The sequence below is a fragment of the Genypterus blacodes genome, unplaced genomic scaffold (genome assembly GCF_046128005.1).
Source record: "Genypterus blacodes isolate CSIRO-AG114 ecotype Tasmania unplaced genomic scaffold, CSIRO-AGI_Gbla_v1 ptg000076l_1, whole genome shotgun sequence".
In the NCBI taxonomy this organism is placed as follows: Eukaryota; Metazoa; Chordata; class Actinopteri; order Ophidiiformes; family Ophidiidae; genus Genypterus; species Genypterus blacodes.
The window spans coordinates 6274478-6558604 of record NW_027466885.1 but is presented as its reverse complement, the minus strand read 5'-3'; the positions used below and the strand labels follow the sequence as shown (position 1 = coordinate 6558604).

The 284127-nt window shown below is 44.3% G+C and overlaps 17 protein-coding genes and 1 long non-coding RNA gene across 33 annotated transcripts; 8 read left to right on the top strand and 10 right to left on the bottom strand.

Moving 5' to 3' along the window:
* Positions 1–43974: 43974 nt before the first annotated feature.
* On the bottom strand, positions 43975–53462 carry hnf4g (hepatocyte nuclear factor 4, gamma). The gene is made up of 11 exons (XM_076158065.1): positions 53373–53462; positions 48965–49130; positions 48675–48769; positions 47965–48071; positions 47524–47673; positions 47233–47320; positions 46301–46453; positions 45844–45893; positions 45565–45751; positions 45084–45203; positions 43975–45006 (listed from the first exon to the last, which is right to left on the bottom strand). Exons 1-11 carry the CDS (start codon positions 53401–53403, stop codon positions 44885–44887), a joined length of 1269 nt encoding a protein of 422 aa, XP_076014180.1. The 5' UTR covers positions 53404–53462; the 3' UTR covers positions 43975–44884.
* LOC143006782 (uncharacterized) lies at positions 49017–65759 on the top strand. Of its 2 annotated transcripts, none has more exons than XR_012964337.1 (9): positions 49017–49159; positions 53394–53521; positions 58001–58603; positions 59632–60130; positions 61112–61288; positions 62001–62290; positions 64554–64778; positions 65031–65055; positions 65581–65759. It is a non-coding gene; the product is annotated as an uncharacterized LOC143006782 (long non-coding RNA). The 2 variants fall into 2 exon arrangements; XR_012964336.1 differs by lacking the exon at positions 49017–49159 and adding an exon at positions 53074–53262.
* Positions 54388–56516, bottom strand: gpr141 (G protein-coupled receptor 141). Its single transcript, XM_076158066.1, has 2 exons — positions 56275–56516; positions 54388–55577 (listed from the first exon to the last, which is right to left on the bottom strand). Exon 2 carries the CDS (start codon positions 55575–55577, stop codon positions 54672–54674), a length of 906 nt encoding a protein of 301 aa, XP_076014181.1. The 5' UTR covers positions 56275–56516; the 3' UTR covers positions 54388–54671.
* Positions 57013–66864, bottom strand: pign (phosphatidylinositol glycan anchor biosynthesis, class N). Of its 2 annotated transcripts, none has more exons than XM_076158060.1 (29): positions 66259–66864; positions 65576–65839; positions 65360–65481; positions 65012–65110; positions 64707–64813; positions 64510–64634; positions 64229–64359; positions 63999–64118; positions 63828–63868; positions 63672–63731; positions 63375–63467; positions 63011–63066; positions 62713–62791; positions 62061–62243; positions 61803–61942; positions 61519–61618; positions 61171–61263; positions 60362–60453; positions 60046–60151; positions 59855–59963; positions 59628–59730; positions 59430–59532; positions 59092–59178; positions 58898–58953; positions 58561–58636; positions 58297–58370; positions 58013–58055; positions 57850–57902; positions 57013–57751 (listed from the first exon to the last, which is right to left on the bottom strand). In XM_076158060.1, exons 2-29 carry the CDS (start codon positions 65800–65802, stop codon positions 57628–57630), a joined length of 2802 nt encoding a protein of 933 aa, XP_076014175.1. In that variant the 5' UTR covers positions 65803–65839; positions 66259–66864; the 3' UTR covers positions 57013–57627. The 2 variants fall into 2 exon arrangements, with proteins under 2 accessions (XP_076014175.1, XP_076014176.1); XM_076158061.1 differs by having other exon boundaries at positions 65576–65834.
* relch (RAB11 binding and LisH domain, coiled-coil and HEAT repeat containing) lies at positions 66853–94072 on the top strand. 5 transcript variants are annotated; one of them, XM_076158056.1, is made up of 30 exons: positions 66853–67403; positions 72379–72468; positions 75103–75174; positions 75332–75387; positions 75522–75635; positions 75822–76016; positions 76194–76288; positions 76799–76925; positions 77018–77175; positions 77900–77975; positions 78129–78224; positions 82045–82157; positions 82391–82481; positions 82914–82985; positions 83075–83215; positions 83342–83506; positions 83586–83733; positions 83889–84045; positions 84244–84367; positions 84928–84976; positions 85384–85463; positions 85646–85752; positions 85863–85962; positions 88184–88266; positions 89390–89453; positions 89523–89661; positions 89750–89866; positions 91041–91129; positions 91595–91665; positions 92874–94072. In XM_076158056.1, the coding sequence occupies exons 1-30, from the start codon at positions 66941–66943 to the stop codon at positions 92992–92994; spliced, it is 3573 nt and encodes a 1190-aa protein (XP_076014171.1). In that variant the 5' UTR covers positions 66853–66940; the 3' UTR covers positions 92995–94072. The 5 variants fall into 5 exon arrangements, with proteins under 5 accessions (XP_076014171.1, XP_076014170.1, XP_076014172.1 ...); XM_076158055.1 differs by lacking the exon at positions 88184–88266 and adding an exon at positions 87390–87472; XM_076158057.1 differs by lacking the exons at positions 75103–75174; positions 88184–88266 and adding an exon at positions 87390–87472.
* Positions 94073–94158: 86 nt separating this feature from the next.
* tnfrsf11a (tumor necrosis factor receptor superfamily, member 11a, NFKB activator) lies at positions 94159–106882 on the top strand. Of its 3 annotated transcripts, none has more exons than XM_076158063.1 (10): positions 94159–97042; positions 100125–100206; positions 100616–100741; positions 100913–101059; positions 101149–101239; positions 101624–101700; positions 101936–102043; positions 102206–102255; positions 102367–103324; positions 105616–106882. In XM_076158063.1, the coding sequence occupies exons 1-10, from the start codon at positions 96968–96970 to the stop codon at positions 105897–105899; spliced, it is 1998 nt and encodes a 665-aa protein (XP_076014178.1). In that variant the 5' UTR covers positions 94159–96967; the 3' UTR covers positions 105900–106882. The 3 variants fall into 3 exon arrangements, with proteins under 3 accessions (XP_076014178.1, XP_076014177.1, XP_076014179.1); XM_076158062.1 differs by having other exon boundaries at positions 101933–102043; XM_076158064.1 differs by lacking the exon at positions 101936–102043.
* A 2687-nt stretch (positions 106883–109569) lies between these two features.
* On the top strand, positions 109570–112592 carry LOC143006781 (retinol dehydrogenase 12). Its single transcript, XM_076158067.1, has 8 exons — positions 109570–109644; positions 110163–110212; positions 110626–110741; positions 110878–111033; positions 111119–111223; positions 111383–111592; positions 111877–112069; positions 112199–112592. The coding sequence occupies exons 2-8, from the start codon at positions 110181–110183 to the stop codon at positions 112299–112301; spliced, it is 915 nt and encodes a 304-aa protein (XP_076014182.1). The 5' UTR covers positions 109570–109644; positions 110163–110180; the 3' UTR covers positions 112302–112592.
* Positions 112593–113878: 1286 nt separating this feature from the next.
* On the top strand, positions 113879–118922 carry nsun6 (NOP2/Sun RNA methyltransferase 6). Of its 4 annotated transcripts, none has more exons than XM_076158082.1 (13): positions 113879–114158; positions 114379–114470; positions 114907–115062; positions 115158–115252; positions 115599–115705; positions 115787–115937; positions 116042–116123; positions 116804–116923; positions 117156–117300; positions 117413–117558; positions 118231–118356; positions 118471–118578; positions 118666–118922. In XM_076158082.1, the coding sequence occupies exons 1-13, from the start codon at positions 114092–114094 to the stop codon at positions 118777–118779; spliced, it is 1509 nt and encodes a 502-aa protein (XP_076014197.1). In that variant the 5' UTR covers positions 113879–114091; the 3' UTR covers positions 118780–118922. The 4 variants fall into 4 exon arrangements, with proteins under 4 accessions (XP_076014197.1, XP_076014199.1, XP_076014196.1 ...); XM_076158081.1 differs by having other exon boundaries at positions 113881–114158; positions 115155–115252; XM_076158084.1 differs by having other exon boundaries at positions 113880–114158; positions 118471–118747.
* Positions 118923–120842: 1920 nt separating this feature from the next.
* On the bottom strand, positions 120843–163380 carry cacnb2a (calcium channel, voltage-dependent, beta 2a). 2 transcript variants are annotated; one of them, XM_076158078.1, is made up of 14 exons: positions 163104–163380; positions 162300–162392; positions 132733–132852; positions 128809–128931; positions 128565–128701; positions 128402–128478; positions 128019–128152; positions 126165–126245; positions 125998–126056; positions 125288–125397; positions 123959–124110; positions 123282–123377; positions 122486–122668; positions 120843–121830 (listed from the first exon to the last, which is right to left on the bottom strand). In XM_076158078.1, the coding sequence occupies exons 1-14, from the start codon at positions 163176–163178 to the stop codon at positions 121048–121050; spliced, it is 2223 nt and encodes a 740-aa protein (XP_076014193.1). In that variant the 5' UTR covers positions 163179–163380; the 3' UTR covers positions 120843–121047. The 2 variants fall into 2 exon arrangements, with proteins under 2 accessions (XP_076014193.1, XP_076014195.1); XM_076158080.1 differs by lacking the exons at positions 162300–162392; positions 163104–163380 and adding an exon at positions 140138–140471.
* A 2441-nt stretch (positions 163381–165821) lies between these two features.
* On the bottom strand, positions 165822–171821 carry LOC143006886 (zinc transporter ZIP12-like). The gene is made up of 12 exons (XM_076158225.1): positions 171478–171821; positions 170141–170467; positions 169858–170065; positions 169541–169686; positions 169252–169423; positions 168693–168865; positions 168447–168602; positions 168103–168183; positions 167554–167629; positions 167254–167412; positions 166971–167158; positions 165822–166793 (listed from the first exon to the last, which is right to left on the bottom strand). Exons 1-12 carry the CDS (start codon positions 171721–171723, stop codon positions 166665–166667), a joined length of 2061 nt encoding a protein of 686 aa, XP_076014340.1. The 5' UTR covers positions 171724–171821; the 3' UTR covers positions 165822–166664.
* Positions 171822–173592: 1771 nt separating this feature from the next.
* Positions 173593–182453, bottom strand: mrc1a (mannose receptor, C type 1a). The gene is made up of 30 exons (XM_076158089.1): positions 182188–182453; positions 181709–182110; positions 181348–181521; positions 180669–180824; positions 180461–180574; positions 180034–180177; positions 179752–179934; positions 179442–179599; positions 179226–179342; positions 179006–179121; positions 178725–178873; positions 178339–178538; positions 178122–178237; positions 177962–178043; positions 177742–177886; positions 177596–177634; positions 177345–177508; positions 177115–177179; positions 176897–176997; positions 176665–176804; positions 176361–176469; positions 176098–176270; positions 175642–175747; positions 175326–175558; positions 175069–175234; positions 174836–174988; positions 174627–174743; positions 174343–174501; positions 174234–174266; positions 173593–174138 (listed from the first exon to the last, which is right to left on the bottom strand). Exons 1-30 carry the CDS (start codon positions 182255–182257, stop codon positions 173906–173908), a joined length of 4317 nt encoding a protein of 1438 aa, XP_076014204.1. The 5' UTR covers positions 182258–182453; the 3' UTR covers positions 173593–173905.
* Positions 182454–184210: 1757 nt separating this feature from the next.
* Positions 184211–186773, bottom strand: LOC143006801 (transmembrane protein 236). Its single transcript, XM_076158091.1, has 4 exons — positions 186502–186773; positions 186202–186274; positions 185399–185522; positions 184211–184902 (listed from the first exon to the last, which is right to left on the bottom strand). Exons 1-4 carry the CDS (start codon positions 186771–186773, stop codon positions 184211–184213), a joined length of 1161 nt encoding a protein of 386 aa, XP_076014206.1.
* A 2186-nt stretch (positions 186774–188959) lies between these two features.
* Positions 188960–195314, top strand: hacd1 (3-hydroxyacyl-CoA dehydratase 1). 3 transcript variants are annotated; one of them, XM_076158093.1, is made up of 7 exons: positions 188960–189081; positions 190768–190885; positions 190966–190984; positions 191070–191158; positions 191387–191508; positions 193387–193565; positions 193834–194041. In XM_076158093.1, exons 1-7 carry the CDS (start codon positions 188963–188965, stop codon positions 193914–193916), a joined length of 729 nt encoding a protein of 242 aa, XP_076014208.1. In that variant the 5' UTR covers positions 188960–188962; the 3' UTR covers positions 193917–194041. The 3 variants fall into 3 exon arrangements, with proteins under 3 accessions (XP_076014208.1, XP_076014207.1, XP_076014209.1); XM_076158092.1 differs by having other exon boundaries at positions 191067–191158; XM_076158094.1 differs by lacking the exon at positions 193387–193565 and having other exon boundaries at positions 191067–191158; positions 193834–195314.
* Positions 195315–195444: 130 nt separating this feature from the next.
* Positions 195445–221411, bottom strand: LOC143006800 (collectin-12-like). The gene is made up of 10 exons (XM_076158090.1): positions 221175–221411; positions 219658–219708; positions 203292–203414; positions 199198–199284; positions 198070–199113; positions 197490–197978; positions 197162–197298; positions 196903–197012; positions 196382–196527; positions 195445–196270 (listed from the first exon to the last, which is right to left on the bottom strand). Exons 1-10 carry the CDS (start codon positions 221179–221181, stop codon positions 196251–196253), a joined length of 2214 nt encoding a protein of 737 aa, XP_076014205.1. The 5' UTR covers positions 221182–221411; the 3' UTR covers positions 195445–196250.
* Positions 221412–227323: 5912 nt separating this feature from the next.
* On the top strand, positions 227324–229439 carry tyms (thymidylate synthetase). The gene is made up of 7 exons (XM_076158183.1): positions 227324–227657; positions 227757–227830; positions 227917–228091; positions 228346–228447; positions 228543–228718; positions 228818–228889; positions 228982–229439. The coding sequence occupies exons 1-7, from the start codon at positions 227429–227431 to the stop codon at positions 229117–229119; spliced, it is 966 nt and encodes a 321-aa protein (XP_076014298.1). The 5' UTR covers positions 227324–227428; the 3' UTR covers positions 229120–229439.
* Positions 228260–232663, bottom strand: enosf1 (enolase superfamily member 1). The gene is made up of 15 exons (XM_076158182.1): positions 232508–232663; positions 232262–232364; positions 231784–231899; positions 231598–231684; positions 231487–231513; positions 231324–231396; positions 231195–231233; positions 230924–231006; positions 230719–230841; positions 230511–230645; positions 230243–230284; positions 230029–230158; positions 229828–229927; positions 229664–229745; positions 228260–229585 (listed from the first exon to the last, which is right to left on the bottom strand). Exons 1-15 carry the CDS (start codon positions 232586–232588, stop codon positions 229508–229510), a joined length of 1299 nt encoding a protein of 432 aa, XP_076014297.1. The 5' UTR covers positions 232589–232663; the 3' UTR covers positions 228260–229507.
* A 508-nt stretch (positions 232664–233171) lies between these two features.
* LOC143006925 (tyrosine-protein kinase yes-like) lies at positions 233172–247437 on the bottom strand. Its single transcript, XM_076158286.1, has 12 exons — positions 246858–247437; positions 240513–240834; positions 239426–239525; positions 238792–238890; positions 238554–238657; positions 238232–238381; positions 237660–237815; positions 236958–237137; positions 236216–236292; positions 235986–236139; positions 235336–235467; positions 233172–234530 (listed from the first exon to the last, which is right to left on the bottom strand). The coding sequence occupies exons 2-12, from the start codon at positions 240823–240825 to the stop codon at positions 234322–234324; spliced, it is 1674 nt and encodes a 557-aa protein (XP_076014401.1). The 5' UTR covers positions 240826–240834; positions 246858–247437; the 3' UTR covers positions 233172–234321.
* Positions 247438–252087: 4650 nt separating this feature from the next.
* On the top strand, positions 252088–254938 carry adcyap1a (adenylate cyclase activating polypeptide 1a). 2 transcript variants are annotated; one of them, XM_076158238.1, is made up of 5 exons: positions 252088–252185; positions 252712–252846; positions 253388–253492; positions 254132–254266; positions 254782–254938. In XM_076158238.1, the coding sequence occupies exons 1-5, from the start codon at positions 252088–252090 to the stop codon at positions 254936–254938; spliced, it is 630 nt and encodes a 209-aa protein (XP_076014353.1). The 2 variants fall into 2 exon arrangements, with proteins under 2 accessions (XP_076014353.1, XP_076014354.1); XM_076158239.1 differs by lacking the exons at positions 253388–253492; positions 254782–254938 and having other exon boundaries at positions 254132–254315.
* The last annotated feature ends 29189 nt before the right edge of the window (positions 254939–284127 follow it).

Sequence of the window (284127 nt, the reverse complement as noted above, 5' to 3'; positions counted from 1 at the left end):
TCCAGTGCTGTTGAGAATCTTTCCTTGGAAACATGAACTACAAAACATTTCCTTACACACTGGCTCAGTCACTACTTAATGAAGAATATATGTGGTTGAAAACATTTGAGGAACGTGATAAATGTTCTCTGAAATACTGTGTTATCTGTTATATATTAAAGGAAATGCTTCATTATTTAAGCAGTAATTTATGAAAATGTGTCGTAAAATTGGAATTTAGTGTCTGGAACAGGCCTTGAGTCATGCGAGAAATGTTTTGTCCAGTCCTGTCCAACTTTCTGCCAGTGTTAAAATGACTTTTACAGGAATGGGCAGTTCTGTCACATCACCAATAGCAAAATCACAAACTAGGAGGAGAGAAAGTGAGAAATAAATAAAACTGACTGGAGATCCTGGCAGCACGCCTCCTCCCAAAGTGTAGATCTATTTTTCAACGACAAAGAGAAGAATGCGACGGAAAGAGAAAAAAAAGTTTCATGTGGCTACTTTTCAGATTTTACATCTGTAGCAAATTCCAGCATCCTGTCTGTGCGTTTGACAGAATGTCCCTGCAGAATCCCTCCATCCCCGACATCTATCCACATTTAGAGTTTAGAGCTCTGTACATATCATTCTTATTCAATGAAAGCAACTAAGGAGTGAATCAGTGCACAGTATCATCACTTAAACCTGTTGATTTGGCTTCTATGAGACCAAGTTATGATATCAATCTTAATACCGATTCTATAAATATGTGAGTCCACCGAACTATCGACGCATCTACATCATCATACTTGCACAACTTTTTAAACAACGCAAAGCCACCAAGCGGAAACCTTGAGATTCAGTTGTGAATTTGAATACATCTCAGAGTGGCCATAACAAATACTCCTTATTTGACTTTTGTGCCTAATTTGGAATTTTCTAGACAATGGAAAGAAAAGCTATTTTTCTCTTTGGTGAGAGAACAATTGTTGCACTGTAGATATTAGCCGGCGTTGAGAGTGACTCTGGTGTAATTGTCAGTGGTTTTCTTGTGAAACAGGCTGTTATGGTCTTGTAAAGGTGAGTGGGTACACTGAGTCCTGAGAGTACAACTCTGATTGGCTGCGAAATGAGAACACAATGCCTCTGTGTTGGACTTGCTGGCTGTTTGTTTAGCTGGCTGACTGGCTGTATCTGTCTACGTTGTTGGCAGGGTAATGATTTTGTCTGTATTTAGTTCTGGCTTATTTTTGTACTGACTTTTCGTGGCAGTGCCCCCCTTCTCCCCTTCCCCCCTCCCCCAGCCAAGTCTGCATTTGTCACACAACAGAGTACAGATAGAGCGTATCATTTTTCTGTCTAACTGCCTGTCTGCCTGTTTTGGGGTTTGGCTTTGTAGATCAGACGCATACGAAACACGAAGCGATGTGGGGAAATGTAAAGACGGTGAAGGTATGGAAAAGCTATTGAGCCACTGAGGGGGTTGCGGGGGGGAGAGAGGAAGGAGAGAGAGGAAGAGAGAGATTGAAGAACAAAAGCTGCTTCACAGATAAAAACAGACTACAATACCCAGAAGCGCTCCTAAAGTAAACGATGGACATTGCAAGGACCAAATAATCTGATTTCAAATCTGAATTGAAGGTTTGTGACTAAATTAGGAACTGCTTTACCTTGATGTTGCGGAGTAGGAACTATGTGCTTCCTCTTGCGACTTCATCATGCACTTTCCCATCTCGCTCTCGCCGTGAAGAGAATACAAAGTAGATCAAATGACGTCTGTTGTTGCTTCCACGTGCGCCACAACTTCACAACGCCACACACAGCAACAGCAGAGGAAATGGAGGGAAACAAGGAGACTGTGGACTGCTGGATCTCATCTTCATAAATAAATAGAATGGCTTGTACCTCTTCATCAGTCCACAGTTATGTGCAGAGTTCCATCTTCTTCAATAGCCTTGAACGACATTTGATTGTAGTCTATGCCTGCATACAGGAAACCTCACTTTAAAACCGTGAACAACTTTTTTTTTTTACGACTTAAAGGTCAGTATTTTTACTTTTGGATATTTTTAATCGCCCACCATCATCAGCATAGTGTGGCAAACCGTCTGCTGGGGGCACATGATTGATTTTTGTTTCTCTGTTTCTCATCTCTTAATGGGTAAGTTGACCAACAGGGCAATCTATCAAAAGATTGCTCTGTTCCCTCAAGGATTATAGGAAAACGGAAAAGGAAATGGGGAAGAAATGGTACACTTTAAGACAGTGGCTTACCTGGAGGGGGGAAGAGATTGCGAAAAGTGGAGTTGGAGGGACGGAGTGAGCTAGACGAGGAGGGATGCATGTGGGAGGAGAGTGAAAGAACGTTGGAGGGTATATGGGGAATAAGTTTGGGAATGAGGGGGGGAAATGGCCCGAGCAAGAGATGGATGCAGAGGGAGACGGACAAAAGAGTGAAGGGTAGAGGGTGCAGCGTGATTTGGAGAGGAGAGGGAGGCTAAGACGAGGGGAGAAAGAGGAGAGTAATGGAACATTTAGGGAAAGGTGGCGAGATGGAAAGAAATGTGAATAGCGAGGTAGCAAGGAGGATGAGAGATAGAGGAATGAGAGAGAGACAGGACGGGGAATGATGGGGAACGGAGCAGAATGAGAAAAAGAAAGGAACGAGAGAGTAGCGAGAGATTTAGGGTATATATGGAGCGAGGTGAAGGAAGGACAGGAGGAGAGAGGGAGCACCGAAGAGGAGTATATTGTCCTTATCGGCCTGTTCCAGAAAGCCTGCTCCCTAATGGGGCCGGTGTGAAGGGGAAATGAGGACTAGGCCTGATGCTACCTGATTAGCCATCGACTCAAACACACATCAAAGGCAGGAGCGGGAGGGGAGGGCAGGGGAGCAGAGAGAGGAGTGTGTAAGGTGTGTGTGTGTGTGTGTGTGCTGAAGGTGAGTCACCATCACCTCCTTCGCCGGGACCACAAATGAAAATCACTCTTGCACGCGCAACACAGAAACACGGCCATTTTCTTCAACCTTGAAAGGGAAGGCTGCTCTGAATAAGGAGATCCTCTGAATGGGAGTAAGGAGGAGGAGAAGGGGAAGGAGGGGTAAATGGACAAAAAGGCAGCGGGGGAGGCGCGGATGGGAAAAAAGGGAGGGAGCCAGAGAAAGACGGACAGAGAGAAGAAAGCAGGCGAGGGGGGGCGACATCAAAAAGAGTCATCATGCTCCATATTAGAGAAATAATGAAATTTGCCTTTCAGCTAATGGCATCTCGGGACAGCTCTGTTAGTTTTCGCATAAACTACATTCAGCCGGACCACGTCTTTGACTCGCTACCTTTGGCACGGCGCCAAACACGCGCAAATGTGGAAAACACACACACACACACTCACGCTCATCTACAGTAGTGGCGAGTTGGTGACCCTCTTTGAAATTCAACATTGAGAGAAAGACCTATATCCCTTCCTGTCCCACACTCTGAATTCATTACTGTCACACACATACACACACACACACACAGCTATAATCATATTCATCACACACACGGCGCCTCCCCAACCTCACTCCCTAAATTTCCATCTGAGGGAGCCCCAATATGGCTGCTGATGACCTTCATTAGTCTCCCCGTCTCTTTATCTTCCACATCCTACCTGCTGCACTGGTTGTCATCTCTCTGTGTGTATGTTCACACACACACACACGTGGCCTCTCTTTTTTTTGTCTTTTGCCTCCTCTCTCTATCCGTTTTTCGCCTTCGCTCTGTCCCTTTATGTGTCAGACACACTCAAAGACACGCGATTTTTGTTTCATCTCTCTTTCTTTCACACACACACACGCACACACACCTTTTCCTCCGTTTCTCTTTTCTCCCTCTTTTTATCTGTCACTCTTTTCTCATTACTCTGCCTCTGTTTCATTAGCATACAGAGTAAGAAGATGGCGCTGGGGGTAATCTGTGCGCGAGTCGCCGGCGACAAAATGGAGGGCGTCATCAGAGGTCGCGGCGCTGTCATCAACCGCCAACCTCTGCTGATGTCTGTCTGTCACACACCCACACACACACACACGCTGGTGCGCACATATTTGCAGTGAAAAACAGAAACATGTATCCATAATCAGGTGTGACACATCACAGCGTGAACGCTCCAATGTCACCTGACAGCCACGTACACACAAACACACACACGCGCAATATTCGCGCAGTGGACCGCCACAGTGGTAACAGACGCTGACAGACATCTGTGTGTATTCGGAGATATACTGTACATAAAAGCGGCTTTAATGAATGCAGGCGGCTTGTTTCATTCAATTTTTCTAGTTCTACAGGCGTGTTATGGTAGAGGGAGCTGCTCCCGGGGAGAGTGGAGATCAACCATTTGGCAAGAAATAATCTGCATCTCCATTCTCTTTGGTTCCCTGTGCAGGGTTACATGCACGACAAGCACAAACAGGACTTTGGTTGCTCTCATCAGCCATGTTTATCGTAAAAAGAGAAGGCGCAGACACACACACAGGAATAAGCTGGTGCGGAAAGTCGAGCAGTTAAAGACAGAGATAAGTTTGAAGTGGGGAGTTGACGGAGTGGGAGGCGTTGGGACAGGCGGATTGTTAATGTTGCTCTGTGTCTGCTCGTTGAGTGTGTTATCAGTACATAGTTTAGTAAGCAATAATATGTCAGATCTATGTGTGTGATAATGGATTTACAGTATGTTCTTGCAGACAGATTATGTCTATCAGAGGAGTTTCAGTTCTCAAATTACCATTCACACTGTAAGGAATGTCATTTTCACATACTAATGAACCTTTCTGTTCATATCTGTTTCCGCTCATAATCGTATAACAAATTACAGCATAATCAGTTATTAATTAACAAATCATCAGATTAGTGGCTGGCAGCTGCTTCAGCCAACCCAGCATGCAGATTAACATTGCAGTATTGCCCAAAGCCATTGACTCCATGTGAATGTGAAACACTGCACAGTAAACACAAACTAATCATAATCACAAAGAAAAACACCCTCTGTTGTTTTTATGTCCATGTAAAATGGTTAATTGCCTGTAATGCAGCGCTCAAAGCCCAAATCAAGGAGAATGTAGCAGTGAGCTATAGGTTTGGATGCCTTAATGTACAGACGGAATGTCTTTTTAATCCAATGTTGCTTGTGGCTTGTTATTCCTACTGTTCTCAACTATTACTGTTTGAACTCTGCCATCCATCCATCTATGGTGCCTTGTTCCTGCTGCTAGATCCTCCAAATAATTCCTCTTGTAATGCAGCCAAAAATCGCAGCGAGAGCACGAAAGTGGGATTGTAGTGCCGGTTGTATTTATAAGTGATCCGTGTCTGGAGGTCAGCACAACAATGGTTGGAGAAGGTGTTTATTCTAATACATTCTGCCCATCGTTTTAATTCTGACAATTACGTACGTCTGATTTTTAGCAGAATACAACATAACTCTAACTCCTCCAGTTGTGATGTACAAGCGTTTCTGAGCGTACTGTACGTTTGAACAGATCAAAGCAATCACAACTCCATACTGAGAGGAGGAGAAAAAAAGCAAAACTTGCATTCTCTGACGTTCACAGAAACTGATTTTCATTTAGAAACCCTGTCATGTTTTGCAGCTTTTCTTCCTCACCGAGGGGGGGAAGCTGCAATGTAGCATGACAGTGTAGCAGAAACAAAATCAGTGTGTTGATCAGTCGGTGGCCTCCAACTCTGCGTTTGATTAGAAATTGTACACTTAATAATATCTGCTCGTGCTTGACAAGCCAGCTGTGTCTCAACAAAGTAAATGGCGCCGGGCGCCGAAGGAGAAACGGTGTTAGTGAGCGAAGGGAATGGGAGTCGAAGGGTGGAGGGAGGAAAGAGAGGATGTAACGGAGAGAAAGAAGGCATATATAAAAGAGGGAAGGGGGGGAGAGGGGGGCAGGGGGGAGCGCTGGGCAACAGAAGGGACAAAAAGTGAAATATGAATTCCCAGGAGGCAGTGTTAAGTAGCATTGGTGTGTGAGCCTGTCACTAATAGCGGTCCCTGCCATGGTTATGAGAGCTGGAAATACTTTGGTGCTAATAGACAGATTATGGAAAGAAACGAAGCATGTCCCAAAATCCTCTTAGCACGACTTCGCCCATTTATTTATTTATTTGCTGCCATATTCCTTTTTCTTTCTTTCACCCTCTTCCTCTCTCTACCTCGGTGGCCTTGGCATTGTCTCGTTGAATGCGTTTCATGTTTTGTCTCGGGCTCGGCGGGTAGCGTTGTCTCTCTCTCTCTCTCTCTCTCTCTCTCTCTCTCTCTCTCTCTCTCTCTCTCTCTCTCTCTCTCTCTTTCTCACTCTGTATCTTTCTCTGTCTCACACGTTTTCAAAAGGCACTTTATTTATTGTCCCGGGGGAGCACTACATTATGCATTAACCTGTTCAATTATGCATTCATTTATGCAGCCGTTGCCTTATGTAAATGCACTTTATGATTAAACAAATTGTTTCGGTGTTTGGCCGTGTGTTCCCCACAACGACTGTTTGCCAGTGACATCAGCAGTAGCAAGAGACTCTGTGTGTGTGTGTGTGTGTGTGTGTATGTATGTGTTTGTGTGTGTGTGTTTCCTATTTCTGCCCTAATAACTGGTGAGGGGGCCTTGGAGATTGTAAGAACAGAAGTTTTTTTCACATATTCGTAGTGAATAGGGAGAAGCGATGGATTTCTCTGTCTGTCTTTGGTGGCCTCTAATTTAAAAGACCACCACAGAGCCCAGCTGATGGCTCTCTGCATCACTCAGGCTTCTTTTTGGCCTTGGCGCTCTCATATTGTTTCAGTTCTGTTTGGTTTTAGACTATGTAACAAAACCCATTCGAAGTCCCATAATCCATCCAAGTTTTATAGAAGTGCAAGCAGAGAAATCTCATGTTTGAAAAGTCAGATAAAAACAGAAAATGTGAATTGTAACTACTTTGCATCGTTGTCAGGCATTTGGCTTCTTCTTGGTTCATCTTTGCCATAACAAAGTGTTCTATTATGGTGATATTGCACTTAAAACAACAGCTAATGGAAAACAAATAACCTCATTAGGCAATGTTACAGTGTCAGCAGAGGTCTTGGAAGTCTCCTATTGACTAAAGACTGATAGAGTCGCTCCAGACATCTTAATCACAGCTATATATAGCCTTTCCCCTATCTGACAAGAGAAATGAGCAGCCATTTAAGACAGATGAACTGTGCCTGGATGGCAGGCTAGACTTATCTAAACCGCAGCCACACCTTTGATCTACTCCACAATCTCCCATTGGTTTCCATCTGATACAGGCTATCTGATTTACCCACACGCTGAGGAATGAGAAATTTTAGAGGAGGAAAGATGAATGGAATATGCATTAAGACATCTTGACGATACAGTCACTTTCTATTTTCCCCCCTCTCTCTTTTCCTACTTTTTTTACCCCTCACGCGCAGCCATTCCTCAATCATGTGGTTGCAACACTGCGACTGCGCCCCTTTCTCCTCTTCCTCTCTCTCTCTCTCTCTCTCCTCTTCCCTTCCCTTCACCTCTATCTCACTCTGCTCCCTCGGCGCGCCTCGCTCCCGCTCCCCACCTCTCCGTCTGTGGGTGTGAGTGAGTGATGGAGTTTTAGTGGACCCCGCGAGCGCTCCTGTGGTTTTTCAGTGCCGCACATCAGAGGCAGAGCATTAGCCCTCTGCATGCTTCACGAGTTTGGCTTGGCAGAGCACCAGGCCCTAACTACCTCCTTTCTAGCACTCGCCCCGCTGCAAACCCAGACCAAACTACCTGAGCCTGGCTGGCAATATACATAAAATTCCACCCACTGTTTGTATTTATATTCATCTACCTTCAACAGGATGAATGCGTGTTTTTATTATATTAATTTTGCGAGCGTATACTGACGCCGAATGAGTTATAAGTTTATATATTGGCTGTTTTGAAGGGGAGTGGGTTCTTATCTGTTTATTATACAGTAAATCTTCATTATCCAACCTTCACATAGACTGTACAGACTGAATGGTTGAAGGAACAAATGCAATAAAGGGAATATGCATAGCAACGCAAAGTTATAGTCTAGTACTTTTGAACATTTATTAAACCTATGTGGGACTTGCATCTTTTCTATAAAATAACGTCTGATGATACATTTAGAGAGGATTTTGCAGATGTGATTAGAAGAAAGGTTGGGAGGCTTCTGTGCAGTGTACACATTAGCTCTGGGCAGGCTTATATACTATATATACAATATGGAAGAGAATAGTTGTTCCTAAAGTCTTCTGTACATGAACTTGTTATTTCATCTCACTATAATTAGAGACAGATGAACACTGGCAATCCAGTTTTATGTAACGCTCAGAATCCCATCACAGCGTAGGAGTGTTGGATAGAATTAAACAAACATTCATGTATTATTTACAGAATAATAGCAACTCTGCTGTATGCGGTCAGAATCTGACATTCCGTCTGATTGCAGATATTTGTAAAACCACAGTAACTGTGTGGAGCCAAGGACATGAGGACATTTCTGCTCGCCTTTGGACCCCAGGTCATTAAAACAAATATGGAGTTTTCACAGTCGGACATCTACTTGATATGGATCCATGACCTTTTTTGTCCCGAGCCATATTTAAAAAAAACGGCTTTATTGTGACTGATGGTCTGACGGAAGTAGGAGGGCGTCAGGAGTCACCACCATAGACAGATCGCCTCAGGCTGTGCCACACACCGCCTGCACTGCCGGAGTGTGTGAGTGAGTGCCTGTGTGTGTGTGTGTGTGTGTGTGTATGTGTGTGTGCCTCTGTCGTTGTATATGTACAGTACAAACACATATGAGTATAAACCACATCCTTTAAGCTTGAATTTTAATTATGCTGCTTTATAAAATAGTAATCAGGAAAATGCAAACATAAGCATAATTTACTACATTTCTAATGAAGGACTTTGCAATATGCACACTCCACACATCAGGTTCCAGCTGATTCCTGGACATTACATTTGCCTAATACACATTTGATCCAGCTCTCTGGTGGTGTTGCAAAAGAATAATTTATCAAAACAAATGCTCCATTTTATGCATTCCTCCAATTGAATGTGACCACCACTAAAAGATGCAATACTTAGGCATGCAATATGTATGAAATTATGCTAATGCCCAACACTACATAAGGACATATATGCGCAGTTTTATTACTTAAATCTGCTAAGTGTTCACTGACATTGAATGACTCGCTATATACACAGACTGTATATAAAAGCAGCGTTCTCGCCGGCCTTATTATGTTACACTGGTGAGATGAAAACATGTGACTAATATAAAAGCAACATTCATCTATGCAGACCTTCATCAGTCCAAATGTAGTGAACTGACCACTTGAATTGAGTAGTTGAAGAAGCCTGCTGCAGTTATAAAAATATGTACTAATGCAAAGAAAATATATATGCATTCGTTGCATATATTTATGTATTCGCGGCTGAACTCTACTGAGACATTTGGAATATTTCCGTTTGATTCGTCTGTAGTTTCTAACCATTTGCCTCAGGAAAGTTTGAATATTAATTTATCAATAAAAGCATATGCTATCAAATGCTTCCTAACTGAATGTTTAGTGGCGCGCACACACACATTCCACACACACACACCCATAAATATACTACAAGCGTTCAGATGTTGATGCCTCGGTAGACTCGTGCTTGGCAATACATCTGTGATAATGTTACTATGCTGATGATCAGAGCTATTTGCTTTAAATGGGTCATTATCAGTGGAAGACTATACCTTGTGATGGTGATGAGAGCTTTGACAGATATATTGCCAGGCGGGAATAGGTGGCGGTGATGAGCTACAGAAGTGTGCCAGTATACATCGCCTTTTATTCTTCGCTTTCCATCTCTGTGCCTCATCGCCGCCTCACCTCTTTGTCCTTTGGAACAATTTTCAAATCACAAGTCAGGAGCAGTCAAGTGCTGCCATTCCAACCCCACAACGACGCGTCTAAGAGAAGGCAGCGGAAACGTATTAGTTACACAAAGTCTACACAGTGTTTTTATTGAATTATGAAGAATTTATGACAGCAATTTGATCTGGTCTATCACGTTCAGCTCGTGCTCTTGTTCTGCATGTTTAAGATATAGTGCAGCACTTGAGTATCTGTCTCTTTGGGGAGCTGGCAGGGAGCAAAGCACTCAGTGTGATGCTGCGCTCATTCCAATCACAGCTTTGAGTCTTCAAAGAAAATATGACGGCTCAAATTCATATTTGACACGCTAATAATACATCTCCTTAAAACTATAAAGTATCTTCCACGTTCCCCCCGTTTTCACAAGTCTGTGTTTATCTCCCAATTTTAATTAGTAAGTGACATTAATTTCTGCTTTTGCTTTTATCGGGGTTCATTTACAAGCGCAAAGAAGGATCATGTTAGTATTACAGAATTATGAAATACATTCCCCAGGTTAATTGCGTTGTTCTTTTTAATTAGAATGTGATTATTTGGATTGGTGTCTTTTCGAGGGGAAATTCAGGCCAGCAGACGCCGAGGAAGACTCAGACTGTAGCCAACAGTGCCCTCTAGACGCCACAAAGGGAACTTCATCCATATTCCTGTTTACTGGAGATAACTCGGGGTGGATTACAGATGGTTTTAGTGTGAGTGGTTTGTTTGTGTGTTTCTTCTATTTTAGAAAGAAGAAAGAACATGATAGAACCATTTTAACTGGACATACTTGTGGTATGAGATAATTAAGTAAGGATGTGTATTGGCAGAATGAAAGACAACAATTGTTCCGCAGTCTTCAAGCTATGGAGGCTGGCTTTGCAATCACAGAAGTTGATTTTGACCGTGTGTATGTGGCAAGATGAAGAAATGATCTTACAAGGAGAAACATTTCTGTACAAAGTGTGTGAAAGGAGCTATTTTAGGGATTAAAGGCCTCAGTTTGCTTCAAAAAAACTAGGTCATATGACAATGATTAATCATATACTCGTACACACTCTCATATCGTCTCTACTCAAAGGTATAAATGGTGTAACACATGTTTGTAACCTCGGACACTTACGTGAAGCAAGAGGAAAGAGCTTGAGAGAAATGCAATCCCTGCTTCCACATCCCAGGACACTCACACTGCGGGAAGTTACAAATATTGTCCGACACGGCCCCCCAATTTCCAGTCGCAGAGGCGTTTTCAGATGCTATCAGGTGATCTGACTTCGGGATTTTGCGGTCAAAGCAAAAACTAGAATTCGATTTGGATTCATATTCGACACAGGAACTGATTGGAGGACTTCTGGTTAAGAGGAATAAACACGAGCGCCTCGATTTTCACATCCATGCGTGCATGTGTGACTATTTTGTATCTCTCTTTGTCCCGCCGTGTATGTTTGTGTGTGTGTATGTGAGAATGTGTGTGTCTATCTTCTACCAACTTAATCATTCTGTGTATTTCCTCACCCTCCATCACCCCACAAACAGCAAACATAGCAGGCCGCAGGTAAACAGCACTATCTCTAGGCCAATCCTTCACATGGGGTAAGGCAATTACAAACTCTGCATGTCACCCCACAATGCCACCAACATAACACACACACACACACACATCCATGTACGCACTGGGAGACACACCCCTCTGTCTCAACCACCCTGCTCACTTTCTCACTTTTTCATCTCTCTCTCTCTCTCCCTCGCCCTCCCTCTCTGCATGTCATTCTCTGTCACTCGCCTTGTGCAAAATTGCACTGAGGCGAGCTGCCACAGTATTGAGGAATAGTGTCATATACTGGCAATTTCCTCCCTAGGTGTCAGGCATACTTTACCTTAATATGTCTGCAGCGACTCTTAATAAAACAGTCTTGTCTATATACATATCTCTACCGCAGCCTGGCCTGTGCCACACTGCACACGGCACTCAATAGCGTGCTGTTAAATATTTACCTCCGCTGAATGTCAGCGGAGGAGGAGGAGGAGGAGGTGGAAGAGAAGGAGAGGAGACAGAGGAGAGAAATGGAAAAATGTGTCCCTGGTTGGTGTTTTAGCTGTCTGGATCTGTTGCAAGGCAGTCTGGGAGAAATTCCATATCAGCCAGCGGAATGTTCTCGGATATCGTGACGCTGTATCAATGCAGTCTGCTCGGGTGGGTCGGGGGTGGCGGGTTCAGAGGTGGGGGGGGAAAACTGACGAGGATTGGAAATTGAAAAATAGTATTTGCGAGTGAGACGGGGGGAAGAGGAAGCATTTGGATGCAGAGAAATTTACTGTGCGTGTCGACGTTGTGCTCAAGATGTGCAGCCCTCTTGCACAGTGTCAGACCTTTACGTACCAACATGACATTTATACACACGCTGAACAGTCGGGCCTCCTGCAGAGAACCTGATCACAAGTTACCACGCCACCCAAATCATATCTTTTTATTTTTACACCCCACATACACAGAGGTTTTATTCCCATTATTTGTTTACAGACTGTATGTGCATGTCTGTATTCACCGTCACAACACATTTGACAATAAACGAGTAAAACTAATATTATGCTCAGTATGGATAATGGCTGAAAGTAAACATTAGTTACCAATCCAGTTTGCAAACCTTTGTTGTGCAAGGGCACTAATAAACTTCTACTCTCCCTTGCTGCAGCACTCCTGCGCACACCGAGTGAAAACAGGCCCCCTCTCCAAAAGCCACTCTGAAACTATGTCCACTTTAATGTCACCACCTCTGATTTGTCTATACTTATACTTATTTCCTGGCTTTGTTAAAGCCGTCTGACACTGCAGTGGATGAATTATAGAATGCAGTGTTTGCGTGATGTGTGAGTGCTGGGTGTGTGCTTGGCTTTCAGAGTGTCTGGTAAGCAGAAATAACAGATGGACACACTCTGTTGTCCATCATCAGTCAGTTCGTCATGTCGCAGTGGTTCTGTTTGAGGGAAAGTTAGAAAAGCACTGTACTCTGTGTTAGCTGCAGTAGAGGTGATGCAGGTAATCATCATGAGCTTGAAGGAAGGAAACCTAACATCTCCTTTAAATGCAGATTCTCTGTCTCAGCCTGAGATGCAGAAATATTCTCAGCGCGGGAAAGAGAGAAAAAAAAAAGGAAGAAAAGCGGCGGCTTGGTTTTTAATGACTTTCTGCACATTAGAATAATCTGTCATTTCAATTAGTGGGATTGTCATCTATGAGATGTCTCCTGCTGCACTCACACACACACAGCCACACACATATACACTCACGCACTGGTATACACACATACCTATACCTTCAGGTTGTCATCTGTACCTCTCATGGGAGAGAAGCAGGGGTGTCAAAGCAACCCACCACCACCACACCCCGCTCACCACACACATATCACCACCACCGCCGCCACCACGACGGCACACGCGCACACACACCATCCCTAAAAAACAAAGCAAGGTTTCAAGGGAAATTGCTTGACAGCAGCTTAAAAGCCAGTCAGGAATAACTTATCAGGCGAGGGCTGCCATCGTGCCTCGCGGGGTCATTTCATTACGATTACCTTACCCTCCTTAACTCAAAGAGAGTGAAGAGAGAGAGAGAATGACTAAGACTTGGAGGGGGGAGGGGGGTTGGGGGGGCGGCAGGGTTGGTAGGTGGTAGGGAGGGGGTAAACTCTTCAAGAGAGATAGATAGAAGGGAAGCTGAAGTTTCAGGAAGTGCTTAACTTTTACTTTTCTTCTTCTCTCTCACTCTCTGGTTTTTAAAGTTGTCTCGGTAATGAGCTTACATCTTTCTTTCTTTTTTAACCCCCCCTCTCCTCCACCTCCACCTCCCTCCTCCTCATCCTCCTCACGTATTCTGTATATCATCTAGCTGTTTCCTTTCCCTCCCTCTCTCCCTCCCTCCCTCCCTCCCGCAGGTATTATAGGAGGTTTCTGAAATCCAAGTTGTAGAAATGAAAGAGACGGAGTGGGGAAAAAAAATCTGTTTGCTTTATTTGTTTCTCCATCTTGTCTCGGCCTTTTACGGTCAACATTTGTCCACAGTGGCCCACGCGGTATTTGACCCTTATTTCCCTGCGGAGGTTTTGCTACCTTAATCACATTACGCACAACAACGAGGACTTCAAGCAGAGAAAAAGAACTTGCCCCCATGTCCACTAGAGTAACTTCATTAAAGTTTCTTGTTTATTGAGGATTACTTGACCCACTTTTAAGCTGTTATAACTTGTCTCATTATGTTTTCTTGGGTAAGGAAGAATGTATTTCTTTTGTACCTCAAGGCAATTAAGTGGCTTTCAGAAAATAAGGCAGTATGGCATGTAGGGATGATGTTATGATTGCTAATTATGCTCTGATGCAGCCCTGAGAAACGCTCGGTGCTCTGGCTTTTGTCTGGACGGCTTTGCCAGGCCCAGATAATATTTATGAAATGTAGACATTCTTGGGGCTAAGGCAGAGTCTTTATAATGGGAGACAGATGGGGTCTGCTTCGGATTAAGAACATCGACTCCACTATCTGTGGGAACACCTTCTCTACCCGTGTGTGTGTGTGTGTGTGCGTGTGTGTGTGTGTGTGTGTTTACCTCTGTATGTGTGTGTGTGCTTTAAGTGCTTGCTTTGTGCGTATGTGTGCATAAAAGCAATTGTCTTTGACAGCCACAGTGTAGTTATATTTTAATGCCTTTCTGAGTTATGATAACCATCGCGCAGTCTGCCCCTTCCAATGGCTTACATGTCTGACAGTGGAAATGGGAATAATTGTACGAAAACACTTCTCAATAACAAAAAAAAAAAAAATCCTTTACAATTACATAGCTGGAGTTCTTCTGGGCCAGAACTTTGTTATTGCCAACAACCAAAGCGATTTCCGAGTGAGCCCTGCCTTCATCAGAAAACAGGAACCTACCTTGTTGGGATGAAGAGATATGCAATACCAAGGCAATTTTCTGACAATCATTACCCCGACAAACAACTCTGCACACTATAGTCTGGCCCTAACAACATGCCATCTTAATGACATCAAACTAACACACTAATGATCGCATGATAACTCCAAAAACACAAATGATCTGGTTCAGACTGGTTTGGCAAACTGTATCCATCTATTATTTCCAGTTATTGTAATTTAATTAGGTGGCTGTGATTCCACGGGCAGGGTTAGAGCAGATATAATGGCTCCGTGTTATGTTTGGTGCCATGATAAAAATGTATTATGTTCATTAGATTCCAGCGCAACCATAAAATCAGATGGAGTCCTTGGATCCATATAGGTGGCTTCTCCTGGTGCTGATGATAATGACTCTGGGATATCGGCTATTCCGCTTTATATCTCTCTTTCGCCTGTTTTATCTCCCCGCTCTCTCTGCCCTTCTTCTTTGCTGCCCTCCTTCCTCTCATTTTCATTTCTTCCTATTTCCCCTCCTCTCCTTCTCTCCTCAGGATCCTCCTCCCCTCCACCTAGAGGCCTCTGCGTGCTACGAAATATATACGATGAAATGCCGAAAGGACTGCGAGGTGCAATTTCACAAAATGGCCAAACTGGGGTATTTTTTGGGAGATATTTGCGGTTCATTTACCAGGTCTGTTGCTCTTTGAATGGACTCCAATGCATCCATACAGTTCTGCCACAGCACAAAGGATTTGGATGCTACTTTTCCTTAGAACACCCAACATTCCCTCAGCTTCTCCACGTTACTAGGCCTCATCCTACATCATTACTACAGGAAGAAATACAGATGCTTCAGGGCAAAATGTCATAGGAAAACACTTTCTAAAGGCAACAGTGAACATATCTGTATCTAGACTTGTAGATGTTGTAGAGTAGCGTTTACGGGCTTTTCCCACGTGTTCCATGGATCAAATTCTGTTTCGTCAATGTGAGTGACCTAATTCGGATGTCCGTTTCCTGAAAGTCACAACATTTTGGAAAATTGCCAAAAAGGAGTGACAGGAAGAGGATATAGATGGTTAGACAGAGGACGGCTCCGCTGCGGTGTGTATACTGTGTATGGATGCATGTACGAGCGTCAGTATTCTCACATGCATTTGCTCCTGCCTGAGCTCCGTGCTGAAGTCTTTCAGCTGGAAGAGACAGAAAATGGAGTAAAATTCAGATGATTACATTACCATCGAACAAGGCTCAGATTCAACCAGCAAAAACCCCGCTGCCCTGAAATACATTGGCAGAAATTCATAAAGACACTAACACTCCAGACCTAAGCAAAGGAAATCAATACTTTTCTGTTCGGCTTGAACATTTCTTACACCCCATCCGACATCTTATAAAGAACTCCAGTAAATGTTCTCCAAACAAGAAACATTTATGTGCCTTTTTTCTGGTAATGTCTTCAACTTAGCACACATTTTTAAAGACAAGAGAGACAAGGTTGAAACAAATGTATTTTCGCCCCACATTACTGGAGCAGATGGAAATTAAGTGAATCCACTGAGGCCGTATTAGTCCCATTTGGGTGAGTGTCATTGGAAAGATAGCGAAGGAAGCAAAGTCGAATGGCACTTTCAGCTCAATGAATTAGGCCCAGTTAAGGATTAGCTCACAATGGAGGTCAGTTGATTAGCAGTGTTAAACATTCAAGTTAGCGGGAGACAGAAGGAGGCAAAGGCGCAGGAATCATGGGAAGTCACCCTGTGTTGTTTATCACAGGTCAGGTTTGTGTAATTTCACTTTGTTGCCAGCGTGCAACATCACACCCCCCCGCCCCCCTCTTGAGATTCTGTTGCCTCCATATCAAAGGCTGGGATCTTCCCTCTTTCATCCTTCCATCCTTCTCTCCTTCCAGCCCTTTATTCTTCTCCCCCTCCACCATATCGTTCCTGTCATATCCCATCTTTTGTCATTTGCCTGGTTTCATCCCCCAACAATGGAGGCATTATGCTCGGTGAAAATTACATTTTAGCCGGAACGTTTCATGTTGCAAAGCACCAGCCAGTGTAATCTGTTTTGCAGAGGGGGGAAAACATCAGGCTGCATTCGCCGCACTTCATGTATGTAAATCAGGACACTGACACACACACACACACACAAACACACAGCTTCTGAGGTAGGCTGTGTTTAGACTGCTTAGAGAGACGGATACAGTGTAAGCTCGAGGTGTGTATGTGGGTTTTTGACTATCTGTGTGTGTACGTGTGTGTGTGTAGGCCTGTGTTTATACCCGTTAGTGACAGCCTCAACATAATCTGGGTTTGCTCTACAGGCAGGGTGGGATGATACTTCAAAGTAAGCAGCTGCTAACAGACATTAGCCCATGTAAACAGGGCAGAGTCTACCTCAACTGGGCGTGTAGTCGTGTGTGTGTGTGTGTGTGTGTGTGTGTGTGTGTGTGTGTGTCTGTGTGTGTGTACGTCTTGTTAGTGTATGTGCAAACACAGTGGCATATTAATGTAATTATGCACTGTTGCTGTGTTTTGTGTGCGTCAGTGTGCTATTATGTCACGATGCAGCATGTATGCACGAGTGTGTGTGTGTGTGTGTGTGTGTGTATGGGGGGGGGGGGGGGGGGGGGGGTCCTGTTCGCATGTCACACTGCCTCTGTGGTGGCAGGTGAGAGAGTCAAATGTAATGAGGCTGTTTCCCTTATGGTTTAAACATGAGTATGGAAAGAAGGAGAGAGAGAGACAGGGAGAGAGAGAGAGAGAGAGAGCGAGAGAGAGAGTCTGGTGTGGCACAGAGTAACAGAGGGACCGAGTGTTCAGCTGCATTATGCCAAGCAGACGCTGTACAATTTAAGTAAATTCCCTGTTTTGCTTCTCCGTCTGCACGTTAAGCGAAAGGGCACAGGTGTGTTTCAGAGACGTCCACGTGTGTTCTGTTTACACTCGTACGACCTACGGACATTTACGTGTCCACTGGGGGGCAGTGTCACATTTAGTAGGCCGCAAAGTACAGAAACAATAGAAATCTGAAAACGATTGAGGTGATTGTAGGATTATTTTTTTTGATTTTGTTGAAAACTTCCATCTTTATCTGTGCAATGCATTGTGTGGTGTTCCAGTTTTTGCGATTTAGAAATAAAAAAATACACACAATGGGAAATTTGAGGGAAATAATATAAAATAAATAATATAAAAAGGGGTTCAAGCTAAATAAATAGCAGTAAAAATATATAATTAAGTCATTTATTTTCAGTTATTTAAGCAATGAAACCCACCCAGAAGATTTGAAGGCTCAGTATGATTCCCTGGCCTGGGTGGTGTGTTTGAACAGATCACATCCAGCACCTTTACTTTACACCTCGATGCTCTTGCGAGGATGTATATATACGGCATCTTATCAAACACCATTATCACACCTCTGGATGCAGTGATGGTCACCCAACCTGCCCAAACCAGCCAGTTCAGCCCCCATCACACCAATGTGTCTTTGAATTCACTGATCGAAAATGAGAGAGAATATGAAGAGCAAGGAGAGCAGAAGGTGCACACATCATCATCCTCCTTTTTTTTTTCTTTCTCCCCTTATGATTTGCCTTTGTGTGTGACTTCCATGTGACATACTTTTTGCACTTTCTCTCTTCAATCCCGCCTCTCGCTCCGTCTTTCTCCGGCTCGCCCCTCAACGTCGCCCCTTCCGCGTCCCGGCACGTCCCTTATCGCTGCGTGTTCAACACAGGCCGAGGGACTCTCTCTCCTCCCTCACTCTTTTCTCTCCTCTTTTTCCCCGGCAAGACAATAGGCGAGCAGGATAACCCCTTACTCTAGAATTAATTATCTGCCCCTTTAATTCTGGGCCATGCTGATTAGCTCTGTATGTAAAACGGAGGCCATATTAACATAATATTTGGCTATCTCCTCTAAGCTGAGGTCCCTTGACCTATTCAGCCTCCCTAAGTCACCCCCCCTCTCTCTCTTTCTCTATTTCTCTCCCTCGCTCTCTCTTGCCCTCTCTCTCTCTCTGTCATCTTTCTCTCTCTCAGGAGGTACCTGACAGTCCCAGCCTATGAATGTGATTTGAAGGGGTAAATTAGATTTCTCTCTCTCTCTAACTCTCTTTCTCTCTCTCTCTCTCTCTCTCTCACCCCTCGTCCCCGCCACCCCCTTCTCTCCGTATGTGTGTGAAACTAACGACAGTTCATTTTGAGCCGGGTATAATTATGTGCGTTTTTTTTTTTCTCCTCGATCATTGACTGCTCTGATGGCGAGGCTGATATGCAGTGTTAATATAAACGTTTAGCTGGGTTATTATGAGCCCGGAGAGTCGTAAAGGACAGCCAACCTGGGCGCTGATTGTCTCCCCATACAGGACTTTTACCTTCCCTGTCTGCATCCATTCTTCTCTTTATCGCCGTCGCCTCGTCTCCTTGTTCCCTCTGTTTATCGCTATCTTGTGTCTCATTCTGTCTCTGTGTCCAGTGTAATGTCACTCGCGCAGAATTACAGACCAGAGAGCTTTCAAATCAGCATTTTGAATGGCCCTGAATAGTCGGCACACTCAAGATACTTTCTATAGAAGCTGCAGCAGTCATTATGTTTACATACGCACTTTAAAACTTTGATTATATCGCGACAGAGGCAACAAATTACTAGTTCTTCCCCAGATAGCATAGATATGCCTTGACCAAGATTATATGATTGCTAATTGATTTATTATGGAATTTCAACTTAATCCTAGCATGCAGACTCTCCTCATGCTGCTTTTACATCACGTCAAGTTTCTTATTGATTTTGTTCATGTTGAGTGCATGTAAACATACTGTCATTTAGCATCTAGCTCAGGTCAAATATTTATACCAGCATTTATTAAGATCTGTTTAATATTGTTGTATCTACTGGGGGATTATATCACACACACACACACACGCATAGATAATGGAAGTTTGACTTGTACTACAATCTGTGTAATGACCATGATGCGCAGCAATGTTTCTTTCCAGTCTGGTGCTATGATCTCCTTTATCTCCCTCAGGACCTGGTGATCCAGAAAAGAGGACAATAGTTGTTTTTAGACAATATTTGTTGTTGGTTATAGTCTGAATGTGTGATTTCTCCTGAGGCTTTCTTCAAACTGTGCAAACACACATACACACACACACTGCAGCCTCTCTCCACCACCATTCTGTCCTAATCACTCACACAGATTTAGCAAGCTGTTACATCATTCACAGTTTTAGCTAAGGAAATAGGCCTTTAATTGCCCCGGTAGTGTGTGGGAGATTGGCTGTATGACTATATTCTCTTCCTCCTCCTCAGGCCATAGGACGTGGTGTGTGTTGTTCCAGCTCTGGGCAGGTAAACAGCCACAAGGACATTAGCTTCCAATCAGACCCTGCTACATCACCTGGAAGTTTAATTAATTTCAATCCATAGGGCATGCGGCGTATGAAAAGTCTGCATTTACGTTTGTGTGTGTTTGTGTCTGCGTGCGTGTGTGTTTGTGTGTGTCTGTTTCCATTTAGAATCCCTTATAACCCCTTTCACGGTCAGGGTGTCTAAAACTGCTGGAAAGGTCAGCACATAATCACTCTCTTTAGCCTGACTCACATTTTAATTGACTGTTGCCCACACGTCCTTACCCCACTCCACACACACAAATGCATACTGTACACACACACTCGCACACACACACTCCCCCATCATTACAGCGGGTATAGATCCCAGTATGAATTGATGATCTCCTATCTAAAGCCTAATCACTCTGCAGGACCTTAGGGAGGCTCAGTGATCCGTTTCCCTTTACTACTCCACAGGAAACTCACACTCACACGCTGGGCCTGTTGATGAGTAGAAAATGAGCATTCTACCTGCTTTAATATTGTAGTTCATCACAAGGTTGTGTGAAGAATTGAAATGGACATGAAATGGCACTGGGAGACAGGCGTCGAGATTGGTGAGATTGGTAAAGCGTGGATGTGAAGGATTAATAATAGCATGCAGAGGCAAATCTAAATCATAAATTCTCCCATGATTTGCCTTTTATTGATAAGTAATCATATGTAATGAATGCCTGTAGATATAATATATAAGAGGTGAGGTGATAGAGTGATAAAAGGACGATTGTGGGTTTGATTTGATCACTTGCGTCTATGTAAAGGACCAGTCAGTGTATTTTTTAGACCTAAAAAGAGGAGCTATCTTAAAACGAGGTTCGGCTCAGCTCTGGATTGCTTTGTAGGTTTTAGAAAGCTATTTTACTCCACGTGATTGGCTTGTTTAGGAGATCATTTGTTTTTTTCCTTTTTAAAGCTGCTGTTGTTGACACTAATCCATCGTTGTTGGGCACAGTTAGGTGGCCGGCGAGTCGTGGTTGATGGTGGATCATTGTTGTTTTGTCTTCGCAGCAAAACGAGCAGGAACCCTGAAGCAGTTATAGGTAAAATACGTTTGACACCAATAAGGAGGGACGCGCACATTGGCTTTATGAGCAAAAAGTCACGGATATTAAAACTAATCCCATTAAGGCAATAAATCGATATTTCAAATGTCATATAAACATCATAATCAGAATGAAATCGACATAAATCCACATTGGTGTAACAGACCTCCATTACGCCGTATTCCAAGTATTTGTCCGTACTTTTGGAAGATAAATGCCTAAATGCAATTAAGCCGTCTACATGCACAGAATCAATAGGAGTCTGCCGCTCTCCTCGTATACGTCGCGTGTTTCTCAGTCCCAGTATGAGATGGAGAACATGCATGCAGTGCTGTCATACCCCTGATTAAGATGTTTACATGTGTTTGCAATCGGTTTACAATCACATTATCCAGGTTTTAAGGTGTGTGGCGTAAGCGAACGTTCATTTGTGCCAATTCCAAAGCACATTAAGGCGAAACGCAACAATTGCAGTAAAGTCTAAGTATTAAAGTGCATGTAAACGTATATTCTGACACATTATGTTTTGGTGAGAGTTATTTTTAGGGGAAATACACTGAGAAAATTGTGTAGCGCCGCATAAATCATGTAACAAATTGTATATCATTAAATCGCTGTCATGGCCCGTGTGCTTATTAAAACACATGCTGGTTAAAATAGATAAAGTGAGAGGAGGAGAGACAGAATTATGGAAATGTGTTTAAACAGATCCTGGGTGGTGGCTATTCAAACATCTACATAATGCCCATTGATGCACCATTTCCTGAAGTAGCGAGACAGGACCACCACACGCACACACACACACAGACACACACACACACATACACACATAAAACACACAAAATGGCCGTAACACAGCCCTGCCTTTGTCTCAGCCTTTTGGAAGTAGAGAAAAGGAGAGTGTGAAAATGAGTGAGCAAGAGAAAAGAAGCCCAGGATGAGGTGTGTTATTCAGCCGCTCCACAGGGGGTTAGGACGACTGGAAGACCAGGAGAGTCTGCCCATTGTCCACACATGCCGCACACACACACACACACACATACACACACACACACAGGACGGAAACCAGCCTCTGCCACACCAAAACCAATATGTCGCAACATTTGCCAAAGAAAAGTGAAAATGAGTGTAAATTGAGGTTATTTTCTCCACCTCTCACTCACTATCTTGCACTTGTTATCCCGTCGCCCACGGCTGTGATGAGGGTTCATTCTTCTTAGGCCTTTTCTGTGTTCCGAGGTGCAGCCGCTGCATATGTGCGCCACTCCAACATGTTCAGCAAGTACAGAGAAGGGAGATGGAGTTAGTTTTCACGCTGCCGGAACATTGATTTGTCATGCGGAGCAAGTGAGAAAGAACAGATTGCCATGTTCAGATCATCCACATGTGCATATCACAAACATACATACACTATACTGCAGTATTGGTCAGTACGCTAACCATGAGGCTGCAGCAAAAGCTACCCTGTGCGCACAGAGCCGCGGATCACCGATCATTGCCCACTGCTCTCCATGTTAATCTATTTAATAAGAATGACAATATTGATCATAAATTATCTCCATTTCAGTGATATTTCCCAGGATGCCACTTTAAATACAGTCATTTTAACAGGACAGGCTGTAAAACAATTTGTAAAGATTTATCCTTGTTTTTGACACGTTCATTAATTCATTAAGGTTCTGTCTAATGGCTCATTTGTCAACAAAAGCCAAACACAGCTTTGTAAGGATTTATTTTAGGTTTAAATCAAATCACATGTGCTTGAAAAACCAGTATTACAGCATGCGGCACATTAATCTAACGACTGAAAATAAAACTTGAAATGTGTTTGTGAACTGATTTTAGTCGACATTATGTTACAATTCATCCACAGTCACGACATAATTATGATGTTTCTACATGAACAGCCAACACTAATGTAGATATAGATTATGTTACATAAATATCACACATATATAGAGAATAGAATATTGAATAATGTACCTGTTGTCGTTCTAAACAAGCTGTTCATCTCTGCCTGTCAGAATTAAGATGAAAGTGTGCAAAAATATTGAGTGTCTGTTTTTCTCTGCGATGGACTGATCAAGGGATTAGACATGAAAGCTTTGAACCTTTATTGATTCCACCTATTGAAATTGCTTCTCTCCTGAGGATGAGATTCAGATCAGGAGAAGTACACAGGTTAAAAAAAAGATGAATAAATTGACACACAGATTGTGAGAAAGTGGTGGAAATTCATTATTCAAATGCCAATCTTAATATTTTTCACACTGTGTGTTTATTAGTGAGGCTCAGGTCTCAGTTTTTGCACTTTTTCAGCTCATATCTCATAACAAGATACAAGCTGCTTTTACTTTTTGGTGTAAGACACACGGTGGTACAAAGTGGGGACATGAGACACATCACATTTCTTTGAGATAAATCATAAGGTGTTGATAATGATGCAGGGAAATAGAATGGAAGCTGTCATCTGTTCTTTGTGTGGCACCGCGAATCAAAACTCCACACTAGAGGCTCACCATTTTGTCTCCGACCATTTTGATCATTCCGCTTTGTCATATTCAAAGACAATGTTGTGAAAAGTCTGTCAGAGGAGCGAGGCGGCTGTGACACTGAATGGAGAAGACAGAGCTTCCATAAAGGTGTTCATTACTGTTAAGCACCGCACGGGTCTGTGTTTTCTGTTCTCTCGTTCTGGTTTATTCCCGATGGTCCACTGCCATAAGTAGGTGAATGCACTTTGTAAATGTTGCCTCCTGTCAGCTGTGTTGTTCTGTGTGTGCTTTTACTGAGCAAAGAAAACTTGTTAAGAGAAAAGGAGAGAAGTGTGCTTGACTTATGTCACATTTTCCATAATTACTGAAGTGTAAGAAATAAAAAGGGTTTGTTGACCCTGCACATAACATACAGAGTATTTCAGGATTATACAGAATTTGAACTTGCATGAACATTGTTGATCATGTACGCGCTTCCGTACAATGGCAGGCTCGGAAATTAACGACTACATCCACCAGGGGGCGATGTGAGGGCTGGGCCATGGAACCAGAACGGCCGAGAAAATGGCTTATGATCAAACGGTCGGAACGTGGAAGCAAAAACGGGCCCGATTGAGTAGATTCACATATTATTGACATTGAAGAGCAGCGATAACGGAGATGAAAACATCATACATTCATGTGTCTATAGATATCGGTCTGACCCTGGCATTATAACTACTTCATACATGCTTTTGCTCTGTTGTGACGTGAATCGATGCAGCATCATTTTTAATCCAGTTGGTGAGCTGTGACATTATGTTAAGCCAAAAAAAAAAAACTCCTCATCATTTCACATTATGGCCGTCACTCTGATGCACAGCCATTGGTCGGGCAAATGTCCCATAATGTGCTTAACAGTAATGTGTTCATTACGCGTTGATTTGTGAGCGATGGAAATGAGGAGAGGAAATTGTATTGGGAGAGAATGCAAGCGAGTGAGCGAGCGAGCTGCTGCAGAGGAGATTCAGATGGCGGCGGCGGCAGTGCACGTGTGTGTTTGTGTGCTGTATGTTTATGAGCGCGCCGTAATGATAGATTCACAGTCTGCTCCCATTGGACCGTGGCAGCTCTGACCTTTGACCTTGAAATCTCCAGTCAGGTTTAATGATCCAATTCCCTCACACCCTGGAATATGTTACCGTGGAAACATAGCCTTTTCCGCCACTCGTAATGCAGGAGAGTTCTCCATCCGTGTCTAATTCAGTCTCAAGCCAAGTCAGTGACCTCTGAAGAGATGTTTGCAGTCTGATCAGTGTATCCACCGACAGACTGTTCGTCTCCCACAAGCCCCTGCTAGGATTTCTTAAGGTTAAATTCTGAAGTTAATATAATTGCTAGTGACCTCTGCAAACATACCCTATTCAAGTTTTACCCATAAAGGCTGATAAGACACGACTCAAACGGCCTCTGTGCAACCAATACACATAAAAGTATTTTCTATTAAGCATAATGGACATTTCTCTTGGAGATGCAGTGTAACCCTTCCTTTATTGGAAATGAACCACTGCCATAGTACATAGACATTTATTTTATTGCACAAAAGATCATTTTACACAATTGCATATTTAAAATATACCAGAGCCATATTCAATGACCATGAAAAGTTGCAGATTCACCCAGCAGCACTTGGAGCGGTGATCATTTGGATTGGATGTGTCGGCACATTGCGTCTCCGCCGAAACGCCTGATTACAGTAATGAATGCTTTTGATACGTTTTCTTGTTATGTTGTATTTACGCGTGTTCTAAAGCATGTTCAAATGAATCTAAGCATAAATGTATTTGTCCGCATGAATTTATATCCACAAAAGATTCATATTTGTATGGTGGAAAAAAGAGGGCATAAATGTTATGGTTGAACGACGGTAAATGTTAGCCAGATAAGGATAACAGTGTATGGATCCTGCATGTCCGGCTATTGGGAGAATGAAGTAATGGTCCCTTTTAATCAATGTGAGTAATATTTGCGTCTGTGAGCTGGGGACCATCCACATTATCATGTCAAGTTACAAATTAAAATGCCTGGCTGCTAACAGACTGGGGATATAAATGGGCCATCATGGCCATCTAAGTGTTCTAATGACATTTTTCGCCTGCCAGACAATTAATTCTATCAATCTACATAACCTTTCCCAAAGCTCCGAAAACGATGGCATTTTTATAACTTGAAATGAATGGAGTCCGACTGAAAAGTATGCTTAGGCAATCATTATGTTATTTAACAAATGTATTTAATTGCATTTTGATGCCTGGGCGTCTGTTTCTGGAGCGTCGGGGCCGTTGCGCTGACTCCAGCACCGCCTAATTCAATAGGCTAAATGGAATCACTGGAAACACTCTGCAATCATCACTGCATTAGGACGCTCATTCCCATCATGTAAACATTGCTTTGAGCTCTTGCCATTTATCTTCTGGTCTCTCTGTCTCTGTTTCTCCCTGTATTTCCACGGCTTCTCAAGACTTTCTTTCATCCTCCGTTTAATGAAAGTTGAGGTTGAGTTCCGTTTTGGACTCAAGTGAATTCACAAAAAGCAATTTACCAAAAAGCTAGCACTTCTAGACGCATGAACTGCTTAGCTCCTCACTTTTCATAAATTAGGGGTGGAAGGCTTCCATCAGACAGGGTCTCCAAGGGATTGGGAAGGTGCTAAGCACGTCTGCCTTTAACGGAGGTGAAAAACAGACTAATTCATTAAGCATTGATCACGCCAAATGACAGCAAAGTGCTTCGACATTTAGCGGGCAAATAACTGACAAATTGCCACACAATTTTTGTACATTTCCAACTCTTTAATGGCTAAAGTATGGAGCAAAAAGGCAATAAAAATGTTAGCAGACAACCCGATGAACCCACACCCAGCCCATTACGCTCACCACTCCTTATGGCTAAACGCCCCTAATGTCTTAAACTGTGGGCAAGGGCTGCCCTAATGATGCATTTTGGTGAGTGTTTCTTACTTTTTGATCAAAATTACATGGTTTTATTTGATTCTTTTGAATGCAGTTTGTAATAGGAGCCCCATTATGCAGTGGGTGAATGGAGCCATTATGAAGGGTTAGGCTTAAAGCACCTGAGTATGTATTTGAGTAAATGTCCTTAATCTTCGATGGCCTAATATCATTTCTATCAACACTCCACCCTGTTCCGGCTTGTGAGATGAATACTGATATGACCTCATTATTGCATTAACATTGGTTGAGGGCTGCATGGCTAGCAGATGCACACAGGCTTGCACACGATTCCGCCCGCATACACACGTTAACCTACACAGAGAAATGCAGCAGGCAGATGTATGAACTGTGTGCGTTGTTATTTGCACGTATACATGCACAGACACAGAATTTGAAACTATTGACTGTATTTTCAACAGATTCTGCCTTTGGCACAGCTTCTGCTCATGACAATTAATAGGGGTTAGGCCAGTCAGTCAGCACAATGATGCCGACAGCAAGCACTGCGCGTGTGTGTGTTTGTGTGTGTTCGTGCGTGTTCGTGCGTGTTTCGTATGAGATGAGCAGTGAGCTGACCTGCGCCTCATCTAGACTTTATTAATCAAGGCAGGAAATGTGTGCAGCCACTCAAGCTTGGCCTAAAGACTTTGCTGGTTGTCTCCCTGCGACGTCGCCCTCTCTGTCTCAATACTCTTCCTCTGTTTGTCTGGCTCTTTTCTCATTCCTCTCTCTCTCTGTCCCTGCTCGGCTCTCTCTGCGTGTCCCCGCGCGAATCTGTCTGTCCCTCGCTCCGGCTCGCTTCCCTGACAAATTTTTGTTTCCGGGAACACCTGATAGCAGTGCTGGGATTTCAAACAAAACCACTTCAAGCCGACACTGGTCAGGATTTACGGCATTGCACCTGTGGAGGCCCTGGAACGCCTGTGTCTCCATGATTCATCTGCATCATTACACGGCCACAGATGGTTTGGTGCTTCGTAGCCGTTTCTATCAAATCTTGTTGTTGTTGGCTGTGGTAGTCTCACTCATTTGCACTGCTTTTAGGTCGGTTGTGATTAAATGTTTGTGGTTGCGTGTGGTTGTTTTGGTAGCTGGTTGTCTTTGTGGTATTTTGCAGCAGGCTTCAGTCGTGTAATGTGGGTAAGCAACATGTAAACTCCTGCGTCCTGTTTTGATTTGTTTGTTGTTGATCAGTTTTGTTGGGACCCTCAGGGAGAAACCCATTACACCCATCAAGGTGCAGTGATGGATCCAGGGGCAAATCCAGGAATTCTTCAAAGGATTTCTTAACATATTCATGAATATTGTTTGTTAGTTTCTTAAACTGTAATATGTCAATCTCACTAAAAATCCAGATATATATTGTAGAGTAAAATGTTTTTATTGGGGGGGAACAATAATAGGGCTAGAAACATGCAACCAACCAGAAGGACACACCAATGAATGCTTACAATAATGTTAAGGTTAAGATGACATAAGGTTAAACTCTTACTGTTTGTGAAGGGAAACCAAATGGTTTCCCTTCACAAAGGGAAACCATTTATTAACTGTTCTCAAGTAGATGTTATGGAGAGAAAAACAGCCTTGAGTTGCTTTGTCACAAACTTTGAGAAATATAATGGCAGTTACGAGTGCCTGTTCCTCTTACAGAATGCTTGTGACATGATTTGAGAAATTCGTTTGTCAAAAGAATATGTTGAACCAGATGTCGCTGTGAAGTACATTTCACTTGAGGGTCTCCTCATTCTTTACCAAATGATGCAAATAAGGTGGCAGGAAACGATTAATGCGATTGCGCGAGTGGTTGCACGATTGATTGATGGTTGGCCTCCTTTAATAAAAAGTTTGTGGCAAATAATGTATTTTTTCGTCACAGGAAAATGAGCAAAAGTACAGCCGAGTTGGGAGGAAAGTACCCAGACAAGTTGGTGCAATATTGACTGTGCCATCTGTGATGTGTGTGACTTCAAAGCTACAATTACTTTGAGCGTTTTAAAGACTGATACCTGCTCATGTTAAGAGGCAGCCTCTCACCTCCGGAGAGCTGCCTGTGCCTGCCAGACGAGAAATAATTCATTTTTAAGAAACGGAGGCAAGGGCAAATTCTGCCGAGCAGATCTCTTCATATCCATCTTCAAAGGGAACCAAGTTCCAATATGAAACAATGGAATATTTGGGTTCTTATTCATGTTGTGGGGCTTTCTGCCAGTGCAGGGTCCTTTAATTCCTCTTTTGTTACTGACAGGCCATACTGGGAAGGCCTAAGAGGCTTTTTTGGACCCCACTGGACATTCTTAAACACAGACCAATCAGAATGCACAATAACAAGTTGAGCATTCACTCTGGAACTGTGGGGATTGTGCTATCAGGATCATCTTCATCTTTAGTGAGACAATAAAAAGACATCCTGGGTGTTTCCATGAGAGGCCATTTTGTTCGCTGCAGCTGTTTTTCTTGGGTCTTTTAAATGACAGCTTTGCAGCGGCCATTAACATGCATACCAGTGAAACAAGTATTATAGTTTAATTCCTACCATGAAAAGCTTCCAGAGGCATAAAAACGGAGCCTTGATACAGGGTGGGGGCACGCAGACAGACAAGCTCCAGAGGCCTCATTGCTTGTGTGTTGCGTTGACTTAATGGCAAATGGATGTCATTGGATTTTCGAGCGAGGCAGCAAAGATCTTATCACGCAGATAAATGAATTAATATTTTACACTTCAGCTGGGTTTTTTCTCTGCTACAAGAGGACTGGAGACGTGGGGGGAGTGGAGTAAATTAGGAAAAAAAGAAGAGAGAACGAGAAAGAATGGGAGGGAAATAAGAGCTCGGGATGTGAACTCTCCTAATGTTATTCAGAGGCAGTGAGTCATGTAAGAGAAAAGGATCTTTTCTTGTACCAGTCAAGGACATTATCTGCTCCTGCTAGCAGTTATTAGCATTAGCATTTATATATTCAATGCAATTTTGAGGTCTAGTGATACTCGGAGGGGTCAGGAGAGAGAGAAAAGGAAATGAGGGAGGGAGGAAGGATAAAAAAGGTCTTTTCTCTGTGTGCAATTGGCACTAAGCAGGACAGAATAACCAATGAGGTAAGACACAAGGACATTTCGTGCTGGAATTCAATCTGCCATCACAACCCTAAAGTCTCCTCATCAACAGGAGACATGCAACAGCCACACAATGGATCAATGTAGAAAATATACAACTTTACTCCATCGTATATTGACGGCTTACATCTGAATTCGAGAGAAGAGCATGAATTTGTTTAAAATCTAATATCAAAACATCTTCAAAGTAAAATTCAAGGATGTGTAATGTGTTTATTGAACAAATATTATAGATAATACACCTTTTTTTGTGAGTTAAACCCATCCACCACCCACACCCTACACATGCGGGAGGCTGCTGGTGGGTCAGATTGTATTTGAAGCAAATGGTTCGAATAATTGAAGATTGGGTGTTAAATTGTGTTTTTCATGAAAGCGAAGTGGGGGAGGTGATCCACTTGATGGACACACACACACCCACACACACACATACACAGGCACACACGCACACACAGAGCGGCTTGACATATTAGCCGGCTAATGGGTTATCCTCCGGCGCAGGAGGGTCAAAGATCGCGAGCTCAAGCAGACGGTTCGACGCAGTTAAATGCATCATCTGTTCAGTTTAAAGACAATGAAAGGCTGCAGAAATGGGTCGACGCCTCACTTCTGACTGAAATCTGGGCTGTAATGACGCTGATGATTTTAGGTTTCGGCCGTCTTTTCATTGCATATGAAAGGCTTCAGCCTCGAGTTGTTGAATACGAGAATCGTCTCATTATTGGTTTCCAAAATAATTAGCCTGTCAAAATGAGCTGGATTATGACTGCATATAATGACAAAATACCCACAAAAGCTCCATGTAGGTCGACATATTCTGCCTGTTTGATCTACTGATTTCATCCTTGTGCATGAAACTGCAGGGCCAACTGTCTTTTCCCTTAATACAAAGACCGAATTTCTGAGATCCTTGAAGTCCGACGTGTGAAACATTTATTTATCATCATGCAAATACATTCATCTCCTCTGCGACTCTGTTGGGCTCCGTGTTGGAGGCCGTCGTTAAATCAAATTGTGAATCCTTTGTCGTACTTTCACTCTCTATTTTGTGTCAATCAGTTCTGGAAGGCACATTTGAGCTGCGTTCGTTTATGAAAAGTGCTGTGCAAATAAAGTTAAATTGACTTGAAAATACGCTAAAACTGTTTCATATTGCTGAATCAGCGGCGTGTTAGCTACACGTCGGAGGCGGTTGCGTGTTTGTAGCCGTATTTGTTAAAGGACCCCAAAGAATTTTCATTGTTTTTCAGGTTTGAAGTGAATCTAATTGTTTCGTCATAAACGTTGTAGTTGAACATCTCTTATTTTGTTGCTAAGGCGCCACTACACGCTGTAGTTTCTCTGGGACGTGTAAGACAACAGGTAGCCGCGCGCGCTTCAGTCATGGCTCCGTGTCCCGCGGCCAGCCCGTCACGGTGAAGGCAGACGGGGACGTAAATGTCCATCATTTTCCTCCCGGCGACGCGGATCAGAGGCGAGGAGAGACACGTGGAGGGAAAATAATATAGAGACAACAGAGCTGAGAAAAGCCTTCAGTCCTTCATCTTAATACAGAGCAGACAGAAAGAGAATGAGAAGCTGTAATCCATGAATCTTTTATCAACATTCATATTTCAATATAATATTATATACTACCTTTACATAAATTCATCCCTCAGTGTCTCCACAGAAGTCATCTAATCTCAGCCATAATGAGTCTCTTTATTCTCACCACCTTTGTGTTTGTTCCACAAGTAATTTGGGGAGTGTGTGTGTGTGTGTGTGGGGGGGGGCCTGAGTGTCACAATTTGCCTCCTCCCCCCCCCTCCCTCTCCACCCACCCAGGCACCCACAGCCCACCTTGTCCTAGACAGTCATTGTGCAGTTGTATTAAGTGGTAGGGGGCAGAGGGGGGAGGGGACGGAGCACGGGGAGGGGGCGGTGGCGGGCGGATGGGTGTGTGTGTGTGTGTGCGTGAGAGTGGGGGGGGGGGGGGGGGGGGGGGGGTGGGGGGGGGGGCACACATTCTCTTCTGAGGCTGACTTTGAGATTGTTATTATCATTTTCAAAGCATCAAAGCTTTCTCTCTCGCTTTCTCTCACTCTCTCTCCATCCAAGCTTAAAGAGATGAAAGTTTGCCTTTGTTCCATCCCCTGCTACATTACCTCTATGCATTAGGCCTCCTCTTTATCCGTGAAATTACCTTTTAGCTTTCTCATTCAGCGCAGGCAGTCTGCATGCAACGAGATGGCTCGCACTTTTTCACCACATCATACCACCCCCCGTACATCTCTCCCTCTCTCTCTCTCCCTCTCTCTCTCTCTCTCTCTCCTTCTCTCTCTCTCTCGCACTGGCTCTCTCTCTCTCTCCTCTAAAAAGATTGTTGCATTTGCAGTTTGATTTTGTCTACACCTTTCTCTCTCTCCATTTCCCCCATGTTTCTCTCCCTCTCTTTCTCTCTCTCTCTCTCTCTCTCTCTCCGACTCTCCCACCACCACCACTTCATATAAAGTCCATCTGTCCCTTCATTATATGGTTATAGTGTTGTTCTTTGATCGTTCTATCTCCAAAGCAAACACGGGGGTTTGTGTTGCTCCCCCATCACGCAGATGGCTGGGAGATGATGGCTGAGATGCTTCTGTTCTGAGAGAGAGCCACTTTCCCCGGCCTCTTAAAGCGCACTTTGAAGCTGACGGGAAGCACTCCATGACAGAAAAGTTGCTTGATCGTCGTGGAAAAACACTTTTCTCCCTCTTTTTTGGTTAAGTTGTGCATGTTTTTTCCTCTTTGAATGGAATGATCTCTCCCATTCTGTCTTTTATCCTCTTTTATCTCTGCGTCTGGATCTAGATGGATGGATAGATTTGACAGATAGATGGGTGGATGGATGGATAGATAGATGGACAGGGAGGCAATGGCTCAGTGGTAGAGCTTCCGCTTGGAAACCGGAGGGTTGCTGGTTCAAGTCCTTGCCGAGGTGCCCCTGAGCAAGGCACCGAACCCTCAATTGCTCCCCCCTCTGTAACTTACGGGGTGGTAATGTAATGTAAGTCGCTTTGGATAAAAGCGTCTGCTAAATGCTCGTAATGTAATGTAATGTAATGTAATGACAGATGGATAGGTGTCTTTAATGAATGTCTCCATGTCCAAAGCAGGACATCCAGAAGAGGTATACTTGCATTGTTTAGCCAGAAGACAGAATTAATATACAAATGAGTAAAAGGATATATATTCGCACATACACACACATACACACACACTGGCTACACAGCTGGAATGACTCTTTCCCAGACTAATGTAATTAATAGCTTTTTATCCATGTAGAATTTGAAATGAAGATGTAAATTGTTCGTTTAACATAGCCATAGGACACGGAGGCTTCTGCTGTCAAAGTCAATTACAGACTCAGCATAGTCCCAGACTTTATGAAAACCTAATCAAGATGTTGTGAGAGTGTGTGTCTGTGTGTCTGTGTGTGTGCGTGTGTGTGTGTGTGTCTGGATACAAGATGAGACATGGAAGGTTGGGTGGGGGTGGGGGTGGGATATGTGAGGGTGAGCTTGTGTGTGTGTGTGTGTGTGTGTGTGATCATACAGTGATTCCGGACAGTTGCGCCTTTCTACTAAATGTCTACTAAAACCAATCTGTGTTTATTTGAACAAAAGTGGCAAGAAATAAGAAATAGAAATAGACAATTAATAGAACAAAAATGCTAAATATGATTATGATATTTCTATTATAGACATGTTCAAATTCAAATAGATCAAAAACATGAAAATAACAAATTCTTTCACCTCAATATTTTCACTTCTTAATGATTATCACTTTAAACTGATTTTAAACTCAACTCCTGCATATTTGACCCTTTTCTGGTTTCCCTACAGCTTAGTGCAGACAAGTTCAGTCAGAATTAGAAGCCTTATAGTGTAAAATCTTTCTTAAAATACATTTTGTCTTCGCCTGCTGACCGTCAAATTAACTTCAACTCAATATTGCGTTTCCTAACACAGCACAGTTTGTTATTCAGAAACTCCGAAAGACAATTGCGAAACTCGCTAATGCAAACTTCTTCCTGCCAGTGGACGAGCATCCTGGTCTGTCCACACGCTCGTCAAATAGCCAAATGAGCCCAGTGGAGGAAAGCGTGCAGGCAGAGGTTTGCTTATATGGAAAGTCATTTATAAACGCCAAGGGTAGCCATTCATGCTCAATGATTTAGGACTTTCAAAACACATTTCTAGCTCATTTGAATAATAATGGTCATAAAAAACATTGCCTGAGGCGCAGCGAGCATACATCAAGCAACAACAAATGCCTTCTGAAGTTGTCGAAAGGGCCCACAAACACCAAAACAATTAGGACACACATCTTAATTTGCAAAGGGTCTGTTTCTCTGTTCCGCCACGCTCATTTCAATGAGTCTGAAGGAAGAAGTGTCCTGCAGTTTCCTTGCTGATTGATTGACCGATCCAGACGTACGGTGCATGCAGATAGACCCCCATTAAACCTGAGCGTGTGTATGTGGGCGTACACACTTTATGCATATTTACACATGCACACACAAAAACACATTTTTGCCATCCCTGCTTCCTTACTGCCTGACTTAATCGCACCGGGGGAGTTGATAAGACCTCTAAACACCCACATACACACACACATGCACGCACGCACGCGCATGGACACAACGTGTACACACACACACACAGACACAGATCAAACAAACCTCTCCACTTCAGACAGATGACCTCATGATTGCCTTACATCAAAACTAGCATGCAATTAAAGCTGAGTAGTGTTCATCAGCCGCGCAGCGCTTTGTCCAGAGGCTTTTCATTGTCTAGCGCACTTAGCAGCAAACATCAGCGCAGAGAATCAAAAGATGAGTGCAATTACATATCGCCCAGTGTCCCAGAAATACCATGTGCGCCTAAAATTCCGACCTTTCATCCCCTGATCATAAGGAAACACAGCGAATTTAGCCAGTGGTTCAGAAGATAAACATAAGAAATGATATCAGTGTATCAGTGCAGGTTGGCTTCTATGCTTCAAAAATGAATGAAAATACTAATACTGACTTTCTGTCCTGCTTGCCATTGGTCATTCCTACCAACATATAGATTATATATATGAAATCATTATACAGTGTTGTGTAGAGTATTTTGGAGTTGTTTATCTGTGAGGAATATTCTATAGATTTGAGTTTAGTGTCACTTCGTCCTATGGCTGCTTTTAGACGTCTTTGTTGTAGTTTAACAGGACGGGTTAGATGGCGAGATGCTTCCCTGCGTTCACACTCCTTCCTCCTTATCCTTTGTGGTTAACCGCTCAGAGTGGGTTGCAACAAGTTGTGTTTGCCAATATGATTTCAGCAAAGTTTGCGTCTCCCTCTGGAATAGATAAGTGGTTTTAAGAGAAGGATTTTGCATTACCATGAAAAAAAAATGTCAGGTTTCCTCATAATAGTGTTCTTAGAATCATTATGCGCCTCTTCCTTTTTCTTGTAATAATGAGAACTTTTTCTTAGAATGATTTGATCTGTTTTCTCTATATTCTGTGTTTAAAAAAAAAAGGGAAGTAAAGAAAAGGAAAAAAGAGCATTGTGCTCAATGCAGCTTCCTGTTTGCAGCTATTTATTTGTGACTTTAAGCCCGAATTCAAACTACAACCAAGATAAATGAGAGCAGTGTTCCTGTGTGAAATTGTTAGTGGTGTTGTTTATGCCGTTATGGTGAAAATGGGATTTGCTCAAGTGATGAAGTTGATCTCTGGATTGATGAAGACGAAATATCCACCACCAATCTCACCGAAGCCAATCAATGGTTTTCAATAGCAGAATAGGGTGAGCTGTAAATGAATTCACATCATACAAATGGATATAGTGATGTATAATAAAGTTAAAAATGAACAATTTCAGCTTTTAATGGAAAATCTTGAATGGATTCATAATAAAGCCTAACATGTTATATTCACACTTTCACTTCTACTGTGTGCAATAACAAGAAACATGAAAAGTGCTCAGAACTGCACAAAGAAATCCTATAATAAGAAAACATAATTATATTAATCCACTGTGCGGTTTGTTTGTCAGGTGAATGTTACACACACTCAAAACTACACGATGCCCTCACTGATTAGCTTTTATTGTCTATGGAAAAATGAGATTTTGCACATTGTCAAATCTCCACCAGAGATCCGTGTACACACTTCCTAATACATGCACGCACGCACGCATGAAACAACGTACACACAGTGGACCGAACCCGTCGCGGCCTAGGTACACAACAACACGGCACAAACACACACACACACACACTGACTAAAAAGCTCCAAGCATAGAATGCAAAGTGAAAAGGTATTAATATTTAAGTAGATCATTTGGAAGATTGGTATAATTAGTGGCTCATATTCATGTATTCACTTCAGGGATATCACATTGAGACATGTCTGCTTATTCAAATAAGATGCAACATGTCACAGGGTGCATATATGCAAATGCGCATATGCTGCTAATTACACATCGCCTGTCACAAACAGCAAAGTTTCCTGTGAACTGTTCAGCCGGCCTGCTCAGGTCTAATTAAAACACGCGCGTCCCCAAGGCCTTATCAAAGCACTATAGAAATATGTACATCGCAAATAGAACAGAATTAGCTAAATAAAGGACCTCCCTGGTGCTTCTGTCCTGCTTAGAATCTATTTCTGATTGAGTCTGATCGCCCGCCACTGGGATTCCACAATATTTTGACCTGAGGCGGGGGACTTTTATTTTGACATCTCCTCCCCTGGCGCAATCCCAGATTTGCTATGCTACTTGACACAAACTGCACTGAAGGCTGTGATGATCCAGATTGTTATTGTAATGAGGTGGAAGTGAGAGGTAAACCGTCACGGAAGCGTTTGCTAATTAACCAAATAATTGGGGGAAAAGGGCGGCAACTGACAAAGTGCACTGTCTGAACATCCGCAAACAATGACAACAAGCAACAAAGGAAATCATCAAGTCAGTCAAAAGAAACCCAAACTTTTGACTGATTGGATTCAAACAAACCCAGACAAAAATTGGTCCAATTCTGATGATAGGCTGACCCTAACAAATAATAAACACAACATTTTAGGCCTCTGATTCGTCTAAATCAGAATGTCTAGCAGGCCGAGTAGCGTTTGTAAAACTTTAAGGGGTTTGCTGTTTTTTTCTGAACAGATTTTTCAATATTGAGTTCATTGTCATCATATGGATCAAATTGCACCTATTCATTGTCTATTGTGAGATACATATGCCTGATTTTTAAATGATATTGGTGTATTATTGTCGAAGAACTTATCATGTGAACAAATGACCCAAAATAAATTCCCATATCTGATTCCTCCTCAACCCAGGAGCCTCATGCCCTTTCCATTAAGTTTCCCATTAAGTTTCGCTTTTCCTTTCCCTCCCTGTCCACATTGAACCTCTGACATGTGACATGTTTATCATCCATGAATGCAGATTAGATTTAAATAAGGCTCAAACGTGGAAAAAACAACCCGTCGCAACACAAAATCACCAGAGAGATGTTTCAAAGCCGATGTAACAAATGTCTCTAAAGACAGTTTTCCTTAAGGACATTTGTGTCTCAATCCCTTTCCCCCAAAAAAAACCGACCTTACATGGCTGCTTTCATACATCTACACACACAAACACAAAGGCCACAGCATCCATCCTTGAGCGCTCGCACTGCGGCCCTGTCCAGACGCCCGTCTGCATGAGGAAAATGTATTCAGTTCAAATCAAATTGATGTTGCACACAGTAATCTTTCTCTATTAAGGATGTCACTTTTTGCAATCTTTTTGCAATTGCAGTCTAATATCCTTTACCACCCCACTGCTGGGTTGTTGAGCTTCTGCGAGCACACGCGCACACCCGCACAAATGCTCTCTCATCACACACATCCACGGTGTGTAGGTAGCCCCAGCTGAAGGAGTCAGTCATGTGTGTCTTTCAGATAGGAGCTGAGAAAGCCCTTGATTAGGACAGGAAGCCATGTGTGTAAAATTCACACTTTTTTTTTTCCACCACTGCAGTCTCTCCATACATAGAGTAGGTGGTGTGGGTGTGTCTGTGTGTGTGTGTGTCGCACGCACCTCTATAGAAATCCTAATTAACTGACATACAAGTAAATAGTAATATAAACTAAATTACACGCTTACAGTGGCTTCCTTTGTACCTGTTAAAGACAGATCAGGTCTGATTTCGGGGTAAAATAATTACATCCGAAGCTGTTTTGGAAATGAAACGCCTCGCCTCTGCTATGAAAAGGCAAATTATTTACACATGGTTCGTTTCTGATGATAAAAAAATTCAAAAAATGGAGACACAACAGTCGAGTGAGCCGCAGATAAAAGCGCCTATTGTCTAACACCACAGATCTTCCTCAGGTACATTCAGACTTTTTTCATGATTCAATTTTATTAACTCGGCGGCGCTCAGATTAACGCTGATAGTCACACACACTCCCCCCCCCCCCCGGTTGTTGCTGCCCAGTGTGGAATCGTCTAATGTCTGACCGCCGTCGTTGATGCACTTAAACTGAAATTTCATCCCAACTTGCGCTCATCCAGGCTTTTATATCGTCACTCTGTCATAATCAATACAGGGTTAGACGTTATCTTGTAATGGCACTCTGCATGGAAATTAACTTTACTGCCGTACCTGTGTTGCTCTTCCTCATCCTCTGGAAAACCTCCACACAAACACACGCACGCACACACTGCTTAAACTTGTTGCATCCAGCTTGTTGGATGGTGTGTTTTTTGGGCTCCGTTTTGTACTTTTGGGGAAATGTTGAGGGTCACCAATTTACTGGCAATGCAACGCGTCTTGTGACTGCAGTATTACATTAGTGACTATTGATGCGACTGTCGCTGGAGAAAATGGAGCCCGTGCCTCATCTGTGATGGATTCCTCCTCCGCTGCCAAACATGAGAACACTCTGGGAAGAAAAACAAGCGCTTCCTGTTTGACACCAGTATTCCATATTTAATGATATGATGTATGTGATGTATATTTGAGACACTGTTTGTGATAGGTGCTTTGTTTTGTTTGTTAGATTTAGAGCTGAATCTATCTATCTATCGAGTATTAATTATGTAATACCTGCAGTGGAAAACATCTTGTTATGAAATCACGGTGTTCATTTGTGGCCGAAGATTGTCTGTGTGTTTATTTATGCGTCTTTCCGGATGAAATGTATCGTAAATGAGGCACCATCTGCCATAAATTTCAGCTGCAGGTTTGTTAGTAGCCAACGCATCCAACCATTGTGTGTGTGTGTGTGTGTGTGTGTGTGTTTCCCGTACCGTACCCACTTTCAATCGGCGGTGAATCCCAAACATTCGTAAATTCTAAGGCAAAATTCTAAACATTGACCTTCTTGAACGTCCCTTTCTTATTGCGCGGGATTATTCAAAGTACATTTCAGCCCTCACATTGCCCCCTGGTGGATGTTGTGTGTTAGTTGGATGTTGTGTGTTTTAGCCCGTACGCTAACCCGTACGCTAACACATACTGTGTGTAGTTCAGCAGCTAGCTTGGGAGAATAAACCTGACCTTAGCATGTAGAGGCCATTCTAACCGCAGCTAATTTCACTGAGAAACACCCTTAGACTGTGAAAATAACAACTTTAAAGCATAGTCGGCTTCTCATTCACACACATATGTAACTTTGATTGTATGCTTTGCCTTGTGTTTGAATAAGGGCAGTGATCATTTCTCCGTATTACTCTTTTATGTCTCCCGTCTTGGACGACAAAAGAAGCCCACCTACACGCTACAATTTAAAACGCATTTACTGTTATTGACCATCATCCATAGGCGCCCTGTAATTTAAGATACCAAAGCAGTGAATTTGACTCTATATCACTACAGGGTTCTAATGTCCTCTGGATTGAAGGTGCTTTAGTTTGAAAACATTGAAGGGGTAAAAAGGTAAGCATTTCCTTAATGCAGATGGAGTTATCGCAAATCACGGCTCTAGGATTCACTCTTCTCCCTCGCCCGCCCCCGTCTCCTCCTTCTCCCTCCGCTCCTCTCCTCTTCCTCTCGCTCTCTCGCTCGCTCTCTTTCTCTCGCCCCTTCTTCCTCGATTGTGTCCCTCGCCTCAGGCAAATGGGAGTCATTTGTTTGTGTGAACTTCCCATAACCCGCAGCGTGCAAGACACTTATCATTCAGAGTGGGACTGCTCTGTCCTGAGTTGTAATACCTCTCCTCTCCTCCTTTCCTCCTCTCCTCCTCTCCTCCTCTCCTCTCCTCTGCTCTCCCTCTCCCCAGTTCACACCAAGATCGCATCTGTTCCAGCTGATTCTCACCACGGTTCATCATAAACGAGTCTCCATCTTTCTCCATTCTTTTCCTCCCTTTCATTCTTCTCCCCACTCGCCATTTTCTCTTTTCCCTCTACAGTGAGACCATTTCTCTCTCTTTCATTCTCTTTCTCTCTCTCTCTCTCTCTCTCTCTCTCTCTCTTTCTCTCTCCCCCTCCAATCTCTTCCCTGTGTAATCTAGGGGTACACAGGACCGCTTTCATTACCGCACCACTCATCTTATCATCCACCCTGTCATCTCCTCTGTCTCCTGTCTTTTTTATATTCCTTTATTCTAACAAGTCTTCATCCCAGAAGCCATCAGTGGTCCTCCCCTTTTCATTTCCCTAATGTACCCCACCGCCCCACGCCCCCTGCATACACACACACACACACCCTTGCCTGGCCCTAACCCCTAATTTCATTGCCCTAACCTGGTCCCCATCATCATGATGTAGAGCACACCCAAGCTCTCGGCAACTCCGTAAATCACTTTGTGTGTGTGTGTGTGTGAGTGTGTGAGTGTGTGTGAGAGAGAGTCAAATGAGCAGAAAACGAGTTAAAGCAGTTTTAAACAAGGAATTTGAGAATATGTGAGAATCAAAAAGTCAGACAAAGCTAAAGGGAGAAAGAAAGACAGACAGAGAGGGAGAGAGAGAGACAGAGAGACAGACAGACAGAGAGACAGACAGACAGACAGAGAGAGAGACACACAGACAGACAGACAGACAGACAGAATGACTTAAAGGAGGGAAAGCTGTCTTTGAAGGCCGAGGTGAGCCTTAACCCTCGTGCTTGCTTTAATCCCTCATTTATGTGAACTCAGCTTTGGAAATGAAGCTGTCACCCATGCTGTGGTATCATCAGAAAGCACACACGCATGCGAAACACACACATACACACATACACTTTTACACACACACACACACTGGACAAAGACACAGAAAATCACTCAGGAGATGTTTTAAATTCATTCCAGAGTTGGAGGCAGAGCTTCGCACACACTCACCTTGTCTTGTAGAGGAGGAATCATCGGATATGTTGCAGACGTGGGGGAATTATGGCTAAATGCACTGGTGAGGAATGATAGTCTGCAATCTCCGGCTGTAATCTGGGCTCGCTGACACATGCCATTCATTTCAGAACGTACCAATATTCCCCATCGTAAGTGTGTAGTGTGTGTGTGTGACTTTGCAGCCTTTACGTCTGTTTTACTTCTTCCTTCTCTTCAAGGTCTTCACCTAAAATGACTCATGATGTTAAATTAAATGTGAAAATATTGATCCAGTTCATTACAATCTCTCTCTTGGTAGAATAAACACAATGTAGCCTGATTTATTTATCAGATGAAAGCACCTGTGTTCCAAATCTCAAACATGACATATTTACTACATGCCAGTATGTTTTTCATTATTGTTGAAAAGGAAAATAAAATGAGGAAAAACCGGCATAGCTAAACATAAAAATATGAATCAAACTATTTTTGGTTGTATTACATTTCTTCATGTACTTTTGCTTTAATTTTCAGACTTAGAATGACCGTGGAAGGGCAAAGTACATTAATCACAGCCAGTAAAAGGGTTCTGTGTCTGTTGTGAAACTATGTGCTTGCAGTGCCATCTAGTGGTCATGATACTCATAGCATGATGGGCACAGAGGAGAGGATGGATGGGTGGGTCACTTTTTGGATGGATGAGGGTGACCAGAAGGGGTGAAATTACTCTCAGCTACCCAAAGCCAGTTTTGTAATTTATTTATTTATGTCTTTTGGTGGCTTTAACAGACATTTGGCGTCGTGGAGGGACAGAGAACACGGACGAGCGAGCTGACGGCTGTGGCAGGAATCAAACTAATCTGAAGGAATACTCTGACAATTAGGTAATATTTTTGCTTATTTTCAGTTTTATGTGTGTGTAAATGATTGCTTACACCTGTAAACATAGACTCATAATCACCTCTGAAACTTCAACAAAGTGAGGTACAGCCAGGAATGTTTTTTTAGAAATAAAAATCATATTCCTGCCTGTCCTTTTGCTCCTCCATCCTCCCATCTCTCCATCCCGCCATTTCTTCTCCTCGACGTTCTCCTCGGGTGGAACAAGCGTCACACTGGCGTGTAATAGCGCGCTGTCAGTGTGGGCCGCAGCGAGGTGTGGGGAGGAGAGTGGTGTGTCTGAGATGAGATGTGTGACTGGCATGCTAACACACAGGTTTATCTGAGGGAAAGAGAGAGAGAGAGAGTGTGTGAGAGAGAGAGAGAGAGGGCCCCCGCATCTCCTCTCTGATTAAAGCTCCCTGGGTACACACACTCTCACACGCATTTCCAAGCACACACGGACGCACGAACTTGTGCAGATTCGAAGTAAATTGCAGGCTGGAACACACACACACACACACACACACACACACACACACACACACACACACACACACACACACATCCTCCCATTGCAGGTGGTGTTGTTTTAACCTAAGCCGGGCAGCTTGTCCATTATGGAGTTGATAGTGGGATTTGGCCATGTTGATTCTAGACAGCATCATCTTCTCCTCCATAAATAACCTGAGTGTTTTCCCTCAGTCACACAACAATATACAGAGAATAAGAGCTCTCAGCTTTATCCCCCAGTCTCAGCCACTACAGACTAATGCTCTCATACACACGGACACACATACACACACACACAAACCCTCAGAACATGAAAGTGTGCGAATGGATGTGAACAAAGTCACAAATTTAAAGTACGTTGGGTCCTTGTATGGTTCAGTTTCAGCTTAAATTACAGGCTTTTTACATTCTGCTTCAGCTGCAGGGCTCGTCTCAAAGCAGACGAGGTGTGTGTGCTTGTGTGTGGGCTTGTGTGTGTTTTGGGGGGGGGGGTACTATTTTGATTTTAGATGAGCAGCAGCATCCGGCAGTGTGCTCTCAATAGCGTGCCAATGAAGCTTTGGATCCAGCGTATATCCCTGACCGATGGAGGAGCGAGGCGGCATGATGACTTCCATGAAGGAAGTAATGGACAAACCACACACAATAACGCTGCATGTGGAGAAACCATACTGAAATATATTTCTGTCAATTTATCATTGTCTGTCTGCCTACATTGTTTTCTATCTGGTATCGAATAGGAAAAATGTCAATTTAAATTTCTTTCCTCCAGGAGCGACTGAAATGATTTGTTGTGGCAGCGGGAAACAGATAGATATGTTTTTCTTTCTCTATCTTACACTTTGCTTATGTTTCACTAGTTTGTAAAAAATAGGAACACAAATAAATTGTGCCATATTGATGCACATACTGCATACTGCATATACACAATCTACAATCTACATTCAAGTTAGATCTGGCGTCCTGCTGTATTGTCTCTTCTGACCACAAGAGGATGCTGATGCTCTTTTTTCACATGTTCTCTGAGGGTGGAGGATTCGCAGAGGGTTTCTAATGGTTTTGCAAAATAAATGAGCAGTTAACTACAAATACAAAATTAAATCAAATTATATTCAGTTTATACATTTATAAATCTACTGATTTAATTCACTCATGTACACAAAGCTCAACCAAGAGGCCAAGCCCCAGTTGGGTGACATATTTTTGAACTTTGTTTTGTGTTTCCATTGTCACCCGTCTGTAGAATGTCCTCACTAAACCTTTAATAACATTAAATAGCACAATAACATTTGGTTTAATGCGATGAAGTTAAATAATTATACTGTATTCATACAAGTAGATTAAATATTATACAAATTTAATGTAACCCAGCTGTAAAATGTTGGAAATGGAATGTGAGTGGTTGATTCAGTCAAAACGAAGAATCCTGATCATTTGTTTTATTATATACAGCAACATATTACAATATTACACTTATCTACATTCATTCTTTGCACATAACATCAGCTCTACTTAACAATTTCACTGAAATGTCATTGTTTTGGTTGTTACTTGATCTTGACCACAAACTACCTTGTTCTATTGTAGCTGAAATGCTGCTACGCATGTAAAGATGCACAGTGTATGTGATATAGAAATATATAAAATGTTACCCGTATTCATGGCTCAATTTATCAACACAAATATCTGAAAATCCCCCAAAATTGCCAGTAGAGTACGTTGCTTTATTTACACCCCATAATAAGACAGGTATCATTAAGGATTCCTAAAAGTCCCAGTTTTATATTTATACATATACACACTAAGCAGTATTATTAAACATTTATTTCATGGCTATTTGTGATGATAAGAGTAGTAAGTTGTAGTTTCTCACTCTTTTGTTTACAATATATTCAAATTCTTTACTTAATAAATGTATACATAATCAGAAATCCTATGTACAAATGAGTGAAACTATACACAGTGAAACCTAAGGACTGAATCTATACACAATGGATAACAATGCAAAGGTGAACAATTCTTAAGTACTATAATAACTCTAATAATTACCAAAATTGATTCAATTTACCTGAGAGGCCACACATCCAGATGGAAGCTGTTCATCTAAACACGCATAGAAGTTTATGTGACCGATATATTGCCTGTTATATTAAACCCTAGTGTGTGTTACAATAAAGTGTGTACAGATATCTGGATCATCAAATCATCATCAAAAATTTCACCTGCTTATTTGTTCCATAGTGGGAAAAACGTAAGCCATTAATCTGTCCGTTGTGATATTCATGTTCATCTTGCTTTTATCAGGTGGAGAATAAGTGTAAAAGGCGAGAAGCCGGAGGTCAAGGGTCTCCCTGTGCAGACGGCGAGGGGCTGGCTGGAGAATGGAGAGGCTGGGGGAAGTGTTTGAACATGTCTGGGGCAGGACCCTGTGGGGGGGACGGGGTGGGGGTGTCCGGTGAGGCTGCAGAGAGAGAGAGAGAGAGATTCATAACGTGTCCGAGTGTGTGTTTTGTTTCCTTCTGCTGTTTAATTCCTTACCTATCTGTGGGGTGTGTGTGACAGGCATGGTGCTGATGACCAGTGTGTGTCCGGTGACGGGGTCCTGAGCCAGCTGGGTGTGGGCTGCGTCGTGCAGGAATGTGGGCTCAGATGTCACACCTGGACACACAACAGAGATGAGCAAAACCCCGTTTCATTCAGAAATCAGAAATTAATCATGCGGTATAATTTTGGCCCGCATAAATTTCATTTAATGCTCATAAATACAGGGATGTGACTCTCAACAATACTAGAATAAATATGTGTTTTGGAGAATTAGAGGTAACAGTTACTTTGTGCAGCTTCTGTGGTGATGTTGAGTGTTTCTGTCTATTCTGTGAGTTTGCATACAATCTGTACCACTGTGCTGCAGGTCAATTCCACATATTCACCACTGTGGAGCGCCACTGAGGCTCCCGGTGGTCTCGCTGAGGGTAGTCCTATTCTTCATCCTTCAGTTAAGCTCTATCTCTAAGCTCACCTCCCAGCAGCATCTCGTGCAGAAGGTTGTCTATCTTGGCCAGACGATAGAACTTAATGCACTGAAGCTGCTCGATCATCTGCCAGGTGATACTCTGCAGGGTGGGCAGCAGGAGTAACAGCTCGCCGAAACGACCCCTGGAGTCGTACTGGCGGTCATTAATGTAGTCTTCGAGACTCATCTGGACCTGTGTGTGCACAAGCACAAACACACGCTTGAGAGTTAAAGCAGACGACTGAGTTTTGAGTCGCAAATAAACGCACAAGAAGCTCGGCCTACCTGCAGCCGCATGGCCTTAATCTTCGAGGGGTCCCGCAAAGACTTTGCATCTGAAGGAAAGAGTTTGTAGGAGGGAGCGGTTGAATGACAGGAAGGGGAAGGAAAAACAGAAAGATGAGGGATGGAATTGGGGATATGAGTGGATGGTATTTGATGGAATGATTGTGGTCAAACTGGGACATGACGGCAAAATGAGAGGATTTAGTGAAAGAGAGAGAGTTTTGGGGGAAAATATACTGTGAGGAGAAGTTCAGAGGGATACGTGTGTTTTTCGTTCCTATGGTGAAACTGCTTCAACTGATGATTCCACACAGATAGAAAGGCTGGTTCAAAAGGATTCATCAATTATTTTTAGGATTATGAGGAAATCTGGTTTGCATTGTTTGCTGCTAACTACACCTCACAAGTACACACTTGTCTGGTCGGTTTATGTGCTAAAACTTCCTTTTATGTTTACCTGGATCGAAGAAGACGATGGCCTTGAGCGCTGCATATTCGTTGTCGTCTATCTGAATGTCCTGGAAGGGTTGGACCAGCTCGCCCAGCACTCGGTTTGCGACCCGACAGATCTCTGGTTCCGTACTGTTCCTGTGGATCACACAGCCGTTACCTGCAGACAGGAAAAGACACAGGTTAGAACATGTTATGCATTACTTGTGTTAAGGGCTATTTTAGGGAGAAATGCTTGCAAAAGACTCAAATTAGCAACCAAACATTGTTCAAAACCATGAGAGCTTTGTTTTTAACTCAATTTTCCAACATTACTAAATATGTCAGGATACTTTCTGTGAAAATCTGTACAAAATGATGCACAACACACTGATTATAAAGGAAAAATAGGAATTTCAAGGAAAATTAAATATGTAAAACCTCAACAAAATGTAATGTTAATAGGTTGCTAACATGAAAAGAAAGACATATTAAACTGATTCAATGTCCATTATTGGAAACAATTCTGGACTGTTAACCTTATATTGTTTTGATTGAACGATTAAAGGTATTCATTTTCTTTATTTTGTATTGTAAACATTCAATAGAAGTATTTAAGGGGTTAACTGAGGGGTTCTGGAATATACTGTAGTCCCTCAAAGGTCAAACTGTGTGTGTGTGTGTGTGTGTGTGTGTGTGTGTGTGTGTGTGTGTGTGTGTGTGTGTGTGTGTGTGTGTGTGCGCGTGTGTGTGCGTGTGTGTGCGTGTGTGTGTGTGTGTGTGTGTGTGTGTGTTTTCTAAGGTAATGACTAATGCCACTTTCAGCTGACACTTTTGAAGTCACAAAGAAACAAAGCTTGAGTTAATCATTCTCAGCTAACCCAACATTGAATTATTCTCCACTCTTCACTGCTGAACCACCTGATTGCACCACTTTGAAATAAAACAACTTTCTCGTACCTAAAAGCAGGAAGTCCTTAAATGGCGTCGACCTCTTGGCGACACCCAGCAAAAGGTGCTCGCCCGCGTGAGCCCTGAGGAGGCTGACCTTCACACACACACACAAACACACACACATCACATGCTTGCACTTAGTTATAGGATGACATACATGGACTAATTGAAGAAGGGTTTGTTAAATAGGACCTCAAATGCACTTTAAGTGTTTTACTGAACAGCATACACACTCCTAAACCGTCATGAGCCACACACACTTTTCAGACAGGGATTACCCATCATGCACTTTGATACCTGGTCGTCCAGTGGCAGCTCTCCAAAGGAGGGAATGTATTTGGCCCATTCCACCAACACCAATAACTGCTGCCTCATAGAATCACATATGTCCCCAATGGTGGCTGACTTCTGCTCTGAAACATCGGCTACACCAGCTTGACTGCTGATCTACACACACACACAGACAGGGACACACACATACAACGATGGAGGTCAATTTCACAACGATCTCATAGTAAAATCTACTCAAGAAATGTAAAGATGCCATAATAAATTGGATTATGAGGTTTTTATCTGTCAGAGTGAACAACCTTGTTTCTCCACTAGTTGAGGAATTTGGGTGTTTATGTCATGTTGGATGTCAACATGCTCTTACTTTAAGTACGGTACTTGCATATTGTCTACGTTGTTTCTTACGTTCTGTGTCTCTCACACACACATTCTCCTTGTGTAACGCACCTGTTGGGACAGCAACTCGGCCTGGGCCAACACCGTGATGGGTGGCAGGTCCTGAGAGTCTGACACACTTCTCCTGGAGCTGATCCGGTCTCTCTCGTTCTGTACAGCTGCAGAAGATAGACAGAGAGGTGGAAAGATGAAAAGGAAAACATTTTTAATTCTATAATTTTTCACTTTGCACCCTATATTCCAGCCACATGCAGGTGATAAGAAGAATAAAATGTCTTCTTGCCACAGGTCAACACTACCTATTCTCTATTTCACATCAAACTATGGAGCTTTTCCTGCTTTAAAGTTTCTCCTGCCACACAGGCCGACATCTGCGGGGAGAAGTCAAACTTTAACCAGTTGCAATCCAGAACAACATGTTTGAATAACACATGATTAGGTGTCATAAAACTCTGTGGCAAGGTTATACCCCTCGTAAACACACACACACTAACGCACACACCAAGTAATCGGCTATTTTATGGCCCAGCCTCATTAAAATAGCTTTCAAATACTCCCCCCAGTAACACCAGCATTAGAGGCTTTTAAAATATACAATCACTCCGCAAAGTATAGCCGAATATATCAACGCTCTTTTCCACATAAACGTGTTTGGCGTCGTCTCTGTTTGTAAAGATTTCTCTGCAGTTTTCTCAAGATTTCTCTGCACCGGCCTTTCTAACAACTCAAACATTGGTCTCCTCTTTCCAGCGTTCCCTCACCTTCTTTCTTCATGCCGGCCCGGAAGCATTTGTTGAGTCGGCAGAAACGACACTGGTTCCTCTTATCTTTATCTACGATGCACTGTCTGCTGAACCTGTGCATGGAGAACACACGGGGGAAGGTACAGTGGATATGTTGCTTCACACTGATAGAATGATGTAATGTCACATACCGGGACATAACGTGACATGGCAGGTGTACTATATGTGAAATTTGGATTGATGTGCATGCGTGAATGTCTGTAGGTGTCTCTGTTTCCTGTTTGAGTGTGTAGCACACGTGTGTGTACCTGCAGGTGTAGACGTGGCTCTTGCGTATGGAGCGTCTGAAGAAGCCTTTGCAGCCGTCGCAGCTGGAGGCGCCGTAGTGTTTCCCCGTGGCTTTGTCTCCGCAGATGGCGCAGTTGCTGCTCACCCCGTCTGGCCCGGGGAAACTCGGCTCTGTTGGCATGCTGTCTGGAACGCACAAAGACACACACACACAGGTAATGTCAATACACATCCATTCACGGCAAATCCAGAAATGGTCGTATCTGACGGTGTCGTCCAAGCACTGAATCACATTTCTCACATTCAAAAGTTCTCTTAAATGCTTTCTGAATGTGTGGATTGAGTGTTTGGATACAGTTCAATCAATCGATTGGTGCTACATTTGTAAATGATACACAAAATCCTTCGAGAGAACAGGAGGAAGAATTGTCATTGTCGTCTCCTTTGTTATTGCTGTCATCTCCCATTATCACTGTAATCATCATCTTCATCATCATTTTTGCCACCATCGGCAGCCACTGCATCACCACAATGGCTCATATTTGCACATTTATCATCTAAGCCAAGCCTAATAAAAACAACACACACACACTTACACCCCTATGTGATCTTTACTCCATCAGGTCCAAATAACTCGAGGTCCAAGTTGATGTTTCACTCATTTCACGTTGTTATCAGTGACATCAGCAAATCTGTAAGCTGTGTGCTTGAACTTCAGCTTCAGTTTCTTTACAATGATGATACACGTGTCCATCAAACCACTCCATTTCTGTACACGTGTGTATTCTAGCTCAGAACTGCTCACATGAACGATTGGCCTTCTAACACCTTCTGATTAGCTCTGAAAACAAACCATCGTGTGTCTGCTCATCCATTTATAATGCAGATGAGCCTGTAAAGAGGCTTTGGAATAATCAGTGTGGATCAATAAAGTACAGAAGCACCAAATCAAATAATCCCCTGAAACCTATAAGCATCCATTGTTAACATATAACAGCATATTACAATGCAACAGGTGACGGCAGCTTTCAAACAAACAGGAGTCTTCATCAATGTCTAATCATTATGCTCATTAAACCTCCTCATCTGTCTGTCCCTGAACTCTACAAGTGTGTGTGTGGAGTGTGTGCGCGTGTGTGCAGGCATCTCTGCAATCAGCTGTAATACAACTTGACAAACATTCGGCACTTTTGTATCTGTGTGTGCACCATTTGTTTGTCTTTGCTCACGAGTTCCAGCGTGCGTGTACACACACACTCACCTCCTCCTCCTCTTCCTTCTCCTCCTCCTCCTCCTCCAAAAAGCACCTCTGCATTCTCAAAGCCCAGCGTGCTGTATGATGGATCCAGGCCCTCACAGTAGTTTGCTACTTCCATATCTGACAGAGATTTACTCTGAGCACCTGGATACTTCATTCCTCTTTCAACCTCTTCTCTTCTCTTCTCTTCTCTTCTCTCACTTTATCTGTCTCTGCTTCGTCTAATTCTTACAGGCATGACAGGAAAGATACCTGGCACAAAAAGATCTACAATCCCATCTGATTGGCCAAGGAACAAAGAATGGGGCGGGGCGTCAGTGAATACTTCTCACCTATTGCACATTACTTATCTGTCCTTCTCTCTGTCACTTATCACAGGGATGGAGAGATAATGGAGGAGGGAAGGTTTCCTCTCTTACCTCGAGGCAGACTTCATCAGATTTTGCAGGATTGTGTGCGTGTGTGCGCGCCTGTACGTGTGTGTGTGCGTGTGTGCGTGTGCCCTTCCTAAGCTGTCTAATCTAATCAATAGTGGAGTAATAGCACCACCACCTCAGCAGATGTAATCTATAAAGACACAAAGTGAAGTGGAAAACACTGATAACTTCCATTAACTCCTCCACAAACACATCACCCTCTGCTCACACTTTATTCTTACTCCACATCATCTGACCGTGTAAACATCAAAAAAACTGAGCGCTCATTTAACAGAGCGAAGCTAGACTTCAGTGTTTACTATTTCCCTGTTAAAATTGGCCAGGAATTGTTTTTATTCTGACTTTCAAACATTTACACACAGAATTTTTACCCTATATGATATATTTGAAATGTACTAGCACATTTCATTGCTCTCACAATTCATTCCTCTGCCTTAAATGATGAGAAAATGTGCTGAGGAACATATGTGGAAGACATATATTGACACCGAGCTTCTCGTTCAGGGCAGGAATGCAGTAAACACTTAATTTACTGTCATAAACCAGTTCAAATGGCCCAACCCAGCCGTTTTACATTAGCTCTTTCACTGCACTAAATCTTATTGTGTAGCGAAAAAGTAATCAGTTCAGGGCATTGCATTGGATGCTCGTAAATGATAAGAGGCTTTATTATGGGAGATGATGCACAGTGCACCAATGGGAAGCAGGTTTGCGAGAAGGCATGGGGGTAATATACTGTCAGTGTAGGTACAATATATTACAAACACACATTAGCAGTGGAAATAAAGAGGAAAAGGCATTAGTAGTGTAATGATACCTGTGATATTTAATTTGGGAGAGTGGAGTAAAGGCGTTGGAGAGAGAGAGACAGAGAGAGAGAGAGAGAGAGAGAGAGAGAGGGGAGTGATAGAGAGATTATACTTTAACCAGGCCTCCTGACTCATCAGGTTTTTAGAAAGTGAGGAAGTGTTTACTCTTTACAGTTATGTTCACAATGGCAGACACAAAGGAAACCAGAGAGTGTTGGGTTTAATTTGTCACCACGTTAGACGTGACGCAGTGAAACACCCCATGTGATAAAGGAATGGAATGTGGCTTTATTAGGTAATAATGCAATAAATCATTCTTTTGTGAGAGCTATGATGTTGGGTTTCTGTTGACACTGTGGCAGGGAGGCGTTGGTTTAGTCCTGCTCTCATTTCTTCAGTTGGGTTTATTGGTGTTGTGTTGGCCTTTTCGATTTCTCCCCCCATTTACATACGTTCATCAGGCCATCACGTGGTACAGTTTAGGAGTGACGTTGAAAGACAGCGGCAGATACAGTAACATATCAATAGGTCAATAATAAGCCATCTAACCATAATGGAAACCAGATTCATCCATGTTACTGTTGCTGTTAAAGCTGAAATCTACGAACTACATTTACAGGAGGGCCTCCAACCTTTCTGTCCTATCATACCTACTGGCAACATCAGAGCAAGCACATCTACTGCTTTTACAGTTTAAGAACATAATTAAATAAAAAATCCCTCCTTCATATAAACACATCAAACGATGAAAGATATTACGCTGGCGTCTATCGCTGAAAACAACAACGAAGAGAAGGAGCAGGATGTGACTGAGAAACCTTGTGTCCGCCTAGCAACCGAAGGCTCTATGCAGCCATAAACCTGAAGCGATGAGGCGTATCTGTGTGTGAACCGCCCATAATGCTGTCGCGCTCTATTTAGATTTGAGATTTTAATAGTAGCAGTTGATGACCTCCTACCCGCCTGACTTGGTGCGCCAGTAAACGCTACTTCCTGATACCTGGACTCTGGGCCTACTGTATTTATATGATATAGATATAGTTAACGATAGATTTTTTTAAAGCCCAAGTTTAAAACCTGTATTCCTTGTGATGTCACGAGGGTCAGTTTCCGTAATTTGCTGCCAGCGATCAATAATTGAGTCCTCCTTTGAATGATCTGTAACAGGATGAAGAGCAGCTGGGAGTTTACTGACCCTTTACCATTATATCTACATTCTAAAATCAATCCATCTAAGGACTTTGACACACAGGAACAATATTACCTTCCTTCATTTGTCGTGTTAATGTCGCCCCCCTGTGTTAATTCTGAGGCCTACAGTTTTTTTCAACCTCATTCAAAATATAAATGAACAATCTGACCCTGATGATTTTCCCATAACGTTGTATTCCATTTATACCGGATATACATTGTTTGAATCCAGCATGGAATCATCTGAACAGTTTAATGCAGTTGATTACAAACTTTTCACTAACTCAAAACAGATCAAAGTGTTTCATGTACGAGTTTGTCCTGCACTAGTTATCTAAATATCTGTAGTCAGCATTGATTCACCCACAGCACCGCGTTGCTCCTTCGCCCAACTCTTATTACAGATGATGTCCTTGTACGGAATATGAAACATGTTTATCTCGTGATCTTTACGGCGCTGCGTGCGTGACAAAGCAAATCTTTCTTATCTGTTTACACCAAAAAGATGTTATCTGCTTTCGCAAAAAGTAAAGTCACACTCATGTCAGAGCTGCCACATTTCACCCCAAAACCACGTGATTTAAGAGAAGGGTTTACTAAACTTCCTTGAGGAACTACTCAAGGTAAATTGCACTTCCTCTTCTCATGAAACAGCACCTCTCACTTACAGACTTACATAGATTGAAGTTTTCATGTCATTAAGCGATATTTCACTGAACAGCCTTTGCCTTACCTGCGTTGGTCTTTCTTGCAGGGATGTGCATTTACCCAGGTGAATCCTCTTCCTCCAGTAGTTGGTGAGCTGCCCTCAGTGTGACACGAGTCCCGGCGACACCGACGATGGGAACACGGTCAGTTTGCTCGGCAACATTCGGTGGGAAGGTGAGAGAGCAGTGTGGGACTATAATTCATGGAGCAACACATTGGATGGCGCCGCCATAGCCCTGTCATTAGATCGATTTACTAAACAAACTCAAAGTAGGGTGGGGATGTTAAACAGTAACCCAGAGCCATAAAACCAAAAGGAAAGGATCACCAGGTGTGTGTGTGTGTGTGTGTGTGTGTGTGTGTGTGTGTGTGTGTGTGTGTGTGTGTGTGTGTGTGTGTGTGTGTGTGTGTGTGTGTGTGTGTGTGTTTTGTGTTAGTCAGGGCCTCCAACACCCACCTACCCGCTGAGGGCAGAAGGTAAAGAGATCCAACAGGTCTGAGGTAATGTTTCACAAAATAATAGTCAAAAAGTAACAATTCTAAACACTTATTCTCTTCCCAGCTGTGGGTCTGAACACTCGAGTTGTGTACGCAGAGGTCAAGTGTTAGCAAACACAGTCAAACATAAATGGATCTAGTTTTCAATTCCCCTCACGTGTCTCTCACACCGACTCATGTGTGAGATGAAACATACAGTATGTACATATTAGGAAATGAGCCATTCAAAGATTGAACCCGGTATGGTATACAGAATGACCACTAGATGGCAGCAGCTCGTCCATTTCAATACATTCGTCCCCATTTGCTGAGGTGGAGGGAATTAAATTGTTTTAAGTTTTGAGGATTACAACCTTTTAGATCTTCAGTCCTCAAATTAAAAACGCCTACAATACATCGGTCCAATTCTGAGAATAATAACGTCCACTATTAGAAGATAAAACTGTTTGGTGGACTTCATTTTTCTGCTATGGAATCTGTGATCAACACATTCTAATTGAATTGTAAATAAATAAAAATGTGATACCAAATTTGTGCTACACAACACAGCAAAGTTTATTTACGAGATCATAACTTACAGGCATACAGTTAATGTTGAAACACAGGAGCTACTGTTAGAACATAAATAATGTGCACATTGCAGTGTAGCTGCACTGAAGCAAGAAGACTAAATTCAACAAATATCAAGTACAAAACTGCTAAATTGCTTCATTTATTAGTTATTGATTTTCCCACCCAAGCCTGGACTGTAGGTTCCATATTTAAATAACAAGGCCCACATGCTGCTCTTTGTTTATAGGCCTCATAGCTGTAATGTACTGCAAGTCTACTTTATAAAGGTGAGCGTGTCCAAGCAGTTCAAAGTGGTCAGACACAGGAGAACCTCGTTGACAATCTCCAGGTCCAGATGTTCGATGTAGTACAGGCGGAACGTGTGGTAGGGAGTGATGGTAATCAGCATGATGAGGGCAAAGCACAAATGCTTCCTCTCAGACCTGAATGCTTGATCTGACCTCCAGCCTTTACGGTTTTTCCTGTATAGTTTCAGTAAGGTGTTGGCTTGGAGGCCTGTCAGCACAGTGGTCACGGCTATAAACACCAGGCTCATTAGGTAGTTTAAGATCTTTGCGATGCCTACAATGTTGTTACCAAACTCAAAGCATTTTGGTTGTTCCTCAATTGTGCCATTGATATTAGTCTGATTGTTACTTCCCGTCATCTTCTCACCGTAGTAATAATTAATTATGCAAGGGACCACGACAAACCCCAACAGCCACATCACAGCGCTGACAAACACAGCATGCCTCATCTCAATGAACTCCACCGACTTGGTTTTACGGTAGAAGTCCAACTGGCGTGTGATGAGGATGGTTGCGTAAAAAATAAAGGACATGATCATGTGGATGTGGATCATGCCACTGATGGATTTACACCAGTAGGCACCCATGCCCCAGTGGTTGGTCGCGTAGTAGTAAATCCTGAAGGGCACAGTGAAGAGGAAGAGGGCGTGGGTAAGGATGAGGTTGGTGACAGCCATGGAGTAGAAGGACTTTTGCGTGAACATGATGGTGCGAACCGTGAAGCTCAGGGTGATGGTGCCGGTGACCAGAACCACAGAGTAGATGGACAGCAGCACATTGTGGTAGCTAGTGAGATCCTCTGGCTGTGGGGTCAGGGAAGAGGCGGCGGAGACGTTCAAGGGCGGCATTGTCGTGATTTCTGCGGAATCCATCTTGAATAGAAATTGGGAGAAATAAAAAGGAAAAACAAATTAGAAAATGCAAATCTACTGCATAAATAGCAGCCTATGGGCTATTGAACAAAAAATCCAGCCTGTTGGTGTTGGACTTAATCTGAAATATTCTTTAAGATTGCATCAAAACTAAAATTGTGTTGCCCGTTGTACATTCTCACTGTCGCCATCAATTTTAGGATACACGCAAAACATGAATGACGTACATCAATTAATTTGTCTACAGCTGTAACTATTACTTTGGGATACTGTAGGTAGGTAACTGTAGTTAGGCTGGGTCTATACGCTCGGCCACAGCACTCGCACCATAGAATCCGAACAATCATATCATCAAGCAATCAACACATATTTACAGCCTGTACGCTCCCACTGTCACCGCCATGCCTGTAAAAGTGTTTTCCCAAGAAACTGTCCTGTACCCAAATCTATGTACTAAAACTCAGACAAGACTTTACTATTTACATCATGTGATCTGCTCAACAGGAAACCAAAAAAAATAAAAAAAATAAAAAGCTAAAACACACCAGTCAACTAATATCCTTTTTTATAACTAACATCGAAATTTAAAACGAGAATGAATTCTGCTGTGTGAGTGCATTGACCATGTAACCAAAAATGCCATCATTTATGGAAGCAAATGCAAATCCAGAGAATTTACTCCCCCAAAAAAACCTACCTGCAGATAAAAGACTTGCAGCAGAGTGTGTGAGAGGCGTAGAATTGCCAAGTTGGCCCAATGTGTTGGCGAAGATGCAGATTCTTGACAGAACAATTTCCCAGTTTGGGATCAATATAGTATATCTATCTATCTATCTATCTATCTATCTGTCTATCTATCTTTTCTTAAGTGCTTGAGAATAGCTCTCTCTCTGTGCGTGTCTGTTTCTGGTTGTGTCGTCTGCCCATCCTGTCGACCAATTTGGTGTCTACTTTTTGCATACAATGTGAGCCAATCACCCCTGGTTTCTCACCCACACACACACACACACGCACACAGGCAGGCACACACACACACACACACACACACACGCACACGCACACACACACACACCGTGTGTGTCAGCATAACCACAGACCTAACTGTTTCCTTCTTCTCGTACAACCCACTTATTTTGTTTAGAGTATTTGTATATACCCCATCTGCAAAATGCATAATTACAAAGCATTAATGAACACTTGTATTAAACAATTGAGTGAAGTTAGTTTTGTGTTAGTACAGTATTTGTATTTCATCTATCTTTAGGCTTAATATCGACTTCACAGGTCCTTTTAAATGCATATTAATTAACATCTTTGCACAAAAGAGAAGTGAGAAAAAGGATGTGGTGATGACAAAAGATGTGTTGAACTCTCAACGTGCTGTTAAGTTCTACAAGGTGTTTACTGCAGAGAATGCAACTGCAATGAATAAACTTGGAACACTGTTTAATTCATGTTATAGTCACAAAGCAATTCAACAACATTATGACGTATCGTCCTGACCACAAAGTAAGACGGCCGGGGATCAGTGGCTTGAACAGTAGTAGCAAAGACAAAACATCTCCATTCAAAATGTACCTTCCGTTCACACACCTCACACTCGCTCTGTGGTGGTCAAGTACAGCGGATCTACCAAGAATTATGTTAGAAGCACTTCTTCAAGGAAGTCTGAGGAATGATCCTGCAGATTCCTACTGTGATAAATGATAAATACATAGCATAGTTACAACACTGGCAATAAAGTTCATCCTGGTAGATAGTAGTTGAACAAAAATGTCCAAAATCTATTTTGGTTCTAGAGCTACACATCAAGTAACAATGAAGTAAAAAAAACCACACATTTTACATCTAAACAAGGATGCAATAATCAAGTTTGGACAGCTGCATATTTAAATCCCATTTTCCACAAAGAGCCACACAGCAAATATTTGACAGCGTGATCAATGGTGTAGTGTTTCAATGTACTTGAAACGGATGGAGTTGATATGTATTTACGTCTATCTAAACATACACACATACAATATGTACACACACATGAACGTTCAGACATTTAGGGGAAGTGCATCTTGGTTCTCTTCCATAGAGTCAGTTTCAGTGAGGTGAGACTGTGCGTGACCACACTGAGCACCATGAGGAAGATTGTCATTGACATCACTATCACATAGTGGCTGATACTGCAAGAGAAACAGAAACAAGTTTAATACGATGTATGAGTTACGATGTATGAGTCTGATGATTGATTAATCAGTGGTGCATTCAACTCTCAACTTACCTCGTGCCAATGTCCAACCAGCTCCCGTGATCTTGAACCAGAAAGAAAAAGTGCTGAGGAGAGAAAAGCAAAGTTTAATTTTTGTTGTTGTTACCAATCATAAACACTGAAACAGCGCAAACTATCACTTTGTGCTGCTATGATCCAATAGGAAACACATTACCAGAGCCATCAAGTCAGAGATGACCAGGACAATGAGGAACAAACTAGAGAAGAGGAAGAAATGATGGTGAGTAAGACCTCCAATATGACATCTTTACATCGTGTACAGCTTTGAGCAGGGGCGCAGATCAGGCCTGATGATACTGACTGATGAAGGGGGCAAGGCACATTACAAGGGCCCCTCAATCTGCGTTACCTCAAGTGAAACATTTAGGATCAAATATTGTTGTTTTCAGGATGATTTGATGCGTTTACACTGATCAGATAGGTATTGGAAGCAGTTACCTTCTTGATGAGAGCTGCGTTGCAACTTGGATGGCCTCAAACGTACACATCACTATAATAAATGGAATTATAACCTGCAACGGGAAGATCAACAAGACATTTTTGAGAAACATGAGAACTGAGAATATTGTGACTAATATTGTTTCTGCCTCATCACATTGTGTATCAATGCAAAGGGAAAAGTCATGGCTGCAGAGGATTAGTAGCATGTTAACAGCTGAGGTCTGTTTTGGCTGACTGATACCACCATCTGCGGCAAAATACCTTCCACATCATCAGACCACCCATGATGAAGGGGTTGAAGACAGTGAGGAAGCAGTAGACAGATGCTGGGTCAAAACTGGGGAGAGGAAGGACAGACAGACAGACAGACACAGACAGAGAGAGAGAGAGAGAGAGAGAGAGAGAGAGAGAGAGAGAGAGAGAGAGAGAGAGAGAGAGAGAGAGAGAGAGAGAGAGAGAGAGAGAGAGAGAGAGAGAGAGAGAGAGAGAGAGAGAGAGAGAGAGAGAGAGAGAGAGAGAGAGAGAGAGAGAGATCATACAAATTAATGGAAGTGGCTTTATAAACAGACTGAAAATGCGCACTGTGTACTGCACATACCTATTTATGGAGGCTATGTTTCCTGTGCCAAAGAAAGCAGTTATTATAAAAAATACCTGAGGAAGTGTAGTCAAAGGAAAAAACCGACAAAATTCATACTTAATATATATTTTTAAATTTTTTTAAATTCTTAAACATTGAAACAAATTGTACAACTCTAACTTCTGCTGTTGTAACAATGTCAACAAGGATACAAAAAAATATGATCTTCTAATGTCGTCCAGCTTCAGCTGTCGGATCTTTGTGATGTCCACGTTCTCAGAGAAGTTCATTGTGAAGAGCTGGGAGACAACACACACACACACACACACACACACACACACACACACACACACACACACACACACACACACACACACACACACACACACACACACACACACACACACACACACACACACACACACACACACACACACACACACACACACACACACACACACACACACACACACACACACACACCTCTAAGCGTGACCATAGGAATACATGTGTGCCCTTGTATGTATGTAAGATAGACACATAGTTCTACCTCTTGCCTGCCCGAGAGCCCCTGAGCAAGCATAGCTTCCTGTTCAATGTTGATCCACACAAACATCAACCAAGATAACACGGGGGGGAATAAAGCCTCTGACCTGAGTGGGGAAAAAACACACACATTACAAGCAAGAGCATGTTGTTGTAGCGCAATGATCAATGTGTGTGTATGTGTGTGTGTATTATGTCTGACCCAGTGCTAAGCAGGAGGTAGGTGGCTGTGAGCGACAGGAACACACTGAGGAGCCGGTGGAACAGACGAGTGGAGCTCAACAATGGGACTAGCATGGACGACGCTGTGGAGAACCGAGACGCACCACAACGTTCACCAGTATGATTCAATACCTGTTCCAATACTGACACTACACTCACACACACATACAAGCACACATACACACACACACAGACCAACTCGCCTACCTAATGTGGTCCAGCTGATGATCTGATTAAGGAGGGGCAGCCCCTGTTTCTGCTGCAGACTGGAGTGTGTCAGATACGGCACGCATGCACATACGGCCATGTGGAGCATCTGTGAAGTTACACGCAGATGTACAGACACGGATACATTCTCATATGTCGACATACATGCACACGCCAAAGATGTCATATACCTGACAAACCAGCTGTTGTCTGTCACTAGGGTACAGTGATGTCCGTTGTCGTGACGACCAGAGGAAACAGGCTGAAGTGAAGAGGGTTAGCAGACCAGCACAGATGCTGAACAAAGAATTATAACAAACAAATATATTATTACATTATATAGTGTATCGCTACATTTTTTACATTTTCTCTCAATGTTGATTCAAGGGGTCGTGTTGTGCTTTTCCTTCTCCTCTCCTTTTATAGTGCAACACCGTAGTGTCACCGAGTGAGTGCCTACGCTGTGGTAACATTTCTGATAAATGCATACAAAAAGAGGAAGCTTACACCAGATGTATGTTCGGCTCTCTGCCCACAACAGGCATCAGGGGAAAAGCAGCCAGACACAGACAGCCCAGCAGCCAGCTCACTGATCGGAACTGCAAACGATTACAACTGTGCTTAGTTTGACTGTAGAATTTAACAGATCAGGTTCATCTGACTTAAGACTGCAGACAAAGACATAAGTAGCACGAGGATTGAACATCATCATCGATCCGTTGTTTCAGGACTTATTTGTGAATCACTAATCACGTTTTGTTTATCTAATTTGCCCTAAATAATATTGTAAATTCTAAATAATGTGCCTTTTCTATCTTGTTTTGATGGTTTTAGGACTCTAAAACAAGGCTGAAAGGGCAAATAACCATAACAGCTATTAACTCTGACAAGAAGTATAAAATGATTGTCAGACTAAAGACTTGATGAGATGCCGTGTAGAAAATCATTAATTAAATTTGAAACAATAATCACAACTGGATGCTGAAAAGAAAGAAGAAAACAATCATTTTAATTCAATAGTTCAGTGTCGGCATAATAATTAGATGACACATTGAAATAGACTGAATGATGAGTAATATAAAATGTCAATCATTAATCAGAATAGGAGTAGTACGAAAACAAACCCAAAAAAAAACCTTCTCCACCACGACTGATTAATTGTTTGGCTAATTTTGTCAGTAAGCAAACACCTATCGTCCAGGACTTCCTGTGTTTACTTTCCTTATTGGTACATTTCCTTCCTCCTATCCTTTACAGGAAAAAGCTCAGCCAGTAGGTTTCCATAATCTCTGCAAGCAGATGTGTGTTTGCTTTACCTTGGCCCTGCCGTAGAGTCCTGTCAGCATCGGCCAGCAAGACAGAAAAGCAAGGCCCACAGTCAGCATGGCGCGATGGAAGAAACTCACCACCTGAGGGCAGTAAAAGCAAAGACAGGTCAGTGTTGTCGGGGTCAATTTAAGTACAGTATCCCAAAGCCAAACCTGTTCTTCCACTACAGGAAATTCCGGATTATACAATTCTTTCCTTCATTTGAGCACTTTAAACCTTTATACGCGAGTGCACTTTACTTGCACTTTGCATGGAGGATGATTACTTGCATTAACTGTTTCTCCAATGCCGCGCTTTTCATTTGAAAGTAAAGGATTTGTTATTTGAAAACTTACGAGTAGCTCGATCCCGACCATCACCAGCAGGAAATAGCCCAAACATTTCCACAGTGGCAGAGAGGGAGCCGAGCGAATCACATCAGTCAGAGTTCCAGACCTTAAATGAAAAATAATGGCATTATTCTTTGCTACAATCGCAACAGCACAAGAATGTCAATAACCCTATACAGCTGGAGAGCTAAGAGCTTTATTCATTATATGTTGAGATTTGTGTGCTTCACTTCTCCCCTGCATTGACTGAAGCATATGTGAATACCTTCCTGTCTGTGTGTGGCACTCACTCTTTGAGGACAGAGTACCATACGGGGACAGGCAGCAGGCAGTAAATGTAGTAGGTCACAGGACTCCTTTGGATAAGCAGGAACACAGTGATGACCACTGTCACACACACACACAGCCTGAGCAGGGTGTGGCTGGGGGTCTAATGCAACACAAAGTTATGACAAAATGTAATTAACCAAAAGCTCACATTTGCACAGGTTTATGGTGTGCACAGGATCTTTAGCGGCAAAGGCAGAGGGAGGTTTGCGCGTCCTGACCTGTTGGGTCTGACTGGGAGGTCTGCGGAGGTTGGCATGCGTCTTCAGGATGAGGAGGACAACGTACGACGTCCAACCTATGAATCCCAGCACCACGCTGCAACCCAGGAAGAACCGGTCATATGTGTGGTAGTAGACCAGGCCATCCAGGGCGTGGGACACCAGAGCCTGGCACAGAGAGATCTGACCACAGATGGGGAGAAGAGGGCTGGGAGATTAGTGGAATTAAGGTAATTGGGTGAACAGAATTAGTTTAGTGTAAGCAAATAGCCTGAGATTTTGGCACGAGCATAGAGGTAAAAAGATTACTTGGAAAGGATAAACAAAAGAGAGAACAGAGGAAACAAAACATTGTTATGGGAGCTTTAAAAGAAGCTTGGGAGGACAGGGATCATTTAAATCGCAACAGCACAGACAGACACTGTGTTACTAGCATACACTGTGTTACTAGTATACAGTGTGTTACTAGTATAGACTCAGAGTTTGGTGTCAAAGCTCCTTCAGTGATTGTCAGGCTTTAATACCAGGTTTAAACACCAGCTTAGTCAATGAAACACCCAATGTATTCACTCAGACAGCTATTCATTTAGTTAATTTAAGACCTTGATGAATTTGAGCGTTTGACATATAATTGTGACAATCAGATACTCACAGCATTCTCATACTTCCCCAGCTGAATCTGTATTCTGGCCTGGTGGATGAATTCTGCTTGTTTGGACTCAGTCAGCAGTCTGGGTCAGATGGATAAAGAGACGGTGTGCAAAATTGTTTAGAGTTGTTGTTCCTAATATGTGGACAAGATAAAATGCGCTTCACATTTTCGCTATAAACACTGTTTCTCAAAGTTGCACAGACACAGAGATGAGAAAGTCAAACTCTTTCGTCTTACTTACTCTTAATACTTACTGTTATTACATACAGTTATACTTACTCATGTGTATAATACTTACTGGTATGGGGTGAAGAGAAAAGACAAGGTTGTCTCCTTTTTCTGGGTCATTTTCATCTAGAACCACATACACAGAACTGTCATAGACTGAATTATGTATTACACGTGTCATAGTAGGCTTATACTAATTACAACCACAATCATAAAAATTACATGGATTTGATATAAAGATATGGTTTTGAACCACAATAAATTCTATTTCTATTGATACCAACAAATAGTACCTGGTCAATGGATAAATACGCATTTATCACATTCAGTGATTGTAATTTTGAGTGTTTAGGTGACAGCTGATTGTATTACTGGCCTCTGTCAGGGTGGAATGAGCCACAGGTGAAGTGAAGCAGAGCTGCAGGCTGTCTCACCTTGAATTGCTCCAGTATCTGAATTGCATTGGTGTACATGCTCTCTGCCTTGAACTGGTCACTGTTGTTGAGGTAGAGAAGAGGTAACACACCCTGAGGACACACAAACACACACAGTCAATCATGAATCAATGTAAACATGTACAGAATATTTACAAAAAAAACAATATGAAGGCCATTATTACTAATCTTCAATGGAAAGTCATAGTGGAATAAACAGCTTCATGTATTTAGTTGCTGATTTGTGAGAAGGAACTAACGACTATTTCCTTTGTCATTAGTTGAAACTACACTTACAACAGAGTTGACAGGAATGGGGACTCCAATAAGAGAAGCCATGAGCGGGGCGATGTCAGCCTGTAGAAAACCAAAAGAACAAAAAAACATATTTCACTTCACTACAAATGACTTCAGATAGCATAGGGTTAAAAAGCACCAGGCCCTTTGTCTCACCTGATTGACATCGACCCTGAGAAGGTGCTCCAATTTCCAATCTGACAGAAACAATAAGGATTTAAAGGAATACATTGCTAATACACCATACACTTCAGTAAAAATTAATGTGAGAAATCTACATAAAGCTGCTTAAGAGACAACAAAGAGAACATTACATGAGTTTGGTACCTTGTAGGAACCCATCACTGTACGGCTGGGCACCAGTGACCATCTGGGCAGTTTGTACCCCGGCACCCCACACCACTAAAGGGGTGAGAGTCTCAGACGGGAGGCCTGCACCGTGAGAGCCTAGAGACACAAACACGCAGATATGGAGACACATACAGGATTGCATCTGTAAATTGAACTAAGTCATGCCCGCAGTAAAAATGCATACAAACACAAACGTGCAGTCTCACCCCAGTTGGTCATGCCGTGATCAGCGGTGAACACATAGGCCGTTCTGCCATCATTGTCAAAGAATTCTTCAACCATAGCCACCATTTCAGCTACCCCAGAGTCTACTAGAGCAATATTGTCTAAGTACTCCCTGGATGAAACACAAATGTAGTTTAATTGAATATTTGATTTCAATAGATACCACCGACATTTCAATTCATTTTGGAAGCATCAGTATTTCAATGGTGAAACAAGGTGACATTGTAATGTGATATAACAGAGTACATTTGGTCCTACGCACTGAGACATTGGTCTGTGAGCGTGACCGTTTGTGTCGATCCCCAGCAGGTGGAGGAAGAATATGTTCTGATCCTCGCGCAGACTGGATCTCAGGCTGGAGTTGGTCTTTGCTGACTGAAAAAAAGACTGAAAGAGGAAAAGAATTAGACACAAAAATAAATCTTCATCATCAACATCATGATAATTCCAGTGGCGTACTTTGACTTGCGTGAACACCCAGCTGTCTAGTCTGGATGCGTCGGTAGAGGCAAAGTCCTCCTCCTCGGCTGGGTAGGTAAAGGTATACACGTGATCCCCACTGGCACCTGAAGAACAACAGCAAAAGGAAATAACGAATATACCTAAGCAAAAATGTGAAATTAAGACTAACTATGTGTTATTCAACTCATATTACATCATGTACATGTTTTGATTTGATTACATTTTTTATACTGACTGTGACCATGACTTCAAATTGTTATATTAATTAGGTTGTGTGTGTGTGTGTGTGTGTGTGTGTGTACCTTTGGCAAACATCGGCAGGATATCAGGGCTGCCCCAGCACCAGGTATGTCTGCTCTCATTAAACACAGAGTCAAACTCTACAGGATTCTCCTTCCAGCCTGAACACACACAAGTCACGGTGGAAACAAACCACACAAATGTCAAAGCCAACGTCCACATTCAAATCACAGAGTTACTCCATCACATAGCCTTTTCTGTAATGGATTTACCAACACGCCCACACACACACACACACACACACACACACACGCACACACACACACACACACACACACACACACACACACACACACACACACACACACACACACACACACACACACACACACACACACACACCTACCTACCTTTGGCAACAGCACTAACATCCTCATAGAAGCCAGCAATGAGGGCAACATGACCAGGCCGTGACTCTGTCGGTACTCGTGTGTGTGACACACCCCAGGTACCCTTCTCCTCTATCACTCTCCTGACAGGAGACACACAACCTTATGTCATGAAAAGGATGTTACCTTTATGTTATTAACATAATATGAATAAAGATCAAGCTAAAAATCTCTAACCTCAGGTACGGGGCTCTCGACGAGCCATTGGGAAGAACGGTGAAGAAGCTGTCAGCTCTGAGGCCATCGGCCACCACTAACACCAGTCTGGAAGCGGGGGGATCCAGCGGTGTGACCTGGGGTGTCATGCCGTGGACCAGCGGTGAGGTGAAGTAGATGTCAAAGATAGAGACGAAGAAGACCACGTGGACTCCAAGTCCAACCAGAAAAAAGGTGATCATCCTCATTTTTAGTGATGTGTATCAGACTCGCCTGGCGTCTGAGCTGAGAGGATGAGAAAGATTTCAATGGAAAGAGAAGGTGGGAAACAAATAAGTCTGACTTTTACATTTAAGACCAACCTATAGTAATAATCAAAACAAACATGTAGAGTCAGTGGATAAGGGGATAAGTCAACCTTAGAGGGACAAAGGGGAATCTGTTAAGTCAAAGTACGGGCAGGTTAAGACTGATGAAGGGCATGGATAATCCTGTGACCTCATGCCATTCGTCATTATGCAGAAATGATCATTTTAGTCCTGGCAGCCAAGTTTCAGCAGCCCTGTAATACATTATTACTGTCATACTCACGTGTACACTTATATTATTGAATGAACAAGCGACCAAGAAAACGAGCAACCGAGTCTTAAATTCGCTTCACACTGTGTCACTTCTGAATGAATGAGTACTTCCATGGGACCCACCTGTTTTAGGCAGATTGTACTCCTTTATTATCTTCGATTACTCCGATGGTATCTTAAATATACCCGATCAGTTTTGGCTTTGTTGTGGAATATAAGTCCAGGGTCATCCTAACGTGTGTGCTTTTACAAAACCCGGCGTCCCTCTTTCTAAGAAGATTAGCGTGAGGAGTACTGGCACTACAGACATGGCACTGTGCAAATGCACTTCCTTGTTGTTGCTGTGACGTTCGCGGTTTCGAGCTACTGAATTGTGGGTATTGTAGTTCAGATTGTTATTCACCAGAGAGTTTTCTTTTCTTTTTTTTCAATTTCTATTTAGAAACGACTATTATTAAAAGCAATGGTTTTATCTTTTTTATTTAAACAATAATAAATTGAATATCGTCACAATACGTATAGATGTAGAATGTTTTTTCCGGGGTAAATTAGCTTACATACGCTATCAGCTGTCAAATCTACCCTGGTCTGCTTCCCTGCCGTCTCGCCAGTATCCAATCATATTCTGGTATTCCATGAAAGGGGCGGGCTTTGGAATAATGTCCCTCAAACTCGACCAATCGCGCGTTTGCATTCTTTTCCCTTGTCAAAGCGGCTACCAAGCCTGAGCTAGGCTAGGGTCCATTCAGGAAGAAGCGAGCCTCATTTGCTTGGCCGAGGCTGGTGGTCAAAAACCCTTACAGTAATGGCGGCGGCTAACGTCAACCCGTTTAATTTGAGTGACTCCGAAGAAGAGGAGGCTGAGCGACGCCCGAATGAAAGTGTTGACACAGAGAGAAGCCCGAGTGACGGGGCGCCAGGGCCGCCAGGGAACCCTTTCTCCCCGCCTGCCGACACCGAGCCTCCGACGCTCGTGCTGTCTATCAACCGGACGAGCCCCAGCGGTGAGGGCATCTCGGTGTCGGCTGCGGCCACCGCCGCTATGGCATGCAGCACGGAGACGCGGGTGTCGGTGGATGTCATCGCTGCTCAGCTATTACGGGACCAATACATCCTCACGGCCCTGGAGTTTCACACGGAACTGTTAGAAGCGGGTAGAGAGCTTCCGAGACTGAGGGATTATTTCTCCAACCCGGGTAACTTCGAGCGCCAGAGCGGTACCCCGCCTGCTTCCAAAGACCAGGGACTCGGACCTGGTGGACCATTAAGTAAGTAGACGCTTTTAGTCGCTACGCTGTTAACGTTTTAGTATATAGAGGTACCCTACTAGCTTGCTAACGTTAACAGAAGCCACTGTGTGTAAGAATCAATCATCGATCGTGAGGTTTCCGCTTGCAGCACCTGCTCGGAGGGTTTGGGGCCCAAAGCCAACAAGCGAGTGTTGTTGGTCAGCTGTGTTGGCTGAAATGCAGACCGGAGCGTCACAGAAATGTGATGAGGCCACACCACACCGTCACAGAACAGAGGTGTCGTTTTGTTCTCTCGTCGCAGCCCGAGAATCATCAAGAGTAATGTGATTTCCCTTTGCGGTGAGGGGTGAGGGCAGGGTCAGATGCAGCACAAGGACAAAGATAGGGGTGTAGATAGTAGGATGAGAAGTGCCTTGCACAGTTACACATCAGCAGAGCACATTTATCCCAAACTGGACTCCAACATGTTCTCTCACAAATGAACAGTTCCTCATCATCACACACATTTCTGCAACCCGATTGGCTGATCTGAACTCGGAGAAACTCGGTATGTAAATGGTGACCACGGTGACAGCTGAAGCCACACACGTAAGGCCTCTGACAGCACAGCAGGAGTAGTATTACCATAAACCTTCAGTCAAGTACGGCAGAAGAGAGTGAAATATAGAATATGCAAGGCAGTCACTAATGGTGGCAATTTGTTGAAGCGAGTGGAGAAAACAAACATCTAACCAGCTCAGCTTAGGTCTCACCACCTTTAGACTCACGGCACCCTGCAGTGCCTAGCCCAGTAGGATGGAATCAGAGTGGCAGTTGATTTATAAGCTAGAAAAGGATACTGCTCTAGCTGTGACAAAAATAAGGCTTATTGTGAATTGGGATTCTGAATTTCTTAGTATGTTCATGTAGTTTGGGGATTGAATTGAAGATGATGCCCATTATTATTGCCTCTATGCCTCTTTGCATTATAAATGACATGTCCTCATTGTAGTGAAGAAGACTCATTTACTGCTGTGATTAGTGTACTCTTGTTGCATTTGCCTTAAATCTCGGAGAGAAACGAGAGGAAGGACGTCAATGACCCACATGGACAATGAAACATCCACTGTATCTTTTAAACACTACCTGAGAACCTTTAGCAGGGTGCAATTCAGGCCATGAATGGGATCCGCTTCAACCTAAATCTGTTCTTCAGTGGCTCGAGTAAACAATTAAACAGACAGGTCTTCCTACCTTTACTCCCCCTGAACAGATGATGATGAATCCCAGTATTCTGCGTGATTGTTTTAATTTCACAATTTCCAAGTACAAAGGCTTCCCATAATGCTCTTTGTGTCCTGTCGGCAATCTATATAGCGAATTCCATGTGTTTCAAATACATTTTTCATGTAAAATTCTGCAGGTAATTTGTAGCCATGGTGTAACAAATGGTGTGTTCTCTCCAATTCATAGTAGAAGTCCTGCTGCATTTGTAATCACTACAAGAAAGAAAGAAAGCAATGTATAAATCCATGTAAATAATAATTTGCTGTTTCGTTGATAATAAATTTGTTAGTTAATTTGGCTGCAGTAGCCCTGGCTGAGCTCTCAGGAGACTTTGTGTCGTCTCAAGGGTGTGGCTTGGCAACTGGGTTGAAGCTAACCCAAGCATACAGCAGATGGCAGTCAGTCAGATCCACTACATCCATTGTCTTGTCAGCAAGAAACACTTCAAATTGAATATTTAGGCAGGCCAACCTCCCATATATACTGCAGACCACAACAGCAATGACATAATGACTGAGTTGTGTGTTGCAGTTGTCTATAGTCAGTTGAATCTGGTGGTTGCATTATCATATCCCAAATGATTCACGTCTGGGTGACTGGGTGAATGAATATTTTATGACAGCTTGGTAAGAAAGTATGACAGGACTTGTCAGCTCCTCCGTCATAAAACTGACTGACATATTGTGGAGAAGCAGTCTTATGATATATTAATGTGACTAGACATTCTCAATATTTTTAAATTCTGATGACAGCTGAAAATTAAATGTAGCTTATCCTCTAGATGAGACTCAAGACTGGTAAAGTGGCTGATGGGATGTGTGTTTGATGAGGCTGAAAGGGAGGCACACAGTGTAAGACCTGATTTTCTGTAGTAGCACCTCGTGTACTGACAGCATTGTAAGATAATCTGGCATCGTCAAGAGCCATGAATTATATGCACATGGAGGCGCCGTTGAGTGTTTAATTGTGATTATACAACCAGTGATTACTACCTGTCATGGTGATTGTAGTGAGCCTGTGTGTAGGTAAATGACTGTGTTATACGTTAAGCCACATCATCTCTGCAGCTGCTGCTCTTTGTCTCATGACACGGCAAGCCTCTGTCACCATCTTGCTAATTTCCAAGCTTATCTGCGAGGAAGAATGAAAGTTACTCTCACCACCGCTTATTGGTTGGTCAGTCAGTTGCCCGTACAATGTGACGAGCTTGCAAGAAGGCACGGAAGGCATTTTAATTGCTGTGTTAAGGTTTGACAGTAAACTGCCACATCTGAGAAGTCTATTGAGGTTTACCACTCACGGTTTACACAGGTTACCCCACCGCTACAATTTATTAGAGGCATCAACATTTAGAGGTAATACTGACAGTCCATTCCTATCAGTAACCACCATATCCTTATGACCTTTCAGAGTGGAACCAAACCCTCCTGCACAATATATTTTTCATCGTTCCCGCCATCTGGTGGATTGTGCAAGTGATTACAAGCGTTATTAGTGTGCTGTCCAGGCTATAAGTAAACACTGCATGTAAAGCGACTCCTGCTTTTGTGCCTGCTTCTGAGTTTGGTAACATTCAACTCTAAATAACAAATTTGAGACTTCACAAGACTGTATACATGGACACATACAACGTTAGGCTCTCTTTCAGAATATGTATTTTGTTAAACTGTAACATGTGTAGTTTGTGCTTTTCAGCTGCATTTTTTTAACTCACTGGTCCCTCTTTTCTTTTTTCCTTTTTGGACCATAATACATTCCTATGTTTATGTAAATCCCTGCTTCTTGTGGTTTAGTCCGTTCTCAGGTAGGACTTATGCGTGAGTCAGCCAGTTGTTCGATGTGTGGTTTGCGGGTATTTTCTACCTTCAGACTTCAGGCTGCATCCATTGTTTATGGAAAAAAAAACGGTGGCTTCAAATGATTTGAGCTTTAGCTGTCACCCAAAGTGCTTGTAACTTCTTCAGACCCAGCGTTTGCATGCACATTGCATTTTCTCCAGGGAATTTTTTCAGGGTTTGTTTCTTACGACAAATACTCTACTGCCAAGGCATCGCCAGAAATTCAACATTGATTTGATCCAGCGATGTTCCCATTTGATCAATCTTGTTGGCTACTTGCTGATTATGACCATCCATCGTCCCTATGCTCCCTCCTCTGCCCTGTGTTTCTATCGGCTCATTTTACTTTTGTCTTGTTCTCTTGCAATCGATCCTTTTGTCCTGTTTGTTTTAAGGGCTCTTCATCCTTAAGAGGCACTTTTCAGCACTTTGTAGAAAAGTTCAAAGTAGCACAAAAGAAGATCCGGTCTTTAAGCAAACAATTAAAAGCTAATTTATTTTATAAGTGTGAAGTCTTGACACTCATGTGCTTGAAAGCTTACGGGTAGAAGGGGAAAGGGAGTGTGTGTGTGTGTGTGTGTGTGTGTGTGTGTGTGTGTGTGTGTGTGTGTGTGTGTGTGTGTGTGTGTGTGTGTGTGTGTGTGTGTGTGTGTGTGTGTGTGTGTGTGTGTGTGTGTGTGTGTGTGTGTGTGTGTGTGTGTGTGTGTGTGTGTGTGTGTGTGTGTGTGTGTCCACATTAAAGAGATGACTGTCGGATCTACCCCGGTCCAGTCAGTACTTGCCATGGGCACAAAACCAAAAGGTCAGCCAGGAAGAAATATGTGTCTGGTAAATCAGACTTCCTCCACACACATGGCAGGTTTTCTCTCACACATACAAATGCACTTTTATCCAGTCATTCGCCAAATGTTCTGTAGCTACTCATAGCACAAACCATCATACATGATCAGGGAATACAGCCAGATGCAACTCTACTCCATGGGAAAATGAGTTGGCTTCCAGTTGACAGCGTAGCACACTGGCATACAAAGACACACAGTATATACACACACTGAGTCACTGGACTGAGTGTGTGTATTTTGTGAGTCTGCGTGACCAGAAATCTGACCATGTGACCACTCTTGTTCTGCAGTCATACAACGCTGAGGTAGTTTGTCAAAGTTTTTCAAACCATATTTGCTACATATTGCTATAATCAGATCTGTGTGGAAACAAACACTGGTAATATATCAGCTTGTGACGTAAACAAGCACAGACTTCTTTCTTTAGCTTTTTCCTTCACATCAAGCACATAAAAGATAATTTGGGACCCAAAGAACCATTTTGTTTTCATTAATGACTACAAATCCAAACTTCTTGTCCTTTAGCTCAGTTTCGAATTTTACCCATTGTGCTATTACAGAATATTTCCTTCCATACTGACACTGACTGTTGTTGGGTTAGGAAGTTAAGCCATTTGATATCTGGTTCCTGGTTTGAAATCTCCCTTCACTACATACCACAGTGGTGTTGACCTTCCTCTATATCTGTGTATCAGAGAACAAACAGGCCCAATCTCTTGCTTGTGTGGCTGTGCCGGGGAAACTAACACCATTGGCTGAGCTGTCAAGGAAGGCAAACTCAGTGAAATGGGAGTATGCCCATGTATCAGCTTTATCCGCCGTTTAAATGAATGTGAAACATATTCTTGGCATTCTTACACTCGGATATAAGATTGTGCTGTAGCATTATGCAAACGGTCCAGTCCATTAATACTTCTCCATCCCATTCCAGCCTGATTAGGACCCCAAATCCCTACATGTCCCCAGGACCGATGCGTTGCTGTCACATGCTGTATGTGTTGGTTCCATCCCCGTGCTCACCACAGTCTCTTTTGTGCCTCTCCTCAGATCGAGCGGGCAGCATCAGCACCTTGGACTCTCTGGATTTTGCCCGGTACTCGGACGACGGCAACCGAGAGACGGACGAGCGGGTGGCAGGTAAGATGAACTGTACCTGTGGGGGGGCGCAAAGAGATTGAGAGGGATAAGAGGGAGAGAGACTCAGCAAACTTAAAGGAAATGAGAAGATGGATGGAAATGGGAAGAGAAGCAAGAAAACAGACCATTCTCAGTTCCCTGTGGCTGGGACTTTGTACTTATCAACCCATGGTGTAAGTAATAACAATCTGGCTGCATTCCATTCATGTGTGCCAGGGACTGAGGCCCTGGTATTGTGCCTGCTTAGCTAACTGACACGGCTTACTGGCAGACCTACATATAAGGAGCCTTGTCCATTGTTCTTAGTTACACCTTTGTCTTTCCCTGTTATGACGAGGAAAAAATATCCATCCTGAGAAAGACCAACAATCGGTGAAAACTCGTAATAAGCGACGCCGTGATGCAAGATATGACAACATTCTTCAGCCTTGAGCAAACACAGATGGCACACACACACACACACACACGCGCGCGCACACACACACACACACACACACACACACACACACACACACACACACACACACACACAGTGTTTCTAAATCTTACTCTTTGTCAACACGCTCTGCAGAACACCTCCCTCCCCTGTGCGACTCGACATAGGCATTGTTGCCACCTTCCCAAAACTGTCACACTGTTGCAGTATCTATGGTAGGAGACTTGTCTCTGCACTTGTCTCTCCTCCCCCGCCCCCCCTCAATGGGTTTTTTCGTGACACACCGCTAGGTAGTACTGGCTGACTGCATTAGCGGTTGAAAAAGAGAAGGAGTCGGCGAGCTGTTTGCCGCTGATGCCACCTGGTTAAGTACTCTCTTGCGATTCATGCTTCAGGAGTTTACAGTTTGTTGTCGTAAGCATAGAAACAAAGCACAGGACCATTCTCCTCTTTCTTCGTATTTATTTTGCGTAATGCAGACGTGAACACGTTACTTCTGAGACTTGCAGGTAACTTTTAGGGTCGAGGTTGGTAAATTAAAGCCCCACATCATAACTGTAGCATGAATGTATGTGCACAGGCTGTTTAAACACCAGCATGTGTTGAATGAGAGGAGGAGGAGATTATTTTCCATCTGCACTCATTACACAGGAGGATGACATGCAAATGTTAATGTGACTGATGTGCAGCTTTATCAGAGCAGGATTGACCTCAATGTATGTGGCCTCGGTCAAGTTGATGAGAAATCATATATTAATGTATAGGGCGGGAGTGTAACCCATGCAGCAGAGAGGTGTTGGTTCTATGCTCCCCACTACACAGTAAACATCTTAAAATTACTATTTTTTCACACACTTCCTACTCTCCCACCCCTGAATCCGGCACTTCCCTTCTTCAGCCCAACCCTCCACTTCCTCCACACCTCCCATCTCTTCTTCTTGCCAAGATGCCTGCCCCCCCCCCCCCCCCCCCAGCTGTCTGACTCTGGGTTTTCTAGCTTTCTCCTGACGTTGATCAAACCCCAGTGAACAAATACTGGACAAGTCACTCCATCCAGACTAGCGTTTTTGCTGTCTCGTTTTGTTTCTTTATTTTGCCCACCTCCTCCCCCCACCACTCCGTTATTTGTTTTCCATTTTTCTGCGCTTGCATGTTGTGCACTCTTGATCTGCTGCCGTAAAGGTCACAGGGTCAGCAGACTCAGGGTCCCCTTGAGCAAAATGCTTACGCTTCTTTTCAGACAAATACAGTAGATGAAATCACTTGTAAATTGTTGAAAATAGCCCTTAAAATGTTCAGATCAGATTAGATTTCTGTGATAGGCTGCTCGTCACGCCTCCCATCCGGAGCAGGTTGACGTAGACGGGAGGCTTGCAGACATGTAGGTGATCAGGGGATCGGGTGCGATGGCAGATTCTCAGTGCACAGCAATGCAACATATTTGACCTGCTCCATGGCTTCTTCTGTTTTGCGTGTCCTTTTTTCTTTTTTCTCATATATCGAAACTGTCTTAAGATCTCTGTGTGCTCTTTTTTCTTTATTCAGTACAGACACATCTTAGTGTTTCAGCTGTGATGTGCTGCAATTATCCAAATGCTCTTATCTATCAAGCTAATCTCTTTATAACAATAAAAAAAACAGTTGAGAAATTAAGTAGCTCAGTTGTCAGTTGTCGTCAAAAGGTGACATTTTGACCCAGCTTTGTTTGCTGTCAAGCGTTGTTCATTCTGGTTCCATTCAAACAGTCCAAATCATGAAGAAGTCAAAGTAAGAGTGGCGTGAAACCCAACAGCCGAATGAATTTGCTTGCTTGTTTGGCATTTGCCTGGAAAAATCCATTGTCAGACAGCTCCTAGGCAATCAAGATGATAAGTGATTGACGCAACTTAACGCTGGACTCCCATTTTCTTTCTTTCAATCTGTGCTATAAATGGGAGGAAGAAGGAGGGCAGGAAATCCTTCTGTTCAGATTTATCCCACACACTTGTAGCTCAGCCGGCTTTACCATGATCCTCTGCTGCATGCCTCCCTCAGATCCATGATTTGCATGCGTCCCTTTAGTTGCCTTGTTTTATGACTCTTTTTATGATCTTGTGTGTTTGTTTTGTTTTTCATGCCCACCTTTGTTTTTTTCCGTTTGTTCCCTGTCTTTGGTTGGATGCATTTCCTGTGTGTGTGTGTTGTCACTTCCTGTCCAGTGCTGGAGTTTGAGCTACGGAAAGCAAAGGAGACCATTCAGGCTCTGCGCGCCAACTTGACTCAGGCAGCAGGTGTGGCGTACTTTTGACTTCTTCTCCACCTGAAACCCTCTTTTGTCACAACTTCCTTTTTTTTCTTTCCTTTTTTTTTTCCAAAGAGAATTTCTCTGCATTAAAGATGCACCACATCTTCCAAACTCAACACAGCTTTTTTTCTCCATTTTCTTAGAAAGTGAATTGCCCTCTCAAGAGAGAAAAAACTTCAAGTCGAGTCCTGAGATTCAGGTGGGGGAGCGTCAGGTGTCGGAATTGCTACAAATCTGTGACATTGTTCCCATATTCACGTTAATGAAGAGATGAAACTATGTGAGCAGCACAATGACGAGTGACTTATCATTTCTCTCTCCTCTCTGTCTCAGGAGCCAATCCGGCCACTGGAGAAAAGAGCCTTAAACTTTCTTGTGAATGAATATTTATTAAAGAACGAATACAAACTCTCGGCCATCACCTTCTCTGATGAAAACGATGACCAGGTAAAGCGTTTCACAGCACTGAACGACAGAAAAATGTCTGAATGGAATGTAGGTCACACTCGTAGGCACGAGGGACGCAGTGGTGTGGTCACGTTACCATGTGACCAACTCAAACCAGTTCTCATGTTTCCCACCGCCTCTGTCATCATTTATGGTTTAATTATTTGCTTTTCTATTTGATACCAGGACTTTGAGTTGTGGGATGATGTCGGCCTCAACATCCCAAAGCCCCCTGACCTGTTGCAGCTCTACAGAAACTGTGGCGCTGCCCTGCCTTCACCTCGGGATGTGGTCGACGTGGCGGTGGGCATGGACTTAGGTGACCTCCCAGGGAACTGCGTCGCCCTGGATGCCCCAAAGAAGCCAGACCTTTCACAGCAGGTGCGTGACTGTGTTGAGTGCAAATTTCGAGATAAATCTTTCACACTCTGACCACAACTGCAGATCCTCAAAAGCCAGGAAGGTCTTGATTCAACCAGAAATGAAGTCACAATGTTTAACTGCTGGAGCACATTTCCTTGCAGGAGTATCTGAATGCTTTTGTCTTCCCCCTTGTAGCAACAGGCAGAGGTGGTCCAGGAGTTGGAGTACCAGATCAGCCTGCTCAACAATGAAAAGCAGAGCCTGGCAGAGCAGATGAAGAAGCTACAGAGGTCTGTGTACGCGCTTGTGTTCATACAAACCAGATGAAAGTAAAATGGAAACGGTGTCAGTTTCTCAACATAACCTTCTCTGGCTGTGGCTCCCAACATTACACAGCCTGGTTCTCTTTATGGTTTTAGTTCCCCTATCTCTTCCCGCCTGTATGTAAAACAGCTAACAGAACTGTGACAATGTGGCTTCACTATTATCACTCTGGTGCAGAACACAATTATTCATCACAAGAGGCTATTATCCATCACCTGTACAATCTGACTGGATAAGTCATTAGCTCAAGACTTTCTCTGTCTCCTTGTGTATTTTGTCCACGTGTATCACATTTTCTAGGTCCTAATTTAGTTTCAGCCCTTCTCTCTGTGTAAAAAAACGAATCTCAAAAATGAAGGAGAAAAAGAAAAAAAAGTTAGTTATGTTAGTTTAGTCATGTTCAACTCATTTTCTTCATCATCTTCTTCAAATCTGTACTGTTTTCTGTAATCTCTCTTCTTTCTGCTTCCTCACAGTGAGATTCAGACCCTTAAAAGGAGTGTGTCTTCCCCACCACCGGCCACTCTCAACCCGGGCGCCCAGCCGACATCGAGCCCCCCCTGCTCCACCAACAATGCCTCCTCTGATGACCCTCTCGCAGTGGTATGCAACTGTGCCTGCAATGTACTATCATGCCAACGCCATGTACTGTAGTAGACTGCGGAATCGAATCTAAAACCCTGTACTACCCACAGTCCCCGACAGACAATGGCCAGTATCTGGACATTAGGGGAGTTTCGGAGCCTGAGAGTGACCCTGACCCGCCCCCCTCCCAGAACACATCACAGCCCCACCACCAGTCCCACAACAAGCTCAAGAAGAGGCCTCCTGTCCAGTTTGACCAGCCGAACAGGTGAGTAGACATGCGTTTGTGTTTGTGTAGTGTTTGTCCTGATTGCAATTAATCGCAAAAATGGAATTAAGCTTTAGACATTCACAAAATCAGTTTCCACTTTTCTTCCATTATACTTGATATGTTGCATAAACCCAGTATGAGCCGAGAAATGCATTTCTAATCGCATAGTTGCATGTAAATGTTAGAGGGGGGAAAAAAGATGTGCAGTGCCGTGTTCAGCCACTAGATGAAGATGTTTGTCAGTCTATGTAGCGTCAATGGAACAATAGACTGCAGTTTAAGTAGGTGCATAGCTAGTAGGCAGGCTTTTGTAGTGTAAGTGCATCGACCTCCAGTGCTTCATCCACACAGCAGACAAACACTCGTCCCCCTGGCGTGGTTTCATATACGTCCTCATGTCGCAAGTATGCACCGCTGTAGAAATTTTTGCTATGAGGCAGCTGTCATGAGTCTCTTCTTATAGCAGTGTCTTCTGTGAATGTCTCTCCTCTCGCCTGTAACGCAGAGTGTAGACCGCATGACAATAGAGCTCACCACTGAAATGTAGAGATGACATGGGAGAGTGGCGGCACTGAGCTTTTGGCAGGGTGACCCATACCGGGCCTCAATCATTCAGCGGTCAGGGAAGTCTACAGGTTTTTTTTTCTTCCCGTGGAGGGCAGATTAAGCGGTGTGCACCGCAGTAACTGTTTTTGGTCCCTTGTCGTTTGTGGCGTCTCAGGAAGTTATCCCCGGCCTTCCAGCAAGCCCTGCTGTCCTTCTGCAGAATGTGTTCAGACAGCCGCCTGGGAGCCGAGGTCAGCATGCACGCACTTTCACACGCACACTTTTACACGCACACTTTTACACGGACACACTTGAATCTATACAAAAATGCAAACGCACAGGCCACATTGTCTACACACAGATGGACATTATGCATTATTTTTAACGTGCCTTCTTTATTTCAGGTGTCTAGAATAGCAGACAGCGAGGAGAGTGTGATGTTAATGTTGGGCCGCTGTCTCCCCCACATCGTCCCCAACGTCCTCCTTGCTAAACGAGAGGTAACCCCCTCTTCTCCTGCTCATTCTCCTCCTACTCCGACTTTTGTTTCTGTCCATCATTGCCATCATCGTCAGCACAGGCTTCCTCTCTTTGTGCCCAATAGATACACACACAGCAGGGAGGCTGAGCAGGGTGCAAATTCAGGGTAGTTGCAGGGGTTCACAGGACAATCACTACCTAAGATGATCTGGTAGTGATTGTCCTTGAATCAAAGGTGCTATGTGTAGCATTTTCCTTTCCGAGTGTATTTATTAGTGATACTTTGACATAATTAATTTGAAAGCTTTGTTAAGCCTCTCTTTGATTGTCAGCACCAGTGTTTATTCAAATCTCCGAAATTCTCCACTCGACTTCATAAATAGGTGACATTTTGTCCTCGCACAGACTTTTCCTTGTAGCTCTGCTGGACAGGATGAACATGTTGGAAGTGATTCTTTTTTTCCCGTCAGCGTTTCACTTATTTCACCATCTGCTCTTGTGAGAAAGACGTAGTTGTGTTTGCTCTGGAAGGACGCCATCCTCTTCTTGGTTTCTGCCTGAGGAAATCCAGTGGAGAATGCAACCCAGAGGCATTGAGTTGATGATGTGTATGGTACTGTCTCAAACGTAATGTGATGATGCTACACTTACTACCTTCATCCATGATGCCCTCTGCAGATGTGATTACAATTCGTGAGCTCCAAACACTGATTGGTAGCAACTCTAACCTCTTAGATACCTCAGATGAATACCTGCCAACACCAGCTGACGTGTGTCTATCTATTGTTTCAAACTTTCACAAGATGTTGTTGTTTTTCCACTGGGGGTTCTTTATTCTCCTCTTCTCCTCTGCTGTTTTTGCCCCTCCCCCCCACTCCAGTTTGCCGTCCTTTTTGCGTTCACCTTTCTTTTTTTAATTCTCTCTTCTTCTCACTCATTCTCTCACTCTCATGCATGCCTCTCTGCTCCTAGAGAATGGTTGCGCATCTGTGCCAGGTGAGTCTTCCACGCACTCATCTGCATGGTTCTCTCCCCCCGACCCCGACACCAAAATGTGTAACCAATGCCCTCATGGCTCCCCTGGTGGCTACAACTGCAACTTGCCAGAATGTACGTTTTAAACCATATAATCTTGCATCATGAAAGAACACATGGAAATTACTTTCCCCAAAGTTAAGAGTTTAATTCAAGCAGTTTTAGTCACCTAGGTGGGTCATATATGCTTCTTAATCCTCGTGTATCCTTGCTCAGTCCTCTGATGGGTTCACCCTCTATTTTGCTCTATTCTTTTGAAGCATCTCAAGCGATGAAGATGATGGTAGAGAGACTGAGAGTTTGTCATCAATTGAATCAACACTGGCCGTTTCTCACCAGCTTACACTTACATTTTGCTGGTTTTTGAATCATTGTGTGTGCTGTGATTCCCTTTAATGTTACTAAATGTAAACCGCCTTTGTGTCTTGGGTTGTGGATGCGGATGTGTTTTCTTAGGAGAGCAGTAAGTGGTGTGTGAAAGTAAATTAGGCGTGCACACAGCTCCTCGCCAGATAAAAAGAAGAGGGCCCTGCAGGTGTTATGTCTGTGCACAACTGCTCAATTGCAACGTGTGCCTGTGTTCACTCACATGGTTACAACAAGTTTTCACTTGAAGCTTTACCATATAGTGGTGAAACTTGATAACAGGCCGAGAACAAAAAGTGGGGAAAAAAGAGGCAAGTCTGGTTGGATTGCTTTTCAATCTGGCTGCTTTGCATACCGTCATAAATATTTTGTTTTAATCAGCCGCTGACAGTTAGGCAAACTTGATCTCTGTCCAAAATCAGGTGAAAACAAACTGAAGACAGATGAGAACAAATCATTAAAACGCTGCAGAACACAATAAGCCTTTAAGATCCTGCCTAAGTGGTTTGGACTTTGAACTTCATCCGTTAGACTCGTCAACTGTGCTATGACGCCCAAACACACACACACACAAGTTGCTCAAAGGCCTGTAACCAGCAGAAGCCTGGAGACACACCTTCACTTGTTTGAAGGTGACGCCTGCTTTTGACAACAATAAATGTTTGACTTATCGGTGAAACAATGTGTAAAAGTGTAAAAACTCTGCATGCCATCTGGCTGTACAATCAGTAACTGTAAATCATTAGACAACATGTTTTCCTCCAATATACTGCATTGCACTGTGGCTCAGTGTGAAGTTACATTGACAAATTCTTAATATAGTATGTGGAAGTGAGTTTATGCCAAGAGGGTGTGTTAAACCGCCTTATAAGAGTGTACTTGGCCAGGTGGGAGGACATTCTGGACACCAGTCTTATACTTACGTAGAGATAGAGTTTCCAGTCATGATCAACTTCCTTTTTCTGCCGGGCCAGGTTACTGCAACCTTTAACGAACCGCTCTCAACACAAAAGGACATGGAGGCTTTTATCTAGAGTTGTTGCGAGACAATGGAGATCTGAAGTTAAGATAAAAACCCAAATGACAAGCCAGTGAAGGAAGCAAGGAGACCAAACTTACACCCAAGGCTTAAGGCCTTTTACAGTTACAAAGGGTCCAGTAAGGTGACCATGAGTGCACAAATGCGTATGACTGAGTTGTTCCATTAAACATTAATTCAACAACAACATGCAACACTTGGACTGGAAACAGACAGTGGCACATATGAGCTGGAATCACTGGAATGGATTATGTTGGACCCCTGCAGGCCCCCCCGGCCCCTGGGTGCTGGCCTGGCGTCACGCAGTCCGCTCTACCTGCCCACAGTGTTTATCCAGGGCTGTCGGATGTTAAATCTTTGGCGACCCCTCTAAAGGAGGCTTCACATCAGAAATTACAGGAATTGGTACAGGAATAGAACGGGGTCACGGTGGGTTGCAGCTTATTAGACGTGTGTGTGTGTTTTTCTCATAGATTTATTTATTTGCTTTGTCAGACTAGTTCAGTTGAGCTCCAAAAATGCCTTGTGTGTGTTATATACTTTTAGAGGTCCACAGCTGAAGATGATTGAATGTGACGGTTGCATTCATTTGCAAGTTTTTGCTGGAATTTGATGCTTGAACTGATTTCACCCGCACTCAGCTCCCAAAATGACCCTCTGTAAGATAACGCTACACTGATATACATTTTTTCATAGCCAGCACCGCTCCTGCCTTCTGATTTAGTATGGAGGAGTGAGTGACTCATCACAGGCTATCTTTATTCTCTCACGTCCCATCTGTCCATCCAGCTTTGGGGTTTTGCTCCTTTTGCCAACATTTGGCAGGAAAATATGATACCTTCCTGGAAAAAAGCAGAGTTTGTTTGAAAAAAAACATATTTTTAACTCTGTATGCACTCTCTAATTTGGGTGTGTGTGTGGCGGGAATGCAGGGCTGACCACAATTTGGCCATGAAGGCCCTGTATCAAGGGCAGCTGAGCTGTCTCCCCGCTGGCTGCGAGGTCCATGAACTCCGTCTGACTCTGAACCTTGGGAAAGAGCGCTGTATTAGTAGAAAAGTAGTGCATTAGATATGTGTCTATGTGGGTACACACACTGTGTTTTTTTGAGTATGTATGTGGTTCTGAATGTGTGTGTGTATGTAACGCCAAAGCCAAAAAGTCAACACCAAAACGGTATTGATGGTAAGCACATTTGACTCCTGTTGGTTTTTCTGGTCAAACTTTAATACTCTACTCTCCCCCCTTCTCCTGTTCCCTCCACTGCATAGATTTCCAGGCCTGCTTGATCTATTGACTGACCTTTCCCTGTGTTGTAAATGCCACATTTCTCCTCTAATGCAATGTAATTCCAATGGATTCCTCCTCTCTCTCCCTCGCTGTCTCTCTCTCTACTTCAGGAATTGATTCCCCTCATCCTGTGTACGGCCTGTCTTCACCCAGAGCCTAAAGAGCGAGACCAGCTCCTCCACATCCTCTTTAACCTCATCAAGAGACCCGATGATGAGCAGAGGTGTGTGTGTGTGTGTGTGTGTGTGTGTGTGTGTGTGTGTGTGTGTGTGTGTGTGTGTGTGTGTGTGTGTGTGTGTGTGTGTGTGTGTGTGTGTGTGTGTGTGTGTGTGTGTGTGTGTGTGTGTGTGTGTGTGTGTGTGTGTGTGTGTGTGTGTGTGTGTGTGTGTGTGTAAAATCCAACTTCTGACGTGAACACTTGTATATGACATTACTTTTGTTTCCGCGTTGCCAAAGACAAATGATCCTGACGGGGTGTGTAGCGTTTGCGAGGCACGTGGGTCCCACGCGTGTGGAGGCTGAGCTACTGCCTCAGTGCTGGGAGCAGGTACATCACACTCACACTGCTGATGGTTGTGATTCTAGGTTCACTCTTTTAAACAAAATAGTATATTGCATTTGTTATATCAATTTCACCCTACAAAGAAACAAAATGTCTGTTCTTGTAAGACATTCATAAATCTCAAAAGGGAACATGTTATGATTCTAAAAATTGCTTTCAATACTCACAAAATGACCCTGACTTGATTTTGATGGCAATTTTGTTTTTAGTGCCACCTGCATCACCTCATGCAACACATTAGTGATAAACTATAGTCTGGCAGCTGAGACTCACCCAGAAAGACAAATATTGGCTTCTACAGGGTCAGCTTGTTGATGATGATACGGTTGTTTTCATTCTGCTGCGCCTGCCCTCGTGTCTCCCTGTCTCATTCTCTCCGCACTTTGGTTTATTCGCCAAACTCCCTTTCCTCCACAGATTAACCACAAATATCCTGAGAGGAGATTATTAGTCGCGGAGGCCTGTGGAGCATTAGCGCCGTACCTGCCTGTAAGAACTACTTGAAGATGAAAAATTCACAGCATTACTTTATTATAAAAAATGCGTTGGGATATATAATCTAATCTTTTTGTGTACAGAAGGAGATCCGTAGCTCCCTGGTTCTGTCCATGCTCCAGCAGATGCTCGCGGAGGATAAGGCCGACATGGTTAGAGAGGCTGTGGTCAAGAGCCTGGGTATTATCATGGGTTACATCGACGATCCTGACAAGTACTCCCAGGTGTGTGGCTGGAGGGATAATATAAAGCTTTCTATTTCCAAACAGCCCTTATCAGTCAATAACTCCTTAATAATTCATCAGATATCTATAGTTATCCGTGTGCTTGTGTGTGCGTGCTCCCTCCAGGGTTTCGAGTTAATGCTACTGTCAATCGGGGACCCGTCGGAGCGGGTGGTTAGCGCAGTCCATCAGGTCTTCATCCCAGCCTTTGCTGCATGGACCACAGAGCTGGGCACCCTGCACTCAGCGCTCATCCCCGCTCTGATGGCTCGTATAGAGAAACTGCTCACGGTGAGTAAACGTGCACAGGCAAACAGGTAACCGAGTGCATTCCAGGATTTGACCCAACATCATTTCTCTCTTTCTGCAGCAAGGAGAACACGGTCTAGATGAACACAAGCTGCACATGTTTCTGTCAGCCCTGCAGTCGCTCATCCCGCCTCTGTTCGCTGTGGTGCTGCAGAATGCGCCCTTCACCAGCAGAGCCAAGCTGCACGGAGACACACCTGCGATAGAGGGTGAGGGGAAACACACATACTTTGCAACTGCGAGAGCGAATCCTCTCGTATGTATGTCTACAGGGCTCCTCCTTAAAGGCCCTGACAATATGTTTTAAAGCGGAGTAACACACATTCCGTATTTCAATTCTGGTCTTGTATCTTTGTCCCGGCAGTGACCCGGTTCCCCAGGCCAGCCTCTCTGCTCCAGGATGTGGCCACCATCATCGGCAGCAGGGAAATGCTGGCTGCCCTCCTCCTCCTCTACGACCACCAGCTAGAACATGAAGGAACCACAGGCTGGGACAGCTTGTTATGGGTGGTAAACCAATTGTGAGAAATGCGCGTGCACACACACACACACACACACACACACAAAGAGAAAGAGAAAGATAAATTCCCATGTATTTCCTCTTCAAACACACTTTTCAGTACTCTCTATATTTAGTACATTATATGTTTTGTGTTCAAAGCATTGTAGCTCTATCACCAAACACACACACATACTGAATTCCAACCCCTTCTCTCTAGCCTTCCACAGCTCATAGAGATTGTGGGTCGCATCAATGTGACCTCATCGACCTGCGTCCACGAGTTCTCGCGCTTCTTCTGGAGGTTCTGTCGCACCTTCGGCAAGATCTTCACCAACACTAAGGTGAAACCACAACGCCTGTCTAGTTACATTACAGTACGATCATTTGGCAGACGCTTTTATCCAAAGCGACTTACATTACATTACCACCCTTGCTCAGGGGCACGTCGGCAGGGGCGCGAACCGGCGACCCTCCGGTTCCCAAGCGGAAGCTCTACCCACTGAGCTACTGCCTCCCTGGCAGTAGCTAACTAGTTAACTAGTTTGCCGAGGACTACAGTCTTGACGTTCAGAGTAGTTCCCATGCAGTCCATTTAAGGGTTCCTCATCTCCGGCCGAACACAACACACCTACATTTATTTATAGAATTCCTTGTGAATTCATCCTACATGGCATCAGTCATAAAGAATCCAGAAAAAGGGAAGCTGTGACGTTGAACTCATTAATGTGAATGGTCAGTGTGAGTTCATGGGCTGTGGTTGTAACAACTTCACCGCTTCTCCAAGACAAGAAGAAGAGTATAAGTCTGGAGTTATTGACGGTTCAAAATAGTACCCGGGATAGTACTTTTAAAATATAATCATTACTTACAAATGTACCCATGACGTGTTTGTTCCCTTCAGGTTAAACCACAGTTCCAAGAGATTCTCCGGCTTTCTGAAGAAAATGTCGGTGAGTGGAGCTCCCTGTCACACACACACGTGCAACACCCTCACACTTACTCATTCATGTGTTGCAAGAGACTCCCAGCCGTCTGAAGACATTGTTGGCAGGAGTTCAGACTCAGACACTGCCGGCGTACCCCACACCCCTTGTTTCTTCATGCTTGTGGAGTGATAAGAGGGAGTTCCTCCACTGGCTTCCAATTGATTGAACTTTGTTATGGTGGCCGTTTGGGAAATGTGTGTTGTCAAGGTCCAGACTGTTTAGACTTCGATTGCCGTAACACTAATTTAGCTTCCTGTTCATTCTATCATCTACATTATACTGTATAGCAGATGGATAGATGATGGAATGATGGCATGATGGTATGATGTATTTATCATATTTATTTTGTTGTGGCTGTCTTGATCTCCCAGATGCCTCGGCAGGGAATGGCATTCTTACCAAGGCCACAGTTCCCATCTACGCCACCGGAGTGCTGACATGTTACAACCAGGTAACTTAATAACAGCTCACAGCCAAATAGTTCTTCTTCTTTTTTTTTGCTACTTGAATATAGATGATGATTTTCCTCAAATCCTCCAACCCTAAAATCCCAGATGAACATTTAAAATACTTCAGCTTTATGTTTAATTGTGAAAAGATGAATATTGCACAGATGATGTAACTTGTGTGTAGGAGGAGGATCGCAAGTTGTTGGTGGGTTTCCTAGAGGACGTCATGACGACCCTGTCTCTGTCCTACGCACCTTTAGACAGCCTGAAGGCCGCTTTCGTAGAGCTTGGGTGAGACACACACACACACCCAAACGTATACAACATATAGAAACCTGAGCTATGTTGACACACAGTTTGTCACAATTTTTGTCAGATTTACACCAGATTTACATTTCCAGGGCCAACCCAGTGTACCACGAGTTGTTGCTGACTGTGCTGTGGTATGGAGTAGTTCATACCTCAGCACTGGTCCGGTGTACAGCTGCACGGATGTTTGAGGTACAAAACACACACACACACACACACACACACACACACACACACACACACACACACACACCAAACACACACCAAACACACAGATGCTCAAATAATTTCTTTTTTGTCTCAAACTGTTGAATTATTGACCAAAATGCTGGCTAAACGTACTGCTTACATTGTTCTGTCCAACCGTTTTTAAGAACTGTACATACTATTTCATGTTTACCTATATGCTCTACATGTGCTCCCTCTGCTTGCTATTGCTGCTGTTAACATGCATTTAATATTCAGCTGTCTTCAAAGTGTGATTTTAAGACTCCCGTAACCCCTGTGACACCTAGCTATATGGCTCAGACCCGCCCTAGAATTCCCATCAGACCTTCCACTGTGCACTGCTCTCAGAACCAAACTTGCCTAGATATCTGCGGTTTGTCACAAAATGGCTTATGTCAGCATCCTCGCACCGTAAGCTAAAAAAAGGCTTCTGCAGCTGTTCTTTTTCAGGGATCCTTTGACAGTTGGAAATTATAATTTAGTCAGGAGCGTTTTCCACATTTTCAAATTTCAGCATTTCAGATCGGGTGGAAATGAGTCTACCGTATTATTTTAAAGGGAGACGGCCGATTCCACTGATTGCGTTCGCGATGAGGTTCCCAAAGTCTCTGCCTTGGCTGTGGGAATGGACTATGACAAGTCCAGTCCCCTGAGATCTGTGCACGGTTGAAGGATAAATATTGGGATGAGGATGGAGGGATAGCAGTAGCACCAGGTCCATTTTGGTGGGGGAGGAGGAGGAGTAGTAGTAGTAGTGGGCTCTATTCATGGCCGCCCCGCCCCCCCAAACCCCCTGCGTCCCCCGCGCCGCCTCTCCCTTTATTGTGAAGTACTTTCCCTTTCCTAACACCTCACTGTCACCATTTTCATAGTAAATACCTGTCATTGTTGTCAAATCTGTGGCTTGAAAGCTGGTTCTCTACCACATATTCCAGATCAGATGAACATAATATTTATTCTTATTATGATTTCCATAGTAACAGTCTGACCTGGTGTGTGCGGACAGAGCTCACAGCTTGGCGCTCGTCTTTCTGTATCGGCGGTAGAGCTATGTTGTTCCTCGTCATTTCCTGTGCATATATGCGTATGCATGTGCGTGTGGTTGGTGTGTGTATGTAAAGTGTGTGTGTGTGTGTGCGTGTGTGAGTACACACCCCTGCTTGATACATGCAGTGCTGTTCCGTGCCTTGCAGCTACAGTTCTTGTCATTGTATATCACTTTCTTCCTATCTTTTTTTGTTTTGTTTTTTCTTTTCCCCCTCCCTTTTTTGTTTTTGCTTTTTTTTTTTTTTCCTTTTCTCTTTTTTATCTATTGGCGGTGTTGCTCGCTCTTGCCCAAATGCCCCGCCCACTTCTGTGACATCGTGGCTGGCTCTGTCCAATCCGATCAGCTGCTGGTGAAGGGGGTGAATGAGACGCTGGTAGCTCAGAGAGTGGTGCCGGCTCTCATCACACTGTCCTCCGACCCTGAAATGTAAGTGGAACAACAACAACAAACCGCGCTGCGTCCTCTCTCCCCCCTTCTTTCCGCCACCTGACTTAGACAGACATCACACTGAAACAAGCCTGTGCCTGCCAGGAGCAAATCCAACACCAAACGTACAACCGTGGCTTTTTGATTCCGGCTTAAGATAGCAAATTTTTGTTTGTTCAGTTTACAATTTCAGGTCATACTGGTTCTGTGATTAATCTCCATCACTGGCAGATTTGTGTTTAGTATGGCTGGTTGTTTGGAGTTGCTCCTGATCAGCTTGAGGCCGGGCCACGGGGTGTTTCACTGTCAGTCTGCTGCACTAACCCAGACCAGCTCTTGTCGCCTCATCCGTCTGCAACACTAACCAGTGCTCACTGCATCCTTTGCCAGATTTGTGTGCATGCAACAGTAGCACAATCCCAGCATGCTCATCTCCCCCAAGCCCTCCTCTTCCTCCCCACCCCTACTCCTTTGAAATAGGGCCCCTCCTCCTGACTGATCCATCAGCTGTAGGTTGGTTATCTTCCCCTGTCACTCTCTTTCTCTCTCTGTTCCTTACATATCCCTCCCTCTTTCTCTCTCTCTTCCTGTCACCTTCTGTCTTCCTCCCTCTCTCTGTCTCTACCTCCTTGTCCGTATCTGGCTGTCTCTCCCTAACTCCCTCCCACCCTGCCTCTCCCTCTCTCGTCCGGCTGTGTGGTGCGTTTGCAGTTGGTTCTCCGAGGCATGAGTGAAGCATTAGTAGATCGCCGGGCGGCCCCGGCCCTAATTACTCTGTGCAGTGGGCCTGAATTGTGAGTCAATCGACACAAGAAATCCTCTCACACTCTTACTTTATGGGCTGCATCCTCACAGCGGGAAATCTGAATGCCAACAGTCCATAAAAAGTTCTTATTTGACTGATATGGCAGCTCTTAGCCACTAAACACACAATTGTTTGTCACCTTTGTCGTCGTGTTCAACTTAACAAATTTCACTGGAACTTTCCTTATTCATGCACACTATACTTGTCCATAGAATCACAATGACAAGTCTTGACAGTCTCAATGACAACGAGTCCGTCAAGTCAGTCAAAATGAGTAAAGAATTGCAACTAATCAACCATTTGAAGGCATGTAAACAGGGAGAGAGGCATGAAACCTACATATCCTCCATCAATCACATTCCTAACGACGATTAATCAATGAATAACCTTCCCTGTCAAACCGGCTCTTTTTCTTTTTCTTCCCATGGCACTGATTTGTAGTTTCCATCACCGTCTCTCCGTCCATGCTTAATAAATCAAAGTTTGGCGATATTTGAGCTGCCTGTGTTCATCCAGACTCCATGCTTGTGGATTTACACGAGCGACACTGTTGGAATGCAGCCCCTTTTTTTCCTCTTTGTTGGTATTGAAACACACATGCTAGTGGACACACACTTGTATATTGAGAAGATTAAAGCTCAAAGGCCCTTGTGTGCCTTTTAGTTTTGGCACACAAGTTGTCTGTTGCCGTAATACCTGAATATGTTGTAATGGGTAGAACATGGCGAGCATTAAGTAGTCTTTCATTGCCAGTAGGTGACAGTAGGTGAGCGGCCACGCCTGTCTTGTGGTTACTAGCATGAAATCACCGTATTGGATCAAACTATGATTCATTCACAAATGGCTAGACCGGCTCTCCCATCCAGCCATTATAACAAAGTACTGCTTTGTAGATTTAGTACAATCACTTGCTGTGTACCTGGAATGCAACTAGCTGAAATCCCTTCAATCAACATTTGGATCAGTTGGCATCTTTGATCTATTGATGACTTAGTCGATGCCATTTGAGTTGTAATCAACCCAATACACAAGTTGCATCATTTCAACATAAAGAGTGTTGCTTAACCTGTACGTAGTCTGAGATGATCGATCCATTCTCTTGCTGTTTTCAGCTCAGTGAGGATCTCCACTATTCCTGCCTTTGGTACCATCATGGAGACGGTCACACAGAAAGAGGTAGGAAGCGTAATGTCACACTACACACACGTCGCTGCTATCATTTTCATGCATACGTTTGTTTTGTAGCTGCTGGAGCGTGTCAAAATGCAACTGGCATCATTTCTGGAAGACCCTCAGTACCAGGACCAGCACTCTCTACACATGGAGATCATCAGGACGTTCGGACGGGTCGGACCCAACGCAGAGCCGCGCTTTAGAGACGAGTGTACGCAGAAGAGAGACCTACGCAGAAATATGCCACGTCCAGAAACGTAGCATCCTAAACACGCTGTCTTTATTCTTCCCACCTCTAGTCGTGCTGCCGCACCTTCACAAGCTGTCGCTGGCTAACAACAGCCAGGCGACGGAGAGTAAGAGGATCGACATCGCCACGCAGCTGTTTGAGGCCTACAGCGCCCTCTCCTGTTGCTGTATCCTTGTCTTTCGGACACGTCAACTGCGGAACCCCGTGCATTCACAGCCACGTATTTACAAAGAATTTACTAGAACTGTGTGTGTGTGTGTTGGCAGCGGCTCAGGGCAAGGGGTTGTCGCCGACGTCCTCGCCGTGAGTCATGATGAGAGGCCTTTAGAATAACAGATCCACAGCGAGCCGCGGCGGTTAAATGCGTCCAAAAGGCCAGCGGTTGTTGCTTTACTGTGTGTGTGTGTGTGTGTGTGTGTGTGTGTGTGTGTGTGTGTGTGTGTGTGTGTGTGTGTGTGTGTGTGTGTGTGTGTGTGTGTGTGTGTGTGTGTGTGTGTGTGTGTGTGTGTGTGTGTGTGTGTGTGTGTGTGTGTGTGTGTGTGTGTGTGTTGGCAGCGTTCGTCTGTCATTTGGCGGAGGGAGAGAGAGAGAGAGAGAAGGGAAAATGAGCTGCCTCCATTTTCGGGGGTAGCAGTAATTACAGGGTCGGTTAAGCAAAGGAAAGGATGAGAGGGAAGCAGAGTGAGCGCGAGTGGAAGAAAGAAAGTGAACATCCAATCCAATCTGTGGTTACGTTTCCCAGTGAAGCTCGCACTTTTACCTTTCCTCCGTCTGCCCTGCCTCCTTGTCTTTGTGATTCTTTCTCCTCTTAACGTTTCTACTTTCTCACACTCCTCTCAAACTTTTCTTCTTTTTTTTTTTTCTTTTCTCCCGGCTCCACCACTCCCAGATTGAACACACACACAGACACACAGACGCACACATATATAGAAGACAGCTGGTCTGAGGTTCAGGCCTTTGCGGGTCTTTGTTGGGCTGTGATTTGGCAGAGCAGCAGCAGCGTCCAGGAGGTAGAGCAGCAACCTCAGCCGCTCTACCTCCCACTGCTCCCCTTTCGCTTCTAATCAGTGTGACACGCAGTGAAATTGTACATTCCCATTCCTAAAAATACGCATTTGTTCACCCCGCGCCCCCGCCAAGCGCCTGGCTGTGACAGGTGGCAGAACGCAACAAACACACACACGCACACACATGCACAGTCCAGAGTGAAGGAGCTCTGAAATCTGAAGTGTTAAAATGAATTCAAAGCAGCTTTCAGTGATGTTTTCAAATTCAAATCTAAATCTGTCTGGGCAGCAAACGTCACACCCTTTTGTTCCACTCCTTAAATTCCTGCACAGTCATTTCTGAAGAGGTGATGGTCAACCACTTCCTGCCTGGACTCAGGTGTCTCCGGGCGGACATGGAGCAGCTCTCACCCGAGCATGAGGTCAGAGTCGGACAGACACACAGTCAGATGTCCTCACACTGACGGACCAGACAGTTTCTCTCTTTTTCATCTCTCTCACACACTTCAGGCAGACAGTCTGTCTGTCCTACACACCCGCACGCACACACACACACCTTCTACTGCTTTTATTTGTGTCACAGTATCTCACGAGACCCATCTTCATGTGAGCATTTTCCCAAGTTGACCAACGATCAGCTGATTCCTCTCCCCTTCACACACACACACACACACACACACACGCATACAGAAATCCTTTTCCACACTGAGCAGATGAGTCTACGAAATCGCACAAAGGCCACAACACACACAGATTCACAATAAACTGAGGTGGTTAACTTGACTTCGGTGTTGCTGCAGAGGAATTGTATCTGTAAGGAGAAGAGAATACTTTTCTCCAGTTGGAAGATCTCAGCCAAAATATTTCCTTTCTCATGTTTCCCACAGGTGATTCTGAGCTCTATGATCAAAGAGTGCGAGATTAAGGTGGAAAACAGAGGGATGGCAGATGCACAAGGGTGAGAACACACACACACACACACACACTTTTGCACAGCCTCAGTTTCTTTCTGTATCTGTGTAGAGAGGACGGGTAAGAGGGGAAGGGGACGGTAGACCTTCTGTGAGGATGCAGGGGGGTCACAGATCTGTGCTGTATTGTGGGTTCAGTCCCCCAGGGGAGAGAAGATCAGTCAGGAGTGATGAAGACTCATTATGTGAGCGAGGGAGGAGGACGTGCTTTGGGTTCGGGGGACACAGGCCACGTTGCGGGTGGCTTTTAAAAGATGTTTCCCCCATCTTGTTAACATGTGTGTCAAGCTCATTAAAAGCTGTGTGTGTGCGTGTGCGTGTGCATGTGTGCGTGCGCACATGAGGACAATTTGGGGTGTGTCCCCTGAGGAACTGGGTTTAATCTCTGAGGTTAGAGCCTCTGTGCTCGTGCCGAACAATTTCTGTCCGTCTGTCATTTTGGCTTGGCGGCTCTTTGTCGGGAGCATTAGTGCCGTTTAGCACTTTGATCTTTTATGTCTCCAAGCATTTCTCGACTTTAAAAGGTTGTCGATCTTCAAACCCTATGTGATTCATATTTTCTTCCTGGCCTCATCTTCATCATCTTCATCATCATCGCTGAATTTTGGCTGACAAGCTCGGTGAACTTTTTACAAAGACTTGTTGGAATGTGTGGACTCTGATCCTCGGCCTTCAACCAACACTTTCATACGTTTCAGTCGAGTGGGAGATTTCCGCTACAGCTACAAACTTCAAACAGTCAATCAGGAAGGCCTTGGTTGATGAAACAAATAGCAGTTGAACAGATTCCTGATTCTTTGTATGATTGTTCAGAGTAAATGCAGGCGTTTTTGTGATGAATACTAAATGACCTGCGACCTCACGTGTGCCAGACAGTGTAAGTGTTGGATTGTGTTGCCGATTCTTCTGTTGAGCAACGCAGGAACAGGAGCTTGGCACGGAGCTGCGGTTGGCTCCGATATCTCAGGCTGAATCCCTGTCCTCTCAAAAAAAGAGGAACTGATCCAGCCGTTAGACTGTAAAAACCAGGAGGGGCTGTAACTGCATTTCCCCTTTAAAGAAGCTGAACCTTCACGCTTTCGGGAGGTGTGTGTGTGGGTGTGTGTGGCTGTGGTCGTGGTCGTGGTCGTGTTGTTAGTGTCCCTTTACTGTTGCTCAAACTCTTAACCTGTGTTTTGTTCTCCCCGCCCTGCAGCTCTGTGTCCATCGCATCCAGTTTGGTGGGTGAAGATGCCAAGACCAAGTTCCTGAGTAAGATGGGTCAGCTGACCACCTCCGGCGCCATGTTGGCCAACGTCTTCCAGAGAAAGAAGTGAGCGCACAATATCAGCTGTCCCATCAAAACCCCCCGCGCCGTTGCCGGGGGGCATTTCATTTGACCCGGAGGAAAAAAAAACATTGGTTCTGCTTAAAATACGAGAAATTAGAAATGCGAGTTTTCTGAAAGTAATATACTGGAACGAAAAGGAAAGCTCATTCCCTCCCGTTAAAACTTTTAATCAAGCCGTTTTAGGAATCAGTGTTGTTGAAAGAACGCCATTTCAAGTCAAAGAGGAAGTGAACCGTATTGAGACTGACCCGGGGGGCGACTAACACGGACTTTGTTTTCCGATCTGCTCTCTTTCTTGAACTTGAAAAGTGTGACTGACTTTGCAGTACTTCCTGTCTCTCTCTCCGCGGGAGGCCACATCTCTCCTTTTTTGAGTCGGTTTCCCCCTGCTGGATTTCATTTTATCGGCTTGTAAACAGAGCGAAAGAAGAATTTTGACAATTGCATTCGTTTGCATTCTCCGCGGTTTCCATGTTAGAATGGATTCATACCGAAAAACACTTTGGACCACAAAACGTTCGGGCAGCCTTTCAAGAATGCCGCTGTATCGCCTACTTGAAGTGACAGAAAAAAAATGAATTTCATCTTTGCCTTTGTTTCTTTAAACGTTTCGTCTCCGCTCGTTGTTTTGATAGCTTCTATTTTATAACTTATTTATGTCTTAATGAAGAAAATATACTTTATTCCAACTTCCAAAGAAATTTGCACTTCAATTTACGTTATTGTTTATTATTACTATGACGATATGTTTTGTCCTACACACGATCACTACTGTTAACTCTTTGTGAAGTTGAAGAGAACACTGATTGATGACTATTCCTTCCTGGTTTGTTGCTTCTCATCTCTTTGTGTTGCAGTGTTTCCTCTTATTCAACTAGCATTTTTTTTTTTTCCCGAAACTGGGTATTGGGTTCCTTATTTCTTTTCGTTATTGTTGGATCAGCTCCGAGAAAAGCGGCAAATAACTGTAACATACACTGAAGTGAAGAGGAAGGTACTCATTATGTATATTTGAATTTGGTGTCATGCTGTAATAAACGATGGAGATGCATTGTGTATTTAAATGGAATTCTCTCTCTCTCTCTCTCTGCGAGCCTCATTCATGCGTCCGGCGCTCTTTGATGTGAACCGTTACAATCGCGGTCGACAGGTGCTGAAGGCAGTAAAACGGACAAACACACACACACACACACACACACACACACACACTCCTGATCCTTTGATGTTTATGTCTATTGTCTGGTTAGTACAACAATCCAAAGTCCATCTCATGGGACATTCCCAACAACTTACCCCAAATAAATACAGGAATAAAAGCTCAGATCTGCTACTGAGATTACACTGCGCCTCAACTCACTCCACTCCGTATCAGTAACATGTCTACTTTGGCCGAAAACGTCTAAAGTAAATAGATTTATGCTTTGAAGAATCATATTGGCCCTCCGTGTGAATCCAGAACATTACTGTAGAAATCACAAACGGGGTCATCGGTGTGTGTGGGGACATTGGCACTTAGCTAATTTAGCGGTTGATTATTATGGGAGTTGACTTGACGGCCTTGATAAGGAACCTCATTTGCATATTCAGGCTAATATTCAACCATTTTCACTGATAACCCTCCAGGTGGACAAATAATTGATATGCTGCAGGAGTGTATCTGGGCCCATGGCAGCATTTGAAGGAGTGTGTTTGTGTACATGTGTGTGTTTGTTCTCCCATTCCTGTGTGTGTGTGTGTGTGTGTGTATGTATGTGTGTGTGCGCCAAAAGCAGGAGGGTGATTTGCATACGGAGTGAATGGTTTTCTGCTTTAAAACAAACTGCTTGCCAAGACTCTGGCTGGCCCGTGTTGACTTTGCTGCACGGATGTGTGGTCATGCAAATATGTGTACTTTCATGCAGCTCTGGGTGTGAACCTGAATATATGTGTGTGTTGATGAGAATTCTGCCTCAATGGCGTCAACTGGCAGTTGTTGCTCACAGGAGTGACTTTGGTGAGTCACCGATCACATCTGTTTCCAAAGCAAGCAGAAGCAAAACAAGATCCCATCCAAAAAACCACCGGAACATGGTGGCAGAGATTTCAAGTTGATTATCTGCTCTGTACTGTGTCTGTTTGAGTGTGTGTGTGTGTGTATGTGTGTGACTGTGTGTCTGTGTGTATGGGTGTACCATGTGGAGGCCTTTATACCCTGACTATTTTGTGTGTGTTCTGTGCTGAACTCTTGAAGCTTCCTGCTGGAACACGGTGCCAAAACAGACTGTGGCTGTTTTCTTCTATGGAAGGAGCGTGTGTTAGATTAATGGAAACCATCCGGGATTTATGCTGTGTGTGTGTGCGCGCGTGTGTCTGCATGTGTGTGCTGGCGGTAATATGCCTACTTCTTGAACTTTGACTTGCTTTGAGCGGCGCTAAGCAACGCAACCCACATTCTACACACAGTCACTGGTCTGACCCGGGTCATGTGAAGTGTGTTGCTCATAAAACAGTGGGACGTCTCCATTTTCATACATCAAAACAAACAGCAGTGTAACTTCTGTGCTCAAACGTTTCTGTGACCAGCTCACATTCGTCGTTGGGTTGGGGGGACTTTATAACGTGAATGTCTGGGGTGTGTTCAGAGTCTTACTGAGGTTTCTGATTGCTAAAATAGTTGGGACGTAGCTCTTAATTGCTACTCTGCTTACTGCAGAGGTCTCGCCACAAACAGTCGCTCTCAGCATGTTTTTACGGGAAGAAGGAGAGCGGACGGAGCCTGTTACCTTTACTAGCTCAGCTCCAAACCCTCATTATTCCTCCTCTTTCTCTGCTATTAAACTGTTTGTGAACACGGCAGTAATTTAAAAGCTGTAACACTCCCAGATCTGCGGTATGACTACTTGGAAAATGCAAATATCTTGTCTTCTTGCCTTCTCTTTAATTTAATATCTTAACCTCTGATCTCTCCTGACAATCAGCATCCTGCTTTAGCCATTCAGGGCCTCCGTGTGTAATTCAATATTTGCATAACTGTCATCTTGAAGAGAACATATCCTTCACATTCAGCGCCATCGCTCCCAAACCTTTCCCCCGCCTGTCATGCCAAACTGGAGTGAGTATAATCTGCCATGCAAATTCAAAAGGGAACATAAACCCTGAACTTCTCTTTCCTGGGAGCTGAAGAAAGACTTTTTTTTTTTCCTGAAGGTATTTAATCCTGCTATTAAATAAATGAGTCACGGTGAAGTTCATGACTGTAGAAATACTCACTGCAGCTCCAGGACCCGCGCTCCTCCAGGAGCTTTGCAAACCTGGGACTCTTAACTGAGCCTAGACACTTCTGTTATGAATGGCCAAAGGAAAAGGTTAAATTTAGGATATTGACCACATGTTATGCCTCTGCGTGTGAATAAATGAGTAAGTAATAAGGTGCTGAGGTCACAGATGGCATGAGAGGTCCACAGCTCAAGTTCAGTCACTCAAGCTTAAGTACAAATGTTGTATTTCTTTGTTTTTCTCCAACTATTTTAGAGAGAAATTTACTTTTTATCTGTTGTTATAAACACACTAGAGGACTAAAGTATTATGGAAATCTGACGACACATTTTCTGTCATATTCATTCACTGACCATTTGCACGTGTGTGTGTGTGTGTGTGTGACAGAGAGAGAGGGAGAGAGAGAGAGAGAGAGAAAGAGAGATTACTGCATGGGAGGAGTTCCTTTCTCACTTTTACAAGCTGTTGCATGCAGTTCCTTCCTTCCACAAAGCGTGGCTGAGAGCAGAGGAGAGGTGAGACTGCCGCAGCCTTACTGGGAATGAGGGCTCAGGAATGCCCAGTGAGACAGTGCGGGGGCATCGCCACATCCACAAGTGATCAGCTGTGAAGGGAACTTTGAAGAAGAAGAAGAAGGGCTGCAGCGAGTGTGAAGAGTGAGAAAAAGTTGAGTTTTGAGAACATTTCTTTCATAGTCGGCAGAGATGAGGCTCAACTTATCCACCAGCTGGATATTCCGAGGCTGGATAACGTGCCTGTTCTTCATCTTCTGCACACAGGTAAGACACTTCTCATTATTATTATTATGATAAAGGCTGAGTATGTGGTCATCTAGGTCGCTGACAGCAACTACTGACCTGATGACCTCATGACAGTTATTAGATGTTTATGTAGATTTGTATGGATGATCTGTGGAGTTGCTCGAGGCTGGTGAGGCAGGGGTGAGGGGTTCAATTCTCACTGGTGCTGAAGCCCCAACCCCTGGACTGGAGACGGTCCAGTCCACTTCCCCTAGATTAACCACAAGACCTTCTTCTCCATCCAGCAAACGTGGAGGAAACTGATTCAATCCAACAGAATGCAGACGTTCTTACTTTCTTTTTACTTCTGCTTATAGTTGCTTTGTTCCACATCTTTTTTCTCTCATTCATCAACAAGTCGAAGTGAAAAAAGTGAATGGCCCCCGACGTGTTGTTGTCTGGGTTTGTTGTTGAGTCCGGGCAGCTAACTCTGTCCAGGTGGAGTAGTTTACAAGATGTGGTTGTGGTGGTGGGACTGCTGGGCACCAGTGATCCATCACTGCGCCTGTGTTACCGTAAATCAGCACTGTTATGGCTTTGACTGAAACAGATGCTCTTTATTTTCCCCAATCTGCTTCACCATAATGTGTTGCAAGAGATCATTCTTAGAAAGAAGCTGACTGCACTTTGGCCAATGAAGGATGTGTTTGATAAACTATCGATGTAATTGTGCTCAAACGTGGCGAAAACACTGCAAAATGAGTCAGTAGGGTGACGCTGCAAACGCTTGGCTTGGGTTTGTTCTCACCGTGGTCTCACTGACGCACATTCTTCCCAAAGAATTCCCCTTCGTTTTCATGGTTTTTTGGTATTCTGTCCAATTCATTCCACATTCATTTCAAACTGTCTGAGTGGCATTGAGCAATACCAAATTACTTCAAGATGTTGCGAGCTAAAAATGATAATGTATCGGGAACAAGACAAGTCCAGGTGAAGGCTTCGGTTTTTTTTGGCTTTCAATTGCTTAAGCCACATGCATTCCGTGTTTCCAACATCCCTGTATCTGTCTCCATCCATCCATCTATCCATCCAGGTTTAAGACTTCTCTCTACCTCAGCTGGAGATAATACTTTATGTTGCCTCAGGCCTGCAGATCCAAACTTGACTTCACCACACAGGAGACACAGGAGACAATGCAAGCAGTCATTAGCAATCAAAACAAATCTTTAATATCAATCGTTAATAGCCCTGGTCTGTGATCTTTACTCAATACAAGCTGCAGTATGAATACAGCATTGTGGATGTCTAACAAATCCACAGCACAATACAGTGTTTTTCTTGTATGTGTGCGGTTTAGAGGTAAACTAGCTTCTTCTTTTGCAAAGCAATGCCCGTGTGCAGGTGGACCAGCAGAGGAATCATTTTTTATGGCTTTGAAAAAGAATGAATCAGAGGTGCAAACATAAGACAAAGACCCGATTGTTGCCCAATCAGCTTTTTACAGCGCCTTATCATTGGTCCCTGGCTGAAACACCCAGGGGCCTGAGAGTCTTGCTGGGCTTCACCTGGCTCACTGCCGACGGCTGCTGTGGCAGTTATGCAAATTTAGGGAAGCTGGAATGTATTCAGCGTCACGCTCCAGTTTGATAGGATCACACAACTTTGGGAAGGATTTTGAAAAATTCCACAAAAGGAGGTTTATTTTATTAAACTCCTGTCACTTCACTGATATCATTCACTCTTTTTCTTTTTCCTCCCTCTGTTTCTCATCCATCTCCTTTGCTGTCTTTGTTTTTAGAGCCTCGTGTACACACACACACACACACACACACACACACACACACACACACACACACTGTACCTGTATAGCTCAAATCCATACAGTAGGGTAAAGATAGCATTGAGGTTGGATGTTCTATCTTAAACCTTTCAGATAACGTATAATCATATAGGGTGGATCAACATCTGTCCCTCTTACATATATATTTAGAGAGTCAAAACATACTGCCTCACATAATTGCGACCCAATGTTTAGATGTGGTGGCAGCAGTATGATACCCAGCATTCCTTTGGCTTCCTGTGCCCTCTGGCCCAGTTGAGGAGATTGACTTACCGCTCTCTTCTCGCCTTTACATAAACTCGACTTAACAACACACCGTTCAGCATAGGCAGCGGCATAAACCTGCTTTCATGGGAGCGTTCCCTTATGTCACATATATGTGTGTGCTGGGACATGTGCGCTTCATTAGCTGTAAGTGCTGTGCGTCCTTCCTTTAGCCTTAAAAAGTTGGTGGTTGGTTGAGTGTGAGGTAGTTAAACACTTCGCCTCTGCTGTCTTTGTGCTGTTGCCTAAGGTCAACCAGAAGGACCCGAAGGATAAACGGGCTGTAATCTGCGAGTGTGAGACGTACAGGGGTTGTAAATAAAACGGCGACTGAATACTTGAACATTTGTTTGCAGGCTTTGTTCTTCTGCATCTGTACTCCGTCACATCATGGAGCTTTTAGAGAGGCTGAATGAGTGAGAAAGAAGCAGATCTGAGTGAAGTCTTGCCCTGAAAGTTGTTGTTTTTGTAGATTTTTATAGAACCGCTGTGGTTTTGGCATCGTTTCTGTCATAACAGCCAGAATATCTACCTCAGCAGATTGGACAGGAGCTCAGCAGACGCTCATTTAGGGCAGTCGAACCAGTTGGTGAACCTTTGTGCTCCTTTTTCTCACTGCCTGTATAGTGTGCCACATAAACACACAACAATGGTTCAGTTGTAATCCATTTAATACGTCATCAATAGCTGCTTTTAGTGAAATCTGCCCCCAGGTGTTGATTAAATCCAATTCTAATGATTTAATTGATTTAATTCTAGGTGGTTCTCTTGAATGTAACTGTGTAACTTAAGTGGACTTGCTGGTTTGGAGGGTGCACAGTGTTGTGGTCAGGTGCCTCTGAGCCTTCTGGAAAGAATTCCTGTGCATGAAATGTTTTAACCATCTTCATCCTTTCATTACTCACCACCAACTTAAAATATCACGTGTGTGTCTTGACAGATGAACAGAGGAAAGAGATGATTATACTTCAACGATCGGCAAACACAAATCTAATTTCGTGTCTTTATATTTTTCAGAACGCATTCTCCAAAACTCTGCAGTGTGGCAGAAACCAGTATCTAAGTGCTGAGTCTAAGTGCTGTGACAAGTGTGGACCAGGTGGGTCACACACACACACACACACACACACACACACACACACAGGAGTTGAAGTTAAACACAGGGAAATTCGTCGTGTGACCAAGTGCGTATGCGGTTTACTCAACGGAAGCATAAAACAAAAATACATTTCCATTCCCAGAGATCCAACAAAGAGGAAAGATAAAGTTAAATGCGGAACATTTAGTTAAGAAATACACTTGTGACACACACACACACACACGCACACACACTGACATTTCACCCAGTAGATACATCCACCACTTCAGGGTGAAGGAAAAGTTGCTCATGCTGGTAATTTCCTTCCTCTTTTTTCTCGTTCCATTAGGTTTTTGTGCAATCTTCAGTGGTTACTGTCATTACCAGTGTGGGTGTTTACATCCATCTGTTCCTTCTTTCTCTCCCCCAGGCTTGCGTTTGTATGAGGAGTGTTCCGATTCAAAGGTGACTAAATGTCGTAAATGCGATCGTGGTGAATATCAGCCCGGCTGGACCGAAGAAACCCGCTGCCTGCAGCAGAAGTTCTGTGATCCAGGTCAGGAGGCGACCAGTGTGTGTATACACTGCAATACTTTTTACTTACCTTGCTGATATATGTAACAAAGCAAATTCCAGTCAATGCATCCAACTTGAGCAGCATTTATCAAGGTACTGGGCTGACCTGTGCTTACATCCTGTTCTTTGTATGCTGACCTTTGACCTCCAGGTAAAGGTTTTTCGCAAAGACCGGAGAACATTGAAGCGGAGGAGCCGTGCCGCTGCCTTTCCAACTTCCAGTGCTCTCAAATCAACTGTGAGTACTGCGAACGGATACCGACATGCAAAGCTGGAGAAGGACTGGAGGCCGATCCAGGTGAGAATCAAAGATACAAACATGCACGGCTTTATTATTATCATTATTATTATTATTATTATTCAATTATAAATGCCTATTGATTCCAGACTCAGTTAATGGACGCAGGATCTGTGTTGCGTGCAAGAAAGGCTTATTTTCTGCTGACACCAGTGCTGAACCGTGCAAACTATGGACCAAGTAAGCATCACCACTCACTCACTCACTCACTCACGCACACCAGCACACACACACGCACTCAAAACACAATTCCTTTGCGGATGTCTTTGGACGTTCTGAAAATGTAGTTGGCTAGGCATCCTTACCACCGGCCAGCTGTTCGGACTAACACACACACACACACACACACACACACACACACACACACACACACACACACACACACCACTTCCTCTGGAATCCTTGAATGATCTACACCACTGGCTGGACGTGTACTGATGATGGATAGAGAGAGAGGGAGAGAGAGAGACAGGAGAAAGAGGGAGGGGGGAGAAAATGGTAGAAGGAATTAAATCAAACATGAGAAATCCCTCCTCACACTGAGTTGTTGTGTTTTCTTCTCAGTTGTAAGTCTGAAGGCAGAACTGAAACACGACCTGGCAGCACTCAGGCTGACACTGTTTGTGGACCACATGTCTCTGGTAAGACACATCGACTGCAGAATGTCACAGTGATGCTGACTAACATGACTTCAACTGAAAAATACACACACACACACACACACACATTCCTAGAAGCTATCCATGCCTGTGACTAATAGTGGCTCATTAAATGGGAAAAAAACTACTTTTGGTTTTACTCTCCGGCCTTCTTCTTCTTCTTCTTCTTCTTCTTCTTCTTTTTCACGTGTCTCTGACTTGTCTCTCTGTTCAGCAGGAGCAGCTCCCTCCTGGGTCATAGTTTCAGTGCTGTCAGTCATCACAGTTCTCTGTCTCCTCATCCTGCTCCTCTTCTGCTACAAGGACAAACTTAAATTACTCTCTGGTACGTTGTGGTTCAACATTTTTTTTTTTTCCTCTTTCCAATCAATATTTTAACACTAACACATAATCCAAATCAGTACTGATATTCCTGTTACGTCTTATATTGCAAAAATTTCCCAGATTTTCATGAATTAAGCTGCATTCTGTTTTTTGCTCTGTGTAGTAAATCTGCGGTCATGTGTCCAGAATCTGAAGAGAACCAGGATACAGCAGGTAAAGTGGAATTTCAATTTGTAAAGCAATGGAAATACACCAATAATGTGTCATATAAGAAACAGGAATTTTGGAAGTGCTCACTAGTTTTCTTTATGTTTGTCCTTCTAGGAGACTCTGGCCCCTCTTTATCATAGTGGGGGTGCAGGAGGTGTGATTGTCGGCCCTGGAGTATCCAAATGTACACCATGCGTGACCACCAAACTCATAAGCCCCGCCCCCAACAACTCCACCTACGAGCACCAATCCATCTACCCCACCCCGGTCCCCTGCATCCAGGTCTCACTGCCGCTCACAGGGGAGACGACACAGACAGACGGCACAAAGGAGAGGCTAGTAAATGATGAGGAGAGTGAAAGGTGTGGAGGACCAGAGGAGGTATCGGAGGAGATGGTCGACAGTGCGTCTCCCCTTTTGGCAGGTTCTTGTGTGTGTGTTATGCCGGTCCGTGAGCCGCTGGAGGTGGGAGAGAATGAGGACTGCAGTCAGGCCGTGAGCGCTGGAACTCATGGAACCTGCTTCTGTGGAGGACTGGATGGAGATGAGAAGGGGAAAGAGAAGAAAGGGGAGGGTGAAAAAAAAAAAGGTGATGGAGACCAAGAAAAGGTTATTTCATCAAAGAATGAGACTGCTGTGGAATCTCTAATCTCTGTTTCTCCACCTCTCCTCCGCACCTCCCCTGTAATCCCTCCATCTAGCCCAAACTGTGAACTCTGTGTGCCTTTGTCCCAGGCTCAGACAAGGCCAGAATTCAAACTTCACCTGCTGGACAGGTCACCGGTAAAATCCGAGGAACTATGCGCACTGACGAGCACAGACTCTGCCTCAACCAAGGAGGCCGAACCCATTACCACCTCCACAGTGACCTTGTTCAAACCCCTGATGACGACTTCTTCTGTTGGAGATCTCTACCTGGACAAGCCCTCTGAGAGCTCCAGCCAGGAGCAAGGTCAGGGACTTTCTTTGAGAGACAACGGGGGCGGGAATAAGCTCTCCTCTGGGAACTCAGACCTGGAGTGCCCACCTGAGAGTCTCCAGAGTCAACTGGCTGAACCTGCTCTCACCTCAGGTAGGTGAAAATAAAACAAGAGATTCTGTTCCTAGACTCAGACTCAGGACCTTTTAGTGAGTCTGTCAGCTATAGCATAACATCATTTCAAACCTATTGGACCACAGTTGTGTTAACCTAGTGGCTTTAGTTTGACATGTTTGTGGGCAGTAACCAGTGATACCATACACGGTCATACCCATACACCAATCGATCCACTACGATTAGCTCCACTTGCACGGAATAGGTGGGACCAGCCACGAAGAAAAACAAAATGAAATCTGTGTCGGTTAAAATGGAAAGTTTTACTGTAACATGGCTGAACTGTTCTCTCACCAAGGCCTTTACGTCCTGCCAAGAGAGAAATCTGTGGGAAAAACATGAATGTGTTTTGTGTGTGTGTGTGTCCTGCCTCATGCAAGGAATGTTCATGGTTAGTTACAAAGCAGTATTATCAGAAGAGTCTGATCAGTTCAGCGGTTAGTTTGAACTTTGGGCATTATGGGTGAACACACTGAACATGTATTAGTTTCAGCCTAAGCAGTTTGTAGCCTCCAAGAAATATATTTGTATTAAAATCAATATGGTTAGTTGGACGATAGATTTTGGAGGACCACACATGGAGCAGGAATAAGATATGTGTGTGTACACTGTTCGATGAGCTTGTGATTAAAACCACGAGAACCACACTCCCAACATCGTGTGTGTGTGTGTGTGTGTGTGTGTGTGTGTGTGTTGTTAGTGTGTGTGTGTGTGTGTGTGTGTGTGTGTGTGTGTGTGTGTGTGTTTGTGTGTGTGCGTGTGTGTTCCATGCGTGTGAACTATGCCATCTACAATACTTCTGTTTACCCAGAGTTCCATAGGGTTGCGCAAAATGACCACAGATTTAATTGAAGCAAGATGTGCACAGCTTGAGTAATACTTCCATAACCCTGCCACACACACACACACACACGTACACACACAAACTTGTGAAGCCTTTTTAAGACTCTCCCTGATGACTGGGTGCTTTAATTACACGCTTGCAAGCCTGAAAATGAACAGCATTTCCCATCATGCAGTAATAACAAGCCATTAACTGGACTTCCTGCTCATAAAGTTTAAAGGTCAAGCTGAGGTCTTAGGTTTCAGCTGTCCAATAACACATATGTTTCAGGCTTTATTGATCCACACACTTTAACACTAATTTTCAACCACAGTGTGTTGTGCCAGCACAGCACACTGTGGTTGAAAATGTTCCTTGCTCAAGAGCACTTAGGCAGTAGCATCCACCAGTTTGTTTAGTTTGTAATCTGTGAGTTTTTGGGCATCCAGAAAAATCAGCTTGATATTAAAAAGGGATAAACATCAGAACCCAAACAGATTCCATAAAGCTTTGTTTCCAAATTTGTGGTTAAATAACATATTTCCTAAGTCTCAGACTGGTGTTCCGGGAAAAGCTTGTGGATGGAGAACACAGATGCGTGCGTGTGTGTGTGCGTGCGTGTGTATTTGGGTTTCTCTGCAGCACTGTTGTGTGTGTGTTTGTGTGTGTGTGTGTGTGTGTGTGTGTGTGTGTGTGTGTGTGTGTGTGTATGTGTATGTGTGTGTGTGTGTGTGTCTGTGCATGTCTGTGCGTGTCTGTGCGCGCGTGCGTGTGTGTGTGTGTGTGTGAGAGAGAATAAATGAGGCATGAGCAGTGAGTCACAGCTGGGCAACTTGTTCTGTAGGCTGGAGAGTCAGACAGGAGGCTAACCAGAGGCTTCATGTGGTGAAAGACGTCTGACACACACAAACACACTGTTGATTTCCCAATTAACCTGGGCTGAGCGTAATCCATAAATGGCACTGATGAATTCTGTTCCAGAAAACTGTATATAAACTATAACAATACGATTGTTATGTTGTTTGTGGTTGGGTTTGTATTATGTCTGTACAACCCTCAACCGTTGACAACTGGCCGCTTTTCAGCAGTCGTAACTTTCTCATGCTAAAAACTGCTGGATCCTGACACGGATAGGGCCAGAGGATGTGATATGGCAGTCTGTGTTACCGTGGCATTTCTGTGGTCATTCTGCAGTGTCATTACACCCACTGTCCATTTGTCATTCGAGGTTAGCCAAGATTAAGGCCCTCCCTCATTTACATCATGAAAATGAGAAGCTCTATATGGCAATCAGGACAATGAGAGGGTAGTGTTTCAGATGACCACACTCTATTTGTACACATTTCACAATGATGTGTTATTATAGTTCCACTTGGAGAATCACTGTTTATGCTGCATACCTGAGTTAAGATGTGTCATTCTAACACATCCTCTTCCTTCTGTTTAGGTCAGGTGACAGGGAATCACAACACCACCTTCATCTCCAGCGGTCAGGTTATGAACTTCAGTGGTGAAGTCATCGTGGTCTACGTGAGCCAGACCTCACTCGGCAGCAACGGGTCGGACCTGGACGACGCCTTCGGAAGCCCCGTACAAGAAGAGGCCAACGAGACGGTGCCGTTGTTTCAGAGTAGCCTGAGATCACAAGGGGACTTCATTACCCACAACACCTTGCAAGAAGAGACGCTACCTGTCCAGGAAGCAATGAATGAGTGGCCACAGCGGAAGTGAAAAGTGACAAAGGACAACAGATCATCTTCCCTTTGGTCAAAAGTTCATCTTATTCTCCGAGCTGTCTTACAATTTTCTTACCTCCCTCATTGAGCTGTTGTCTGGGAGGTCAAGGGTCATCAGCAGTTAAAGTGTCGCTCCCTCTGAACATCCTCTTCTACACCTTCACACACCATTGGCACACTAAATTGCGCTTCAGGCATCTCTAAGTATATTTAGTTTGATTCCTAGTAGAAAGCTGAATGTTTTTTTACTGGAAACTCCCGTCATTCCAGACAGTGATGGGGAAGTTTGGTTGGAATTAGATGTGGAAATGTAGTTTAGACTGGAAGAAAGTAATGATTTTACTTTTACTTATTTGTGATTGAGGCTGGGTTTAAGAGTAACTGTAATGAGAGTAAGAGTTTAACATTTGGATGATTTCAAGAGTTTCCTTTCAAGAGAACATATCCACCATGTGGAAAGATGCTATGGTGACTCAAACACAATCATTTCATGAAAGTCAATGTTATTATTGAAGAAAATCTAATCTACTAGCAGTGTAAATAATAATGAAAAACTTCAGGCATCTGTCAGTGTAAATTTTCTAAATTGGGACGAAGCCATTTTAATGTTTCTTGTGTTCTAATCTAATTTCTTTCTATCATCTGTTGTCTCTTTTTTGTTTGTTTATTTGCAAGGACTTGGAAAAGCTATTTTACATTAATAAGACACATCCAGTTTTGGTACGATGCTTGTTAACCCTGTATGTTCACTTTTTCGGTCTCTTCTTATTGCACCACAAGTGCAGTTTGTGTCTAAGGAAAATGCTATGCATTTGATAAGCTATTTTAATTTTGGTTTGTTTGGTTTTAATGTTTTAACATGCAAGCCTTAATGAAGAAAAGTAAAATTCTGCCTGTTTATAATATTTCGTTTTAAATGATTTTACTTACAGTGGAATGTTTATGTATTATTAATAATTAATAAGATCAGTGTTTGTATATATTTTTAAAAAGCATGCCATACTTGAGAAAGCAGAGAGAATACTCCCTTTGTGTTTGAGCGTGTTTGATCTGAGATTTGGATTTGTGAAGTGGTGCCATAAGTGGATGGAAGATTCACAAACATGTTGGAGATAAAGGGATTCCTCATTCAAAACCTCACAATATGTATGCAGCCTCATATTAATTATGTACATATAAATCATTGTTATGGATGACTGAAAAGAATATTGTGAAATTAAATATGTTTTGCATTAAATCCCTTTGGAGTAGCTGGCTTCTTCTGTTCCAGCTTTCCTGTTGTGGAATATGGAAGCGTTGTCCAGTCAAAGTCATCCCTCAGTCATCCCTCTCTTCCAGCAGGTCCTGTCACATTCATTCACCACTTCCTCCAATCAGGCCAGTGTCTGCCAGTTAAGTTGCTGTCCAATCACATGCATGTGCTGACTGACGCATTTTCATCCTCCCTTATCCCAACAGCCACCAGTTTGGTCCCTCTCCCGTGGATCTGTGAAAGCGTTGAAGGTTCGCAAACAAACATTGTTCCACAGAATGGGGCCGACACCGAAGAGACTTTGAATTTCATTCACATATGTTACAAAGAAATTCAAGTCTCCATGATATAACTGCTAATTACAGCGATGGAATAATTGAGCTCCTCTTGATGATGTATAATCATTGTGAAGCAGAGATAATTACACATGTGGAAAGGTCTGCCTCTTTGTCCCTGCAGTGACAGACAGGCAGGCAGCCTTTCATCAGGCTGGGGATGGCAGGCAGCTGTGAGGGGAAATTCATCCATTCTGTTAGACCAGCGAGCGTCACAGACAGACCACATGAGAGGCGCTGGCAGCCCTCATTTAGGCCTGGTTTTGGTCAGCTGGAGTATGTTTATATGTGTCTGTGTGTGTTCATATGTGCAAGTGTGCATCCTTGTCTCTGCCTATTTTGTAGTTGTTTTTGAAAACAGGAAGTTATGACTAGGGCTCACATGGTTTACATGAGCCCTGTCGGGCTAGATTGTATAGCCTTCACATGCCTTCCATGTGTGAGAAAACAGTTTATTTTATTTGGCTAAATATTCCAAGCCACTACATCAGTGGTTCCCAAACTTTTTCTTTTCGTGCCCCCCTCATATAGATCAGAAGTTTTTCGCAAAAGATAAACAAAGCATGACTATAAATTGTTAATGTTCTGTTAACAATTAGTTATTAACATTTTTTTTTTTTTTACTCTACTGCTCTTATCCGGATATGGCTACTTCCGAGTATGCGCAGTAGAGCTGCCCAGTATCCATTTCCGGGTAGGCGCAGTAGAGTTGCGCAGTAGCCACTTCCGGGTATGCGCAGTACGTTTTTTTTATTTTTTTATTTTCCTCCTTATTGATTATAGCGATTTAAACATCAAAGCTTCTGGTTCTCTGGACAACTGCGGCGTGGCAGGCAAGGACATTATTCACAGCACACACATTCTTTCTAATGGTGCCACCAGCTACTAGTACAGTAACAAGAATATTACTATAAATAACTACATCTAAATGTTAATAACATCAACTACTACTACTACTACGTAACTAATTGTTAACAGAACAATCAGAAATAGTAATAGATATATAAATAGATGTACTTTATTGATCCCATACTTGGAACACACCAAACTTAGGCACAATTTATTTACTTTAGTGTTTGCAACCAAATGTTATTGCACTTTTGTTCATATTGCAGTACTTTTGAAATAAAAGTGCACAATTCACTACTTTTGAATTCATTCTAGCCATAATTAATAATAATTAATTATAAATAATCTTTTACAGAGTTGGGAAAAAGGATTATTGTGAAGTTTGTGCTTCTGTAGCCTGGCTATATTGACTGAAAACTTTAAGTAAATGAAATACTGAGCATATTTTGATAAAGCCATTAAAGAAGCATGGATCAATGGTATTATGCTGACCACCATTAACTGAGCAACTCCCCAAAGCTACTATGGTGACAATGAGCACACAAGTATAATATGAATATTTTAAACAGACTGCTTAGAGCCGGTCGCACACAGCAAAAATCTAAACAGGAATCCACTTCATCTTTTAACAAAATGCCAATTTCCCAATAAGCCAAAACAAAAAGTTAAAAACAAACTGAAACAAAAATGCGAGAACAAACGTTTCCCTGGTCTATGTACAGTAACACACTTACAGTCATGTATTAAAGTTACAAGCACTGGACTGATAGACAATTCAATTTAATTACCTCAGACTGCAGAGAACATTCAAACCACTTTAGGTTTAAACAATAAGTTTATAATTGTGGACTGAGCACATTTGTTTAGTACAAGTACTGCAACATACAAGTATGAGGAAAAGCTCTCCACTTGCTTCTTCTCTTCCTCCTGCTGCAGATACCAAACCCAACATCAACGTGAACATTGTTTTTCACAAACCCAATATAATCAAAAGACACAACTCATGGGGAATACCTGGATGTTATAGTCAGTAATGAGCACCACGAGAAGTCAGTTTGTTTGGTTACAGTACTCAGCTGGAGGATGTGGGTCTCTCAGTACGTCTCTCCCCCCCCCGCCCCCAGTTTTGAATTCAAATTAACTGGCGTCTCCAAAGGGGAATCCACTGGGATCAGCTTTCTCACTCGGCTTTAACCAAACACACCAAACATCAACCCAATCAGCTACTGTCACGCATTATCCACAGATATCAGCCAGATGACAACCGACACCTTCCTGTGGAAACCACCAGGAACTCCACACAGGTGAACCTCTGAAATAAAAGTCGTCTCACCTGTGGATCCAGGTTTTGAATTTCACCTCAGTTTACAGACAGGAAATGTAAAATAACTGAGTGACTATTCATTTAGAGCGATTCAATCTGCAGCTTGTTTAAATGCGTAAACAAATTCCTTTTTAGAAAATCAAGGAATTTAGGATAAAATGTATGATACTTTGCATGAGTGAGTAAAGGTGGAGGTAGACTGTACTTGAACACTTTAACCACTGAGAATAATACAAATACTGGAAATTTTGAAACATTTATAGAACTCAATGAACGTTTATTTCAGTTTGGATGATGAGGTCAAATCTTACTTCCCATGTGATGTACCCGCCATAAACTGATTCTTTCATTCAGAAAGTAGGCATAAATCGATTAGTTACAATAAAAGACCTTTGACAAAAGGGGGTTTGTGTCTAAAGTTCTCCTCCCAACAGACTAGAAACCATGTTACAGAGAAATAACACATTCATTCTTCAGTCTCTTCTTCTCTCTGTACAGAAGGGATCTTGGCTTCTCATGTTATCAGCTACAGAAATGCAGGCAATGAGGTAAGAAAGTACAGGATTTCCACAAAGGTAATTTGTGGAACTGTTCCATTTCCTAAAAAAAAACAATATCCTAGTTGTAAATGTTAACTGGTAGAAATTTGACTAAGGATGTAATGGTGTGCCATATCACAAGTAATTATTGGATCTTAGCTGAACAATATTGGCAAGCAAATATTTATTTCCAAACAGATTTTAGTGTTAAATACTTTCCTTCAGGTTTTAGATTCTTAGTAATTGACAATTTAGCACAGTTAAGTCTCCTAATTTGAATATACACACCATCATCAATGTAGCTTCTGGCATTCACTGTTTTAACAAAACTGGTATAAGATAGTTCATATACTGTTTTGTTTTGTGACTTCACATCAATTGTCATACACTAACTATGTATATCTTCACACCTCACTCATCAGGTCTCTGTTTGTCACCATGTGGTCATCAGATGTTTGTCTGGAGGGGAAGACAGCTTTAGTTACAGGCGCAAACAGCGGCATTGGCAAAGAGACTGCCAAAGACCTGGCAGCCAGAGGCAAGCAAATATGAACTGCAGATTTCATATTTAATAACAACCATTTGTTTGACCTTCAGAGTCTTTGTGTTGTTAGGATGCACACATAGAAATGTATATTGAATTGATGGATATTGAGAAGTATTAATATCTATAGGTGCTCGGGTGATCCTGGCATGTAGAGACATGGCGAAAGGAGAACAAGCTGCCCGTGACATTCTGAGGGAGGTGAAGGGAGCGAAGGTAGTCGCCAAGCATCTTGATCTGGCTGACACCAAATCTATCTGCCAGTTTGCTGAGAATGTCTACAACAGTACGTAGCACAGTTGGATACAAACAAACAAACAAACAACAATGCAGTACTTTTTTTCTTCATATAACGTCTATTTTTATTCCAGCTGAGAAGACCCTTCACTACCTGATCAACAACGCAGGTGTGGCTATTTGCCCTCATTCCATCACAGCAGATGGATTTGAGATGCAGTTTGGAGTCAATCACTTGGGTAAGAGATAAAATATCAAGAAATACAAGAGGTTTTGGAATAACAACCATGTGTATTGTGTTTGGAGTCAACACATTATCTGGTATTGGTAAGTAAACAGAATTTGTGTTTTGTGTCTTTCTGTATTCATATATAATTCCTCCTACTTTCACTCTTCAGGACATTTCTTTCTGACCTTCCTGTTAATGGACCTTCTGAAACATTCTGCCCCATCCCGGGTAATCAACGTGTCCTCAGCTCTTCACGCCATGGGCAAGATCCAGTTTGATGACTTGGGTGGTGAGAAGGACTACAACCCTATCCGAGCCTACACACAGAGCAAGCTCGCCAATGTACTGTTCACCAGAGAGCTGGCCAAAAGGATTGAGGGTAGGGTGTGTGTGTGTGTGTGTTTGTGTGTGAGAGAGAGAATGAAAGAAAGTGTATGTAAGAGAGTTAAGTGCCTCTTTCTCTCTCGCTCTGTGCATACAAAATGGATCTGTGTCTCATGCCAGTGTGAGAGTCTCATGCCTCAACCACAACTGCTCTGGGCGAGACACAAGGCAGGGAGCAACATGTCTGATGAAAACACAGCTGTCGTACAGAATCGATCATTACAAAAACAACACAATGAAATGAATAGAGAACTAATTTAACCCCCCCTTACACTCCAGCTCTAGGTGTGACGGCTTATGCAGTGGACCCAGGAATGGCAAACACAGGCATAATAAGACACATAAAGCATCCTCTGCAGGATATGATCAAGAGATTCAGTTTCCTGCTCAAGACCCCAGAAGAGGGAGTCTTTACCACCATCTATTGCGTCATCACTGCTGAGAACAAGCTGCTCACTGGAGGATACTACAAGTACGTTAAATGCAAACACGCACACATTAGTCTAATAAACTTAGTAACAGTCAAAATGTGCTGTCCTTTTAGAACAGCATAATCCACATATAACAGTTTGTTGTCTTTGTTGCTTTGCTTTCTTCTCAGGGACTGTGCCATCACAGACAGCTCCAGGTCTGGTCAAGATGACGGCACAGCCCTAAAGCTCTGGGCTGTGAGCTGCCACCTGCTAGGCATTCGCTGGAGATAAATATTTAACATACACATACATACACTTCAATATTCTCTCCTCTATGTTACAATATACTAATGGTTATATTCATTAGCACAAAAGCAGAAATACTATCATGATTGTTGGGTTACTGCATTGCCAGAACGTGTTACAGCATGTCAGATAGAAAGTATATAATAACGTAAAAAAAAGGAACCAAAACAGCTCCAATTGTTTCTAAGGTTCAGATCGAAATGGATGAGAATAATTAACATAGCTGTATGAACTAAAAATATCCCAGATGCTGCAAAATGCTGATTTTGTTGTTTGGTTTTCCCATATTAATATATAAATATTTATAAATATAAATGTATATAAATATTTATATTTATATATCCAGTTTATAACACAGTATGTGTGTGTTTAGTGAGAGAGTGTAACAGGAAACAACAAAGGTTCATGTTCCAAATGTATCACCCAACTTTATGTATTCTTGGCTGAGCTACAATTTTAATCAAATCTGAAAATGTGCAGTTAATCAGTTTTGTGTATTTTTGCAATAAAATGTAGTCAAAATATTGTGGAAATCAAAACAAATATATTTGAGTTGACGTAGTAAGGGCCCTCCATCTCTGCATTCTCTCATCGAAAACAGTGTGTGTCATTTTGCCCTCATTGGTTGCGGTGGGCTTTTGCACTGAAACTAGGAAGTGATCGTTCAGTGAGATTTTTGGACAGGCGGTAATAGGACAGCTCAGTAGAGTTTCATGGGTCCTTCGTTTGCCGTTTCCTGACCAATCGCGTGAGAGCCGCGGCGCACGCAGGCAAAACAAACGCCTAGGGGACAAACAGAGACAAACACAGAAGCATGTCCGTGATTTTCGTTGACGGGGGGCGGATGTAAACATTGCTAGACTGCAAACGAAACGATGAACTGAGGGAACACTCTGACCATAACATGAAGTGAAAGAAGGGTTAGTAGAAAGTAGGGTTATGCAGCTGCACACACACATAAGCACGCCTTTGTATGTATGTTTTAAAGTATCTTAAAAAATAAATAAAACAAAGTCTGATGCATAAGTCAAATCACAGCTTGTTTCATGTCTCCAAATGTGCTTAATAAATAAAGCTAAGTCTTATCTAAGAAAGGAGTTGGACTGTGAAGTGACCCCCCATGAATATAGGGATATTTATGATTCAAAAAGTAAAGAAAAATCAAAACATTTCTCCTACGTTAACTTGCCTTAAGTTATACATACCATAATACATACATAATTCATTGATATATATAGTTTGCCGAACATAACATTTCCGAAATTATGAAAGATATGAACACCAGAAGGAATAACAGTAATGATTTTCGAACTGGTTGATGTTTGAATGGTGTGTGTAGGTTGAAGTGTGCAGAAGTAATTGAGTGCCAAAAAACGGAGAATGGAGAAAGTTGACATTGTTGATCATGCAGGTCCACGCTCTGACTCTTTCTTTGGCCAAGATATGGGATTTTCACAAAAATCACCATTGTGGTCTTTGGTTAAATAGATAAATAAATGGATAAAGTTGACATCTTGTTGATCATATTGTCGCTCTGCCGGTCAGACGGCAGTTGCACGTCTACTGTGGCCCCGCCTCCTGGCCCTGGTCCATCGAGCCCTTCATACACGGAGATGTCACTGACTCGTTGGCTTCATCATTAAATGTATTCTGAATCGTTAATTCATAAATTCATAATAATGAATGGTGTAGAAATGCAATTAAACATTTCAAAAGCTAGCGTGAATAATAATAGATCGATTGTAATTCCATTTTCAACTCTGATTGGTGTTTGAATGTCACGTGATCAAGGCCACGTGACGTTAGCGGAACGCCGCGTGGAGCTTGTTGCAGGAATAGGACGTGAGTACACAAACACAATACTGCTTAGTTGTCGTAGAACACACGATACGATCATTGTTATTGATAGAAAATGTAAATAATGAACGTATTTAAGCAGTCCTGCTGGTGTATGATTTGCTAATAACGGTGACACGGAAGGAATAAACGTTTTGCCACCAGAATTACGTTCCCTGCGAGACAGTCAGTCAATTTAGATGCTCTATAATGTTTTATTTTGTAGGTAGAGGACCCGGAGAAATGCCGGTTCTGCCAAGAATTTCTTTGAAGCCCGAAGTCAATGATTACCTCAAGAGTGTGTTCTTAAACAGCGAGGTAAGACACACTGAACCTGTGATTAGACACAAAATCACAACGTTTACTCAAACAGGTGATCGGGTACATTACAGCAACAACACGGGTTTAAAATGACTCCCATTGATAATATTCTAGTCACCATCTGGTTAAAATGACTGTTTGCAGTAAAGATCTGAATGAAAATAATAAATTAACTCTTTGTATATTGCAGAAACCTGTAATATTGACCGGCTCAATAAGTAGAAATGATCATTGATGAACATTTATGTGGGATAGAATTTGTGTGATAAATTATGGTGACGTCTGAGTTTTAATCTCACAATTAGGCTGAAGAATGAGCCATTATAAGATGCATTAAGATTGAAAATGCAATAGGCAAGTTTGTAAACTGTAAAGATTTGACTCTCATTATTGATGTTTATTCCCCTTTATCCTCCCATCATGTTGTGTTCAGGTGTTGGCTGTAGTTGGCCGCCAAGAGGCTGAACGCAGGTTCCAGACGCTGCTGACGTGCTTGTCTCACCCTCCATCGTACACATGTGTGCGGGCCAGCACTCACCTCGCTTCCCTGGAGGAGATCCGACACAAGCTGGGAGAAGAGCTAAAGAAGGTCAGACTGTGTTCTTTGGAGGCGTGAAGGACATGTTTGGGATGTGTGTTTGGCGTGATCGGTAGCATCTTTTGTTGTTATTGTTGTTACAGCAGCAGACATGCAGCTCCTCGACTCAGGAGGCCTCCGTTCAGATTCTTCCTCACCCCAGAATCCCAGACGTGCTGCTTCTTCCCCTCACCGGCCCGGGGTATGCTGGGAATGCCTGAACCGCCTAGCTGCCAAATCATAATCTGCTTTATGGAGTAAATGACAGACAGTAAACACAGACCTCTGAGTGTTTAAAGTTACCTCACCAAGCCACGCATAGATTTGTGGATTCTACAATTTTTACTCAAACAAAAAAAACTAGAGATCAATCAGAGAGCTCATCTCTCCGCCAAGGCTATAATCTTTTTTGATAATTAAAAATTCTGTGTCCGAATGCTGGGCTGCATCGGGAACGTTGAACAGTCGTTTTAACACTTACCGGACAGAAAACAATCAAACTCACGGAGGTAAAGAGTGAATGGATGTTATCTTTTGGGATCCCACAGGTGTGTGAAGCAACTGAGCTCAGAGGTGGTGGTTGGCGCTCAGTGTGGCAGCGCCGTCCTACGAGGAGCTCACGTCTTTGCCCCGGGGATCATCGCCAGCCCAAAGTGTAAGATATAAAGACACTAACATAAACATAGATTTAAAGATGAATTTCTCCCAATATGATTCTATGCTTGTTTGTTCTTAGACATGAAGTGTGGCGACATGGTGTCTGTCTTCTCTGACCTGGAGGGGAAGTGCACCCGGGGAGCCACCCACTTCCAGGGGAACAAGGTGTTTGTGGGAAATGGATTTGCTGAAATGGATCGATCCAGAATCTTCACCAACGAACCTGCTAGGTAGGAGGATCAAGTTTATTTATACATAATATAGATATATTTACTGTATATACTTAAGAACACTCAAGTTCCAAACATAAAGTCAAAGTCTTCTGCTCGTCTAGAGGTCTTGGTGTGCGGATGGTTGAGCCGCTTTACCAGAGTCCATCCTTCGATGGCGTTCTGCCCAGCCTGGTGTTCCTACAGGTACTTCCTCTTTCATATGAAGGTGTGATACATGAACTCACAGGGATCTAAACAGGTTCAGCAGTTATCAGCTCAGATCAGATTGCTTTCCCCATCACTTTATTGATTCATTTAATCATGGGAAGACCAATCTAGGCAAGTAGTTTGATTGAGCAATTATATAATCAAATAGCACTTCTTCAATCTTTTTTGTAATGAAAAGGCTGTAAGTTGATAGATTAGTAATCAATTTATCTGTTTTTGTCATTTATCAAATGATAAGATAAAGCATTTGCTGCTTTTCTCTTAAATGCTTCTGTAAAATGAATCAAATCTGCTTTTTAACTAATGGGCAACACATTTGATGCCTTGTGATGAAGATTTGATGATGATGAACACTTGCAAGTTATTGAGAATAAAAGATTTAGCTTAGCTTGACCAAATCCAAAATGTGGGGCTGCAAGCTCAGGCAATTTATGCAAAACTAGAAATAATGACAACAGAATAAAAATTAAAAGGCTAAATTGAACTTCATTTTATAATTATCAAATACAGTAAGGCATTTTATTGATTACACCTCAGTCCAATAGAATAAGCTTGCATTTATCCCTGTCCTCTATTTTTATCTGCAAGTAATATCAAATCAAATCAATATTGTTGTGTTTGGCCTGTGTTAAATGAAGTGAATTGGTGTCGTGCAGAACCTCCCCTCTGTGGTTGTGGGACACGTGCTCGCTCCTCAGCCCGGAGAGCGAATCCTGGACATGTGTGCTGCTCCTGGAGGGAAGACCTGCCACATCGCTGCTCTCATGGGGGATCAGGTAGGAGGGGGAACAAATCTGACTAGCAAAAGGTTCAAACTCGGAACATTTGTTTTGAAATTGTGTCGGCATAATCTGATCATCAAATTAGCTCGAGGTTTTTATTCAGGTTAAGAGGAGTGAAAGTGTAGCGGATGCAGAAAATCCAGATTTAATTAAGATTAAACACATTCATGGCAGAGCAGATTATGTCAAACTCCAGGCTGATACCGTTTCTCTTTCCGTTTCACAGGGTGAGGTCGTGGCCCTCGAAAGGATCCGAAACAAGATCGAGCGCATCCGTCAGAACGCCAAGATATTGAATTTGAACTCCATCAAGGTTCACTGCTTCAACAGCACTCAGGCTGTGAGCAGTGACCCGGCCCAGGACGCCAAAGGTACAGAACCAGAACGTCAGCCGGGACTCCAGCCTGGCTCCAAATGTCAAAGTGTGAATAACTCTGAGACAGTGTGAATGACGGAATAACCTGATGTCTTTTTGTACCCCAGGACCTCCGTTCCTCCCTGAGAGCTTCGATCGGGTTCTGCTGGACGCTCCCTGCAGCGGCCTTGGACAGAGACCCAACATGGCAAACACCTGGAGCCTGAAGGAGATCTGCTCCTACCAGCCGCTGCAGCGCAAGTTAATACACGCTGTATGTTGTATCACACACACACAAACACACACTGTAAGAGATGCGCTCACTACCACACTGATAGTAATGACCAGTAGATGGCAGCATAGGTTAAACATGGACAGTTTAAAGGGAAAATCCACCTCATCTACCATGACTTCTTCAGTTATTGTGTTGATCTGGGAAAATTCACATTTGCTTCGTCTTTAGTACCTAAAAACAATGGGATCAGACTATTGATGATGATGATAATATATATAGTTTAAGTTTATTTTAGATGCTTTATTTTAATTCTTTTTAGATATATCTCCTTTTCATATTGTGCCTTTCCAAAGATTGGCACCATGAGCAGCATTCCTATCAATTCAACATTTCTCATTTTGCATATGTAAAACTGTCTAAAAAATAGTAGAAACAATATGTGTGTAAGGTGGATTTTTCCTTTTAACTGTGGTGATCAGCTGGATCACTGGAGGGAGATTAGAGTCCAGTGCAGAGGGCATCCTTTATCCCAGTGACATGTAGCGCTCCGTCAGTGCCCACCAGCATCGCCTCAAGGGAATTCACTTAGTGTTTGTAGATGCTCCTATCTCTTCTCTCTGCCGTTCTTGGAAAAATGTAAGAAGTTAATCAAAGAGTCTATATTTGTATGGATGAACCACGGACATGAACAAGAGTTTGGTGTGATTACAGGCAGTGGGGTTGCTGAAGAGAGGCGGCGTTCTGGTGTACAGCACGTGCACCGTGACGCTCGCCGAGAACGAGGAGCAGGTAGCCTGGGCGCTCCAAACGTTCCCCTGCCTCACGCTTCAGCCTCAGGTAAGAAAAAAACCAAAACATCCCCAACAAACTGCTCGGAGCACGTGGAGCCATGTGCACGTGGGCGCAAACATAAACATCACTGACAGATATTCTTGTTCCCCGCTGTCACAGGAGCCTCACATCGGCGCGGAGGGCATGTTGGGAGCCGGCCTGTCACCTGAGCAGCTGCGCCTCCTCCAGAGATTCAGTCCCGAGCTAAGCTGGGAGCAGACGCCAACGGTAACGCAGCTCCCCTGCAACGCCGACAGGGACACTATAGGCTTCTTTATCGCCAAGTTCCTAAAACACTGAGTGGTTCTGTGACAGGAGCACGCTGGCGGAGAGGAAACAGCACTGTTTATATTCCAACACTCTGTGTGCTCAGACCGGGCGGTGTTGACAGGGACCCTCGCTGTGCTGTTTACAGCATTGGCCTCTTAACAGCTGTTCTCTGAAACCGTGGGCCATATAGGGATGAGCTTTATAAACACAGAGGGCAGGAGAGAGGGAGGGATCAGGGTGCAAGCTGAGAGAAAGAGGGGAAGAGAGAGGGAAGGATCAGGGTGCAAGCGAGAGAGAGAAAGGGAGGGATCAGGGAGGGAGAGGGAGGGAGGGAGGGGGAGCACGTGGGGACGGAGACTGAATGAGTACTGGCAAATGCAGCACTGCTAGCGTCGCCATAACAACAGTGACGACACAGCTACCATGGCGACAGTTGATTGGCTGGATCCCGGAGCAGATGAGGAAGTAGCGTGCAGAAAGAGGTCAGGAGAGGTATTAACAATTTAGGAGCTTTACACAACTGCTGCTGTTTGTGAGAGAGGGACAACGGCAGCGCGTCTCCATCTGAGCCGAGGTCCTTAGTAACCGGGTTGGTGCGCTCCTTAACCGCTCCCTCATCCGTTTACTCGCCAAAACTACACAGCAGCAGTCGGTGGAAATTGAATTCTTGGTGTCGATTAAATCAAGAGTAATTGAATTAACGTGGACGCTGCCCGTGGCTCTCCGGCCCCGGACTCTGAGAGGCTGAATGCCAGCAGAATGAAAGCCCCGGCACGCTTGGTTGAAATAGCTGCAGGTCTCTGACTTTGGGGGGCGCGTGCTGCTATTTTGGGAGCGTCTACGCAGAGATACAGGAAATAGCAGCCTCCCAGTTTAGATCCGTCGCCTCTCCATTGTCCATTACTCCGACGTTGTCATGGCGACTCAGGCAGGCCCGGCAAGTCTACCGCAGTTTTTTGGGGCAGTTTGAGCTTTTTTCGGTTTGGCGTCCTCCTCCTGTGTGGGTGACGACGCGACAAAGCAGACAACAAAGCCCTCGTCCTCACCGTTGGTCCTTTGCTGCCAATTTTATTCTCTATGCATTCTTGTACATACACATGTACACCGTTAAAAACCTGTAGCGCCACCAAAGTAGCTTAGAAATGCAGTTTGTTTCTGTAAGTACGACAGTCAGGTCAAAACTAAACAAAATGGCAGGTTTGGTGGTGATGTAAACAAAGGGTAGAGTGCATGGACTGCTTCTAGAATCTAAGATCAATTCATGGATCCATACGCGATCGGTTGAACATCATCATTGATCTACAATTGCACATTGCGGCCCCCTTAACTGTCAGAGGCTCCTTATCGTTCTCCTAAGCACCGTTGCTCGTCATTAAACCATAAGATCGTGCTCCATTATTAGGGGATTGTTGTTTAACGTTGACACCTATTGGCCGATAACTAACGTGAAAATGTCAGAAAGTATAAATTGGCTTCATCCGGTAAACATTTTGGGGTTGGTTTCCGTTGACGCGGACGTACTGAAGAACATCCCGACAATGAAACGTTCTTCATCCGATGAAGGCGGGGGGGGGGGGAAGAAGTAAAACATTTGTTAGAAAAAGGGATCGGGCGTGGAAAAAGATGAGTTTTCACGTACAATAAGTAGCAATTTCATATCAAACGTTTGTTTACTCGAAACCGATGGGAGTCAGTAAAAGTGCAGAATAAACGAGTGTATCAATGTTACAAAATGTTTCTGGACCCATAGAAAGAATTGTACTGCATGTAAGACAGGAAGTTATTGTAGAACTCTTTTGTTTTCGGTCTTGTAAGGCAAGACTAAGGTGCACCTCCCGGGAGGCAGAAACAGGTCGCAACCCAATGTTTGAAAACCACCGAGAACCAAAACGGTAAAAGTACAAAAACCGGGATGGAACTTACAAACTAACCAAGCGACTGAATTTGGAACGGAACGGAGATCTCGAGCCCCAGGCGGCGGTCTGAACGGAACGGGAACGACTCGAGTGGCAGCAAGCGAAAAACCCCCCCAAAAATTGAGAAATTAAAAAAAATGCTTCATCACAGAAAGCACAGCCCGGTACAGAGAAAAATAAAAATCTGCGTTTAGTGTCATGCTTTATCAAACACTGGCTTAAAATATGCATATTTGAGAATATTCATGCATATCCACGCATAAACGGCCACGTCTATGCATAGATACACACACATACAGTATATATTTATATTAATATCTATGTCATCAAAAAACTCCGGCCGCCGAAAAAGAGGCGGCGGCGGCACCGACAGAGGAAGTGTACATAAATAGGACGCTGTGGTGTCGAGGTTTTAGCAGCACGATGGGAGGACAGATGAGGAAGAGGAGGAGGAGGAGGAGAGCCCGAGTGAGTTTCTGAGTGTGTGTGTGTCTGTGTGTGTTTTGGTCAGTCACTGGTGGATGTAGGAGTCTCTGCTCCAGTCCCCCGTATCTCCCCGCTTTTTGGGGGCCACCTCCCCCTCTCGGTCCCTGTCCCTGTCCCGGTCGTAGTAGTGATGGTGGTGGTCCCGTGCGGGCCGGTGATGGTGGTGCGAGCGCTGCTTGTTCCGCTCGTTGTGGTCCTGCTCGCGCTCTTTGGAGCGGTGGTGTCCCGCGCCGTGGCTGGTGTCCTCGCCGCCGCCGCCGCCGCCACCCCCGCCGCGGTGATGGTGGTGGTGGTGATGGTGGTTGTGGTCCCGGTGTGGAGGAGGCTCGTAATGATGTTGCTGTTGGGGGTCCTCCTCTTCATCCTCCTCCTCCTCCTCCTCCTCCTCCTGCTCCTCCTCCTCCTCCTCTTCCTCGTCCTGGCGGAGGAGTTGGGCTCGCGGCTCGATATAGGCCGAGTCCTTGCTCTCCCGACTTTCTCTGCTCTCGGGGGTCTCTGAGTCCAAAGTCTCCTGCCGGGACAGACCCCTGGCCCGGCTGCTGTGGTGATGGTGGTGATGATGATGGTTGTGGTGCTCAGTCCTGGATGAACGGTGGTGTGGATGCTGGGGTCTCCTGGAGGCCTCCGTCCTCAGAGGCCTCTCCTCCTCGTTGCCCTCTTCATCAGCCTCTTCCTCGGGTTCGGGGTCAGCCTGGTCTTGGTTCTGGTGGTTGTGATGATGGTGGTGGTGTCGGTGATGATGGTGGTCCTCTTTGGAGCCTTTTCGCTCCACTATGGCTTTATCTCTCTTCTGCTCTGCTCCGCTCCCCTGAGGTTAGGAACACACAGCAGTCAGTGGAGACGCACAAACCAACAAGATGCACTGCAAACACACACACACACATCCTTATTGGTGCATACTGCATGTAGGCACTCGCAAAACCATCAAACCCAAACACAAACTGGTGTAGACTGTCAACCTGGAGGGTGGTCCTGGAGGATTCAAGGTCCTTTAAACGCAGAATTGTTTGGATTGGCCGTTTTCACATTTTTTTGCGTCCAGGACCACAGCAGACACCCGGATGTCTCCAAACTTCTGTTCCCACTCACCACACAAATAATCACACATCAAGCTCAGTCCTCCTGAGCAGAATCAGCAATTTCCTCATTTTCAGTCTTACGTGTCCCATAGTGACAGCGATGGATGGAGAGAGGGTAGAGATGAGGGATAAAACAATGTTTACATACTTGTGAAATTCACTGAAATGACCCACAGCAAACAGCGGCACTGTAACTAATGATGTTGTGATGTTCTGTGATACATTGCATCTTTAATGTGATATTTGTTACTGTTGAGGCAGCAATAATAAAGGTCAGAGTGAAAACAATTGTGTGAGGATTTCATGCATCATCTCTCCTCATCTACATCCCATCTCAGTGCTTGGCCTGTGCTCATTGGTTCTGAGTTTGGTGAGCGCTTGTACCTGCATGCTGGACACTGGGACCGGGCTGGAGGGCAGAGTAGCTGTGGCCAGCTTTGTGAGCAGCGGGTTGGGGGGGTTTGAGCTGGCGGGGTGAGTGCTTTTCCAGTAGGCCTCCAGGTAATCCGCCATATGCTCACATGCGTCCTCCAGCTGGTTCTCATCCAGGATGATGTCAAACATCTCCTGAGAAAGGGAGAGGATAAAGAAATCAACATGAAGATGACAAGACTGTGTCTAAAAATAATGTTGTGAGCCTGGAAAGATCTGAACTCAGGCGCTGTATTTATTTATACTTTGACAGAATCTGCTGCAAACTTGACACCTTTTTGCAAACAAAGCTTGTGTCTAGGATGACGCCTCTGATGGTGCCAAGCAAGGTGAGCAGAGAGTCTACTGAACCAGCTCAGAGCCAGAATGATGGATGGCAGCCAGCAGATAATTAATAACAGCATATTAGCCAAAGTCAAATTTATGCAGTTAATGTAAAACAAATTGATTATATTACATTATAACTTGTGTCAGGCTCAGAACTTATCAGTCAAGCTTTTGTATTGAAAGTAACTCAAACTACTGAGACAAGTTGACTTTTAAACTGTAATTCCCCTGAAGATCTAAACTGCTATCTGATTCAAATGAGCCTTGGCTTTTCTTCATTAATAACTAAGCAGATTACACACAGCAGAAATGGAGCTTTTGCATATCTGACCTCAAAAATGAATGAACCCAAACCCTCGGTCACATGTCTCCAATTTACTTTAAAACTAAAAATCAAGTGGCCGGTGATTTGGAAACTCACGGTCGGGCACTGAGCCAGTTTGTCGGCTGCCACCATCTGGACATTGAGGTGTTTGGCCTGAGACTTTCCTCTGGACTTGATGAGCCTCTGCAGCACCTAAAGGACAGAAAGAGAGCAAACCAAACGGGTTACAGCTTCACGCTACCATCAACGGAAATACATGGAATCCAAATCCAAACACCTGACACAAACACTTATGGCCAGTAGGAGGCACTACTGTAGAGCCTTCGCCCATTTTCCATCTGCAAACACGACTGGAATCAGAATCTCTCGATCATAAATAGATTAAATAGCAGTTTAAACTTTAACTCAATACTTGTTACTGTAAAATGAAAACATATGGAAATAACCACTTTTAAAGGAACCTGTGTTGAAGTAAAACCAATGCCGTTTTTCATACTTAAAAAGCAATTCTCAGCAATTTTCCTAGCTTTGTCAGTCCTAACGCAGCCAAATGTGCTGGCCAGGATCCAGGGCAGGAGATGCTTGGCCCGAATTTGTAAAAGCACTTTCATCTCTCTGAGCTCCGCGGTACAGCAGATGGCAGCAGGTTTGACAGAGCTATATTCATCGGTGTCCCAGATCACCGGAATACATTGGTCCAACAGTGGAGTTAGAGACTCCTTTCGAGAATATTCTGTTTCAGATCAAAGGCATATTTTGCTTGTGGAACTGGCCTTGGGAGACGTGATCTTGACGTAGACGATGATGGGGGCGAGGGACGTCTTCCCCAGCTGCGACGGTTGGTTTATCGTGTCGGCGTCCAGGACCACCAGCTGCAGCGTCCGTGCCAGCTCAAAGATCCGCTCGATCTCGCTCTGGACCTCGGCTGATCAAGGAGAGAGGAGATCACACACCTTTCAGTAAATGCAGTAAGGACCAATAATCAGAGGATTGATTACATGGACAACAGAGGGATTTAATGCTCGACTACTTTTCCTTCTTGTCAGACGGACTTAACTCGTTGCTGTAGGGGGCGTGGCTTAAAGAGGGAACAAGGAGCCACACCCCTAACCAGCAGATTGTTGCGTAAACCCTCGACTGAGAATCAATCCCTGCATCCCCTTTAATGACTTTCACAGTCACGTCTAAGCTAAACTGATAAGATGGCTACAGGGGAAAACAATTACCGCCCGGCAAACTCTTCAGAGCGTCTTGGACCGAGTCAAGAATTCTTACTTTACTTCTAAAATATGCCCGCGGGGTGAGTGAGGTAGTTTTACTTCGTTTCCAAGGGAGAAATGCTCGAAAGAGAGAAAGTCGGTTGAGAAATGAATGCGGCCATCTCATCCTTTTTGTTGTGTTTCATCTGTTTGAAGAAAAAGCAAGCATCTGACACTCAGGGGTGCCAAGATTGTCGTTAAGATTGATATTTGTTGGCCAGTGAGGACTTAATAGATTCCAAGTAGTTCTGCCTTTGGGCAAAGAGCTTTGGGACGTGTTGGTGTTGTTGCCTTGGAGGTTCTGAGTTCAGGGTTTTTTTTCTGGGACAGCGGCTTGGCCTTGAAAAAGAACGAGGCCGACTCGTCTAGTATCGTGCGGTAGCTTAGCTTATTCATAAAAAATGAAACAGAATCCGCCTTCTGCTTCCAGCGAATGCTTTTCATGGTAGTTCATGGATTTATTCTGGGACTTCTTACTCAGACAGCAATGCTGTGGTCGCAGCTCCGTCTGCTGCGATACACAGCGAAGATTAGCGTCGTCGCCTCCGTTTGACTCAGGAATTTGTTTGGCTCTAATCACATCTGAACCCCAATCAACCCCCGCTCGAATCAGAGAGGTTGCTTGAACTCGCCATCGAGGCACGCTTCCATTTACGCTATCTTTCATTCCAGACAGAAGAAACCCACCAAGGCCACTCCAGGCCTCCAGGACGACCATTACCATTGTCAAGAGTTCCTTTAATCGTTTCCTTCCTTTTCCACATCAGTTGGTCTCCTTGAAAACATTATGAATCAAAACACCAGATGTTCCCAGACGCTGCGGTAATTTCAAGAACAACTTACCCAAGTTTGAGCGTGTGTTGGAGCGCTCGATGATGGCGTGCTTGCTGGGATTGTTGAGAACGGAGCGTTTGGCAAGAGAGATGTCCGCTGTGACCCGAGTGATTGATATTCTGACATGGGGGGGAGAGAGATTATCGGTTAGACAAATCTAGACTGGAAGGACGCCATTTAATCCTTAAATCAATGTGAGACGAAAATACAGGAGGAGCAAAGGTAAAAAGGTTCAAATGTATCCAAAATGAATAATAAGAGCAGGGCTGAGCGTTAAAGAGTAAACAGAATCTAGGCTGGCAGAGGTGTGGATTTGGTAAATCGCATTAACAAATTTGATACCGGCGGATCAAAAAGGGAATTAACTAAATTCACTGCAGCTACTGATGGCCCGAGTGGGTCTGAGTGTTGTGTAACTTAAGGGCCTCTCAGCTCTGGATGGCGGGACGGGAGAGCGAGCGACCAAACACGGGACTTAACATTGAGTGAGGAGAATCCTGTGCTGCTCGACGGCCCAGTATAGCCTATTAAGGACATGGAGAGGGCCTATTTAAAGCAGCGCCGCACATCTCCAGGCCAAACAAACTTTGTTACACACTCCCTCGGCAAAGCTCCGGGGACAGATAAATACCAGTCTATAGGACGCGGCGGAGAGGGGAGGAATGAGGGAGGAAAGAAGGATGAGAGCTGGGATTCAAAGGTCAGGGGGGGAAGCTTACCGTCCCTCGAATCTGTGTTTCAGGAAGTCAAACAGTGCTTTTTGCATCATGTCTGTCACCTGTGGACACAATGAAGAGACAATGAATGCAGACGTGCAACAACAACAAAAGCGGTGTGTGTATGTGTGAAACGAGGGATGTCGGGGGTTCTGACGGTGTCTCTTCACCTCGTAGCCCTTCAGTGATGGTCCAACCAGGACCACGGGCCGCATGGAAGGCACAACATCGTACGGAGGAATGTGTTCCGTCTTACAGAGAAGGAGGAGAAGAAGAAGAGCAGTTACACATACATTTATGGAGACAAAGTAACAGTTGCCATCACAAATCACTGGAAGGGTTTGGGAGCAACAAGGAACGAGACAATTTAAAAGCATTGGAACATTATGAACCATCAAACGAGACCTCTCTGCCGGCTCAACACAACACAAAGCCACTTTGATTGATCACTGTTTTGGCAGTTTACTTCACAAATACTAACAGTTCTGCCGTGTTTTGAGTTTCGAAGTACTTTACAGTAAGCTACAGTACTCGGTGACTGAGTGTTGCTGTTAAGCCTCCAGATAAATTCTCATTTCATGATTCTGGTGTAAAGAAGGAGGAGAAAACGGAGCAGGAGGGGTTAGCGGAAAAGAAGCTAATGCTAGAACAGGTTTGACGGTTAGCTACCACTGAAAACACACACACACACAAACGTTAGGAGACAGGCAGAGACGTAATTACGCAACCGCCAAGACAAAGTGGGAGCTCAGTTTGTGTCCTCGCCATAAAATGTCAAGCGCAAGATGCAGCACTTTGATACAGATACACTCTCTTTGCTGCGGCAACGCATTTAGATTTCCAGAGTAGATGCCTGTTTTATTAATAGTTTTGGAAAGGCTCATTTGGATTTATATGTTTTTTCTTCTTCTTCTGTGCTTTCATTTCTGTGTACAACTTGACAGAGAGACAGGGAACCTGAAGTTGCTCAGAGCGTCCCAGGGGTCTGGCAGAGCGGCAGGTTTGAAGGGTGTGTGTGGTTCTGCCAAAGTGCTGGAGGAAAATGAAAGCATTCTCTCTCTCTCTCTCACTCTCACTCTCTCTCAACTCTGTTGGAGAGTGTGGCGAGGAGGAGAGCAGACAGATGGGGATTCTTGGCTCTTACTACTAAATAAAAAGACTGATTACTGCATCCAGACTATTTTATGTCTCCATGTTGTCTTACTTGCTCCTCAGATAACGCTAAAGGTGCCGTCTCTGTCTTCAAGACGTATGTGTATCTGTGTGTGTGTCACGTGGCCACGCATCGCCCCACCACCTCCCCTCCCCCCACCCCTAAACGGTTCTCCGCACTTATGCGTAACGCTGTGCTGGCGTCATCAGACTCTCCTCCTCCCCGGGGACGTTGTGGGAACTGGGGAAAGCTACACGCAACTGCTGACTAACATCGGCGCATTAGCGGACAATGTGGTTTCGCTGGAAAACACAAGTTCATCCTAGGGTTACTTGGTTAATATCACCATGGGAAACGGCACTGATCGATAGTGAGCAAAAGTTATGAATGAGAGAAGGGTAAGTCTATATTACTAAGGTGCTGATAGCTCATTATAGTTTGCATAGTAGTTTAAATGTATGCGACGATTTTAGTCTTCTTAAACTGGACACGCTGAGATCCCACTGCATCAGGATTACAAACACACAAACACAAAAGCAAATACAGGAGGAGCGAATAGAGGGTACAGTCAGTAAAGGGATGAATCTCCATTCAGCCCAGACAGGTAGGCCGTCCCCATCCCCCCGCCCGACTTACCGACTTCAGCCTCTGCTTAGCTAAGGTGAGACGGAAGAGGAGAGAGAGAAAGGTTAAGAACAGGCATGCATGCTAATGGCTGCGTGCACGCCGAAGGGACGAGTGGTACGAGTGGACAGGAACAGAACGGGCGCTGGGTGATGCCGTGGAGCCGCAGGCAAGTGTGTTTACAGAGCTGTGCGGACAGACAAGAGAGGAAGAGGATCGGGCCGACGCCGATCCCTCCCGAGTTTACCTTCTTAAAAAAGGGCATTCGTTTCTCTTTTGCTAGGGGTGACGTGACAGTGTTTGGACTGGCTTTAGGGCAGCGCAGGTTGGCCGGAAGCTCATTGTCCTCAGGGTCTAGGCCTGTGGCGTCTATGTCAATGGCTACGCACACAGACAGACGAGACTACCGTCATACAGAGGAGGTTACAGGTAAGGGGGACATGAATTCAATGTACACACAGAACAAAATCATAGGAAACATTTAAAAACACATGAATCTGACAAGAAAAAAATGTTAATTCGACTGCAGATCCACACATCTTACCTTAAACTCACAATGAGTGATTCAAGGTTGATTAAGAGGTTGGAAAAGTATACACGAGCTTTGCAAGTGGCCCATCAAATACTTACCAGAAGAAGGAGGAGTAGATTTCCGCGAGTTAGGAGCCAATTCACCCAAACTGGAGGATGAGATTGCTCCCAATTTACTAAAATGAGAGGGAGAGAGAGAGTGTGTGAGAAGTTCTAAAAACATCTGCTTTAGCTTCATACGACCCCTTGCTGTTTGGTTTACCTGGAGTAGAATTTGCCCTGTTTGGCTCTCTGCTCCTGGAGGATACGAGTGTTTTCAAGCTTCACAGGACTGGGGATGAAACCGATGTCACAGCTTTCCTTCACCAGGCGTCCTATCCACCAGTCATTGTTGAATTTCTGCACAAATTCAGATTCGATTAGTAATCACCTCCGGCCTTCTCTCAACCCTCTCATTTCCCTCTGCATCAGTTTCCCGGGGAACATATCACACCGGCCACTCTCACCTCTTTGACGTGGAGGAAGTCTTTGGCCTCAAACGAGACGGCCATGCCCGGCACGGGGACGTCGTCATCGTGACTGGGGCTGTAGTTGACATTTGTGCGGACAGCGAACGCAACTGGTTTGGTCTGCCGGGGAGGGGGGGCAGATACAATGGAGGGAGATAAACAAAATGTCAGATCGTGCTGAAGAGGCAATTGCTGCTCTCACACTACGAGATCTAGAAGATAAACATTTGTATTAGAATTCAGAAATAATGCAGCCTGTTTGGACGCAATTACCACCACAAGGCAGAGGCTGGATAGTAAAACAGGACGCGTGTGTGTGTTTGCTTATGAGCAATACAAACCGCACTCGTGTAAATGCATCATAAATGAATCGCACAGTCGTTACAGTGAAGGATCAATACTGGCCCATCAGCTTCCCCTCTGACCTTCCTCTCTGGGACAAGCAGCCGGTTTATCAAGATGATGCGAGGAGCTAATGACAGATTTCCAGCGCCGCCGCAGCTCCAGGTGGGACCGTCGTATCACATGACGGATACTTTTGCGCAGAAATGGCACATCAGAGAGGCACTACATTCCGTGGGATTTGATAAAGGTCACACCGAAGAGGAGAAACACACTTTCACCAAAAACCTCTATGCTTACAATCTGTGTTGGTGTTACATGACTGCATCCACATCAGGAGGATCCTTGAGGGAATTACATAAAAAGCTTTTTGGACACGATCTTACAGCCTGGAGTGGCGGCAACAGTTGGCGACATCAAAACACTCCAGCAGATTATATTTTCTCTGCGTATGTGACAATGTGACTCATCTGAAAGTCTAACTGGACACACACAGGGATGCAGCTTAAAGTCATTCCCCACATAGAAGAGAAGAAATTAGATTACATAACAGAATATTAATACGAGTACTTTCTAGTAGTTTCCAATTTACCTCCAACTGTCACCGCCTCGACATTAAAGTGCGATTGATAGGATTTGTCAGGCTCAGGACTCCTCTCGTTCATCGGCGCTAGTTCGCTTTGAAATACAACAGGTGCAACCCGACCAGGATCAAATATGAGGGATTATGGATACAATGCATTAGTGAAATCCTCCTGGAATCACTTTTTCACGCGAGGACGACAGCAAACAGGCCAGAGGTGCTGGTCGAATGCTGGATATGTGTGTGTGTGTATGTGTGTGTGTGTGCGCACTCGTGACCACTCCACTCAGGAGAACATTCATCCAATGGAGTGCGTGCACCGCTGGGACTCGGGAGGACGCTGTGTCCTTGGCGTTTGCATGATTGGAGTCACGTGGCTGCGTGAAGGTACGACTTCCATTAGTGCATGCTGTATGTATGTATGGATGTATGTATGTACGTGTGTATGTGTGCGTGTGTGTGTTCTATCTGGCCATCTCATGGACCGCTGACTGCCCAGCCCCCTCTGCTCTGCTTGTATGTATCCATCACAGGAGAAGCCTATAGAGACTATAGCCTATAGGAATCCAGAGTTCTATAGGCTTAATGACATTTTCCAGAGCCGCGGGGCAATCATGGACATGCACATCCCGGGATCATTACATTATGGCACCTTTGCACTGTGGTAACGCATCATCTCCTGACCAAGCCCATACAACCTCTCCTCCTCCTAAAGTAACACAGGCCTTCATTATGGATGCCATATTGACTGCAGTGAGCGAGGGAGAGAGAGAGAGAGAGAGAGACAGAAAGGGAGGAGAGGGGCAGAGTGTGAGGAGGGGAGGTAAAAGGGAAAGGGGATGGACAGACTGATGGAGGAGGAGGAGGGGGCGGGGGGGCGGCAGGGGCGCAGAGTAGATGTGTTGTGTCGAGGTGGACGAGAGGCGGCGAGAGAGGGAGATAACGGACGTGCATATAGATGGGAGCGAGGATAACAGAAAGAAACAAACGATTGAGGTGAGGTCTGTAACCTAGAACCCTCAGGGGGCGCTGTTGTGAACCGCAGCGCTATGAACGCCACAATTAACCGCGCCACTCACCAATACGACATCAGATCAAACCTCCCGCTCCTCCTCTCTTCTCTGTACTTACACAGAGGGAGCGAACGCTTGCCCTTGCTGAGGCTGATTCGTCACGTGACGTGCCACAGCCTCCCCAGTACTAGCACACACACACACACACGCACACACCACACTGGGTCCAGTGCTATAAATCAAGATCCCCATATTGTTTCAGCTTGGAATGTTCTAGATCGATCTGAAACGAATTCTGCGCAGCCTCCAGCTCGCTCGCCGCATTTGCCTAGGACGAACTGAGAGCATGCAGAATTTGATTTAATTTGGGATTCAGAACCTGAGCGAGGCATTCTTATATTTTGATATTCTTATTCACATTTTTAGTTAATTGCATTCAATTTCGCAAGCACTTTGCACTTTAAGCACTTTGAATTCCACTTGCGTACAAATAAACTGTCCCTGTCTCGCCTTCATCCTTGGTGAATTAAAGCTGAAAGAACACGTCTGACCTCAAACTGCCACAATCTTACCTTATTTCACTTGATTTCTAGTCCATGCAATTCAAAATATGGTCCAGTTTGGCTCCAGAGAGGTCGATTCTGGTTGTCAGTCATATAAACCAGGTTTGGCTTTTCAATATATAATCAATAGGGTGAACAGTTCCAGTAAGCCGTGAATGAATACGATTCTGTCTGCTGGATGAATACGAGGCAGAGCGTGCCAGGTGAAGAATGAACTACAAGACAACGGATCATTTACACGCTTTAGTAAATTGATTTATAGGCGAGGTTGAGTACTTTAAGAGCAAATGTGCAATGTTGTCTTCGAGGAATCTCTACTTACAAAGACGGAGGAAGTCGGCGTATGTCACAGCCCACAAAGGTTCAGAGTCAAGAGAGCGAGCCGGGGGTCAGAGGAAGCGCTCTCGCTCTCTCTCCCCCTCCTCTCTCTCTCTGGTAGCCAGACCGGTATGTGTTTTTTAACCAGTAATCTGTCAGGTGAGACATCAGCGGAGGGGGGATGTGTGTAATCTATGCCCAGGCTATCTATACAGCCCAGTTATCTTTTTAATTCGCGGGGCCGGAGAGGTTGACGCCGCAAAATAACTACACCAATCTGCCGCCATGACGTGTCACTCTTCCTGCCTGCAAACCTCCCCCAGTGATGGAGCGCCGGAGGTAAACGTCTGTTACGGCGGATGGATAAGCATAGAGGTTAAAGCACCCAGCGCACCACAACACACAATTCATTAGACGCACGCTCCAATCAGAACTAGAGGCTGAGCTGGAGAGTGATGCAGGGAGAGAACGCACACACGCAGCAGACAGCGGCGTAATCTCACAGATCAAAGGCATCAATCTTCAACGGTGGGAGCGATTTGAGTGATTGGTTGGAGGGCGATGTTGTTTGCTGCGCCTTTGTGTGCGAGGCAAGTTCTCTCTGCTGCTGATGCTGTGTGTGTGTGTGTGTGTGTGTGTGTGTGTGTGTGTGTGTGTGTGTGTGTGTGTGTGTGTGTGTTTGTTTACATGCTGCTAATTGTGGCCCAGAGCAGAGCGGAGCAGGCAGGGCTTGATCTGGAATAGACAGGCCCTCCCGTCTCCCCGAGGCCCCCCGACCTCACATCTGCAGCCTTAGAACTGCCCCGCCTTCATCTGAGCGGCCAGATGAAACCAAACAATACAAGTAGTAAGATACTGTCCACTATCTTTCCCTGAAATTAGTCAAACATATCAAATCAAAGAGAGGACGAAAGCAAAACGCCAAAAATAGCTAATCGTCAAGTTTGTTTTACTCGACTTGATGAAGCAACGATCCCGGATCATGCAAGGAAACCAGGCATTTAAAATGACATGAAAGCAATACAGAGTTGTCCAAACATAAAGCGGGAAAGAGGACAGACGTGGAAAGAAGCAGACTTGAAGATGGGTGCAGGTACCATACCTTGGCCTTGTCAAGTTGTGCCTGAGCCTGTCGCTCTGCCTCTCTGCGCACGGCCTCCTTATCCTCCTCCAGGGACACATCCGAGTCTGATGGACGGCTGGTGTAGGAGTCGGCCGAACCCTGCAAGAATGCAAACAGTGTCACCTCAGTCTCCCTGACATGAATTCAAGCGGCGGCCGTCGTCAGTGAGGACCACAGCATCCAGCGGGTAGCTGAGGATAACCTTCTTTGCTTTGTCCTTGTTGTCTAGTTGACAGGCAGCTCTGCAAGGTCAGAATCCTATGTGTATCGCACATTTACACACCATCTGCAAAGCTCCGATCATCGCCTCACCTCAGTTCACCTCAGAATATGCCGTTGCCCACGGAAACAAGCAGGCGCATCAGAGGAATTTTCCCCAACTAATTAATGTCATTACTGAATGCAAAATGATCTCTTAAACAGCTTCTACCTCACATTCTGGGATGAGAAACATCACAGCTCTCCATAAAAACAATACTTACATATGACTAATTTAGCTTTTATACTCAATACTCAGCAATTAGCCATCAAATTGACTGCAAGGGGGAGAAATAACTTGGGGGGGGGGGGGATCGAATGAAATCACATGACAGGATTAGATCAGGGTCCACTGTAGCAACACATCCCCCGCAGCTATTTCGCAGCTTTGTTTACGTCCCTTCTGTGATGAAAACTGGGGGGAGAATGTTGAGGGACAACAGGTCGATTATCACCTCTGATCCTCTCTGAACATTTCTGCTAACAACATCTGACTTTGCTCCATCTACACACTTGGAGATGATGATGTTTAAAGGAGCGCGGGACATGTCCTTACCTGCACGTTACTATGCCGCCCACACAACGACTTTCATTCATCTCACTGCACCATTACACTCTGCCGTCTGAGATAAAAATAGCCCGCCTCGCTCCACGCCTGATTAGAATTACCCAGCCATCGCGTACATGCAAAAGGGGGGATCGTTCCTCTCCACCTCGCCGCTTACGTTATGAGAATTAAGTATCGAGTTGACACCGCTGTTGTTGCAATAGATAATGCAGCTATTCATAGCTACTGTATATCCTCCATCTTACCTGAAAGCCTGCTGCTCATCATCCCTGACATCTATGAATAGTTCTAGTTCAAACCTTATTTCCTACTTACTATCCATCACATCACGCTTGACTTGACTTAATAATATAGTATTTCTGCCTATACTTGAAACACCACATGGTTCTTTTAGATGCTATTTCAGTTTGCTGTTCCTCCACCTAATGATATCATTTCCTTCTACATTCTCCTCTCTGTATCATTCCTAATTCTTCCCATTAAAAAGGCAGGTGAGCTTCCCCGGGTGCGTCCAGGTTGCTCCATCATGTCACGGCTAATGATGGGGAGTGATCAAGTAAACTGTCCCAGTGGGTCAGAGGGCGGCGATATGGAGACTTGCCCAGAAACTGACAGCCATAACAGATAACAACATCATCACTGCCAGCATGCCGCCCTGACCCCCACCCAAAGACTGATGAATGCAGCAGAGACCCAGCAAGTCAAACACACATGCTACTACAAGTAAACATGCAGAATCGCTCCTATTTAGGTGTTCACATGCACACACAAACTTTACAGACTACTCTTTCCCACACACACACACTCACACAGGTAGATATGTAAACATACTCTCCTTACACAGGCATCAGAGTTCTTGACGTGACCTCCTTTGGCTCGTTTCAGCAACCGGATCCAGGTGGCCTTCATCAGCCACACTGGTCATTCAGTGTCCTGAGCCACTGTGCCCCCTGCTACTGCTTGAACTACAACTAACCGGACCGCCGTGGGCACCAGTGTCACTGCTTCTGACAGAGCTAACGCTACATTTAACACTGTGGCTACATCGGCAGCTGAGCCGTGTTGTACCTCGGCTGTAAATGCTACTTTGATCCCTGGATAAATAAACAGCTTTGGAGGTAGTCGCCTGTATGCTGCTGCAGCTACAGCTAACTCTGCTTCTATCTGTAGAGCCACTGCTTCTGCTCCTGCTGCTGTTGCCAAAGATGGGGAATCCACAGGGGCTCGCTGCCCCGTGCATAATCTCAGCAGCTCGCTCCCTGTCAGCCCGTCTCCTTGATAGTCGGGAGTGCTCAGCCTGCCTCTGCAGGTGCTGAGACCGACTCTAGGGATGAGTCAGGTGGCAGCGATGCTGCTCATCCTCCTCTGTGTCCGTCTCTTTCCCTACTCAGTTTTTACTCCAGTCTCAGTCAGAGTCTGCACGCTGGTTCTGCTCCATCTCCTCTTCTGCTGGAGGCTCACCACGCATTCACACAAGCGTTGAACAACAGCAGCTTATCTGTGATGATCCCGGTGTGGCTGGAGGTTTTGTGACCGATTCTCCTTCTGATGTTAATGAAGCTGCCACTGCTGCTTCTCAGGTGCTGACACTACCACTACCACTACCTCTATCCTATCTCTCTCTCTCTCTCTCTCTCTCTCATGCCCCCCCCCCCCTCTTTCTCAGCCTTCTCACTGGCTGCCCAGTTCTTCCTCACTGATTCCGCTTCTCTCTCTACCCTCTACATCCCTGCAACCACCCCTCCTCCCCTCCTCCTATGTTGCTCCCTCATTTTTTTTCACTTCGCTTCCCCCTTACAGTCAATCCATCTGCTTGTCGTGTATCTGCAGTTGTCAGGTACACAACAGTCATGTGATGGCTGTAAATTATGTGCCACTTGTGCGTTTATGTATGTATTCATTTTCCCTTACAAATAAATCAGTGGCAAGACCCACCAGAGAGAGAGAGAGAGAGAGAGAGAGAGAGAGAGAGAGAGAGAGAGAGAGAGAGACCCACCAGAGAGAGAGAGAGAGAGAGAGCGAGAGAGAGAGAGAGAGAGAGAGAGAGAGAGATCTCAAAGGTAGAGTTTATCACATTAAATATCTTCTTTTTAAGAGAATGTCCTTAACCTCTTTTATCTTTAATCTCTCCAAAAGTGATTCTGAGGGGAATCTGCTCTAAATCCTCGTCTCAGCAGTGCTCACATACCAGAGCAGAGCGCTGCAAAGCCACAAAGGGTGAATGAGAATAATTACACCATTAATTAAATAAGGAACTCGCCATGGTTACAGTCTTGTCTTTTCGGGGTTTTTTTTGCACTGCTGACGCACACTGCTCCTCTGTTTGACCTGTCGTGAGGTTGCGTAAGGTCAAAGAAGTCAGCGGTTCAGGCCCATGGGACTCGTGGTTGAAATAGGCTGGCTGGTTTATGACCAGTCCCCAAAGAGCACCAACTGTAGCTCAAAGTATGACACGCTAATCCGTGGTGCCTATCATAACTAATCAATGACACGGACCTATCAACAGGACGTGCGCACCTAGAACGACATGCCGACTCCGCCGTGTGTCACATTGAAAGGGTTGGTTAGGGGAGAACAATGTGATTTTCGCCCATTAAGATCAATTAGCCTAAAGAGGAACGCGATTACCTAAGGTAGATTATCTTTGGAACAGACACGGATGAGACGAGGCTGAGCCGGAGAGAATGGTCCAATTACTGACCGCTGATCAGTCGAAAGCAGAGCTGCACACACAGGCTCATTTAGCAAAATCTATCATGTTAATCGTCCCTACCAGACACCAAAACCTCACAATTTCAACTCATCTAGCAGAGAACTAAAAAAGCGTGATACTTTGTTACTGCCGGCCAGCGTCATCCGTGGTGTGGTCTACTTGCTGGGATTCATCAAAGGGTCACATATGGTCCTATAAGGTGGGTTGACAAGAGCTGTCATTAGCCTCCAGAGCTCTGTGGGCATAGCACAGATGCTCCAAACAAGGGGGTGGTGGTGCCTGGAGGAGGAGACTCGCGGAGCTGTGGAGGCTGAAACACTCACAGAAACAATGACAAAGACTTATAGTGACAGTGCGACCCTCTGGCTGCCCGACATGGCTGACCCCTCGACCTGCGCCCACACCATCACACCAACAATTATTATTCTTTGTTTGTCACACCCCAAATTCTGATGTTGAATTCTTTTCTCATTCATGGCCATATCCTTTCTCCCTTGTTCCCATTCCTTCCCCATCCCCACCCTCACGCTGCTCCTCTCTGTCCCATCTCTCTCCCTGTGGCCTCAGCTTTCTAGCAGGAGTACGCTGAAGAGCATCCCTGGCATTTTCAAGACATTACTGTGTTTATTTTAAATGACATAACAATACAGCCTCAACGCTGATGCAGTGAATGTCCAGCAATAAGCAAAAACGAGGTGGCAGGGGGCATAATAAAGACGATAGATGTTTCTTATGCAGATTTTAACTCTGAAAGTACTCAATAGAAACTGCATTTTTTTTGTTTGATAAAAAAAAAAGTAGGTTATACTTATTTGTGTTGAGTGATGTCATTTGACATCCCAGCTGTTTTCGTTTTGGAAGTAGCTGCACCATGAAAATGTTCTCATAACTGTGATATTAGATGGAAAACAGCAGGAGAATGCATGCATTTACTAGAAACAAAGAGCCACTGTGCTGAGCAACCGACATGACAAACTACATACTACAGACTATTTCAAGGAATAAATGGAAGATCTGTCTCTTGTATGTGCTCCGACACCTGAGCTTCTATTTCGGTTGTATTATATTTCTGCAGGATAGATTGAATATTCGCTAGCACTTGCATTTGAAACCTGGGCAGAAACACCTGTTTTGTGGTCAGGCTTCAAATATCTCACATCCTGCATCATGATTAAAGAATGAAGAGTATTCCTTGTGCCAGGTCATGTTCCTTTCTGGCCAACGGACTGTAGCTGACTACAGAAGGCTGACAATGAGCAAGTGTGCTAGCGGTTTCTGCCTCGGCATGACTCACTCTTGGCTGGAGTCAAAGCCTTTTTTTCCCCAGCCATCTGTCCATCACTGCCACTTCACTTTAGTGGAACACAAAGTCAATTAAATCATCATTTCACAAACACCGTCTCCTACGTCAAACTGAGACAATGGGACCAGACATGACAGCCGAGAGCTAGAGATGCGCGACTGCTACAAGGAACGGTTGCTAATATGCAACACGGAACGGAGGACTAGACACAAAGTGAGCAAACGCGAGGGGAGTAAAGGAGAAACAGCTTGCCGGCACGTGTGCGTGAGCGAGGTGAGAGAAAAAGATGAAATATGCGTATGTGTGAAAAACAGAAAAATTAGAAGAGGGATGGGAAATAAGGGCTGAGTAAAGGAGCCTCTGGCGTGGTAAATGAGGGAATCGCTGCATGGACGCCAAGGTGACACTGACAGGGCCTATGAAAAATGTGTTTACCCAGCATTCCACGTGCCAGCGCATTAGATAAGTGCATCATTCCATCGAGGTGATGGACTCGCTGGCTGTCAATCGCATGACAGAAGCCCCAGAGAGAGAGCGCACTGTGGACCACGGCAGGCTACCAGCTCGCAGAGGAGCCGCGAGGTAAAGTGCTTGATGTGCGATGTTTGGGTACGCATATATTGACACGTACCGTATATGATATCGGCCTTCTATCAGCCATCAAATACTGATAATGATCACAGTTCTGCCTTCACATTTTACACAGAAATATACCCATCGGAATGAGCAGCAGAGTATTAGGTACAGCAAATAAGATTCACTTGTACTCCACACCTGTGCCAGATTGTTATTGCACCCAAAATGAGTGCAATACTGAAGGAAAAACGACGGTAACGCCAAATGATACCTGGCACAGAGAGCTGCAGTCTCTTGAGGGCATTGCTCTCATTACCAATCAGTGCGCTGCATCCCATCACAGGTCCCTCTGCAAAGCAACAGCACCATAAACAGGCAGATGGCTGATGAGAGGGATATCGTGAAACAGACTGGCAGGGGCTACTCTGCGGGGACGTTCTTGCTTTAATTCTTTATTTTTTTTTGCTTGCATCATCAATATTCCTACAGTATCTCGGCGCGTGAGGCGGGCTGCGGATGATTGATGAAAGTGAGTCGGTGGGGGAGGGGGGCGGGGGAGGAGACTGGGGCTCGCTAACCACACAGTACCGCCTTAAAAAATAGGAATGTGGTCATGTGTACAAATTTTTCAGTCTGAGCTATTTCACTCTAACGGGCAGATAAATTATGAACGCTGGCCAAACTTCTGGTAAAAGCTTAGTAAGGGATTTATGAAAGGTTTGTCCAGTTGCCAAAATAGACATTTGGATTTTCCGTATTCAATTAAACTCAAAGAACCCCCCGTAAAATACAGCATGTCATATTATAAAGTACTGAATATTCTTTGAAAATTGTATATTTGCAGAATACATGGACATGAAATATTGCTTTGACATCACATCTCATATATCTAATGACGGGATCAATTCCTCGTCATTCTCTGGCTTTCTCAATGTAACAACTGATGACGTCTGATAAAGAATTGGAGCTTAGAGCAAACTGACAATCTATAAATATTAAATCAAACTCCTAACTTGGTGTTAGATTTGTTTAAAGATATACAGTACATAATCAAACACACACACACACACACACACACACACACACACACATCAAACTAGAAAACCGATGACGGCATCTGCTGCAGACAAACTCTCGAACTCAGACAACAAACAGGGACGGCGTCACACTGAATAATAAATGATTGTAATGGCTATAATTGCTCCAGTCTAAGTTACTGCTAGATATTCTTTAACACTGGTGTCTGGATCGCACATCACAAGAGATAATTGGGCAAGGAAAAGGCAGTTTCCAGAAACACATTGGTGCTATAGAGTTTCACTACACTACCTCTCTCTCTCTCTCTCTCACTCACACACACAATAACAGAGAACCAGAACAGGAAATATTTTGGAACATTAACTACAAACTTCCTTGGCGAGGAGTACCATGACCATGCTGCTTTTCAAACTGTGCTTTGTAGCCCTTCCTTGCAACCGAGCCTTACAAATGAAGGTGAGGCTGGAACGTTTGCCTCATATGGGCCAAGTTAAGCGTTGTGGTCTGTGTACATAAACGACAAATCGTATCCAAGCGTGTTTACTTTCATTCCCCTCACTCCGTTTGTTAACCGCCGTCTCCGGCTAGCAGAGGCTGTGCAGCGGCACTCGCAAATTCAGACAAGATGCTGCTAAAGGAGCCACTTTTGACTCTGACCAGCGCCGTGCCAGAAAATCACAGTGTGCATCACCACCTCTTGCTTACTAGCAGGAAAAGTGACAGGGGGTGAAAAATAGGAAGTGTATGATTACGCCCCCTTTAAATCCTGCGCTAATAACCTCCATTCTCCTGGTTTCCAAGCCCTTCCTCTTTGTTCAGAGGATTGAGAGAGAGCGAGAGAGCGAGAGTGTGAAAGTGTTGCTGTAGGCTCAGAGACACTGGATACTTTCCCAAGAGTGATGTTTTCTATGAGTGTATTCAGACTTACCAGATCCGACTCCTCACTCCCGGAGTGATACATTTCTGCCCTCCCCAACGCTGCACCGTTTCGCCCCGGTTGGGAGAAAATCTCAACTGCTCCCCATCTCCTCTCAGTGCTCAGGAACTCCTACCAGGCTCACCGCTTCCCTACTACAAATCCCCTTGTCCCAGCTCCAGAGAGCAATGAGCAGGAACGAGGCTTTGTGGCACGCGCAGAGAAAGTTGGAGCCGGTAGAGAAGTTTAGGTCCCTCTCAGCCCTCCTTGGGCCTTCTTTAGTCCCTGAGAGTCACAGAAAAGACCAGCGTCTTTCCCACGCTGGGAGAACACTCCTTCAGAATGCCGCGACCGTCTTCCAGCCCCAAAAACAAGCCCCCCTGCCCCCTGCCCCTCTCCCCTCCCCTCCCACACACACAAACACACTCTCTCTCTCTCTCTTTCTCTCTCCCAAACACACACAGCCAGTTAGGAAGTACGAACTCTGGCCAATGGGGCTGGCCTGAAAATTCCAGAAAGCACCAAAAGCAGCTGCAGCGAGCTTTTTATGTCTGTGTGTGAGTGTGTGATCCGGGGAGTTTACGTGTGTTCCGCCGTGCCTTAAAGAGGTTACACTTGGAGAGCCAGAGACTGAACTCGCTGTACAGTCTCCACACATGTTCCTGGGACAAAAAACGTCAGGAAGTAATTATCTTCACTGCATCCACAGAATGCCATATTCACCGGCATGATCACTGAAGTCATGCTAACTTTCCTCTGGACTAACAGAACTCTTCAACTTTATATTGTTAAACTGTATAAGAACGTAGCAAACAGTGGTGGGAAGTAATAAATTATATTGGCTTTATTACTGTAATTAAGTACAGTTGTGAGGTCCTTGTGTCTCATTGTAAAGATTGTCTATGCATACTGTAAGGATGAAAAACTCACACCCTATGGACAGAGATAGCTAACAGAGATGTGTTTTATCTGACTCCATTAATGAATAAGAATGGCATTATGATTTAGTGATGCTAATTTACCTATACATGGCACAATAGAAGTGAGATGACTGGTGGATAGTTTACTGACATGAGCCGATAGCTGACATTACAGTTACAGTTACAATAGCTGAGAGTGTGTAAAACAAGATCTGAAGAGATACAAATGACAAAATAAACCAGATAAACAAACCAGGTAATGATGGTCAAAAAGAAGAGAAGAATGGAAAAGGAGGTAGAGAGAAAGAAAGAGCAAGAGAAGGGAAGGATCAGGGAGGAGAGACTATAGAAGAGAGCAGAGGGTAGCAGAGCGCAGATAGAAGAGAGAGAGCCTTGTTCACAATGGTCTCTTAAATAGCCTTATCCTGTACATTTACATACTTTTGCCACAACCAATGAAAGATTGTCACGTTGGTTCTTTGGAACACCCAATGACAACAGAATGAGATGTGTGAATGTATCCACTACTTTGTTCCCTCGCCTAGAGGTCAGTGGATTGAGACAACATTCCTCCACCATTTGCGTATTATACGGCCCTCCATGCGACACCAAGGTATGAGGTGTGATCTCAGAACATTGTTAGACCGTGCAGCATTCCTTGGCCTTTTATGTTGAAGTTAAGATAAGGTTAGCCCTGAGATTCCTCTGCAGTCTCTGTGTAAACACTTATTAGAAACTGGACAACAACAGACCCAAGCACAGTTACATTAACACAGGAACACAACTAAACAATGTCTTCATTTTGAGACGTCCACAGAGGTTTAAAGCCAACAGGCCAACTTCTGTCTTGTGTGCAACAATGTGAATGTCCATTTTGGTCTTACAATACTGTTCTTCATTACAGAGGGAGATGCTGCATTTGTCTGACAGTGTAGAAGGTAATTAATAAGATAAGATAAGATAAGATGAAAGTTTATTATCCCGAGGGAAATTAATTAATTACAGATTCCAATATAACATTAATAATGAGATGAGTTCATTAGTAGTATTAAAGTATTAAATATTAAATACTATTCTTTCCTTTTGTTCTTACCGAGACGCTTAACTATGTTCTACTGCAAAGACTATAAATGTAGTATATTTACATCTAGTGATTCCTTGATCTAACTTATGTAAAGGATTTCCTACTTATATTGGGCCTATGTGCCTTTCAAACAAAAAACAGGCCCCATTTACACAATTTTCTTTTTTGTTCAATTTAAATTTTGTTTTTTTTCCCCCCCAGAACCCATCAATGCTATATGCGACTTTGAACTTTAATATTCATGTTCTTTGTCATGTCATGTCATGTTGTCTTCGATTTTCAAACCCAAGCCTTGAAATTGGTTTTCTGACTTTTGTATCAGAATTTGAAATCCACTGAACAGAAGGTAAACAAGCCGTGCTGCTGGTAAAATACATTATAAAACACAGCACTTGCAGGCATAAACATTCATCTCATTCGTCATATTAAAGTCAGGTAAAAGCCGGTGAAGTAATCGAATGACATTTGCGTTGCCCGGCCTGTAGTGTGACAGCAGTCAGTAGTCTGGTGTGAGGCAGCTGGCGTGCGTCTGGTGTCGTCTACGTGACTGTAGTGGTTACTGTAACAGACCACATTCACTTCAAAGAGACACACAGAAGATCCATCCGACAGGCACGCTGGAGCCGCAATGTGCGATTGCGATCGCGTAGCTACGTATTAAGCATGACCTCGTCTGAGTAGAAACTGATGAAGTTTAGTCAGTGAGTTCACAAAATTAAACTGTAACTAATCCGCATTTCCTGTAATAGAACGGGAACCATGAGGAAGAATACTGAACAACACAAATAAAGAATAATGACTCCTAAAACGATCGTACAAGACTTATATCTACAGGAGTATTCTTCAACAACCTGCATCCTGAAGCAGTGGTTTATATTTTCCTTTCCGGGCAGCCTGGCTTCAATACTACTTATTTAGGTTTAATAGATAATTTAGCTCTTGTTCCAACAGTGCTGACATGCTGAACACATTCTTGTATTCTAATATGTATTTAACGGTTTTTGGTCCATTTACAGTCCTGCAGTGTTAACGTGGGGTCAAGGTAAATGAAGGTGAAGAGCAGTGGATTAATTAAGCTCAGCCCTAAGGGGAAAGCCTCCACATGCTGGGCGAGATGACAGCTGATTAGGAAGTGTGAGTTGGTCTCTCCGAACGCTCACTAAAAATGACTGGTCTCTACTTCAGCCTGCATCACATCGCCACCGTCTGAGGAGTGAATGCAACGTACATCAAGCGTGATTATGAGAGATGAGAAACCTTCCGCGGCGGCCGAACAAATCCTTTTTTAGTTTGGCATTTGAAGTCGCAGAGTACTCTTGAGGTATATTCCGAAAGATGGAGATTATCGTGACCTGACAAGCTAATGTGGGAGCAACATTCCTCACTGCTGATACCAATTATCAGTTCTCTTTGAATGGGCCCAGCCCGAGATTTAACTAATCAATTTCCCCCAGTCGTGCCAGCACTGGGAAATGAATACCGACATTGCCTTTGGCGTATTGATTGCTAAACATGCGCGCTATGACGTCAACAGGCTTTCACTGACAAGCCTACAAAGGCCAAAAGGGATGGATTACAAAACTGGCCTGATTATATAATTGGACTTCGAGAGTGATCAATAGAACATTCTGATTGGTTGGACTCAGGCGTTGAGAGCTCGCAGGTCATTTGTAATGTAAGAGACTGAACTCAGATTTGGCCTGGGCTCTTTCATTTGTATCTTATTTACGTGACTGGCAATGTATATAACTTGTAATCAGTCGGGCACTTACATTCATGTTGATCAAATTGGCTTTCCTTTGGATCAGAGTCGTAATGATGTGAATGGGAGGCAGTAGCTCAGTGGGTAGAAGTAGTGTAGTGGGAACCGGAGGGTCGCCGGTTCGAGCCCCTGCCGAGGCGCCCCTGAGCAAGGCACCGAACCCTAAATTGCTCCCCCCTCTGCGAAGGGTGGTTATGTAATGTAAGTCGCTTAGGATAAAAGTGTCTGCCAAATGATCGTAATGTAATGTAATGATTCATGTAGTCACGGTGACCACACTGCAGTGTGGTCATCCAGGTTCAAATGACAAAAGGAATGTTGCAGTTTCCTTTCCAGCATTTGGCCAATTAAGTTCGAGCCAATTCTGTTTAACTCATATTGTGTGTTCCTTACTAATTATTACACCTCAACACTGAATAGCTTATAACAGCAGGAAACAATAACGACATGGATATGATTTATTGATTCTGACCTTAAGTATCTTCCCGATAGTAGAAACGATGTCCAACTACATCGTCAATGATCTGTTTTCTGTCAGAAGCGCTATATTCACAGGCTACAATACGTATAAATGATGTAAAGGAAGACAAGCAACGGGATAATACACTGTGATTAGATCATTGGAGATCTGTCACCAAGGCCCGTCCAAAAGGAGTTTTGCCTTGCCAAGAATGCTATTACGCAAATGAAAGCCCCCTCGATGATTTAAAGTGCCTGTGTATAAATCTTCCTGCACAAGTTTGAAAGCGCTCAGTATATTTTACGCTGAATTCAAAACTAAATACGCAGCTGATGAATGGGTGCAAAAAAAAGTTGCTGACCGACTTCAAAGCTGTTTAACACATAGGTGCGTCTATGGCTCCAATTCTGAAATTAGAGCCACAACATGCACAGTATAGACCTGTATCAGGCAGAACAGGTCAGCAATCCTTAGTTATCAGATCTCACACACTGTCAATCACACGTGAGGTGCGTAGTACACAGAGGACTGGAGGATCCATGCTGGGCCCCAACGTGACCGTGATTCCCATCTAATGAAACCTCCGGGGGCCAAGAGCCAGCATCTGACTGGGGTTACCTAGTTACCACTCATGCCAAGGCCACTTGAGCCCCAGGACCATCTCTAATTACAGACGATGCGGAAAAAGAGCACAGGAGTGGATGGAGAGGGAGACCGAGAGATGGTGGGATTGTGTGTGAAGGGGGTTGGGGGGGCGGGAGACAGACTAATAGAGTGGGAGATGGAGGATAATAAAGAGAGATAGAAGCCCCAGCTGTTCTGGATCCCGCTGCCTCTCTGAGCTATTTAAGAGCTGGACTGCTGTTTCCTCCACTCCACCAAAGGGCATCCTGCTAGCCTGTCTACCAAACCCGGGAATAGCACTGAACCTGCGTATCAAACACAAAAAAGGAGCTAACACTTCCCGTCTGTGGTCCGTGACCGGCGGCAAACAGGCAAAGTCTAAACATCACACAGTGGCTGAATGAAACAAACCTTTTGGCTCATGCTGCTGATATCAATGTGGAGTTGGAGAAACAAAACGCACCAGAGATTGAAGTTATTGCCGTACTCCTAAGTAATGCTTACCCTTCCTGTGATGGGTTTGGTCCTTGGAGAAACAGGAAGCTTGTCAAGCATGCCCAGGGGGGATGAAGATCACAAGCGCAGAGCTACCAGCTAGTGGATGCAAACACTGATGCCTCCCGAAACGCTGATACGTATAACCGCGCTGTTTGACTGCTGCAGTGTGGGAACAGAGTGTGTGTGTGGGGTTCCAACTGCTCGCTGAATCACTTCACGCATCAACACATCAGCTGTTCCACATGGAAACGCCGGAAAACATCTTCATGTGGCAAATTAGGACCAATACAGTAATGCAAGTGTCGATCAAACGGGAGCAGGGAGCAACGCACTCTCACTTTGTACACAAACACACGGACAGAAAACACACAAGTCAGAACGTTCCCTCTCCCTGCCCACGGGGCTTTGTCGCACACACTATCCATGCTCTCACTAACTCATATGACATGAGGGGCTTTGGCAGAGAGCCACGGCCTGGACATTTTTAATTAGTGAAATGAACAGCTTGATATCGGGTAATTTAGTCATTAGGGTTCAGGTTACACACATTTGCACTCTCACACACATGCACAGGGAGTTGGAGAAGGACTAACAGTTTGCTATAGTGTTAAAGGAAGACAAGAAAATCCCATTATGGCCACCTGTAACACAGCGTGATGCATTCAATTCTCAATCTACACTAATTTCTTCACACATTTGGACCAACACAGCCACTGTATCATTCTGAGAATTCCAAAGGCCTTTTTTTTATTGGAGCACACACAAACTGTGTGAGGAGTTCTGGGAGAATGCGTCACCGGCGATGTCGTCACACACTCCTCAGTCCTCCACAACCTTACGGTATAAACGAACTGGTTCACACAGCACACAACAACACCCCTGGGGGCGATCGCTTGCGTCCACTTGATCCTCTGACTCACTTTATAATGATTGCTTCTCCCACTAAAGAGATTCAAAACTGCTCGGGCCTTTCAGCTGACACTGGATTTACAGTCAAAGAAATGACGGCCTTCACGGCTCAGAGATGCGGTCGGCGGCGCGGCTGTCAAAAGCTTTTCTTTAGACCTTGGGTGACGTGGTGCTCCTAAAGGTATAGAGTAGATAGAGAGACTGACTGAACTCAAATGCCACAGAGGGAGCACAATGGTTTCATCTACTACGTCTGGGTGCACGCCGGGACAGTTTCACCAGACTTCTCTTAAGTATCACAGACAGAAAGAGAAAGATGACCCTGCGGATTGTCTTTCACGCACAGAAAAGCCAAGGCACTGTGTTTCTCCGGGACTAAAATACAGACAGACAGTCCTAATCCATGATTACTAAGCTACACAGAGTTAAAGCGATGCAACAGGGATTTCACATAATGCAATCATTTTCGGCAAATTCACATCAGAACTGGGCCACAGAAGTTTCTTTCGTAGGTTGCAGCATTCTGACATTCACATACAAGGCTATTGTCCATAGAATGGACCCTTATGGTACTACGTGGTACTTAAATGGCACAAAGAGAGAACGCAATCACAATGAAAGCTACAAATATCTTTGGGATTCTAAAATAGAGCTGCATGTTTATCTCCATGAGACTCTCAGCTGCTTCACCTCATGTCCCAAAGCTATGAACTGATGCGAAAAGGCGTCCGAAAATTACTGGAAAATAACTGGATAGCCACACATGCAACTATACAATTGTTTCAGGGTAGAATGTTACAGGAAAACACCTTCTGAGGCAACAGTGATTTATAACCTAGAATAACTTTTGAGGCTTTTCGTTAAGGATTGTATTCTGTTGCTCCATTCTACAGCCTACAATCTGGTATGTAAACACCACATATCTCAGAGATGCTTCAACTTAAAGACCTTAAAGACAGGATATAGATTGTCACTAAGCAAGCAAAACACTCAATGTCACTGCAAAGAAAAAACTCAAACTTCAAAAGAGCCAAACAGAGTTACAATATCATACCAAACCGTATGAAGAGAGATGTAAGCTGCTGATTTGCTCAGACAGAAGACAAGAACAGGTTTTTGTTTACCTTGGACTTCTTAGGCATGCTCGTTCTCCCACAATGCCCGGGACACCTGTGTCACCTCTCCGTTCCACAGCGACTGTGATGAATTATGCAAATCCCCTAGTTTTTGTTCAGAGTGCCATGACCGAGGAGTACAAGCTACCGGCGCCTGGCATGAAAGAAGCCAATACCTTTGCCAACGACACACACCGTGCTGCACAGAGGCTTGCTCCTGAACACTGCGTCAGTAAGGAACTATGTTCAGGAGAGGAAATGTGACGCGATCATCCTCCTCCAACGGCAAGTGTCAGGCTTCAACTGAAGCAAGCTCAAGAGTCTCTGAGATCACACAGTCACACTGACACAGGAACAGAAACACAACAGATCCATACACACCCGTGCACAAACACACATACACACACAAAGACAAACACGCAGTCCAACAGACTGAGCCGAGTGTTAAGCCCTGCAGTGTCATGTTAGTTCTAAAGTGTTTTTCTTCGGCTAGCTGGGCATTACAATTTAATTTGATGGCGTGACATCTGTTGCGTGGTCACGCTGCTGCATGACCCTGTGAGAGGCACAAGGGCTCATGCGTGCAAAATGTAAATGCACACCAACCCCTCCAGAAACTCTCCGCTGTCAACGCCCAAGTGTGCATGCAGTTACCGTACAAACCTATGTTGAGGAAAGACACACGCTGCTTTGGTATGGCGAAAGAGCCTTTATGTCGCAGTTAAAACCTGCGACCTTCAGCAGCTGCACAACCAGTGGCCAGACAGGCAGTAACGGTAGCATCTGGAGTCTTAATCCGCCTGGCACTGCCCACCCCCACGATTATGAACGTGGCCGTCAAAGTCATTGGGCTTATTGGAGAGACAAGCGGATAGTCGGGATCGGCACACTGCGGCGGCTCAGCAACCACATCGGAAAAGTTTTTTTTTGGGGCGGATAATTTAATGAAAGGTTAAACTGTTTGGCACACTCGTGGCAGGGCTTAAGGCTGGTGATGTTCAGTCTGCCAGTGAAGACAGTACAGTTCCAGAGCAACTATCCACGGTATTGCAATATAATGTGGCAGTGATATTCAAGGTGACGACCCACTGGCCATTTGTCAACGACTTCAATAGCCGATTACAAAAACATTTGGCACGGATGGGAAGAGCTGAAGGACAAACACGGCCCTCCAATCTTCCCCATGAGGCCAAAATGTGCACGTGCTGGCTCTCCTCTCGCCCCTCCCCTCAGGACGAAATGACAACTTTGCGAGTAAGACCTCTGACACGCTAATAGGCAAATTGCCATGAAATTTGTTGAGCACATTGCCGTTCCCACGGGATATTAACACTGTAATTGAATGGCCCCGTGGCATTTCCTCCAGCACCATCATCCCAAACTTATTTTGTTTGTTTGACTAATACTGACAGGAACCCTCTGTGGTCATGTCTACAAGTTTGTTATTTACTATCTGGACCTTTCTTTATCAAACATGACACAGGGTCAGATGATGAGATAATGAGCTTATTTGTCATTACACCTACGTGGAAATCTAGATAATGGGTATAAAGGTTCTGGAAACGACTACATCTTGAGATAATTATTATTTCAAGATTTATTATTATATAATATTGCGGCTTCTGTAATATTGAGCTTTTTACTACACGTAATAAATCAACCGTAACTGGAGTAGGCTGATCTTCGGAGGCCAACTTTTCAATTCCGCCTTGGATCAGCAAGGGCCGTGATTCACAAAACACTCAATTTAAAGGCTCATAGTTGATGCAAGGCCGCTACATAAAATAAGAGTGAGAGGCAACGCATTGCTTTATAGAAGGCAACATTGCGGCTCTATCCGTGCAGAGTTGTTCAGGGTCAGCGTGAGGGCAGAGAAGAGAAGCCATATGGGTGGGATGAGGAGAAATGGAGCGGCACTTCCCCTCTGGAGTAAGAAATAAGCACATTTACACACAAACACACACACACACTTACTGTATGTGATACTAGATGGAAATGTGAACTCATTGCAGTGTCAAAGGCTTATTTAACAGCAAAGGAAATGGTGTATGTTGTTCACATGTGACGTTTACAGCAGGTTCATGATTCCTTTCTGACCTGTATGAGTAAATGAAGTGCTAAACAAACAGGCAGGGCTGAGTAATACCAGTTCAAAGATGAGATGGGTGAAAACACTTTTTTAAACTTTCACAGATGGTGAAAGTAGACCGTTTTAAATCCTTCGACCCAACTCCATCCCATCCTCTCCTCCCTGCCCCATCCCCCCTTTCCCCAAGTAGCTGATTTCACCCTCGCAAAGCCACTCTCACTCTAATCTCCTCTGATCCGTCTGCAACAGCAAAGGATCACATCAAACTCACATTCAGCCCCCCTATACACACACACACACACCTACAGACGCATTTGATGACAAACGCCAAAACGCTTGGACATCATGGACAGGGTACAACAGGATAGAACACTTCCATAAAATGTAGAGCAGAAAGTATACATCATTCAAAAATGATATGATTCTACGATTGTTGAACTACACACCAAAGTGTAGTCGTGGAAGAACAAGAGGAGAAGCCCGTCTCAACTCTACTCACCTTGCTTACACCGTGATCAACATCACACGGCCAACACACACACTTACCCATGAGACATTTTTATTCTTGGGTTGTTTGAGCATGGTAACGGGAGCAGGCCTTTAACATGAAGAGAGGAGCCCCTCCTCAGCAGCGTTCAGCCACACAGTCGTGTTGCGTGGGCTTGTCCGGGCAAGCAGGTTCCACTCAGCCATAGGTCATCTGCCCTGCAACCTTTCCGAGCGCAGAAATTGCTCCGCCTAAATCCAGACTCTATCAAAAGGCTCATATGATGCACAATGATGAACTCCAGGCAGAGGAAAACATGGAGAAAAACTTTGGGAAGCTTGCCAGGTTTTCAGATTGTCCAGGTTCCACACTTTGCCAGGGGAGCAGACCTCCACCAGTCAGACAGGAGCAAAACATCCAACTATCACAGGCACTTCCTCCTGATAACACAGAGTGACCCGGCGGAGTGATTATGTATTCACGCAGAGTATGAATATGCAACATCCCAGCAGGTTTAACCCCGCCCCGCTGAGCCACGGCACCCAATAACAGAGCGGCTCTCTGTGCCCTGCTCCCGAGGGTGAGCTCACGGACGCATCAGGATGAAAATAGAGATTCTCTCATAGAGAGGGCAGGGCTCTCCCCTGACTGGCAGGTTGCCGAGATCTCCAGACCCCAGACTGGCTGAAGCATCCAGGGAGGGGCAGCGGGGCACTCAGAGCAATTCACCTGATCTCCATCTTCTGCTGTGTGGCTGCGTTTCTCTCTGCCCACAATCAATCCTTTACAAAACACGGACGGCAAATGTTTATCCTGTTTTTCCCTTTGCACCTTTTTCAATCGCACCCTCTCCTTCCTCCACCTTCTTCCTGCCCTCCATCTCTCTCCCAGAAGTACGCCTCGGCACCTGTTGTCACAGCAGCTTTTTGTCAGGGGACCGGTACCATGACAGACAATGTGAAGAGACAACACAGCAGAGTAGACAAGTGGGAATGGGATTTTCCCTCTCCTCTCTTCTAATTCTCCAAACTCCAACAACGGCGCTACTCTTTGACCCTGAAGTAAGTCGTCTTCTCTGGGAACATTTTTAGCTCCAAATGTTGCACTGACCTTCGTCCAACGTAATCGGCCTCCACTTCTGCTCACTCGCTCACTTTTTTTGCCTGATCTGTAAGTTAACCCTCCGAGCAGACACCACACTGCTTCAAAACAATCGTCGACGGCTTTGAATCTACAGCTGCTGCAAACTGCATTCAGACAAACATCACCACCACAGATAACAGACATGTAATTAAAATCCAATCTAGGGGGCCAATGAGTTCAGGTTTTTAATGCAAGACTTTACACAGCCCCTAATCCATTTTTAACGTCTGCCACTGTAATTAATTGTCTCTCGTATCCATATGGTTGGGCAGCCCTCCTCTGGTGCACCAGGTTGTCTGCATGTCTCTGCTCTTAATTGGCCTCAGAGAACATCTGCTCCTGTTTTAAGTGATGCTAGGTTTGGCCTGGATGCCCTGGCTGTTTGAGGTGCCAGTTTAATGGGGCGGGAGCTGTGGGCACAGCTCCTTCATCTCTCTAATGATAGCATTATGGGCCATTTTCTGTGGGTTTTATAGCGTTGTGTAGGTTGTTGATGGATGGCAATGACAGGTTTACGCAAAGTACAGTCGAGACAAGGTAACTATTAAGAGTAATGGAGGGACACAGAGAGATGAGAAAGAGGATTAGTGAAAGTATGTATGGTGGAGCAGTGCATCAAATGGAATTAAATTGTAAGCTTTCAACTAAGCCCTCTTTCTTATTAAGGACTTCAAAAAAAGCTAATGGATATCATAGAGCCATAGCAAAGCATCTACTAGAGATATCTTTCTGTCTAAAACCATATGCCGTATGTTATGCTTAATGCGTAATGTTATGATTCTAATAAATGGAAATCCAGAAAGTGCTAGAAATTGCAAAAAAGTGTGTGACTGCACTGTTTGTGCCCCTCAAAGCAGCTGTTCTCTTCTGATAGGAGTAGACATGCTGTAGAGGAGCGAGACAAGAAAATGACATTCACTGACGGAAGCAAATTACTCACATGTATCTGAAGCAGAAGGTTATAAAGCTATGCATTTACAGACCACTACTAAATAAGCTGCATTTCTATACAAAAGCTGATTCAGGCAATCAGTCCGTTGAGATGATAACGATCTCTTGTCCATTTCTTCTGGTATTACACGATAGAATCCTTCACACGTCTGACGTGTTTTGGTAGGGAGTCAGCTGCATCGTTCCCCCATGACTTCACTGTTTCCAGACCAGCCCTGACTTTAAAACTCGGGCCCTGACAGTGCAGTCGTAACTGAACCCGGGGGTCAGTACGACACATGTGTCAATGACATCATCGTTTCCAGGCTGAGCTATACTCTTACCTACATAGGGCCTCTGCAGACAGATATCACACTTTCCAGTCCCACGGTGAGGCGAGCGATTACGTAACAAAGCAGCAAGAAATCCAACTGAATCAGAGACATTCCTCGGGGCCTATGCGGACAATTAGCCGCTCGGTTTCCGGACATTTCCATATTCTCTGGAAAAGTGAAAGAACGCACATTTGCTGCCAAGGAAACCCTGCTCCAGTCTGCACCTCCCTGGCCCGACACTCCTCCCTGGGCTCACTTCCCAATGCCTGGAAAACTGGGAATACCAGGTCACACTTTTGCCAGGGGAGATTAGCTCACCACTAAGCAGTTTCAACGTTTAGTTTTTCCTCAAACTACAATTTTCTAAGAATTTGAAGTGGCTCATTCTTAATTATTGCTCATTTACAATCAGCCCAGAATTACAATGAACTGTTTTATAAAGATAAACATGTGAATATACCACCGTGCATACATACTTTGGAGTTGGTAGAAAGTGTTGCTGCATGCCGTAGTTTATCAACCTACATTCCACAGATGCAGGAGACACTTTCTTTGGCTGTATTCGGCGTAACTTCACTGAATACTCTTGGCGCACAAAGAGTACTGGCGGCCACTGCTGCATCATGGCAAGCAGGAAAGCCTCGAAAACAAAAGGGGGGAACGGCGCGAGGCCTCCTGTCTTCAATTAGCCGAGTTTCCGTGAGGAGTGTCTGGGACTGGCTACTCAGTCTGTCAGACGGAGTCCCATCCGGCAGGGTCTCCGTGCTTGAAATTCCATCCAGAGCGGAATTGTGTTCCGCCCCATTTCAGACGTAAAACGGCGGTTTGGTGCTCCATATTGGAAACATGTGAGGCGAGTTGTCAGAGAAAGAGTGGCGTGTCACGGCAGCGGGGGTGCTCTCAGGGTCAACACCGGCTTGCCTTAGTAAACTGGCCTCTGTCAGAGATTTGGAATGGATTTGACTCGCAACTCATTACATTAATTTCAACGCGGTGCAGCAATTAAATGCAAACATGTGTCGCCGATGGCACTCCAGCACATTGAATAGATTTTTCTTTTTTTCCCCCAATACAAACCCCTCACATACTGGTCTTCAGACTGTCCAGTGTGGCGTATCAACAGCTGGTCTCTATCCCATGTCTACACTAATCCATTCATCACATAAATTAAAGCTTACTCAGTTCTACAGTAGATTGTTGATCCAGCCTCCTGCAGCAGTGCGAGACAAAACCAAATTAATCAAGACCATTAGCCCCAGGAAGTTACTATATCTATATTAAACATCTGTGACGGAACAGTATTGTTATTTGACTTTGTACTCATGCGTCTAAAAAGCTGCACCAAAACCCTAAAATGACAGCAAAGTGTAATTATAAACTCAGGATGAAACCTTATATAAGCTAGAAGACAGCTCAAGCTTCCAAACTATACATACACAGAATGGCCAAGTCCAGCTTAATGCTCGGATATTGGAAATGACAAAGCTCATACATATCACTTTGGGCAATATAAAGTTTCCACTGTGACATCACCGCAATCAGAACATTTTGTCCTGGTCTACCAGTGAGGTTCTGTCTAGGATCTGGGGATGACATCATAATTCAGTTCAGACAGCGAAATAAAAATGATACCTCATAAATACTGTACTTCATTCCCACTATGTGTGTGTGTGTGTGTGTGTGTGAGAGAGAGAGAGAGAGGGAGAGAGAGGGAGAGTGAAAGTGTAACATGGCCACCTAGTGGTAAAACTGAATTAGAGTGGACCGTGTCAATCTGCAGTACACATGGCAAATATTTGTTTGTGTTTATTGCTCTATCAATTACAGTTTAAAGAGGAGTGTAAATGGAGGTAATTGCTTGATGTCATTTTGTATTTGTTGCTACTAGTGAGAGTCTATAAAACCCGACAGGTGATGAGAGATTTGGACAATAAATGCCCGTAAGAAATAAATGTATATTAAGGACAGTACCTGAAAAAATGCCACTCTCATCAGACTGCGTTTTCTCTCTCAGATGTCACACCTGTCTGCAGTTTAACACTCACACACACATTCCTCACTGCATTATACTCTACCCACAGAGCTTTTAATCTAATGATACGCAGCATTTGAGTCCAGACACTGATGAAACAAACCAGAAGCAAAGCCTATCAAAGCGCAAATGTCAGAATGTTCCGGCGGTATTTGCCGCACGTTTACACCCTCGCCTCTCTGTCCAAACCCTGGTATGAATATGAAATAAAAGATAAATCATCTCTTGGCAGCAGACGTGATGAAGACGGGGAGATTTGCAATGCAGTGCAACCGAAAGAATTCATCATGCAGTTGGTCCAGGACAGGAGATCTACCAGGGAAGAGTGATCCAGACACCTGGCAAGCATCCACGGGCGTGTGTACATACAGCCCTGACATTTCCAATGAAGTTGTGCATACCTGAAGACAGCTGGACGCTACGCTACACACACACACACATGCAACACTTTCTGAATTATTTATGGTGGTGAAAGTGCCATAACACACATTTATCACACCCTGGTCTCTAACCTATGCGATTAAACAGCATCACAGCGTCCAACTCACATATGGAAGCTGTGCTCTCCGGCGATGGCCCAGCCCACAGCACGGCATGAAGGGGACCAGGGAGGTGAGGAGCGGACGGCCGTCTCACAGACTCCCTGTCAGGCAGCAGCATCCACTCAGCCTCGATCCATGCCTGCACGCTTGGCCCGCAGGGGAGCAGGGAGAAAGACGCAGAGGGGACGACGAGGACGGAACAGACCCTTGGGAGGAGGAGGAGGAGGAGGAGGAGCAAGCAGAGCAGAGGAGAGGACTGATCCAGACTGCTGTATCCACACCGGCCCCCTTCTTCGGCCCACCCGCCTCCCCCCCCCCACGTGTACACCGATTCCCCTGCCTTGGTAACCTGTTAACTCTCAAGATTGCAAAAACTCAGGCGCTGACATCCCCTTCTCCTCCACCCCTTCTATCCATCTCCATGTCCCAGACTGTTGCAGCGAGAGCGGCCACGAGCTGACTTGACGGCAGACGTGCAAACCCGCACTGGTTGTTTACCCCACCCGCCCCCCCAAAAAAAAGAAGAGAGTGTGCACTCTGGCGACTCAGCAACTCCTCTGGGCTGCCAAATCCTCTGCAGTGCTGCTGTGCTGTGTGTGCTACAGTATGAGGCTGGTGAGCTGGCAGGCTGTGGCACTCAGTGGTTTCGGCTGCTGGTGGATCTGGACACAACCGGAACGCCCACCTCCCCCTGCCCAGACGGAACTAGTGTGTGTCCTTTATTGACCGCTGTCCCGTCGCTTCCTAACGGAGGGCGTTGCCTCCGTATCCACCGCCTTTACTCCTCCTCTACTCACGATTCAGTCATTTAACAGCTTGATGGGCAAGTTTGTGGCCCCTCCCCTTTTCGTCCCCTTTCCTTTTTTTTTTTTTTTTTTACATTGCTTCTGTACTCTTACCCTTTACTCACGAATCATCATTTTCTTCATTGCATTGATCTCTCGCTCCGTGTCATCGGTTAGGACAGACAGGCTGAGGGAGCTACTGGTTGCTGAGCAGACTGCACTGTGCTCACCCTTGAAGGGTCTGCCTCATGCAGAGCGGAGCAGCAGCAGCACTCTGCCTATATGCTGCAGAGGGGAAGTCACTCACGCGACATTGTCATGCGAGAGCTGGCATCTACTCCAAACCCCAGCAGTTCATTGTGGTCGTATTCCTCGCCACACTCCATATCACCCTCCTTTAATGCAGGGCTAATGTACGCTCGGTATTATTATGGAGATTTGATACAATGCTGAAGGATCTGCTGCACTGTAATGAAAGAGTCGGCAGATTAAAGTCATTTTTCCGAGAGGGAAAGGGCAGCTTGTCTCCTCAGCAGCACACACTAACACACACGCATTTTCTCTCCGATGCCTTTTGTCTTTCATGTCAGTGCTCTTCCTCTACTTGCAGTACTGTACCTATCAGCCAAGTAATACCACAAGAAATAAACGATATGATGATATTGTGTAGTACTGATAGCAAATCAATAACAATGGGGGAACAAGAAACATGGCCGATTTTATATTAAAAGAGGCTCAGGGGGAAACGCTTAGTGTCTCAAAACATAAAGTCACAATACAGGAAGCTGCCTGCTTTGCCTGTTTTGCATTGCTTGAGGGTTTTGCCCCATTTATTGTGACGCGACATTTACACAAATTAAATTACTTTGTGGATTTTATGCTCCATTTAATTTACCGTTTGTTCTTTTAAATATTTATACGCGAGTACTGTTGTCAAGTTTTGCGTGCTCGTGAGTATTTATTGAGTCTTTGCTTTCCATTCCTGACGTGGCCCTCCCTGCGTGTATTCAGATGCTTAATAGTCCGTATGATTTACTGCAGTCACTGGTGGAGGTCGTATATAAGACGTAATGAGTGTGTATCTATCTGCTGTTGTTTCGCTCTTCATTCTGTTCTGAGCCTGTTGTAAAAGCTCCGGAGCTCATCAGGTATAGGATCAGTATTTATACGTGTCCTGCTTGGGTGTGACAGATGCTCAGGCCAACATAAACCTGGCACCGGTGTTTCATCAGCGTTGAACCATCTTGGTATACGGCCTAATATGTCACGGGGAATGACGTGTGCCTGCGTCGTGATGGACAGGCGTCATTACAGACACAGGCTTGCGCACGTTACAGTGGGAGGGGTAACCTATCTATCAGTTACTATGTCAGAGGCCGTCTCCCTCTGAAAGCTGATCATCACTCTGCCGCTCCTGACAACATGACAAATACTGACAGAGCTGTGAGTCTGCACATAAAATACTGTTTCTGTCATTTAGGGTATTTGCGGTGTTTTTGTTAAGACTGGAACACCTTGTACACGATAGCTAAGGTCCTTCACTCAAAAAGTCTGTGAAATATTGTTTAATGCCATCGCTTGAGTCAGTAAATGCATGACTTTTCCCAGTTTCAGAGGCAATGATGTCAGCAGGAGGCGGTAACCTTGGTTCAAAATGGGGCAGATGCTTTAACGCTATGCAAAATGAATTTATCCTTCACAATAAAAACATGAACATGATTCGGTGCTGTGAAAGCTCTATTTATGCCTGCCAAAGTGCCTTTGAGCAAAACCTCAACTGCTGACTTGAGCTTGATGGGGTGAAACGAACGCAGCTGATGTGTGACTTCACCAGTTTGGGACAAATACTGGATCATGTCTGAATACTAATTGAGGTTATTCGATCCCAATCTATCACACAAACTTGTTCTGTCTGACTCACTTGCTTTGACTCGTTTTAACCACTAGATGGCACTGTGATGCTGTTGTGGTAGCTGATTTAACTTGAGCGGCGTAGATGCTTTCGCTGCCTCTACCTCTCTCGATTCCCACCGCATTTAAACAGTGTGTACCGTATTTCATCTCGAGCGTCATTACTGGAGTTTGTTGCCAGAAGCTTAACACGACCTCGCCAGAAATATCTGCTATGAAAATCAGAGACATATGCTGCACGAAGTTCAGATAAAGGACTAACAGGCTAATTTTACATTTCACCTTTCCAAGATTTCCAGTGGCTTGGACAGTGGCAGCTACTCTGAACCACTATGCCACTGGTATACGTTACATAAAAGGTCGGAGGCAGGCCAGATCTGATAAGTTTCAGAAGCTACAAGGATTTTGCGTCAACCCTTCCTTCCATTCAAGTGAAGTCAAATAATAATCTGGTGGATCATGAGAAGGAAAAAATGCTTGCAATCAGGGAGAGAAGGAGAAGGGGTTTCCTGCCCTCACCACGCCCTTGACGACAGCCTTTCATCATTGCGGCCACTTCAGCCGTCCAACTCCGAATGGTCAGAACGAGCGGAGGGACGGGTTCCAACTGGAACGACGCGTCACGGAAAAGCTGCTGCGGCGAGAGACACAGAGGGAGAGAGAGACACGGAGAGACAGAAAGAGAGAGAGGGAGGGAGGGACGGACTCACTTTGAGCCAAGGGACGCTGTAAAGAGGAAATGGATGTGAAAGAGACAGATTACACCCAACGATGCAAAGGAGAAGTGAGACACACAGTGCCATTCACACTAACACAACAGAGCGGGAAGCAGGCGGAAGACACAGGATGAAATAATGCTCTGAGTTATGCTCATCACACTTTAAGGACTCCAGATCCCCTGTGTTTTCGGTTTCACAGTTCATCCATCCATCCTTACCTGTCTGTCAACTAAACCCCCCACCCTCTCTTCAAATGTGAAACACAGCTGCTTAAAGTATGCAGTCTAAGTTCACGTAATGTATTTCTAAGGGTAATCTCCGTCTGGTACCTAAAGATCCTCAGACGCAGAATGTGACTTTTACTTTTTTGGTTTCCTGCAACATTTCCTCTTGAAATCCATCTTCTTGTTCTCTTTGTTCCTCTATCTCCTCTCTGTAAAGCACGCCGCTTACTGTGTTTTTACAGCTATATAAGGAAAGTTTATTTTTATTCAAGGTCACAGGGCCTGGATGGTTTCCCAGCATGCTTTGGGCAGCAGGCAAAGTGACGCTGAACACGACTGCCAGCCTATCGTGGCTTTTCATGGAGATGGACAAACACTCACATTCTGGCTTCTGACAGGAAAGCGCTCAGAGGGCGTAAGACTAAACATACACACGTTTCTATCTACCTCTTTTATCTGACTTTTACAATGCGATTCCTTATGAATGCTTAACCGTAGCATTTGGAATCAATCAATCCAGCCACAATCAATACAGCTCCTATCAGAGGATGTACCTGTGAAATCAACGTCCGCTCCACTTGTTGGACACTAAAACATCTTGAAAACGAGAACAACTTCTTTTTTAAGAGATGAGAATGTGGTCCTGGACCTGAATGTCTGAACTGTGAGAGGAAACGTGTGACAACAGGGAGAGGAGCGAGTGTATCTGATCATTATCTCTATCTATACAAGTACTCGTGTTGTTTAGGAGCTCTGTTACGCCTCAAATGGGAACAAAAAGACAAATCACACATTGGTTATGCACCAGTGAGGCTTATTACAGCGGGGATAGGCACTTCTTAGCTACATATACAGGTGCAGCTCGATAAATTAGAATACCGTGGAAAAGTTCATTTATTTCATTAATTCAATTCTAAAAGTGAAACTACCATATATTCTAGATTCATTACACACACAGACAAACATTTCAAGCCTTTCTTTGTCATTATTTTGATAAGTGTGGCTTACAGCTCATGAAAACCCCAAATTGTGTATCTCGGAAAATAAGAATATTGTGAAAAAGTTCAATATTTTAGACTCACGTTGTCACACTCTAATCACCTGCAAAGTTTTCCTGAGCCTTTAAATTGTCTCTCAGTCTGGTTCAGTCGGCTACACAATCATGGGGAAGACTTCTGACTAGACAGTTGTCCAGAAGACAGTCATTGACACAAAAAGGTCATTGCTAAAGAAGCTGGCTGTTCAGAGTGATGTATCCAAACATATCCATAGAAAGGGAAAAGTGTGGTAAGAAAAGGTGCACAAGCAACAAGCAACCGTAGCCCTTTTGTCAAGCAAAACCCATTCAAGAATTTGGGGGGAGCTTCACAAGGAGTGGACTGAGGCTGGAGTCAGTGCATCTGAACCAGAGACAACTTCAGAAGCGTCTTACCTGGGCTAAGAAGAAAAAAGAACTGGACTGTTGCTCAGTGAGCCAAAATCCTTACATTTTGCATCTCATTTGGGAATCAAGATGTGACTCAAAGAGTGGAGAGGCTCACAATCCAAGTTGCTTGAAGTCTAGTGTGACATTTCCACAGTCAGTGATGATTTGGGGGGGGCCATGTCATATGATGGTTTTGGTCCATTGTGTTTTCTCAAGTCCACAGTCAACGCAGCCGCCTACCAGGAAATTTTAGAGCACTTCATGCTTCCGTCTTCTGACAAGCTTTATGGAGATGCTGATTTCATTTCCCAGCAGCACTTGGCACCTGCCCACACTGCCCAAAGTACCAATAAGTGGTTTTAACGACCATGGTTCTACTGTGCTGGATTGGCCAGCAAACTCGCCTGACCTGAACCCCATAGAGAAACTATGGAGTATTGTCAAGAGGAAGATGAGAGACACCAGACCCAACAATGCAGACGAGCTGAAGGCCACTATCAAAGCAACCTGGGCTTCCGTAACACCTCAGCAGTGCCACAGGCTGATCGCCTCCATGACACACCGCATGAGTTAATGTGTTAACTAATCTACAGCACAGTTTTGTTGAGCCTATGTGAAGCCGATTGATCTGGACCAGCAGCCTCCTTCCATACACACTTCTCTCTGGGCATAAAGTGGCCCCTCCCTCTCTCTATATACTGTGTATTTTAATAGCATGAGTAATATCATGTTACATGCGTGACGTTCAGAGCGGCGGTCGATCTATCACGCGGTGACCTCGTTGGGATTCTTTGACGTCCCAGCTGGGCCCCGCAGGATTGAAGGAACTCGAAAGGCAACAGGTCAAGACAGGAGGGGGAAAGCGGAAGGAAAATATACAAGGGATCATTTCAAAAAGCTACATCCAGCCGTGTAAACAGTCCTCCGTCACACACCGGCCCAGAGCTGGCGGCGGCGAGGAGGGAGAGGAACGACGCAGCTGAGAAGGAAAACACTTACAGCGCCGAAACAACATGACAGATTGATGAATAGGCGGAGGACTAAACGGCGGCCGTGTTAGCTGGCAACCCCGTACTTTTCCCAGCCCGGTGTTAGTTTAATGATTTAAATGCGGCGCAGCTCATTCTTCTGTGAAAAGTGAAAATAATCGCAGGAAGCAAGACTGGAAACGACACAACGTCAGATTTTTTAAAAACTGCAGTGATGATGATATAATTTAGAAGTATATTTACGCAATTGTCCAAACAGAGAAGGAGTTACGGGAAGGTCGGCTATTTCCGTGGCCCTCTCCTGGTAAACATCTACAAGGGGATATTTCTGCTCGCCATGCAGAGGCCCCGATGCCCCCCAAGCAGACGACTCCTCCACCCTCCCAACATCTCTCCCTATCCCTCCTCTGCCCTTCATGTGTATAGACTGTGGTGTTGTGAAAACTGTTCCATTTCTCCTGACTAGACACAAAGGGGAGTGCAGGGGTGGTGTGAAGATCGGACTGAACAATTCCTTATAAAGGGGCTCCTGCTAAGCTGTAACGGCAACGAGAGCAAGCTCAACTCTCCAGTTCTATCTGCGGCCATGAGACGAAGCAGACGGTGAGCCAGGAGGTGCCATTTTGTTCCGACCCACGCCAGGTTTTCGCATTGAGCCGCTTCGCTGCGCCCCGTGCCAAAGACGAGGCGGCGGCGGCGGTGTGCCTCCTCCAAAAAAGGCAGAAACATTTAGGCGAGGGGTGCACATCCTTAACCCGGCCCATCCTGTCCTCGCAGGTCCGCTGAACAAAGACCAGACATGTGGAGTGTGTATCTCACCGGGGGTTCTGCTTTATAACAGGCCGCAGCGCCGCCACACTGGAGGCTCGGCGGGATGCCTCCACCTCTATGCCGGCATTAACATACTGTACCCGGAGATGTTTACACTGGGCTTTCATCGCAAAACACACATCTCATCCCCACATGGATGAAGATCACCGAAAGCGGGGCCAGTGCCAGGTTGTGTTGGAAGTCAGTGATTTACACACACACACATTCCTGAATGAAGCAACTGCAGTCGGGAAATGTTGTGATTCATGAGATTTATATGAATGGGATCTTGTGTAAGGCAAGGTCACATCAGCGCTACGACTGACTTACAGGAAAGTCTAAACCCAAACTCAAAGATGCCTCTGCTCTGCCGTCCTTACCTGTCGCACGAGGCTGTTGGTGGTGGTGTCAGAGGAGGTGCTGCCATCAGAGCCTTTGAATCGTCCTTTCCTTCCAGCTCTTTTGCCTTGAATCTTGAGTCAGAGGGAGACAAAAGGGAAACGATGAGATTGAAAGTAGAGCTTCACACCCTCTGTGTCAGTTTAATTCATTAAGTACAGATGTCATTGTTGTATTTGAATTGTAATATTATGATGGGTGTCATAACATAATGGTAATTATGGGGGTGGGTGGTCGCTAATACTCCACTAGCCGTACTGTGTGATATAATGAGCGTCTGGAAAACGGCTACAGACTGAGCTCAAGTAGGAGTACAAGTGTTGCTACTGGCAACCGAAACACAAAGTGGTTTCAATCATTTGCCTTTTATTCCTGCTCCTTCCCCTGGGACACATAAATCATACTTATGAAATGAGAGCTCCTGTGACTGCTTCTCAGGAATCCATCCTGTAAAACAATTTCTGAACTGCCAGCCAGAGCGTGTCAGTCTTAATAACATTACTAAGCCAAATAACTGATAGAATTAACAATGACACATGAACATGGACTGTTAGGCAACATAAGAAATATATGATTTAGAGAACAGTCTGTGTATTTATCTTATATCTAACACATCGTTTCATTTGTTCCAGAGCAGAGCACAACAACGTTACACTTTGTATCCTGGTAGAACATTTTTCTAACTGTTTGATATTATAATGATCACTTATTTTAAGGGAACATCTAAAGATAATGAAGAGCTATAACTTTTGTGCAGAAATTAAGTCAGTATTGCAGAGACTTACTTGGTTCTCCAGTGGGTCCATGTGTTTATCCAGCGGTACTCCTGCAGTGGTTCTGGGGGAGTTATTCAGGACCATTACACCGTTAGATGGAGGCAAACAATCAAGCGAACCTCTCGGCTCGGGCAGCTGCTCCGGACGCGTCTGAGAGGAACTCGACGGCGCATGTTTTTGTTGACTCGGTCTCGTTGGCCAGATGTCAGAGAGATTAGCTTTTGATGGAGGAGAATGGGGAAGGACGGGAGGAAGACGATGCTGCGGCACCGCGGAACCTCCGAAGTTTCAGCCTCGTAAGATAGAGAAGGAGGAGGAGGAGGAGGGGCAGTCTGCTACTTTATACGATGACTATGATGATGATGATGATGATGATTATGATGGCTTTTTGATTAGTGCGTCTGATAACTAGACTTAGACGAACTTTATTGTCATTCAAGCTAAACAAATAGTGTATATTCGAACGAAATTACGTTGCAATTGGCTCACCGGATAGTTATTTCGAGCAAAATAAATAAATGATGATGATATACATATTAACTATATTAAAATAATATAATTTAGTGTGACTGTGTTTCCTAAGCTTAAATTAAATCTTCAATTGGACAGCCGGTGTTGCGTTTTGGAAATTGGCAACTTTAGCTTGATTTGATCGGTTGTGTTCTACCGTTTGGCAACATTTCAGAACTTATTTAGTGAAACTACGACTGTTTCGCTCATGTCAGAACACTTTGTGAAACATCTTACAACGATAAACACGTAAATTATATTTCTACCAGCCAACCCGCAAATTCAACTCGTCGGTTAATGTAACCATAAACAAAAACAGAAACCCGGCTTGTACTTTTCCCCTACTGCGTCACCGAGTATGTGCCATGTGAACTAGCTAGCTGTCAACTAAGCCGCTAGTTTTTGCAGTAAAGTTGCTGAATTGTGGCCTCCTGGCAACGCAATCACGGAGTTCTCTCATTTAACGAGCTAATAGCCTCTTTTCTATATCAACGCCATTTTCTTGGATATAAATACAAACACGATTCAGATCTTTGTGGTTTAAGAAAAGCGTGTGTTTGTGTTTGATCCCCGTGAGCCGCCACATTTGCTATATATTTACCCTTGTTTTGAAACTATTTTCACGCTCGTCGACTTTTGACATTTATAATTATATCTCAATTGAACAAAAACATTCATTAAGCCGCACACATGAATACACTTTTGAATAATACAAAACAAACACGGAGTCGAAAGTTTAGACGTTTACCTATCTCCGACAACTCAATGGGCTTCCTAGCTAGATCACTTACGCTAGCCATCTTTACTGTAACTTGGATAATAGTTACACTCCAGATGGATAAACCATTTATGGAATCCCCAAAACATTATAAAGTATTCCCAAATGACCTGTTGGCTTTAAGTATTGTGTTGTTTGTATGTTGAAGACGATTATCAGCGTCACTTCACGTGAAAGGAGAGGCGCAATAGAAGTGGAACTGGTGTCGAATCGGATCAGTAACTTTCCATACATTTCCGGCTTTATATTGAGTATTCAATGCAACGCAACATCCAAGTTGATTCTTATTCAATTCGCATTCCTGTACACATAGCTTAAGCTCACTATATCTCTGGTGGCAGAGGCTATGAAGGCTAAATGGTGCAGTAGGGTCAAGTGTTCTCCACAGGCATTAAGAGTTTTGTTGTTGATCACTGCCCTCTCGTGGCGTTACTTACTTCTGCATTTACTTTAGTTTTTGACTGGGTGCAAAAACACTTTGCTTTACTTTGAGAGATCTGTGTCAAACGTTTTTGCAGAGTTAATAAATCATCAAAAACTAGTCTAAAGTCAATCTTGTTGCTGTCCACAAACTATTAAACTATTATGGAATGGCATGTAGAACTGCACAAAAGGGAAAAAATACAACCAAAACACTAATAAATACCTTGGAATTGATGTGGAATCAACATGAGCAAATCTCATTTTTGGTCAGCCAGACGCTCTTAAATCAAAAGGGAAACATTTCATCTTTCCCGTTTGTCTGTCTTAGTTTTTTCCCATCTATGTGCTTTGCCGCCCTCGTGACCCCGGAGCTGAACTGTTCTGTCAGGTCTTTGCTGAGCTTGTGAGGATGTATGACAATACTCAGCATGTTCACACCAACAGGGCCCAGATAAAAAGCCTTTCCTTCCTTTGTCCCAACAGCTTTTAAAAGATGTACTTGAACGTCAAATGGTCTTCAGTGGGAAAGAACAGATGCACACACAAACCAGCTGGCACAAGGCTTTCCTGGAAATTCCAGCCTGTTGGTATTTCCAAAATGACTGCAAAATTGCAAGTGCAAGAGAAAATCCAGCAGCCTTCCTCCTATTGTTTCAACCTCACTCAGGAAGTCGTTATAATGGTGTCAGCTGACATTTCTTACATGATAGCTAAATAATGTCATGACACCATTAACATAACCAACACTGCTCTTGGACAATAAGCTCAGAATGTGACTCGTTACTATAATCACCCTGCAAATGGTGAAATGAAGCAATATAGCATAAACGAGGCAGCCACTTGAATGCTATTTGTTCAAACTGCAGGAATATGTCAATGCTGAGTGGGAGCTCAGAAATTAGTCACAGCTGAAATGTAATCGCTTCACAAAGCCACTCATTCCTCCAAGCTCACAGGTCCAACATTATGTACAAATAGGTTTGACGTACTGTTTATCTCATTTTATTGATCAGACTCCCATCTCCCCCCTCTCCATCTGCAGGCCCACTCTGGCCTGTAAAGCGCATGTGTGCTGTGTGGGCTGGATGGAATGAGTTTCTGATTTGTACAGCATGAATTAGTCATCCAGGTTGGTGGATGAAGAGCACATGTAGCTCCAGTGGGTGGACGTGCCCTCATTAGATCACTTAGTCCACAAAATAAACAAAAAACAAATTTTTGGGCAGACTGACATGTTTTCCTTTCTTTATACATAAAATGAGGATTGTATTGATTTCATCAAAACCAATCAGGTTTTCAAGATGTGAAAAAGAATCAACATTTACAATAACTATGACAAATATAGCATCTTTGCAAGCACAGCCATGCCACTTTGACTTCCGACACACGACCAACAGTACCTTGATCATTTAGAGATTTGCTGTATTGCTAATGATACAGTCAATAGAGTATGTACACCCAAAGACAGATTTACAGCATTTCATATAGGCTAATGAGAGATGACTTTAAATCAAATGAGCTGATTGTCGGAGGCAACATTATTATTTCACAGTAAAACAGATGCAATACAATTGTACCTGATACTGCTACACATAGGGTAATAGCGGTGCAAACAAGACATTCATTGTCTGTGTCTGCTGAACCTTACACCTGTACAGTACCATTGATAACTATCATACAAAAATAAATCATCACATATAAAAAAAAAGAGACAGGATTAATTCAGCTAACATATTTTGATCCAGTGCTGATACTAAAGTGTCATGAAATATATCCTCTTACTTCCTTACAAAAAAACACTAAAAAATACCACCAACCTCAGTCAACTGTCATATGCACAATTTTGTGTGTGTATACGTTTAGAATTTAAGTTTATGTTCAAAGAGAGCCAGAAGCAAAAGACAGGCCCAACCCATCAGGAGGCCAACATTCTGCAGGAGAAACATGAGACATGGCCTGTTGGTCTTCACTCGATTCATCTCTGGCAGCTGGAAACAAGCAAAAGTAAAATAAATCTAATGCTCTCTATTGGCTTAATCAATTAAGAACTTGTATGTAGGAGTTGAAACCGCTTCTATTGCTATTGGACAGAAATATTTCATCCTAATTTCTGAGAATACTGTTTTAGTCACACATCTCCACATCATTAAGGATGACTACCTTACCATTTCTACAAGGGACAGGTAGAGGAAAATCCCAGCAGTGACAGAGAATATCCACTGCTGCACTTCCATGTCTGCAGAAACAAACAGCCCGATGTAGAGGCCCATGAAGGCAGTCAGAGCACTGAGAAAGTTCATCAGCACAGCAACCTTCACGGAGAGTCCAGAGCTGAGCAACACCGCAAAGTCTCCTGTAGGAGACCAAAGCAGAGAAGATGAGTCAGTCAAACTTAAGCTGTGGCATCAATGTCTTCTAGTCCTGAGGTTGAACTCTGTGACCTCTCACCCATCTCATGCGGGATCTCGTGGCACAGAATAGCCACAGTTGTCGCCATGCCGGTCTCAGCTGACGAGGAGAAAGCTGCCCCCACGACCAGGCCGTCAGCAAAGTTATGAAGACTGTCTCCCACAATCACCATCACGGCCAGCAGAGGAACCCCCTCCCCTGGGAACACAAAGGAAGCCTGTGCCGTGAGAGCTCATCCTCGGACCGTGGCAATCGCTCTGCCATGCCAGGCGACTAATTGCACTGTGCGTCACTGCAGTTTGTTTGTGCGGTTCACTGTGATGGAGCGGTTTAGCTTACTCTGATGTGATGGCTCTGTTGCTTGTCGTGGTTCTGCGGGAGATATTTCTGTGCACTCCAAGTCTTCCACAGTTCCCTGTAGGATGTAAACATACATTTTTCAAACTCACGAACCGGATCTGAGGAATTTGGAGGAAGGTGTAGGAAAAATAAACTGGAAAATGGGTTCCAGTCCAAAATTTAAGAATAGAGGGTTTCAAAATAAGAGTCCTGAAGATACACATTTAACAGTCTGTGGGATTTGTCTACAACTTTAAGGTATGTGGTACTTGTGCATGTACACACTGTCATGAAGTACCTTATGAATCTGAATGATTCAACACGTATTCTCTTTTTCCAACAGCCTACGTGTCCTGCCCCTTGCTCCCTCCCACACTGCTCTTTATTTCTTGTTACATAATTGTAATGAAGGAGAATTGATTTACATATGAGCAACATTATTAAAAAAATAAGACTGAGGGTGTCATACCAGTTGCCAGTTGTGCATAAATTGCACAACTGGCAATGAATTTCCCATTTTAGTTTGTTGTATGTGACAAAGAGACTCACCAGCTGCATGGTGGAGATGGACTTGCCCCTCTGTGATTCGCCATTGCAGTTGAGCTCTAACGGAAGGTCACCAGAATGTCCCTGCAGTTGAAAAGTTATTTGTGAGACCCCATGCTTTCCTGGAGGCCACCTAGCTCCACAATCAGCTCTTTAGCCGGGGCCACGAGGAAGTCAATAACTGATACGAGCAAAGTCATGTGGATAAACTCCGGAAAACTCCAAGAGCCTCAGATTAGATCAAGCAATACAGCCTCTTACAAATCCACATTGTCTTAATGAGCTCTGTTGTTTTATGAACTTGATTACTCACAACAGAAAATGTAAAAAAACAAGTTAATTCTCACATGGCCATGAGATGGAACCACAAAGGAGAAGAATCTTTCTATCAGGAAAAAGCTGTAGATCCCAGCGATCATTCCCAGAATCTTCCACAGATACTCCTTTCCTTCAGCGTAGTGCTCGTCACCACGACTGTGAGCGTCATCATGGAGGCCAAGGATCTCCAAAGGAGAATGAGAATTACTGCACGGTCACCATATGACCTTAAGACAGTCACAGCTTGTAGAGGATGGTGCTGTGGCTCTGTGTACCTGCGGTATGAGGTGCAGGAGTGCGTCACCTGAGAGGGTCCCCACTGCCAGGCCTACAAACAGCTGGAGGATGAGGGTGTAGGTTTCTTGACAGGAGTTGAAGAAAATCAAGCAGATACCCAACATGGAGCCCAGTGTGATGAGCATGACAGCGGCCGTGCTGTAACCGTACTCTACAGGGAGCAGAGAAATCTGTAAAGACCCCTTTCCTGAATCAAATACTAAGCTTATGAATTAAGAAAGATTGGAAAAGAAAGTTAGAATCTAACCCATATATATGTATATATAGTGTAAAGTAAATACATAAATAACTCAAAAAGAAGATAACCCATATTGTACAGCTCATTACCCCTCAACCTTTGCTGTTTCGTGCACAAATATGCTTTTTTCCATGATTTTAGTTTTTAGAAAATCTGCTTTTCCCTTCTTAACTAGTAATATAAAACTATTTTCATGGAAATAATTCTGAAACAAAGTCACAGGTGGTTTAGTTGCAGCTGCTGTGTGTTGAATTAAGTGTATTTACAGTTGGCAGACCTGCTGAGGTGAAACGTCTTACTCTCAAGAGCAGTGGGCACAGATCCTCTGGTTTTGTGCTCTGCAGATTCACAGGCGTCACCTAGCAACTGCTGAATGATGGCCGGACAGATTTGTCTGAAGTGCTCCTTAGAAATTGGCAAATGAGGATCCAGAGCAAAAATATCCACCAGCTGATTGGCTGAAAAGCACACCTGATTAGACCAAAAAGTGAAGAGAAATTACTTTTAATCAACTCTCATCCCTGTGAAATTAGACAATGTTGTGCAATATATGGTGATTACAGAATGTTGTCCTCGTCTCAGTCTCACCTGTGCCCAGTCACTGCTCATACAGTCGTCCAGTGGAGGCCCATTGCCTTTGTGAGAGTTCCTTTTGACACTCCGTCTCCTCCTGCCATGGGAGTGAAGAGCTCCTTCACGCCCCACACCCAGCTGATAGAGCAGCTCCTGCAAGTCTAGACAGAGAAATCCAGAGAAATCAATACATTGTAATCAAATCAAATCAAATTAAATCAAATCAAATCAAATCAAAATTGGTGCCTATACTGATTAATGGATTTACCAGCTATGACACAATATTTGTCTGTTAAACTGTACTAGGCTAACTGTACCTGGTCTATACTTACCTATAATTTGGAGGTTACTTGAGCAATTGAGTGATTGGAAGATGTAATCGGTAAAGAAGCCAGGGGACGGCAGGCTTCTCCGCCTGAAACAGTGGCCCTGCAGGATGTGGCTTATGATGGCCGCTGACAGTTTCGACACAGAAGACGCACCAGCACCTAGACTTTCATTTACATGGACATCTTCCAAGAGCTGAGTGTCATCAACACACTGTGAGATCAAAGAGGAAATAAATATATCAGAACATGCATAATGAGATGGCTGCCTCATGATGAAATTGCTCACTTTGAGAGATGAGGAAGAGGTGTCCTGCATGGGGGGGTTGTAGTACTGGTTGATGAGCTGTAGGATGCTCTCCAGCTCACTGGACGACAGGAATTGGCTGTCCTCATTTGGGTGGAGATTGGTGAGGGCCAAAAGGTAAAAGTGGTAGGTCATAGATGAGGAGGAGGAGGAGGAGGCAGACGAAGAGGCAGCATTTGAGACACACAGGTCTTGCATATTAATTATATAGTACAACAGAAGAGTTGAGATCCGCTGAAAGTCCTCCTCGGTGAGATAAGCCTTCTCATCATCCTCAAGCACAGACAGGGCCACACCTGGAGTCAGGCACTGCAACCAGAACAGGAAACAGAAGAAAAATAGGAATGAGAAGGAAGATAGAGGAGAGAGAAGCTTGCAAATAACCATGGCAACCAGGCTATAATCAGGATCTGGATAATCTGGATCACGGTGAACAGTCATCAGGGTGTGATTGTTGACTGACTCAAAGAGATTTAGATTTGCATGCAACTAGAGGTCAAGATTTCATGCCCTCCTAAACTTCCTGGCACACTGAACTCTACCACACTGAGATTCTTGGAAAAAAGAGAAGCTTTATGCTCCTGTTTATGCTTCAGTGAGTTGAACACAAGCCCAATTAGACCCACACACAAAAACATAGGAGGTTGAAAGAGTGAGTGAAGCACTCGTTCTTGTTAGGCAGCCCATGATTTGGAAAATATGGGCAAAATGGAAAAACTTTCCTAATTTCTAAATCTTTTGGCTTAGATTCTCTTTCAAGGCTTCACACACACACACACACACACATAATCCCATTGTCAGCCCACCTGCACAAACATGTGAAAGCCAAGTGCCTTTAATTCCACTCTATGGAGTTTGTTATGTCAATCTGAGGGATGTGTAAAGCCACTCAGCATGAATGCCCCACAGAGGTCACCGCCTTAAGCCTCCACATTCACTCACATTCCAGCCATAACAAGCACATTTACAGGCAGGAATGAGATGAATACATAATGAGAATGCAACGAGTTGAACGTGAAGCTTGTTCTCATCATGGGGATGTAGGATCTGCGGAATTTCAGTTAAAATAGTATCAATGAATCTAGTTAACATACAGCAGAAATGTGCTTGCACTTTCCTGTCACAGAATGCATTGTGATCATTGTATGGATTTAAGCAGATTTGATCTCAAACACTACAAGTGCATCAACCATTACAAGTAAAAGATATTTACAGAATTGGTTTATGTGGGGATCAACATTCATCTCCCATCAGATACATGGACATGGATACACTCTACCTTACTATGTATGAGAACATAAGACAGGTGTAGATCTTACCCTGTTGCAGTCGTCTAGAGAGGTGCCTGTCCGCTCTGGACAGTTAACTGCTTGGAGGAGCGCAGCGAGCAGGACGTCTATGTTGTTCTTGTAGAGCTGAGGCTGACCGTCCGCACCCAGGGGCAGATCCAAGGCCCCGACAGCCTTCTGCAGGTAACCCTGCTCATGCCCTTTCACCTCCAGAGCCCGCCCCAGCAGATAAAGATGCAGCAGCAGCAGAGAGGGAGCACTGGTCCTGAGCTGCATGGTCCCTACCAAGACCCTCCAATTCCCTCAAGAACCCAGGACTGGTTGAGGGCTTCACAGGCAAGAGAGGATGGAGAGAAACAACAGGTGAGGAAATGGAGATAGAAATTTGAAGGAGAACGAGGAGAAAGGAGAGAAGTTGACAGACATGTTCTTGCTGAGGGAAGCGTAATTAACGAACGGCCTAATCTGGTGAAAGACAACAGGAGGCCTCGGTGGGCACCCTTCATCTGAACTAGCCCTTACAGTGCTGTACAGCCAGCCAAAGACTGGGCCCCTCAGTCCACAACAAAGAGATTAGTGCAAGTGAGAGAGCACAGGGGAGGGAGAAGGGGACATAAAGGGGGAGCGGCAGAATAATTAGGATCGAGCAAAAAGAACCACAAAACAATAATAGTAATAATAATAATTGTAAAATAGAACTGAGGCATCCAGATAAAACTTCTGATCACAAAAAGTTCTCCTAAAGTAGCACAAATATCCTTTTGTGCTGCTGAATGCTTTGTATCAACGCCTCCTCAGAGCGTATCACAGATTTAGAATGACCCTGAATATTTTTCACACAATTTCGACACACAACTTTCCTAGTATTTAGTCATTTTCCTCATTTAGCAGGACGGATTGTTACAGAGTAAAACAAGAGCCAACGTAAGTGTAAGCACCACATACATACGGCAGTAGAGAGAGTTTGCTTCTTCCTTATGAGCTCTGAGTCATCAAAGATCAAATAGAGTAGAGAGCAGGAGCGAACATGCCAACACTGCACAAGCAGCTTTCCAACATCCTCCTACACAGTGCGCCCTGCATGTTGCAGGTCAAACTGGCTGAGCAACATAGAGACAACGCTGAACTCATGTTGATAAGATAACCTAACGACGATAGATGACGAATGAGAGATGAACCAGGCCTACCTTTCTCTCCTGGTGCACCTCCAAGCTGCTGTAACGCTTTGTGGTTTGTTTTGCCTCCTCCGTTGGTTGTTTGGGGAGAATTCCTGGGCTTTGGTGCTGTCGGTAAAACCCTCTTATGAGAAGAAAGAATTGAATAAGCTGCGGAGGATTAGCCGCAACAGTTTTTTTTCGGGGCTGTGGTTGCCATGGAGAACGCTGCCTCATTTTCAACAATGAGGCAAGTGGGCGCATTGCAGGCTGATGGGGAGGGGAGGTGAATGTCCGATCCTCTTATCTGACCCCGCTGGTCCTTCTTATAGAGAATGTGACACAACATACACACGTCCAATTGTCTGGATTGTATATAGGAGCCCAGATCTGCTGCCAATCATAAGATAAGATGAAGATAAGATCAAGATTTAGGTGTAAATATTCAGTCAGGGTGAAGATATTATGAGCTTTGACAAATTTGTATGCACAGTCAGGCCAGTCTGTTTGCTGCATTTAGGTACAATAAGGCGTTCTCCATTATTTGGTGAATGAAGGAAGTTTCAGCAGGGCAGTACAGTGTCGCTGCGTTAGAGGGATGGAGAGGGTTTGACAGGGATGTGACTTTCAAGTGCAGGTTTCTTTTGTGCTTGTCGAAGAGTGAAGAGGCAACCAGGACATACCTCACGACTCTTTGGCTATCGTCACAGTAACCATTATTTCAGTGGAAATACGTCTCTGATAATCAATCTCCTTTGATGGTGAATTTAGGCTGAATGTGCAAATTTATGAGCAAGGCGATTTAATTACTCGCCAGAATCCATGGTTACATTTTGTGGTCAGAGAGGATGAAGATAGAAAGAACACACTTCAGCTTATTTTTCTATTTTATTGAGCATCTATTTACAATGGGCTGATGGTCAACATATGGCAAAGGTTGAAGTGGATTCCATTTTAAAGAATCATCTTCACATTTCTTGAATATTAACTCTTGTTTTGGTGTGCTAAAATGACTCTGGACTTGGTTAAGTTGCTTAATTAAAGAAAAAACAACAACAAATAGAATTCTGTACACATTTCTCAAATCACTTTATCATGATTATTAGCTTTACATTATCTTGTCTGTAATTCTAGTAGTGCAGTGCTTGTATGGAGTCATTGTCTTTGGGACAGTGCTATACATAATGGAACACACTACAGGATTAAGTTGCTATTCTTAGTGAAACCATCCGCACCAAAGAATGACACAAAACTCTTTTAATTATATCTCTCCTAGTGCTGCTTATCAGTCATCTCATGTCTTCCTACGCCTGTTCATTCTGCTCTATGTTGTCCACCAGACCCTTTGTGTCTACAGCGGCACGGATTGGATTGTGGAAGTACAACTTGTTGTCGAAGGTGTTCTCTCCTAGCGCAGGAGCGGATATCCGCTTACGGAAGAGGAGGAAGCCGCCGAGTCCGAGTATCCCGATCACCACCAGAACCACAGCCACGGAGATGCCAGCTGAGCCATTTGAAGGCTCTTGTACACTGCGAGCTATGGAGGACAGAGACACACATACACAAAAAGCAAAGCATTAACATTGTAGACCCAGATGCATTAACGCCACATCCTAAAGTTCAGCAACTCACCAGTAACTGGAGGCGGTTGTGTAGGCTTGAAAACTGCAAAAAAGGAGAAGTATGAATGTAAGCGACAAACAGGTTGATCCAAAGGGACATGGGAGGAGATTAAACAGACCTTTTGGTGTTTTGCAGATGTAAGACCGATATCTGCTGCAGCTGTTTGTGCTCCACTGTCCACTCTCAGAATTCACTTCCACACACATTTCTGACTTTGGCATTCCCTTTTTCCAGTTGGTATAGTCCACCACACTGTTATCTATCCACATCCACTCGCCTGAAACAAAAAAGGGACTCAATATATGTACGCCCACCATGAACGCCCACCGTAGAGCATGACTCACACACGGTGGACGCAGATGCTGGAGAGAGATTTGGTGACTAAACGTAACTTCAGCTCACCTTCGTGGCTCTTGTACATGCCGATCCAGAAGGATTTCTGTACATCGTGCAGAATCTCAAGGTTCTGCTGAATGAACAGGGCCTCCTGAGGGTCCTCAACGCTCACCAGAGAGGCACCTGAGGAGCACAGCCCAAATATTGTCTCATCCACTCAGCATTTACTGTAGATTTCAGACACAAATTTGCATTGATTAAAGGAGATAAAGTACCCATTCGCATGCATTCAACTGAAGCGTGGGCCCAGTTGTCCACCCGTGAGCTGAGGAAGGAATAGCAATGGCCTTTGAAGGGTAGCCATGATTTTTGCTTCTTTGGCTCTGGACAGTGGCCTGGAAGCTGTGGGGGATCTGTGGGAGCTATGTCTGTAACAAAGAGAGAAGACGTCATAATCATCGCCCCAATAATCAGGTCTCACTGAGAGGAAACGGAGTGGTTGTCTGACCTGGCGACCTCTTGCAAAGGGAGAAGTAGTTGTTGGTGCACGGTGCCGTCTTCCATTTGCCATCTACATCCATATACACACAGCCATGGTTGCTTTTAGGCTCATCTGTGCCCCATTTTGTGTAAGACAGAAACCAGTTATCGACCCACTTAAACCGCCCACCGGTCTGCGAGAAAGACATCACAAATCAGATACAGGCAAATGCAGAAAAGGCCATCCCTCACAGAAACTGATTGCTGCACGGTGAAATGCTTTACCACATTGCTGTTGAGGCCAATCCACACAGGCTCGTTGCGCTTGTGGATCTGCAAGGTGATGTAGGCGTGGCTGACGGGGTTCAGGATGCTGGCCAGTTCCGCATCGTCCGCTTGGCACTGCCTCCTTGCCTCGTCCCACCTCATCTTCTGCGCCACCAGTTTGTAGGAGTCGTTGCCGAGCTTGTAGAAAGCTTTCGGTAACGTGGTTGTGGGCCCGACTGCAATCTGAGAATCTTTGGATAATATGGCATGATATGATTGTGCTTATTCATTAAATAAACATCTGTACAATTCATGATAGTTATATATATCTCACCAATGTTCCTTTTGCAGATGAAACTACGTTTTGCGTCACAGTCTTCTACCTTCCACAATCCGGTTTGTTTGGTGAAGCTCCCCACCGTAATCACACAGTCGAACATCTATCAGGTGTAAAAGGTGTGTTAATACCCCTTCACTGTGACACTTAAATACTTCAATAATTCACAAATAAGGAATTGGTACTGATATATATATACGTTCTACCACTAAAAGCCCCTTAAAGTCAAACAAACGTCTTAAATAGTGAGAACTATGAGGGATCATTAATGCTTGTCTTTCACAGAAAAACATTCCTTTATAGAGAATGTAGGCTTATTGATAGTAAAAGGCGGAAACCTCAAGTACTCAGACCACTGTTTGAGAAACAGATTAGATACAAGAGGAGATTGAAAATGCTCTGGATGTGGTTTTAGCAGCTTCAGCAGAGTAATCACAAAACAAGTGCATTAACCTCATCCGTAAATGAATGGCGTCCATCCGGTACTGATGTCGGATGCCCTTTGGCCCAGTTGGTGTATGAAATGCTTCTGCCGTCCGTCCACACAAAGTGCATCTCCCAGTTGACATCGTTCATGCCTATCCACAAATCTTCAGTGTACCTCAACATCTGTGTGGTCAGGAATGCTAGAAAGGAAGCACCAATAATTCATCCTTTGAGGAAAACGGTCATGTGGAAAGGAAGCAGCGTGTTGCAGCATCGCTCTTATCACCCACCTTGTTCTCTGTCGTTTTTGATGGAGACCAGATTTCCACCCTGGTTTATGCAGTCGCTCCTGGCATCCTGCCAGTTTTTCTTGTCACTCCCCACAACGAATTTGTAGCACTGTAAAAACAAGATGAGCTTGCATTGTGTGCAGGAATAACACGAGTGCAGGAGATAACCAGTGTCCATTTCAGCATTTGACTGGCTCGTTCTGCTTTGTCAGAATGTGGGAAGATATTTTGACAGCTGTTTATCTTAATTACAACTTCTGCTAACATCAAATTATCATTCACACTGACTGTAAGAACTCCTTACTCGTCCTTGGAAGGCCAGCCATTCTGGGGCACATCCTCCTTTAGGAACAGCAGTGGGAGCCATTGTCGTATTTACAAAAGAAGTGCTTCTTTTGCAAATAGAGGGAAGCTCAATACCGCAGTTAATGTCATTCCAGTAGCCTGAATGTACAGATATGAATCAATAATATTCAACATTTATTTAAAAAACAACTCACAAATTACAATATGTGGCGCACGGACACTGGACTCACCCATGCTCTTATACATAGACACACAATTTTCATCATTGTTAGCAAAGTTTGGCTCATTTTGTTCCCATGCCGTGTAAGTAACAGGGCTGTTATCCACCCAGCTGAAATAAGAAAGGTAATAGAGAAAAAAACCTAGTTTACAAACTCTGTATGTATCTTTTGAATGAGATTTCAGACACAAGGCCTTCACGGTGTCTAAAGAGTATGATTTGATTTACCTAAATGATTTATCCAAATTCACTGTCATGCCAATGTAGTACTGTCCTTCTGAGCCCTTAGCTATCTGTTGGAACAAAAAAACAGTGAATTTACAAACATAATATGGGTAAACACAGTTGGTACTTGTTGGCTTTAAGTGAAATACTTTGCCAGAAGATCAGATTAGGTTTTTGTCAACATACAAACCACTTTTTGTTGTCTCAGGTAAAAGGTATTCAGAGTTTCTTGCCTTTTTCCAGAGGAACTTCCTCTCACTCTCTCCTGTGATTACCACAAGTTCACCAAAGTTCTTTTTGCAGAAGGCCCTAGCATCTTCCATGGCTAGGTTGTCAGTGTTGATGAAATATTGTGTTTCATTGTATATGATCCAGCCATCCTCTGTGGTGTTGTACACTGTAGAGAGAAGGAATGGCTCTCAAACATCCAACAGATAAAGAATTTACAAGTGAAACACAGCATTGCCAATTTTCTGAAATTCACCTGATACAACTTCAACCGGCTCAGGTTTGGGGGTCACACCTGGCAGAACAAGAGCCGTGTGGGGAGAACATCAATAGCAGTGCAGAGATCAAAGCTGGATCATTGATGCCTGATGTTAAATCTGTGATGAGACCGGCTGCTGTTACCTTTGCGTATTTGGCAGACCCAGTCGTTGTAGGCCTCACAGTGGCGATCGTTCCAGTGCCGTCCATAGTAGGATTGGACCTCTGCACAAAGTTCGTTATCGTTGTGGTTGTTTGGTTCTCCAAAGCCCCAGTTTTCATAGGCAACCTATGTCACAGAGAGGAAATTAATCCATATAATTCAGGATTGAGTGTGGCTATGTACAAATGAAGTGATACACACAGGAGATTCATCCGTCCATCCGAAGCCCCCATTGGCGCCAACCGAGCGGAGGCCGATCCATGCCGCGTCGGAGGCGCGGAACCTGTGTGTCAGTGGGAAACGTTGCTGTTGGTTACCTGAGGTTGCTGTCCAGGCCATTTTAGCTGTGAGACTAACTTACGGAGCGCTGTTCAGGTCCTGGGCACTTTGAACGCTAACCAAGTCCCCACCAATCGCCTTGCAGAAATCATGCGCTTCATTCCAAGTCTTCTTAAGATCCTTTGTTCTTTTGAAAAGCTAGAAGAGAGATGTGTTCTGTTAATGACACTGGTTCATTGAAGGATTCAATGATACTGCTATGGTCAGGTGTGGTAGCAATGATCCGATGATCCTCCTACTTTGAAGCAGATGTTCCTTTTGCCAGCAGGGGTCCAATCAGATGGGCAGCTCAGGGCCGGGGTTGTGGGTGCAACTGTTGTCATCTGTGCACCATCAGCCCATTTTTTGCAAATGTATTTCTCCTTCCTGTCACAGCTGACAACATCCCATAATCCCGCAAACATCCCAGTCGTCATTGCAACGCATCCCTGTTGTCTGTCTTTTATTAAAGACACAAAGAGGAATGAAAATTAAACATCAAAGATAACCCGCGGTCAGCAGCTTGAATGAATCAAACACGTGGTCGTGTCACAGCCTCGATCGAGAATTGGAGTGAGGAGCTCTGGAGTAGATAATGAAACTAAAATCAGGGGTCAGGATGGAGATGGAGGCAAATGTGCTGTACCTGGCATGCCCACGTTGAAATGTGTGAACTTGACCGCTTTTCCTGTGGTCCACTTGAAAGTGTTTATGTCCTTCATATTGGACAGACCTGTCCAGAAATACTTCTCTGGTCTCAAACCCACCAAGCTGACCAAGAGGGCATTCTCATATCTGCAGGAAGACACAGAAACACTTAAAGCTTAAAAATCTAATAACCTTTTCGGATTTTGGCAAGAAAGTACATTTGATAGAATTCTCATCTTCGAAATACAAAAATGAGAGCAAAAACAGAGGTTTGTGTACCTGTCAGACACATCCACCAGGTTCGAGCCAGCGCCCAAGCAAATCCGCTTTGCCTCATCAAAGGTCTTGGTTTCATCTCCAATTTTGTAACAATAAGAGCCAAACCTGATTGCACCCTTGACATAATCAGAAACAGATGAAAGTGAAGAAGTTAATATTGTACCAGAAAGCCTTCACCGTTGTTTAGTTCGCTCATAGTTGGACAGGTTACTTCACTTACGTTCATGCATCCTTGGCTGGCTTGCACTGGAGTACCTTGTTCTGGGTTGGTGACGCCCAACTTCTTACAGATGAATCCATACTCCCTCTCACACATGTGATCTGCCCACCGTCCATCCTGTACCAGAAATATCACAAACATGAGGACCACCACACTACTAGAGACTCACAGAAAAATGATTTACGCTTTTAACTGTACATCCATACATCATTTTACCTTTCCCGTGATGAGGACACAGTCCTCTTGGAGGTTGGTGGCGTGTGACGGCTCGCCAGTCTGCCACTGGGTGAAGGTAACACGAGAACGGTCCGACCACTCAAACAGCATCTGGTTCATCTGATCGTTAAAGCCGATCCAGAGCACATCTGTCGACACTAAGGGTTTTTAAAAGCACGCAGAGATGAAATGTGGTTACGGATAAATTATCCAGGTTCTTGTGTTGTGTTTCCAAAATTCATTCGACCTTTCATGATTCTGTTTCATGTGAAACAGAATCATGGTGGAAAATGTATTTATGTCCACTTACTGTATCCAGTTTGAGATATAATAAAGCTCTGCTCTTCTATATTATGTATGCTGGCCAGATCACCTCCCTCTATGTGGCAGGCAGCCAAAGCGTCTCTCCACATCTTTTTGATTCGTTGCAGGTAGTAGCAGTTAGCCCCATATGGAATCCAGTTACGGGGACAGAAAATTGGCAGGCCGTTGCCTATGGACACAGATCAAAATACAGCAAAAACATATCCTATGGATGTGCGTGATAATGAAAGAGGTTTGGTCTGATGTACAGTATATTGATGTGTTTTACCTATAAGTGGAGGAGACGGAGTGGTTGAGTTTCCTTTGCTACAGATGTAACCAAGTTTTTTGGCGCAGGCGTTGCTCTCCCATTTTGAGGCTTTCCCAGCGTTTAGGGCGGCACAGACAGTCCCCGGCTCTGACGAAGGATGACCTGTTGATAACACAGATTCATGTTGCATTCATTTATACTGCATGGATGTAGACATGCATGTAGGACTGGTCCCAATTCTTAAAAGGTGCTGGAGACCGTTTATGTCACGCAGTCCCAGCACTAGAATTTTGGGGGCCCCTATGCAGCTGCTGAACTTGAAATTGTGAGTCCAGTTGCTTAATACTCGGCCAGTACCTTTGTTACATATGAATCAATCATTACTGTTAAATTAAATCACGACCTTACCTGCTGTCCTGCTCTTAACACAGTATGTTAAACTAACCTGGAGCCCAGTTTAAGTATCTGAATGGGTTTCCATTGCTCCACTGCCATCCGCTCTCAAAGTCCAAGCTGTTCAAGCCGATCCATAGAGATGAACCCAAAGTATTGGTCAGCCCTGCGCCAACAACATATGTGTAACAAAGCCATTAATGCTTTGTGATTATTTTCCGGTAATCAACGTTGTACAAGATGAGAAACGGAGCTCAAACCTGAGATGTAAGTCTGCTGGTGGAGCTCGACGATGCTGAGGAGGTCGGCTCCCTGCTGCTGGCAGCTCTTCCTTGCCTGGTGCCACGTCAGCGCCGCCTGAGCAATCCTCTGGTACTGATTCCCTGTGACTGGGTCAGTGTCCCAGCCTGTGGATACTGGATTATGATAATGAACAATTATCAGATTGTTAGAATTGGTTGAGTTAATAAGTTGATAATATAGCTCTTATTGAATCGAGTCCTGCCATATTGAGGACTGTGTTGTGTTTCCCAAAAGCCATAATGACAGCGTCCTAGCTTTCTTTTCCTGTCCTTTTCCTGTCCCAGTTTTAACGCAATGTCAGGGGAAAGACAGGACTGTGAGAGAAGGAAAACAAAGACACTGCTGTGTTGACAACTCAAAAGAGAGGAAGTGCTTGTGTTGTTCTGCTGGGGGAGGAGGGGGTCAGAAACCAGACCTGGTCAGCAGTGACCTCCTCAGTGAAAGCCTCCCCCGAGAGAAATGATAAAGATAATGTCAGAATTCTGATGTTTGATAAACCAGAACTTCTGATGTACACATACGCTCTACCTCACTCATCAGATCATCACTCATAATTACAGTAAACTGTGTTTTGTCATATAAAAGTGACTGTACAGTATCTAAACGATTGAAAAGATTTTTTTTATTATGACTTACATGTGGTGGGACAAAAGCCCCACTTCCCGTCTTTATCGTAATCCGTCTCTGTGGCACACCAGGGCAGTCCGTCTGAGCGACCTTCTGTTGTACATTCCATGTACCACTTCTTCATGAAATGAAAGGGGAACTGGCACGGGCTTCCAAAGGCATTACCCCCAATCGCAAAGATCTCTGAGGAAGAGAGCAAAAATGTAACTTTAGCTAATTTATTCATCAGTTTGCTGCACGATTGCACTCTTACTTGACACAATCAGCATCCATCATATACATCCCTATTGAGAAGCCTCCTATGACATCGTTCCTGCTTTACAAAAGTACAGCAGTTAATTCCAGTTAAGGCTGCACCCAGAATTCCTACCTTGATATCCCTTAAAGCAAATGTCCCTCTGAGCGTTATAAATCTGCCAGCGACTCCACTGTCCCGATCCTTTGAAGATCATGATGTTCCTCTCGTGGTAGTTGCCCCAGTTGAAGTGCAGGTCCTGGTTTTTCAGGCCGAAGAGGGTGGCGTTCTTACACTGCCAATGCTGGAGTTCGCTCTTCTCGTCACAGGGGAAGAGGAGCACCTTCACCCAGTCCTTTATCTCAACGGCACCCAGGCAGAGGTTGTGGGAAATGCTGAGGAGGCGCGACTCAGACATCCAACGAAACTGCTGCTCGTTGGAACCGGGATTGCAATTACCCACGGTTACAGAGGTTGCGTTCACTACCCTTACGCACTTGTTGTGGTCCTTGTTGTAGATCAGGAAGGAGCCAGTATCTGGAGCAGAACAGAACATCTGAGCACTACTGTGTGCTTAAATCTAACATTAAATGGTGATAGTCTGGGATACATACCTATATCAGCTGTAATGTAGATGACCTGTAGAAGACAGAGGAGCACAGCAAAGGACGGACGTGTTGACATTGTCCCCGACGTGTGTTTTGCTATATCGAAGGTAGATGAGGCTGCAGGAGAGTTGTCCTGTCAGGAGAAGGGAATCTCGTTCTGTGCTACGGTGTGTGACATTGGGCAGCAATAACACAGAGACACACAGGGCTTTCCTGCCTAAATCAGGCTGATGAGTATCCTGTCACATGGTGAGGTAAGTTTCGTCAAACGACAGCAAACTTCCACAGAAATTCAAGGAAGAGAGAGCTGGACAGGAAACGGCCCCTAATGACGGCTTCAAGGAACGCATCACCCTGTCCTGCATTCACCCAAAAGCGGTAGTATACGCATGTGTTTTGATTTGTGGGTTGACTTTGGGTTTTCAATTGGCAAACTGACAATGCATTTCTTAGAAAAACATTGCGGCAATTCTGTTAATTCAGCACTGCGGGGGAGGGAAGCAACCAGTATTAATCATTCTTCAGTCTGTTACTAAGTACTTTCACTTCATAGTTTCACAGCATGAAAATCTGCTACATTTAAATTCCCATTATAATCCGCTCTGTAAAAACTTTTGAATCCTCATCCTCATTCAGAACTTTTTCTGCCAATGCCAATAAATCAAAACCACCAAACAGCAGATGTCTGAGAGAATCCAAGTGTGTTTTGTTCATTACATATTTCAGGAGTATTATCAGGTGTGTCACATCTGATCGAGAATGTAACCGCTTTTACAACATAGGAATTCAAGATGGATCCAGAATAGATGAGGATTAACAGAGAGAAAGAGGCGATGTCTGGTGGGTTCAGGACCCCCTGTGATCTGTGACATTTCAGGAATGAGTGTTGTGATGGGACGTGTCAGTAGAAAGAGAGGACAGGAGGAAATCCTGCTTCCTATTGGGGGAAATGAGTGGAGATCAGGCTGACATCTGCCCCATAAAGCCGCAGTGCAGAGACAAGTTGGCACAAACCTGTGAGCTCTCATGCCAGATGTTGAAAAATGTACATCTAAACGTCATACAATATGATCAAAAGTAAGGTCAACTCCAAATAGTTGGAGGGCTCTTTGAAGTTGTATTGTATATAATGGGAAATAACGTTTCCCTTTTATACTTGGAGGTCAGAGGTGATGTTTCAGGATAAGCTGTGGGGTCAGGGAGTGAGGGTGCAGGTATTGCTCAATGACACTTTAGCCGGACTATTACATGAGCTGCAATAATAACTGAGGCCCTATTATTCATTTGTTTTCTACCTGGATGAATATGAAATGTGATCTTGGTGAGAAGAAATAAGTAAAAAATAGAAACGAAGATGTTGTGCGGCTTTGATGATCTCTCACAGACTTGTTCTGCTGAGCTCTGCTCCACTGTCGACCAACAAACGCCCACGTCAGCCTGAGGCTCCAACGCTGACATGTTCTCTGTGTTCACCATCTTCAGCTTTTTGTGTCTGTCCATTCTGATTCATAACTTCTGTGGGACTCAAAAATCACAGAGGGAAAAATTAGTTAAGACTAAACCTCGCAAGATTATATTTTTATGGAGGTAACATGTAATATGTTAAATACATGATAAATCACATGAATTAATCATAATATATATTTCAGTCTTTTATTCCTTGTTATTTTTACCAAAATATATGCATCAACAGTATAACCTCACACTGTGAATATAACTTCAAGTAAGCGACAACATACATTTATTCTTTACATATTCACTGCACTTAGGATAATAGAAACATTTGCTATAAACTTGAAGAAACAGTACAATTACATTCTCAAAGTGCCATCTTGGTGAGGGTGAGGAGTCTATAAAGGTTTTTTACAAATAACAAACAAGAAGGTAAACACAACCCATAATACTTGACGGAAATCAAATATTTCCATCATGCACTTTAACTGATGAATTCCTCTATTTCATTTCAGATAAAGTCTGTGAATCATCTCTGCTGTGCTGGCCAGGAGCTCCCATCACATGTTTTCTGGTCTCAAAAGAACATTCTCTCCGTGTTAAAGATCCTCAGCTTGGTCATGAAGTTGAAGTATATGAAGGCCAGGCACACCAGCAGGTTCTTCACCAGGTAAAATATGGGTGTGACGAAGCCAAAGAAGGCGACGAGGCCCACGCGCACAAAAAAGAAGGGCAAATCCTGCAGGACCATGCCTAGTGAGGAAAGCAGGGGGCTGTGGGGCATCACCACCACACGCAGGCAAGACAGGTAGCTGAAGATGTAGATGGGGAACACCCAGCCCGAGTAGAAGACTAAGGGATGTCCTGCCACTCTCACCATCTCCACCGTATCCATCCAGAACATAAAGCCGTCCACAAACACATCCGCTCGGGCATCGCTGGCACACAGGAAACGCAGTGGACCCGTGTAAGTGTATGGAGACAGGTGGCACGCTGCCCCACCCGCTGACATGTTGAATGGTATCCTGGGATTGCCTGGTATCCCGGGGATCGCCCCATTAGTCTCAGGTGGGGCCCCTGCTGCAGTCTGACCTGCTGCCGGTGGAACAGCAGCAGCGGCGGCTTGCCCGGGCACAGCCGACCCAGGCGCCGCCGGCTCGGGCACCGCTGCCCCCGGCACCGCTGGTGTAATGGGCACTACAGGTGTTACCTGTGCTATATGTGTGAGGGCAGTGGTGGCGATGTCAGCATCTCGCGTCACTCCGTTAGCTGGAAAGACAACATTCTTAATCACTATTCTGCAACAGAAATGTAAACAGAATAACAAACGTACATCAGGCAACACCCGGAGTTCGCCATTAAACTGCAACTATTAATAGAGGGATTAGATGGAGCCATAACATTGTGAGGCAGCTCAAAGAAAACATTTTCAAGTGGCTTGGATTTTCACAGGCCACTCGAATGTGGCAATGCAGTTGTCAGTTTTAGAGTTTCAACACTGCATTTCTTGAAAAAAATGTTTCACATTTCTGAATCACACAATATCCTCAGCTTCACTAAGGCTTAGGGCACATATCAGAAGCGGCGGGTCAGAAGCTATGATGAAATGAAGTTTTGACACCCACAGCCTCCCAAGCACCTACAGTCTGCTTGATCTAAAGCTGGTACAGTAAGTACAGACGTTGGCAGAGGAATGTTCGGGGTCTATAGTACTCATACTATTTGTAGAATGTGTTATGTAACGTGTTCTGAAAGCAGCGCTCACCCTGTCCAGTCAGTCTGCACTGCCGTATCCTTTCCACAATGTCAATACAGACAAGAGAGAAGAGGACTAATGACACAGGGAGCTCTGTGAACAAGTCATGCTTCATGTTGTTATTTATCTGCACCTGTGTTGAGCAAACAATTGTAAAATCATTACTTTTAACAATATTAGAACCCATCAACTAACTTAGTGCCAACCTATCTTTGGCACTAAGCACATACGCTTCTTTGTGCTACACGTGTGACCTGCAATAGTTCTTGGTTTCTAGGCTAAATCACTTGCAGCTCTGGTATTTGCTTGAGTCAGGGCTTCATTCAGACAGGACACAGAACAAAGGAGAATAGGAGGTCATCTTGGCTGAATTTATGGCTCTTATGTAAAAGACACTAGATAACATAAGCCAAAGGTCAACTCAGGCCTTAGAAAGTACCACATAAAACAACAAATGGGCTTCAGCCAGCGAGAAAGTGAAAATGTGCCTGACAGAAGGATGATTTGACAGGGGCCACTTGGACAGGAAGAGGAACCAAGCTGCTTATCAGCAGCTACTTATCCATAACGAAGGATATTCCTCCCCAGAGAACCATATTTGTTCCTCACAAATCATCACCTTTGTCCTACTCAAAAGGCTCCTGAAATGCCTTAGTGGCAAATGTGAAGTTGTGTTGTTGTTTTCATAGCGCCACAAAACTTAATACAATACATTTTCTACAAAACACTGAATGAAGGCAAATTTTGTAGCACTGTGCAGTCAGTTTAAATGATATACTTATAAATGACAAATGAACTGCAATGACTATTACCTCTGAGCTGGCGATGAGAAAGGCAAAGCAGGGTAATGTAGAGAGGATCACATATACGAGGGCCACAGGCCTCCTGATACAAAGACAGAGGAAGAGAAAAGGGAAAAGCATAAGGAAGAAAGAGAAAAGGCAGTTGCAGGAGTTGCTAAGTGGAGTCCAAACCAGCTCCAGGCCTGTTCAGACCGAAACCACAGGGTCAGCATCAGCATAGCCCCTAAACATACACAGCTAAGAACACTGTAGGACCCCCCCAGGCTGGCTCCTCCAGCCCCTAAAATCAGATATTCAGGAGAAACTCACCACTTCTTCCTGCCGATGAAGACCTTCTTCTTCATGAAGACCATGTACTTCATGGGTACCCAGATCAGCAGGGCAGTGGAGGTGACATAGGCAATAGACGAGGCCACAATCAACCAGTAGGCCGTGCTGCCATCACCGGGGGGCTGCGCTGAAGTTTTGACCTTGGCCACAATGACTGCAAACCTCTGCATGACGATGAAGAGTGGCACGCACAGGCCGGCGAACTGCAGCACCTCGCACACGGCGAACTTCAGCGTGCTCCCTGAGCCCATGCTGCGGCTGCCCCTGCACTGGGGCAATCAGAAAGAAATAGAAGTAGAAGGGAGAGAGACGGTGGGGCTGTTGCCGCAATGTAGCGACCCCCTGTCTCTGTGAGCGCTGGTCAGGCCTCAGACCAGCTCATTGTCTGGCTCCACTAGCATTTTCCACACAGCACAGCCCGGCGCTCTGCTCAACCAACTGCTTACGCTGCACTAGGCATTGTGACGGCGACTGGACTGACCCTTTACTCTCTTTATACACGATACAAACAAACTTTGTCTGGCACTGAAGAATATCTGCATAATGTGGGCATCTCAACAGGAGGATTTATACCTAAAATGGCACTAAAATCAATGAGAGTGAGAAGATTTAGATGGTTTTGAAGCTAAAATCCTTCTTGAATATGATAGAAGTGTTAGATAGTAGATCACTTAGTTTGGTAATTTTGCATTAGTCCCTAATAAACACCACTCTCAAATAAAACGTCCTGTTCAAGGAGCATGTCAGTGAGAAAAATGATAAATTGCATTTCCATGAGCGTACATTGCCATCTAGTGGCAGGATATATCACATACAGTATAATGACACAGGTCAGTGATGAGATGAATATCATTCCTGTGAATTCTTCCCACTTATCGCTGACATTTACCTGAGTGGAGTGTTTTGAAGAGAATGTTGGTAACGTGTCCTCATATATCCAAACCAGACCACAAAGTATCCACTTTATCAGCTGAAATAATGAATAACATGGTTTTATCAGCGCTTTTGGGAGTTCAGACACCAATTTAGACAAAGTATCCATCATGCTTGCTCACATGTCGCTCATGTTTAAACTCAAGCCTACGATAAAGTGCCACTATGCTAGCTGGTCATTGTGCGGTTGCCAGTCTCAGACACCCGAACACTTGATCAAGTAACTAGATCAGGATTAGGTGGTCTGCACTATATTTGGTGCTGTCTTTAGTTTACACACATTTCTACTGGGCACCGTGAGGAGAACTAATTTTAGATTCTGCATTGATGCAGTTTCTCAGGCAGTGCCTCCATGAGGGGGGGACTCTAGTAGTTAGTTGTACAAATTAATACCTGACCAGGAATTACAGAACAGTCAGGCCATAAGAGGTTTTCAATTATAAAACAGAACTGATGGATAACAGTTGGATAACATGGGCTTGGGCTGGATCAGGGAGCTGGACGACACACCTTGTAGGCTTCGAATGAGTATTCTATCACGAAGTGACTAACAACAAATATGATGAACAAGTAAAAACCCTTTGTCTGTGCCTGTTTGACATCATCATGTAAAAACTGTATTTACCTTATGAGATCGTTGCATCAATAGCACTGATGTCATCCTGGACTCTGCGTCTACACTACTGTGCCATCTTTCCACAGCCTCCAGCAGCCGTGGCTTCCTGCTGTTTCAATTTCAATCTACTTGTACCTCATATTACCTATTTTACCCTAAGTACCCAAACAACAACAACAACAACAATAATAATAATAAAACCTGCTTTCCTTTTCTCTTTCTTCTTTTCCCCTTCTTTCTGTATAAGAAACGATCTCCAAAATGTCCTATAACTGCATGCACACTGCAAACAATAGTAACAAAAAAGACAGACAGACAGATTGAATAGAAACACACATGCAAACATGTCCCCATGAAAAAACGGCAATCTGCAATGTGTCCTGCATGCCCCTCTTACACACACACACATGCTTTACAGAGGGGTCAACGGAGGGCAGCCATGATCAGTTTAGTTTTTGGGGGGTTTGGTGCCTTGCTCAAGGGAAAACTGGCAACACTTCAGCTGCCAGTCCACTTTCTTGGTCCATACAGGACTTGAACCAGTAACCCCCTGGACTTAGCTACTGCCGCCTAGACAGACAGATAGACAGACAGACAGAAAAACAAACATCACTATTCTGTTGCTCTCCACTCTTCCTGCACCACATAAGAGGCCCCTGGGTCATCTAATTTCAGGGGCCCATAAACTCGACGCCTGGATTGTGGTTCAGCGTTCATGTCTAATGTCGCTCATTGTGCACGGGGACAGACCGACCGGCAGGCCACGCACTCGTTGCAGCACTAGTCCCGCGAGAGAGGGGCGCCGTGGGCGGATAGATGGATGGATGACCCTGCTGCTCCCCTCCCAGCTGTCAGCTCCCCTCCTAACTCCCCCACCCTGCCCCCGGTACCATGGCGTCCAGCGAGGAGGACGGCGCGGTTGAGGAGAAGGAAAACAACAACAAGAAGAAGACGAAAAGCACCCTCGCCACGGCATGGCTCACTTTTTACAACATCGCCATGACAGCCGGGTAGGTGCCATACTCTGCCCCCGTCTACCTTCTGAAATTAAAACCAGGAGAACTAACGCGCGGCTGCCGCAAAAGAAGTGTGTGTAGCTGTTCATAGGACCGTGTGTCCCGTGTCAAGTTTGTCCACTGGGGGCTCGCTGGATTGTTGGATCGCGGGGACGTTGAAGAGAAACTGACGTGAAGTTTTATCCACGCTTATAAACACTGATTGTCTATGTGGTTGATATAAATGAATGGACGGTTAATGGCCGGGACGGTGGCGGCGCAGGCGGTGCAGCCGTGTCCAAATACGGTCGCCTGCACGGTGTCAGCGTCAAGGCCCGCAGCCCTCCGACAGTTGCAGGGATAAGTATAGCCGGAGAGCGCTGACACTGGAGCTCAGGTCTGGGACTGTGAAATGCTCAATGGGCAGATTTTTTAATAAGAACTTTGCGAGGAGAGCGAACAGTTACGCAAAACGATTTTTAAAATCTCACGCCGGTGTAATAAACCGGTCAAAACAAACATATTGCACCCAATACAGTGACCGATCTTGTACCTTCAGCGCTGAAATACACACACTGAGAGTCAGATGGACGGATCAATATGGCTCCAGTTTGGCACACACTTGTTGCTATTCACACTTTAATTTAAGCTATCTGTCCAGAATGCCATCATACTGAGAGTGTGTGATTACACTGACTCATCCATGTATATTGGAACAAGATTAATGGGTGCATCAACATCACGCAGAGATCAATGTCTTCAAGATTTCGTGGGACTCCTAACAATTTTGTCAGTGTTACCAAATTAAAATTCACAATGCAAAGCAATCGCGCCATGTGATCATTTACTATTAGACAGCATGAAAGTGGAGCTGTGGTTCTGGATACTGTGATGTTTATTTCCCACAGTGCTGGAAAGCATCCTGTGCAAGCATTAGCACAATAAATAGTCAAATATCATCTGAGCTTGTAAACTTAGTAGTGATGTTGTCTCTGCTTCTGCTCCATCGCCCAATTCATCCACTTGTGTCACATAGGAAAGTAGTAGATGAGGAAAGGAGACAAAACTTTGAATAAGAAGTTTCACAAAGGCATTCCTAACCTAGTACTACCTCGTTTTCTGGTTAAAAATGACACTATTCTTTGTAGATTTTAAAGCCAACATGGCATCAAGGTTAAATGAAACACATCTAACCAAAGTCCCTAAAACGAAAGTGTCTTGTTTGATCTGTGCTTCCTCTATTAGCACAAGCTCATCAGCATTAGTACCTCTGCAGGCAGTGTACATCAACAACCAGCCAAAAACAGACCTTTGACACAGGCACGAGGTGAATTATCAAAATTATTAAAATGCATTTCCTCTATGAGGAAGGCTTGTCATCTTAAAAACATGCATACTTGCACTCAGGCCACATTTTGTGTCTGCTGCAACAATAAATTACAATAACTGATATTGTTATATAACAAGCTGATGCTCCATAACCTTGCAGCAGGGCATTGGGAGGCACAAACTGTACATAAATACTTTCCAGGTCGTAAAGGTGATTATGTACCAAGCGTGATGTGGTGTTGTTTTGACCCTCCTCTGGGATGCAGTGTACTATGATTAAACAGTCTGTCCTTTATAATCTGTGCTATCATCTAAGGGTGCACTGTTCACACTCATCGGCTCCCCGGTGTAATACTACTCGTTCTTCTGCAGGTGGCTGGTTTTGGCTTTGACAATGATGCGCTTCTACATCCAGAAAGGCACACACAAGGGCCTGTACAGAAGTATAGCAAGGACACTGAAGTTTTTCCAGACCTTTGCATTAGTTGAGGTACAACTTTTTGTGGAAATGAGTTTGCTGTCTCTCACGTGGCTGCACTAGATTCACTTATTTTATACCTTTTCTTACAGGTGGGACATTGTGCCATTGGTATGTGGATGACCTATACGTTATTTTGTGACACATTTCTCCCACAAAGCCTGTGCAGGTGTTTAAATGTTACTTTTCCCAGCAGGAATCGTGAGGACTTCTGTAATCGTGACTGGGGTTCAAGTGTGTTCACGGATATTCATGGTTTGGTTCGTCACCAACAGCATCAGACAGGTGACTATGATGATGCACGCTGGCTCATAAGTGATGGGAGAATGTAGAGGAAAGACTATTGTTAACACACATTTCACCACAAAGCAAAAAAGGGAAATCTGGAGGTCATCTGATTTGGATTTGTGAACATTTTGAGATTCCTGCTCTAAACTGCACCATTACAGACACGATACTTGTCACCTGAAATTGTCCGCTTCTACTAACTCTCCTTCTCTGACATTTTAATAGATCCAGAATGAAGAAAGTGTAATCCTTTTCCTGGTTGTGTGGACAGTGACAGAGATTACCCGATATTCCTACTACACATTCAACCTGCTCCACCACCTGCCGTACTTCATCAAATGGGCCAGGTGGAGACGCCCGTTCCTCATGGCTGGCATGAGCATGAATAAGAAATGACCGCATTGGTCCTCATGGCTGGGATAAGCATGAATGAGAAATGACCGCATTAGACTTTTTATCTGAGCATGTCGGCACGCACTGGGTGTTCTCACCTCTGGCACGTTCCCTCCCCTTTGGCTTTTACGCCAATATGTGTGTGTATTAAGTGTCGCCCGGCTCACGCAGAGAGGAGAAGCATGTGTGTGTTTATTAATTAGCACCTAGTTGGCCGTTCAATGTTGAATGAGGCTCTGGCAACACGGAAAGCACAATTACAGAATCTATCTTTGTTGCACTACCAAAATTATTAAGTCAAGTATTATTAGTATTATTGTAGCTCTTACATATGAATTTAATTAATTCAATAGAGATTAAGGATAGCAAATGTGATAATTGGATTCTATAGCGATTCAATTGCTGAAACTGAGGTGACGGTCAGATCTCTCAGCTGTAGCATGACACAGTTTGGAGCCCTCATGACACAGTGCTCCGGCCTTTTCGTATCACTTTGTTACTGTAGCTCGGCTGAAACTGGAGTCGTAATAAGGAGTGCCAGCTGTACACACCTATAGCCGTCGGACATGCAGACTTGTGCAGAGGACGTGATCTGGGCCTCAGGATAATGAGGTTTAAGTTTTATGCAAACCATTTTATTATAGCGTTGGTCTTTCTCTAGGTAAAGGCAGTATTTGGGTCAGACTCCTCAGTGCCAGGTGCAACTCAAGGGACTGCTTATTTTTGTACAAGTGAAGTCTTTTGTTTGGGGTTTTGATATTTTGGGGGCTTTGAATGGCACTGTTGTCCCTCCCCCCACCCTTCAGGTCGCTCTTTAAGCACGGAGGAGACGCTAGGCCTCCAGAGAGGGGCTCATGTTCAGCTGCTCCTGTTTTTAAGACCATCTGTTTTGGTCATGGAATGTTCCCCAACATTTCTCTCACATCCGCTGAGACCCTCTCCTGAGCCTTTGCTGTGGTCTTGACTAAATACAGGATCCCTACAGTCCTGAGTCACGGCATGTAGCGTTCTAGACAGGGTCACGCTATGCCAAAAGTCAGCTCTACGACAGCTTGTGAATGATAATAAGCTTTTCTCCTCGATCCTACACGTTTCACTCAAATGAACCAGTGTGAGGCTGGTGCTGAAACATGCAGGGTGATTTATAGCTTTACTTATTGCATCACTCTAACCTATTGCTGCTGCGTGCTACTTATTGACGTCTGTGTGGCTGTAATGTCAACATGCCGAGTCATCAAAATATACCACAGTGGACGGACTCTGCGGTGTTGTGTTACATGTCTGCAATGTGTGAAGCCCACATTGCAGCTAAAACGTGATCCTGCAGGTTTGCCAAATCAAATCCCTTCACACTGGGGAATCCCGGCAGCCATTCCAGCCTCCAGTCACCACTGTAACCCCTTCCTGCCTGAATTTGCTGGTCTAGTCGTTTTTGATCTCTCCATTGGTGCAGTTACCTTTAAAGCACCCCACCATCTTCTTAACACTTTATGACATAGCTAAAGCTATCAATACTCAAGTTTCTTCTTATACGGCACTGACATGATGTACGGGGGCAAACTGTGTAAAACATGTCTGAAAGTTACGCAAAGATACCTTCAACAATCTGGAGAAGCTGTGGTATTTTAATCTAAAAAGCGATGGTGATTTAATCTTAGAAGCTGTGATGTTTTGTTGCAATTTTTAGTTAATGGGCTAAACATGCAGGCATGCTGGTTGGTGGCTCTGCATGGCATGCAGGCATGTGTGTGTGTGTGAGCTCCACTTACTGTAACACCTAGAATGTAACTGTGTGTAAGGTCAATGCCCCATTTTCCTCTTTTCTCTACCAGATACAACCTCTTCATTATCTTGTACCCCCTTGGAGTGGTGGGAGAACTGCTGAGCATTTACGGCGCTCTGCCATACGTACGCAGATCTGGAATGTACAGCATGAGGCTTCCAAACAAGTATAACGTGTCATTCGACTACTACTACTGCCTCATCATCGTCATGCTGTCCTACATCCCACGTAAGGAGCATGTCCACTCGTCTGTGTTGTTTTTAGGCTGTGGCTCTCAAACAGGCACCAATACTCAATACACACACATGGGAAAGGCTGCCCAATCTTTAAAATCTTTAAAAGTATTTTAAAGTCGCAATTTCCGGAAAAACCTTAAAATTGTCAAATTAAATTCAAATTGCCATCAATAAGGCACCAAAATGGATGATTTTAAGTATTCTTTCACAAAAATGACTTTTTTAAACAGCCATACTGACCCTTCTTCTTCTTTTTGCAGTGTTTCCTCAGCTTTACTTCCACATGCTGCGGCAGAGGAGGAAGGTGCTTCACGGCGAGGTCATAGTGGAGAAGGACGACTAGACGGCCGCCACCTCATGCTGTTGTTTGAGCCAGCCAGCCTCCACATTACCCTGAAACTCCCATACCCCCGCTTCACCTTCGTGTCATCTCAAGCATCGTCAGCCATTACATCCTTCATTGCAAGGGACGGGGAGGGTCACAGATGACGACATGTAAGAGCAAAAAGCTGACAAAACTAGTAACAAACAGGAATAAACACAGCAAGAAATCACAAAAGCATGGGAGTACGTCATTACTGAGCAATATTATCATATCTTGAGTATTTATTTAAAGGATTAAATCCGAATATTGGAAACACGTTTACAATCCCAGTATTCCTGGATCTTCAGTGGGAGGCCGGGCATTGTGCCGTGTGACTCCTACTTTCCCAGCAATCCTGCATTCATCCACCAGCCTTATTGCATCATTTGCACTGAAGCACCACAGCCCAAGAGAGAAACACACCACAGCAGAGTTGCAACCCTGCACCCACTGTATGTGCAAGATGGAGGGAAATAAAGAGGCTTTAATGGAAAGGTGAAATGAAACATGGAAGGAAGAACGATAGTTGTGCCCTGTAGTTGTACTGACACCAACCAACCCAACCAATTGGCTTTTATTTTGTAAATGTGAGAGATTTTATACAAAATATGCCGGCTGTACAAGATGACGTATCAAAAGATGACAAAATTCATAATTCTGTTATACCTCGACAATAAATGTGCATTTAGACAATGTGCTGCTTCTTCTGCGTATGTTTGTTATACCTGATGTGTAAATGATGCAATGTGAAGCGAGCAGTTGATGATGAGCGTATTTTCTTTCTAAAAGATAAGTTATTCACGTTTAGTATCTGAATATCTGCTTTGAAGCCGAGTTGGTCTTGTCTTTTAAATCAATGTAGTCCAAAGCTCAAACTTAACATTTTACTGCTTGGCTCAGCTCCTACATTCTTTTATGTGGCTTTGATCTTTTCTAAGAGCATCTTAAACAGATTTGAGTCTTTCAAAAAAAAAAAAGCCAAAAAAAAAAAAAAAAGCCAAATCTATAGACAACAGATGTTTAAAGGTAATTTATGTGAACGTTTTCAGTCTTCAGTTGCTTGTTTATGTCTTGCGGAATCTGGTCTCCATGTTGATAAGATGGTAGTTAGATTCCCGTCGACTAAAGGTGCTATTATAAGATCATTTCAATCTTCTTTGCAGCTGAAGGAGAGGCTGTGATTGGAGTTGAACTGAAGGAAGGAAAACAGGATGTGAAACGATGACTTAAGTTATGTTAGCCAATGCACTGATACACAGCCCACAGTTCTCTACGGCAACACCAATGCTTAGAATGTGGGCTCAAGTAAAGAAACAAAAGAAATCACCGGATGAGTTATTTTTTGAGCATAACAATAGAAATGTGAAAATACCTTTTGTGCACAATGAATAAACTAAATCCTACAATACTGTGGAGAGTTTGTGATGAACTTACATTAAAATTACCCATACTTCACCTGTTTACCTGTTAACATGTTAATGAAAAAATGTGGAAATAAGCCCACATGTACAGATTTTACACATTTATTTGTGGTTTCTTCATTCATTCTCTCTGAAGTGTTTCTTTACAATACTAGGAACATTATTTACCTGAGTGCAGAAAATGGCACATTTGATATTTGTAGATAGATTCTAAATAAACACACACCTGTTATAGTGAATCATCTCTGTGGTTGCAAAGTACACACCATGACATGAAGCTGTAGACTTGCCCTTGATCTAAAACTGATTCTGACTTTAAGTATGTGTAAATACTTCATTTATTCTGACTCATATAGATGAAAATGCTATATAGACATTCATGAGGTTGGATAAGAGGTTCCTCAAAGATAGCATATCAGCGTCCACATGTTTTTTTTGCGCATCATTTTGCACCTTTTCACGATCATTACGCATTATGGAAAGCGCTACAGTAAGTCCATTTGGCTTCTGAGAGCTAATGTTTTCCTACAAAACTTGCTTAATGAAATATACATTCAGATATTCAGTTGTACATGGAATAAAGTCATATAAAATGGATTTTGAATAACCATGAAAATATTTGTATGAATCAATAGATGATTTGGTTTAAAAAACAAAAACAGCTTCTCCTCATCCTTTGATTGCACTTGCTGGTAGTGGTGGTCTAGGTTCACTTTGGAGGAGAATGGCATCTGCTCAGCAGTGGAAAGAGGTTTGCTGACGCAGGCCTGGGCTCATTTCAACATGGTCCCTTAGCTCTCTCGTTAAGGACTGTCCATGTGCTGCGTCAGGGGACCAGTGACACATGGGCGACGTCTAGCTGCTCGCTGCAACCTCCCAGGTCAGGACATCACTATAATCCAGGGGATCCCGCTGCAGAAAGAAAATAACACAGAGCAACATTAGCAACCCCTGAAGAAAACACCCTCACAGACACCATGAAGAATTCAAGAGGAGAGGAGGAAGACTTAAACGGACACGTACCGCTCTCCATGACCTTCTCACAAATGTAGTTTATGAGATCTTCACAGAAGAAATCATTCCATAACCCATCATGGATGAGACCTGCGCAGTTTTCTCCCATGTCGTGCCCCTGGCCCCAGTTGTCAGGCTGACCAGGCTTCCACTTTCTGCGGGCAGACAACAGGGGGCGATCACTCGTCAGATTTACAGGGTCTTAACCGAGCCTCTGCTGGAAAACTACAGCCGTGGCAACTAAGAGTAGATCAGTCATGTGGTATTTGCAAGTTTTTTTTGTTTGGCTTGACTGCGGTGGAAGAGTTTTACATGCAGCTCAACACCATCAGAAACATTTTCAGAAAAATCTGAAAGTTTATTTGAACATTTTTTTTAAACCCACCACGTTATGTGAAAGCGATACTCTGACACATTTTAAAGCAATTATAACATTATTTCACACAGCTCCTCAACCCAAAAACAACAGCCAATCTTCATACAGGAAAAATGTGCTTTATGACTGAAGTATGTTTTGCATTATTACTGACGTGATCGCAGGTTTAGTCCCGTCCAGCCAGCGCCACACATCCTCCTCCTGCTTGTCGGTCAGACCCATCCAGAAGTAGCCTTTTCCAGAGGTCTGCTTCTTCAGCCATTTCTGAGGTCATATGAGGGGAAAGACACACACTGAAGACCACGAAGAACAACTTTCCCACATTGTAGAGCTGTAACACACTTCACATGCAGGATGGAGCGGATTCAGACGATGGCCAACATTGCTTCATGCAGTACTGTGCAATTGGTTACCTGCTCCTCCATGTCACTGATGATCAACAGTGAAGCAGACGACGATTCACAGATTGTCTTTGCGTCTTCAAAAACATGCAGATCTTTGGAGAAAAAGTAGCACTTGTCTCTGTAGTTCACCCACTCAGCAGGGCAGCCTGTGAACATGGTCAGGGATTACACTTTAATGAGCTCAGTTATCCAGAGAGCAGCCATCTTATTAAATAGCTCTACCTCAAAAACATCCATCTTAACAAGAATCTTTATTATGTGCTTGAGTGTTACAGATGATTTCTTCCTCAATGATAAAATCACCACTTAGCGTCACTAAGTATCCATTTTCCCTCACCTGGTGCCCATAGTAAAGGAGCTGATGCATCATCCTGCAAAGACACAGGGCCCAGAGGTGTCCCAGGTGCGTGAACAGGTAGCCCTGGTGGTCCAGGTGGTCCCACTGGTCCTGGTGGCCCCTGTGGTCCCCTCGGCCCTTGTTCTCCAGCTGGTCCCATTGGTCCTCGGATACCTGTTGGACCCTGTGCTCCCTGGGGACCAGGCTGTCCATCTCTCCCAGGCAGACTGGCAAGACCTGGCTCTCCTTTAGCTCCAGGAGGTCCTGCCCTGCCCCCTGACCCTCGGGAGCCCTTAGCTCCTGGGTTGCCACGTGGGCCTGGCATACCTCTTGACCCTGACAGACCCGGTGGTCCTGGAGTTCCCAGCTCTCCTTTGTGTCCTTCCATCCCTGGCAGACCCTTGTCCCCCTTTTCCCCCTTCTGGCCAGGCTGCCCAGATGATCCCTGAGGTCCTTTGTCCCCTCTTGGTCCTCTGGGACCAGGGGGACCTGAAACATACAGCATAGGTGAGTAAGCAGTAAACACTTTATTTTGTTCATGTAAAAGATGCAGCTGTAGATGTGAAGCCATATGTCTCACCCTGTAAAATAGTGAAGTTGGTTATAAGTTGTGAGTGTTTGGTGTCCACCAGCTTCATCTCCTCCATGACAGTAGAGAGGCCGACGACCTCCTTGTCCAAACGTCCTGCTAGCTCCTCCTGCTGGGACCTCAGACTGGCTGCATCTGTACTCACATCTGCCACGCTGCTGCTGAGGTTCAGTAAGAAGTCTGAGTGTCGACCTACTGTCTCAGAACAAGTGCGTAGCTCGTTCAGGTTAATGTTGATGGCCCCCAGCAGCTGTGTTGTGAAACTGATGTTACCAGTCACGCGATCTATACTCTGCTCAGACTGATCCAACCGTATCTCTAGCCGGTCAAACTTGCTGGATGTGAGGTTGCCGAAATCCCTCTGCTGGTCCATAATATCCCTCAGGGTCTCGTCATGAGCTTCTGCCAGGCTGCTGGTGTTTTGAAGCTGGCTGACCAACAATGCAAGCTGTGAACCCACCTCCTCCAGGCTGTCATTGTTGGCTTTAGCGAGAGCCGAGGCGTTGGTGGCCATTGTCTGCAGGTTTTCCACTTTGCTCCGAAGCCACTCAGTGTCTGAACGCGTCTGTCGTCCTGTCTGCTCAAGGCTCTGAAAGTCGTTGCGTATTTTCTGGATGGCCTGACTGGTGTCATCCACAGAGCGCTGAAGAGTCGTGATGAGGCCTCTCTGCTGGGCCTGGGTGAGGTTGAGACTACTGATACTGAGCAGGGCCTGGTTCTGGAGTTTCACCTGCTGGTTGAGTTCTCTCTGCAACCTGGCTGTGTCAACCTGCAGGCCTTCAATAATACTGCCGTAGGACTGCAGGGTGCCATTTACAGAGTGCATGGCAGCTGTGTTGCTATCAAGCAGTCCCCGAATGGAGCCCTGGCTGCTCCGGATGTCCAAGCCAACATTCTGCAGCTGACTCAGCTCAACACGATCACTGCTGATGCGTTCCTCCACCACAGACAGCTGCCTCTGCAGAGCCCAGATGTTGTTTTTAAAGCCCTGGATCTCTGTGGTGGTATTCTCCGATTTCTCCCCCGTTTGATCATCTGGGGAGAGATTTGGAAACTGTCAAAGCGTTCACTTTAATTTAGCTTCAGACGCATGCAGGTGTGCACAGGCATTGAACTCACCAAGCTTTTTCAAGTCTGTTTCAACAGCAATGATCTTTCCTCCATAATTTTCTATGCCTTCAGACACGCTGTCGACTCTTTGCACCACTGTAGTAAAAACAAGACAGGTAGGACAAAGGTTAATGTCCTAGCATCCTCACAGGCTTCAACCTTTATTAACAGACCAAACTGGGAAGACAGAATCGCCTGCAACCACAGACATGATATATAAACTGGATCAGAGAGGAAAGTCACCGAGAGATAACATAAGAGAGACATTTAATAATGCTAGATTACGTAAGAATAATCTCATAGATTAGGCAATATTCAGTGCGTATATGTGTGCAATAGAGGGAAATAGGAGAGTGGGAGTAGAACAGAGAGACAGAAAAGGGAGGAGACAGACTTGATTCAGAAAAGATGGAGTGGGTGGCCAGCGATATAGGACAGGGAAAAGGAATGGATGGTGGAGACGCAGGTTGGAGCCCCGGGGGGACAGGAAGTGATCCGGGGGATCAAAGACAGCACGGAGGAGACAGACGCTGTGGCAGGGAGGGTCTTCACGCCCCCGCAGGCGACAGCACCATTCATTTCCTCTGGAATGTGTCTGGGATTCCGGAGAATCAGACCCACTGCTACCACCAGCCTTGCCAGGGGCAGGGGGTGGAAGCATCCTCTAACTGGGGACCACATGGGTCCTCTACTGGGAGAGCCGCATCCCAGTTCAGACTGCACGACATTCTCAACTCTGTCACATCCGGTTTTACCAGCATCAGTGATAGAGAAAGAGCTTGAAGGCTTCATTTAAGCAAAAATTCCAAAAATACTTAATCACAAGTAAAACCTGACCCAAAACCCTCATCAGAGTAAGCTTAGTCCAGCTAACAGAGGAGGTCCAAGCTGATATTGGCCAGAATGTTTGGGGTATTCAAGGAGTTTACTACACATTTTGGAGCTTTTTCTGTCACACACCTTTGTTAACAACGTCTGGTGTAAACATAAACTGCCTTTGCATGACCGTCGTATTTAACGCCACTTTTAGCTAGTAAAAGAGGTGGCTAGCCAGTTAGCTAAAGCGGGGGCGATTACCTTAGCTTGTCAGACACTGCATGAAGAACAGATGGATTTCATGAAATATTGATTGTTTTGGGGTCAGTTGAAAAACTACAAACTACATACTCCACTAGGCTAGATTACATATTCTGACATTCAGGAAGTTAACAATAAAATGGTAAAAGGTTCCTCTCGTGTTGAATTAAAATTTTAGGCCTTGCAGAAAGAAAATCCCTTTGAAGTGTGCTGAAGTAGAAGCTGAAATAGTTGAGTAAATGGGTAATCATGACTGTGTGGTTCCATGTAAAGTCCTCTTCATGTTTAACCTCTGGGCTCTTCCCTGTATTTCATGTATATTAAACAAAAGCAGCAGACGGCTTCCATTCTTGTGTCTCCGGGCTACAAATATTTAAAAAAAGATTGTTGGCTGTTACAGAAAAGCAGTGTGCTTCGGGAAACTCAAACACCAGGAAATGAACGTTAATTAACCGACATGGCCAGAGCTGTTTCATGTTTCCTTTGTTCCCCTGTTTTGACGTTGCAGAAATCCACCTAAATCTGTCTGAAGAAACAAATAAACAGGAGACTTTAAGGAAACCATATGAGCTATAAAAATATCCTCTGCCACATTATTTTTAGTTATGAGGAATCATGGCCGGGTGGACAGGAAATGTTCCACAGACGCCAGACGTTCAATGCACAAAAGGCGCTTTGACTTCAGGTCGACGGGCTGAACTGTACACGCACAGCCACACACACAGACACACACAGACACACAGACAGACAAATGGCGTAAATTGTATCTTTCGTGTACACACACCTGAGCCCCAGGAAGTGAAAAACACACACAAGCACAAAGACTCGACACGTAAACACATTTCTGGGACTCAATCCATGTGTTCTGTCCATGCACTTACTGCCCTCCGGAGAGAGACGTTTTTTTTCCGCACTGCAGCAAAGAACGACGACTAAAACATAAAAGTGGCCGCAAGAATGTGGAGGAAGAACTGGTACCTTAAATGTTACAACATGAATGATTTTATACCAGTGGTTCCCCAACTTTTTGTTTCGCGCCCCCCTTTTATAGATCAGAAGTTTTCTTGCCACCCCCCTATACGTCTCCCCTCCGCTTATCGGTCAGTCTGACGGGGGACGGAGACGATATAAAACAATTTGGGACAGCAGTTCGGTCTGACGCGAAGGGCAGCGCTCTGGACGCTCATTCTTCTGCAGCAAGACGAAGAAGTATTGCCTCTTTCATTTACCTGAGGCACTACTTATTCATATGGCTCCTCTTCTGGTCTGTCGCCGTGCCCCCCTGGACTAGCTCTGCGCCCCGCCTAGGGGTCGCGCCCCCCAGGCAGGTAGTTGGGGCAGCCGTCCAGGTAAACAGGTAGGCTGATGATGCATGAATGTAGAGATTTAAACGCATATCGATACTCCCAATCAGTCTCAAGCTGATGGAACATTTTGCATCACTAACTTCAAATCCTCGATCGACTGGAAAGAAATTTGTAGCATGAGTGAATCTCCAATTTCTGCAATAAAGCACTGCATCCCTGGGCTCTTTCGCTGATCAGCAGCCAGCAGTAAAAGGGATTTTTGAGTATCAAGTCACTCTATTATCCTATCATGTATTAGTTTAAAACTCCAATTACTTTGTGGACGCAAGCAGCAACTCCATCAATAACTCACGCGCGCGCGCGCGCACACACACACACACACACACACACACACACACACACACACACACTTACGAGCACTCCTTTTACGTCATAGCACAAATTCACAGGGTCAGTGAAGCCAAACGGGTCATGAAAAGACATTTCCACTCGTCGACCATGGAATTCCTGCTGTGGTTCTTAAGTGAAGCAGCAACCAAAACAAAAAGGGACGTTACTCTGGGTCGCCGATGGAAAGACGGATGGAGAGAGAGAGTGAGTGAGAGTGAGAGTGAGAGTGAGAGTGAGAGTGAGAGAGAGAGAGCGAGAGAGAGAGAGAGAGCATAGAGCATAGAGCACTCCGGGTCTCAGTACATAACCATCTGGACCTGGGAGTGTGTTTAGGCTGAGCTGTGGTTCCCTTGACAGAGCAGAGCTTCAGCGCCAGTAAAAACCCAATTTCAGTGGGTTTTGCTCGGAGTTGCTCGGAGTTCACTCGCTGCTCATCTGGGATCAATTAGTGCTGCATGAAAACACGCAGCATGGAGCACAGGGGGGGACCGGCCAAGGCCCAGAGAATAAGGGACATCATTCTTAATGTACTTGCAGATAACCCCTAAACACTTAAGGTTCATGCCATTTCCACAAATTGAAAATATAGAGAGAACAAATAAAGTCGCATATGGGAATGTTTAGCACAATTATGGTAGGAACATTCAGAGTTCAATCCTCCCGAATTGTGTGGCGGGACAGTTTCCCGACCTGGAAAAAATGTGAAATCACGCCTACCAGGAAGTTCAGCCCCGCAAAAATAAAACCTCCTGAAGAAATTTCCCTGGAGGTGTGAGCTTTGGGGGTGTTGGTTAAGCAAACCAACAGGGGGCTGCGGTGTGCTAAGAGTGCACAGACAGGCAGAGTGAGACAGAGTGAGGCAGAGTGAGAGTCTGTATCTGATGGCGAGACAACAAAAGCTGGCTTTGTTGAAGGGAGGTGTGGTACATGGACATTTCATATTTTCCATTACTGATCTATCGCCCTTAAATCATAGCAAGGGAACACTGCCAAAGAACCTTCATGTCATACTTGGGCAGTAAAAGGCCACTCCAGGGACACTGCTCTCTCTCTCTCTCTCTCTCTCTCTCTCTCTCTCTCTCTCTCTCTCTCTCTCTCTCTCTCTCTCTCTCTCTCTCTCGCTCTCTCACACACACCCACACACACAGGCTCAAACCGCAAGCAGGAGGTCTCCAATGCAAACAGAGACTCGGTGTACTTCACCACCAAACAGCAACGTTCGTATTTCCTGGCAGCGTGAACACAAACCAAGGATGCAAAAGCAAGAAACATTTCAACATTTTAAAAAGAAAACGGCATCACCGGTGCTGCGGTTTTCTCACTCCTTACCTTTAAATCCCAGCACGGCGACGGCGATGGTGAGGAGAGTACACAGCACATACAGCAGAGCTATGGAGGTCTTCAGTGCCCAGTCATTCTTGCACTTGGTGCACTGGGTGCCCTCCTGGATCCCTGTGTAAAAAAGAGGCGGACATGTTTAGTTTGTTCAGTAGCGCCAGGATGAAGTAGACCACATGAATCAATACATTTTTGCTGAGATGCTCAAGTAGATTCCATCTGTTTATTCTGCTATTTTCTGCTGCTAAACAGAGAGACGGTGGGTCCAGCCCAGTGTCTCCGCAGTCCCACATCTGGACAAACAGGCCTGGAGTCCACATTAAAGAGACCAGCGGCTCCCTTAGGGCCCAGGCGGTGAGGGGGCAGGGGACACAAAAACAAGCCCCCCCACTGACTTGTTTACACTCAGCAACATGCTTATTTTCCTGAAGTCAGCCTTCACTCAGCAAACCGCCTATTTTTCAATCACACACACACACACACACACACACACACACATACACACACACAGAAATTCCTTGTCAGTAAAGCACAACCTGATCTCACGAAAGACTTAAGCAATGATACCGACTCATAAAAAGTTAAGATAACATGCGATGCCTCTGTCAAATAAACCAGTTCGTGGATATGCGGCTTCCAATCATCCTCTGGTGGAGCAATTTAACAGGCGGCGAAAAGGCCCCGGCTGTCAGGGACACTTCTTTTTTTTCCCCTTTCATGACAGACGAGTGCCGAGATCCACGGCGCTGACGGGAACACAGCTGCGTTTCATTTTCAATTCAGGAAGTGTGTGTGTGTGTGTGTGTGTGTGTGTGTGGAAAGGATGGGGGTACAGTTCGGGTTTTCATGCACCTGGAATGAAACTCACTTCACATGTCTAAATATAAAAAAGGAATAGTGCTCGTTATACAACAAAAAAAATGTACAAATGGTGGTCGCATGTGCAACAACCTGCAAGTGTTGGAACCATTTGGTGCCAAAGCTCGCGCCGCGTCTCACTCGAGTGCATTTTAAATGACGAGGCAAAGGCTTCAGTCAATTAAAAGGCGTCGCTGATTGGTCGAGCTGATGTAGGGCCGCACTGGGAGTTTAGCCAGGATGCCGAGGTTAACGACTCCACTCGTTCTATAGGTGTCGCGGGATTGTTAACGATTGCCGTGTGTGTGTCAGACCTCAGTTAAAGTTAAACACTGGGCTCCAGCTGGAGGGGAGGGAGGTCCTCGCCACCCGGCCAAACCTGAGGGAGAACATGAGATTTACTGTACAGGACGCGGGGGCTGGTGGGGGCACAGAGAAGTCCTATCCTACCACGCAAGACCTTTACAGGGTTTTGAATGTAATACTTCAACTCGGATGACTCCATCGCCGCTCGGGTCCAAAAACACTTTTTTTCTGCCGCGGGCTGTGCGCTGAGAAAACGCCAGGCCCAAACTTAAACCTATTATTTCGTGACATTCAACAATTCTGTGCCAAAGTAGAGCAGATGAAGATGAAGTGGGGAAAGGATGGTGAGAGTTGCATGATGGGAAGAGGCAGGAGGACCAACTAAATCACAACAGTTCACACCAGTTCAGAAGGAAAACTTTTTACTCCACTACAAGAATCTGATGTCTGTAGAAATTGGGCATTTAATCTGGATGTCCCCCCTGGTAGGACAGCATTCCAGTGCCTTTCCGACTAGAAGGACAACCCAGAATCAGAGAGCTGTACAGGTACCATATTCCCTTGCCAGCCCCTGACCACCATCCTGGTTCATCCCAATCCCTGCTGTCACTTGGGGAACGCTTTCAATTCTGTCCCCATTCCATACATTTTGCGAACCCCCAGTAAGCAGGAGCGACGTGGCTAAGAAGAGGAACAGCCGGAGTATTGTTCCTCTTCCTCTCTCAACGCTGCAGCTATCCTAGTCACTCCAGCTGTGTGCATGACATCATGCATTTAGCGAAACTTCCCCTTGCCACTGGTTTAACTGTAACGTAAGCAGAGAAGAAGTGCACCCTGGGAAAAGAGCCACGGTAACAGATTGCCTTTCTGACTCATTCATATATCTGCTGACATGTTTGAAGTGTCAGCTCATGCATGCTTCCACAATAAAGCAAGCAGATCACTCCATCAGCTCAGGGTAATCAAAGTATCTCAGCCTCAAATTTGCTGTTCCAACCCAAACACACTGACAGTGTTTACAACTCTACTGCACTGAAATGATACCAAAACACTTTGTAATGGTACGAGCCATTACACAGGCAGCAGATTTTCCATTTTCCACGCTGATTTTGACTGATTTGTTAGCTTTATCGCTTTGGCTGTCAAGTATGGAAGACACCTGGCAAGACAACAAATCATCGCGCTGTGGTTCCGTCCTGCTCTTCCAGGTTTGATGCGGTGAGCGGAGGCGTCGGATGGGGCAGCTGGATTGTGTTGGACCGCCTGTGTTTCTGCGCACTAGAGGGGCTGTCTATGGCTCTATCATGGGGGGGAGCAGGGTCACGACCTGCTGTCTGCACATTTCCCCCAGCGGGTCATTTCCTGGATGAGCCGGATAAGAAAGGAGACAGATGCTGGAGTGGAATCCTTAGTGACACCGTCGGATTTACGATTACATTTATGTACAAGTCGTCTAGGTCTTTCTGTTTGTTTTTCTTAGAATTACTTGTGTTGTGATTTGTGATTCATGGAAACCAGAAGACCTCATTTGTTTTGTTGAAGTCTTGGTTTTTCTTCATTATATGTGGAGTGTTTTCATATCTGTCCTTAATGTCTAAATCAGGGGTCATCAATAGGGGGTCTGTGACCCCTAGGGGGTAGTGAATGGATGAATGGAAGCAGAAAATATTTCCTTTCATCTATTACCAATGTGTGTCATTTGATCTACTGTGCTGTCAAACGATTCTATGAAGCCATCAAAGCTGCAGCGTCACTTGGAGACAACCCACAGCCACTTAAAAGACAAACCTGTTGAATACTTCCAAACTAGTCTCAAATCCCTCCAAGGTCAACAGGCATTGACAAGAAAATCTATGTTTATACATGGCACTAGGCCCAGATTGATATAAACCCAATTTTATACAATATACTGTATATAGTAGGGGGTCCCTGCTCCATCTCTGCATCAGTTTGGTGGTCCTTGGCCTGAGAAACATTGAAGACCCCTGGTCTAAATAATCCCTGAAAACTCCCTCTTCCCTTCCCTCTGTCCATCCTCTTTTCCTTCTTTCCTCCCCTCCTTCTGCATTGGGACTCGTTTTACACAGTCATTCATCAGTTATCTCATCAATCCTGAAAAGCAGCCTGGGTCCTTGGTACCAACCCTCAGAAAGTTCTACAGTTCCTGAAATTTGTATTCCTGAAGTATTGGCGCTGGTGTCTTTACTTTTCCCATAGGAAGAAAAGGATTTTAACCTAAAATGACATCAAATCAGAACCGAAGCACTTCCATTATGACAAGTGCGCTATGAAGTCACCTCACAACTGTTTACATGACAAATGGCCAGATGGACGTGAGACGGTCAGGACGATCGTCTTTGACACGCTCTCAAATATCTGTCAGGCTAACAGAGGCCAGATGCACGAATCTTAACACATGGATGAAATATCTCCAGGTTTGTAAGCATATGAGGTCTTGCCTGTGTGTGTGTGTGTGTGTGTGTGTGTGTGTGTGTGTGTGTGTGTGTGTGTGTGTGTGTGTGTGTGTGTGTGTGTGTGATTATGTGTGAACAGGTTCAAACCATCGATAAACACAACTTGTCCGTTCTTTGTATTTCTAAAATCGCTTCTGCAGTGACTGAAGGAACAGAACTGAAAGTAGAGGCGCGGAAAACTTCCCAACGATCCGTTTCAGTTCAGCTTCAGTTCTGTTCGTCCTCATTAAATCGGACATCGATTCGTCATCTCGACCCTTACAAGCGTACAGTCAAGACCCAGGCGGACCGCAAACCAGCAAAACAAACGCTCCGAACACACACTGACAACAACACTTTTACTGCTGCGACACAAAGAGACCCTTTCCAGAACAACAACAACGACAACAACAACAACGACAATGCAACACTTGCTCTTCAACTGTAAATCTGTTCCCTTGTCATTATGGGTTTGGGCCCAGACAAAGGCTCTACATTGTTCCTGCAAAACCCCCCTATGTTGCAACGAAGCCTTGAAGATGTCCACAATGGTGATAATTGAGCAAATCCAAGTCTTTGACTTTCGGCAGCCTCATTTCCTGAAACAAAGAAATGCTCAAACATCATTGGCCATCTATTTTCCCTTCAAGTGCCAAAATGTTGTCTGCGGTGGAGGGTGGAGGGTGGTGGGGGGAGGGGGGCATTGGGCACAGGGGCCTTACTCATTAAAAGGACATTTATTTACAGTAAATAGCCATGGGGACACTATAGTAACGGATGAGAACACAAAGCTGCTAGTTGAGGTCAGGCAAACTGTGATTTGGATCCCTTCCACACACACACACACACACTCAAACTCTCTCCAGCGGCAAGATTGGCGACTTCTTCCCTGCACCGAAGAAGGAGACAGAGGCGCAAGTTATCAAAGACGGACCAGTGTACCCTAGTATCGCGAGGACGCATCTCTGACAACTTTCACAACGTCCCAAAACCGCATTTACACGATTTAAATCCCTCGGTCCTTCATTACTCAAACACAAAGAGGTTTAACAAGGTCTCTGATACACTGAAATCAAAGCCAAGATGTTTTTACAACGGAGAGGTTGGCTCAGTGAATGACTCATACACAAGCTCTGCTCTCTCTCTCTCTCTCTGTATGTGTGTGTGTGTGAACTGGTCCATGACTTGCAGTGTTTGTGGATATAAACCAGCGGATCGGTGGGTGTTTCAGGAACCAATCCGGAGGAAACTATGGCTCCTCTCAAACTGAGTTGACGTAATTTGCTTCCTTGGTGCACCCGAGTCGCTCATAACTGCACTCCACCACATGTACTTGTGTACTAGAGAGATTTCCCAGAGTGCACGGGGTCGTGTTCAGGTTGCTGATGTCAATGGAGAAATGTTGAATCTTTTCCCTTTCTTTCAGTCTTTTCTCAATGTGTGTCGTTGCAAATGTTGGTTTCTGATGGCGTCAACACCTACATCTGCCAACTTTAGACGAAACACAACCAAAACAAAGCAAATTGGCCAAGAGATGCAGCTTGCATAACGATGCCTGGCTGCTCTTGTAACAGCTTCTCAGGGTCGATTAAGGCCACGTTTATGCTGGATGTTAACAATCTTCCTTTTAATCTCTTGCATACAGAGGATTAAATACCATATCAACTGTAGGGCAAAGTGGAACCCGAGACATTAACATGATACGGTACATTTCAACCAAGACGACAACAATCACAGATATCATTTTGATAGAGAGACGCCTTGTGGGGTTTTTACACAAATTCCATGTGACAAATGCTTCATAATGCGATGAATTCTGTGTTTCAAACTACTGCAGGATCTGAATGACATCAATTGTAAACCTGTCCTGAGGCAAAGGTGAGGCGAGGTACAGTACTGTGCTTTGGAGCTGGATCGACTCCCCTCTCGGGATCTAAAAGTGGGTTTAGTTTTGTTTCCAGTGGAGGTTCAGCTCGATTCGATGCCCTCGGTACTCACTTATTGAAGTTGTACCTGCCAATGATGTAATCAGGAGGAAGTACAGAATTAGGCCCAAAGGGTGCTGAGTTCATGGGATGGCTCAGGGGCCCCTGGAAACTGACACCAGCCCCCCGCTCCATGTGTGGCCTGATTTAGGCTCCTCTTTTATTATATGTGATGGAAACCATACGCCTCCATCACATGAGACAGGCGGGTGTGATGCGAGCGGTTATGAGCAAAAGGAGGGAGGGTGGGGGGGCGAGTGAGGAAAGGCAGGACGAGGGTTAGATACTAGGTAATGGCATGAATTCGCGGAAAAAACCTGGATGAATGAGGGGGAGGGGGAGGGAGCAAAGACAAAAGAGAGGAGGAGAAGATTTAAAGATGCAGGAGATCAGAGTGAAGCTGTGACAGATGAGCTGTAAAGAGGCAGTAACCCCTGTCAGAGGGGTCCACACCGGACAGCCAAGACGCTCTGCGGGGAGTGTGAAGGGAGCCAGAGCATCCACGTAGAAGAGGAGGAGGAGGAAGTGCAATAGAAGCCAATAAAAGAAAAGACATTGTTAAAATTGTGAGGCAACCGTGATTCCAGCATCCATTATCAAACAGCATGTAAACATTAAGTGATTTCATATATACTCAGATCAAGGAGACAAGAAATAAGGTGTTAGATTAGAGGTTTCAACAATACATCCGATCATTAAGTGTATGCTGAAATCTGCTGCATTTGGTGGATGGTTTCAGTCTGCAGAGAGCCGAGCAGCTTTCACTTCCTGACCCTGGAGACTGAGTGAAATCAAAAGCTATTGATACTCTAGCAAACCTATAACTTTGTATTTCCTTTCTTAGCTCTGGATTCAATACAAAAAGTGAAAAAATGCTTCAATAACAAAAGATTTCTCTAATTAAATTGGGGTCGATGCGTTCATTTTCCTTTGTTCTTCTTGCATGATCATAAAAAGACAGAATTTTAATCTCCACTTTGCAAAACAGCTTTGGTACAGACACAGAGTGCCATTCATCCTCGCATGATGACTTATAGCCCACTGATAGTAAAGGTGGAGAAATAAACACTTGCTAAATGGTTTTCAGATGAGCTGTGGTCAGATGAGGCATGCAGACTGCAGGCAGCGTCCGCGGCTTCTCCACGTCCCGTGAGTCTGGAGGCCCCGTGCGGGTCTGCACCAAGTCGGCGCTCGCTGCAGTTAGACAAACAGGTCGACTTTCCAGAAAACTGCATCAACAATGGGGAGAGGGGGAATGGACTTACTCAGCTTGGGGATTTGGGGCCCGTGGAGTGAGTTGGGATTTAGTTACAAAGCAAAACATTAGGGCTTAAGCACCCTAAACGTTGCAGCTCTTTTGTGTGTGTGTGTGTGTGCGCGCGTGTGTGTGTGCACATGTCCCGTAGGTTAATGAGCGTCACATTAGCATCCAGAGTTTGATAGTCTGCCTATGCTCAACTCGAAAGGAAACAGAACCCCGTCGGCGAAACGGAAAAGAAACTCTGAGTTCAAAGTGAGTCTGCAGCAGAGAGAGAGAGCAGCCAGGATAACAGAGCCGACACCTCATCCCATGAAAAACACCTTTCCACTACTCAAAGGCTGTTGGTCTCTGTTGGTAACGTGCGACTCCAACAATCGTCCCAATCCACAGGAAGCGCAACAGGAGGAAAACTGAATCTATAATTCGCTTCCAGTCAGCGTTTCTAACACAGAATCAGGTTGGATCCTGAACCTTCCAGGAAACTCTCTCTCTCTCTCTGATTTACAAACCCCCGACTCATCTCTTCCAGGTCTCTTCCAACCACTACAAAGATACCCCACCTCTGCCCACCCCCCCCCCCCCCCCGTGCTTCAAAGTAAAGCAAACAGCTACATGTCACCAGAAATCAAACAAATAATGGGACATTTTCCCTCTGATGAGCAGCTGGGAAAATAAACCACATCATGGTATTAGAGTCTCTCTCTCTCTCTCTTGATGCCTCTCTCGCTAAAGCTGCTCTAAAGGCACAGTCCACTATTCTTCTGAACAATGTCAAAGTTGCAAATCTTGAGGTTCACGTCTGTACAAATGCGGCCAATAAGACAAAACCCGAAGGTCCTGAACTTCCCCCCAAAGCTTTTGTTTCTCATTGTCCTCTTCGCCTCCATTACATGTTTTTCTCAGCGTGTCACACATGTGGTTACACACAAACCACAAAGAATGAGGCCAGAGAGCGAACGTTTGTCTCAGAGAATGGGAGGGTTAAAGCGATACCCCAGCCATGTTGAATTGGATGATTTTCGGGAAAGTTTTGTCCGAACTTGGTCGCTGACATTGTTTTTATGGTGATATTTGGCGTACGACTTAAAATGGAGCCTGTCTGAACTGTGAGTGTGCTATAATAGCTTAACTTTGAGACTTTCCCACATGTACACAAAAGTTTCCTTGTTCGGATGTAAAACAGAAATCATCATCACCCCCGATTTCTCAGAATCTGAGAGAGTCGTATTAAATATTTTTGTTTGGTTTTCAGTGGAAATCTCCTGTTCCTCTTTCCGCTGCAGCTCCTGTTCTTCAGATCAAACTGACGGACCTCAAAAGAGCTTTGCAGATTTTCTTGCGGGGGGGTCTAGCTGACAGGAAGTAGGTTGGCGGGGGCGGGGACGGTGAGTTTTACAAGCCAAGGCCCACATCAGCCAAACTCATCATCGGTCACTGATCGAGAGGCTGAAGCCCGGCGAAGGAACTCGCCTCTCTGCCGCTCACCACCGCTGATGTGGGATTCTGGTCGGCCCAGAGGGAAGCCGCGCTGTGATTTTGGGGTTAGAACGTAATAAGTACCTCCATCGTTTGACAGCGGCTTAGTGAGAACACGGCGGCTGTGTAATGTCGACACAAATCTAAGGTCTTGGGTGCTGTCAGGTGGTTAGAAAGCCTCCATTTGGTTTAGCTGGTTATTATCTAATATTATAATCAATGAAGATGTAGAGATGATAGTAGTTAGTGGTTGTTTTTGTCTTGTAGCTGGAAGTTTGAAGTTGAGTTTTTTACAAGCTAAATGACATATCAGTTTAGAATTCGACAGAGAATTAATTTTAGAACCCGATGAAATCAAACCACATGCACAGTGACGCACACACACACGTCTCCTCCAAATGCTGAGTGATGTTTAACATCAGCAAGCCCGAACAGGAGGAGAAGCAGCCGGCGGATAACAATGGAAACGCCGTCTGCCACGCCGCCGCCCATCAGCACTGTGATGGTGTGATGGTGTGTGTGTGTGTGTGTTCCTTCTGGGTGGCCCATCAAAATCTGTGGCTGGACGTGTGCGGGCGTGGCCTGGACTGGACTGGATGACAGCAGGCCGTCCAGTTCTGCTGCCGGTCAGGAAGAGCAGTTGTGCGTTTCTGCCAAAAGCCTCAATTCACACACACACACACACACACACACACACACACACACACACACACTGCGGCACGCTTCCTTCTCCCGCTCAGAAGCTCCAAGGAAACGCTGGAGCTCGTCGGACATCTGGGCAGTAAAATCACGCAGAGTGGATGCTGCTTACTGGAAACACTAATTAACACCAGACTATTATTCTACAGCATATGAGCTGAATGTGATGTTTTTACAGCCATCATCAGGAACCAAAGCGACTAATTTATAACCCAAAGTAAGATCACGTCACTGAGAGCAACATGTGCCACTTATAACCTCAAATCAAACCCGTTTCTACCCATAAGGCTGCTCGATACCACGAGAACCTCACAAATAAAAGGTCTGATTCGCACGAAAACTGACACAAAAAGACAAAACAAAAGTAAATTCATGTGTTTCAATTTATAATGTAAGACCTACTGAACAATCTTTACTGAGATTTATTGTGTATTTTTCCCTCCAGGGTAAAATACAGTTTCATATACTTCATGTAGATCATCCGTACGCATGCATATGTGATGGCTAGAAGAAGAACAGAAGCCTGCAAGTTTGTAATTAACCAAAGTGATGCATGACATACACACACACACATTGTGCAGAGTTCGGAGAGGTGCCAGATGATTTGATTTAGTGAATTCTCCGTCTGGACTTGTAGCCACACCGGAGGAGGTGAGAGTCGATGCGCAGCTGAGGTGGTTTTGGAATCAAACGGCAGGTCCTTCCTGCTCAAACTCCCTTTTTCCAACCAGGAAGAAGCACGTTGATCTTGGCAAGCGCTCGCCATCGCTTTCATGAACATCTTGGACCACAAGGAACGGATTTAGAGCTTTTATTACTTCATACGCTCAAAGAGGAGACGTTACAATTCCCCAATTCATTGTTAAAGTGCGCATGTGTGTTCTGCTGCCCGGAGGTGTTTTGAGCGCCGACCGTTGACGCACGAAGACGACGATAACTGCATGATGCGTCGTTATGTTGCTGCACACACATTCACACACACACACACACACACACACACACACACACACACACACACACAAACACACACACCACCAGAGCATTTAAACAGTAGTGGGAACACAGACGTGAGACGTAAAGCAACAAAGGTGGTCCAGCCTGCCAAATCTAACAGGAACCCTTTTTTTCCACGGGACACGTTAAAGCGGCGCAGGTGTGCTGGAACCCTTTCTCTACTTTGCTTTTCTTTTATTTGATAATTAAATCAATGATTCAGACCTCAAACCCCTAACAGGCACTTAAATAGAGGCGGCGTTCAACTATGGAAAGGCCTCGGCTGACATCTGCGGAGTGGGTCATGTCAAGGACACCGGGGGGTTATTACAGTGTGTGTGTGTGTGTGTGTGTGTGCTGGAGATGTGGAGGTGCAGAGCTTTGCTGCTTTTCTTCACTCGTTCAAAAGGTGAGTCAGAAAGTCGCTGATGAAAGTTGCAGACGATCGCGAGCCAGATTGGAAATAGCAGCTAACTACCAGCACATGTGTTGTTCTGGCAAAAACATCGCCGGTCCAACGCCTGTTCCATCGGCCTCACATGGAGCGCCGGGAGTCACATTACCTCCACTTTAGAGGGGGGAGAGAGAGAGTGAGAGAGAGAGAGAGAGAGAGAGAGAGAGAGAGGAGAGTTAGATCAAAGATTATATGAGCTCTAAGGAGCGACGCCGATGTTAACGTCCATTCTGCCGTACGTTCTGTACCTGTGGCACCGAAACGACGCTGGGAAGTGAAGAGGAATGACATTAAAGAAGGAATCCTGTGCGATTTGCTCCACGTTCTGTTTCAGGCTGAAATGTTTGAATTATAACTGCGATTACACGACAGAGAGTGGGAGGAATGACAAGCCGCCCTGCACACTTCATTCTTCATTTCAACTGTGTGTGAGAGTGTGTGTGTGTGTCATACAGGTGAGCATCCTCCCTCCATCTCCTCTGACATCACTCTCTCACACACACACACAGGATCTCGCAGCTCTATACCCACAAAGAGATCCTCTCATGCTCTTCCAAGCTCATCCATCCTCTTCCTCCTTTCACCTCTCGGGGCCAGCTGCGTCTCCTCCGCTTCCTCCCGCTTCCTTTTCACTCCCTCCCTCAGTCTTATCTCTCCTCTCGTCTCGCTGCTGTCTGTCTGGCGGTGTGTGTGTCTGTGTGTGTCTGTGTCTCCTAAATCCAGATATGAGGAAAGTCCTGATCCGTGTGATGTTTGAGTCTTTTTTACTCGGATTAGGCGTCTTTGTTTCTCAGTGTCGACAAGGGAATTCAGATGCAATTTTTCACTCTGTCTCACACACATACACACACACACACACACACACACACATTACTGTACCCCCCCCCCCCCTCTTTCTTTCACTACATACGTCTCTCCTCCCTTTCGCTCTAATGTGTGTAGGGGTGATCTCAGGGTTCCCCCGGGTGGAATTCGAAACACTCGAAAATGTGCAAGTACGAGCAAACTTAACACTCTGAAATGTTTGAAAATGAACAGACGGCCTTGAGCTGAGATCTACGAGCAAATATCTGGAGGAAAACCAGCGTTGACAAGGTGCTTCGTTTTATTTAGGTGACATCAAAAACACACAACCTCTAATTCTGCCTCACATCAAACATTTCTTCGTTTCTGAATCTTACCCAGAAGGCCTCGGAAATCATAGCAAAGTCCTTCGATATGACATCCAAGTGGGAACGCTTCAGTTTACGGCCGCTGTGTGACTTCCCTAAGCTCTTTCCCATCTCCGTCTGCTTTCTGGAGGATGCGCAGGTGGACCGACCCGCCGCGGCCTCACGCTCGTGTCCGATTAATGCCAAGTCAAGAGACATGGACCTCTCAATAGTGACAACGAAGAGCACACGCCAAAGTAACGATGAATTGAAAACTGGTATGGAAGCTTTAAGGAGGAACCAAGTGGCAGAACGAGAGAAAACACGGTCAGGAAGCAGTTAAAAGAGCCCGAGCGACCGCAGCAAAGTGGTTCTGAGTGCTCGATGGCAACTCTGACAAACAGCCAATCAGATCGCATTATACATATCAATCATGACCGCGCTGAATTCCGTGGTGATGCATGAGGCGATAGGTGAGGTGAGGGGGGATATTGGTGGAATTCTTCGCCAGAGAAACCCGCCCGACCGCGCAGAGGCCCCTGCTATGCTGACACAGCTGCTTCCAGACACACACAAAAACTGCCGTTCTTGGCCCCAAGAATGTTCCGGCATTGGCCTTGCTGGAGAAACCATAACAAGTGCAGGAAATAGATTAGTGCACTCTGGGTTTTGCGAGTACTGGCGGGCGAAACCACCTGAACCCCCCCCCCCCGGGCCTCTCCGAAGCCACATGTGTGGGAAAAGGGAGACAGGAGGGGCGGGGCGGGGGGGACATGGGCAATTGACACCCATCCAGACATGGGCGTCAATTCTCTGAAGGATCTAGGTCGCGGCGACGGGCAATCGGGTCGAATCGAAAGGCAGCAAGACCAACACGTGTTGCCGAGTTACGGGAACGCCGGGAACATCGTCGTACGGCACCAGGTTCATATACGCTGTGGTCAGCAGGGGGCGTCGCATCTGCACGACTGCGTAATCAGCTGATTTCAGTCTCCCAATGTTGAGAGATGTTCTGTTGTTTCACTCAGTTGCAGCTGCACAGGATGATTGCCTTCACCAGCCAGGTATCCATGGTGACAAAGACAAACATAGCGATGAGTCCAAGGGCCCGGAAATGTGACAAAAAGTGCGTCATTTTTCTTTAGTTAAGATCTCATATCTCATCTCAAATAAAACGCATTCGGTTTCACTGTTACGTCGTGTTTTGGAGCCAAACTGGCGAATGTTGACAACCAGTGGCCGAGCGTTTACGGGCTCGACGGGAGCTGCAAGAGTTCAACCAGAGCTGGAGTAGATTTCTCTTTTTACATTCTAATGACCTTCCTATGTCAAACCCTCACAGAAAAATAAATATGTCTAAACCTTGAGCACGGCAGAGGCCAAAATGAGCTGGCTTCAATTTGGCAGTGTGAGAGAGGGAGAGAGAGAGAGAGAGAGAGAGAGAGAGAGAGAGAGAGAGAGAGAGAAAGAGAGAGAGAGAGAGAGATGGGATTACCATATGAATTCACTCAGCCTGTGTGTGTGTGTGTGTGTGTAAATGTATATGATGCATGCATACCTTCTGGCTGATGTGTGTGTATACTGCACGCAAAAGCAACAATAAGACGGACAGAGAGAATCAGAAACAGGTTACTCTGAAATGTGTGCGTGTGTGCGTTTGTGTGTATATGTCTTTGAGCTCCTTTACAGAGCTGCTGACTTGTCAATCTGCACAAACCTCCAAACAGTGCATTCACACACACACACACACACACACACGAACACATGTGTTGCAGTTACTCAGTCTACGCTTCAAACACACACACGGTTCATCATGTTTGAGCAGAAAGCCGTGTATTTTCCACGTGTTCCTTCATTTCATGACAAAATTGTGGCAAAAATTGGAATTCACTGTATTTCCACTGATTTGAGTGAAACAAGCAGGCAATGGAGCTTTCCTGTTTTCGTGTTTAGGTCAACTGAAAACATTCCCAGCATGCTTGTGGGTACGTTAACGTGCTCACGTGAAACTCATCGTCATCCAACATCAACTCACAAACACACTCTCACTCTGCCCTTTCCTTGACACTTGACCTTTCAGGTCAGGTTGGACTCAAAACCTTACTTTGGTGGATGACCTCATGTTTGATAGTCAGCCGCTCCTGGAATGCATCAAAAATGACATCATTTTGCAAACGTTCCCTGTTTCCAGCTGCACAGTGATCATGTCATTCATTGGCTGCCGGGAAGGAAACAAACCTATGTGGGGCTGCTTCCAATCCAGTCAACAATGACGCAAAAAAATATATTGGATTTGTGCATAAATCATGGTGATGATATTTCCAGAGTCCTCCTCTCCTTCCTCTTCCTCTTCCTCCTCTCTGGTCTGCAGGGTGTCTGGATTCACCCCGAGGGAGACACCAGGGTGGAGCTCAGGGGTGGAAAGTGTTTTGAGGTGGTGGTTGATCACAATGCCTTCTCGGGGAGCAGACCAAGAATGTTGGAGGGATTCTAAATATCCCAGCTTTCCTTGGAACACATTGGGATCACCCAGGAAGAGCAGGAAGATGTGGTGAGGAACAGGATGTTTGGGAAATTGATCAGCTGAAAAAACAGGCCACACCGTTTTGTTTTGCTTTTCTCACTCTCACCCGCGTTCACTTGTTCTCAGATAGAGTCTGAGCTGTGGTGACTTCATCAACCGAGCCCAGATTTGACGCTGCAAGAGTCCCAAACTTTGTCATGGCACAACAATTCCTAACACCACAAGTCTCCCTGGAGAACGCGGCGAATTAAAACGAAACAGACTAGAGGGGGAAGTAATTGTTTGTTTCCCCTCCGAGCGCTGAGCTCACTCGCCAACAGTGTGAGAGGAGTGAGAGTGTGCGACGGTTTGCACGAGCGCCGTCCTATTGGACAACCAAACTTCTGGCGCGTCGAGGTTGGGCCTCCACACAGCTGTCGAATCCCTGGCAGGGCCCAACAACGCTGGGCTCATCCAGAGTTGCTCTCGTCTTCCGACTCTTACAAATGTCAGGAGTTCATTTGAATAAAGTTAAAAGTGAGCAGGATTTTGGCTCTCCTCCCCAACTGCTCACTAATCTAATCCATGAGCAAGGCAGGGGCGGGGGGGGTGTTGGACTCGCACGCGCGCACTGAAAGACAAACAGGATGCCTCCGCTCGGGTGACGCTTTGATGAGAGCGATTGCGTTTTAACACAGTTTGAATTCGTCTCCGATGGTGTCTGCTGCTTCCCATTCGCTCTCTCGTGGATCTTGGCCCAAACTCTGTGTGTGTGTGTGTGTGTGTGTGTGTGTGTGTGTGTGTGTGTGTGTGTGTGTGTGTGTGTGTGTGTGTGTGTGTGTGTGTGTGTGTGTGTGTGTGAGTCATGCAACACAGAGACGAAAAGGCTACAAGTCAATGTAGATCAACACACTCCGTCTCCAAGGAAAATAATGATGGTGTGTGTGTGCGCGTGTGTGTGTGTGTGACTCTGTGACAGTGTTTTCTCTTTTGCAAAATCATGTTGCAGCATCATGAAAGTGTGAAAATCAACTAAAAAAGCTGAAACTAAAGCATCTTTGGTGCAGTATGGATTATTAAGGAGTGTTTTTTGAGCGAGTGTGAGCTACAGGTTTGTGTGCACGAAGCCTAAACATCGATTGTTCTTAATTTGCAGCCTCTATTTTGAGTTCTCATGATGACAAAGCCAGAACACAACTTCTTGCTTTCGCTCATTGTGGTCTGGCAAAGCTTAACTGGCACTTTGGGTCGGGCTGGGCAGAATTTCGATTTACTGTGACAAACGCTCACCTTAGCTGAGATCCAATTGGACCAAAGCTACTGCGTCGTCGCTGTTTTTCACGTCCTACATTTGGACTGGAAAACATGACGACTGCTCTGGAAAAAGTTGACAAATGTCTGTGAAATGACATTGCTGTGAGCTCGGGTTTCTGAATGAATTGGAGCCGATGCAGTGTAACAAGTTAACAGTTGCAGAATCTTACTAGGTGGCGACTTGTGTTATTGAGTAAACATTTGCCGTTTGGATTTGGTCAATCTGGGAGATAATCATGCATTATATCATGACAGTCTGCTGGGACAACTACTGTTGTTGCCCTTAAAGCCAGGCAGAGTGTGTGTGTGTATGCGTGCTCATTGACACACCACATCAGATATGCGTTGACGACAATGTATGCTCTGCATTTTTGAGGCGCTAAGCTTCTTTGCGTGAGTCAACAAAGTTTGTGAGCGACTCAATTCAATTTTGCGAGGGTTTGAAAGCGGGAGAGAGGAGCGACTATGAGGCAGCATCTCGTAGATCTGACGAGTGCTGTCAGCAGTTACTGGGCCTGTGGTGAGCCGGACCTCACAGACTGTCGGCCGCATTTATGTTAAACCCAAATCCTACCCAGAGAGGGAAAAAACCATGAGCTGCCGAGGCAAATATCTGGACAGACAAGGCTCAGACAGGCAGTTATCCTCCTGCCATGACAAATGTTTGGCTTTATATTGACTCAGAGAAGCCTGTAACGATCAAGGTAAGATGATTTTGCATGGAGTATATCCAGCCCACACACTTAAATTTGCGACATTTCTTTCACAAAATGTTCTCATTAAAATATTTTATGAATAGAGCTGTGTTGTGGCTTTGTTGTGTTTCTCCTTTGTTGAGGAAGAAGACGAATGCTCGCTTCTCTTCACCTTCTGGAGAGTAAAAAAAAGTTTGTTTTCCACTTACCGAACCTCTTGTATCCAAAAGACTGTACTTCCTCCTCGTCTGCAAAGTCGTCTGTGTGACATAACCAGAAACACATGACATAAATAGGTCATACGCGCACAACCGGGGGGGGCGGGAGGGGGGGACATTGTGTTTAGCATAGTTGGTGAGACTCCAGGTGATTGTGGAACAAAGTGAAAGAGAGAAAAAAGACAAGCAAGGAGCTACAGAAGGCCAAGAACGTATGATGTTATACTGGAGGACACTGAGCTTTCTTTAGTGGGTTGTAGACGGCCAAGCCTTAAATCAGAAGATACAACAATGTCAGGATGGCACTTACGTCTCTCCATCGAGTCTGTCTACGTGTGTGTGTGTGTGGACAGATAGGAGGTCCAGAGAGCTGAAAAAGCCACAGGCTGCGGTTTCTCTGGGTTGTTGACAGTAAACTCTAATTACACTCTGCTACACTACACTGAAGACTGGAGCAGGGAGAGAACATCACTGGTAATGGCAAACAGATGGGACCCGGGGGGGCGAGGGGGTGGGCAATGGGGGAGATATGAGGGAGACAAGGAGGGATGAGATGTGCGTGTGTGTGTGTGTCTGTTGGCAGGGGGGTTGTGCCATTACCTGCATGGGAAAAAGAGGGATATGCTTTGGTTGTTGTTGTTATTTTACCAGTGGAAGATGGATGAGGAGTGTGAAATAGATGCACTGTCTCTTTAACTGGCTGTGGAAGTTATTGATGATCTAAACCTCATGCACTGCAGGTGGTGCTCACTGGTGATCAATTCAATCAGCTGTGGGCCTTTCCCATTGAGACAAATACAAGGATTGATTGATAAGTTCTGAGCTTGTGTTACAAATGCCTCAGTCAGATCATCAACATGAGCTTGGTGATGCTGTGGGAATTTTATCCGATTTTTAAGGGCTGTAATTAAGTTCCTCTGCAGCTAAGATGACAAAACAGGCTCCAGCTAAAGACTATTCTGATCTGGATCAAGAGGGGAAGGTCTGAGGGGTCCAAACGTGTTGCTCAGCTGAGTCCAAACCACAGTAATGGACAGCAGCCAGTTGGCCCAGTTTGTCCATCTTAGAGGACTCAAAGGACCTTGGATGCCTCTGAAACATGCAAGCCATAATAACTGCGACGTGCAAAAACACACACACAAGTGATCATGCATCACTTTAACAAAAACACCCTTCCAGCTCAGGCTCAGAACTTATCAATCATCCCCTTGTATAAATCTGCCAAATAGTTTGGGATATTTACTACAGATTCAAATGGACTGAAACGCGACTCAGCTGTCCAAGCTTATTATCCAAACATGTTTTGGTCTCTGTGTTTTCTTCAATGGGATGCAAGTGGTGCAAGACAAACCTCTGAACTGTTTCACAACTTCTTCACCACAGCACAGCAACGTGACCCAGATGTGAATGACAAACGAAGAAGCACGCACAACTGGATAAAACTTGAGAAAAGTTTGAAAGTTAGAGCAAGAAAAGGGTTAAAAACGCATAAAATATGAGTCTCGTACCTTTCATGGCGTTTTGTGAATCGGTGAGGGCTGTAGAAGTGATGAGGAGTACTGTCACTTTCTGCGCATCTCAACATCCAGAGCTGACAGAGATGTTTAAAGTTTCCCACGCGGAAGAAAACTATAAATGCGCCTTCATGTTGGGTCTTCGGTTAAAATCCCATCGTCGCTCTGGCGTTACTGTGACTCGGAGGAGAGATTTGATGTTTCCGGAGACTTTCCCTGCTGCTTGAGGGCTGCTACCGTTACACTGCTGTTAAGTTACCTGCCAAAGCACTTTGCGCTTCCTTTGTCCCCTTCAAAATAAAAAATTATATCGCGCTAACTTAAAGCAAAAATATCTGAGCGTCAACCACTGGTATGCAGAAATACAGATGTTTTAATATGTAGTCACAAATCACACATCAGCACCTAACCTAACAATTGTCTTTTTAAATATTAAATCAAATAACTGTATCATGCCAGCGAGTCACTCAAGACGCCAACCAGTTTTAACAGGGCTGTTGAGCTGTAATTCCCGTCTTATTTGGGTTTTGCAACCTGTTTAGTGTTTAACTGAATCTCATCAGCGCTCATTAATCCCATTCCAGCCACAGAAGCCACTGGCTTCAAAAGTATTATGTTACTATTTTGTTGTAGCAGAAATTGTCAATACAAGCAGTAAGATTATTTTGCCCCTCATTTGCGCTTTTATTTTGAAGACGAAGAGTGCCTTGTTTAGAGTAGTGTTGTTCTATTCCCTCTGTCTTTTTCTCTGACTTGACCCCTCGGTAAATTGTCTAACTCTTTGGTCACTATTGGCATCCCTCATGGGGTCAAAGGTCAGCGCTCCTCTCCTCTCCTCTCCTCTCCTCTCCTCTCCTCTCCTCTCCTCTCCTGCTGTGGCGCTCTTTGAAGGAAAAGGAGGTGCGGGTGGTTTTCAACACCGCAGAGCTCTGCAGTAATCCACCCGGAGATGAGATTGAGTTACTTGGGGTTGATGGCAGTCGTGTCCCCGGGTGAAAAATCTGGAGCCCATTAAAGATCATTTCAAATGTTTTGGGTAGAAGGGAGCAAAAACTGTTCCTGTTGATTTTTTTGACATATACACGTCTCATTTCCTTTGAAATCAATTTAATATTCTTTTGAAATCTCAAGTAGCGACCCAAAGAATTCCTGTGGTAGACTAAAACATTCTGTCATGTATTTTTTATGACTTCCTGTGTTATTTTATGCTTTTGATTTATGCTCTGTCTGAATTCAATCGTGGCTTTACCCTGTGGTTTGTATAGGGGAGAAGGCAGATATTTATTGATTTGTTGAATCAGTGAAAATTAATCAATAATCAATAAATCCACTTCAATAATTTAGTAAGTAAAAACATTTTTTGCTCGATTTGGATGTTTCAGGTTTCTATCATTGTAAACTGAATAACTTTTGGTTTTGTCTATTCTGAAATGTTTTTTTGTTTTTTTTTCAATATATGCTTGAACAATTAATTGGAAAAGTAATCACTCATGGAAGTAACCAATCATTTCTCATGATTGTTCTTTAGTTAGAGCTAAAAAACAATATCAATGACTTTTGTTGGCTAAGATGATCCCAAATGCACACCTACTGTTCACATTATCTAAACATTACCGTGGTGTTTCCACCAGCAGGCATTTTCAGGGTGCAGTGATAATTCCCACACTTCCTGTGTCCATAATGTGTTGTGCCTGCAGATGCAGATCACTGATCAAAGGAAGAAAGCAGCAGTGTCCACCCGACTAATGAGGGACATCAAAGAAATCACACAAATTCACTCTTATCTCTGAACAGTACAGGTTAGTGTCAGTGGATTACATAATGAGTACCACATTGCAGTGTGTGTAGGCATGTGTTATTTCAGAATGAAACAACGCTGTCTCTGTCCTCTGAGATTTAAAGATGTAAAATCAAGAGCTTTGCTGTTCTTTTCTGTTGAGTCTTCAAAGCTGGGATCAGTGTTAATAGCTTGCGTTTGACCCAGTCCTACACACAGATTCCAGACTGGGCCGAGATGATAAAGTGAGTAATTACTTGTTTTCCTAAAGGCTTCAAAACTGTTATTTTACTGTCGACTATAATTGGAGCAGCAGGCCGGTATGTTAGGGCTCAGATAGGGATCATTGTGAGCTGATAAAAAGCAGCTGAGGGTCAGGTATCTTACAGGCAGGCTCCTGCTGGTCCTCATTCACAGGTTGGGACCTCATTTGCTGGGTCAAGGCTTTCAACAGTGATCTCAGATTAACCGAGCGCTGAGAGAGCACATAGAAATTCCACATTTGCTACGCTGCTGCCATGTTTCAATATCGTGATAAGACACAAGCCACAGAGACGTAAAGACACAAAAGGACATTGAAAGGGTATGAAGGTTGTAGATTATGTTTCCTAAGAAGGTCTCAAAGAGTTCTTAATTACCATGAAATTTTGGCTTGATTTTTTATGAACTGTCCACTAAAATAGAACTTATAATAGAAATATGGGGCCCACTTTGCCATCCATATAAATAAGCACGGACTAATGATACATCTGTATTCAGGAAACACTGTATATAAGGAATTCCTCCACTTCATTTGTTTATTCATTGATATTTCAGTGATTTGGAGATAGATGAATCCCAGCAGACTGATAATTACAGTAACAATGTAAACAAGCATTCACCAAGCAGTGTTCCAGTATTTACTTTAATGTGAAAATTAGTGCCAGTTGATGCAGACTTAGTCTTATTCTGGCAATGATTACATAATTGTTTCATTCTTAAGTCTTTTTACAGTACAGTGGTCTGTACTTTTGCTTTTTGCTTGTTGTATTATTGTGTTTATTTTTGTTAAATGTTCTTACTTCTATATATATACTACCAGTTACTTCTAAAGTTGTATTGCATTTGTGAAGGCCTCAAAATTAAAATCCTTGTAAATTGAAATAGCGCCATCCAGTGGTAGTCTATAGTACATGCATTCTTGTTGAGAACACGTGATGACATGTTTTCTTTTACGAAATGGTTCTTCTTCTTGAATTGATCACGCATCATATGGTACATAAAGGCAAAAATAATGAGTCTATTATGAAATGGGTTTTATTTGGGTCATAAGAAATAGAGGAAATGATGAAGAAGGAGAAGCAGAGATACCTCAGACACCCTGAGCCACAGCATTTACAAGAAGAAGGTGCAAACTATGTTTCCATCAATAATGGATTGTGTTATTCCAAACAGTGGAATGGATTTGACCATTGGAGTTGTTATACACACATTTTTGTGACACCCACCACATATTTTATGCCTCTTGAGGGCAAAACCACACAAAGGCTTATAGAAAAACCTCAAAGCAGACAGTGAGTAATGAATTAGGGAGTATGGCTGGTGCAGGGAGTTGGGGGCGTATTTATACTCCAATCAGGATTAATGACCTGTCTGCAGATTTATCTGTTTTCTGTGTCATTTCAGTATAAAAGACAGGGCTGCATGCCAGGGCTTCAAACTACATTTTGTGCTGTTTGTGCGAAGAGTCGACCTATCAGTGACAGAGTTCAGCTGTCTGTGTTGATGTGTAGGAAGCGAAACAGAAATACTGGATTCAAGAGCAGCTCTCTGTCAGGGCGTTGAAACAGAGTGTCGTGTTCAAAATACTTCATCAGGGCGGCAAGAAGGACTTCAAGTTGATAGAGATCTCACTTAAGCTGTTTAATAAGCAAAAGGGGTTAAAGTTGTGATACAGAGCAAAACTCAGCTGAGGTCTCATGGTCTCAGCCGAGGTCTCACTGAGTTTCAGTGGTCCACAGACTGCAACCAAGTCCTGTGTGCACCTCCACTCAATGAGCCCCGAACTCAAGATCTTCATAGAATTTAAAGTGTTCCAATGTGGGTGTGTTTCTTCCTTTGTGTTGGTTGGAGGTCGGTGGTCCCCTCCTCTTGGCACATCCCTCTTCATGCATCCTGTGCATTGTAAATGATATGATAGTGGCACCTTCTCCATCTTGATTCAATCACCACTTCTTCCAGTGATCCCCTTCCAATGACCCTTGCATTGTCCACTCATACCAACTGACTCAACATGTGAACTTCGTACCTCCCTGATATGGACAGAAGAAGAATCTGATCTTGTCAGTTGTAGATCACCTTAGTTGAAGCTTCCTGTCCATCAGAATCTCTCTCTCTGTGTCAGCAGACTTCTCTGTATCATAGTTAACTCTTAGACATAGATCACATCACACAGTTATATGACAAGCACAGTTCAAATGGAAATGAATATGATCAAACTCATCAAGAGAAACAGAGGGAGAGAGGTTGTTGCTGACTTTGTATCAGGGTTCTACACGCCAGACTTACGAATTAAATTCCTATTGCCAAGAAAGCAGTATAGTTTAAACCAGGGGTATTCAACTAAAATTTGAAGAGGTCCAGTTAGAGAAAATCTCCTCAAGCAAAGGTCCGGAACATGATAATATCTAACTTGCGTTATGATTTTGATATATACAGAAGTAGCCTAGTAGTTGTATCAACGTCTGTAATCAACAATGGACTGTCAAATCAAGGAAAGTACAAGTTAAAAACATTTCAACAAAATTTATTGTTAACATTGAACTGACTTTAAATGTAAATATAAGAAGGGCTGCATTTAAAAATTAAATAGAGGAAATAAATAAAATAGCTAAAATACAGTGCTTAAATTCAGAAAAAATTTAAAGAAGCAGCAGCTTGACTTGCATCTCAACGTAACAGTCTCAACCAATTTTACAACGGATAGAAACACGAATCTCAAAACATCTTAACAATTTTACAGTTTATCTTTCTTCCTTCCACTTCCCAATTTTCTGTTGTTCAGTGGGAGAATTGGGCTGCCAGGATTTTAAATCTGGGCTTGAATGGTGTCAGGGCCATTCTCATGCACATGTGCAGGTGCTCATTGTTGAGCCTGGAACGATATTTAGTTTTAATAATGTTCATTGTTGAGAAAGCTGCCTCACAGCTGTATGTGGAGCCAAACATGGTCAAGATGAGGGAACATTCATGAGCACGTTGTTAGGCAGTGAATGAATGGGTTAAGATCCTGGTGGATTGATCGTATTGGGCTCTGAGACTGCTAATTTTCTGGGACCTCAGTTCAGACTTGGGTGGGTATGATTGTTCAAAAGCTTTGTCTCATAATGGCGTTTCACATTGCCACTTTTAATAAGTGCCACTGTCTCTGAGCATGAGACACACTGGTTTTGTGCTCGCGACGGGAAGAATAAACATGTATGCCTCGGTCCATTCCATGTTGAAAGCTCTGTTTTCGCCGTCAACTTTTCTCTTCTTAGAAAGCGCCATTGTTATTGTACCTCTCCTGACTCCCACTCACTTGCCTGTCTGTCTTCTCTCGCTGTAACGTTACTTTTCTCGCCTGTCACCTCTTTCCTCTGTCTGCACTGAGAGTCGCAATGTTTATCTTTTTGAATGCACAGATTTGATCGGTAGCATCACGTGGGTGGTCTAACTCGCACGCGATTGGTTAGTAAATTTCCTGGTCCACTGTTCCAGTGCCGTAAACTAAAGTCTAGAAAAGCTGTGCCGCTTAAAATAGAAGCGCCCCGTCAAAATTAAAAATAATTTAATAATTTGTTGACTATAGGTCCGGGTCCGTATGGGATGGCGTCTGGGTCCGGATCCGGACCGCGGTCCGCCTGTTAGTGACCCAGGGTTTAAACCATAATGGACTTATTGTTGTTGCTTTTAGTCAGTGTGTCACTCAATCAGCTCCGAGATTATTAAACAGTAATTAAGAGCTATCGATCCAGACAGTATAATGGCTTAGTGGATGATTTGGCTCTTAGTTGCCGGGCAGATAACCGAAACAAATCAGGATTATTTCAGTCTTCGCTGTTCTCACTGCACATAAACTCACTTGTTTGAAGAACTGTTGTACAGGATGCAATAACAGGCGTATTCGACATTTTTAAAACACGTCTTATATAGAACAGCTTCTTCTGATAAATAAAAGCGAGGGAAACTGAACATTTCCACAGTTCACATGTGTAGATAAAGAGGACGTCTCTGTTGTCGCGGGAGTATGTTGCCTCCAAAAGCAGGTCCTGCCATTGGCCACAAAGCAGGGCTCGGCTGCTATTGGCCTGCTATGTGAAAGGTCCTGCTATTGGTGGTATGTGGAGCTGACCGAGCGCGCTCAAAAAAGCAGCGGCAAACCCCAAAACTCACAAAGACTCAGGAGTGACTCAAGAAACTCATAGTTTTTAGCTGTACAAATACATGCAAAATGCACACCACTGGCCGCCGGGTGCTCGCGGAACTCCCGCAAGGACAGAAAGAGAACAAAAAGGAGGACGGAGTGCAAGCGAAGAAGAGTGTTTTCGCCGGTTTCAATGACGAAAGGGGTTATTTGGATCAGATTCGGTACATTCTGGAGCAAGGCCGGCAGAGAGGGGACCGCACCGGCACAGGGGTCGTGTCTGTGTTCGGTGCTCAGGCCAGATACAGCCTCCGAGGTAAGCAGCTGGTTTGGTTTGTGTTTAAAACAGTTTTTTAATTATCATTTCTGGTTCGCATTGTGGTTTCGCTGTGTATTTATTTTCGCGCGTTTACAGGTCAGTTTCCTCTCCTGACAACCAAGAGAGTATTCTGGAAAGGGATTCTGCAGGAGCTGTTGTGGTTCATCAAAGTGAGGCCCCAAACGACACTCGCCACCATTTTCCAAGTTTTTTTGTGTGATGTTTCGTTTAACGTGACGTTTGACGTCTTTCACAGGGGTCAACAAATGCCAAGGAGCTGTCAGAGAAAGGGGTCCGAATCTGGGACGCCAACGGGTCCCGGGACTTCTTGGACAAGAGCGGGTTCGCAGACAGAGAGGAGGGGGATTTAGGACCTGTCTATGGTTTCCAGTGGCGCCATTTTGGTGCAGAGTACACAAACATGCACGCAGGTACGATTAGCTTCAAACTTGTTTAATTTATCAATATTGCACGTCGAAATGGCCTTAATTGACAACTTGTGACTTAAAGTACAAATCCAATTTTGTGTGGACATTGGTTTGTCTTCCAGTAGTCTAATTATTGTGTAATCATAACTGGGTCAGGTTTCAAACTCAATGCTGAATCCAAAATGCTTTAATATTACATTGTACAGAAAATGTAGCAGTTTTAATCAAGACTTCCATTGAATTCCTTCCGACCACAGATTATACAGGACAAGGTGTCGACCAGCTGCAGAAAATCATCGACACCATCAAAAAGAACCCGGAGGACAGACGGATCATCATGTGTGCGTGGAACCCGAAAGGTACAGTGACATCAAAGCAGCTTGAGCCAGTTGCAAAGAACCTTTTGAAATTCTTTAACATATTCTAACCATTTAATATGTGACTGTTTCTGCAGACTTGCCCCACATGGCGCTGCCCCCCTGCCACGCTCTGTGCCAGTTCTACGTGTGTGATGGCGAGCTGTCCTGCCAGCTGTACCAGCGCTCTGGGGACATGGGTCTGGGGGTTCCCTTCAACATCGCCAGCTATGCTCTCCTCACCTACATGATCGCACACATCACAGGACTCAAGGTGAAAAGCTCCACCCTCCATTTTAAGCTCCTTTCTATAGATTGGTGCAGAATGATATTTTTGATAGTAACACGCCATGTTTCCTTTCTGTCCCCTCAGCCTGGCGACTTTGTTCACACCCTGGGCGACGCTCACATCTATGTCAACCACATCGAACCGCTCAGAGAACAGGTGGGCTTGTTTTAAAAGTGTTTTCTTATGGGCGAAAAATCTCTGCCTAGTGTTGAATTTCAAACTCACGTCCTTGTCTGTGTGAACCGCAGCTCCAGAGGGAGATCCGCCCCTTCCCCACGCTGAAGATCCTGCGGACTGTGAGCAATATCAACGATTTCTGTGCGGAGGACTTCGAGATCTGCAACTACAAACCGCACCCCACTATTAAGATGCAGATGGCCGTGTAGAATCCAGATCTCGGGATGATCAGGGACAAAAAATCTTTATATTTTAGTTCTGTTTCACTGGCATTTCGACACAATCACACACATTCAAACACACCCTGTAAATAGAGATTCATTGTAATGTGATAGAAACTCAACTCAACAAGAAGTTTACTGCATATATGTATAGAGTTGAATTTTTTTAAGGGAGGATTTGTGCACAATCTTTTTGATTTTCCCTGATTTAAATATTCTGTAAATAAAGAAATGGATGTATCACATGGTCTGTTTGATTTGAAGTGAAGCATTAATGACACTTAATGTCACTAACTTTACATGACATGGTCTGAGATGAAAAGATGCATTGATGCAAAAGACCAATCAGATGAAACACTTTGGCATCCTCCTTTCCTCACTCGCAGCCTCCACGTTTCTGGAACTGATGCATCTGCACTGACGACTCCAGCATCTCACAAGAATAACCCGGATCCTGACGACAAACACAAACTAAAATGTGGTTGATGTGAATGATATAAAAGAGTTTTGAGTTACATGACTGCCATCTTACCACGGGTGGCATGTAGTGAGCATCACAGATCACCACTGGGCTGGTAAAGTGCTGGTGGAGGTGATCTGTGTATTCGCACATTCTGAATAAAATGTGTTGTAAAGTAGCAGTTTAAGTACAACAAAGAACTCAAAATAAGCAACAGAACCATATTGTGCTCTTACCGGTTATCCAGGCTTGCAGACACAGAAATGTAATCAAACAGAATGATATGCTGGACAAGCTCACAAAGACCGACGCCTCCGGCATGAGGGCAAACTGGCACTGGGGAAAAGGGAACAATAATAACCATGTTTAATATACAAACACACACCCTGATTCATAGTGGTGCTTTTAGCTGACTGTTGTGTAACGTTTCTGTGTACCCCGGAACTTGTGCGCCATCAGCAGCACAGCCAGGTTCTCGTTGACGCTGCCCAGACGACAGCTGTCGATTTGGACAAACTGCAGCGCCGAGGCCTGAAGGAACTGCTTAAACATCACCCTGTTTTGGCACTGGGAGAGGAAACAGGGATGTGACTGCTAATCATGGTTTCATCGGCACATGTTGTCGGAGGATGGAAGAACCTGAGCCCTGACCTGCTCCCCCGTAGCCACTCCAATCCCAAGCGGAGCCAAGGCCTGGAATAACAGAGCGGGACAGAGAGTCCCTTTATCAGTGTCTCAACGCATGCAGGGACATCAGTACATAGACAACTGATGACCAGATAGATCATTCGGACTGAAAATGTTATGGGATTGTGAAAGGCAACATCTTTTCACGGCCGTAGACATGATCACTTGTCCTGTGTCAACACCAGGTCACCACTAGATGGTAGCATAGACCGAGAAGCCATTGTTGGCTCACCTTGGAGATGGCAGCGTGACCCAGGATGTCATCTGGAGACGTGGGCTCCTCGATCCACAGAGGTTTGAACTCAGCCAGGCTGGACACCCAACTGATGGCTTCTGCTACATCCCATCTCTGGTTGGCATCAATCATCTAAAACAAAAACACTGAAGTTTCACTTTAATTATTACTAACAAGTAGAAATAAGGGGCGAAACCAAACTGACCAGTGTGTTCTGAGGTCCGATTGCTTGCCTTACGATACCGCACCTGCGTTTGTCGTCTTCTAGGTTAGCACCAACCTTCATCTTAAACTTGGTCCACCCGCTGTTGAGGGCCTCTGTGCAAAGCTTGAGAAACACACAACCGTTCTGGTTACTGAGCATGACCTGTCCAAGTGGAACCATGACGTGCATTCAGGAGCACAGAGACCTTTTTGAGCAGCTGGTCTGAGTATCCCAGCCAGGCGCAGGAGGTGTTGTAGGCAGGATAGCCCTCTTTTAGCATCTGATCCTCTAGCAGGAAAATGAAAGAGTCCACAGAGGTAATAACTTCTCAAATTGAAGGGTGTCTAATGAAGCTTTTATGGAGTAAAGGGGGCTATTATGCAGTTTAAAAGCACTCCTGTTAATTTTCTAAAGAGGCGATCTCACACTAAATCCCACTCACCCGTGTAATTAATGTCTCCCTTTGGTGTGCTCACCTCTCTGCTGCTTGCTCTCCTGCGCTTTCACGAGTATCTCTAACAGAGAGGAGAGAGAGTGAAGCGAAGTGGCTGTTTATTTAGAAGCAGCAGAGCAAAACACTGCATTAAATCCCCCCCTACCCTTACCTAGAGCCTCCTCCTCTGTAAGTGCATCGGTGATGTATCGGAAGTCAATGCACGAGATAATCTGCATGGGCTCCTGAGCAAGAAACACACAAGAATACACAACATACAAAACCTCTTCCCTTTACAATCCTAATCTCGACAAAAATCTACATTTTGGACTCACCATGTCGACCAGCAGCTTCCACAGCGGCTACAGGAAAATGATTACATCAAGGTATGAGGTTGTGAGGGATACAGGCAAATATGGTGTGCATCCTACAGCTTTATGTCCTACCTTTCCCTCTATCCTGGCCCAGAGGTCCCACACAGCATTCAGGACTGCCGCTGTGGCCAGGTGGATCACTCCTTTCTCTGGTCCTATCTGTTACAGATCAGAAGACGGAGCTGAGCTACAACGGATCAAACTCACAGCGTCAGTGTCTTCATCACTCCACATGATGGCTTGCGTGTCTGGTCTTACCCATCTCAGCTGACTGTCACTGGTCAGGAGGCGATAAAATCCACGGAAATCACCCACAATCTCCTCCAAAGATTTCTCAATGAGGAGTGGGGCTAAGGCCTCCACAGCGCACACGACTCGAGGGTGACAAAGACAATAAATGGAGAATAAATTACTTAAAATCTCTTCATTTGCTTTAACTCATGTAGAACATGCAGTTGTCCGTGAGGAGATGCAGGAGAATTCATTTTAAACCGCTCCGCTGTGTTTTAACATCACCACAAGAGGGCAATATAGAGTTCAATTCTACACACTGGGAAAGTGAGGGAGCAAATGCTATGTTCAGGTACTATCTGAAAAAACAAGATTTGACCACTACGCCACATAAACAATTTCATGCCAACTTTGTTAAAACACTCCGTATTTTTTTTATTCCGTATTCGGTGGAATCATTTACTATAGTTTATCATAAAATATAGCATACAATATGAACTCTCACCGATCTCTGTGCCTTTCCCCAACGTAAACGTCAGTCCGTATCCCTTCTCTCCTCTGTCCGTGTCCAGAACCACATACGCGACCGAATAATCCGGATCTGTATGCTATACCATGGAGAGTTCCAGAGAAGGAAATAGGAGTAGTATATACAGTAGATCCACTAATAAATGTAGATATAAGCCTGTTAGATGACTAGTGCAGAGATCAGAGTACATGTGATCACACTGCCGCAATCAAACTTTCTTACCATTGCATCGGATCCGTGTTGCTCCACAGACGTGGGGAACCTCACGTCCCTCACTGTCACATTTGTAATTTTCAGCACCATTCTCGCGTCCTGGCAGTGGATTTGTCGCGTGTGACGAACAGAGATTGTATGTTGTTTACTCTGAAAAAGCACCTGTGAGCCGCAATCCGCTACAGAGAATGACAGCAGTCAAGACAGCCACCACAGGAATAACCTCCGATTGGAGATCAATTTCAAAATAAAAGCCTTCCCATTACCGCCAAAGCAGTTTGACAGAATCACACGGCATCTCAAATTAAATAAAACATATTACCAAACTTAAGAAGCGTTTTGGAGTGCAAAAGCCACTCACCTTTAACATTTGTGAGACAAACAAATCTATGACGACCTTTACTTTGAAATGCCACATTGGATGGATTTTCAAGTTGCTGAAACATGTTGTGGAAAGGAAAGATCGTTTTTTACTCCTTTATATTCACAACATGTGATTTGTTGGCTTAAGGATTTGTTTAGTCACATTTTTTGGCAGTAATTTCTGCCAAAACGCGTAATAAGTAGCAATCTTGTCTAGCCAGTTATTGGTTTAAACTTTCCCCCACTTTAACCCATGGATAGCCATCTTCTAAAGGATACATACAAACATGTAAATATTGTACTTTCTGCAAAATCACATTTTTATTGTACAAATCAGTTTGGTTTCCACCTCCATTCCAAATGTAAGCGCAAACCTCATTTATTTCATTCACCTTACAAAATGAGGATTGTACAAAACCTTTTTTTTCCCGCAAGCTCACTCATCAACTAGTCTTGTTCCCCCATTATAATACTGCCCCAGTGAGTCCATACAGGAGACAAATACAAAGAGAAAATCAATGTAAGAAACATTTTCCTTGCTGTACAAACTACTTTAGCTGAGATTCATCAGATGCTTTCGTGAAACTGTCCCCGGGGATTCTCTTGCACTTGAGAAATCCTGCATCTTTGGTGGCTTTATTCATGATTTCCACCTTAAATATAAGTAAGTTCCATACCCAGCACAAGTCATTTAGCCTGCTTTTAAAATCCTTGAGTGGTAAAGTGGTTTGAGTCATTCTGCTCTGGCAATCAAGTCAGTGAGGTTCATAACTCTTTAACAAAACTCACGACACATTGTACAGAATGTTTGTAGTGATCACAGCTTGATTATGATTAAACCAGGGAATGGACAACAGGAACAATTATGGCATCATCAAAGTCTTATAACAATAACAGTCGTCAGAATGTTCAAATGGAGCTATGAAACTGTTTCCATGAGATATGAGTGAACTCTAGATCGAAGGTCGAGACCCAAATCTTTCTAGTCACTAGCAATAACATTAAAGCACTGCACTGTAATCACTGAAATGTAAAGAAGTATAGCTTTATGGCAGTGTGATGATATGACCCACCCCAATCAGAATATCTTCCAATCCTTTTCATTTATACAGTTAGGAGGAACTGGTAGGAGATGTAAACTACATTTGTACTTATATGTTTTGTGAAGCATTATCACAGCTTATGTCACAGCAATATAAACATGATCATAACAAAGAATCACACAATCGGCATGTGTGTGTTTTAATACAGAAGAGAAATGAGTCTGTGTTTCCTCCACGTGTGTCGGTATCCGTATTCATCTCTGAACCCTGTGTGATCGGTGTGTTCTGTACATGATACAAATCCGCAAGAAGGCTGAAAGCCAGTCTGAAAGAGGAAAATGGAGAACAGGTAGACTGAGTAGTGGTTTGTCTTCTGTCTGTCTGTGAGTCTGAGTCCAGTCCCAGGTCCAGGCCGGGCTATAGGTTTTCTCCTGGCTGGTACTGAGGCTCCGTGGCCGTGAAGTAATCCTCTAGGAAGGACTGGATGTACTCGAACGTGGGCCTCTCGTCCGGCTCCTTCTTCCAGCACAGCTTCATGGACTCGTGCAGGGACTCGGGGCATCCCTGGGGACAGGGCATTCGGTAGCCTCGCTCCACCTGCTCCAGCACCTCCCGGTTCACCATGCCTGAGGAGGAAGAGGAGGAGATGAGGGCAAGAATGAGCGACTTTGTTGACTTTACAATTTGCTTTCATTACCACTAGGTGGCAGTATACGACAGAATCTCCTTTCACTTATGACTGTAGATGTAAAATTCATTTAAATGGAACTTTCAAAGTTCGATAGCCAGCACAAGAAGCTATGGCATCATATTTGTGTTCTTTGTAGGTTCTTTGCAACTGGACTGGCTTTTGTTTGTAGGACATAAAAAAAAACAGCAGAAAAAAGGAGGAAAACCCTACAAAATCAATGCTGTCGCCACCTGCCACAAAAATTTATAAGGAGCTTTAAAAAAAAAAATCAATACTGAAATCAGAACTATCTGAAGCATCAACTTATGATCTGTTAAATCACACGGTCCTGAGCATCACACAGGACGGAGAGATGAAGGAGGTTCAGATCTGCAGGCGGCGCTCCCCAGGGCAGAATCAATCTGGCACATGGTTATAAACAAGAGAGGTGTTCAATCTCCTCATCTTCCCCCACCAGATGGTCTCATATCCTCTCAAAATGTGTGTGTACGCCTCTGAGAGCGCACGTGTGTGTGTGTGTGTGTGCTCACCCGGCACAGTCATAAAGAACCTGTGAAGATGCTGTCAGACAGCTTCACTTCATACTTCAGCATTAACAGGCGTGCCAGCTTGACATCGACTGACAGACAGAAAGCTGTTAAGTCGGTCGGTAAATCACCTCCCTCTGACAGCGCCATGCCTGTTTCACTCAAATCCTCTATGTGAGTATGTGTGTGAGTGTGTGTGTCAGTGTCACTTACCTGGGTAGGGCACTCTGCCTTTGGTGGCGAGCTCAGTAAGTAAAATGCCAAAGGACCAGACGTCCGACTTGATGGTAAAGCGGCCATAGAGTGCAGCCTCCGGAGCCGTCCATTTTATAGGGAATTTAGCTCCTGATGAGAAGGAGAAGAGGAAGGAGAAGGAAAAGGAGAAGGAGAAGGAGAAGGAGAAGGAGAAGGGGAAGGGGAAGGAGAAGAAGAAGGAGAAGCATTTAAAATAAATCCACTAGGGGGTGTCTGTGTCCATTTCTGGTTCAATTTCTGGGAAATCACATTGGTCATTGTGACACACAATAAGATCAATTCACCAAAGTGTGATTGGTATGAAGCACTTAGAGGAGGATCTTTTGTTCCGCAGCCTCAGACTTTGCAAAGTAGAGCTAATTGGAGGGAAAAGGAGCGTCTGGTTTTCCTCTATCAATCTAAATCAGTGTGATAAGAGACAAAGGGGAGGGGGGGGGGGGGGGGGGTCATCCAAGCAGTGAGGTAATCGCTCCGTCCATTCCTGCCTCACCCCCACACCGCATCCCTCTGTGACTCACACACGCCACGGTCACTCCTTCACCACTCACTGGATCTGAATTTGGACTAACAGTTAAGTATTTCCTCTATGCGCCCTGTATTTGACCCACCTTGCCTCGCCGTGTACTCGTTGTCCTCTATCAGCCGGGCCAGGCCAAAGTCGGCGATCTTGCACACCAGGTTGTCGGCCACGAGGATGTTGGCGGCGCGCAGGTCCCTGTGGATGTAGTTCATCCTCTCGATAAACGCCATGCCGTCTGCGATCTGTAAACAACGGGCAGAGTTAGACTTGAGAGTGCCATTGAGAGCGCTGACGGGGGAAGATGTGGCTCCTTCTCACCTGGGCAGCCATGTCCACCAGCAGGGGGAGCTTCAGGAACTTGCCGTCGCCTTCTTTCAGGAAGTCGAGTAAGCTTCCTACACAGACAAACGTGATGTGCACTTACAGGCCAATACATCACACACACAAGTTCAATCCAATCCCTTTGTGAAGAGTGGAGCAAGTGGGGTGTGATCTGGTCTCACACCCCACAGTCCATCGACACACTGTCACACACATACACTCAGAGGCGTAAGACACAGATTTAACATTTACATACTGGGATGCGCCTAATTACCGGCGATGCCTTGCAGCTGAAACCAACGGCCTGCCTGGCTCAAAACTGCCGTGGTTTTCAATTAAACCTCCGGGCCTGGGGGAACCACGCGGGACATCGAAGGCGTGCAGGGCGCATTAATTAAAACCTCCGTAAAATTTACATCCCTCCTTAAAGGAAACGGCTGGCTGTATGTCTGCATGTCCCTGCTGTGCCTGATGATAATATTTCTAAAAAGTCAGATAAACACATTTTTTTTGTGCCCGATGTTGTTTTTCCATTTCTCCCCTTGCGTAACAGGAAACAGCTGAGCTCCGTCGTCCTCTGGGGCGCCGGGAGAAATTAATTACTTACTAAATATGCACGTCTGCAGCTTCTTTTAATAGAGCGTGTCAAGCGTCTTCACATGGGATTGAGGGGGATTTGTTTTTGGAGGGAGAAGAACAGCTCGTGAAGGTGTGTGTGTGTGTGTGTGCGTGTGTGTACCTTTAGCCATGTACTCTGTGACGATGTAGATGGGTTCCTCGGACACCACGGCGTAGAGAGGCACCAGCTTGTCGTGTCTGAGCTTCTTCATGATCTGAGCCTCTTGGAGGAAGGCCTCTGGCGACATGGTGCCCGGCTTTAGTGTCTTTATGGCGACTTTAGTGGTGCCGTTCCACGTGCCTGCAGAGGAAGAGACGGAGAGAGAGAGAGGGGGAGAGAGAGAGAGAGAGAGAGAGAGGGGGGCAGGGGGGAAGCAGACAGACCGCCTAGGTAATCAGTGTTGTTAATGGGCTGGTAGAGAGGCGTTATCATTAATTAGGTCTTGTAATCACTCCGACATGTGCCGTCATGCGTGCGCTCATCCTCCCCCTCCTCCTCCTCCTCCTCCTCCTCTTCCCCCCTACTTCACCACAAAGGCAGAGAAGTGACTGAGACGCCGCCACGAAAAGGGACGAGCCCATTTTCCGAGGATCAAATACATTTGGGGGCCCGAGTTGTCCTCCAGGGACGAATCACTTGTGGAAAACAAACAGAGGAAGCGGCAACAGGAAGTGGACGCTTCCCCCCGGTTCGGTGTAAAAATAGGCTTGATAAATTAAGCGGTTTGACTGTTTGTGTCTGGGTATTGCTACCGCTCGTCCTGCATCAATGCGGCGATTACTGTTGTGTGTTGTGTTGTGTGTTGTGTGTGCGTCCTCTTACCCATCCACACCTCTCCGAAGCAACCCTGGCCCAGTTTGAGCTCCAGCCGCAGGGACTCCCGGGGAATCTCCCAGGCGTCTTTGGCGAGCCCTTGGGTTTGAGGCTTGACTGTCGGGCAAACTGCGGTCAGCCTGTGGCAAAGTCCATCTGCGTGCTCTAATACACACACACATAGAGACACACAGAGAGAGAGAGAGAGAGAGAGAGAGAGAGAGAGAGAGAGAGAGAGAGAGAGAGAGAGAGAGAGAGAGAGAGATCAAATGGCTATATCCGCCCTCCCGTGAGCCACAACCAGAGTAGGACACAGTGTTTCCAAGCCGGTCTGTTTCACGCATCATTTCATCGCATTTCATATGGATGAGTTTCTCCACGCCGTTGTACAAACTGTGTTAAAATATAAATGAGTAGAAGCCGAAAGCCTCTCTGGAGTCAAAAGGGAAGCGGCGAAGTGGTGTGACAGACTGAGGAACGGCGGGCGTTCATCACAGCGAGACGCCTGGAGAGCTCAGAGGTGTGATGAGTGAGCGAGATGAGAAAATGAAAGAGAGGAAAGACGGGGACACTTGACGTACCCGTGTAGTGTTTGACGAGCTTCTGTAACGTGTCGAACTGCGCCCGTGTGGTGATGTAATATCCTCCGCTGTCCAGCTTGCGGATCTTGTAGTGTTTCACGTTGTCCCCTTTGGTTTCGTCCCAGTCTCGTATGGACAGAGAGAAGGCGCCTGGCAGGAAGGGGACAGAGGAGGACAGAGGACATTTTGTTCATCAAATGTCAATCTTCTGAGTGTGCTGTACATAAACGTGGTACCACAACATCCAAAAACATCCGTAACATGTGTGTTTGCACAACAGAAATGAAGAGGTAGGAAGTCTGGTCCCTAAAGCCGTCGCCACCTTTAGTAGTTTCGCTTTCCCGCGCCAGGAAAGTCCCCCGATGGTTCCCAGGGTTCAGCAGCAACCTCTCTGCATCTTTACGTCCCATCTTACCAAAGTACCACCTGCGACACCACAACACACACCAGTGAAACCTCATCACAAACGTATATATTTAAAAAAGAGCTTCCTGTAAAGGTTGTGTGTGGTCAGTCTAGATGGAGGAGGAGCGTGTGAGAGGATCTGACAGGACTCTTACTCCTCTGCCTGGATGGAGTCGGCGGGGGCCACGTAATTGCTGGGGATGTAGCCTTTCTTCCCCGTATTGATGGAGCGAGCCTCCCACCAGTCTCCCTCACTGATGGGCGAGATGACACACACAAACACACAGGACGAGGGGATGAAATCTGAGCCGGGTTAAAGATTTCTATCCTCACTTTCTTCCCTTAGCTTATGCAAAAACGCTTTGAATGCTTTGACTCGTGACCTCGAATGATCTTTAAACAAGAAGAGGAATTTAACACAAAGATTGGTTGAATTGTCTTTGTGGCGACAATAGATTGGAACAAGACTAATCTTGTTTGCTTCATGCCGCCATAAACGCCCCCGGGGGCAACATCTCGCTGCTGGAGCCTTTAGTTTAATAAAGAAAAGATTTAATGTGCCGTGCCGGAAAAGCCAGCAGCGGAAAAACAAGTAGTAACAGGTGCAGGAGAGGATTAGTGCTACAAAGACACTCGCACAATCGCTTGCCAATGAGAGAGAGGGAGAGAGAGGGAGAGAGAGAGAGGGGGGCGAGAGAGCAAGGAGGAGAGGGAGAGAGAGCGAGCCGGAGAGGGAGAGAGTGAGGAGGAGAGGGAGAGAGAGAGAGAAAGAGAGAGCGAGCCTCTTACGTGTTGTTGATGATCTGGAAGCGGTCGCCTTTTTTGAATGAGAGGTCATCCGACGTTCTGGCTTCGTAGTCGTACAAGGCCACAAAGAACGTGACGCCGCCTGAAAACACACACACACACACACACACACACACTATACTGTAAGTGGCGTCAAAACCCCGTAATTACAGCCAGAGACGACAGTGACGCAGGTGTGGCGGCCGTGTTTGTGCGCCTGTGTGTCTCCTATCGATCTCCCTCTGGCTTCTCCCGCACGGATGCGCCGTGGACACGACGCCGCGGCTGGACTCTGTAAAGCCGAGCGGCGACACTCAAGAGGCAACGCGGGGCCGACTGCTGAGAGGAAAGTCGATACATCAAATCGGGAGGAGCTAACGGGATAATGCCCCGCCGGGTTTCTTGTAATGGAGATCCATCAGACGGGCTGAAATGATTCATCCACTTACTGGAGGTCAAAGCAAAACATAGCAGTCCAGGTCCAACTCCTCCGTCTGCCACATACTGCAACTCTGAGCACAGACGACATTCATTTACCGACCGCTGGCAACAATGCTGTCAGCCGTAATCCCATTATCCCCCCGCAGACAGCAAATATCACACCAGTGCCACCTTCAGCCCCCCCACAGAGCAGATAATCCCACACGGAGGAGGATTACAAGCCCAAATCCCGCCTAAACGGGGCTTCAAATCTTATCTCGCCGCTTTGATGGAGCCCTGTAAGCTGCTCAGGCACGTTTGGATGGACGGTTGTTCACAGCGAGGTCAGTGTTAAAGCTAAATGAACAGACGAGAGGATCAGAGGTCAGCGCTGTAGCTCGCTTGCAGGATAAAACACAATGCACTTTCATTACTGTTTGACCTTTGAGCCTAAAAAAAGCAGACGTGATGAGTTTCAGTCCCCACCATGTTTACGCTTAAGGTGATTTCCAAATTGTATGTAAATTTGTAGTGATATTGAATGAAACTCCACAACTTCTTTTGACAGATTGCAATGAAAGTATCGTCGTCCTACCAGGAGGGAGAAAACAGTAAAAACAAAGAGTGTAGTCGCTTTGTTTTTAAAAAGCCTTTAGTTCCCTTCACTTACTTGAGACGGCGCCGGAGAAAGAGTTGGACACGGAAGCGGGGAAAGAGGACGACGCCCCTCCAAAGGGAGTTATAGCCGAGGACGCGCCGCCGAACGGGGTGAGGGTGTGGTTGAAGCTGGCCGTCCCGGACATGGACGAGGGCTGGGGAGGCTGGTTCTGCTGGAGCTGGGTGGGATCCGGCCCGTAGTGGCCCACGTGAGGCGTGCCGGCGGCGGCGGAGGCGACAGAGGCGGCGGGGTCAGACGCCGTGGAGTTCTCCGTCCCGTACTTCATGGTGGGACTCTTGTCTTGTTTGCTCTTGACGCAGCCCATAGTGACACCCTGCGCGAGACAAACACATCAGTCTGGTGCCAGCAAAGGAGAGAGCTTGACGATAAACACAATAATCAACACATGAAGAAGAAGAAGAAGAAGAAGAATGAGCAAAAACTGAGGAAGGATTAATGATCGTCACATAAGGCCAGAACAGACATTTGATCTGATTTTGTCCTGTGAATCGTGTTGTTGTTGCTGCGACGGCTAAGACAATAAGCCACAAGATAACTGGGACATACGGATAAACATTCAATCTGCTCTGAATCACACACACAAACGAGAGAGAGATCAGAGGGGTCTATACATTAAGGGGCACCCAGCTAAAATCAGCCTTTTATTCTATACTTAGGTGGCATGAAATCGCCCCAAAATGTTTTCCAGGAGAGTAACATCATCCGAAAACAACATTCAAGGCCCTTTGTCCACATTTACATCAAATATTTTAACTAACAGTCTCTCCAGTTAGGATAGGGCTGAGAGAGGGAGCTGATACCTGGGTGTGTCCCGGCCCCACAAATTACTAAGTCCACCCCTGAGAGGGATAAATAGAGGCCATAACGCTTTTATTGTTGTGATCTCCAATGCGCCATTGTTCCATTAAAAGATCATACGTTCCCTATTACACTCACAAAGCAGATTGAAGCTCTGGCACAGAGAGGATGAAGAAATCTCTCTCAAACAGACCTCGGGCGTGATTGACCAACACTTCTGTCGTTGTTCTTCTGTAAGATGAGGGCCCGGGAAAAAACGTGTAGACGGCCAGACGGGGTCCCTGCAGAGGTCTGACCAAAAATTGCCCTGCAGATCAGGGGCGGCTTCCCCTGCCAAGTACGAGCAGCTGACATGTTACACACTCTCCAGAGCCAGACGTGTTGAGATACTCCATTATAAACTACACAACGTTACTGATGCATCTAGTTCATCATAACTTGACATTAATGGAAATACCCAGAATTGGGGATTAGGCGGAAATATGCAAGTATGAGATTTCCATGTTTTTAGGTCAAAGAAAGGACTTCATGAGTAAATCCTTCAGCCTTTGAGCTATTGAGCCTTTGACCTACTACGAGGTCTTTACCTGACATATATAGTTTACAATCGGATATCTTGAATGCAATGCAATGACGCATTTCCCCCTGAGTCTTCCCCCGAGGGGTGTGAGACAGAGTTCACCGGGTTCTCCGTCCCGACTGCCAAGAAACCAAAGAAATCGGGACAGACCACAGAAACCTTCCAGCGCTCCGCTCGAATAAAAGTGCACGGCTCCTTAAATTGCAGGCTGAGGCTCACGAGCTCGGAGGCCTATGAAGCTGTTTCCGTAAGTAGTCGGCGCTTGGACACAGGACGCAGGAACAAATGCCGTCACTTTAAAAAGATACGGTGACAGATCTAATCTCAGATCTTAGATGTTAAGGCCAGCGTGTCGGTCCGGTTCCTAGAGAGGAAAAGGGTTTCAGGTCATCTTCCAGCGGTTTGGTTCTACTATGGTGGGCCTGTGCGTCACCTTCAGAGGAGAGGAGGATCAGGTTCTTCGGGTCAGAGGAGAACTTAACTGCCGAAGAAACCACCGGCCGCTGTCCACTGGAAGATTTGAAGCTCTTTTCCTTGCAGATATAAAGACATTTAAGCTTCAAAAGTGATAGAATCCTTCAAAAACAAATCAATTAGGAAGGTTAAAGTTCAAGTCCTGGGTTGAGTTTCTTTGATTTCCTGATACTGATTCTAGTTCTGTTACATTTGTTTCCTATACATTTTTTAAAAGGACTACAGGGCACCATGTACATCGCTGTCCGTCTTCACCTTCCAGCACCTAGTTACTATAACAACAAGACCTCCCTCATTATTGAAATAAAAACACACACAATGCCAGGAAAGAGCGCTCCAAAGTCTTATCACCAAAGAAAACACACTTAAGTTCACATCTACACGGCTGGACGCGCCAGAAAATGTCAAACCTCACAAGAAAATCCTGCTAAAATGAAGTCTAAACAGCAAACAAAAAAACAAAACAATCTGCTAATATTCTCACTGACATGCTGCTATTTATAGTAACTTGCTCTCATTGCAGACATTACAACCCCCCGGACCATAACGTGACCTACAACCGCGCCCGGCAAACAACAAGGACTCGGCAGAGAGTGTGTGCATGTGTATTGTTTTCTTATGTCAGCTATAGATAGGTGCCATTTCAAAACTGGGTCAAAGTGAGCTCGACTTACATCCGTTTTGCTGCGTCATGATTTAAAGTCAAGACTGCGGAAAGCGTTTTGAGGCTATAAACGCTGGCGGGGCTGAAGAATTCACACTGGAGCCAAAACTAGTCGTGAAACTCTGAACGCCACTGACAGATCAAAACAAAGGCGTGTTTTCCTGCATATTTCCCACTTTTGGAGACATTTCAAAGAGGGGAAACACGGCACTGCTTAACTCCCATCTTTGTCCACTTTGTTCCCCTCTTTCCTTCACCATCTGATCTCAAAACATAAAATCGCTCAAACAACTGGAGATGTGAAGTACGTCTCATGCTATTCTGTACATAAGCAAAGGATCTGAGAGTCCATCCGTCCCCGGTGACCTCATACTGGACCATATCAGTCACGGCTGGGGCGTGATTCATCTTCATACCTGCAGCGACTACAAGTAGGTCAAACTAACACAGGGTGATATAAAGCGCTGCCAAACTACGATCCCTTCTCCACATGACCCTGATATTTACGATCTTCCTCTTGACGCCACAGACTTGTTGTTTATCTGAACGTTTCCAGGCAACTCGGCAGCGGCGGCGCAGCCATTCCGGAGTTGGTCCGGATTCAGCGTCTTTCGTCTGAAGATGGGATGGAAATCTAAATGACTTAAAAGGCGACCCGTTGAACTAATCTGCCCGGTAGCTGAGGAGGTTTAACAGTATGCTCCCGACGTTTCGATGTAACAACAGATTACGGTGGAAGATAAACAACCACCACACCTCCGAGTTGGACCTTTCTATCATGCGGTTGAGAACTTCTCAAGTCATCTCCAGTCTTTTCTTGTTGCCACCTGCACAGACTGTGACTCATTCCTTTGTCTTAAGTCCAACTAAGCCTTCAACGAAACCAGGACGAAAAGATTACAGTAAAGACATAAACCAGCTCCACCAAACTAATTTGTTAAGGTCTCAGCCAGGTCCAGATGTTCCGTGACTCCTTTTGTTTTCATCTGGAACGTGGTTGATCATATCATATCATATTATAACCAGGTTTTAATCTCTGTTTTGTTTTCTTTTCAGTCGACTTTAGTTCCAGTCCTGGTTTCGTCGAGGATTGGAGAGCCGCTGCTACGCTAAACCAAAAACAGACCGTAGTAAATCATCTCCACCCTCATCTGTGGGGGGAAAAACACTTCCAACAGAGCTGCTCAGACTGAACCAAATCCACAACTTCACATATTATCCTGTTGCTGATCCAAGCTGTGCTCTTATCAGTGACCTACCTACGCTTCCCCTTCCTCCACTGTGACCGTGGTGCGAAAATTCCATACAGGCTTCACAAAATGGTAATAACCCATAGGAGAAGTGTGTTTCAGCAACTGATTTGAAGGTGCCGGGTTATTTGAATTAAAGCGCAATTTGAAGTTTAAGGCCAAAAGTGACAATTGCTGTAAAACGCATTTTGAAAGACACACACAAGCTTTTTGTTTCAATTACATACAAATGATCAACAGGCATTTTCTGCCTTCACACTGACTCGGTTCTGTGTCTGGGCTTAATTGACTGCACCTGTTGTTTATAAAGAAACAGCAGCTTCAAATGATTTGAGCTTTAGCTGTCACTCAAACTCTGCTTGTAACTTCTTCATTCTTTCAGCTAATGAAACCATTCAGACAGGGTTCAGGCTTTCACACTTCAATCTTTAGGGCTCTTATTCAGCATTTGGCAAAAGCTATCAGCAAATGCCATCACAGTGCATTTTCTACAGGAAATGCGTTCCAGACGGTTTCTTTAAAGTATATTGTTTTTTTGAGCCTGTCAGCTGCTCAAACAGCCTCCACTCCCATGCGGTTCAGATGAGCTGGACTCTAATGAAGTTGACATTTGGCTGGGCGACAGTCAGGCTTTTCATGGAGGCGTTCGTCCCGTCGGTGGAGGCCCTGCCCTGCGTCTACTTGCACAGCTGTTAGCGGCTGACGCTGCGGCCGCACTCTGGGAGGGACTGCCGAGCTTTACTGGGTTTCAAATCTCCCGACAGATGCTTCCACTGCATTCCACTGACGACGAAGAGTTAAAACCGAGTCCGGCGAAAATTGCAAAGTTTACCGATAAAAGTTGCACAAATGAATGATTCATGATGAGATTTACACTCCAGTGGCCATGAAGTTCAGTTTTTAAACAAGCTGGAAGAAACTGATCCTGAGGCTTGGAGAGGTTTGAGTGCAAGTAAAGGCCTGTGTGAAATGTGAGGCAGGCAAACACTCCAGGCTTTAAATAAAGCCTTAAAACCTAAAGGGATTAATCAATAACCTCCGGACCTTGACATTTTTATTTCGAAATACAGCACCAGAATTCCTCAACTCAGATTCTGAGGATAAAAATGTCTTTGATGTTTGACTCAAGGTGACAGCAGTTAGGATTTCTGAACTTGACCCGTTTGTGTGTAAGAATAATATGGAACCTTGTTGTGCGTTAAGTCGCGTGTCTTTAAGGGGAAATGAGAAGCTCTTAAATTTGATGTAGCAGGTCTGTACGTTGATACGCCACACAGCTGACGTCACAAAATGTCTGATTTTAGATTATTTTCAAAGGCAAAGGGATTTAGGCCCATTCGTTTCACATCAAAGCCAAATGATAAATGGAAAAGTTGCAGTACAGCGCACATTACGTACACAGCTGCTGTACCTCTGATCACAACCAGCTTTACAGAGCAGTTAGGGGTTTGCTGCCTTGCTCAGAGTGACTTTTGGAGGTAGTTGCTGAGGGAGAGTGCTTCTCTCCGGCAGAATGCCACAACTCACTCTTGTTATCTGACCTTGCACCATTCTTAGTCTAGAAATAAGACTGAAAACATGGATTTAATGGAAGACACAACACACAGATTAATGTGCCGGTATCAAACCTCAAATATCACATGGGTCATCTCAGTCACCATCCATGGAGTGTGTTGTGTGAGTCACTCTGCTGCTTTGAGGTAAATGTTTGCCGCTATTCAGCAGCACGGGAAAAACATGTAAATCCTTGTAACAGGCCGCATTCCACTCCCCTTTAACAGAACACATAAGTGTGTCCTTTACATGTCCCTCAAGCATGACAGAGTCTCCTTACTCTGAGGAGGACATAACTGACCGCCCCACACTTTGTCCAAGTCAGGACGACGACATGCAGTCCTCTTCCTGCAGTCTTCAGTGGAAATCCATGTATAAACATCTAAGTAACACCATATGATGGCAGACTGACTCAGCTGTTGTGTTCAGACGGTGGAAACTTAAAGGAATTCAACCTCATTTCACAGTAATTTGAGTTCAGATACATAGAAACCTGGGTTAGATGTCAGGTTGAACTATTGTTGTGACAATCTCTTTTCTTCAGTGGTCAAAATTAAGGATAATTGCAGGGAAATCCTCTTAATTATGCACATCAGGGTGTGTAAAAAGGGCAGATGAAAGGATTTTTACTTTAAACCCCTACCTGAGTAACATGTTTACGTTTAGAATCTTATTTTCCTTCTCATTTACAGTGGATAAGTACTGATTTTATAGTGATTTCATTTTCAGTTTCCCTTTAATATTCCTATGGGAACTAGCAGTACATGATCGATTTCTCTGATATTTTCACATTTTAGACAATATTACAGATTTCCTATTCGTATTTTATGGGGAATATGGTAATAATCTTCACAAAAAACATGCAATAATCGACATACAGGTACATTATAAGCCAGCCTCATTCCTTTGTTGATCACAGAAGGTCAGACAGACAAACTGTATGTCGGCCCATCCTCATCTTCATCATCTCCTACACGTATGTGTCCATAAAATCATTGTATATCATTGTGTTTTACCTTCAGGAGATCCACGTCTTTCTTGGCTGCTCTCCGTCTCCTTTCCCACACCAAGATAGCGGAAAAATAGCGAGTTATTCCAGCCGGGACCGAGCCGCCTTCATCCCTCCATCACTTCATCCATCCAGCAGGGCAACTACAGGCGGATTGGAAGTTAAAGCAAAGTGTGACAGCTTCTGCGGGTTTTAAGGATGACAGAGGCGATACAGGAGAGCCTGGTTGCCCTCATGGCGAACAGGTTACGGCGGATAAATCCCGCAGCGGCGTGGCAGTGATTTGCTGCGGAATAAAAGTGGGAATCCGTGAAGTGTTCCAGCTCTTTGTAGCCGCTACTTCCTACTGCCAAACTTGCATCAACCCCCACAACAACATGGCCGACCAGGAGCCGCACACAGCTGGAGACACACGCGCCGTTCCGTCCCGTGTAGGGGAGGGAGACCGAAGGAATCGAAAGAGGCTGAGAGGAGCGGAGAGTAAAGCGTGAAAAGAGAGATAAGGTGAGAGGAGAAGCGGCGGAGCGGAGCGGAGGAGAGGAGGACGGGTACAACGGCGGAAAGGAAGGAAAATCAAGCGCCCTCAATCTCAGCCACAGACAGATACAAATCCAGGCTTCTACCGCCATCTGCTGGCCATCTGGCAGAACACACAGGCTCAGGGTGCATCATTAAAGGGATATTCCACCAATTTCACTATTTGTTTGGTCCCAATATTCAGTACGATTGCATAATAAGGCCACTGCTGGAACCAAAGACATCGAGAATAGTGCTAATCATGATATTTCATGATAAATCACAATAAACAGGTTTTAAGGTTACCAGAATGATGATAATGCCACCATACTGAAGTCATAACGCACTTATTGGAAGTCGCTTGGATAAAAGCGTCTGCTAAATAACTGCAATGTCATGTAATGTAATGTCATAATGTAGGCTGAGAATTCCAAGAAAGCAGTTTACACCCCAGATCAATCTGTTTTATGTCTTAATACTTCTAATAATCTGGTGCTGGTGTGCCAGAAGACTGAAGTGTTTCCTTATTTGACATGTCCATGTCAGGACATTACTACTTTTTCATCAAAATATTAGGATTTTACTGATTTATTGTGTTTTATTTACTGTTTTTCATTAAAATATTATCAAATCATTCTTGAATTTCATTATTTTTTCTTGGAATATTTCAACTTTCTTTCTTTCTTTCTTTCTTTCTTTCTTTCTTTCTTTCTTTCTTTCTTTCTTTCTCTTCACTACTTGTTGGAAATGTCATAATACTCGTTGTAATTCAGCAGGTGAAAACAAACTTATGTGCTGCTCATGTCTGCTATTTGTTCTTTAAAGGCTCATGATGTTGACACTGAGAGGTTCTCTTATTGCACATGTGATTACATCCTGTTATGTATGTACACAGTGGTTAAAATTTAACCAGCTCTCCTCTCCTCTCCTATCCCCTTCCTGTCATAGCTTAATGCCTATTTCAAGTTCTTGGTCTTGCTGTAATATATATTATAAACATAGTATACAGTAACACCTGTCTCCTGTTATTTCTGTATTTTGCAAACTGTTGTAACGTTAGTTTTTTACATCAACAAAACCAGTATATAGAAGTTAAAGAGAACAAAAGCTTAATTGAGCAAAACTGTCGGTGACACTTTTATTAGAATCTTTAACTCAAAACAACACATTACTTTCAACTACAGCAGTTCTCAAAATTTATATTTTATAACACCATTAAGAATATTTCTCCAGTAGATCCATTTTGTTTAACCCTTGTGAGTCATATTTGACTCATGAGACACACACACACACACACACAAGCATAATAAAAGCTGAATATTACAGTACTTAAGTTATGAGCCTGTAACATCAATAAACCTGTTTAAATGTGACATGTCGGCACTAGTAGGTGCTGTACAAAGAAAGAATTAGAATGAGTCACATGTGCCTCTCCTGTCCTGTTTGGAGTGATAAAGCTTGCTCATATACGGCCGGATGCAATTACACAGAGCTCTTTTCCCAGTTACAGGATGATAACAAATGCAGATATGGGGCCGTACATGTTTGCAGATCCATTTGAGCAAACAGAAATATATCATTTTACAAAACATATGGGGGAAAAGTACGTGTTACTGTGAGGAGTCATGCTCAGGTGAAATATTTACAGTAGATAGATGATAGTAAGTCTCTTCTCTCTTTCTCTGTAACACAGCCTGTGATGCAATTTGTACTACCCTACATTACTGTTTGACATCATCCTGTAAACACTGTATCCCTATGAGATCATTGCAATTTCAATCTACTTGTATTCTACCTCAAGGTCTATGTATAAAGTTTAACAACAACAATACCATTAATAATAGAACCTTCATTCTTTCTCTTCTCTCCTCTTTCCCCTCTTTCTGTATAAAAAATGATCTCCAAAATATCCTACAATTGTATGCGCAATGTCATGTAAAATGTTTGCTTCAATAAAAACAAATAGCAAGATGATACTAAGTTAGAGAATTGGACAGCAGAGGGAGTGTGGGTGTGTCTAAATCAAAAACACACAATTTACATGAACACAAATATACATTATGATGATAGAAAAAGCAACTTACACCAGTGAGTGAATTTGTGTTTTAATTGATGTTCGGGACAGCATGTTCATTACTGCTTTAATATTCCTGCCTGATAACAGGACGGTGTTTATGACGGGGCATTGGGTAAATATTCTTATCTTCTTCATGTCCTCCACTCTGGACATGTCATTAGAACAACTAATATTCCAGTAACATCAGCTGAAATATTTTTCCACCTTAGTAGATGACGATTCAACTGATTAGGACTAATCACCGTCTTATCGTGGTTAATCTGATTCATTTCAACACAAGAGAATCAGTTATTTACCATCATCCACTGCCCACCAGACCAGAACAAACACACAGCTCCTCATTCCAAAATAGGGCGATCTTTATTTCAGCAATAAATGCAGTCATAATGAGAAAATCTGCTAATGTTTTGGCCTTGTGGCCTCCATTAGAGCGTTACTGTTAAATGGATTACTGTAATAATCATCTTTATTTATGGTTTATTGACCCATTTCGAAATCACAATCAAACCTCAAAGCACTTCCCCTCAGGAAGAAAGTGTAAAGTACAGTTAGTTTTTTTCCCCAAAGAAACTAACATAATTAAAGGTTGTAAAATGACTGTTTGGCTTTCTTTGCCAACTTTCTTTTCCTCATTAAATCCAGAAAATCATTTTGTCTTCTCCAGGTGCTCAAAAAGCTCTAGTACGCTTTCCTCCTATCTTCGTGTAGGTGAGTGCACTTTCTCTTCATAACCACTTGAGTGCAGTGCTCTCTCAGTGTAAAGCAAGGCCTCTTTACGTAAGGGAGCTTTTTGTGGTCGAATTCTCTCCATTTTCGGAAGGACAAAGTAAGCGTTTCTGTGCACGGGGCTGCCTGTCACGATGACGTCAGACCCTCGAGAGGCTCGACTGGTCTGAATCACGCACTGAAAATCCAACGCATGATCCTCACTTGTGCAGAAAGAGACTCGGTTACGCTGTGAATGCAAACCCAGATCACGTTGGGGCGTCTTGAGTGGCAGCAACTGAGGACAAACAGGTACAGATTTAGGCTGCAATCCTCCCAAAGGATGTTTAGCTTGATTTGTTGTGATAGAATACACACATTACACAACTTTGATTATGTTGCTAGAGTTAATAACTGACAACTTTGACTCAATTTGGCAATTTCTGAAGCATAGGCAGCAAGAAGAGTAAAGTCAGTAAAGGGACAGTCCGTAGTCTACTGCTTATCATTGAGATCAAGATCGCTTCTGAAGAAGAAGAAAGAAATTACATGTTCACCCATTAAAATCAAGCACACCCACACTCACTCACTCACTCACTCACTCACTCACACACACAGACACACACACACACACACACACACACACACACACACACACACACACACACACACACACACTCCGAACACACACACACACACACACACACACACACACACACACACACACACACACACACTCACACACACACACACACACGCACACACACACACACACACACACACACACACACACACACACACACACACACAAATGAACAATCCCAACTATAAAACAATGTCAGCAAGTTAGACTGACTAATTCCTTCCAGGATTAAGGTTCATTGTAAATGCTGGAAAGCAGCCCAGTGAGTGTTAGAAATATTGATAAATTGAATAGCAAGGCCTCAGAAATGAAAAGTCTCTTGCCATCTGTAGCCATCTGTATAGCTGAGGCTGACCTCTGACCCCTGATTTTAGCAGAATAGACGGACAAAGTGAAGCGTCACATCGGCACGGAGGGAGGGAGGCTGTCAGCACTGATGAAACACCGGCGAGGCGTTCAGCACCGGACAGCTCCGGTGCACAACTTTCAGCACCGGACAGCTCCATCAGCTAATTACCCCCCCCCCCCCCCCCCACCAGTGTTTGAAGCGTGACGTCAGATGTTGACATTGATTCACTGTTAAATTAATGGTAATGTTTGAATTCAACATCCGTCCCTTCGCTTGCTTTTAATGACCGGGCTCAGGGTGTTTCATTGACGGAGGACGGTGGCTCTCCAATGAGATGGGGTGGATGACGCAGCCGCCCCCTCACGCACCCCACCCACCCTCCCCGCCCCCCTCACCCCTCCACTCCTCCACCCCTCCCCGCATGCGTGTCAAGTGAAGAAGGTTCGCCTCTCGGATTCATGAATAAAAAACCAGGGGGAGGCAAGTTCACAGGACAGAGAACGTCTCCGCTCGGCTTCCTCCCATGACTGAGTACATGTAGAAGTCCCCGACAAGTGAACCGCGGAGGGCTACACCACTTGGAAGAAGCAAAGGGAGACCGAGAGAGAGAGAGAGAGAGGCGCTTGAAGTGAAGGAGCAGAGGAAGAGGAGAGGAAGGGCGAGAGAGGCTGAGGAAGAGTCCCTGTCTCACTCTCCCAGTTCAGATCTTCAGCGGATCGCGCCCAGCGTCTCGCCACAGGTAAGAGGAGACACTTTGATTTGCGCTTTTACGCAGCGGGAAAGTGGCAGAAACTAAGTCAGAGGAAGGATATTGACAAACTCACAGGTGTGATGTGAAAGTTAGACAGAAATACTGAAGTTTGGTAACGATTTTACTGTTTGTTTGGTCAATTATACAGCTGTTTCTGAACTAAATGACGCCTTTCTTGTCTTTTTGCAGCAGGACAATGTCCGGTAAAGCGACTTTAGCCTTACTCATCTATGGAATCATAATGCATTACAGCGTCAACTGCTCACCAGTGGGGCTTAGCTATCCTGACCTTAGGTATGTCCACGATTATCGATCATACCAGAGTGTCAATAATACAATGTTGATTCTTTGATTGCCTGTTTTCCTCACGCTTTCAGCAGACACGACGGAAGTGCAAACCGTCATTTCTAAAATGATCCGTATCTGCTTCTCAGTTAGTTGTGTGTAAGAGCCCGTTGGATTATTTGATCACACATGACAGCTGATCAATATACAGATACTTATACAAATATGATAGCGGAGAAGCAGCGTTGATACACTAATAGGAAACTTTTAATTATCACGAATTAAAACCTTAAACGCTAATTTTAGAGCTAAATGAATGATCGCTTTTTGAAATAAAAATGACTTTGACATTAGAGCAATTCTGATTGGTGCGAGAAATAAAGAATATTACTGGTTTATACTAAAAAACGACTTTGTTTTCGATCGAAGTAATCCGTCATAAACATTCAAAAAATATCCAAATACGTTTCCAGGACTGCAGATTGTAAAGCAGAGTGTGTATATTGTGAAAATGATCTCGATTGTTTGTTTGCAGACTTGACAGTGATGTTTACGACGAGGATGGGAATTCTTTACCCTCCCTGGCGTTTGAAAGGGAGCAGCGGGCGGTGCGGAGCGCTCCGTCTGTGGCCGAGGACGCCTACAGTCTCTACTACCTGCCCGACAAAAGGTGACCGCCATCGGCCAAACTTCCTCCCTCATCCTTGTCTAACATCCCATCAGCTGTTCAGTCTTATTTCCGTTCATATGTCTGTGTGCGTCTCGTGTTGATCAATGTAACGTATCGTCGAAATCATATTTTGTCGGTGTAAAGATGATGAAAATAGTTTGCAATTCCAATTCTGGGAGGTGAAAACTTTACTCGGCTTTAGTTTGAAAGAGCCCGAAGAGAGGAAAATGAAATGAGAGGAAAAGAGAGAATGAATGCGGTGACATCTGGTTGCGTCAAAAGAAGCGCTGATGAGACGATTGGTGTCTCTTTAGGCTTTTGTTCCATCGTTTCCACTAGAAGTGCAGAAAGAATACGAAGGCAGATCAATCCAAAACAAATTGATTGAGTGATACAGGTTTCTAACGGGTCAAGGCCCATTTAAAGGCGATGAAGTGATTAGGTCGTAACATGGGTATTTGTGCAGTTTAGCTGGTTGACATTGTTTCCCATATATGCGCTGGTGTGTAGTGATTTGACTGTGTGGCTGTCTGTCATCTAGAACGGAAAGGCACGCAGACGGCATGTTTAATACATCCTACAGGAAAGCGCTGGGTCAGTTATCAGCAAGGAAATATCTACATTCTCTGATGGCAAAGCGTGTAGGGTAAGGACATCTTCTTGGCTGTCATCTCCTCTTTTATGCCAATTATTATATTAAATGTTGTCTGTCCTTGTGCCTTTTTCTTTTAATTGCTTTAAATGCCCATAACCCACGCTGTTATCTGTATTGTTCATGTCTGTGGTCCCATTACCTCCAAATATGCTGCTCTTTATTAAGCCTATAAAACCAGCACTTGATTGATATGGGGGAGTATTATTTTTCTTACTCTGCTGTTTGCATGTGTGGTGGGGGCACAGAGCCAAGAACCTGCACAGGCTAGGATTTATTTCCATATGAATAATTTATAGGATTGTGTCCCAGTGGTTCCCTAGTGGAAGGCGAGGATGCAATTACTCCAGCCTGATGAGCAGGCCTATCACATCCCAATGCAGGGCAAAGATATATTCCAAATCTGCCCTCAAAGTTGGAGAAATTGGGCAATGGGACCCTCAGTTTGCCTGTGCTGAGCTGAAACTCAATTGGGAATCTCAGGCTGCTACAAAAGATGATCAAAATCTGATTAGACTAACTTCCAAGTGCCTCCAGGCTCTTTGCCCCACAGCCTGGACTTGCAGGGTAATGGTGTGAATGTAAATGTGTGAGTGTGATGTTAGTGAAACCCTCCCTCTTTCTCTGTGGCAGTGGGGGGAAGTCGGTGGAAGACAGCACAGAGCCTCTGTCCAAGAGACACTCGGACGGGATCTTCACGGACAGCTATAGCCGCTACCGAAAGCAAATGGCGGTCAAGAAATACCTGGCAGCAGTCCTTGGGAAAAGGTATAGACAGAGATATAGGAACAAAGGACGCCGGATGGCATATTTGTAGCATCCCTCCCCACGAAAAACACAAAAAAAGAGAACAAACTTAAATGTGTGCAGCCCCAGATGAAGTCATTTTGAGATATCTGAACAATCAGTGGATCGCTTTTGTGTTCTTAAACATGTATTTATGTATGAAGTAAGCCATTAAAATGAATATTTTGATAATAATATCGTTTTATTTTCTACTTAAGCACTTGAGGACACACATATCTACTTTGTGGACCAATTTTCTGTTACCATTAGAAATATATAGCCTATATTTATGTATTCATTGATTTATTTTTGTTAGACGTATTTATGGAGTGGAGACAATTGTTCACATGGCGATACACTCCACAGCCCTGTCTTTTAAACATTTAGTGACCAGCTATGATTGTGAGGAAAATAAATAGTTTAAAAGACAATCAATGTATTGAATGCTGCTTTTTGTAATGTGACATTAAGAGTTTAGTTGTCTTTATTCACAACAGCCTTGAAGACTTAGGTTTTCAACATATCCTACAAGACATAGACTTTGATGCCCTTCCGGACGGGGATGAGTTTGAGGCTTTTTTGGGAGACTGGCTGAAACAGTTCTCTCTCCAAATTCCGGTGAGTTTCAGGCACTCTCCTGAGGCCATGTCCTGAGGGGACGCCTCATGTCCCTCCCTTTCGTCTCACCTTTAACCTTTGTGATCTTGCTCTGAACGCTCAAACACTATCTTCTTCCACCTCATTTGTGCTCCTGTCTCTCTTAATCCTCACAACTCTACTTACTTTTACATCCCACCTGTAAAGCCTCACGCATACAGGACGACTGTGGCAAAGACTTTGCTTATAGACCAATATGTTATACATATCACTGTTCATTAATATGAATGGCGAAGGCTTACCAGCATCCTGTTTATGGATGTAAAGATGATCAAACATATTTTAGCACATCTGAGTAACATCAGATATGAGTCCAGTTGGCTTTAAAAACATTCCATTCATGTTTTTGAAGTTATACAAACACAGTGAGATGAGGACCAGAGTACTTCTGAGGTTATTCTTGTCGTTTTCTTCTGCAGTGTTTGCAGAGTGAGCTTACAACTTTGACTACTCGTGTACCGTGCTCAGTCTTTCTTATGTTTTCTATCGAGTGGTTTCTATGTGTTGAGGAAATTCCCTGGAAATCTCTTATTCTGCCCAAGGTTTTCCCATGTCTCTCTTCTCTGGCCATATAATAAGTATCACCTAGACGCAAAGTATATCATCAGGCAAATGAAAACCAGACAAAAAAAAAAGACAAACAATAAGAAATGATACTTGTTACATGGTGATTTATCCATTGGTTTACTCTTCATGAGAGACTTATAATATCAAGCAGTTTGAACTTTTGTGTTGAGCCCTCTGGGTCTATTGTGCTTCCCTTTCTGTCATGTGAACCAATGTAAAAATACAGTAGATGCATGATTAAAGTAATTGCACTAGCCACCGCATCTGTGCAGACGACTCCAACTAGATGGGTTTGCTTGCTTTCTGACTACTGCCTACATACATATCTGTGGTTTCTGGATGTTGCTTTTGTATTTGTTCTCCTCACTTGACGATGCCACACAAGCTGTATGTCCTCCGCTGAAGGATCCTCTGATGAATGTACTTCTCACGGTGCAATGTCATGCTTTATCTTCTACGGATCTGTTGCTCGAGAAAGATTTTGTAAGCTATAGATATATATGTATTGTATATTAAGAAAAAACTGTGGACAATTGATGTTGTCATTTGCTTTATCGTATATGGCACAAAAAACACACAAAGAAAAGAGAGTAAAGGAGACGTAAGGTCAAACATAAAGTAATCAGACTGACTAGCCACTGTAAACAAACCATTTCAAATAAGATTCAGTAGTTAAGGAAAAATTAGATTTCAACATTCCCAATCCTGCCAAGTCTCCCCAAGTCTGCACACTTATTCCCAGTTTCCAAGGGGAACTGTAGTGATGCATCAGGTACAGTTTTGCAGAAGTTCTTCGATCTGTGCCGTTTTGATGGTATCAATCTTTCTTTAATTTTGCATTCTCCTCTAGGCTTTGTGACGCAGGAGGCAGTTTGCAGCTGTGGTGCCTTGCATCGACTTAAAAATCGCCACCAATCACAGATGGCTATTTAGTGGCCCTACAATGCTGCACATCATCAGCTCGCATTTCACCCTTTTTGTTGTTGTTTTTGTGTCGCAATCACGTGTAGGATAAGGATTCTTAGAGACGCCAAGCTTAGAAGCCAAGCGTTCCTGCTTGCGCTGCTTTCTTTTGCAATTTGTTTTTAGAGCACTACGCTTAGATTTTTTGTGTGAAAGATAGACGATAGATCATAGTTTCCCACCCTCCATCAAGAAACATTATATGTATGATACTGAAAGCGCCAATAGCCTTAAAAATATGAAGATAATCGAAGATAATCTTCATATATATACATATCTATATATACTGTGTAGAAAAGTGAATATTAACCTACTATTACAAATGCCAATCTACAAAGATCAAGTCTATAAATGTTTAAAAAAAAAAGTGTTGTAAGATTTGTATGAATAAATTTTTGTAAACAACAAAATTCCGTCTAATCTTTGAAGCCAATATCACCATAAAGTCTTTCAGTAAAAGCACACTCAAGAGAATGAAGAGTTCTAATAATGATATATTCCCTTAATAGAGGTTGAGCCTCTTCCTACAGATTTAAGGAGACATTTCTTTAGGAACAAACTGGAGAGGAACCATCAACAATGAAACACTGAAAGAAGTGAAAGAGTGATGACATACCTTAGGGTTAGGTTAAGTTAGAAGCAGCATTTACAATATGGGTTTCAAGACACACACTCAATATGGATGCACACTGTCCATTAATCCTCACAGGTGATAATTATATCTCAGGTTTCATGGATTTACGTGTAATAATTGTGTAAAATAACCCAACAAACGGTGGTCTGATGACAGGAAGTTTGAGCCCCGTGTCTCACAGTGACTCAGTGGCTCTGGTCTGGCCGAGGCTCAGTAACACCAGTTGGTTGGGTGTCTGCCTCCCTCCTGGACAGCATGAGTAAAGAGACGTGGGAGGGATCACCCAGGCCGCGGCACACACTGCCTCGCTGCACTTTACACCTCCACAGGACCTCGCCGATCGCCACCGGAGGCCTGCAGGACTGGAGGAACAGTTGTCCAGTCTCGACACTCCAGAGCAAATGAGTGTAGGGAGACTTGCACAAAAAACACATAATTGATACAACAAAAAAAAAGGGTGGAGGGGAGATGGAGAGATTCTCAATAACGGGTCTGTGCGCTGATCACACGTGTATCCTGTCCATAACACCAACACATTCCTTTTTTTCAATGAATATAAGGTTGAAATATGAATAATATTCTATTTTGGGTGCCTAAATCTAATCTGGAATTTAAAGTTCCAAGAACAGAAGGGGAATATTCTCATCTTAAATGTGTTGGAGGTGAAGTAGAACATAACAAAGAGGAACTACTTGTAAATGTACTTGGTGTTTTTCCACCCCTGGTTGAGATCCCAGGGGAGGCCTCTCTGTGGGTGCAGTGGGTGGCATTTAGAAAGCCCCCACCCACACTCCTCCACCGCCCACCCTTCACTTCACCTTCTAATGCTTCTTGTTTGACCTTAAACGTATCTGATCATCAGTACTGGAGCTTTTTGACATCGAGGACTTTGTCTGACTGTGAGGATTTGCAGCATCGCACTAAATGTGGTATGAGATGTCAGACTGAGCCGCCACGCAAAAAGCTCGCCGTGTCTCCCCCCCTCCCCTCCCCTCTCCTGTGTGAGTAATAATAACCCCCCCCCCCAGACATGATGGCAGAGCCTTGATTTTTGCGACCGTGGCCCGAGCTCTCACAGGCCCGCACGGAGAACATGATCAATGGGAGTGATCTGATTCCTCCGTCCCGTGCCAGACCCTCTCTTAACCCCGCTAACCCAATCAGCCAGTGTTGCCAAGGCAACGAGTCCCGGGAGGATGCGTCGGTAGAGGACTGGGCGCTGGTGGCTTTCCTGGGCACCCAAAGATCACACAGGGATATATTTCACTCAAATAGCCTCAGTTGTGAGGGAGGGAGGTGTGTGTGTGTGTCTATGTGTGTGTGATGAATAGGCTCTCAGAGAGGAGAGACAGAGGTGGAGCGATGTGTGGTGAGTCATAAAAGCGCACAGACTTACAGAAAGACACACACAAACATAAATATGGTTCACAATCACAAATGAATCTTACAATTAGAAAACAGCAAAAACAACTGTAGACGCACCAACCAAGATGATCAATAGAGGAAAATAACTGTAGTCTGAGTGTTGAAGAGAATAGCACATTACAGAGAGAGAGAGAGAGAGGGAGAGAGAGAGAGAGAGAGAGAGAGAGAGAGAGAGAGAGAGAGAGAGACATGTAGTTTTAGTGCCTCTGATTTAAGGTAGAACGCTCTTGAAACAAGCTCACAAATGGGCCCCGACACTAAATCCTCCACGGAAATGCAGACTAATAAAACTACTTTGCATCTATTGTTAAGGTGTGGGGGCGGAGCTTCATGCTTTTTGTAAAGGAACCATTTTAGGGCCTGTGTGAATGTGTGTTTTCTGGTCTGTCTGTCTGTCTGTCTGTCTGTCTGTCTGTCTGTCTGTCTGTCTGTCTGCCTGTCTGCCTGTCTGTCTCTCTGTCTCTCTGTCTCTCTGTATATGAGGCCCAATTAGTCGTCTCCTTGCCCAGATGTCTCTAGCTCGTCTGGGTTCATGGGGCAGAGGTAAGTGGGGAGTCGTCCCTGGACGTGGACTGAACACTGTCCTGTACTCATTATTTGGCTTTCAGCTCCCCCATGATGTCATTTCCTCACATCATTAGAGAAACTGTAGGTCACAGGGCTAAACTTCACACACACACACACACACAAACACACACACACACACACACACACACACACACACACACACACACACACACACACACACACACAGTCACCACAGCACCATTAACATGTATCCACTGACGTCACGTTATCGATCGATCCATTAGCACAAAATTCTGCTAGGAAATCATCTCTAAGAAAAGACAGAGACTGTAACATGGATACACACTTTCAGAGACACACACACCCTCACACCGTTTTCTGCGCATTACGGCATGACTAGTGTGTTTGAAGGTAATAGAAAGACATCAAAAAAAGGCAGTAAATTGTCTGGTTGGTGTAGTTTTGATTGGCGTTCATCATTCATCTGACAGCAGTGAGACGGCAGTGATGAATCAGTTTGGCTGCGTGTTTCTAAATCCAGTTAAAGCAAGAGGTCGCGTTAATTTATCTCACTTGTGCAGACGAGGGTAGCCCCGTGTGTTGGAGGAAGCGCACCCCAGAACAGAGATAAATCACACACCATAGGGCATTCACTCATCTCTGGAGAAGAGTTCAAGGGTTGCTGCAATGAGTGACAGCAAAATGTTGCTTCCCCAAATAGAATTTGTATCTTAGCCAAAGAGTTAGTGGATGAAAGTCAGCTTTTGCTTACTTTTGTTACTTGAAATAAGCCTGTCATCCTTATTGAGCCAACAACATAAACGCCCTCATGGAATAGAATGAAATTGGATAAAGTTACATTATTGTTGGTAACAGTGTTAAATGGTCTTTTTCTGTAACGGTGGGTCGAGTTTTTTAGGCACAGATCCTAATCTGTGATCCTAACCCTAATCCTATTCCTAATCCTAATCCATTCTGTTCTTGTCCTAAATGCAACTACAAAGGCAAGAAAAGGGTGAGAGAAGGAGGACAGGATTATGAATGCGATTCCTGTCTCAAAGCCAGCAGGTTGCATGTTGTAGCCTCAAGCCAAATATCTGGAGAGTCTGAAAGATCAAATGGAGATTGTTCTTTTTGGCAACAATCGGGAACGGCTCAAAGTTTGAAACTGTAATTTTGCCTCTTGGGTCAAATGAAGGCTAAATCTACCTTTCATCATCTACAAATGAGTAGGAATGAGACATTTCATGCGCTTCCAGGAGCTGAATTTGTAGGCACAGCAGGGGGGGCCTGCTGGGATCCGGTCTGGCCTTCATCCCCAAAAACAGAACTTTAAAGATTTGCGGCTTAAACCAAACCAACGAGCTTCAGGAGGCTGGAAGTTTGCACCCGTCCGATGCTAATCCAGAGTGGGTTTCCTCCTCTGAGTGACTCCTTCACATTTCATCATTCCATTCAGTTTAATATTGAACAGTATTGATTGACACAGGCTTGAATCTGCTCCAACTTTAGCTACTTTGAAATGAAAAACCCTCCACCTCAATTTCTGCTTACATCATTGTTACATTTGGGGCTCTATATCCCTGCTGCTTAGTCTGTTATTCCTCCATCTCCAGTATTTTTTATGTCCTTTTTCATTATCTTGTAATGGATTATGTAAAGCAGTTTGTGTTTGTAATGAGCCACACCAATAAACTCGCCTTAAGTTAGAGAAACTGTACATAAGCTATGAACAGCAGTTGCCCCTGTGTGGCATTTAGAGATGAAGAGTTATCCATCTTCATTGCAGGTTTCCTCTATCAATCTCTCTGCACGTCAAACTGAATGGCACGGCGATAAAATGTTATGGGCTCTTTTAACCTTTCTTTGAAGCTACTTCAATGACGACGCATAAATATATACTTGATGAATTAGAAATGCAATTAAATGTGACTTAAGCAGAAACATATGTCTGGATGTGTTGAGCAATAGATACACGACCGCTTTGTGAAATAAATTAATTTCCTGTCGTACATGATTAAGCATCTTGATCATGACTAAGCAAGCGAATCATTCATTCATATTTGGAATCGAAGTGTTATTGATGTGGACGTGTCACGTATCTGGATGTTTCATGTCGTCTCCGATGTCCATGTTGGCTTAATTTGTTGTGATATAGGAAGCAGAGTGTGTTGATTCCCTCAGATGTCTTATTCTCATTCATGTAGTTTCGTTTGCAGATTATCCACCAAAATCAGTGATGGGTTTTTTCAAATGCTTGGTCTTACCTTCATCATCATCCTCATCCTCATTATCATTAATGATACTGGTCACTGGATGAAGACAAGATTTGGGTGCGTAATGTGAATGAGCCTGGTCCCCATTCATCTCCCCCATCTGCCTGTTTCATATGTATCTTTAATATCTGCAGTTACTAAAATAGAGCCTCTATCTTTAGCTGTTCACGCTTCATCTTCGCAGACAGTGACGGCTCCTGAAATAAATTCTCTCGTCGTCTCAGATTCCTCCTGAGGTAATGCTGCCTGCTGGGCTGCAGCGCTGATGAACCAGGAGGAAGGAGGGAGGGGAAAATGACTGAAAAACCTCTAGAAAGCACCAACATCACTGTTTTGTACATGTAAGAGGTTCAAAAATATGAGAATAAACTAACAAATAAACACAATTTTAATGAGGAAGATGATAATCCTGAAAAAGTTGCAATACTTTCATAAAATCCTCACTTTCCCTGATGTGCAAAGCTTTAAAAAATGCATGACGCTCATTTATGTGTCCCCCTGCAGTAAGAAAAATGGCTGCTGAGCGACAAACAACCCTTTATGTCAGAATCAGCACCATTACTGTCTAAGGGCGAGCTCTGAGCGGTGAGATGGCTTATTAAAAAAGACTGAACTGTGAATCATTCAAAAAAAGTAAGAAAAAGGGAAGGATTCTCTTTGTGCTTGTGGACGTGTGGTGGGCAGAAGCTCTGGGGTGTCATCCTACACACTTTTTTTACACTCTAATTGTGTCATATATTTGTCTGGTGACCTCATCTTGCAGCCATGGCGGCATGCAGCGTCTCACAGAGGGATCGTTTCTACAGACATACGATCACACCGCAAAGGACACGCAATCATACTTTCACATATATTATAAGGAGAAGCATTTATCTGGGCGCCATCACTGCTCCGGCTGCCCTTCCTCGCATCTGTCATCCAAAATATTAATGAACTGTACTGCAAATGCAGCGTCACTGCCGCTATTTCTACCAATTTGTTTCGATCATGAAGTCATTCCTATTGTCAGATATCAAAATGGGGGGTTACTAATGGTTCCATTATGAAACCCACTGGTTTCTGTCTCCAGAGGTGCTGTGGTTGTTTTGGCTTAAGATGTTATTGCAAAGGCTTTTGTTGACATTTATTCCAGCGTGACTCATGACATAAATTTGTGGAATTTCACTCTTTCCTGTAAACGTTCTCACCATACCCTTAATTTTTCATGTTGGATTTTGGATTCATTAATCTGAAAAGGCCTCATTTATACTGTGGTATCATTTCTGAGATGCCAGAAATGATACCACAGTGCTCATACTTCCTGTGCCTATTAATTTGAGGTCTTTTATACCACTGAGGATGACAAAATCCCTGAGTTTGAATTTGTGGGCAGATTTTTTATCCTCCTAAAACTCAATATCTTGAAGAATTAAAAAAAAAGAAGCTATGAAATGACATGAATAATAAAGGATCGTTAGGTGAGAGTTATGTGGGAGTTTTGGGGGAACCTGGACTCTCGGATCCTGAGCTCCAGGCCTGCTCACCTCTGGTATCTGCTCTCACTGGATTTACACCCCCCCATACATTATTCACGCAGAATGGCTTATTGATAATGGGGAGGCAGTGGCTCAGTGGGTAGTGCTTCCACTTGGGAAGCACTACCCCTGCCGAGGTGCCCCTGAGCAAGGCACCGAACACTCAATTGCTCCCCCCTCTGCGAAGGGTGGTAATGTAATGTAAGTCGCTTTGGATAAAAGCGTCTGCCAAATGATCGTAATGTAATGTAATGTAATGATAAAACACACCATTCCAGAACCCGTCCATGCTTCAAGTGATTCATGTTGCTCTCACTGCCTGTGTAAGATTTCTGCTCTCTTTTTTCTTCTGATACATCTTATCTGTGTTGTCTGAGTTTGACATGAGAGTGGTTTCACCTTTCCATTGCTAAAATTAGAATAATTTTCAGTTATCTCAGTTATTCCGTGAATCTTATTCAGGTCTGTGTTAAGAATAATGTCAGGACGCCACTTTTATGCAAATGAAATGGTTTTAATTGCTCACCTAATGTAAAAACGGTGCTTGCACAGAATACAAAAGTTGACGAAAATGCGTTTAACACAGAAATTGCATTTCCTTCTGGAGATTTTCATCTCAGAGATGGAATTTCATGAAGCTTTTACGTCCTTTTATTCTGTCTTATTGAAGTCTTGTAAGAAAACAGAAAACAACATCAATTCACTAAATTTTACAGCTTTGAATCACATCGCGGTGTCATTTAAAGTTCCCGAAGGTGATATCCCATGAGCTCCGGCGGTGATGGGTTTCATGAACTGTTCCAGGAGTCGTTTTCATTTGTGCGGCGTGATGTTCTCTGTAATGAAGGCGAGGGCACAACTGTCAGACCCTCACATAGCTGAAGGGAAGAAATCTACCTGAAGGAGGACAGAGTCCCTCAGCCAGCATTTTAACACTCACCCCTGTTGGCTAAATTACACCGCTTCAAAAAATAATAACGTAGAAAATACCATTTCAAACGACGTAATGAAAGTCTTAGTGAGCTGCGCATGATTATGTCAGACACCTTCCTGCATGCGACGCTTAATTGAGAGGACGCATAAGCAGGATGAGTGTTTTCCTCACGTCTCTCTGTTTCTGCTTTGCAGGAATGAGGACCTGCTCATTATTGCTCCATTCAATACCAGGGTGTTATAGTGTCAAATGAGATTTGTCTCACCATTACAAGAAGTAATTGGTCGAGGCTCTTTTGGTAATTTACTCTCCGGCAGCGCTGCCTGGCTTTATGGTGAATAATTGCCCCTGTCTGCCTCTCTATTGTTACGGGGGGCGGCCATGATCCACAATCCACAGGGCGTCCCCGCTGTGCGCTGATGTCTTGTTTAATGCAAAATATCATTCTGAAAACTTTTTAAACCCACTTGTTATGGGGTTTGTATTGCCGGCAGGAATGCTTACAGGAGAATGTGAGAAGATTAGTAAATATTTGATGAGGCTGTGAACAGACTCATCTTCCTTTTTAATGTTTTGTGTCAGATTATTATCTCTCAATAACTCCAGGCAATGACCGCAACGCTCTCATAATCCAACTGCAGTATGGATATTATAGGTGCTTTGAGATTTTAATAATCCAGTGCTGCTTTACTTTTGTTACTTGAATAACGCTGCAGTGTACAGATGAGTGCAGGCCAGAGAATTTGACATTCACATGGCTGGACCCAACACCAAAATCACATCCTGCTGTCTGGCAAAGCTTTCATCTCCTGTTGTAAGTAAACTGCATTATTTGCCTTAAAGCCTGCAACTCATACTGAAAAGGAGCCATGTGATCTCTCATACAGTCAAAGCTGAAATGGGTATTTGGACATAACAGTCAGGCATATAACACATTTAGAAAGAATTTAGATGGATATAGATATTCTATAATAGTTTAAAAAGGCTTTTTGTCTATTTCTGCGTCACATCCACAGTTATCGTTCTAAAAATACACGGATACACACTTGCTTTACATGCCACAAAGGGCCTGTGAATGGAAATCAAAATACAATCCCTTTAAAATTCTCTCTCAGTATGCAGCAAGTAAACATTACATTAGTCTGTAAATTGACTTCACTAACCAACAACATTGTTTTCATGTGATTGTTTAGGAGTACAAAGTTCGGTTAATTAAATACAACTGAGACCTGCAAGAAGGCCAAGCAAGTCATTAATTATCTTCGCACAAGCACGTCAAAGCTCTTCAATAAGAAAACAAAACAGCAACAGCCCAGATGGAGTTAGTGCTGCGCATTTTAAAATAGACCCAATGGAGACACGCGCACATGCACGCACACACACGCATCAGCAAAATCATAAATGATAAACATCAATTTGCATGAAACTGCTACTTTAAAAGTGGCCAACATTTTCCAGGCAGTAGGACGCTTTGTCAAATATAATTCACAAAAAGGGGCCGAAGACCAACGTTGTGAAAGGCTAGGAATAGTGTTGACGCCTCCCTGTTTGGAGGAAAAGAAGAGAGGAGTAGACTTTCTTTGACAAGGTTGCCTCAGGGCTTTGGGCTTACCATTGTAGAGAAACAACAGAGTGCTGCTCAGATTAGGGCCTCAGTGAGCTGACGGTGGTTCAGCAGGGGTAAAAGCCAGGGCACAGAAAAACGCTCAACTCACAGGCAATTTCATTTTGCTTAGATCCGTGATAGGAAGAGTTATCTTGGGTAAACTTTTACGCCCGGTTTACTTAAGTTCACGCTGTGCTATTACAGACAAAACAAATTCCACTCCTTAGAACCGATATCTGTCTCCGTCCTGAGTTGTAAATCTTTCATTTTGGGGCACATCTATGAAGGGAATATTGTGCACTTATTCAAAACCACGGAGAAAAAACACAACACTGCAAAAGATCAACCTTCTGTTTTGGGTGTAACATGAGTCACACGCATCAGAGAAACAAAGCCAAATCTGTGTCTCACCTTCCTATGGGCAACAGAGGGAAATGGGCCCCGGTGTTAAATTGATGGCCTTGGCTCAGGTTGGAGTCCTTCACTGTCTGCTAGCGGCGTCCTGCTTATACATGCCTCACAAATTTTTAGCTTAGGGTAGGATTTGAATAAAAATGTCATAAATGATTCAGCGTTAAAAACGTTCCCGTCCTTATGACGCGCACGTGTGACACTGCCAAACTATTTCCACAGCGAGATTCACCTCTGCTGTGACCTTGCTGCTTGCAGGGCCGGAATGACATTACAGAGGGCCCAGGGGTGAAAATCTGTTATGGGCCCCTATGGACCCCACAACCCCCCTCCACTCCACTCTGTAAGTACAGTATTTGTTATTGTTAAACTATCAAAATGCTTACTTGTTTAGGTAATTTATTAGAAGTCGTAATTGGATCGTAAGCCTGAGGAAATATTTGTTTTTCTCTTGCTGGCTGATGTGCATTTGTTGTATTCCCATCCTGTTCATTTCAGTCCATCTGCAGCATTGACTCAGCTTGCAGAGAAAACAAAACGACATCCATGGCATTTTAAGGCCTCCCAATCTGTCCCAGAGGAACTTTGTAACCAGACAGTAAACAGCTTGTTTACATGGCGAGAGCTCACGTCTGAGCTGGAACTGACATTTTTGGCAGTGCTGAAAAAGTGATTTCTGCAACACTGACCATGGGGCAATCCTGCATCCATCCAGCTCATTGGTCCGGTTCTCATTGTTATGTGTTCTAAAAATGTTGTTAATAAATTAGAATCTGAAGAGGTCATAGAAATTGCAAATAGCTAATAATTGCCTAAATGGTGTCATCAAATTATGCTCCTGTGTTGCTCCCTGCAGGCAATTATCCTAAGTTATGTTAATAGGAATCTTACTATGATTTCCAAGCGTTTTAATTATACATCCAGCTAATTGGGGAACCGTTTTTTTTAACCGCTTACTGTTTTGGAACAACACCTCTCACCCTGGAAATAAAAAAACAAGTTCAACATTTCTCTCATGGGAGAACGTGAGCTTGCTGTGTGTTGTTATTGACTTCATTAACTAGAAGATATAAGTCAAAAAATACATTTCAGGAGATTTAATGAGCAAGTTGACTGTATTGGGATAATTTCCTCCTTCCTCCTTTCTGACTTTTCATCTACTAGGTTTTTTCCCCGCATTGCATTTATATGAGATTTAACATTCATCTTTAGATGATAATATAGCTCATAATATACTGTGCATCTAACTGTAGTTATTTCCTTCCTTTTTTTGGACCCTCCACCTTTTCTTCCTCCCTCGATGCTTCCTTAACACACACACGCACGCACACACACACACACGCACACACACGCACGCACACGCATACGCACACGCACACACACGCATGCACACGCACACACGCACGCACGCACTCACGCACGCACGCACACACGCACGCGCACACACACACACACACACACACACACACACACACACACACACACACACACACAGAGGGAGAGGAAGCACGGCAGGCTGCTGTTAATACTAACTTGACTTGACAAAAGAGCTTCATGGTGCTAAACAGTCACTACAGCCACTGGATACTAACTGGATACTCAGGCCACTCATGATCAGCTTCCCAGCTTCCTAGCTTGCCCGTGTCTCGCTTCTTTTCCTTTTCTTACAAACTGAATTCTGAGTGAATTCCTAAGGCTTGATGCCACTTGTTTGTGGTTTCACGGTCGTACTTGAGCTAAGACATCTTCCCTCTCGTGGGGATCACAAACACTGACCCTGCCGCCGTCTAAGCTGCAGAGCAGATGGAGCATCAGTGCTGTCTCACCATGTCAGCTCATCGACACCTTGACAATTTTTATGAGCAACATATCTGTTCTCACGCTCGATGAGGACCAGGGAGGCTTCGGGCGATGTCGTGACATCACTTTTGGATCAGGTGCTTTCGGAGCCGGACAAGCTACGGTGAATTTCCCTAATGGAAAAGGAGGAGGGAGCGGTGGGAGGGGAGAACGGACGGCCATGACAGCGAGAGGGGCAGGGTAATTTGCTCATGTTCATTCATTACCTTCATTAAAGTTTGAGGAGCAGACACATGCTCACTGTCTGATATATACTGTCAATCACCACGGCAAACCCTCCTCCAATCAGTGGCGCTGCGCCTTGAACAAGATGCGCGTGAGACTCATCTGTATTCCAAAACTGGAGTCCTGATTCTAAAACAATAAAATAATAAATGAGCATATTTTTAAGAAAATACAGATTCTACAGCCCCTGTGTCCTCAGGCAGCAAATGGAACTGAAATTGACCTTGGTGTCAAAGAAAAACCTCATTAGTCTAAAACCAACAGGGTGCCAATGAAAGGGTACCAGGCTTGATGAAATAAGGTCTACTTTTTATATTTCACAGGTAACATGGTAGTCTAGTGGACACCTGCTTCTTATCAGTTTGATGGGGTTAGCTCGGGAATGGAGCGAACTTGTCCCGGTTCTGGCGTTGCTCTTGACCTTGGCCTATTGCGTGTGTGTGGGACAATCGTTGGGGCGTGCTGGCCTCACACTCACTGTTGTGCACCTGTGTTCACACTGGGAAGCGCTCTCATTAAACAAAATTCTCTTAATTATGTTGCTAAATTATGCATGAAAAATTATTCATTGTACAGAATGAAAAGAAAATCACACGAACATATTCCAAAGAAAAATAAAGCCTCAAGAATGAACGCTGAATAAATCAACACCTCTCTTTTTATTTATAGATTCTAAAAAACTTCTCAGTTCTGATCGGTGTCAAACGTGAAGCAGCTAATTAGAAATTACATTAAAAAGACACATGCAATCCCAAAAAGTGTTAATGGCTACGCAAGTCCATAGGTGCCCATTTCAAAGGTTCAAATAAATTAACCATTAACGACATTATGCATGCATGTGTGTCCGTCGGCCTTGAGGCTGAGCTGCATGTCAAGTCAAGGAGGGAGCGTTTGATTGGAATTAAGGCTCTGCTGGTGGAGCACCCAGCAGTGAGGGCAACAGGAGGCTAATTGGTCTTTGGCATTTACCACATTGTCAGATGAGCTGAATGAACACATTTTCCCCACGAGCTCGCTCTTCCAGGGAAGAAGTGTGAGAAGGAGCCAAATTTCCATATGTTAAATTCTGTGTGGCTTAATGACTGTGTAACCGGATTTGTGAATATTTTCTATTGTCTCAGCCGTTGTTACCTGCATTGCCAAGCAGGTAACAAAGCCAATGAGGTTCTGTTTTCTGTTTGTGTATCAGTGGGAAATCTTAAAAACCTATGGGCATATTTGATTTACAGGGCGCCTTTTACTAAAAAACAACAGATTATTCTTTGGTAGTGATCCAGGCAGCCGTGTCAACAGACCACCATGAATATCAAAACACCAGTGTCTGAAATACTAACAAGGGGAGAGAGGTCTTTGTGCGCATATGTGCTCTCACCTTTGCTCGACTCTCTCAAGCTGACATGGAGAGAGGACGGTGCAGACAGTGTGGTACTTTAGGTTCAACCCCGTACTGTCACTACTCAAAGATAAACCATCAAACAGCCAGTATGTACTGTAAATGCCTTCACAATGCAAACCGCACATGGAGGTTTGAGAGCAGAACAGATCAGCTCCGCCTGCAGCCCCCCCGCCGGGCAGCAAACATCTCACTGAGTCATCTCTGTGGACTGTAGCTTCACTGCCGCCACTTCCCACCAAACGCTGTCACCCTCAATCAGCTCACTGCCACCGGGATCATTATGTGCTGGGTTACTGTCAGCGGCTCGATGAGAATAAGGTCAGGGAGCAAACGGAAATGTGAGTGAGGAGAAATTGTATTTAGTGGTGCGACAAATCAGATGATAACATGTTTGCTGCCCGACCTTCAGCCGTGATAATGTATGTATTTTACTTATCCTTATAATAAATATCATTGTATTTCCTTCTTTGCATATACAGTATATCATCTACATGTTCAGGCGTCACAACAAGCTGGTAGATGTACATTTAATCTCTTTGTGTGTGACCCCAACCTGCAAACATTTTCAACATCCATCATTACTCTTCTCTCCATCTTCCCCACTGACTAACCTCTAAGTGTCGCACACGATATTCAACATTTACTGCCTCTCAGACAAACACCTCCGAGCAGCCAATTAGTGAAGAAGTAGATGGCAATGATTTCCATAAAGGCCGAAATGAAGACGTAACTGTATTTAACATGCATTTAGCGATTTCATTCAGTCAAGGCCGACCGCTCTCTATTGATTTCACCAGTGAAGAATGTGCAGCATTACGCCCGCTGCACTTTCACTATCATTCAGCTCAGCAGAATGGATCGTATTACAGCAACAAACTAAACACAGTGGGGAAATAGACTGCAAGTGAATAGGTGTGTGTATGTGCGTGTGTGTGTGGGAGGTGATGCAGTGAGTCTGCCTGTTGTGTGTGTAATTGGATTGTGTAAAGTCCACGTGGGAAATGCTTGATGAGACTCAGTTTGGAGCCATTAATTAGAGTTTAGAGCAAAAGCGTGTTTGCTTTCTGGCCATAACTTTGATGAAAGGATAGAAATCAAGCATAGTTTACTGTTAAACTGAAAATACTTCTTCCCACATACATTATACTTCTTGACACACTCAAAAATAGAACTGAAGCCATTTCATCTTTGGCAGGTAATTTATTATTTGAGCTTGTTCTGCTGTGACACACCCGAATGTCCACCGTGTAACTGATATGTTGTCTAACTGAATATACGGACTCGATTTGTGGATATCTCGTCTCCATATCCGTGTCCTGCACCTGAACCCAGCTCGTATTATCTGGGCTCATTGGCAACATTTATTCCTCTATAAAGCCAACCACACAAATGAGAAAATAAGGAATAAAATTTCAACCCCTACAGGACAAAAATCAGAGAAGATGAAGAAGAGAATGTTTGATGGCTGAGACACAGCTCAGGTGTGTGTAGTGATTAGGATGAGTGACATCTGAGCTGATGGATCAAAGCTAAAGCTGCAGCACATTACTCATGTTATCCTGAATGCCCGAACTACATTTATTGTGTATTGCAGTGGGTAACATCAACAACATGACATCCAACTCTTGACTGATCTCCTTAACCTCTTCAATATTCCTTATTCAGTTATGTTTGGACTTCCGTGGCTTTCTGTGGCTCCTAATATTGTCGGCATGAATTGTGAAACAATGGCAGAATATCTGAATAATAACCAATGGCACCAGAAGAATGGAACAAGGAGGAAAGAGTGGGTATGTGGGTATCTTAGGCTGAATTAAGAGCACAAGGTCAGTCCTGTTTTGGGTATGCTGTGATATTCATGGAAGTGTGTACACAATGAATTATACAAGAAGATGACAGAGGCAGGCCAGGTGCATTTGATATTTAAAACAATAGGGGCAACAAGAAAGGGGCATGCCCTTAGAACCAAAACAGGTGAAGCTTCAGCCGCTCTAAAGGAAACACTGCACTGAGAGGCCTTTGTTGATACCCGCGCAAGGGCGCAGAGTGTAGATGACAAAACCAGTGAGATTAAAGGCTGGGAAATAATGCAACAAGAGCAGTTGGAAAGTGAATGATGTGAAAATGCTGAAAAAGCCCTGAAAGTATAAAGACTGAGGGCCTGAAAAATGTCTGAACAGTTTCTGTAACAGAAAGTATGAAGGAGTTACAAGCAGTTTGAGTGACAGCTAAAGCTCAAATCATTTGAAGGTGCAGGTTGTTAATGAACAATAGGTGCAGCCAATTAAGCAGAGGTAGAGCTGAGTCAGCGTGAAGGCAGAAGATCACAACTGTCATCTGCTGTCTGTGCAGGAGTTTCCATATTGGATCGGTCACTTAGAAGACTGAATTGTCCAGAGACTAAGTGAGCAGATCCTGACGTGCCTTCAGGTCGGTGAGCTGCGGAGGAGCATGTTGGGGTCGATGATTAAAGACAACAGAGAGATGCTTAGTGTGACAGCCGATAGACTGAGCCAGATTAGATTTACATAAATTTAAAATACTCAATACTGCAAATTTTTCCTGGTTGGCCACAATCTCCCTTTAAACTACTCCACCATTTTCATCAAACACACTGAAGTATAGTTTCCAGGGGTAATCAGTTTTCTCGGATCACTCAGTAAATAGAGTACAGTTAGTTTTTTTTAAAGAACAATGACATTTTAAATAAAAATATGACATTTTAAAATACATTTTAATTGGGTTAATGAAGAGGCTGCTTGTTAGCGCTCAGTACAACAGGCACACTGGAGATGCACACAAACCCCTCCGGCTTCTCCTTGAATGTATTGACATGTTGCCATAGAAACCGCAGCACTTTCCACTGAATTGAAAAGATTATTTCTGAGGATGGATGCTCAACATGAACATATCTATAATATAAATAGTAATAATTACATCCACAAACGCTCAAGGATTTCACGCATTGTTCTCGGACTGATCATCATCATCATCATCATCACCATGCTCATTAGCTTCAAAAACTAGAAAGTTGTTGTGTTGAGAATTGATGTGAAAACCTGAAATTATCACCTCAGTTGCTTCTCACACCTCACACTTTGCCAAGATGTGTATTTTTATGTGATCAGTCCAGGTAGAGGAAGGTACACACATACACACACACACACACGCACACACACGCGCGCGCGCGCGCACACACACACACACACACACACACACACACACACAAAAGCTACAGAATGTACTGACACTCAGAATCAGAAAATAAATAGTTTTCACTGACATTCTTTCTTTCCAACATGGTAATTAATAATTTTTTTAAATGTCTTATCAAAGCTTTGGATGAACTTTTTTTCCTAACATAATCAGTTATTGTTCGTACTGATACCACCCAAGCCTGGCAAATGCTGAACATAAATGGGGATTTACAACTGGAGCTCTGTCCAACATAACTCCTCCCACTTTGCTATTGTATATGAGGTGGGTGTGGCTTGTAGAATGTTCCAAAATGAGCTGCAGTTGCCAACATGTTCAAGGTTTTAATGTGAAACTGGAAGCAAGAGAAAGATGTTGTGTCTGCATTAGTGTTTGGAGTAAAACTATTATATATTTCATTACATGCATATACAATGTACATATTTAGATGGTTATAGTTGCCTTTTGATAGAGTCACACAAAAAAGTGCAAATCCTAGATATTCTCTCAAACTGTAACAGTAGACAGGACACATTTATCTCCTCCATCACATACTTCTCATCTCTTATTAATTGTGGTGAATTAGATGAGAAGAAATTAACATCTTTTCACACCCAAATTAATTTTCCACCGCATTTTGCATCTTAACAGGCATAACATGAAAGACCCCATTCCAATCCCAACTTTGATAACCTGTTTATGCTTGTGACCCAAGGCCAATCAAAGCACCTTCACCTGAATGTTTTTACTCCTGTTTGTGCTTCCCTTCGGGGGCTTTGAAGAGAGTTGTTAACGCCTCTCATTTATTATTTATGAGGCGAGATCCCCCCATTGATTCAGCTGCTGTTTAATCTCAGCAGTGGCCCGATATTTTCCCACGTCAAAGTCACTGTCGCTATTCCCCCAGCGTCATCTGTCAGGCAGGATTACCTGCTCCACCCATCCCATCTGAGGCGAAGTTCAGGGGGTATGGTGGCAACGCTTTCCCCACTTTCCTCAAGCAAAGTCAACTGAGGTCTTCCAGGGCCTGAAACAACTCTGAGTGCAAAATCTGATTAAAATAGACTTCCTGACAAAGGAGCCCTGATGGTGATGAGCAGAAATACACTGGTGGATATTAACATATCCAGGAAATCAAGTCGAGTCACATTTTCAACCAAATAATCCCCAAGCTGAATAAATTTCTCATCTGCTGAAAAGTTTCTGTATTATAAAGCTGGAAGACTTAATTTGCAGGAGATCAGCTGCATTAATTTGATCATTTCCAAAAAGTTCTTCAGGTATCAAAGGCTCGGTAAGATGCACAACATCAACAACATCTTCACCTGATCTGACCCTTCAGACTTTCTCGTCTTCTCAAAGATGAAAAAAGCTTGAGATGGAACCTGTTTTACCTCATGCTACGGGGATTTTTGGAGAGCCTATAAACACGACTTCAATGGAGCTGGGTTACATGTGTCCTTAGATCTTCATAGCATGGATTTTTCAACGCTGGGCTCAGAATTTATTAGAACTATTACACAGTGTTCTGGTAAAGATGGCATGACTCATAAGAATCAAAAGATATTGTGATATTATCAAGGCTCATCTGAAATAATTTCCACGCTTGGTGCATTTCAACTGTATATTTATTGGGAAATGAGAACTAAAAACCTAATTTTCAGGGACATGACACACTGAAACTGTCAAAATGCATTTTCATGAAAAGATTGTACTTTTACATTACCACAGAGCAGAAAGGGAGTATTGTGTTGGTAAGTGAATCATCATTGAGAATGTATTTTGTATCTGATAGTTCATTCCCAAATCAGCCATAGCGGTCACCTTTTCAGCCAATCACAGCGGAGAAAGCCGCACCATCGACCACCTACGGTTTGGCTAATTGGCAAAAGCTTCAGGGCTTTGAATATTTCATACCAGACATTAGCAATAAGATCAAAATGAGTTTGTATTTGCTTATAATGACCCATAAAAGGTGAAGGCTTGGCTCAGCGCTGCGGCTCTGTGTGTAATGTGGGAGCACTCACACAGATAATGACATTCACAACTCCATCAGTGGTCACTCTGAGCCCACTGTGGGTGAAAGAGACAAATCTCCAGTGGAAAATTCTTATCGATTCCTGTCTGGCTACATCAGACGAACAAGTCAGACATCTTCTTGCAAGGGTTTAGCGCTTTAGGACATAATTCATGCAGCCATATAATGGTAATAACTTATCTAATCCAACAAGTTTGTTGATTTGAGGTTTTAAATGACTCTCCGATAGCCCACACATTTATTACAAACAGGAAATTTGCCCCGTTAATCTAAATTAGTCGAGGCAAACACTGTGAGGCTAACAAGCACAATACAAAATGAACAGTAACTGCAGCTATTAGTGTCACAATTAGATATATGTGTAGATACAGATGGGTTGAGGCGTTCTAATGACTGTGTGCAGGGATTAGTATGTGCACAGGTCACAGGCCAGCTATTTATCTTTATTGCAGGGTTCGGAACAAACACTGATGGCTGCACACTTTCTCCATCCAAACAGTGCAGGGCTCGATTACGAGAATGTTGTACATTTTGAAACAACTTCTTAAGAATCATGCAGTGAGTTTATTCTCTGGTGAGTGAAACATATAGGACCAAAATAGCTTGTTCATTTCCATATCAAAAACCAGGATCTTTTCAATGCCATGGAGCTTGAAACACTAAGATGAAAGTAAGACGTATACGTTGATTCAGTACAACGTGGGAAATGAACATTTAGAGGTTTGTTCAACAGCTGGAATAGTTAAAGACTTAATAAGGGTGAGGCTTGTGACTTATTTTGGTCATAAAGAATTTAGTGTCTCTGTATTGATTTCCAATGGTCTTGTAAGTTGAGTTATGTGGAGATGCTGCTGGAAACACGCCTGAAAAATAGCCGAGAATTCAATATGGATTGATTTGATATCAAAGTGTGTAATAGCTTTGTGTCATTGAACTAACAACAAATGTGTCAGTGAGAGTGGAGACTAGCTTACAAAAACGTTAAGTGTTTATAATTTCCCTCCACTATTTTAATAATCAATATACAAACACAACACAGCAGTGATCATATGAGGATGGTTGATATTAAAAAACGATCCATTAAGTATGAAGCACTTACAGATAAATGTGTTTGAGTAAAGAGTACTTAATTTCCCTTTGGAATGTAATGTGGCAAATAATTCGGTAAAGTACAAGTAACTCAAAATTGTGAGTATTTAATAAAGTTACTTTTCACTCCTGACGTCTTTTTATGAGGCTTTCAATCAAACACACCATCATCATTTCACACATATATAAAATATTGCTAGCAGCTTGATCTCTATTTCCTGTCTCATGCTACAGCCGCCTGTGTGTCCGTGTGCCTGTGTGTCCGTGCGCCTGTGTGTCCGTGTGCCTGTGTGTGTGTGTGTGTGTGTTTTCTCAGAGCTGTCATTGATCGCTGACACGTTGGGAATGTTAAAGGACAGAGTTGGGCCAAAGGAAAAGAAGCGGGGCACCAGTCTGAGCACAGGCTGTCAGTGAACACAGCTGACCTTCTCCGCGTTATTCCAGCTAAACCTGCAGAGGAAGACGAGACAATCCTGCAGTGATGAAGGCACGAAGGGCCACCGGTGGTTTGGTGGTCGGGAGAGTTTATTTTGTTTGTCTTTCATGTCAGGAAGGACCCAGGGAAGCCGCTCAGCCTGCTTGTTTTTAATTGCACAAACCCCCTTGGTTGACTTTAATTACGTGAGCACGGGGCTCATTGTGCTGGGTTATTGCTTCATCTTTTATGGAGGTGATGAATTGAAAGATATGCTAATGTACCGTTATTGTAGATTAAAAACTAAAACATGGGTGACTCCTCAACATCACAAATGAAAACAGTCCAAGTTACTCTTCAGATTTGGGACAATGGTGACATTTCGATGGGTGAAAGGCATCGAGGCCTGTCGCTGCTTGATCTCCTTTTGACAAACACGCTCTCACACTTAAGCTTTCTCTCGCGTCTCTCTTAGCAACCCTCTCCACCGTGCTCTCCAAAGATGGACCATCTCACATGTCATAATCCCGCTGTTTGCATGTATGAGCACGGCTCAGGGTCAGCACTCGCCACAGCTCCTTCATTGTCCACACGAGCCGGTGGCAGGGAAGCAATTTATTTGTTTCTTGATACTCGGGAGCGTGATGAAGTGATGTGATGAAGTGAATTGATGAAGGGCTCGTGGATTGTGAGGAGTGAGAACTTTAAAGTTCTGATTAGATAGTAGATATTCTCACGGAATTATGATTCATCACAGGGAGCAAAAGATGAATATCAAGTCCCTCTCTGTGATTTTCATCCAGTTTGGTTTTGTTAGAATGCGTGACGCTTTAGAGCTGTTCAGTTATTTCTGAGGAGATAAAAGCACAAAAGGTTCAAAATCAGAGTGAGTGCCAGAGAACCGACGATGGTAATCAAAGCGCCCCCTGGTGGTCATGAAGGACAAACATCTACATCATGTTAAATGCATTAAAAATCTTGTTTGGCAGCTCTTAAATCAATTAAAAGTCAAATCAAAAATGTTTCTGTGTGTGTTGGATTACAGGGAGGCTCCAGTGCAGAGTATGAATGGTTGTATACAGTAACGCGTGATAATCAGAGTGCAATCCGATGTGGTCTGGCTGGCGTAATGATTGGGTCTCAGTCGCAGGTAGCCAGGTGTAAATGCAATCTGTACGGCGGGGACACACTGATGAGACAAAATCCCCCCAGTCAGTAAGTCCGTAAAGATAACAAACACATATTTGGTTTGATAAGGTAGAGGATGTTCTAGTAACCCAAGAAGGCGATGTTCGAGACAAAGCATTATTTCTTCAAACTTCAGTTCAGTTTAATGTGTACTTCATGTTCCATATCTGGTCCATACTTTGTTCCTTACATGAGCCTAAAAGCTGATATCACACACAGACACTCTGATACTCACACACACACAAATAAAAACACTATTCATTGCACTTGTGATCATGCATTCCTGGAACGGTCTGCTTTGCCCTGTGATGCCACTGATCAATCAGAGTGACACATTTTCCGTGCTGCTCTGCACGTCTTGAAGGCACCTTTCACCTGCCAATTTCTCCCTCTGCCTCTGCGGTCTGGGGCCGGTGTTAACACGCCCTAGCTCACAGATGCACCTCGGGGAGCAGAGAGGAGATGGGATTAAGACTTCGACATCGGTGCTGACCTCAAACTAGACATTCTGGAAATGTGAAATGAGATGGCAACCCCGCTGAGTGGGTGAAAGCTGGGCTATCAGAGCAGAAATCACTGCACCAGAAGGAGAAGTGCTCAAACATTATTCATGGCTTGAGTCAAAAACACTTGATGCATGATATCATCTATTTACTTTCATCCTTCTCTGCCCTTTTCTTATATTTGTACGCTTCCCATTCCATCTGTCTGTCCGTCTCTCTTGGCAGCTTCTGCTCTCCAGGTTGATGTTGCATTATCGTGTCAAACATGATAAACGTCCAAGGAACACTGAACCTTGTGATCGGGGCAAACATGGACATCTTGAGGTCCGGCTGTCTTTGTCATGGCAAAGTCTCTCTTTGCTCTCTGGCACTGCGGCGCTGAACTCCACATGCCAGCAGGGCTGTAGTGATTTGGAGAGTCAACTTTTCATTTTTTCCCTGCAGATGGAAGTTTTGAGGTAACTAGTACCACATCTATGTGAAAATTGGCTGAATGAGGATGTTGACGGACTGAAACTCTAACAAAAACAACAATGGTCCCTAATCTAGTCTGAGCTATAGGGAGGAAAAGTTCTTTAAACAACTTCATATAAAAGGGTTGATAAATAGGTGAAATCAATACTATACAGGGCATGTTATTGTCTAAAGCTGTAAGAATGATAAATATCTATAAAATCATGTGGCGAGTTTTCAAACTGTGCTGACTGAAGCACTCAGCTTGAGTAATATGTGTTTAACCACTTAACTGGTTACCTTAGTAACCACCACATCATTCATGTGTTAAATTCATTATTTGTAAAAACATCAAGATGCGTGAGACTCATCGATGAAGATGGAAGGAGGCCCACAGAGACGGCGAGGAGCCAGAATGTACGCCCGCATGCCAGAACAAGACAGAAACAGCTGCTGCTCTGTGCACAAATGAAGGAAGTGCACACGCACACTTTACGTTTGTTTACCTCTCTATTGAGTTCACAGGTTTGCTCGCATCATCTAAAGATTCATATTGTCGCCGACATCTGCAGTGTGCCAGCTGAGGCTAAATTTAGAGTGCTAATTAAGCGAGCGCTCACTCCTGCTCGTGTTGTTCTATCAGTTTGATTTGTTTGTGTCACACAGCTTAGTAACCTGCCTCACGCTCTGACAGTTATCCTGTGTATGAACATCAGAGATCATTTTGAGTACGCTGCACATTCTCCATCTTTCTGCTTACTGTTTGCTTTTATTCTCTCTGGTGCATAATAAAAGATTTCCTTTTATGTTCTGACACCAGCTGCATCCATGTTTTCCTGCTCAGATTAAAAGGCTTTTAATAAACTAAAGATGACAAAATAAAAGTGTTTGTTTGTTTACTTTTTTATTTGCACGTTGGCATGCGGCGTGTTTCAGTAGTCGTTGCTTAGCAACAGTATATCACAGCCATCTGGTGTCATAGCCCATCAAAGCCTGCTCATCCTTAAACTAAATGAACTGAAATCCAAACATGTGGCCTGAGATTTATTGATTGAGTAAATATTTGCATTATATCGCTCATAATATATCACTCATAAAAAGAAGTATTGAAGGGATAAGTTCTTGTGCTGTAATCGTACAGATCTAGCACCAGATAGAAGTAGAGAAAATACAACACAACAGGGTTGATTGATAAGTTCTGAGCCCAGCATAGAGGGTGATACCTGCACAAAATGCAATGATACTGCAAAGATTTGACCAATTTCAAATGATTATTTCTTAGCTGTTGCCCAAAACCCCTCCACAGCTGATTTGATATGCTCATCTAGGGGCCCGGTTCATAACTGCCAGTACATAAATTACATTTTCCTATAATAGTCTTTTACAATTCACCGACCTTTGGGTACCTTTATATTGTATGATTTACTATTAAAGATCTCTAATCAGGAATGTGGTTTATATGCAAAAAGACCCATGGGATCATATTACATTCCCTTATCTTCTTATATTCTGTTACGATTGCAGTAAAATTGCAGGATGTGCTTTGTCATTGTTTGATCTCCCAGGAGATGGCGAGCAGATCAAGTCAAGTCTGTTTCAAATCTGTGTGCATGTTTGCAGTATCTGTTCCATCTCTGCTGCTTTATTGATGAATAAACAAACAGTCACCAGATTTGCTGTTGGCTGTATAATATTGATGACAAATCTTGCCGGCGCCAAAATGCTTGTTATCGTCTGTCAACAGTGAATTGTCAAAGAAATCATCCGTCCAGCCCCTCCCCCACCCCACCTGGCTCTGTAGTGTAGGTTTACTACAGTGCTGATGAAAGGCAGTGAAGAAGAGCACTTATTTTTCAAACCCACTAAAAGTTTTCTCTCTGTGGCTTGACAGCGTAGGAAGTGATTTGTCTCCTTTCAAAAGTTTTTGGGATCTAAATTTAGAGCCTAATAGAAATGATGCTGCTGCCAATAACGGCTGTGCGCAGTTTGCCTCCATTCGTTGCCTCTGGTTAGGATCATCTCACTCACAGCTTTCACTCAGTACAGACATCTACAAATCATTTGTATGGTTGATATTGCACAATTGAATATTTTCCCTGTCAAAAATACAATAATAAGAGATTGTTCCTTTGATCCTTTGATGGGCAATGCACTCTGCTTTTGGAAACTTGGAACATCGGTTGAATTCTTACTTTGTGGCCACGATCAAATTCTTCTCTGACGCTGTACATGAGGGGAGAATGGGCTGAGGATTGTCCCAGAATGACACTGACGAAAGAGAGACAGTGAAGATGGAGAATGACTGGAAAGATCAGACAAAGGGAGAGATCACTGCCCTCATCAAGCTACTGCAGGAGAACTCTTTGACCTGAACTCCAGGGGCCCATAAGGCCATAAGGTTCAGTTCAGAGAAGATGCTGCTCCAAGTGAACATTTTGTATCAAAGTGTCAGCTGGAACCAAACCAACCTGTCAATCAAAACCAATCCTCTATAGTCTTGTGAGATATCGGGTCCTCATGGCCACAGAGCCTGTAAACACTGCAGGAGGGAACGCTGGTCTGGGCAGTGAAGGCCAGGATGATGTTAGATGTTCATTAAAATGCATTTGCTATGTGTCGATGTGTTTTTGTTTTCTGTCTCTATAACGAGCACACTGAAAATGAATTCAGAGAACTGATGGGATCGTCTCTATGGACCTTTAAAGGGTTTCAGCCAAATATACTAATTAGTGTCAGATTTCCATTGTAGATTAATTTACTGAGGTCTCTCTAACGAGGCCTGTCTGAGTCTGGAGGAGGAGGAGGAGGAGGAGGAGGAGAGGGGAGAAAGGGCAGGTGGCAGCTCTCTAATTACATCCCCAGTGGATGACTACATTACCCAGATACCCCAGGCCTCAGACGGGTGGGTGGATGGATGGGAGACGGCCCATCACTGAGATAAATGACAACTTTAATGAAGCATTTTCTCAGCAGATCCATCGGGGGAAGGGAGTGGGCCCATGTTTTTGCATTTCTAATTACAGTGGCACTTCATTTTGCGGTTTTATCGGGATGATGCTCTTTCCTTTGACAATTTGCTCACCTACCTGTGTCACACTGATTTGCACTAAGAAGCCAATTAAAAAGGTGACTTGTTTACTTGTTTACCAGTGTGTTTAGTTGTTCTTCTCATCTATCCCAACGTCTCTTCTCCCACCTTGTAACCGCTCCGTCTCCTCTTCCTTCCTGCATCCCTCCACTCCTCCTCACATTGCGGAGAAACAGTGGTTGTCATTTACAAACAGTAGAGGCATCATTGGCAGTGATCTGTGTGGAGGGAGTTTGGTCCCATCTGTTCGCTGTCCATGGGGGATGTCGGGTTCGCCAGTCGCTCGCCACCACCAGCCTCCACCTCTCTTTTTTTCCCTCCCTAACACCCAGAGAGAGGATAATGAGAACAGGGAGAGGGTGCACTGCACATCACTGGGCAGTACGAGTGTCTGAGCCGCCCCCGCCGCCGTTGCTGCTCTCGTCTCGTCTCGTCCTTTCCCCTCGCCCCTGTCATATGGACTCGGGGGCCACAGCTGGTTTCATGTGATCCAAGCAGCCTTCAAATACAGACTCGACACGCTTGACATACATCCCAGTGACCGAGCCGCTGACGTCTGCGGTTGTTCGTCGAAGCAGACCCACAAAGGCAGATGACCCTTTATTCTGCTGCGACGGCTTTTCCAAAACAAACATGGCAACCTTCAGCCCCCAGACAGTAGAGATATAGTAGTCATTTGAATTGTTTTGTTTTTCTTTTTTATTACTAATACAAACGTACAGACTTTACGTCCCCATCGCCCACGTTGTCTTGGAAAGCCTCCATACCTTTCACTATCAAGACATTCAGCAGTTTAAACGATAACAGGCCGTAAAAAAGCTTGAAATATTTCCTTGAAATGTTGAATTAAAAGTGAGTCACTTCACATTTTATTATTTCTGTGTGTGAAGTCATTGCCAATGAATCAGAGCACGATGTCAAAGTCACTTCTCTGCGAGTGTGATTATTCTTTACTCTGTATTAGAGAATCAATCAATGCCTTCCCCCCGCCAAGGCTCCCTGGATAGGCCTGTCTGTTAAGACCGACTGAGCTTTGACAGGTAGCCTGACGGCCGTTCCTGTTTTGTCCCTCCCAGGTGACGTCTTTCATTACTTCCCCGGACCTCGTGGCCCCCGTGGAGCTCTGACAAATGTGTAGTCTTTATTAAAAGTTGGATGGAAGCACTAAGTCGTTCATTCCATCTTGTCGGGGTAAATAAACTGTGACGGATTCATTGTGCTCTAATCTGAGGTGGGTTTAGCTGGAGGCGGAGCTCCACTCACACACGCGTGTGGCTGCTACAGGCTCACACATGTCCACGACTTAACAGTGTGACCAGATGTTCCACTGACCGTCTCTCGTTCACAGTTTAACAGATGAGCTTTGGCATCAAACTGAAGGAACACACGCAGTGACACAGGCACACGCACACACACACACAGATGGAGAGGAATGGTTCCTTCTTATGATGCACACACAAGCAGCACTTTGTCTCTCACTGTCTGCAAGTGACTGAGCGCCATATTTTGAGATTTACACGTGTGGATGAATAATTAATGTTCTCCTGTGTACACACGAATGCTTCATTTACATATCATTCCTTCTTTCTCCTCGATTATCATTTCACTAATAGACACATATAGGCAATGTTTCACTCTATTTGTGCTGCATATTCATATTTGCAGGTCCTTCCTATAGCATCCTGTTAAACAAAACACAACATTGACTGAAATAAGGGCTTTGGGTGATTTAAGTGACATCAAATCTGCAAAAAAAAGTGCTCAAATCGTGATACAAACAAAATCTGCCTTTGTACCTTTAAGATGCACTAAAATAGTTTGAAATGTGAAGATATCTATGTGAACACTGCCACACCCATATGCCCTATATATCCCTGTGTATATTATTTCCCTATTACATTCTACATCTCTGCTATATTGGCTTGGATGTTGCTTGTCTGTGTTTACAATTTTTAATAAAGCAGCCGGCGTTTGATTTTAATTCATTGTTGCAAGTTATATTAACAGCATATTCATCGTGCGGAAACTGTCTGGCGTTATGTAAATTCATGCACGGTCGTTTACATTTCCTCCCATTCTCTTTATTATTAAAAATGGAGCTCATGCATTATGCAGCCCAACAGTGTGAACAAGGTGTAAATTAGATTTTTCTCAGAGTGAGAGCTGTGCAGGGTTCATACACTTCCCCTCCTCCTTCTCTTCACCTCACACATCTGCCTACACACCTACCCACCTACAGACACAAACACACACGCACACATTCATAAGTTGTAGCATCCTAAGGGTCAGAGGGCCGGTGGAGACACGGGAGAAACAGAGGAGCGAAGGTTTGAGTCATTCTCCACCTCCAGCCTGCGTCCTGCTGCTCCTTCCTACCTGATGGGGACTCCTGACTGTTTGACGTGTGTGACAGCGGTGAAAAGAACACCGCACCCTGCAGGTCTGATCTGGTCTAATCACGGCACCCCCGCCGCGCTCTCCCACCGATCTGCATCCTGTCACCTGGAGGGGAAAAGGTCAACCCAGGTAATATCCCAGCACACGAAGCAGGTACAACTCAGGATTATTTACCTTCTCAAACAAACACGCTTCTACTCTCACACTCCGCCCACTCTCAGTCAGTGTTTCCCAGCCAAAGCTTCACACAGAGCTGGATAACGTCACCTCTGCTGGGTCTTGCAGCCTCTTCCAATTTATCTTGTGTGCCTGTAAATGCTGGTACACGCCTGCTATACATGTCTCTGCTCCATGTCGCCGGGCACAAACGCAAGGTTTCAATCAGTGACATCACAGACACAATGTTCTTCTTCTTCTTCTTTTTTCTTTCTACCACAATCACGTTTAACAACTCAATTGTCTCACTGATCAACGAGAGGGT

Coding starts and splice junctions, on each gene's coding strand:
- LOC143006925 (XM_076158286.1), bottom strand. CDS start 240,825: ATGGGCTGCGTCAAGAGCAAACAAGACAAGAGTCCCACCATGAAGTAC. Junction 236,140..236,215: donor TGGTGGACATGGCTGCCCAG/GTGAGAAGGAGC, acceptor CGTTGTTTACAG/ATCGCAGACGGCATGGCGTT. Junction 235,468..235,985: donor CGAGTACACGGCGAGGCAAG/GTGGGTCAAATA, acceptor CCTTCTCATCAG/GAGCTAAATTCCCTATAAAA.
- LOC143006801 (XM_076158091.1), bottom strand. CDS start 186,773: ATGGGCTCAGGGAGCACGCTGAAGTTCGCCGTGTGCGAGGTGCTGCAG. Junction 186,275..186,501: donor TTCATCGGCAGGAAGAAGTG/GTGAGTTTCTCC, acceptor TCTTTGTATCAG/GAGGCCTGTGGCCCTCGTAT. Junction 185,523..186,201: donor TTCTCATCGCCAGCTCAGAG/GTAATAGTCATT, acceptor TGCTCAACACAG/GTGCAGATAAATAACAACAT.
- tnfrsf11a (XM_076158062.1), top strand. CDS start 96,968: ATGAGGCTCAACTTATCCACCAGCTGGATATTCCGAGGCTGGATAACG. Junction 97,043..100,124: donor TCTTCATCTTCTGCACACAG/GTAAGACACTTC, acceptor TATATTTTTCAG/AACGCATTCTCCAAAACTCT. Junction 101,240..101,623: donor CCGTGCAAACTATGGACCAA/GTAAGCATCACC, acceptor TTTTCTTCTCAG/TTGTAAGTCTGAAGGCAGAA.
- pign (XM_076158060.1), bottom strand. CDS start 65,802: ATGAGGATGATCACCTTTTTTCTGGTTGGACTTGGAGTCCACGTGGTC. Junction 63,732..63,827: donor TCAGGGTCGATGTCAATCAG/GTGAGACAAAGG, acceptor GGTTTTCTACAG/GCTGACATCGCCCCGCTCAT. Junction 62,792..63,010: donor TTTCTCTTCACCCCATACCA/GTAAGTATTATA, acceptor CATCTGACCCAG/ACTGCTGACTGAGTCCAAAC.
- tyms (XM_076158183.1), top strand. CDS start 227,429: ATGCACACCACTGGCCGCCGGGTGCTCGCGGAACTCCCGCAAGGACAG. Junction 227,658..227,756: donor GGCCAGATACAGCCTCCGAG/GTAAGCAGCTGG, acceptor GCGCGTTTACAG/GTCAGTTTCCTCTCCTGACA. Junction 228,890..228,981: donor TCGAACCGCTCAGAGAACAG/GTGGGCTTGTTT, acceptor TGTGAACCGCAG/CTCCAGAGGGAGATCCGCCC.
- adcyap1a (XM_076158238.1), top strand. CDS start 252,088: ATGTCCGGTAAAGCGACTTTAGCCTTACTCATCTATGGAATCATAATG. Junction 252,186..252,711: donor CTTAGCTATCCTGACCTTAG/GTATGTCCACGA, acceptor GTTTGTTTGCAG/ACTTGACAGTGATGTTTACG. Junction 252,847..253,387: donor TACTACCTGCCCGACAAAAG/GTGACCGCCATC, acceptor TCTGTCATCTAG/AACGGAAAGGCACGCAGACG.
- hacd1 (XM_076158092.1), top strand. CDS start 188,963: ATGGCGTCCAGCGAGGAGGACGGCGCGGTTGAGGAGAAGGAAAACAAC. Junction 189,082..190,767: donor AACATCGCCATGACAGCCGG/GTAGGTGCCATA, acceptor GTTCTTCTGCAG/GTGGCTGGTTTTGGCTTTGA. Junction 193,566..193,833: donor CATGCTGTCCTACATCCCAC/GTAAGGAGCATG, acceptor TTCTTTTTGCAG/TGTTTCCTCAGCTTTACTTC.
- LOC143006800 (XM_076158090.1), bottom strand. Junction 197,299..197,489: donor TCCTTTACTATGGGCACCAG/GTGAGGGAAAAT, acceptor CCATGTTCACAG/GCTGCCCTGCTGAGTGGGTG. Junction 197,013..197,161: donor TCAGTGACATGGAGGAGCAG/GTAACCAATTGC, acceptor ATATGACCTCAG/AAATGGCTGAAGAAGCAGAC.
- LOC143006781 (XM_076158067.1), top strand. CDS start 110,181: ATGTTATCAGCTACAGAAATGCAGGCAATGAG. Junction 110,742..110,877: donor CAAAGACCTGGCAGCCAGAG/GCAAGCAAATAT, acceptor TAATATCTATAG/GTGCTCGGGTGATCCTGGCA. Junction 111,224..111,382: donor GTTTGGAGTCAATCACTTGG/GTAAGAGATAAA, acceptor TTCACTCTTCAG/GACATTTCTTTCTGACCTTC.
- hnf4g (XM_076158065.1), bottom strand. CDS start 53,403: ATGCACATCCCTGCAAGAAAGACCAACGCAG. Junction 47,321..47,523: donor AGCTGCCACTGGACGACCAG/GTATCAAAGTGC, acceptor GTGTGTGTGAAG/GTCAGCCTCCTCAGGGCTCA. Junction 45,007..45,083: donor CACACACACCCCACAGATAG/GTAAGGAATTAA, acceptor CTCTCTCTGCAG/CCTCACCGGACACCCCCACC.
- nsun6 (XM_076158081.1), top strand. CDS start 114,092: ATGTCACGTGATCAAGGCCACGTGACGTTAGCGGAACGCCGCGTGGAG. Junction 114,159..114,378: donor GCTTGTTGCAGGAATAGGAC/GTGAGTACACAA, acceptor TTTATTTTGTAG/GTAGAGGACCCGGAGAAATG. Junction 116,124..116,803: donor CCAGCCTGGTGTTCCTACAG/GTACTTCCTCTT, acceptor GGTGTCGTGCAG/AACCTCCCCTCTGTGGTTGT.
- gpr141 (XM_076158066.1), bottom strand. CDS start 55,577: ATGGATTCCGCAGAAATCACGACAATGCCGCCCTTGAACGTCTCCGCC.
- mrc1a (XM_076158089.1), bottom strand. CDS start 182,257: ATGTCAACACGTCCGTCCTTTGCTGTGCTCCTCTGTCTTCTACAGGTC. Junction 177,509..177,595: donor GCCGGTTGAAGTTGTATCAG/GTGAATTTCAGA, acceptor TTCTCTCTACAG/TGTACAACACCACAGAGGAT. Junction 174,989..175,068: donor CCTTTGCAAGAGGTCGCCAG/GTCAGACAACCA, acceptor TCTTTGTTACAG/ACATAGCTCCCACAGATCCC.
- relch (XM_076158056.1), top strand. CDS start 66,941: ATGGCGGCGGCTAACGTCAACCCGTTTAATTTGAGTGACTCCGAAGAA. Junction 76,926..77,017: donor CTGATGACCCTCTCGCAGTG/GTATGCAACTGT, acceptor TACTACCCACAG/TCCCCGACAGACAATGGCCA. Junction 88,267..89,389: donor CTGTGCAGTGGGCCTGAATT/GTGAGTCAATCG, acceptor TGCTGTTTTCAG/CTCAGTGAGGATCTCCACTA.
- cacnb2a (XM_076158078.1), bottom strand. CDS start 163,178: ATGGTCCTGAATAACTCCCCCAGAACCACTGCAGGAGTACCGCTGGAT. Junction 128,153..128,401: donor ATCTACTCCTCCTTCTTCTG/GTAAGTATTTGA, acceptor CTGTGTGCGTAG/CCATTGACATAGACGCCACA. Junction 126,057..126,164: donor CATCACTGAAGGGCTACGAG/GTGAAGAGACAC, acceptor TTGTGTCCACAG/GTGACAGACATGATGCAAAA.
- LOC143006886 (XM_076158225.1), bottom strand. CDS start 171,723: ATGCAGCTCAGGACCAGTGCTCCCTCTCTGCTGCTGCTGCATCTTTAT. Junction 169,424..169,540: donor TGAGCAGTGACTGGGCACAG/GTGAGACTGAGA, acceptor TGGTCTAATCAG/GTGTGCTTTTCAGCCAATCA. Junction 168,184..168,446: donor TGGTTCCATCTCATGGCCAT/GTGAGAATTAAC, acceptor TTTCAACTGCAG/GGACATTCTGGTGACCTTCC.
- enosf1 (XM_076158182.1), bottom strand. CDS start 232,588: ATGGTGCTGAAAATTACAAATGTGACAGTGAGGGACGTGAGGTTCCCC. Junction 230,646..230,718: donor TCGGACCTCAGAACACACTG/GTCAGTTTGGTT, acceptor TTTTTGTTTTAG/ATGATTGATGCCAACCAGAG. Junction 229,746..229,827: donor TCTGCAAGCCTGGATAACCG/GTAAGAGCACAA, acceptor CATTTTATTCAG/AATGTGCGAATACACAGATC.